This window comes from Pelophylax lessonae (genome assembly GCF_965119305.1).
Source record: "Pelophylax lessonae genome assembly, chromosome: 10".
NCBI lineage: Eukaryota > Metazoa > Chordata > Amphibia > Anura > Ranidae > Pelophylax > Pelophylax lessonae.
The window spans coordinates 180,538,460-180,817,893 of record NC_138777.1 but is presented as its reverse complement, the minus strand read 5'-3'; the positions used below and the strand labels follow the sequence as shown (position 1 = coordinate 180,817,893).

The window sequence follows — 279,434 nt, the reverse complement described above, 5'->3', positions numbered from 1 at the left end:
CAAGGATGCATCTTCACTGCCTCACTGGAGCCTCCATTCCTCCATTCTGCAGTACAAGAGTGTGTAGGCACCTCCTGGGACAGACTCTCATGGGGCCCCCCTCGACCACGGGCCCTCGGGCAGTGCCCGACTGCCCGAATGATCAGTCCGCCCCTGCGTGACCCACCTCTTTTCAGCTGCTGGCTGGCTTCTCCCACTGCCTGTAACTGCTGCTAGGATGGGAGATTGATGCAGTTGCGGGGTCACCATGCAGCTCCATAAGTTAGTGGTCAGTGCAGCTCCATCAGTGCCCATCAATGCAGATTAATCAGTGCCCATCAGTGCAGCTCCACCAATGCCCATCAATGCAGACTTATCAGTGCACATCAGTGCAGCTCCATCAGTGCCCATCAGTGTAGCTCTATCAGTGCAGCTCCATCAGTGCCCACCAATGCAGACTGATGAGTGCCCATCAGTGCAGCTCCATCAGTACCTATCAGTGAAGCTTCATCAGTGTCCATCTGTGCAGCTCTATCAGTGTCCATCAGTGCAGCTCCATCAGTGCCCAACAGTGCAGCTTCCTCAATGGAGGCTCACCATTGCAACCTCACCAGTGGAGACTCACCAATGCAGCCTCATCAGTGGAGGCTCACCAGTGCAGTCTTATCAATGGAGGCTCACTAATGCAACCTCATCAGTGGAGGCTCACCAGTGCAACCTCATCAGTGGAGGCTCATCATTGCAGCCTCGTCAGTGGAGACTCACCAGTGCAACCTCACCAGTGGAGACTCACCATTGCAGCCTCGTCAGTGGAGGCTCACCAGTGCAACATCATCAGTGGAGGCTTACCAGTGCAGCCTTATCAGTGCAGTGTCATCATTGAAGCCTCATCAGTGGTGGCTCACAATTGCAGCCTCATCAGTGGAGGCTCACGAGTGCAGCCTCGCCAGTGGAGGCCCATCAGTGCAGCCTCACCAGTGCACTCTCATCAGTGGAGGCTTACCAGTGCAGCCTCACCAATGCAACCCCATCAGTGGAGGCTCACCCGTGCAGCCTCTCCAGTGGAGGCTCACCAATGCAGCCTCGTCAGTGGAGGCTCACCAGTGCAGCCTCATCAGTGTCCATCAGTTATTACAGCAGAATACAGTGTGTATAAGATATAATTATAGGCCTGTTTCTATAGTTCGGTAGTAATTAAAGAAAGCATGTAGGGGCAATTTGTTTATCTGCTGTTGTGGCTGGCTGGAGGGGGGGGGGGGATTGCATCGGAAGAGTGCAGCCAGTAACAGAAAACCTAGAGGAGGGAGAATTTAATATTTATTGAAAGTAGACTACATAGAATGAACTAAACATTGTGCACATGCATGCTTTACATTTATCAGACTAGCATCTGTCTGTGTGCTCAGCAGTGTGGCTGGAGTATGAGAGGTGTGATCTATGTTGAAGTGGGCCTGGTGTTCCCCTTCCACATTCAATGCAATTCCCCAATGTTCATGGGAAATGTAGTTCCTTTTCCTGTAAAGAGAGAGGAGAGGATGATGTAATCCCTGTTGTAACACCTCCTCCTTGGCAGAATACACGCTGCATTTTTTGAATTACAGTGAGGATTTCCTGAAAATTCAATTCAACTTTTTTCTTCAATGGTAAGGAATTTCACAATTGTATTAACTGTTTAGTGATTAGTGTAGATGGGTGTATTAATGGGAGATTTTTTTTGCCGATCTCGGAGTTCTGCTTTAAGTTTCAAAAAGAATTTCAAAGAAAATATGTTGTGAACAAAACTGAGCAGAATTAATTTGTCATCTTTCTATATAATATAGATAGGGTGTGAACAGTTAGATAAACCCAGAAGAAGAAGGGTTGGATCAATCTGCACATTTTATAATTTATGTTCATTTGTGTTCAGTCTCTGTTTTTGTTATCCTAAAACTATAACTGAAACTTCTGACTTCATATTTATGAATTAGGACTTACATTTCATATACATACAAGTCAGGTTTCCAGAGGTTGTCCCCTGTTGTCAGTATATTTTTTATTGAACAAGTCCTCTCTAGATCCCATCCTACAAATTCATTGTCCCATTTCTGCAAAAACAAAAACAAAATACAAGTACATTTGTAGGCTATACCAAACTATAATAACACAATTCGATTTATAAGCGGAAGATAGATAGATAGATAGATAGATAGATAGATAGATAGATAGATAGATAGATAGATAGATAGATAGATAGATAGATAGATAGATAGATAGATAGATAGATCAGGGCCTTTTTTCAGCAGGAACGCGGGGGAACGCAGTTCCGCCACCTCCAGCATTGAATTTATGTAATGGCATGGGGTGTGCTGGAAGGTCTATTGATGCTGGCCGCTGGAGGATCTATTGCTACTGGTGGGGATCTATTTTTGTGTGAGGGTCTGTTGAGGAATCTATTGTTGCTGGGGGGGGGGGCATATGTTGCTGGTAGGGATCTACTCTTGAGGGAGAGGTCTATTTTTGCTGGCTGTGGGAGGGTCTATTGCTGCAGGCTGCTGGGAGACTTGGTGTTGCTGCTGGGGGGGGGGTCTACTGTTGCAGGGGTGGATCTTTTGTTGCTAGGGGTGGTATTTTGTTGTGGGTGGTTGATTATTGCTGTGTGGGGGGGGGGGTCTGTTGTTGTGTAGGAGAACTATTGTTGCTGGGGAAGATTTATTGTTGCTGTAAGGTACCTTTTGTTGCTGGTGTGGGTCCACTGTTGCTGGGGGAGTCTATTGTTGTGTGGGGGATCTATTGTTGATGGAGTGGGTCTATTGTTGCTGGCTGCAGGGGGGGGGGGGTCTATTTTACTGCTTTTTGTGTTCTCATTAACAAATACCATACCAACTATTTAGCAGTTAGCACCAAAAAATGATACATGATTCTGTTTTCTCTAAAAGGGGCAGTACTGGGAGGTGAGTAGGGGGTTGAACCAAGAGATGGTGCTCAAGAGAGGGTAGGGGCAAAGACTTGGGGGGGGGGGGGGGTCCCTGCACCTATTCTCTGAGAAAAAAAGCCCTGAGATAGATAAGATAGATATAAGATAGATAAGATATATAAAATAGATTAGATAGATAGATAGATAGATAGATAGATAGATAGATAGATAGATAGATAGATAGATAGATAGATAGATAGATAGATAGATAGATAGATAGATAGATAGATAGATAGATAGATAGGTAGGTAGGTAGGTAGATAGATAGATAGATAGATAGATAGATAGATAGATAGATAGATAGATAGATAGATAGATAGATAGATAGATAGATAGATAGATAGATAGATAGACCCCAAGCAATATATTAGATAAAGATCCTTGGGTGACACAGAATACTGTACAGTATATCCATATGTAAAATGAATGACCACTTTATGGGACTACAACACCCTACATTCAAAAACAATTCAAAAGGGGAAAAGTATGTTGTTTTCATATACAAAGTATATGATGATATACTTTGCTATATATATATAGTGGTATGACATTCAGCTAATATTTTTTTATTTTTATCATTTTACAGTGATTTTATTATTAGTATATTAAGGGATGTTTTTATTATGTACTTTCCCCTTGTTAATATTGTTTCGATCAGGGCCGGTACCTCCATTAGGCGAACCAGTCTTCCGCCTAGGGCACACTGCCGCCTAGGCGCAACAACACCCGCTTGTTTACAAATATCAAGGGGAAAACGCCTCTAAGTGCAGACTGTATTAATCTTTTATTAAAGAAAGGATGCCAAATGGCAAATCACATAATAAGGTAGATAATAGGTTTATCAGAAAGGTATAAATCCGGGACACTGTGCAGGATTACCCGCCGATGAGCCACCAGGGCCTGCTGCCATGCTACAGAGTGTTTAGGAAAGCTGTTCAGACACTTCCAAGATGGCGTTGGTATGCACACGTGGCCCGTAGCATCAGCGGGATGACGTCACCAGAGTCAGAATGACACGTTTCAGAGCATGCGCCGTCACCGTTCCATCCATGGGCAGGCAGGCTCTTTCATCAGGCTGAAGATATAGAGATTAGGAGCCTTTATATATCGGGACCAGCCCACTGATGCTGCAATTTATCAGTAGTTGGACTGCAAATCATATGCTTTTTTTAATATAATGGTATCATCATGGTAATCTTTTTGAAGTTTTATTTCTTTTAGGGGGGTGCAGGTATCTAGTCTTGCCTAGGGCGAGAGGCGTAACTAGAACCTTCAGGGCCCAAGTGCAAGAAACCATGGCCAGGGGTCCAGGGGCCCTTTCCTTCAAGCCTGGGGCTCTTCCCACTGATCCTGGGGCCCTTTACTTTAGTTGCGGGGCCCTTTATTATAGTCCTGCAGCGGGACCCTTTCACAAGTTCTGCTGTGGGCCCCCTTCCTGCCATCTTGGGGTCTCCCCACGGTGGTGGAATGCCAGGGCCCGGTTGCAAGTGTGACCTTTGCGATCCTGAAAGTTCACCCACTGGTGTCAGTAGTTTTTATTTTTTGGTATTTTAGTTGTATTATTTTTTATAATTGTATTTTTTTACAATGTCACTGACTATGACTCTGTCCATTCAGAAAAGGAAGGAGCTGGTAAATTACATATTGCAGCCGGCAGGAGAGGGGAGGGAGCACAGTGTGTGGGGGGGGGGGGGCAGGTGAGCACACAGGGGCCCAGAGACAGCAGAACACAAGTGAACTGGATAGGAGGGGTGGCGGGGGCAGCATACAGAGGAACCAATCTCCTCCATTTTCCTCCTGCAGCTACAGGAGGAAAAAGGAGGACAGTGATTTCTCTACATGCTGCCCCCGCCACCCCTCCTATCCAGGTGTACAGGGGAGCTGCACAGGCCCCCAGGAGCTTCGGGCCCAGTTACAATTGCAACCCCTGCAACCCCTGTAGTTACGCCCCTGCCTAGGGCACAAAATAGTCTAGCACTGGCCCTGGTTTCGATATAGGTCATAAGATTCTTATAAAGTAACCATTAATTTTACATATGGATAAATCCCATGTCACCAAAGGACTCTATCTCTATCTAAACTCTATCTAACCTATTTATCTAGATTGGGATCTAGCAGACAAAAGTTTTTTTTAGAGATTTTTACAAAGGTCAATAGTCAAATTTCCAATCACAACATTGATTTTAATGAGACACAAATGCTCAGATTCAAAATACACACTATCAACCATAAAAACCTGATTGTAATGCTATGTATAATAACTCGATTTTATTGTATATGTGCAATGACAGCTGTCTCACGTAAAATGCTTATAAAAATAAATATGACTTACCATGTTGAACCAGACCAATGTAGATAAAAACTGCAAACTTGTGTCCTGAAAAATAATAATTGGAAGTTTTGCCAGGAGTTTAGCAGGACACAAGCACACACACACATATTTTTTTTTTTTTCTATTTGACTACAAAGGAATTTATTTTGCCAAGCCAATTTTTCTAATGGAATCTTTTTGAACATGGGTATATTTTAGGTGAAATTGTGTAAATCTTGGTCAACAAGATTGATAAATAGACCCCAATGTTTTGTTGCACTTCATTTTTATTAGATGGACATGTACAGTAGTTGCTTTTATTTTCTGTTACTAAAATTTTTTATTGAAAGACAAGCAAAAATATACAATATGAGCTCAACAGTCACAGCTGTAATAAAGATGAATTCAACCAGAGTGCCTGTATGGTCATATTGACACCTTAAAGCGGTTGTAAACCCAAAATCGTGAAAAAAAAAAAAAAAAACCTGCAAGACAAAGGCATAATGAGCTAGTATGCATCGCATACTAGCTCATTATGTATTACTTACCTTAGAATGCAGCCCCGACACGGACCCCCGGACATCGCTGCGGGCGCTGCCATGATCCCTCGCCGTCTCTTCCGGGTTCGGCTGCTCCGGCGCTGTGATTGGCCGCATGCGTGCGGGAGTGATTTTCCGGCAAGCTCCCGGCAAGCAAAACTGAAGGTCCCCCCGGACCTTCAGAGCGCATGCGCCGCTCGCGTGAGCGGCTGCATGCACTGCAAATATATTAATTGTACCTACAGGTAAGCCTTATTATAGGTTTACCTGTAGGTAAAAGTGTAAAAAAGCGGGATACTACCGCTTTAAGTAATATACTTTACACAATAATTAAACAAGTTATTATAAGGCAATATTGGGACAAGGTATCGGTTTCCTAAATATTATAAAGACGGACTTGTGAGCACTAAGGATTTTCCATAGATATGTGGCATACGATAATAACCAATGAGCTAATCTAAAACAGTATGTGAAAGGGAAAGAAAGGTTCTAGCTGCATGACTTTGAGCAGGAGGGCTATGATATAAAATCTCATCCCCAAAAAAGTTTATAAAAGGTAAATCGAGAATAGTGGCCTTTTTTTTTTTTTACTTTTATATGTAACACTGCCCCCTAGGGAGCTGCTGAGAATTCCACTTCTTGGGTTCCCCTGGGTTACTATTAGCAACTGACAACAGATACACGGCATTAAAAAGTTCTTTGCTCAGACAATGAACAGTCCAGGGGATTTGTTTTTTTGTGTTTTTATTGGAACTTGGATGGGAGAAGGGATTAGTGGGATACTCGAACTTGAACTATGCACAATCTCTGAGGACAACTGACTGAGCTGCTTACCCTTGCCACTAAAGTGAAGATAAAGAATATGTACTCTCATTTAGGTTTCTCTACAGGGTCTAACTTGGCACCCCCTTTTTCACTGACTGTGTGCGCTGACCTTCTGTCCACTGACACCCTATTGGAGTGGTCCCCTTCCTGGGCAGACCCCTGGCAAGCTTCCCGGTACTCACGGACACTGTTTTTCCCTGGGTCGCTCTGCCTCCAACTCCCTTGTCAGCATCCACTGGACCTCCTGGCTCAGCACCACACTTCTGGTCCACAAGGCCGACTGCCTGTGACCACCTTCCTCAGCAACAGGAGGAGAGACAGCCGTCACCCTCCTCCTGGGACCTGGCTTCCCGCCCAAAGACCCCTGTCACATGTGGCTTTTATAACATATCCCAGGATGCACCACTGGTGTGCCAACCCACTGGGGTAGTCATAGAAGCCTGTGTGTCACTGGCTGGGTTTCCTCCATTGTCCAACAGGCTCCCCTATTGGATACAGTGGGGACACTCCCTCAGACTAGATGAATCACACATGGACACATGCAACAGGCCTAACTACTGATCAGGCTGCCCTGATAAGCAGATGGGGTAAACTATTCCTTTTCCTAGAACCTACCTATGAGGGTGCTACATATAATATAGGAAAAAAAACATTTAATAATGCCAATGTAAAGACTTTTACAGAATTTTGCTGTTCTCATGCCTGTGAGATAAAACTATACTGTTCAAACAGTAAGGTTTTTTCTGTTTTTCTCCCAAAGTTCTATAATTTTATTTTCTTTCTTGTATTTTTTAATTTTACCTTTGCACATACACTATATTTTCAAACGTTTTGGGACACCTGCCTTTACACGCACATGAACTTTAATGGCATCCTAGTTTTAGTCTGTGGGGTTCAATATTGAGTTGGTCCACCCTTTGCAGCTATAACAGCTTCAACTCCTCTGGGAAGCCTGTCCACAAGGTTTAGTAGTGTGTCTATGGGAATGTTTGAACATTTTTCCAGAAGCGCATTTGTAAGGTCAGGCGCTAATGTTGGTTGAGAAGGCCTGGTTCCAGTGTCTGATCTAATTCATCCCAAAGGTATTCTATTGGAGTGAGGTCAGGACTCTGTGCAGGCCAGTCCAGTTCCTCCACTCCAAACTCATTCATCCATGTCTTTGTGGACCTTGTTTGTGCACTGGTGCATGGGCGTCCGCAGAACTTTTTTCAGGGGGGGGCATCATTTTAAGGTCACCCATGCCCCGCCCCTTTTCAACTATGTCATGAAGGGGAGAGGCTTAGTCATTATACAAATTTTGAGTATTTATTTTTAAAGGGCAAATGGCAGCATTTATTTTTAAAGCATACCCCCAGTATAACCTATAATCCTCTCCTCACAATTTTTATTTTTAAAATAAAAATGTATACCTTGAATTTAATCCAAAATTTATTATTTTAATAAATCTAACTTTTTAATAATTTTACAGACTTTTATAGTGTAATAATATGAGTTATCAGTGTATATATTTTTTCTGCTGATGGACATATATTTACTGCCATGTTTTCTAGTTTAATTATATATACAGTGAGTGATTTTTTTAAAAGTAACAGCATATTCTTAAAATTGAAGGTATAAACTCTGCGCAAAGGTCTCTATTTGGATGTGCAAAGAGCTAGAAAGTGCAGGTGTGAGTGACAATGTAGAAGTATAAAATACAAGTATGTAATAAAAAATGGAAAATATAGATAATTGTAAGGCTGCAGCCTCCCAGAATATTAGTCCGGAGACTAAAAGTAATATGAGTAGAGGATGGGTATTGGCGCTGCCTTAGGTAAACAGAAAATCAGTGTATGATGTAAACATATGAAGTGATAATACGATAAAGTGACAAGTGCAAATATTATCACAACTGATATAGAAATAATGTAAACATATAAAGTGGTAATGCAATAAAGTGACAAAGTGCAAATATTATCACAACTTATAAAGTGCACATTTCCAGTGGTATTCAAATAAAGTGCTAAACAAATAAAGTGCTAGCATGCACGTGCAAGAAAGTCCTCGACTGTATAAAACAGTATGGTATAGGTGCTGGAAGTGCTAAAAAACCAATTAACTCTAGGTTGTAAAAAGACACAGTCCAGATTAGCAATAGTGTGCAACAAAAAGGTTCAACAGTCCAATGTGGTGAAATCTCTAGAGTCCACTGGCTACTTATAGCGTGGAATAGTATACGCCAAGACAGGTGGATAGTCAGGTGGGAAACACACTACCGAGAAGGTGAACTAGGAAGGGTTGACCCCGTGTTTGGTGGTGAGGTGCTAGGTGATCCCTTCTGGTAGAAAGACACACTCACCAGAAGCACCCACCCCACACAGGGGTATAGGGCGGGTGTATAACGGTCAAAAATCAATGTATCTCCTCTCCTTATAGGTCGGTAGATCCCTGGGGAATGGTCTCAGCGGTCCTGACAGCGAGTGTTCATTTAAAAGCATATAATAGGATCCGTAGGTGAGTAGGGACCGCAAGCCCCTCGCTTAGCGGCGCTTCCGGGACGCCGTGCGCTGCTCCTGATGACGTCAGCTTGATGACGAAACACATAGAGCGTAGGCACGTCAGTTCTGCCCTGTGAAACACACATCCGGCTGGTGAGGCGCACGGCGTCCCGGAAGCGCCGCTAAGCGAGGGGCTTGCGGTCCCTACTCACCTACGGATCCTATTATATGCTTTTAAATGAACACTCGCTGTCAAGACCGCTGAGACCATTCCCCAGGGATCTAACGACCTAGAAAGAGAGGAGATACAGTGATGTTTGACCGTTATACACCCGCCCTATACCCCTGTGTGGGGTGGGTGCTTCCGGTGAGTGTGTCTTTCTACCAGAAGGGATCACCTAGCACCTCACCACCAAACACGGGGTCACCCCTTCCTAGTTCACCTTCTCGGTAGTGTGTTTCCCACCTGACTATCCACCTGTCTTGGCGTATACTATTCCACGCTATAAGAAGCCAGTGGACTCTAGAGATTTCACCACATTGGACGGCTGAACCTTTTTGTTGCACACTATTGCTAATCTGGACTGTGTCTTTTTACAACCTAGAGTTAATTGGTTTTTTAGCACTTCCAGCACCTATACCATACTGTTTTATACAGTCGAGGACTTTCTTGCATGTGCATGCTAGCACTTTATTTGTTTAGCACTTTATTTGAATACCACTGGAAATGTGCACTTTATAAGTTGTGATAATATTTGCACTTTGTCACTTTATTGCATTACCACTTTATATGTTTACATTATTTCTATATCAGTTGTGATAATATTTGCACTTGTCACTTTATCGTATTATCACTTCATATGTTTACATCATACACTGATTTTCTATTTACCTAAGACAGCGCCAATACCCATCCTCTACTCATATTCTTAAAATTATTTACTTATTCATTGATGGTTTTTTGATATTTATAGGATACATTATGACATATACAATACTTCACTTCCGGGTTCGGGATTTTAGGATGCATTCTTATAGTTTTTAATTTTTTTTCCAATTAATAAATAATCAGCAATTTTAAAAGTGAAATTATACTTGGACCATAGTAATATGGCTGCTGGGCTCTCTGGCTTGTCCCAGAATGTAGTAAATACGAAGCTGAATATTGATAAGGCATAATATGGTTGGGGAGATTTTCAAAGATGGCTTCCTGGCCATTTTCGGTTAACATACTCACGTGACCCGCCACCTCATCCATCCTCTTCCCCTCCCCTCCTGACTGACTGACGACAGCGAGGAATCCTCGGCCCCACCCGCTGCAGGCAGCTTTTAGACAGGGAGAGGAGAGAGCCGACGGGTCACGTGTGCGGCGCTCATCGCTCGTGTCTCCGGCCTAACGCTTAGTGTTATGGAAATCTCTTTCTGCTCTGTACCTATATCCAGGAACTATATTCTCGATACCCTTGTTGTTATTTTGATATCAAATTCCCATTTTGAATAGAGTTAACTTGAAATGACTTAAGATTGTTATATCTTTGTTTACTCTATGTGATACCAATATTTGTCATATTATTGTACCAATTCTCTTTGTACCACCATCTTCTGTTTCCTTTCAATAAAAGTTTGTATACAAAAAAAAGAACGCCTAATTTTTTTTAAAAACACATACACAGACACAGGGGCACACAGGATTATTAAACAGACCAGACAGGATGGTATAAAGTGGCTTAACAACCACTTTAAAGGGGAAGTTGAGATTCCAGGGGGGGGGGGGGCATTTGCCCCCCCTTGCCCCTACCTGCGGACGCCCATGCACTGGTGCACAGTCATGTTGGAAAAGAAAGGGGCCATCCCAAAAACTGTTCCCACAAGGTTGGGAGCATTAAATTGTCCAAAATGTCTTAGTATGCTGCCACCTTAAGAGTTCCCTTCACTGGAACTAAGGGGCCAAGCCCAACCCCTAAAAAACAACCCCACATCATAATCCCCCTCCATCAAATGATTTGGACCAGTGCCCAAAGCAATGTCCATAAAGACATGGATGAGCAAGTTGGGGTGAAGGAACTTGACTGACCTGTCAAATAAATGCGCTTCTGGAGAATTGTCAAACATTCCCATAAACACACTCTTAAACCTTGTGGACAGCCTTCCCATGAGAGTTGAAGCTGCTATAGCTGCAAAGGGTGGGCCAACCGAATATTGAACCCTACGGACTAAGACTGGGATGCTATCAAAGTAAGTGTGCGCCTAAAGGCAGCCGCCCCCAATACTTTTGACAATATAGTGTATATAAATCTCATATATTTATATATATATATATATATATATATATATATAATATCTCACAAAAGTGAGCACACCCCTCACATTTTTGTAAATATTGTATTATATCTTTTCAAGTGACAAGTGACAACACTGAAGAAATTACACTTTGCTACAATTTAAAGTAGTGTACAGCTTATATAACAGTGTAAACTTGCTGTCCCCTCAAAATAACTCAATACACAGCCATTAATGTCTAAATCACTGGCAACAAAAGTGAGTACACCCCTAAAGGAAAAGTTTCCAAATTGGGCCCAAAGTGTCAATATTTTGTGTGGCCACCATTATTTTACAGCTCTGCATTAATCCGCATGGGCATGAAGTTCACCAGAGCTTCACAGGCTGTCACTGGAGTCCTCTTCCACTCCTCCATGAGGAAATCAAGGAGCTGGTGGATGTTAGAGACCTTGCACTCCTTCACCTTCCATTTGAGGATTCCCCACTAATGCACAATAGGGTTTAGGTCTGGAGACATGCTTGGCCAGTCCATCACCTTTAGCTTCTTTAGTAAGGCATTCGTCATTTTGGAGGTGTGTTTGGGGTCGTTATCATGTTGAAATAATGCCCTGCGGCCCAGTTTGCGAAGGGAGGAGATCATGCTCTGCTTCAGTATGTCACAATACATATCGGCATAAATGGTTCCCTCAATGAACTGTAGCTCCCCAGTGCCAGCAACACTCATGCAGTCCAAGAACATGACACTCCCACCACCATGCTTAATTGTAGGCAAGACACACTTGTCTTTGTACTCCTCACCTGGTTGCCACCACACACACTTGACACCATCTGAACCACATAAGTTTATCTTGGTCTCATAAGACCACAAGATATGGTTCCAGTAATCCATGTTCTTAGTCTGCTTGTCTTCAGCAAACGGTTTGCGGGCTTTCTTGTGCATTATCTTCAGAAGAGGCTTCCTTCTGAGACGACAGGCATGCAGACCAATTTGATGCAGGGTGCGGCGTATGGTCTGAGCACTGACAGGCTGACCCCCCACCCCTTCAACCTCTGCAGCAATGCTGGCAACACTCATACGTCTATTTCTCAAAGACAACCTCTGGATATGACACTGAGCATGTGCACTCAACTTCTTTGGTGAACCATGGCGAGGCCTGTTCTGAGTTGAACCTGTCCTGTTAAACCACTGGGCAACCATGCTACAGCTCAGTTTCAGGGTCTTGGCAATCTTCTTATAGCCTAGGCCATCTTTATGTAAAGCAACAATTCTTTTTTTTCAGATCCTCAGAGAGTTCTCTGCCATGAGGTGCCATGTTAAACTTCCAGTGACCAGTATGAGAGAGTGAGAGCGATAACACCAAATTTAACACACCTGCTCCCTATTCCTTGTAACACTAATGAGTCAAATGACACCTGGGAGGGAAAATGGCTAATTGGGCCCAATTTAGACATTTTCACTTAGGTGTGCATTCACTTTTGTTGCCAGCAGTTTAGACATTAATGGCTGTGTGTTGAGTTATTTTGAGGGGACAGCAAATTTACACTGTTATATAAGCTGTACATTCACAACTTACATTGTAGCAAAGTGTCATTTCTTGTCACATTAAAAGATATAATAAAATATTTACAAAAATGTGAGGGGTGTACTCACTTTTGTGAGATACTGTATATATAAATAAACAGAGTATATACAGTATATCTCAAGTGCCCAATTGTTCATCTCAAAAAAGTCCACAAATGTTCTGTGAATATCAGTTATTAATCTATTGTGCCACCACCATAAAAGTGTCAGATTCTGTGTGAAATTATGATTAGTAGATCACCACCAGAAACATGTGCACATAGAAACATAGAAAAGTGATGGCAGAAAAAAGACTGAGTAGCCCATCAATTCCGCCCGTTTCCTTTTTTTTCTTTTTTTCTTTTTAGTTAACTTTTTTGTCTGAGTATAGATCTATGTTTGTGTCAAGCATTGAAGTCATTTACTGTTGACTGTCTCAATACCTCTGCTGGAAGTTTATTCCATACATCAAAGTTCAGTAAAATAATACTTTCTAGAAATAGTTTTGAACTTTCCCCCAGTTAGTTTGAGGTCATATCCCTGTGTTCTTGATTTTGGTTTGGTTTCATATTGAAAAAACTGCCCTCCTGAACCTTATATATCCCCTAGATGTATTAAAAGGTTTCAACCATGTCTCCCCTTTCCTTTCTTTCATCCAGACTGGACATTAAGTTCCTGAAGTCGCTCTCGATATGTTTTATCTCCCAGACCTTTCACCATTTTTGTTACCCATTTCTGGACTCATTCTTATTGATCAATATTCCTTTTGATCTTATCAATATCTTTTTGAAAGTGAGGTCTCCAGAACTGGACACAGTATTCTAAATGAGGTCACTAAAGATCTATGTAGGGGAATCAGAACCTCCTTCCTCCTGTTGGTTATCCATCTAGCGATGCGTCCTAGAATTCTGTTCATTTTTTCCACTGTCTGGTCAAACTGTTTGCTCATTTTGCAATCATCTGAAATGAGTACCCCTAAATCTTTTTCTTCTGTATTGCTGGCTAACACTGTACCCCAAATGTTGTTCTCTCTCAGGGGATTTATTTTTCCCTAGGTGCATTATTTTACATTTAGAAACATTGAACTGCAGTTTCCACTGCTTTGACAAATCTTCCAGCAATGCCAATCACACCTTTGTATCATCAGCAAAAATACATACCTTGCCCAACTAACCTTTAGTTATATCACTTATAGATTAAATAGAACAGGACAGAGTACAGAGCCTTGTGGTACACCACTAGTGACTGGTGATTGTTCAGAGTAAACCCCATTTACATCCACACTCTGGTATCTATCCTTTAGCCAGCTGTATATCTGAACCAACCAAGGGTTAAGTCCTAGCTTGTACAACTTTGTATTAGATCATTATGTGGAACTGTATCAAAAGCTTTGCTGAAATCAAGATAAGCTATGTCCACTGCACCACGCTGGTCCAAAACATTGGAAAAAATTGGAAAAAAAAATTTGATTAGATTAGTCTGACATGATCTGCCCTCAGTAAAGCCATGCTGCTTTGGGTCCAACAAGTTGTGTACTTTTAACCACTTAAGCCCCGGAAGATTTTACCCCCTTCCTGACCAGGGGGTATTTTGCGATTCGGCACTGCGTGACTTTAACGGACAATTGCGCGGTCGTGCGACGCTGTACCTAAACGAATTTGACGTCCTTTTTTTCCCACAAACAGAGCTTTCTTTTGGTGGTATTTGATCACCTGTGCGATTTTTTGATCACGCGCTATAAACAAAAAAAGAGCGTCAATTTTGCAAAAATAACAATATTTTTCACATTTTTTTATATGAAATTCCCCCAAAAAAAAAAGTAAAAATCAAAATGTTTTAAAATTTTCGGCCAATTTGTTTTATGCTACATATGTTTGGTAAAAAAAAATCGCAAAAAGCGTATTTTGATTGGTTTGCGCAAAAGTTATCACGTTTACTAACAAAGGGAAAGATTTTTGTCATTTTTGTTGGTTTTTTTTTTAACGCGTAATGGCGGCGATCTGCGATTTTTTTGCGGTACTGCGACATTGCGGCGGACAGATCGGACCCTTGACTGACATTTTTGACACTTTTGGGGTTACCAGTGACATTTCTACAGTAATCAGTGCTAAAAATATGCACTGTTACTGTAAAAATACACTGGCAGTGAAGGGGTTAACTTTATTTGAGAGGGAGGGGCTGTGTGTGTCCCTAGGGACGTGATTCTAACTGTGATTGGCTGTGGCTTGAGGTGTAGTTACACTGATCAACAGTTCTACATAGTAGAACCGTATGATAAGTGTTTCTACACAGGGAGAACTGACAGGCAGCTTGTTTACACAAGCTGCCTGCCTTTCTCCCTCTCCCCCGCCGTTCGCCGAGTGACCAGCGGACATCGGGTCCGCCGGTCACACGCGCGTTGGGGTCCGTGACCGCGCGGGAGCGGGAGCGCGCCGCCGGCGGGGCGCGCGCTCGCTCCCCAGACCCTCCCAGGCTAGTGACGTACCGATACGTCACTCTACCTGTGAGGGGCTGACCGCCGCCGTATATAGTCGTGCGGCGGTCGGCAAGTAGTTAAGTGATCAATGATCCTTCTTTTCAGGATTGATTCCAATTACTTGACTACAACCGATTTTAAACTCATGTATCTATAAAAGGTTTTATTTCCTTTCTTAATAGATTTAGCAATTTCTTACTCTTTCTGTATTTTGGCAGTGCTGATAATGTTGGGGTAGCACATTGCTGGGCATCTTTCCTTTAAGGCTTCTTTCTCTAAGTGATTCTTTCTACAAGTGATACGCACTTCAAGCTCTGCTTCATCATCTGAAAATCTGAAAATCTCTTTTCTGTCCCTCCACAGGTACAATATGTGTAAGCTGCTAAAAGACATCCACTCTTAAACTGCAACTCCACCCTTAACTGCAACTGGAACCTGTTTAGTCTCTCTGTGTATTTGTGCTTTTGGTATGTGGCCTTTTTTCATCTGTTGCCCTGTGTGCATTACCATGATGTTTTTGTTGTTCTGAAGTGTCTAATGCTTTATGAGCAGGCCTTATCTTTATAGTCATTCTTGCCCCTTTCCAGTCTGACTTTAGAAGTGAAAGATCCACTATTTTAGACATCCTTATATCCACTCATGATTAATTAACCAATTTCCACCCCACCCTTATACCAGTATAAATTTAGTGCACCCTTAAGGGTCAGCACATTGCTGGGGTAGCACATTGCTGGGCATCTTTCCTTTAAGGCTTCTTTCTACAAGTGATACGCACTTCAAGCTCTGCACTTCAGCGATTGCACAAGGCGAATATACACAGCAAACAACACCAACAAGCACCAAACTGGCTGTAGGTGACCTTGTCTCTCTATTCAGCTCTTTGCACACTCTGTAACATGCACTCCCTACCACTCCTGCTGACATTTGTGTCCTCTCTTCTCAAACTCACTCACCTTCACCCCTCTTCTCCACCCCACAGCTTATATATATCACCCCATCTTCTGTCCTCTCCCTATTACTGCTCCTACTAACTCTTGCTAATTTTACATCACACACTGAGAAAACTTCCAGGACTCTGGGGCATGTCCCTTCATATATATCACACTCCCAAATTATTTCCCTCACACTTTTCCTTCTCCTTGCCTCTGGTGACATATCCCCAAACCCAGGGCCTCCATTTGGCTTTTTACTACGCTCCCACCACCCTACACCCTCTGCCAGCAGCCCCAACCCACATAACCTAGTCTCCATTCCTCTTCTTCCTAAGACCAGCCTCTCCTTCTCCTGCACCCTCTGGAACGCCCGCTCCGTCTGTAACAAACTCACCTCCCTCCATGACCTCTTCATCACAAATTCCTTTAACCTACTCGCCATCACCGAAACCTGGCTTCATAATTCCGATACTACTTCTCCTGCTTCCCTCTCATATGGTGGCCTCCTCTAGACTCACTCCCCTTGATCAGGTGGATGGAAGGGAGGTGGAGTGGGAATCCTTCTAGCCCCATACAGCACCTATCAGGTACTTCACCCACCTCCCTCTCTGACATACTCCTCTTTTGAGGTGCATTACATTTGTTTATTTTCTCCTGTTTCTTTAAGAATTGCTGTCTTCTACCGGCCCCCTGGACCAGTATCAACCTTCCTTGATGACTTTTCTGCCTGGCTACCCTACTTTCTCTCTTCTGAAATCCCCACAATCATTCTTGGTGATTTCAAAATCCCTGTTAATGCCAATACTACTACTGCTTCTAAACCTCTCAGCCTAACCTCATCTCTTGACCTGAAGCAATGGATACAGGCTCCTACACACTCCACTGGCAACACCCTTGACCTTGTCTTCTCCTATCTATGCACTCTATGCAACCTCTCCAACAAACCTCCCCCACTCTCTGATCACCACCTTATTAGTTTCGCACTCTCCCTGTCTTCCACCTCCTCTTCCTCCAACAGCCTAACAGTTACCCGTAGAAACCTTTGCCACATCAACCCTTCTATGCTCTATTCTGCTACTGACCATCTATATGACAAAATATCACCCCTTTCATGCCCCAACCTAGCCACTTCCATCTATAACAGCTAACTGTCATCCTCCCTAGACAAGCTCGCTCCCCTCACTACACGCAGAATTCGGCCTGACCCCTACAACCCTGGCAAACAGATGACACCAGAAGTCTCAGAAAACGTAGCCGTGCTCTTGAGCACCTGTGGTGTAAGACTAATGTCCCTGGAAGACTTCAACCAATATAAATCTGCCCTTCTAAAATACTATTCCTGCCTCCTCACTGCCAAGCAAACCAATTTTATCACGCTCATCCAAACATTCTCTTCTAGTCACCATCATCTCTTCTCTACCTTCAACTCTCTACTCTGTCCTCCACCAACTCTGCCCTCTAACTCGCTCACTGCCCAGGAGATCGCCAATCACTTCAAAAATAAGATCGATACAATTCGCGAGGCGATCTCTAATGTGCAAAAACCTCCCCCACTTTACAACCCATATCCACAGGTACAATCGTTACTTCCCTCGTTTCACCCTACTAGTATTAACGAGGTTGCTGTACTTTTATCTAACACCCATCTAACCACCTTCCCCCTGGATCCTGCTCCCTTCCACATGCTAAGCTCACCCTCTGACTCTATTCTACACTCTCTAACTCACATCTTCAACCTCTCCCTCTCTTCTGGCATCTTCCCTAATTCTCTAAAACAGTGGTCCTCAACTCCGGTCCTCAGGGCCCACTAACAGGCCAGATTTTAAGTATTACCTTGGGGAGATACAGACTAGAGTACTGCAATCACTGAGCAGCAAATTATATCACCTGGGATGTATTTCAGTTATCTTGCAAACCTGGCCTGTTAGTGGGCCCTGAGGACCATGGTTGAGGACCACTGCTCTAAAACACGCGCTAGTCACTCCCATCCTTAAAAAGCCCTCACTGGACCCCACCAACCTTCACAATCTATGCCCCATCTCTTTACTCCCCTTCTCTTCCAAACTCCTTGAACGATTGGTTTACAACCAACTGAGTGACCATCTGACTAAGAACAATCTTCTTGATCCCCTTCAGTCCGGATTTCGCCCTCAACATTCCACTGAAACTGCTCTCCTTAAACTTACAAACGACCTACTAACAGCAAAAACCAATGGACACTATTCTGTACTACTCCTCCTGACCTCTCCGCTGCCTTTGACACAGTAGACCACCCCTCCTCCTCAAAAAACTCCACTCCTTTGGCCTCCGTGACCATACTCTTCACTGGTTCTCATCCTACCTATCCCAACACACCTTCAGTGCTACTTACAACTCTACAACCTCCTCTCCTCTTCCTTTCTCTGTCGGGGACCCCCAAGGATCTGTCCTTGGACCACTCCTTTTCTCAATCTACACCTCCTCCCTGAGTCAGCTGATTGCCTCCCATGGCTTTCAATATCATCTCTACGCTGATGACACCCAAATCTATCTCTCCACCCCTCAGCTCACTCCATCAGTCTCCTCACGCATCACCATCTTACTAACAGACATATCAACCTGGATGTCACATCACTTCCTCAAACTCAACCTATCCAAATCCGAGCTCATGATATTTCCTCCCCCAAGGTCCTCTTCCCCTTATTTCTCTGTCAACATCTCCAAGATACGTCCCTTCCTAACCAATGATGCCACAAAGCTTCTAATCCACTCCCTGGTCATCTCTCGTCTCAATTACTGCAACTCCCTTCTCATTGGCTTACCTTTATAAAGACTATCCCCCCTTCAGTCCATCATGAACGCTGCTGCCAGGCTCATCCACCTTGCAAACCGCTCTGTGTCTGCTACCCTTGTTTGCCAATCCCTCCATTGGCTGCCACTCAACCAAAAAAAAAATAAATTCAAGTTACTAACCATAACTTACAAAGCCACCCATAACTTGACGCCCAGCAACATCACTAATCTGGTCTTAAAATACCGACCAACTCGTTCTCTTCGTTCCTCCCAGGACCTCCTGCTCTCTAGCTCCTTTGTAACCACTTCCCATGCTAGCTTCCAGGACTTCTCCTGAGCTTCTCCCATCCTCTGGAATGCTCTACCCCCATCTGTCTGACTATCTTCTACTTTGTCTACTTTCAGACGATCCCTAAAAAACACATCTCTTCAGAGAAACCTATATGGCATCCACCTAACAACTGTACTTTTATTTTCTCCATCAGCCCATCCCCCACAGTTATTACCTCTTGTATCTCCTTACCCTCCCTCTTAGATTGTAAGCTCTAACAAGCAGGGCCCTCTGATTCCTACTGTATTAAAGTGTATTGTATTTGTACTGTCTGCCCTCAAGTTGTAAAGCACTGCGTAAACTGTCGGCGCTATATAAATCCTCTATAATAATAATAATAATGTGTTTTGTACTTGCTCCTGTCGTTTTATTCCAACCTTTCAATTCATCTTTTAGACATGTCCCCATTTCAGCAAAATTTGTCCTTTTGAAATCTTAAACTTTTGATTTTGTATATGATTTTTTAGTTCTTATTTTAATAGCAAACCTAAGACATTGGTGATCACTTGAATCCAAATTTTCTCCCACCTCAACATCAGACAGATCCCCATTTGTCAGTACTGGGTCTAGAATATGGTCCCATAGGGCTGGGTTTTTACTAACTGTTTTAGAGAAACCCCATTCAGTGCTTGCATTCAGTGCTTGTAATAGCAGTTTGAGAATTACAGTTAAAGTCAGGCATGTTGAAGTCACCCATATTCAAATCCTCTCCCTGCATTGCCATTTGAATTATCTTATCAATCAACAATTTATTGCAATCTTTAGTCTCTCCTGGGGGTCTGTATAATACACCAATTCTAAAAGAATATCCCTCTCTGGTTGGATGGCAGACCCAGAGGGTTTAGAGTATTTCATTTGTTTTTTTAATTAAAGTTAGCGTTATGCTATTTTTGACATACAGTATATGGCAACTCTGCCTCCCCTCTTCCCTACTCTGTCATTCCCTGGTATAGTTATTTCCCAGTCATTGAATGCTTGTACTATGTATCTGTAATTGCAACAAGGTCCAAGCTGTCATAAGAGCTGTCAGCTCACAAAGCGTGTTGCCTAAACTACAAGCATTATGCACATGACATGACAAACACTGCTAATGATTTATTATTATCACCAGAAATTTTAACTGAAGTGACCACTCCATAAACCCTCACATTTGTTTCAACCTGTTGGGGACAGAAATGTTCCTCGACAATTACATCTCTGCCCCGATTTCTCAGTTTAATTTTTAAATGCATGTCCAAAAAACTCCTGAATTTCATACTAAGAAGCTCAGTGCCTTTGTGTGAGGGATGCAGACCAACACTCTTGTACAGCTCAATGTCAGACCACCTGAGACATCATGACTAAGGTAACCAAAACCTTCAGCTTTGCACCAATCCTTTAACCAAACATTGAACTGCTATACAAAGTACTTTTTCTTGTTGTCCGTTATGCACCGGCAAGACCTCTGAAAATGTAACAGTACACGCTAACTGTGAATATCTTGGCCTAGATTTTGAAAATCGTTCTGTGCAGAATGCACATCATTCTGGGATAAATCATTTGTGCCAAGGTGCACAACAACATCAATATTGCACCCTTCACTAGCTTTTTTGACAATTTTTAAATTATGCCTTTTATCTCTCCTATCAGTAGCACCAGGCAAACACCTAACTTCCTTTGACATTTCCATATGATTTTCTAAAGAAACAGCTCTTACAATTGAATCACCAACAAGAAGATGACTCCTCCTTTTAGGAGCCTTATTTACAACACTTGCCTGGTTTGCAACCTCAGATAAAACGGTTACCTCCTCCACCTTCCAGTCAAACCACTTGCCTAGAGATACTGACCTACTGCAATGTGAGGTCTGTGTGTGCCTTTGCCTTTAATTAGAGCCAAGGCTCCTTGTCACCCCATCTCCTGTCACAAGCACCATAAGTGTCCTCCATATATCACCAGTTAGCTCAAGGAAAACAAAAACAGCCCTCATTAAAGCGGAGTTCCACCCATTTTTAATATGTTGGAATACATAGCTGTATGTAATCCCCTTTAAAACAGCTTTTACCAATGGAAACTTTTTTTTTTTTTTTTTGCTAGTAAGTACCTTAATTTCGGCTTTATTCCTCCTCTCCTCACTTCCTGGTCCGATCGGCGATGACGTCATTCGGCGATCCGCAGTGTCTGCTGGGATGTATTCAATTCCAGAAATCTCGGAGTAGCTGTATCTGTACTGAGCCGTGCCTTCCCCGCCCCCGCTCCGCCTTATGTATTAAGGCCAATCTCTGCCCCGCCTCCGCCCCGCCTCATCTTACAAATCAATGAGAGGAGGCGGGGCAGAGGCGGGGCAGAGAACAGCCTTAATACATTCATACAATGCAATTCAATGAGAGGAGGCGGGGCGGAGGCGGGGCAGAGAACAGCCTTAATACATTCATACAATGAAACTCAATTAGAGGAGGCGGGGCGGAGGCGGGGCAGGCACGGCTCAGTACAGATACAGCTACTGCGAGATTTCTGGAATAGAATACATCCCAGCAGACACTGCGGATCGCCGAATGACGTCATCGCCGATCGGACCAGGAAGTGAGGAGAGGAGGAATAAAGCCAAAATTAAGGTATTTACTAGCAAAAAAAAAAAAAAAAAAGTTTCCATTGGTAAAAGCCATTTTAAAGGGGATTACATAGATCTAAAGTTCCGAAAATGGGTGGAACTCCACTTTAAGCAATATATTATCATACCAGTCAATTTTTTAAAGCAACACGCTTAAAATCACAGATAGAAATGATTGCCTTTTTAATCCATGAGTTTCCCCCTTATGAATAAGCTTTGGCTTCAGATGGGCGACTACTGCCTAATGTGATGATGTCATTTGCCCAGCCCCTGACATGTTTTGTCACCCAGTCATGACTTTTTTAAAGAGAAAATCACATCACATCCATACCTCTTTAAATTGAGCAGCATGAAAAATTAATATTTTATTTGTTTTGGAGAGTGTATTCAAGGACGTTTTTTACAGAATTTTGCTGTTCTCATGCCAATGAGATTAAAACTGTACTGTTCAAATAGTAATGCTTCTTCTCTTTCTCCCAAATTTCTAAAAGTAAATTTTCTTTCTTGCATTTTTTCTTTTTACCTTTTTACATATTTCCAAGAACTGCCCACCTGGAGATATTACGTTTGAAGGTGAATAAGCACCTCCTGAGTACTAAGCTAAGAATTTATACTCCTAGAGAGATTGGCATAATATGTTACCAGTTTTTTTATGGTTGTTGTAAATTCATTGTTAATTTGTATAAAATTTAATTGTGTGCCTGCATGCAGGCTGCCAGATGGGGATCTGTATGTGTGTGTCGTGTTGATACATCAGTTGACAAACTGCAGGTAGTGGCAAGCGACCCCCAACTCACTGGATAGCTTGGGGGATGTCAGAAGTTTGTGAGACTCACAACCCTTAGATTTCACCCGATTGTATGTAGGATTTGTATCTGCCAGTGTCCTCCTTCTGCAAGAACTGGAAGTGTAATCTCTGTAACTGATCCAGTTGTGGTAAGATAGCCTAACTTACAATCTCAGGAGCTTGGCAGACAGTGTCTCTAGTAGTGAGCCCTTATAAATCATTGACTATGGAAAATGTTGCATTTCATTTGGAAATCAAGGTCTCAGAGTCTGGAGGAAGAGTGGAGAGGCACAGAATCCAAGTTGCATTAGGTCCAGTGTGAAATGTCCACAGTCAGTGATGATTTGGGGAGTCATGTTGTCTGCTGGTGTTGGTCCAAAGGGTTTTATCAAGTCCAAAGTCAGCATAGCCCTCTACCAGGAAATTCTAGAGCACTTCATGCTTCCCCCTGCTGACCAGCTTTATGGGGATGCAGAGTTCAATTTCAAGCAGGATTCGGCACCTGCCCACACACCCAAAAGTACCAATACCTGATTTAATGATCATGGTATCCCTGTGTTTGATTGGCCAGCAAACTCACCTAACCTAAACCCCATAGAGAATCTGTGGGGTGTTATCAAGTGGAAGATGAGAGACCCAAGATCCAACAATGCAGATGAGCTAAAGGCTGCTATCAAAGCAACCTGGGCTTCCATACCACCTCAGCAGTACCACAGGCTGATCGCCACCAAGCCACGCTGCATGACCTGATGCAATAATTCATGCCAAAGGAACCCCAACGTAGAAGTGCATACTATACTGTACATGGACATACTTTTCAGTAAGACAACATTTCTGTATTAAAAATCTTTTTTTCTATTGGTCTTATGTAACATTCTAATTTTGTGAGATACTGAATTTTGGGTTTTCACTAGCTGTAAGCCATAATTATCAAAATTTAAAGAAAAAGATGATTAAAATGTATCACCCTGTATGTAACACATCTATTTAAAATTTATGAGTTTCACTTTTTGAATTGAATTACTAGAATAAACTTTTTGATGATATTCTAATTTTATGAGATGCATCTGTATATATAGTACATTTACATCAATTCTTGCCCTCAAGGAGCTTACAATCTAAGGTTCCAACCCACATTCATGCATACTAGGGCCAATTTAGACAGGAGCCAATTAACCTACCACAGAAAAAAAAAGGGGGGGGGGGTTTGTACCTGCTGTGGGAGATTAGCTCGGTGGCGGGTATGGATGACCCCTTGTGGGGTGCGTTTACACAGGGAGATAGCCGAGAAGTGGTTGCAAACAACAGTTTGGTTTATTCTTGCAATTTACTTCACACAAGTGCAAGCCTCAAAAACATCAAAATCAAAATAAAACACATAATAAATCCTTGCCACTGTGGGCGGCTACCTTCTCACATACAGGAACCTACCTACGGAGTCTGTCTCCAACCTACTGTTGGGCAAACTTTGCTGATCCTACAGCAGACACTCAATAGTCCATGTTTTTCTTCACACAACAAATGTCCATTGAACATGTCCCTTTTCCTCTTCACATTGAACATGTCCCTTTGCTTTTCTCTTCACATAGAACACATTCCTTTGTTTGTCTCTTCACATAGCAACCATTCCTTTGCTTGTCTCTTCACATAGAAATAGTTCATTTTCTCACCTTGAGTAGTCTTCACACTTTTTACCCTCCTCAGCGCACATCACTCCAGGAGGCGTTCCCCTCCCATGCTCACACAGCTTCAGGGGGCACCCATCTGACTGTCCTCCTCTCCCCAGCTCACACAGCATCAGGAGGCAGTAATCCTTCTCCCCATGCTCACACAGCGTCGGGAGGCACACATCTGACTGTCCTCCTCTCCCCAGCTCAAACAGCGTCAGGAGGCAGCCATCTGACTGTCCTCCTCTTCCCAGCTTCACACAGCGTCAGGAGGCAGCAATCAATAGACTTCCTTTGGACAAATTATAGAGGCCTTAACTTCCTCATTCCGAACAGCTGAAGGCCTTTCAACTTCCTTAAGCCGTCCTGGCTACCTTTTCAGCCCACACCCTATAGTAATTGGTGAATCGTCTAACCCAAGCAGAAGTGTATCTCCTGTCTGTGACAACATTCACAGATTTACCTGACTTCCTGTCACACTGCGCTTAGGAATGTATACTAAATTATAGCTATATGTAAGCCTATGTAAACAAAGCAGGCAGCTCTCCTGTCAGACAGGCACAGTGAGATTGTTTGTCTCAGCTAAGCTGAAACAACGATCTCTGTGTGCCTGTCACAAGGCACCCCCCCCCCACACAGTTAGCAAGCACACATTTTGGCTTACGTTCAACCCCTTGATCACCCTCATTATAAACCCCTTCCTTGCCAGTGTCACTTATATAGTAACAATGCATATTATTTAGCACTAATTACTGTATTAATGTCACTGGTCCCCAAAAAGTGTCACTTAGTGCCAGATTTGTCCGCCACAATGTCGCAGTCCTGCTAAAAATCACTGATCACGCATGCGCATTAGGGACCCGCCTGTGAAGCCGCAAGGCTTCACTGCTGGTTTCCCTCACCAGCAATGGCGGCGGCAGCACCTGACATCCGATGGAAATATTGGCTGTGGTGCTGACATCGCTGGACTCCAGGACAGGTAAGTGTCCTAATATTAAAATTCAACAGCTATAGTATGTGTAGCTACTGACTTTTAGTTTTTGGAGGGGGATAGGGGAGGCGGAACTCCGCTTTAACTTTAAAAGCCTTCACCAACACATATACTTACCTTCCTGCATTAAAAATATATTTTTATATTTTATTTTATATTTGTTTGTCAGCATGACTGATACATATACAACACTATACTATATAATAAAGAGAGTAATAAAGAAAATATAAGACAAGAACCCATAATCAGTTATGCAGACTTACCAGTGAAATAACAGTGTACAGGGTTATATCAATAGTTACATTGGTTACATTAGAGCTGTTTTTTACTGGCCGAACGCTTGGATTTGTGAAATCTAGATTCTTCACCAAGTCTCTAAAACTACAGGGAAACCCACCATGACAAATACCTAGGAGAAAGGAAAGTATATACTGTCACTTTTCATGAATAAGTTGATTTAAAAAAACAAAATGCTTTTTGCCTTAATTAGTTAGTTCACCTTAAAAAAAAAAATGTAAAGGTGAGCTAACACCAGACATCCCCCCAATCTATTCTGGATGATACATCATGGGAGCGCAGGATCATAGAGAGAGATAGATAACACAACTCCAAGAGAAGCAGCACAGTGTTGACCTGTAGAAAATCTGGAATTTAACACCAGCTGGCTGTCATAGACAAAGCTGGCATTGGTGCAATGGGATAAGCTAGATTCCACACTGGAGTCTAATACAGCTGTCTAGAAGCACATGGACAGCACTCAGGGCAATCAGGCAATGCATTTCTTGGCACTGTGCCCCTTTCTCAAGCATGGGTTTAGCAGTAGCCAGGTGAAAACACTGGATTGTGGGATTACAGAGCTCAGCAAGGTGATTCAAAAAACTAAATGATGATGCTGCAGTCAGTGTAGTGTGTGTCCTTTAACTGATGACATTGGTTTACCTGCTGTGTCCATACAGGCTTGATCTTTCATCAAGGATATTGCTTCTTTTTGGACCCTTACATATACACTATTATACCAAAAGTATTGGGACGCCTGCCTTTACATGCACATGAAATTTAATGGCATCCCAGTCTTAGTCCGTAGGGTTCAATAATGAGTTGGCCCACCCTTTGAGGCTATAACAGCTTCAACTCTTCTGGGAAGGCTGTCTACAAGGTTTAGGAGTGTGTCTATGAGAATGTTTGAGGACATTTGTAAGATCAGGCACTGATGTGGACGAGAAGCCCTGACTTGCAGGTGCCTCTCTAAGTCATCCTAAAGGCGTTCTATCGGGTTGAGGTCAGGCAAGTCAAGTTCCTCCACCCCAAACTCACTCCTTCATGTCTTTATGGACCTTGCTTTGTGCACTGGTCCAAATAATTTGGTGGAGGTGGGATTATGGTGTGGGGTTGTTTTTCAGGGGTTGGGCTTGGCTACTTAGTTCCAGTGAAGGGAATTCTTAATGCGTCAGCTTACCAAGACATTTTTGATTATTTCATTCTCCCAACTTTGTGGCATCAGTTTGGGAATGGCCTCTTCCTGTTCCAACATGACCGTGCACCAGTGCACAAAGCAACAGGAACAGAACAGACAACAGGAACAGGAAGGGGCCATCCCCAAACTGATGCTACAAAGTTGGGAGAATGAAATTGTCAAAAATGTCTTGATAAGCTGACGCGTTAATAATTCCCTTCACTGGAACTAAGGGGCCAAGCCCAACCCCTGGAAAACAACCCCACACCATACTCTTACCTCCACCAAATGATTTGGGCCAGTGCACAAAGCAAGGTCCATAAAGACATGGATGAGCGAGTTCTGGAAGAATGGTCAAACATTCCCATAGACAAACTCCTAAACCTTAGGGACAGCCTTCCCAGAAGAGTTGAAGCTGGTATAGCTGAAAAGGGTGGGCCAACTTAATATTGACCCTGTTGACTAAGACTTGGATGCCATTAAAGTTCATGTGTGTGTAAGGGCAGGCATCCCAATACTTTTGGTTATATAGTGTATATGTATATATTTTGTATATACTTTTGAGATTATATATATATATATATATATATATATATATATATATATATATATATATATATATATATATATATATATATTTGTATATACATAGTTTACAAATTCTACTAATATCATTGATGTCCTTTGTTTCATATAGAAACGGTGTGAATTTTTTGGGCTATGTGTACTGTTCCTTTCTAGCATTACAGTAAAATTTCCCTTTGTTTATATAAACTGTCATCTGTTGCAGCTGTCGGGATAGGATTGTGTCAGTGGGTGGTGTTTTGTTTTTTCTCAGCAGGCCAATGGATGTCAGGCATCATCATGACTGACAGGGATCTGAATCACTGGATGACATGGCTGATGGTGGATATACATTGTGGGACTTTTTTTTTATTCTTAGTAAAGACTTTGAGTGTGTGGGGGTTTTTTTTTCTAACTGTTTACATTCTGTCTGAATGAACAGGGGTAATATGTACTCTTTGCTCATTCACATGGGAGGGGAAGTATCTGGGCGCTCCTTTATTGTTAAAGGGGGTTTCCAGATTCCAAAAAGCCCCCTGCCCACATACCCTCACAACCACTGGGCCAGGGTTTGTGTGGAAGACGCCCTTGCATGCTTGAAACCGGGTCTGGTATGGTATTCAGCTGATTTCAATAGGGTTGGGATTTGGCACCCAAGCTTTACTTTTGTTTGCTGAACTGAAGTGTGTGTTCAGCCCATCCCTACCAGTATAAGGGGGTGCTTCTCCACTGATGACCAATGTAAGGAATGCACTACATTGAACACCATTGTAAGGGGGAACAGGGGTAATATGTACTCTTTGCTCATTCACATGGGAGGGGAAGTATCTGGGCGCTCCTTTATTGTTAAAGGGGGTTTCCGGATTCCAAAAAGCCCCCTGCCCACATACCCTCACAACCACTGGGCCAGGGTTTGTGTGGAAGACGCCCTTGCATGCTTGAAACCGGGTCTGGTATGGTATTCAGCTGATTTCAATAGGGTTGGGATTTGGCACCCAAGCTTTACTTTTGTTTGCTGAACTGAAGTGTGTGTTCAGCCCATCCCTACCAGTATAAGGGGGTGCTTCTCCACTGATGACCAATGTAAGGAATGCACTACATTGAACACCATTGTAAGGGGGCACTTAACTGTTGACCACCAATATAAGGGGCACTTTTCCAGTGACCACTAATGTTGGGGGCATTCAACTATCAATCAATAAATAAGGGCACTATACTGACTCTCAGTGCAAAGGATACTTTTCTACTGACCATCAAAGTAAAGGGGTGCTGCATCTTTCATAGTCTGCATTTCTTCTCTAAATTGAAAGGAGAGTGGTTTTAAAAATACATCCATTCTGGGTGTTAATTATTCTAGGTGCATCACATTTTTTTATTCTTTTATTTCTTATATACCTACAACTTACTGGTAATGGTAATGAACTGTTGATATAATCATATTTGCAGGGATCCCCCGTCACCTTAAAATTATTTTAAGGGTCTATACCAGGCCTGGACCAGTATCAACCTTTCTTGATGACTTCTCTGCCTTGCTACCCTACTTTCTCTCTTCCGAAATCCCCACAATCATTCTCGGGGACTTCAACATCCCTATTAATACTAACACTCCTAACACTTCCAAACTTCTCAGTCTAACCTCCTCCTTTGGCCTGAAGCAATGGATACATGCTTCTACTCACTCTGAAGGCAATATCCTTGACCTTGTTTTCTCCCACCTATGCACTCCGCACAAGCTTTCAAACAATCCTTTCCCTCTCTCTGATAACTACCTTTTTAGTTTCACTCTCTCCCTCTCCTCCACCTCCACTCCCTCCAGCTACCTTACAGTTACCTGCAGAAACCTACGCCATCTCAACCCTTCTCTTCTCTACTCTGCTACCAACCACCTCTAAGACAAAATCACACCCCTATCCTGCACCAACCTTGCCACTTCTGTCTACAACGCTTCACTCTTAGCCTCCCTGGACACACTGGCCCCCCTCACCACACACCGAATCAGGCCCCGACCCCTTCAACCTTGGCAAACAGATAACACTAGAAGTCTTAAAAAAGCATAGCCGTGCTCTTGAGCGCCTATGGCGTAAGACTAGGTCTCAGAAGGACTTCAACCGATATAAATCTGCCCTCCAAAAATACAATTCCAGTCTCCACACTGCCAAACAGACCTATTTTATCACTCTCATTAACAGCCTGTCATCATGCCCCCGGCAATTCTTCGCTACCTTTAATTCTCTACTCCGCCCTCCACTACCCCCTCCCACCGACTCACTCACTGCCCAGGAGATTGCCTACCACTTCAAACAGAAGATTGATACAATTTGTAAGGAGATCATTGCTTTTGAGATACCTTCCATGCCTTATGCTTCATGCCCACAGGTGCGATCATTTCTTCCCTCATTCAACCCCGTCACTATAGATGAGGTTGCTAAACTACTTGCTAACCTCCACTTAACGACCTGCCCTCTGGATCCTGACCCCTCGCAAATGCTACGTTCACCTTCTGGCCCTATTCTACGCTCTCTAACCCACATCTTTAATCTCTCCCTCTCTTCTGGCATCTTCCCCAACTCTCTAAAACATGTACTAGTCAGCCCCATACTTAAAAAGCCCTCACTGGACTCAACCGATCTGAACAAACTACGCCCTATTCCTTGCTCCCCTTTTCATCCAAACTCCTCGAACGTCTAATCTACAACCAACTGTGCGACCACCTTGCCGAGAATAACCTTATTAATCCCCTTCAGTCTGGATTTCGGCCTCAACACTCCACTGAAACTGCTCTCCTAAAACTGACAACGATCTACTAATGGCCAAAACCAATGGACACTATTCTGTACTCCTACTTCTGGACCTTTCTGCTGCCTTTGATACGGTTTACCATCCCCTCCTCCTCAAAAAACTCCATGCCTTTGGTCTCCGTGACTGTACTCTTCACTGGTTATCTTCCTACTTATCCAACCGCACCTTTAGCATTATGTACAATTCTACTTCCTCCTCTCCTCCTCCCTTCTCTGTTGGGGTCCCCCAAGGCTCTGTTTTTGGACCCGTCCTATTTTCAATCTACACCTCCTCTCTGGGTCAGCTGATAGCCTCCCACGGCTTCCAATACCATCTCTACGCTGACGGTACCCAAATCTACTTATCCACCCCTCAGCTCTCTCCCTCAGTCTCCTCACGTATCACTAATTTACTATCAGATATATCGGTCTGGATGTCTCACCACTTCCTCAATCTCAATCCATCCAAAACCGAGCTTATAATTTTTCCTCCACCATGTGCCCCTTCCCCTGATTTCTCTGTCAATATTGATGGCATTACTATCAGCCCATCCCCGCATGCCAAGGTCGTAGGTGTTGTCCTGGACTCTGAACTCTCCTTCGAACCCCACATCCAATCGCTGTCCAAATCTTGCCGCCTCAGCCTCCGCAACATCTCCAAAATACACCCCTTTCTAACTAAAGACACAACAAAGCTCTTAGTTCACTCCCTAGTCATCTCGCGCCTCGAATTACTGCAATTCCCTTCTCATTGGCATACCTCTACACAGGCTTTCCCCCCCTTCAATCCATCATGAATGCTGCCGCCAGACTCATCCACCTTACCAATCGCTCAGTGTCCACTGCTCCTCTCTGTCAAACCCTCCACTGGCTTCCGCTCACCCAACAAATTAAATTCAAAATACTTACAACATCTTACAAAGCAATCCACAGCTTAGCCCCTAGCTACATAACTAGCCTAGTCTCAAAATACCAACCTAATCGCTCTCTTCGTTCCTCTCAAAACCTCCTGCTCTCTAGCTCCCTCATCACCTCCTCCCATGCTCGCCTCCAGGACTTTTCCAGAGCCTCTCCTATCCTATGGAGCTCCTTACCCTTATCTGTCCGATTATCTCCAACTCTATTAGCTTTTAGGCGATCTCTGAAAACCCTCCTTTTCAGAGAACCCTATCCTACCCACACCTAACACATGTACCTCCACTTTCTCCATCAGCCCATCCCCCACAGTTATTGCCTTTTGTTTCACTTGACCCTCCCTTCTAAATTGTAAGCTCTAACGAGCAGGGCCCTCTAGTTCCTCCTGTTTTGAATTGTATTGTAACTGTATTGCCTTCCCTCACATTGTAAAGCGCTGCACAAACTGTTGGCGCTATATAAATCCTGTATAATAATAATAATACACTAAAAAGACAATGGGTTCCTGCGAGCTACCTTTCAATACCAGATTTTTAAAATGCCACAAACACTTCACTTCTCATAAAAAGTGCAAATACTCTAAAATATATAAAAAATGTGTTGCGCAGAATAAAAATCTATTAAATATGATAAATATCCTCAATAGATAAACTGGTGCATATACAAATACAATTGGATGAATCCCTAATGATCCTTCTCAATACAAAAGTCTGGTATATATAAATATGATAAATATAACATGTACAAAGTGGCCGGTGAATCATTTAGTTTCATGTATGATAAAATAAAAATAAAAAATAAATCTACTCTCAATAAATCCAATGAAATCCTTATAAAAGTGCGTAGTGCAAATACTGTGCAATGTACATCAATAGGCCAACCACAGTAGTAATCGAATCCTAAGATAATACGACATAAATCAATCCCATATTGAAGTGCAAAATAAATATGTGAAAAAAATATTCATATAAATGTATAAAATTAGTGTCCAAAAATAGGAAGTTCCAATCCTTGTGAATCAGTGCAAATGACAGTTTCTTGCTGTGCTCAAAACCACCTGTAGGTGGCAGGTGCTCCCCAAGATAGTGAGTGACCAGAGTGTCACGGATCCTAAAATCACTGTGCACCCCCTTGTGAGTGGGCGCTCACCTTAAAAACTGTTAAAACAGACTCCTCTATAGGGGTTCCTTCATAGGGGTGACCCTTCCAGGTCCTAGTAATCCAATAGTACGTGACTCAGAATGCGATTTAAACAAGCCCTTGTACCGGAAATCGGGTAAATCACTCCATCCAAGCCATGACACTCCAGCAGCAAGTATCACCGTGTTATATGCAAAAAAAGAAATCTCCAATAGTGCTTATATCTTTAAAACATTTATTTCGAACAAAGAAGAATCAATGTAAACTCACAATTTTTCGGTGCATCCATGCACCTTTAACAAGCGATGTACAGTTTATCCATACGAGCCGTAATGGAAAAGCGGGAGATGCGGTGGCTTTTCCACTTTTATAAGGATTTCATTGGATTTATTGAGAGTAGATTTATATTTTATTTTTATTTTATCATACATGAAACTAAATTATTCACCGGCCACTTTGTACATGTTATATTTATCATATTTATATATACCAGACTTTTGTATTGAGGAGGATCATTAGGGATTCATCCAATTGTATTTGTATATGCACCAGTTTATCTATTGAGGATATTTATCATATTTAATAGATTTTTATTCTGCGCAACACATATTTTATATATTTTATAATAATAATATTATACAGTATGTGGCAACAATTTTAGGAAAGGCTGTTCTAGATATTGAGCAAAGAGCCTTATATTTTAGCCAAGTGGCTTCAGATATATATATTTATTTATATTGCTAATAGCGCGTTGGTCAGTATTTAAAAAACAGCTACAGTACAATATTAGGTCCACCAGTCCTCACATGACATACAATTCTTTTGCCAACTGCTGCTTGTGAAGCTATGCTGGGATTTGTGTTCCTTCAGCAGCTGTATTTATTGAGTATGACTGTATGGCACAGATAATCCAGAGGGCACCTTTACCTAACACTTCTCTGCATCTAACTACAGTAAAAATAATTTCTTGGTCAGTGAAGACATTTGTTAAACAAATAAATGTTTACAGTAATCCCCCGCTACATCGCGGTTCAGTTTTTGCGGTCCCGGTAATTCACGTTTTTTTTTGTAATGTTATTTTACTATATAAATCATTAAAAATGAAAGATTTTTGTGTTTTTCATATCACTTGCTCTGTCTCTTAGTATCTTTTATGTGTTTAAATGAGTTTCTATTGTTTTAAAAGTGTGTTTAAAGACCTTAAAATGCTTTTACATGTACAGTGACAGTAAAAAAATCATGCCTACAATGCATTTTAATAGGGTTTTTCTATTTCGCGGAATTTCACTTTTCGCGGCTGGGTCCGGAACGTGACCCCCGCAATGGAGGGGGGTTTACTGTAGTCTTAAAGAAAACACAGACTTATTCAATACTGCAATTTTAAAGTGCACTAAATATACCAACCAATAACAATTCATCACAATTCATATTTCAGTAATGACTTTTGTAAACTAAAATTTGATTGAAAGGTATGGATCAGTGAACCTTGAACACTATCACTGCTCTTTGTGGTGCCTCACCCATCTGGTTAAACTTATTTTCACCAGAATTATTGCTTTTATTATGTTAAATCAATGCTACCAGTTTTCATATAACATTGCAGAAAATATCTCACTCTTCACATCAGATCCTGGCTAACTGGCTAAGTATTCTGAAGTAAAACACCTTCTGGGGGGGGGATCACCTTAATATATTATAAAATATAATAATATAGAAATTATAACAATAATGAATATGTAAAGAAAACTTACCCAACAAGGTGAATGATAACAAAAGAGAGACGCAGCGCTGTGACATTGTCAATATGTGATCGTTATCACTATGTGATCGTTACCCGAGACAGCTGAATCTGTGGGTGGGACTTTTGTACATGCAGGGTAAAATAAAAGCTGATAAACTTGTTTGAAAAGCCAGTGTTTTCTTGAAATGCTGTACTATTCCGGTGAAAATGATTACTTTAAAAGATATGTAAAGGTTATAATAAATAAGAGAAATCTTTCTATTTTTGGACCAAAGAAATTATGGTAACTGCAAAGGGGGCATAAATAAGGGCAAAAATAAAAGCAAATTATACACATGTTTTTAAAAGCCAGTTTATCACAGGAACAAATTGAAGTACAACCCCTGGCAAAAAGTATGGAGTCACCACACTTGGAAAATGCTCATTCACTTGTTTAATCATGTAGAAATAAAACGAATCACAGATGTGCCTCAAAACTATTTTCATTTAACATTCCAACTTTCTTGCTTTAGGAAACAAAAAAAGAAAGAAAGCTGTAGTCAATTGCAACTGTTTTTGCAGATCAAGCAGAGAAAACAACTATGGAATCACTCAATTTTGAGAAACATATTATAGAATTACCACTCAAAAAAACACTTTTTAATCATCAGAGTACAGCATTAAGTCAATTAGATTCCTTGGATATTGATCTGGTCCGTTAAATAGTGGAGGGGTTTTTTAATCAGTTTCAGCTGCTTTGGTGTTAATGAAATTAACAACAGGCGCACCACATGGGCAACAATGAGACAACACCCAAAACAGGAATGGTTTTACAGGTGAAGGCCACTGAATTTTTTTTCCCTACTCATCTTTTCTGACTGTTTTCCACTAGTTTTGCATTTGGCTAGGGTCAGTGTCATTACTGATTGCATGAGGTGATACCTGGACCCTATAGGGATTGCACAGGCAGTCCAACTCCTGCAGGATGGTGCAAAGTTTACTGTGTCTCCCAGCACAGTCTCAAGAGCATGGAGGAGATTCCAGGAAGCAGGCAGTTACCCTAGGAGAACTAGATGGGGCCGTAGAAGGTCCTTTACACCACAGCAGGACTGGTATCTGTTCCTTTGTGCATGGAGGAACAGGATGAGCACTGCCAGAGCCCTACAAAATGATCTCCAGCAGGCCACTGGTGTGAAGGTCTATGACTAAACAATCAGAAACTTACTTCGTGACGGTGGCCTGAAGGCCCAACATCCTCTAGTGGGCCCTGTGCTAACTTCCCGGCACCATGGCGCTCGATTGGCATTTGCCATTGAACACCAGAATTAGTAGGTCTGCCAATGGTGCCCTGTGCTTTTCATAGATGAGAGCAGATTCACCCTGAGCACATGTGACAGACATGAAAGGGTCTGGAGAATCTGTGAAAAACCTTATGCTGCCTGTAACATCGTTCAGCATGACCGGTTCGGTGGTGGATCAGTGATGGTCTGAGGAGGCATATCCCTAAATGGACGCACAGATCTCTACAGGCTATACAATGGCAACCTTCAAAAGGCCTTCACAAAATACAAGGCTAAGGGGTCATTGGCAGCATTCAAGCATTACAAAGAGCGCAATAAGAAATGTAAAGGTGAAATCAAGGTGGCTAAAATAGAACGCGAGAGACATATAGCGGAAGAGAGTAAAAAAAAACCCCAAGAAATTCTTTAAGTATATAAATAGTAAGAAAGCGAGGCCAGAACACATTGGCCCCATAAAAGACGATGAAGGGAAGCTGGCCACAGAGGACAGAGAGAAGTGTTAAATAATTTCTTCTCTTCAGTCTTCACAAAAGAGTTGGGGGTCTACACTAACCCAGCTTGTAATGCTAAACTAAATAATACACCTCAGGAAGTACTGCCATGGCTAACAGAAGATAGACTTAGAACTAAACCAGAGAAACTTAACATAAATAAATCACCGGGACTGGATGTCTTGCACCCGAGGGTTCTTAAAGAGCTCAGCCAGGTGATAGCCAGACCATTATTCTTGATCTTTAAGGATAGTCTACAGATGGGTATGGTGCCAGCTGATTGGAAAAAAGCCAAAGTGGTACCAATATTTAAAAAAGGGCCGAGATATATCCCGGGTAACTATAGGCCGGTCAGCGTAACATCTGTAGTCTGCAAGATTTTAGAGGGGATGTTAAGAGACTACATACAAGACTTTAGTAATGAAAACAGTATTATTATTAGTAATCAGCATGGATTTGTGAAAAATCATTCTTGCCAGACCAATCTATTAACCTTCTAAGATGAAGTGAGTTGCCATCTAGATAAAGGAAATCCTGTGGATGTGGTGTATCTGAACTTTGCAAAGGCATTTGACACAGTTCCCCACAAACGCTTACTGTACAAACTAAGGTACATAGGTATGGACCATAAGGTGAGTACCTACCTGGATAGAGAACTGGCTCCAGCGGAGAGTCCAGAGGGTGGCAATTAATGGGGAGTACTCGGATTCGGTGGGTGTGGAAAGTGGGGTCCCCCAAGGTTCTGTCCTGGGGCCAATCCTGTTTATTCATAAACGACCTAGAGGAGGGGATATCCAGCACAATCTCGGTATTAGATGATACTAAACTAAGCATGCTAATATCTTTGCAAAAAAGGAGAAGGGGATAATGGGACTTTAAATGAGATGAATGCTGTCTCAAGTAATCCAAATGAAAAGAGATAGTAGCAAAATTTAAGTTTATTTATTGCTACATGATACAAAACAATCACGCAGCATATGTCAGTAGATGGAACAGAGTAATTAAAAAATGAATAAATAGACAAACAATAAGGGCACGGACATGGATAAAATATGAAGACAGGTATCAAATCATGTATTTATATAATTCATCCAAAAATAAATATATATTGGTAGATAAAAAATATCATACAACGGCACAAATATACGTATCCATTACACAATACATGATTAATATTCAAGTCAAAAATACATACGAGGATATAAAAAAATCTACATAACCAATAGGTCGCCCTTATTCTGTGAATAATCTATGATCCGTGTCCTGATCAGTATTGACAATTAATAGCTCTACGCGTTTTGTGGAGTTCGCATGCACTCTTCAGGAGCTTTGTAAAAATAATCTGTAAATATAGACTGATTATTCAACTAGGTACAAATCTCATTTTAGTAGGAAAAATACACCGATGAGTTCAACTAATCTGCATCAAAAAGCTGGAAATCTATTACTTACATATAAATAGAATAAATAATTAAAGATCAATCAGAAATATTCTAAGAAAACATCTGGGATTCGATAATATAGATAGATTCGTTATCCATTACTGAATGCATGATGTGGGTATGCGCCTGATCCGGGGCTGAGGCGCGTATGCGCCAAACGGTCCGAGATGGGGGGTGAGAGACAGAAAGAAACAACCCCAAGGATGAGATGGATGTAAAATCAGTGATTTCAACACTTATATGACCACGTGTTCTGTTCAGAAAAAAATTATTATATATTAAAAAATTATATGTGTACATAATCTATTAGAGTCTTGGTCAAAAATTAGTGAAAATGAGTGAAAAGACCAATTAGGGGGAATAACCACATGTGAACCATATAAAGTAAAAAGGTTCAAATCAAGAGAGCCAGAAAAACGGAAAGGGGAACAAAGGGGATATCCAGCACAATCTCGGTATTTGCGGATTATACTAAACTAAGACTCTGGTCTGGCCACATCTGGAGTATTCCGTCCAGTTCTGGGCACCGGTCCTCAGAAAGGATGTGCTGGAACTGGAGAAAGTCCAGAGACGGTCAACAAAAATAATTAGGGGAATGGAGGACCTCAGCTATGAGGAAAGACTACAGGCATTTAACTTGTTCTCTCTGGAGAAGAGACGCTTGAGAGGGGATATGATATCAACGTACAAATACTGTAATGGGGATGACCCTAGCATAGGGAACAAACTATTCAGAGAAAGGGAATACGATAAGACACGTGGCCACTCACTAAAACTAAAGGAAAAACGGTTTAACCTTAAAATACGTAAAGGGTTCTTTACTGTCAGAGCAGTAAGGATGTGGAATTCTCTTCCAAAAGCAGTAGTATCAGCAGGGAGCATTCGGTAGTTTTAAAAAACTCTTAGATGGGCACCTTAAAGACCACAACATACAGGGGTATACAATGTACGGTTAACAGCAAACACACACACACATTATGGTTTGAACTGGATGGACTGATGTCTTTTTTCAACCTCACAAACTATGTAACTATGTAACTGTGTAACCTGACTGCCATTTGGAATCAGGATGAAATCCTTGGACTCATTGTCAAACCCTACACTGGTGCAGTGGGTCCTGGGTTCCTCCTAGTGCACGACAATGCCTGGCCTTATGTGGTGAGAGTGTGCAGTCAGTTCCCAGAGAATGAAGGAATTGATACCATTGAATGGCCCCCACACTCACCTGACTTAAATCCAATGAGGCACCTCTGGGACATTATGTTTCAGTCCACCCGACGCCGCCAGGTTGCACCTCAGTCTGTTTAGGAGCTCAGTGATGCCCTGGTCCAGATCTGGGAGGAAACACCCCAGGATACCATCCGTCATTTCAATAGGAGCATGCCTCAATGTTGTCAGGCATGCTTACAAGCACGTGGGGGCCCCTCAAACTACTGAATACTATTTTGAGTTGCTGCAATGAAATCTCAACAAAATGGACTAGTCTGCTGCATCATTTTGATTTGTGGGGGTGTCTTTGAGTTCAGTCCTCTGTAGGTTGATCATTTTAATTTCCATCAAAGGATGTGGCAACCTTTCCTTTCTAACACATTACCCAGTCCATATCAATATACTGTAGATATCCAGCATGATATTTTTCCCCATTGAGATTCAATGTGTTTTCAAAGTGTTCCTTTAATTTTTTTGAGCAGTGTACTTTGCAGTTTTAAAACAAACACTTGCATCAGATTACATCTGCTAATTAGTCTGCAGTTAAAAACAGAGTGCTTGCACACCTTGATTGACATAAATCATGGCTCCTACACAAGAGAAGTAATTTGAAACAAAGGAGAGGATTATAAAAATTCTTCAAGTATGTAAATCATCAAAGAATGTTGCAAAAGATGTTAGTTGTTCGCAGTTAGCTGTGTCTAAAATCTGGACCAAGTACAAATCAAATGGGAAGGTTGTTAAACGGGAAGTGTGCTGGTAGACCAAGGAAGAAATCAAAGCTCCAAGATAGAAAACTTAAAGCAATATGCCTTGAAAACATTACATGCTCAACAAAACAAATGAGGAACAAATGGTCAGAAACTGGAGCCAGTTTTTGTAGCTGCTGACTTTTAATAAACAAAAAAAATTACTGGAAGTCCACTTTAATTAACTTGCCAGTTAAAATGCTAGTTGATATGTAATGTGTTGCCGTAAGAAGCATATATCTAGTACACTTTTGTAAGACTCTATACACATATAAGTATATTGGATGGGCTGCAGCAGGGTCCTCTCAGAATCCAGAAGAGCACAACATCATCAGAGGGTGATGACATGGGACTGGCTATTACAAGGGGGGCATTGCAGCACTGGATTAGTGGTCCCCCCACCCGGAAACAGTGGCGATGCGGGAACTATATTGGGGACTTAGACGAGTATACAGTATCTTGCCTTGCAAGGTAGAGAGGGAAAAAGACTGACAAAATAAGGTAGAGGTGGGTAGGTGAGAGGGTATGGTTAATAAAAAAAAATATTGCTTTAAAAAAATGAGGCTTTAAAGGAAAAGCATGGCCAAAGCTTTTTTGGCCATACTTCCCCTATAAATCACAGAAGTGCAGTTTGTTCTCCACTCCTGGTACCTGTTTTCAGCTGACAGCAGGCTAAAGTCTGCTTGTCGGCTGATGTTGCTCGATCCAAGTGCTAGATCAATCCAGACTTTACAGTCAGGAAGGACCCACTCAGAAGCCTGGACCGGTAGTTGGCGCAGCCTCTCAATGAGCAGCTGGTAAATTCAGCCAGCCCCCCCAACCCCTTCACCCCTTGCAGTTTACTAGTCAGTAGATGTAGTGGCTGCAATAGTTTCCTTTTTGCAAGATTTAATTTCTTAAATTTTACCATTTAATCCTACTGGTAACAATCTTCCTGTCCTCACTATTCTTTATGGTTGAGCAGTGTTGACTCCAAAATTGAACAACGAACACCTACTCTTTTCCTCATCTCCATTACATAGGGAGGAGGTATTCTCTAGCTCAAAGGCAATGGCTGGTAAAGCTGATAACACTGAGATATCAGTCCAATGATCAACAGGTATGTTTTTTGTACCTGATGTGCCACCCCGAAGGAACCGCTTGGTAATTTGGGTTCTCTGTTCTGCACCTCAACCCCAAGAATAACCTCAAACCCTCTGGCACACCTGTTTAAATAAAATCACTACAGACACAAGTGCAAATGACACCAGACTGTAATAAAGCAAATTTGTATTTTACAAAGGATTTTTAAGGACACAAAAGAAAGGAATATTAATGCAAATATATTCAATCTCAGACTTTCGTCCTAGCAAATATACAAAAGATATGCAATGCAAAGGAAAATCACAGTAAATTAATCTGTAATAACCTGTAGGCCCTGGAAGAACCTATGACACCAGGTATAAAAGGGAAGAGAATGTCCTTTCCAGGTCAGACTGCTCCCTTAAAATTCTGATGCCACTGGCCCAGAAAGTAAACAGCACAATTTATAAAAGAACAATTTGTAAGAAATGTAATATTCAGTATCTGAGTAGGGTTCCCCTTAATGTGCGCAGATGTTATGCACTGAGACCTTTAAGAGGGGAGGTTCAGTGTCTTCACCTAGCTCAACAAGGGCCCAGGGGAATTGCTGTGCAATGGTAACCAGCAATAAAGAATAACATATGCAAAATGTTTCTATTGGAAGCTCTCATATAAACAGATGGGATAAAGGTGTCTGCATGCATTGTCTTTTAGTGTGCACACACGGTGGGCTTCTGCCCACTCACCAGTTCTGGTAAAACCAAGGCTCAAGGGTATGGGTTGTCTCAGAACAGGCGGTTAAAGGATCTGCAGTCAGCTGAAGGATGCACGACTGTCAACCTGATGACCCAAGGACCCAGCAATGGTTAGGTATCCACACAGCCGATGGGGTGTCTGTGACGGTTGACCTGTGCCCAGTGAGAGAGCTTTCTGGCGTGGAGGGTCACCACTCTGTCCAGGCTGCAATGTCTCCACACAACAGGCAAAGGGGGGGGGGGGTAGCGTGGTCCTCTTTTCCTCTCTGGTCACACTTCCTTTTCCTTCCTGGTGTTCTGTCGAAACAGCCAACTGGTCGAAATCTCCAATTATGTCACTTCCGGTGACTCTCCAGGAGTAGATTACGATGAGTTTGCTCTACTGCTCATGCGCGCGCGTGCACCTGACAAAATACCAAAAACCCCATCAGACCTTCCAATTGCCGCAGTGTGCATGTGCAAGATACATCACTAACCTTTTTTGAAAACTCATTGAGTTCTCCAACAGCTACAACAGGGTTTCTGTTATTCTGTCGGGTGCACGCACACGCATGGGCAGTAGAGCCAACTCGTCGAAATCTGCTGCTGGAGAGTCACGGGAAGTGACGTATTTGGAGATTTTGACGAGTTGGCTATTTTGTCAGAACACCAGGCTCCAGGCTTTCCTCCTGCTGCTCGGCGTGCTGTAGACAGTAGTCTGTCCCCTGTAGTCCACAGTGGGGCAGCTTGTCTCCAGGAATACATGTCCCACCCAAGTTTCTCCTCTGCCTCCTGTTAGTCCTCCTTTTGGCTAATGGTGATGGAGGGGAGATAGAAGAATGGGCAGAGACCCTAATCAGAGCTGCTCTGTCTCCTGCGCTGCTGACAAAGGCGAGGTGGGGCGAGCAGGGGAAAGATACACTGACAGCCACTCTGTCTCTGGTGCGACAGTGGCTGTGTACACTCTTCCTGCAGACTGGGCACGGAGGGGGGGGGGGAGTCTTTTTCTCCCCCAAGTCCACTCCTGTCATCTGCCGGTGAGGGAACAAGCGGGAGGGAAATCCTCAGCACCTGCTACATACCTATACATACCTGTAGAAAATGTGGTTAGATGTAGTGGCTGCATTCATTTTTTTTATTAGGCTAAGGAGTAAGCTGCAATAAAATACATTTTTTTTTTTTTGTATAGTTTTACAGTATACTGTACATACCTATAAGCATAGTTTAGTTATATTTTAGTAATACTTCTGAAACTTATTAAGTCTATTTTTAATTGTTTTGGATTTTTTTCCCTAATTATATTTAGAAAAGGTAGGGATGATATCAGATATATTTGAATGGCTGCATTTAGAGCAGTCATGTAAAGGAAACCATTGACCTTTGTAAATGGCAGCCATACTCCTTACATTGCACAACTGTATCTGATATCTAAATATGATTCACAACAATGTGATTATTTCTTTCCAGGAAAAGGAAGAATTTTTTTCCCCCCACCTACTGTAATAGGCCTCGGCACTCTGATGTTTAAAGAAGCAATGGCATTTACAAGAGAACGACCAACAAAGAACCATTCCTTTGTATAACCGGCTGTACACACCACCTATGGCTCCCCAGGCATGAGAAAGTACAAGGAATTTTTCACTTGAACACCTTTGAGCCACTAAACCTCAATGTGCATGAGGCTAAGAAAGTACTTATAAAAAACATATTTGCAAATGCATAACTTAAAGCCCAACTGCAGAATAAATGTAGCTTGCATCCCTAAAAAAGCTCTCTAAATCTCCTAGTTCACTTACATGAAGCAGTGGTGAAGTGATCATCTGGTGTCACATTTTTCTCCTACGCTTTTTAGTTCATTGCGGGTCCTTCTTCAGGGTGACCACATCACTGCCTGAGTGATGTAGACAATCCTCATTAGCTGTGGGTCCTCCTAGGATGCAGAAGGAATCTAACATTGACAGAAATTAAGAGGATTGGACAGCAAGGATTAATGTTTGGTGCTGGATTAGAGGTCCCTGCATTGGGGGACGCAGAAGAATATAACTGTTGCCAGCTGCAGGATGGGTTAGGGGGTGGGATGGAGGAAAAGGTACATTTTGAGTGGCATTCAGTTTAAGTTTATGATATATATACCTATATAAAGTGTACATATCTCTATGGGATAATGAGAATAAAGAAAGCCGACCAGAATGCCAACCTTAAGGCTGCGTTCACACTGCCGCACCGAGAGGCTCACAGCAATAGCCCAGTATGTCCCTGAGTGTGTTGTGAATGAAATAATATAAATATGTGCTGCGCAAACTTGTGTAGCTTATATTAATAATAGATTAATTTAAACAAATAATGAATTTGTAGTGAAAAATTTGTATCACTCTGTGTAGAAAAAAATATATATGTGTATATATCAACAGTTGTGCACTGATTAAATCCAATTTAAACACAATTAATAATTCTCTATATGCAATATAACCATACAATGAATATTCAAACACATATAAATTATGCAAAGTGATGTAGTGAATTAGTGTCCAATTCCTTATGCCTGGTATCCAAATTATAAGTGTCCAAACAAAGTATGCTCCTCTATATGGAGATTAAAACTCAATCACCAGTGCTCAAATATGGCCATGAGTAAACTTGATTTCCCCTCCAATCTCTGTGCCTCCCCTCCTTTCAGGTGGGTGCCTCACCTTTATGCCTGTGACCTCGCACTTAAGCTTGGTCAGTAATGGCCTTGTGCTCAATCTAATAGATATAGAGGTGGGGTTGCTTTTTCTTAAATGCTGTCAGGGTGCTCCTATTCCTCACGGATGGCTCACATGAATAGGAAGAAAGATATACATGGTGCAAGTAACGTCTTGTAAACTGACTTTATTAAAAATAAACGTATTGCACTTACATTTAATTGGTGCTTGCAGCGCACCACACTATAATGGCTATTTTTCAAATAGTGGCCCAGAAGCTCAGGCGGGGGTATCCAACTGTTCTTGTTTATTCGCTCAGTGAGCTGTGAAAATGCTCTCAGTCGTACTCACACTCCGAGGAATGGCCCCTCCCCCACGCGTATCGACACAGGGCTCCTGCGTGTCCTCATCAGCTGCACACAGGGCGTCAGAAAAAAAGAGCTGCAGAGCCACTTCTAACGCCAGGAAAAAGCAGATGTAAAAACGTGCTTTTAGTAGCTTTTTCCATTGGCGTTATTGCACGTTTGGCCACGTTGGCTTTTAGCAGCGTTTTTTCTGCCTCAATTCAAAATCAATGGTTGTCTAGGAGCCATCTTTGATACAGCTTTCAGCCCATTTATTTGAATGAAAGTTCCATCACAAGTCGGATCAGGATGATGCATGCTAACATTTTATGTGAAACTTACCTGAAAACAAAGCCCTCCAGCATTGTGATGTAATCGCTGGAGGCAGCGTCCATTTCCTCCCAGTCTTCCTTCCTGAGTCTGCGGACTCTGGCTGTGCAACAGGCCGGAAGCTGTGATGATGTCACTCATGCGCATGTTGCATGTTTCATGGCACAGGTATCTGAAGGAATGGCACGGATGGCCGTTCCTTCAGAGTGCATGTGCCGATGATGTCATCGGCTGCATGCAATGTAAATATCTCCTAAACGTTTAGAAGATATTTACAATATCTATAGGTAAGCCTTATTATAGGCTTACCTATAGGTACAAATTATAGCTTAGAGTTTACTTCCTCTTTAACATAGCATGTGAAAATGTAAGATTAACTCCAAGCTGGACCTCTGGAGATGTGTTACATACTTGCCAATAGTCCCTGATTTGCCAGGACAGTTTGGTGTTTTTCCTTGTAGTCCAGCGATGGCTGTGCCCCTGCTTGTTTCCCAGAAACACAGCATGAGACATACCTTTCAACTATGGGTGAATTTACCTCTATAACATGGAGGATGCAAGAGGATCAGTGGTCTCTTTCATTCTCAGCACAGATCCACAGATGCATTGACAGCTCAGTCAAGTAAACAAAGACCCAGCAGCAAAGGAAAACTTCCACCACTCATTTCCTCTGCTGGGCTCTGCATTAGATGAAATCATCAGTCAGAACCTTGCAGAAAGTTGAGTAGAGGAAGTCTTCTTTTCTGTCGGTTCTTTGTTTACAAGTGACAGCAGTGATCATCCAAACTGTCACTGAATCTGTGGCTGGAGAAAAGAGCAGTAGACAAGGACAGTTTGAGAGAGGATGATTATTCAACAGGGGTCCAGATAGTATCAAGAAGCCAGGTATTGAGTGCCAGTGCTCCTTCCCCTGTCCCCCACTAAGCACCTCATTCTGCTCCCACTGAGCAACAATGCCTTCTTTGCCACCACCAAGCACCAGTGCTCCCCCCTTGCCCCCCATAACTAAGTGCAAATACCTTCCCTCTGCCCCTACTAAGTAGCTGTGACCCCATTGTCCCCACTGAGCACCAGTACCCCCTTCTCTTGTCTCCCCACTGAGCACCAAACACCCCCTTTCCACTACAAAGCATCAGTGCCCTTCTCTGCCCCCACTGAGCATGTGTCCTCCCTTCTGCTCCAAGTGAGCACAAGTGCCTCCATCTCCCAACTGAGCACCAGTCTCCAAACTAAGCACCAGTACCCCTTTTTGCCCCCACTAATTACTGGTGCCCCCTCTTGTCCCCTGACTGATCATCGGTACACCACCTCCACCCAGTAAGCACCACAGCCCCTCTTGTCCTTTCGCTAAGCCCCAAAATCCCCTCTAGCCCCCCTCCCTACTGATCATCAGTGCCCCCTCTTGTTTTCCCACTTAACACCAGTGCCTCTGCTGCCACCACTGAGCAACAGTGTCTCCCTTGTTCCCCAACTGAGCACCAGTGTCCCCACTCTCCCTCACAAAACAGCAATTTCCCCCTCTGCCCCCACTGAGCACCAACGCCCCCTTTTGTCTCCCCACTGAGCAACAGTACCCCCGTCTGCCAACAATGTGCACCAGTGCCCCCCTTGCTCCCATGTTTGTTCCCCACCTGAGCACCAGTTCCCCCTCGCTCCAACACTGAGGACCAGTGCTCTATTTGCCCCCCCCCCCCTTACTGAGCACCAGTGCCATCTTGTTCCTTCACTCCACTGAGCACCAGTGCCCCCCTCTGCCCCTGCTGAGCCCTCATCTTGTTCCCCCACTGAGCACCAGTTCTCTCTTTGTCCCTCCACTAAGCACCAGTGCCCCGCTTCCCCCCCCCCCACTGAGCACCGTTTCCCCTCAGCCCCAGATAAGCACTAGTGTCCCCCCTTGTTCCCCCACTAAGCACTAGTGCTCTCTTTGTTCCTCCACGAAGAACAAGTGCCCCCACTAAACAGACTGAATAGATTATAAAAAATAGAATAGAATATAAAAAAAAATGAAAAGAATAGAATGAACATAGCCATCTTCCGAAATTAAAATTTTGAAATTTTAAATTTCGAATCAATTTGAAAATAATCAATGTAGGAAATGAATCTGAATATACAAAATGATATCCGAAAATGAATCATTCTAATATAACAGATATGACAAAACTTTTACCTTAACAAAGGAATCTGAAATTAAAAAAAGTTTTCCTTTGTGCACATCTCTAGTTTAAACAAATACACAAATAATTGTATTAATAAATAAGTTAAAATAAATGCACCATTCCTAATTGAATTGTCTTCCTACAGTGGCTTTGTAGACATACAGCAAAAAAGGTGTCCCTGGAATTTTTTTGAAGTGTTGGCAAATGTTAGTTTCACAGCATTGGAGCAGTGAGGACCTCTCAGGGTGCTAACTTGAAATTGAAGTAGAAAACTTCATAAGTAGTTAGCAGAAAACAACTGGACTCCCAGTGTATGCAGGCAATGCTGAGTTTTTAACGGTGAAATAGGGCCAATTGTCCTAGGTCCTGTGTGATGAAGAAATTGTCTAGTTTGCAGCCTTAGCCTAACTCCGGTCATGTCTCACTCCAATCTCAATAGGCAAGTTTACTACATGATGAAGAGCTTGTTTTCAGGTGTTAACGTAGATTTTAGAATGTATTTAAGCATTATGGTATCTAGTTGTTTGGGAGAAAGGTCGTTCAGCAAATTGGCACTGATAAAAAAATTTCCTAGAACTACGAAGACCCAAAGACTAAAGCCCCGTACACCCGGCCGAATGTTGGTCTATTCAATTAGTTAGTTAAAGATTTTGTAGATAGTGCATGAAGAAAGACTTTTTATAAATATTGTAGTGTGATGTATAACTGGGATGATATCAGTTTCAAGTATAACATGTGTGCTTACAGGTAATAAAATTGAGAAAAAAAATCAGACAAGTGTCTTCTTCGGAATCTAACTTTTTTTGAACAGATGCATTTTATCATTTATTTTAGTTAATGTTTTATTTGTCATATAATTTAATTTCTATGTTAAGGGACCCTTGAACTTGAAGTTCCCTGGGCCCCCAAGGTCTAAATCCGCAAAAAACGCATACAGGAAATACAAAAACACTTAACTTTAAGAGAGCAAATTTTCCAAGGATGAGGGTTGCTCTCCAGGATTTAGACTGGGAGGGAATATTGGCATCGATGAGCACAGAACAGGAAATTTTTAAAAAGACTTTATGCAAACTCACTGCAAAGTATATTCCCATGGGTAATAAGTTTAAAAGGCTAAAATTAAAACCTATGTGGCTCACGGCCAAAGTTAAAAAAGCTAAATATAAAAAGAAAAGAGCTTTTAAGAAATATAAAAATGAAGGAACACAATCATTGTTTAATTGTTACAAAGAATATAACAGAATATGTAAAAAGGAAATCAAGGACGCAAAAAATCAAAATGAACGACAGATTGCAAAAGATAGTAGGACAAACCTCCAAAAAATTCCTCAAATACATTAATAGTAAAAAGGTTAGGTCTGAGCATGTAGGCGCTTTACAAAATAATCAGGAGTGGGTGACTGAGGACAAAGAGAAGGCAAACTTGTTAAATACTTTCTTCAGCTCTGTGTATACAAAGGAGCATGGGGGAGCTCATGACCATAATGAGGATGGTATTGACACAGCCCCAAATGATCCACAATGGCTTAAAAGTGATATGGTCCAGAAATATTTAGACAGAATAAGGGTGGATAAAGCACCTGGACCAGATGGCATCCATTCACGCATCCTAAAAGAATTGAGCACTGCAATTTCAAAGCCTTTTTTTTCTGATTTTTAGGGACTTGTTAAGGACTGGATTGGCATGGGGCCAATGTGGTACCTATATTTAAGAAGGGATCAAAGTCTTTGCCAAGTAACTATAGACCTGTTAGTTTAACTTCTATAGTCGGGAAGATACTGGAGAGTTTAATAAAAGACCACATAGATGAGTTCTTGCTGGAAAAAAATATTTTAAGGGGTGGCTGTGGACGTAGTATACTTGGATTTTGCAAAAGCGTTTGACACAGTTCCCCACACACTGCTAATGTGTAAGGTAAAGTCTACTGGCTTGGAAAGATCGGTTTGTAATCGGATAGAAAATTGGCTAAAAGATAGAATTCAGAGAGTAGTGGTTAATGATTCTTACTCTGAATGGTGTAAGGTTATCAGTGGTGTACCCCAAGGTTCAGTGTTGGGACCCTTACTTTTTAATATCTTTATAAATGATATAGGGTCTGGGATTAAAAGTACTATTTTAGTCTTTGCAGATGACACCAAGCTTTGCAGTGGAATAACTTCTTTACAGGATGTCTCCAACTTACAAGCTGACCTCAATGCACTGTTTCATTGGGCAACTATGTGGCAAATAAGGTTTAATGTTGATAAATTTAAAATTATGCACTTGGGGGCTTAGAAAATGCATGCATCATACATACTAGGCGGAGTAAAACTGGGGGAATCCATAGCGGAGAAGTATCTGGGTGTTCTGGTAGATCATAAGCTTAATAATAGCTTGCAATGCCAAGCTCTGGTTTCCAAAGCAAGCAAAGTCCTTTCTTGTGTAAACAGAGGCATGGACTCCAGAGAGAGATATATCATTATGCCCCTGTACAAATCATTAGTAAGGCCTCATCTGGAATATGCAGTTCAGTTTTGGGCACCAGTTCTTAAAAAGGACATCGGGGAACTGGAGAAAGTGCAGAGAAGGGCAACCAAACTGATAAGAGGCATGGAGGAGCTCAGCTATTAGAAAAGATTAGAGGAACTGAATATATTCTCTCTTGAGAAGAGGAGGTTAAGGGGGGATATGATCAACATGAATAAATACATAAGGGGTCCATATAGTGAACTTGGTGTTGAGTTATTCACTTTAAAGCAGTAGTATACCGCTTTTTTCCACTTTTAACTACAGGTAAGCCTATAATAAGGCTTACCTGTAGGTACAATTAATATCTCCTAAACCGGCACGGTTTAGGAGATATTTGCACTGCATGCAGCCGCTCACGTGAGCGGCGCATGCGCTCTGAAGGTCTGGCGAACCTTCAGCTTTCCTTGCCGGGAGCTTGCCGGAAAATTACTCCCGCACGCATGCGTGGGAGTGACATCATCGGGGCTCCAGCCAATCACAGCGCCGGAGCTGCCGAACCTGGAAGATCATTTCAGCTTCCACAGCGGTGTACGGGGGTCTGTGTCGGGGCTTCGTTCTAAGGTAAGTAATTCACAATGAGCTAGCATGCGATGCATACTAGCTCATTATACCTTTGTCTTGCAGGGTTTTTTTTTTTAGGTTTACAACCGCTTTAAGGTCAACACAGAGGACAAGGGGGTACTCTTTACGTCTAGAGAAAAACAGATTTCGTCTCCAAATACGGAAAGGTTTGTTCACCGTAAGCTGTGAAAATGTGGAATAGACTCCCTCCAGAGGTGGTTCTGGCTAGCTCACTAGATTGCTTTAAAAAAGGCCTGGATTCTTTCCTGGGTGGCTTAATGGGTGGCTTAATATAAGTGGGTACTAATATTTATAGGTAAAGTTGAGGGAATATCAGATTCAAGATCAGGAAGGTAATTTTTCCCCTGCTGTAGCAAATTGGATCATGCTTTGCTGGGGTTTTTTGCCTTCCTCTGGATCAAATGCGGGTATAGGATTGCGTATATGGGATTGTATGGTTCGGTTTTCATTACTGGTTTTTTTTTTGTTTGTTTTTTTTTCTTTTGTTTTTTTTATTGGTTGAGCCAGATGGACTTGCGTCTTTTTTCAACCTGACTAACTATGTAACTATGGAACTGCATACCAGAGCTACCTTAAAGAAAATGCAGAAGCATCTGAAGACTTTGTTGTGTCAGCGATATGTTAGAATGATAAGCTTGATATAGTGACACATGCACTTTGTATTTGCATGTGTGTTATGTTTTTTGCATCAAGGAAATGTCACCAAGTTTATGGTATGTTTCACTGAGAGCAGAATCCAGTTACTACTGAAAAGTAAAAACTAAATGGATGTTTCAATGACATGCTTAGTAATGATAACCCTTTTTATTCAGATATGTTAGGCTGATAAACTTTGGATAGTATCAGATGCACTTTGCATTTTTGCATCAAGGAAATATCATCCAGTTTATGGTATGTTTAATGAGAGCAGAAACCTACTTTCTGGTAAGAAGACTACAACAGAAAAGCAAAAACTAAAATGCTTACTCTTTTGACATGCGGTTATCTTTTTTTTACGTATGTGAAATGAAAATATAACTCTAGGCTTCATCCTAGATGGACCAGGGTGCAGAAACTCTTGCACCTCGACAACTGGTGCTATTCATAGTACCAATTAGAACTCCCGATATAGTAGGTATCTGCTTGATGAGGTAAGTAACAAAGTGATAGCTCTAGATTTTTAAGAAATATTCAGGAAATGTGAAAAATACCTCTAACCCACATCCATAGTCCCCTCAATACACATTACTGTGAATTTCCCAATCATCTTCATCCCCTTGCTGCAGATCTTCCTTGCACACCTCCAATGATTGCAGCTTCCAGAGCTGTCTACAGCCAAAAAAAAATCTACAGGGTTGCCCATGCTTTCCCACTAATGTGCAAATTGCTAAATTTTATAACTGGATATACTTGTACTGCAGGAGTAATGTCCAATGCAAGTCTATGGGAGGGTAATGTGCAGTCATGGGCAGCTAGCACTAACATTTTAATAGGCTGAATACCCTGACTGAAAATAGTCCCTGTGTCGTCACGCCTAGAGGAGGGGCCAGCGATATGTTGGTGAATAAAGTATCTTACAGCAAGGAAAGCTGATACATATGAGTGCAGCGGTATCTTTAAACCGATCGTTAATGGACCATCTAACTGTACACTTCACTTGAACAGACTGGTGCGCTCTAGCACCAGTAGCATGTGAGTGCTTTTAAACTGTTTTAATAAATAGATTTTATAAAAACGTTATTTGCACTATGGATTGTCGTTTTTTTCCTATGTATGTGAACGGCTGAGCTCATCATCCCAGATTGGGAGCCCACACCTTGGAAGAAATTATCCACTTTTCTCCCGTTGGAAATCTATGCTGGTATTGACAAAGCCTAATTGCGAGATCACATTCCATAAGGTCAGCATCCACCCCAAGGGGGGTCACAAGAGTGGAGGTGAAACATCATAAAAACCGCTCTGCATTATTTAGGCTTCGGATTGTCTACTTATTTATTAATTGGACACCGGTGATTGGGACTGATAAATATACCCATATAATTATGGATTTGTTAACAAAATATTGTTCCCTTTTTTTGGCACTATTCATTGGTATTATTGAATTATACAAGCACTTTATTACAAATGTATATAGATTTAATTTTAGATATTTGATGTTTTACTGAATGTATTATTTATTTTGTGCATCATATATATTTCATCATTGAATTAATTGTAAGTTTTCTCACTGGTTATAGTATACCACATAAGTATTTTACCACCGATTCACATAGTTTATTTTTTATCATTTATTTGCGCAGCACTTTCTATATTTATTATCAGTATTTAGCACTTACCATGAAGGGGAGTGACCAGTGCAAGCGGCATAGTATATTGTTATTTACATAGTAGCTCACGGGATAATTCATATTACCCTTGGAAATATGTTGCATACTGTAGTTCCATCAACTAACTTTTACTGCATCCTGTCTGGCCATTGCACATAAAAGGCAGGATAGGTGTTTCCTGTATGCAGGTGGATGTACCTATATGTCCCCCTGCTCCCGCTACTCATGCACAGCCTCTAGGGCATCCAGCGGTGTGCCCTGTGATAGCTGTGCCCTTTAGATCAGGGTACAGAGTTAATGAATTTTTGTGATTGTCGTGTCCAATCACAGAGATCACAAACTTAAACGAGAAGTACAGCCAAAGCTCGTTTGGCTGTACTTCTCCTGTGGATCATTGGAGTGCAGTTTGTTTTGCACTTCTGTGATCCATTTTAACACACAGTGGGCTTGAAGTCTGCTGTCTGCTGATGTCACAGAGCTGGTCCAGGCTCCAGCAAGATAAAAAAACTGGGTTTGGGATCCGCTCGCATTGGGGGACATGCTGAGAGCCTCTTGGATGTATACCTCAAGGATCAAAACATTCAGGGGTATGGGAGGTGATTACGGCCACACACACTTACACGGGTTGAACTGGATGGACTATTGTCTTTATTCAACCTCACCTACTATGTAACTATGCAACTATGTAACATCAGCCTCAAAGGATTAGGGCCTATACTAGTGTACTAGAAGCACAATAAAATCATTTGTGGCTACACTCTACTTCAGTATCATCCCCATTTACAGCATAACCAGGCATTCAGGTAGAAACAGACATTTTTACTACACCTGTTCAATTTTTGTATTTGCTTTTCCATGAAGATTTATTCAAATCAATTGTGGACCAATGTAATCTGTATTCCCAGCAGTACATCACCAATTATCATTATTCCGTTTAGAGGCCAGCCATTTAAGTAAAAGCCCATCACAGTTGATGAATTTAAAATCTTTCTTAGCCTTACTTAAAATGTGGAATTAATAAAAAGAACTGCAGTCCTATTGATCCACAAACCCCAATAACTATATGTGTAAGGTAAACTGGATCTCCAGCACCAGAAAACCAGTGTGGGCTTTTGCTCATATTCTTGCGCATGCGCATTGCACACATGTTCATACTTCGGAGAGGCAATGTTAGAAGTACTATTCCATTTCGCCAAGTCCACTCCAGCACACCAATTAGCATGCACACTTGGCACCCAGTGGTCTGGTAATATATATTTGTATTCCTCAGTTGTGACCATGGCACACTATAAAATAATTATGAGATCCCTGCATTTTATTGACAATTCCCTGTGCCCTCCCCGAAGTCACCTACGACAGGCTTTACAAAATTAGACCACTTATCAATTATATTTCCCAAATATTTTACAAAATTTATACTTTCAATAAAAATATCTGCATGAGTAAGTGCTCCTTAGCGTGAAACCTGCTAACCTGCCCCTGAAAACATTTGTTCTGCTGCAGTCTGAAGGTTGTCTAATAGACACTTCACCAAATATTCTCCCTCCTACCAAAACAGACCAAACCCCCCAAAAAATGGTGTGTATGCTCCAATGCTAGAATAAGCCTTGATATATGTTATTATTGTCCCGGCTGTCCTAACAACCTGGCCACTGCATAAAGGGCTGCTTCTGTCTCTACCATATCTTTATGTCTTACTACCTGCCGTTTGCCACTGTCCTGTGTACCAAAGATTTTTTTCTCAACCAATTTTCTTCCTGCTGCTTGAACCGCCCATTTGCCTGTATACTGACCATGCCTCTTTCTGCTTTCTGAAATGATCCCGGACTGTGTATTGACCATGTTTTTGCCTGTCACCTGAAATGATCTTTTGCCTGCACACTGATCACATCTTTGCCTGCTGCCAGGACTGACCCTGGCCTTTTAATTGATCATGTTTCTGCTTGCTGCTTGGACTGATCCTGGCCTATTAATTGACCATTTTTCTGCTTGCTGTGTGCACAGATCCTTTACCTGCATACAGTGGCGGCTGGTGCTTAAAATTTTTGGGGGGGCGCAAACAGAAAAATGTAATAGGCATTGCTTTGCGGCAAAAAACCCTGTAAAAAATTGCGTGACTTTGAGGTCACAAAAGTGTGAAAGGGGCCTTCAGTAATTAAGGTATAGCGTGCCCCCTTTCAATGCAGAGAGACCAGTGTGCCACCTTCAATGCAGAGATCATCGTGCCCCCTTTCAATGCGCAGTGACCAGCGTGCCCCCTTTCAATGCAGAGATGCCCGCGTGCCCCCTTTCAATGCAGAGATACCAGCGTGCCCCCTTTCAATGCAGAGTGACCAGCGTGCCCCCTTTCAATGCACAGAGACCAGTGTGGTTCTCTCTGCAGGTTCCGCTATAACCTTAGACTTGTGATCTCCCCCAGAAGGGTGCACACAGGGGGGCAGGTACACTTCATAGGACAGATACTGATGATGGGTATTATAGACAGGAAAGGTGCTCTACATAGAAGGACAGATACTGGTTGGGATGAGTGGCAGATGGGATGAGTGGCAGAAGGCATGGGTGGCAGATGGGATGAGTGGCAGATGGGATGAGTGGCAGATGGCATGGGTGGCAGATGGCATGGGTGGCAGATAGCATGGGTGGCAGATGGGATGGGTGGCAGATAGCGTGGGTGGCAGATGGGATGAGTGGCAGATGGGATGGGTGGCAGATGGCATGGGTGGCAGATAGGATGAGTGGCAGATGGAATGAGTGGCAGATGGCATGGGTGGCAGATGGCATGGGTGGCAGATGGGATGAGTGGCAGATGGGATGAGTGGCAGATGGGATGGGTGGCAGATGGGATGAGTGGCAGATGGGATGGGTGGCAGATGGGATGGGTGGCAGATGGGATGAATGGCAGATGGGATGGGTGGCAGATGGGATGGGTGGCAGATGGGATGAATGGCAGATAGCATGGGTTGCAGATGGCATGGGTGGCAGATGGGATGAGTGGCAGATGGGATGAGTGGCAGATGGGATGGGTGGCAGATGGGATGGGTGGCAGATGGGATGAGTGGCAGATGGGATGAGTGGCAGATGGGATGGGTGGCAGATGGGATGGGTGGCAGATGGGATGAGTGGCCGATGGGATGGGTGGCAGATGGGATGGGTGGCAGATGGGATGGGTGGCAGATGGGATGAGTGGCAGATGGCATGGGTGGCAGATGGCATGGGTGGCAGATGGGATGAGTGGCAGATGGGATGAGTGGCAGATGGCATGGGTGGCAGATGGCATGGGTGGCAGACGGCATGGGTGGCAGATAGCATGGGTGGCAGATGGGATGGGTGGCAGATGGGATGGGTGGCAGATAGCATGGGTGGCAGATGGGATGGGTGGCAGATGGGATGGGTGGCAGATAGCATGGGTGGCAGATGGGATGGGTGGCAGATGGGATGGGTGGCAGATAGCATGGGTGACAGATGGGATGAGTGGCAGATGAAATGAGTGGCAGATGGGATGAGTGGCAGATGGGATGGGTGGCAGATGGGATGGGTGGCAGATGGCATGGGTGGCAGATGGGATGGGTGGCAGATGGGATGGGTGGCAGATGGGATGAGTGGCAGATGGGATGAGTGGCAGATGGGATGAGTGGCAGATGGGATGGGTGGCAGATGGCATGGCTGGCAGATGGGATGGGTGGCAGATAGGATGGGTGGCAGATGGGATGGGTGGCAGATGGGATGAGTGGCAGATGGGATGGGTGGCAGATGGGATGGGTGGCAGATGGGATGAGTGGCAGATGGGATGAGTGGCAGATGGGATGGGTGGCAGATAGCATGGGTGGCAGATGGGATGAGTGGCAGATGGGATGGGTGGCAGATGGGATGGGTGGCAGATGGGATGAGTGGCAGATGGCATGGGTGGCAGATGGCATGGGTGGCAGATGGCATGGGTGGCAGATGGGATGAGTGGCAGATGGCATGGGTGGCAGATGGGATGGGTGGCAGATAGGATGGGTGGCAGATGGGATGGGTGGCAGATAGCATGGGTGGCAGATGGGATGAGTGGCAGATGGGATGGGTGACAGATGGGATGGGTGGCAGATGGGATGGGTGGCAGATGGGATGAGTGGCAGATGGGATGAGTGGCAGATGGGATGAGTGGCAGATGGGATGGGTGGCAGATAGCATGGGTGGCAGATGGGATGAGTGGCAGATGGGATGGGTGGCAGATGGGATGGGTGGCAGATGGGATGGGTGGCAGATAGCATGGGTGGCAGATGGGATGGGTGGCAGATGGGATGGGTGGCAGATGGGATGGGTGGCAGATGGGATGAGTGGCAGATGGCATGGGTGGCAGATGGCATGGGTGGCAGATGGCATGGGTGGCAGATGGGATGAGTGGCAGATGGCATGGGTGGCAGATGGGATGGGTGGCAGATAGGATGGGTGGCAGATGGGATGGGTGGCAGATAGCATGGGTGGCAGATGGGATGAGTGGCAGATGGGATGGGTGACAGATGGGATGGGTGGCAGATGGGATGAGTGGCAGATGGGATGAGTGGCAGATGGGATGGGTGGCAGATAGCATGGGTGGCAGATGGGATGAGTGGCAGATGGGATGAGTGGCAGATGGGATGGGTGGCAGATAGCATGGGTGGCAGATGGGATGAGTGGCAGATGGGATGAGTGGCAGATGGGATGGGTGGCAGATGGGATGGGTGGCAGATAGCATGGGTGGCAGATGGGATGGGTGGCAGATGGGATGGGTGGCAGATAGCATGGGTGGCAGATGGGATGGGTGGCAGATGGGATGGGTGGCAGATAGCATGGGTGGCAGATGGGATGGGTGGCAGATGGGATGGGTGGCAGATAGGATGGGTGGCAGATGGGATGGGTGGCAGATAGCATGGGTGGCAGATGGGATGAGTGGCAGATGGGATGGGTGACAGATGGGATGGGTGGCAGATGGGATGAGTGGCAGATGGGATGAGTGGCAGATGGGATGGGTGGCAGATAGCATGGGTGGCAGATGGGATGAGTGGCAGATGGGATGAGTGGCAGATGGGATGAGTGGCAGATGGGATGGGTGGCAGATAGCATGGGTGGCAGATGGGATGAGTGGCAGATGGGATGAGTGGCAGATGGGATGGGTGGCAGATGGGATGGGTGGCAGATAGCATGGGTGGCAGATGGGATGGGTGGCAGATGGGATGGGTGGCAGATAGCATGGGTGGCAGATGGGATGGGTGGCAGATGGGATGGGTGGCAGATAGCATGGGTGGCAGATGGGATGGGTGGCAGATGGGATGGGTGGCAGATGGGATGGGTGGCAGATGGGATGAGTGGCAGATGGGATGGGTGGCAGATGGGATGGGTGGCAGATGGGATGGAATAGGATGAATGGCAGCAGGGATGAGCACTGCTCTCTCCTGGCTGCCTCTATGAAAGCACATCCTGCCTGAACGGTAAGCAGCTTCTTCTCTCATCACTCCACATGTGCTTCTTGCAAAACACACAGAGTGAGACCTCCCCCGAGAGCTGCACTGTCGCTGCCTGTGTGTTTCCTCTCACTCTGCAATCTATCTCCATTGTCTGCACACACACACAGGCACACAGACAGGACAGAGAGGACCACACTGAGTCTGTCTGAGGCACTTACCTGTCACTGCTGCTGCCTGGCATGCTGCTGCTCTCGGGAGTCGGCCAGTCGGGACTCTCTGGAGAGTGGAGTGGAGACAAGACGTCCTCTTCTCTTCTTCCTCCGATGCGTGCCATCCCGGAGCCCGCTCTGACCATCTGACGGCGGGAAGGTGACGCACCGCCCCCAGCAATGATGTCCTGAATCATGATTGGTCCAGGCTGGAGTGTGGACCAATCATGATCCAAGACATCACAAAAGGGGGTGGTGTAGCGCAATGCTCTGCGTTACAGTTACGCCCCAGAAGGCCGCCAATCGGCGCCTCTGCGGGTGGAAAACCCCACCCCCCCATAGGCACCAATGAGGCGGGGTGGTGTAGCGCAATGCTCTGCGCTACAGTTACGCCCCAGAAGGCCGTCAATCGGCGCCTCTGCGGGTGGAAAACCCCACCCCCCATAGGCACCAATGAGGCGGGCGCCCCTTGTGGGTAAAAATTTTTTTTTTTTAATTTTTTTTTTCTTTTTCTTTTTTTTGGGGGGGGCGGCGCCCCTGCGCCCCCTATGGGCCGGCCGCCACTGCCTGCATACTAACTACATCTCTGCCTTCCTCCTGAACTGACACTGGCTTGTTTATAGACCATGTTTCTGGATGCCGCCTGGACTGATCCTTTGCCTGCTTACTGACCACATTACTGGCTGAACTGACCCTGGCCTGTTAATTGACCATTTATTCCTGCCACCAGGAATAATCATTTCTCTATTTTCTGACCATGTCTCTGCCTTTTGCCTGTACTGACCCTGGCCTGTTTATCACGGATTTTTCTGCCTGCTGCATGGATCAATCATTTGCCTATATGCTGACTCCACCTCTGCCTGCCACCAGTACTTTGTTGGTGACTGCGCTGGACTGACCAACTCGATAGGGATGGGCGAACGTTTTGGCCCGAGCCTAAGTTTGGGCGGAACAGTGGCTGTTTGCCCGTTTGATGAACACCCAAACTATTGGGGCATTCAACCGTTTGTTCGGGCTGCCGAATGACCATAATGCACTGCGCTGCCGAACAGCGAATTGAAAGCCCTGATTGGCTGAAGCAATGAAAGCTTTGCCCAATCAGGGCACAGAGCACTGTCGGAGCCAGGATTAGAGAAAGTAATGATGACTCTATCCAATCATGGCTCATTGCTCTTAGTCCCAGCCCACACTATAAAAGTATTCTTTTAATAGTGGCCATTTGTAATGTGATATTAGTGTGAATCTGGTGATAGTTCAGTCAGTGTGAGTGTAGTGATCAATCATTTTTACTTTAGTGTCACTTTAGTGTGAATCTAGTGATAGTTAAGTCAGTGTAAGTGTAGTAAATGTTCATTTGTACTTTAGTGTGAAGCTAGTGATGGTTCAGTGAGTGTAGAGACCTGACCATTCCTTTTTACATTAGTGTCAGTTTATTTTGTCAGAGCACGTTTACTGCATTATAGTTCAGTGGGTTAGTGCAGGTTTAATGCAGTATATTTAGTGCATTATGTGCCGTTTAACACAGTATGATTTTGTGCATTAGTGCACGTTTAACGCAGTATATTTCTGTGAGTTACTGCACATTTAGCATAGGATATTTCAGTGTGTTACATGCCATTTACTGCAGTATATTTCAGTGCCTTAGTGTACGTTTAATACAGTATATTTCTGTGCATTATTGCATGTTTAATGCAGTATAATTCAGTGCGTTACTGCACGTTTAACGCAGTATATTTCTGTGCGCTAGTGCACATTTAATGCAGCAAATTTCAGCGTGTTAGTGCACGTTTAACGCAGTATATTTCAGTGCATTACATGCTGTTTAATGCAGTATATTTCAGTAAGTTAGTGCACGTTTCACAGAGTACATTTCTGTGCATTACTGCACGTTTAACACAGTATATTTCAGTGTGTTAGTGCAAGTTTAACGCAGTATATTTCTGAGCATTACTGCATGTTTAATGCAGTATATTTCAGTGCATTATGTGCAGTTTAACGCAGTATATTTCAATGCATAAGTGCACAGTTTACCACAGTATATTTCAGTGCATTGCTGCACGTGTAACACAATATATTTCTGTGCGTTAGTGCCACCCCACACTATAAAAATATTCTTTCAATAGCGGCCATTTGTAGTGTGATATCTGTGTGTAGAGAGATAGAACAGGGCTCTGTTCAGTACTACTAGAGAGCTAGTGTCACGTGTGTTATAGTGGGCTATTCTGATTCTATTGTCAGTGTGGAATATCAGTTTAGTGTGGATCTAGTGATAGTTCAGTCAGTGTGAGTGTAGTGCGACCATTAATTTTTATTTTAGTGTTATTTTAGTGTGAATCTAGTGATTGTTCAGTCAGTGTAAGTGCAGTAAATGTTAGTTTCTACTTTAGTGTGAATCTAGTGATAGTTCAGTGAGTGTAGTGACCTGACCATTCATTTTTACTTTACTGTCAGTTTACTTTGTCAGGGCAGGTTTACTGCATTTTAGTTCAGTGCATTAGTGCACATTTATCAAAGTATATTCCTGTGCATTACTGCAAGTTTTAGGCAGTTTATTTCTGTGTGTTAAGTGCTGTTTTAACGCAGTATATTTCAGTGCATTACATGCTGTTTAACTCAGTATATTTCAGTGCGTTAGTTCACATTGTACGCAGTATATTTCAGTTCGTTACATGCTGTTTAACACAGTATATTTCTGTGTGTTAGTACATGTTTAACATAGCATATTTCTGTGCATTACTGCATGTTTAACACAGCATATTTCAGTGCATCGCATGCCGTTTAACGCAGTTTAATTCTGTGTGTTATTGCACGTTCAACTAAGTATATTTCTGTGAGTTAGTGCACGTTTAACGCAGTATATTTCTGTGTGTTATGTGCCGTTTACTGCAGTATATTTCAGTGCATTACTGCATGTTTAATGCAGTATATTTCTTTGTGCGTTACTGCACATTTTAACACAGTATATTTCTGTGCTTTAGTGCACGTTTAATGCAGTATATTTCAGTGTGTTACATGTTGTTTAATGTAGTATATTTCAGTGCATTAGTGCACGTTTAACGCAGTATATTTATATGCGTTACTGCACGTTTAACGCAGTATATTTCAGTGCGCTATGTGCACGTTTAACGCAGTATATTTCTGTGCATTACTGCATGTTTAATGCAGTATATTTCAGTGCGTTATGTGCTGTTTAGCGCAGTATATTTCAGTGCGTTAGTGCACAGTTTAACACAGTATATTTCTGTGTGTTAGTGCATGTTTAACACAGTACAGTGTATTTCTGTGCCACCCCATACTATAAAAGTATTCTTTCAATAGTGGCCATTTGTAGTGTGATATCGGTGTGGAGAGAGAGATATAACAGGGCTCTGTTAAGTGCTACTAGAGACGATCCACCGGGTTACTGGGTCATGAGAATAGATCACTGGCCAGAACTTAACCAGTATGCAATCGAGCTGCTGGGCTGCCCTGCATCCAGTGTGCTTTCTGAAGGGGCATTCAGTGCTGCTGGAGGTTTTGTTACTGATAATAGGACGTGTCTGTCCACAGACGTCGTTGACCCTCTGACATTTATCAAAATGAATCAGTCCTGGATTACCACCAGCTATAAAGCCCCTGATGCCGATGTCACTGATTAAGTGATAATGGGATGTGGAATGTATGCAAGACTTCTAGGCTGCCTTGTGTTGAGGGTGTTGATTTCATCTGGAAGAATTTTTTGGTGTAGCTTTCATGGGCACAATTACCACCTAAAGACCAATTTTTCCGCACCTGTTTGAAAGGTGCATATCATTTAAATTTTTGACAGCAAGGCCAATTCTTGCTTTCATCAAGAGTACCTCTATAGGGTTACAGCGTAAAGGCGCCACAGAGACCCAAAGACCAATTTTTCTGTACCTGTTTGACAGGTGCATATCATTTACATTTTTTGAAAGCAGTGCCAACTCTTGCTTTCATCAAGAGTACCTCTATCGGGTTACAGTGTGAAGGCACCTTCGACACCCAAAGACCAATTTTTCCGCACCTGTAACTTCTATCCAAAGTCTGTGGAAGAGACTCCAGAATTTATCCAAAAATCTCTAATCTTGTTTCCAGTGCACTACATTGTGGCCTCATACAGACTGGCTCCCCAAGCCGTTGTTTACAAAATAAAGAAAGCTTGCAGGGAACATGTCATTTCTTTTGCTTTATAAATTCAATTATGTCTGCAGCAGCTTCTATACACAGTACAGATGTGCCACTTTACAGGTAGACTAAAGGAACCCCTAAAGCACTATATTGAAAGGAATTTATTATTGTTTTTTCTCATTTTGATGCTTTCATTTTAAGCATCAGTAAATCACTGCTCATTTAAAAATGATGTTTTTTACAAACTTTTTTTTCATTGATACATGTCCCCCAAGGCAGTACCTGGACCCCCATAACCATTGTATGCCCAATGACTTGCTTTACTAAGCTTTTAAAATGGGCACTTTTGACTTTTCCAGTTCAGGTCCAATAGACTTCAATGGGGTTTGTTATTATGTTCTGAACTTAGGGGTTGTTCGAAAATTCTGGTGCAAACCTAACAGGGGGTCATTCGGTCCATCTCTAGTTGGGTACATAAAACAGTCCAAACATTAAAAAGGTATAAAAAATGTAGCATTCTCATACTTGGGGGGAATATCAATAGTAGTATGCCTATGCTGTCAGTCTATGCTATTGATAATTTTTTGTCTCTTTCTGCATTTTCCAAAAGCATGTAGCAAAAAAATGTATTTTCCAAAAGACTCACTAGAAAAAATTGTTGGCATGTCTTCTTACCAAAATGTGGTGATTTTGTGGGTGTTACCACTGCCCTGGTGCTCCAGGGCCTCCAAAAATGTGATAGTAACCTGGAAATTGGATGTAAGAGGAAAGATGTAGATGTTAGATGAAAGTGATCCTTGGATTCTGGACCTCTCAATGTGGCCAGGCTGTGAAAAAGTCTCACACCTGCGGTGTGAACATACTTGAGAGGAGTAGCAGAATGTGTTTTGGGTTGTAAGTCTAGGTATACTTCTGCTGTGTGTTATAAATATCTTATTAAATGACCACTTATGCCTCGTTTCCACTGAGCGGAACGGTTCGGGTCGGTACAGTTTGGAAGGGTTAGAATGGTCCGGCCTATTCCGGTGAGCGTTTCCACTGCAAGTCGGGCCACCAGGGACCATGCGGGGTTTACACCAAATGTGGTGTTTGTTTTGCTCTTTCATTTGACGTGAGCATTGATGGTTTCCTGTCCGCCAATCAGTGGACTCTATCGTGTGACGCCAGTAGCTCCGCCCTAACCGTATCGTACCATTTCCTATGGCCCTACATCTGAAGCAGGACCAGGAATGGCGCGGTTTGGTTCGGTTGTATGGGCCACTTTCATAATGGAAACACTCAAATTAGCGTACCTTACCAAACTGACCCGAACAATCCGCTCAGTGGAAACGAGGCATTAGTGTAAAAAAATATATTTTCATTTTTTTCCCACATTTTCCAAGCTTGCGGCTTAAAAAAAAAAAAAAAACTTACAAAAGACTCACAGTGCCTCTTAGAAAATAGGTTGGGGTGTTTTCTTTCCCTTAGAAAGCCGAAGGTGCTCCTTGGATTTTGGGCTTCTCTGTGTGGCTAGGCTGTGAAAAAAAATCTAACACATGTGATATTCCCGTACTCAGGAGGAGTAGCAGTATGTGTTTTGGGGTGTCATTTTAGGTATGCCTATGCGGCGTGTGAGATTTAGGATGACAACCATGTGAAAAAAAAATCTAATTTTAGTTACTTTCATCATTTTCCAAACTTGAGGTGTTTGTAGCCGTATTAGTGCACTTGTGACAGAAACACATATTACTATAATACTCAATTATTTCTATAATTTTCCAAATAATTTTAGCAAAAAATATTCAACTAAAAAACCTCACAATGCCTCTTACTATATACCTCAGTTTATGTTCCAAAAAGGAGTCTTGTGGGGGGGTATTTATACTGACCTTGCATTTTACAGCCTTAAGAAATGAGATAACCAGTCAGAACATGACTGAAAAATGTTTAAATATACTGTATGTACCATAGTTTACAGACTGCTTACAGACTACTTTTCAGAAAAGAAATGTAGCAGAATACATGTTGGTCCAAATGTATGAATAAAGATTATTTACTTGCAAAGTTTATTGACAGAAACTACAAAATACCATATTTTTTATTTCAGTATTTTTCATTTTATATAGTAAAAAAAAATGTAAAAAGCCCAGTGCTGATTAAATACCACCAAAACAAAGCTCTCTCTGTCTCAAAGATGATATGAACTATGGAGTAGAATTGAAAAAGTGTTGAATGAAATAGAAATACATTTGAGTCAACCCAGAAATGTGGAGGGGAAAGGATGAGGAGGGGAAGTGGGTGCTTCTAATAAAAAGGAGATCGGGGAGAGGAAAGGGGAGAGGAAGGAAGTACATAAGTTAAAAAAATAAATAAAGGGTATGAAAAGAGCTATTAGGTTGAAAAGGCCAGTTTAGGAAGTAGCCTGAATTTTTTCCTATCCCGCTAAGATATTTTTACCCTAATCTGAATATACTGTATGAACATGTGCCAATAAAACCAGGTCTTTGGAAAATAGCTGACCTATTAGTTTGGGAGATTAAACTCTTCTTTAATCTAAGTCAAGATGTGTTTTATAGTATTTTTTTTTAAATCAGATTTTATTTTTGAAAAGGAAATCTTTTTTATTTTTTTTACAAAGGACAGACAACTAGAACACACAAGGTGTTACACACATCTAAACTAAAAACAGTATCAGACAGCATGTTTTATGGTCTGACTATTTAGGTACACATATACTGTATGAGAAAATTCACATGCATTAAAGAATAACAAATAGCTTCATAGTATTTTAAACATAAAATTAAAGCAAAAACAAAAAACAAAAAAAAACAGGAATCAACATATTGTATATTGTGAAAATGAGTAGACCGATTTAAAATTGTCCCAATTATCAGACGGGCAAAAAAGCTGTAGACTTTTTTGGCAAACAGATACGATTATTTAGAAGACCAGACAACCGTTACATAAATGGATAAAACTGTTATTATAAGAGTGTACACTAATAATATTAGACGGTCCACCATTTTAGCTGCCAAGCTGCACTGTAACTTGACAATGTTTTTCTTTTTAGAGTTGATCAGTGTTTTGTGGATCCTCAAAAGGGCTAACAGCAGCCTCTTTAAGAGCTTTACTTCTGTAGGTATGTTCAACTGTCCCCCCGTATCTGCTTTCTTCTTCAAAAGCTTAAAGTATAATTTTCCTTTTTTCTGATAGTCACCTGGAATTAGGAAGGATACAATTATGAGTTATCTCTCATGACATCACATGATTTTCGAAAAAGGAGAATCACCAATTGCCAGCATATTTGAAAGCAAATCTGTTTGGTCCCCAGGGGACCATGCACTCTAGCTATCAAGGTATGTGGGATTAATTAATTGCATAATTTCCAACAGTTTGAACAATTCTGCATTGTATTCTCAGGAGAATCAAGAAGTTTACAGTTTGTTATTGTTCCTATTTACGTGATTTTCAGGTCAACTCACTCATCATCAAATGACAAGTACCTGGGTTCAGTGAGGATTTTATAATTCCCCACCACAGAGAGATGTTCTCCATCCATACACTCCCAGCCCCCTGCCCAGCGAGGGAAGCATAAAAAATACGTAGATAAGCCACAGGACGGTAATAATAATAAAAGTTTTGGAAATAGAGAGATTTCAGGACTCACTTCTATAGTGGATTAGGACAAGGGGCTGTCAGAAAATAGGAAGTGAGCCAAGAAGGCCTGCTTCTTTGTGCTCTTCTTCCTTCCTGGCAGCGCCCCTCCCAAGCCGCTGTGGGGGCGAGGCTTGACATCTCCACATAAGGCGATGCTGCTTTCTGCGTTGTGGAGGGTTGCCACCTTTTCTTTAAGCAAATTCCGAACAGTTAGTTGCACACACCAATTTTTTTTACTTTTTTGTAGTATACACTATAGGATTGTAAAAGACTTGGGACACCTTTGGTTGCCCCAATGAGAGCAGACATGTGGCATGCGTAGCGTACCAAATTGCATTAAAAGTTGGAGGGGCTTAGAGGGGCATGGTTTTATAAAACAAAAGCATTCTTGTACCCATAAAATATACTAAGATTACTAAAACAAATGTCACTGTAAAAATGACAGTAAAAGTCATTAAATGACAGTAAAAATAAAAGCTGATATACAGACCAGAGAGGTTACTCTCCAATTCCTGGATTCAATGATTTCAGCTGAATCTGCAGTAGGATACGGTATGTCTGTGAAGAGGATCACTAGATGAGTGCTGGAGGATTCTAATATCAACTTTACCTGATGTATATAACTCCGCTCTCATGGACTTTTGTATTGAGGGTCTATACTATATGGTAAGAGGCTGTGTGATTGGGTACCGGTGGTGGTCCTCACATAAAGATTGAAGATGCATACTTTGCTTTCCACTGGGACTCTCTCAGGATGTGGACATTTGTTATTTGATTAGCGCTGCACCACTTTATACTGTTTTATATTGTTTACAGTATTTCACAATATTGTGTCAGCTGCTTCTTTGCCACAATTTGATATTATATTCATTACCAGGCGCAGCAGGTATATTATATACTACCTTATAAGTTGACAGTGTCACTCAGTAGATCAGTGCATAGTGTGGACAGTGTCAATATGGCAGAAATTGGTGTCAGTAGGGAAGAGGTTGGTGTCAGAAGGGGAGTGGACTGTATCAGTATAGGGGTGGATGGTGTCAGTAGAGCAGTGGAAGGGATCAGTAGGCCAGTGGATGGTGTCAGTAGATCAGTGGACGGTGTCAGTAGGGCAATGGACGATGTCAGTAGGGCAGAGGTTGGTGTCAGTAGGGCAGGGAATGGTGTCTGTAGAGCAGTGGATGGTGTCAGTAAGGGATAGTTTGGTGTCAGTAGGGCAGTGGACGGTGTCAGTGGGGGAGAGGGCAGTGTCAGTAGGGGAAAGGTTGGTGTCAGTAGGGAAGTGGATGGTGTCAGTGAAGCAGTGGACGGTGTCAGTAGGGCAGAGGTTGCCATCAGACAGTCAGGAGTTAGGACTGCAGGTAATACAGGGTGCTGTGCAGTGGCCCTGCAGCTTACACATGCATTTGCAAATGTGTGCTAACTAAACCCCTGTTTTTAATGCATACTGTTAGACAGGTTAATATGGTTGGTTAGCAAACTGGTTGGTAAATTGAGCTGGGAATTATTTGTTTTTGTCTCACATGCGTTGCCCTTCCATGTGCTCTTTGCTATGAAGGCCAATTATAGGTGGGGGCAGAGGCCATTTTATTTGTTGCCGTCAGTAAGGCAGTGGATTGTGTCAGTCACTAGAGCAATGGATGGTGTCAGTAGAGCAGTAGATTTCGTCAGTAGGGCAGAGGACGTTGTCAGTAATTGTTTTTTTTTTTATTATTTTTTACACATTTTTTTTTTTCAAATATTTTGGAGCCAGTTTGGGGGATTGGTGAAATATCAAGGGTCTAAACCCTTGATGTTTCACTTTTAAGACAGAGAAAAGAATTGAGGACACAGGTTCTTAAAGTCCTTTTTCTGCAGCCTCAGCTAAATAAATGGGAAGTGCTCTGAGCTGAGCAGTTTCCCATTCATTCACAAACTGAACCATAGTAAACAACACCATTTACTATGCTTCTGTGTTCATTAAGAAAAGAAAGAAGCTGGTAAATTAGATATTTACCAGCCCTTTCCACCGCTCTCCATCCTGATACATTCCTCAGCAGTCCGCGGGAGAGGTGAGAGGGGGAGATGGCAGCACTGCAGGGGGGGGTGGAGGGAGGAAAAAAAAAAGACAGGGGGGGGGGGAAGGCAGCAGAAAGAGAGTTACTTGGTTTTCAGTAGATGAAGGAAGAAAATACAGCCAATAAGTTTGAGCAAATGCCATCCCCGCCTTCCCTCCTGTCCAGGTCTGACTTCAAGGCAGCAGGCTGAATTCACTGGATCCGGACCTTGGCTTCCCTGTGATCAGTGGCAGTGTAGGCTCACAGAGCAGCCGATGGTGTGAATGTAGGTCAGCGGCTCAGCCGGCTCAGTCCAGCCCGATCCAACCTCCCAAATCCCAGCTAGTGTTAGTACTGCAGACAAGTTGGCACCCGGGGTATGTGCCCCCGCCCCCCTCCAGATAAAGGGGCACATTTTTACAGCATTGGTATAACTTTCACCAAATATTTACTGACGGGGAACTAATCACTGTCATTTAATACCCATGCACCTGGAAGATTCAACTGCAGGGAATGATTTCTAAAGGTCAGATTTACTGCTTTATAATTATGCCTCTTTCACTGTTAATTGCAACCCCCTACAAGGTCCACATTTAGTAATTTGATAACCTTGCATTGCTTCCAAGACTATCTTTGCCGATGACACACAAATCTATTTCAGTGGTTCTCAATTCCGGTCCTCGGGACCCACTAACAGGCCAGATTTTAAGTATTACCTTGGGGGATGCAGACTAGAATACCACAATCACTGAGCAGCAAATGAGATCACCTGTGATGTAATTTAGTTATCTTGCAAACCTGGCCTGTTGGTGGGTCCCGAGGACCGGAGTTGAGAACCACTGATCTATTTCTCCACTCCTCAGCTTATCCATTCAGTCTCTTTGCATATCACTAATTTACTAACTGACATATTAGTATGGATGTCACACCACTTCCTATAGCTCAATCTTTAAAAAACTGAGCTCATAATATTTCCTCCCCCATTGCCCCTCCCCCTAACCTTTCCATCATGATCAATAACACAATTTTCACATATTTTTCTCTTCCCTCATGTCATGCCTACCTCTACACAGGCTACCCCCCCCCCCCCATTCAGTCTATCTTGAATCCTGCTACCAGACTCCTCACTTCACCTTACCAACTGCCTAATGTCTGCCACCCCTCTCTACCAACCCACTGCCCAACATATAAATTGCAAAATAGTGATAAAACAAATTATTAATATTTTATTAGGGCACAGGAAAAAGTCAATACAGTCCCATCAGCTCGAAAACCTAGTCCCCCTGAGCACTATATAAAACAGGATCAGCACTTTTCTTAAAGATCCCTATGTCCAATGCTCACCCTTCATTTCACATATTGGTCAAATAAAGTCTGTTGTGAACCATCATCCAAATGTGCTGTGTGTTTTTTTTTTCTCCAAATCCACTTTCTCCTCAGGAGAAACTTTTTTGGGACCTACTACACTATATTGTTTGTTTTATTTGATTTTTGGAGATTTGGAGAAAAAATAACATACAATCCTGTACCCTATATGTAATATTAAGGGTCTGTTTTTCTGGGGAGAGCATACAATATCTTTATGGACTGCATTTGCCTTCCTGGGAGACAGAAGACAATAACTATTGTAGCCGCCGGCAGTAATTGCATGCCAAAAATCCAGCAGGCTGGCTGTACCCAAGTCAACTGAAGGCTTAGAATCAGTTTAAAGCCAACTAGTACTTACTGTTTTCTTGAGGATTAATACTGTCCACATCTATGAGAAGGGTTCTTTTGAAACACAGGAGATGTGGCAGAGGCTTTAGTAGTATGATTTTTACCCAAAGTGGAACATTTTCTTGTGCTTTATACAGGTTTAGAATGTAGGTTGTTCCAATAGATCCAACTATACTACCAAGTATAGTGGCCATACAGACACAGCAGAATATACCTAAGAGAAAGCAATTCACTTTTAAAAAAGTATAGTAAAAAGGCAAACAAAGAAATACTAAAAAGAAGATAAACTTGTGGATTTGTAAGACTCGCCAAAAAGTCCAGATTTGTTAAAGCAGACCTTCAATGAATCAGCATCCCGCCACCACAAACAAAATGAGCGAAAATAACTTACAGAAAAACGATGTTACAAAAAATACCTCAGTCCCGGTTTTTGATGGGAGGTGCGGGTAATGTCACTGTCGCTGCCAATTTGGATAACTGGGAACTTGAAATCCTATAACAACGTGACCCATCCCATTGTAAGAATGCATTCTCCTGGGATTTTGAGTGCCCAGGAGGCAGTGGTGAGACATAGTTATGTCATCCGTGCCTCCAGGAAGTGTTGGAAGCTGGGAACAATGTGAATATTTATTTATTTATTTTTTTTGCAGCTGTATGCCACTTAAGTTTGCAATCACTTGTCTTATGACTCCACAGAGTGCCAATTAAATATAGGAATACAGGTGCATCATAGATTTCTAAGTATTTAATGAATATTCATTCACTTCATCAAGAGTTTATGCTACTGACATGATGTCCACAAACAGACACAACATTTCAAAAATTAGAAATAGTAATGGCACATTAATCCATTAGGGGGATGAGTCAATACTCCAGCCCCTAAGAGTTAATTCAATACTTACAGATCAGTTCCGAATGGAAACTACCAAAGTACGTCTGGCACCGGAGATGTGGGCAGGGATCCTGGCTCCCCACCAGGACGACCAAGGGGAGGAGAAGACTGCAACAAACAGCAGAGATAGAAAACAGACATAGGAAATAATCACAACTCATAAGCACACCAAAGGTTAATGTGACAAGAACCTACAAGTCAATATATCATAAAATATACATAAAATAAGTAAATATGTATATGGTAAGCAGCCAGCGTGTAAGGCTGTGCGATTTAGGATGTGATATCATCATTCTGGCATGCTGTGTGAATGTTCAGTGCACATGATGTCATCATCATCGTGCTGAATTGTGGGGAGCAGTCTTGGCACCATCATGGCCACATGTGGCTGGTCCAGATGGCAGCGGACCATGCCTCCCTTAGGTTTCATTTTTCATGGCATGAACTTGGGCCTCCCAGGAGGGATAAATTGAGGCGGCAATGTGCAGGGTGGTTCCTTCCTGTGGGTCAAAAGGGAACAGCAGAAGGCGCTTCTAAGTGCAGTATAAACATGTATTTATTGCCTCAAGGGGATAAAACACTTACAAGAACCAGTAGCTATGTAGGCTCATCTGTTTAATGAGAGTTACTGAGTCCCAGCGGTATCCAGGAGATATCCAGCGGGTGTCCAGTGGGTTCTGTCCATATATGGTGTCTCTGTATCAGGCGGCGGCGCTGATGGAAGATCCGGAGCCAGCCAGCAAGAGAGAACCACGGAAGGTGGAAGCCGGAAGAGGGATCACCACTGTGAGAACCAGCGTGGAAATCGGGACCAGGAAGTGACATCAGAAGAGGGCAGAATGCGTTTCAGAGTGACCTATTGCCTCTTTTTTCATGCCATGGCACTTAGAAGCGCCTTCTGCTGTTCCCTTTTGTCTCTACCAGAGAGCTGATTTTCTTCCCTTGGACTGCTGCTAAATTGCATATATTAGGACCACCAGCCTCGTGTTTTCATCTTCCCCCCTCACCCTCCCCCATATACCCCCTCCCTCCCCCCTTTTTTTACCCCAGTGATTATGTTCCTTTCACCCAGAGCGCCCTGCTCCTACTTTCCTTTCTGTGGGTCGCCTGTCCAGCGTCTGGAGGTTTTACAGCTCTTACATGTAAGGCCACCACTATTCTATAATTATTTTCCAAATCAGGTATTTGGACCTTTGGTAGCAGCTTTAAGTCTATTTATCAGCGCACCCATTTCACCTTTTTATGTAAATTTGTTTGTTTGATGCTTATTTTTTTTACTTGGTACTATGGTTCGTTCATGCATGCCCCTTTGGTCTTTATGGGGTAATTGTGTATAAGGTTACTATTTGCTCACTTTTTGAAATACTCTTTTTATTAATCTCTTTATTCCTCTGTTGCCTAATTTTATTGACCTTCACCCCTTTAGAGCAATTTTAAGCATTGTGAGGTCCTGGTGGAAATCCTTTCTTGAGATGTACCTACGTATTTACTGGTTTTATATATATTTTATGATATATTGTCTTGCAGGTTCTTACCACATTCACATTTGGTGTGTTTATGAACTGGGATTAATTCCTATCTCTATTCATGTGCTGTTTGTTGCTGTCTGCCCTCCCTCTTGGCTACCCTCCTGGGGCAGACACCTTTTGGTGGTTGCCACTTGGAAGTGCTGTAATGAATTTGAATTTTTTTTCAAGCTGATCTGTAAGTAATGGACTAACTCTTGGGGGGGGGGGGGGGGGGATAGACTCATCAGCCTAAAGGATGAATGTGCTTTTACTATTTCAAAATTTTAAACTGTGTTTCTCGGTTTGTGGACATCATGTCAATAGGAACCACTCCTGATGAAGTAAATGAAAATTCACAAAATTCCTAGCAATCTATGATGCACCTATATACCTGTATATAATCGGTACTCTATGGAGTAATGAGAAAAGTAAACAAGATTGAAAATATGAATATGAACTGTTCATAATAAAATAGCATGCTGTTTTTACTTGTGAAGAAGTGTGTTGAAACTTATAGTAAAAAAAAAAAGTTTTCTGAATTATGTTGTTTTTTTTTTTTATTAATGTCTCACCAAAAAATTCTTGGGGCATTTGCAATGTTTTTTAGGAATACAAAATTAGGAATAGAGGTACATTGTGTCTTGTATCAGATCACTGGATTTAAGATATTACGTATACATGCATCTGCGCTCAGAATTCTCCTGCAAAGTCCCACATATACCTGTTGAGCCTCTCAGGGAAGTCCACTTAATGCACCTTTCTGTAATGGTGTGACAACAATGCATCACTGCTACTGACACTTTCATGTAGGCTGTGCCTGTATGCAGTACTGTCAAATAAAAAAATGTTGCAGAAGGCGTTGCTGTCAACATTGTCACTATTTGTACACAAGCCTGTAGCTTGTCAATCAGTACTTGGCCGCACCTAGTCCTGCTCACTGCTTTCTGGATTGGCAGCACTGCCCCTGTAGCTGAAACCCTCCCACTGCGGGCTGCAATGTCTGGGTTGAAGAAAGATTTGACTCAGTCAGGGAAGGTAAAAATACGTTTTTGTCTTCTTTCTATGAGGCTTGTGCATCCAGTGCCAAGACAAGGTCATCCAGCGCCCATTTCAAAGATGCCAAACTGCACCCCCCCACATTAAGAGCAAGCTTATGAAATCCTATGCCTAGCAGACATTTGCTTGCCAAAATCACAGCTTCTGTCACTACTCCTGTCAGCCTTGTAACAGAAGAAAGGCACCCCATCCCTACAGTAAACCATTGCGCCCAGGTCAGCTGCCCCGTCCTGCCCATCCCTTGTCCTGGCCCTTTTGCATCACATAGTAAATGGATTTGTTTAGATTGTCATAAGGGAGTATTTACCTATATGTTCAGATAAACAATAAATATATATATTATAACTTAGAACAAACACTATTGTCTTGCAAAAACTATGTTATTTTCAATGCAATCTATAGACAAACAAAATATTGCAAACTGTTGAATATAATTTTAAAATTGTATATACTATATTAGGAAGAGGAGATAAAACTGACCCAAAACCATTACAGATTGCACCAAAAACAGTATTTTTTAACTGGACGATTACATTATTTCCAAATGTATATGCTGTTTAAAAATCAAAAAACATACCTAGCAATGGAGGAGTTTCCGAGAGTGGTAATATATTATTCAGAATCAAGAGCAGCATAGAGAATCCCAGCACAAGGGACATTTTAAAACCAAGCCGATCTGCTTTGTCCATTTGAATAAACATGCTGACCATGTCCAGAATTACCATGAAATAAACTGGCATAATGAAGGTCAAGACATAAACTGCAGAAACCCTTTCTATTGTGAACTGGAATGTAAAACAAAAGCTATTAGAATGCAGATAAAACATACATTTTTAAATAACCCTATTGATTTTTCTTTTGCAATTTAATCTAACAGAACCTGTGCATAAAATGTGAAACCCTGGCTTCCTCCCAAACTCCAAAGATATAGTGGAAGGTTAATTGGCTCCTGTCCAAATTGGCCCTAAAATGTACGTATGCAGGGACCTTAGATTGTAAGCTCCTTGTAGGACTGATCTGCATTTACAGTATGTAAAGCACTGCATAAAGTGTTGGTGCTAAATACCTGTAAAAATTAAAAATAAAATAAAATATGTATATTTTCACTTTTTCTTAAACTAACCCTTCCAAAATATTTATAGAAAACAGTATAGTAATTATTTAAGAAGCACTATCATTGTAAATTAAAACCATTTACAATTAGTTTAAAATAAAGTACTGTTCTAAAATACTGAATTATATTCGCAACACATAAATAACATTAAAGTGATACTAAACACGCCCTGTTTAATATACATTATCCCTTCTATTTCTGCATGTGGATGATGGCACTGTAATTACTTACTTAACCACTTAAGCCCCGGAAGATTTTACCCCCATTCCGACCAGGGGGTATTTTGCGATTCGGCACTGCGTGAATTTAACGCACAATTGCGCGGTCGTGCGACGCTGTACCTAAACGAATTTGACGTCCTTTTTTTCCCACAAACAGAGCTTTCTTTTGGTGGTATTTGATCACCTGTGCGATTTTTTGATCACGCGCTATAAACAAAAAAAGAGCGTCAATTTTGCAAAAATAGCAATATTTTTCACATTTTTTTATATGAAATTCCCCCAAAAAAAAATGTAAAAATCAAAATTTTTAAAAATTTTCGGCCAATTTATTTTATGCTACCTATGTTTGGTAAAAAAAATCGCAAAAAGCGTATTTTGATTGGTTTGCGCAAAAGTTATCGCGTTTACTAACAAAGGGAAAGATTTTTGTCATTTTTGTTGTTTTTTTTTTTAACGCGTAATGGCGGCGATCTGCGATTTTTTTTGCGGTACTGCGACATTGCGGCGGACAGATCGGACCCTTGACTGACATTTTTGACACTTTTGGGGTTACCAGTGACATTTCTACAGTAATCAGTGCTATATATATGCACTGTTACTGTAAAAATACACTGGTAGTGAAGGGGTTAACTTTATTTGGAAGGGAGGGGCTGTGTGTGTCCCTAGGGGCGTGGTTTCTACTGTGATTGGCTGTGGCTCTAGCTGTAAAGACACTGATCAACGGATCTACATACCAGATCCGTTTTATCAGTGTCTTTGCAGCGAAGAGAATGACAGGCAGTTTGTTTACACAAGCTGCCTGACATTCTCCCTCTCCCCCGCCGATCGCCGAGTGACCGGCGGACATCGGGTCCGCTGGTCACACGCGCGGGGGGGTCCGTGACCACGCGGGAGCGGGAGCGCGCCCCGGGGGGCGCGCGCTCGCTCCCTAGACCCTCACAAGCAAGCAACGTAGCCCTACGTTAGTTTGCCTGTGAGGGGCTGACCGCCGACGTAGATAGTCGTGCGGCGGTCGGCAAGTGGTTAAAAAAATCTAAAAATCGACCTTTTTCCTAATCAATATAAAGCTTTCACATGACCCAGATCTTTTCCAGCCTGTCTGCAGGGAAACATAAGCAGGAGGAGCTTCTAGTCCTCTGCTGCTGGTCACATGTTCAAAATAAAAAAACAGCATTTGGAATACAGAATTAAAATAAATAAGTAATATCAATAAACTGTTTTAATTTGGCATACAAATATATATATTTGAAACCATATCTTCATTATTTTTTGGCAAAAGAGGAGAAAGGAGGTTGGAACTTTAAATTAGGTGCATGCGAAACAGTTGGTTAAGTGTAGAGACTAGTGTTGAGCGAACACGGACTGTATTATTCGTGTTCGTACCGAATAATTGGATTTTTTTTACCCGAACACGGACACGGACACTTTACTGTATGTTCGGGTAAAAATCCGTGTTCGGTCGTTTTATTTCCGGGTTTTGCATGCTTTGGCGCTCTTTTCATGGCGGGCTTTCAACAGCCAATCAACAATCGTTTAACTGGTGTGCCTTAAGCCATCCCAGCCATGCCTGCAAATGTCTTAGTAGCTGTGATTGGCCGTCTGAAGCATGTGACCAAGTCTTTATAAGTTCGAGGCAGCCGCCGCAGCAGCGTCATTCTGCTGCTTAGCTAAGGGACAGAGCACACATCAATGTGCTGGCTGCTGATTAGGGAAAGATAGGCAGGAAAAAACCATTTGTGTCCGGATAGAATTGAGGGACAGGTCGGAGTGTTTAGGCAGGGCGAGTTGTAGGCATTTTAGGGATAGAGTCTGCTGAATTATAGGGTCAGTGTCTTCTACAAACTACAATCGATATTGCTGTGTGGGGGGTGGGGTGAATCTGCACTCAATCCTGATCTACGATCTCTTCTCAATCCTGTTAGGGACAGAGTCTGCTGAATTTTAGGGAAACTGTGTTCTACAAACTACAATCGATATTGCTGTGTGGTGTGGGATTGGAGATAGGCAGGTGTCAGTGATCCACATCCATTTTTCTGTGTGTGAGCTGCAGTGAACACAATCTTTTTGGGCTGCAGTGAACACAATCTTTTTGGGCTGCAGTGAACACAATCTTTTTGGGCTGCAGTGAACACAATCTTTTTGGGCTGCAGTGAACACAATCTTTTTGGGGTGCAGTGAACAAAATCTTTTTGGGGTGCAGTGAACACAATCCTTTTTGGTGTGCAGTGAACACAATCTTTGTGGGGTGCAGTGAACAAAATCCTTTGTGGGGTGCAGTGAACACAATCTTTTTGGGGTGCAGTGAACAAAATCCTTTTTGGGGTGCAGTGAACAACATCCTTTTTGGGGTGCAGTGAACACAATCTTTTTGGGGTGCAGTGAACAAAATCCTTTGTGGGGTGCAGTGAACACAATCTTTTTGGGGTGCAGTGAACACAATCTTTTTGGGGTGGAGTGAACAACATCCTTTTTGGGGTGCAGTGAACAAAATCCTTTTTGGGGTGCAGTGAACAAAATCATTTTTGGGGTGCAGTGAACACAATCTTTTTGGGGTGCAGTGAACACAATCTTTGTGGGGTGCAGTGAACACAATCTTTTTGGGGTGGAGTGAACAACATCCTTTTTGGGGTGCAGTGAACAACATCCTTTTTGGGGTGCAGTGAACACAATCTTTTTGGGGTGCAGTGAACACAATCTTTGTGGGGTACAGTGAACAGAATCTTTGTGGGGTGCAGTGAACACAATCTTTGGGGGGTACAGTGAACACAATCTTTTTGGGGTGCAGTGAACACAATCTTTGTGGGGTGCAGTGAACACAATCTTTTTGGGGTGGAGTGAACAAAATCATTTTTGGGGTGCAGTGAACAACATCCTTTTTGGGGTGCAGTGATCAAAATCCTTTTTGGGGTGCAGTGAACACAATCTTTTTGGGGTGCAGTGAACAAAATCCTTTGTGGGGTGCAGTGAACAGAATCTTTGTGGGGTGCAGTGAACACAATCTTTGGGGGGGTACAGTGAACACAATCTTTTTGGGGTGCAGTGAACACAATCTTTGTGGGGTACAGTGAACAGAATCTTTGTGGGGTGCAGTGAACACAATCTTTGGGGGGTACAGTGAACACAATCTTTTTGGGGTGCAGTGAACACAATCTTTGGGGGGTACAGTGAACACAATCTTTTTGGGGTGCAGTGAACACAATCTTTGTGGGGTGCAGTGAACACAATCTTTGGGGGGGTACAGTGAACACAATCTTTTTGGGGTGCAGTGAACAACATCCTTTTAGGGTGCAGTGAACACAATCTTTGTGGGGTGCAGTGAACAACATCCTTTTAGGGTGCAGTGAACACAATCTTTGTGGGGTACAGTGAACAGAATCTTTGTGGGGTGCAGTGAACACAATCTTTGGGGGGTACAGTGAACACAATCTTTGTGAGGTGCAGTGAACACAATCTTTGTGGGGTGCAGTGAACACAATCATTGTGGGGTGCAGTGAACTCAATCTTTGTGGGGTACAGTGAACACAATCTCATACTTCTGAAGATTTGAGGGTGCTGCCTGTTCCATACTCCCCCTACTCCTCATCTAGCCTTTTAGGGGTACAAACAATAGTAATTGGGGCCTAGTGTGGTTGTGTACGTGTGATATACATACACTTTTTTTGGATCATATTTTCTATTCCGCTATTTAATCAAAAACCTTTGGGGATCAGTTAAATTGGGGGATAGTCTGTGTTGGTACGTGTGAGAGAGATCCACCTTTCCAAGTTGTTGGGGTTCATCTCATACTTCTGAAGGTTTGAGGGTGCTGCCTGTTCCATACTCCCCCTACTCCTAGCCTTTTAGGGGTACAAACAATAGTAATTGGGGCCTAGTGTGGTTGTGTACGTGTGATATACATACACTTTTTTTGGATCATATTTTCTATTCCGCTATTTAATCAAAAACCTTTGGGGATCAGTTAAATTGGGGGATAGTCTGTGTTGGTACGTGTGAGAGAGATCCACCTTTCCAAGTTGTTGGGGTTCATCTCATACTTCTGAAGGTTTGAGGGTGCTGCCTGTTCCATACTCCCCCTACTCCTAGCCTTTTAGGGGTACAAACAATAGTAATTGGGGCCTAGTGTGGTTGTGTACGTGTGATATACATACACTTTTTTTGGATCATATTTTCTATTCCGCTATTTAATCAAAAACCTTTGGGGATCAGTTAAATTGGGGGATAGTCTGTGTTGGTACGTGTGAGAGAGATCCACCTTTCCAAGTTGTTGGGGTTCATCTCATACTTCTGAAGGTTTGAGGGTGCTGCCTGTTCCATACCCCCCCTACTCCTCATCTAGCCTTTTAGGGGTACAAACAATAGTAATTGGGGCCTAGTGTGGTTGTGTACGTGTGATATACATACACTTTTTTTGGATCATATTTTCTATTCCGCTATTTAATCAAAAACCTTTGGGGATCAGTTAAATTGGGGGATAGTCTGTGTTGGTACGTGTGAGAGAGATCCACCTTTCCAAGTTGTTGGGGTTCATCTCATACTTCTGAAGGTTTGAGGGTGCTGCCTGTTCCATACCCCCCCTACTCCTCATCTAGCCTTTTAGGGGTACAAACAATAGTAATTGGGGCCTAGTGTGGTTGTGTACGTGTGATATACATACACTTTTTTTGGATCATATTTTCTATTCCGCTATTTAATCAAAAACCTTTGGGGATCAGTTAAATTGGGGGATAGTCTGTGTTGGTACGTGTGAGAGAGATCCACCTTTCCAAGTTGTTGGGGTTCATCTCATACTTCTGAAGGTTTGAGGGTGCTGCCTGTTCCATACCCCCCCTACTCCTCATCTAGCCTTTTAGGGGTACAAACAATAGTAATTGGGGCCTAGTGTGGTTGTGTACGTGTGATATACATACACTTTTTTTGGATCATATTTTCTATTCCGCTATTTAATCAAAAACCTTTGGGGATCAGTTAAATTGGGGGATAGTCTGTGTTGGTACGTGTGAGAGAGATCCACCTTTCCAAGTTTTTGGGGTTCATCTCATACTTCTGAAGATTTGAGGGTGCTGCCTGTTCCATACCCCCCCTACTCCTCATCTAGCCTTTTAGGGGTACAAACAATAGTAATTGGGGCCTAGTGTGGTTGTGTACGTGTGATATACATACACTTTTTTTGGATCATATTTTCTATTCCGCTATTTAATCAAAAACCTTTGGGGATCAGTTAAATTGGGGGATAGTCTGTGTTGGTACGTGTGAGAGAGATCCACCTTTCCAAGTTGTTGGGGTTCATCTCATACTTCTGAAGGTTTGAGGGTGCTGCCTGTTCCATACCCCCCCTACTCCTCATCTAGCCTTTTAGGGGTACAAACAATAGTAATTGGGGCCTAGTGTGGTTGTGTACGTGTGATATACATACACTTTTTTTGGATCATATTTTCTATTCCGCTATTTAATCAAAAACCTTTGGGGATCAGTTAAATTGGGGGATAGTCTGTGTTGGTACGTGTGAGAGAGATCCACCTTTCCAAGTTGTTGGGGTTCATCTCATACTTCTGAAGGTTTGAGGGTGCTGCCTGTTCCATACTCCCCCTACTCCTCATCTAGCCTTTTAGGGGTACAAACAATAGTAATTGGGGCCTAGTGTGGTTGTGTACGTGTGATATACATACACTTTTTTTGGATCATATTTTCTATTCCGCTATTTAATCAAAAACCTTTGGGGATCAGTTAAATTGGGGGATAGTCTGTGTTGGTACGTGTGAGAGAGATCCACCTTTCCAAGTTGTTGGGGTTCATCTCATACTTCTGAAGGTTTGAGGGTGCTGCCTGTTCCATACTCCCCCTACTCCTCATCTAGCCTTTTAGGGGTACAAACAATAGTAATTGGGGCCTAGTGTGGTTGTGTACGTGTGATATACATACACTTTTTTTGGATCATATTTTCTATTCCGCTATTTAATCAAAAACCTTTGGGGATCAGTTAAATTGGGGGATAGTCTGTGTTGGTACGTGTGAGAGAGATCCACCTTTCCAAGTTGTTGGGGTTCATCTCATACTTCTGAAGGTTTGAGGGTGCTGCCTGTTCCATACTCCCCCTACTCCTCATCTAGCCTTTTAGGGGTACAAACAATAGTAATTGGGGCCCAGTGTGGTTGTGTACGTGTGATATACATACACTTTTTTTGGATCATATTTTCTATTCCGCTATTTAATTTAACTGGGCCTCCATGCGAGACCTGTGTGCCTTGTTGCGCTGTTTTGAGTACTCCACCAACATGGCCAGTGGCAATGACGCCGTTCTCAGCTTAACTATCCCACTTCTATGCCTCCTTGAAAAAACAATTCGGGCGATGATGGAAGAGGATGTGGCACAGGATGAGGAGGAGGAGGAGGATGAAGAGGTAACATTTCCAAGGCTTTCAGGGCAGTCATTCGCAAGGGGCTCCGAGGGTGGGTTCCTGCACACGCAAACGCCAGGGACGCAATTGTCCAGCAGGGGCACAGTTCTGGAGGATGAGGAGGATGAGGAGGAGGAGGAGCTGGAGGAGGAGATGGAACCATGTTCACAGCAGGGTGGCACCCAGGCCAGCTCATGGCCATCACTGGTGCGTGGCTGGGGGGATACAGAGGACACGGACCATACACCTCCCACAGAGGACAGCCTTTCGTTGCCTCTGGGCAGCCTGGCACACATGAGCGATTACATGCTGCAGTGTCTCCACAACGACCGCCGAGTTGCCCACATTCTAACTTGTGCTGATTACTGGGTGGCCACGCTGCTGGATCCCCGTTACAAGGACAACGTACCGTCCTTAATTCACTCACTGGAGCGCGATCGCAAGATGCGCGAGTACAAGCGCACGCTGGTAGACGCCATGCTGCTGGCATTCCCATCTGACAGCGGGGCCACAGTGGAAGCACAAGGCAGAGGAGGAGGAGGAGGAGGTCGCCAACGCAACCAGGGCACCGCCAGCACCTCAGAAGGCAGGGTTAGCATGGCCGAAATGTGGAAAAGCTTTGTCAGCACGCCACAACAAACAGCAGCACCAGCAGCTCAGATGGAACGTCTTAGCAGGAGGCAGCATTTTACCAACATGGTGGAGCAGTATGTGTGCACACGCCTACATGTAGTGAATGACGGGTCTGCCCCCTTCAACTTCTGGGTCTCCAAATTGGGCACATGGCCTGAGCTTGCCCTTTACGCCTTGGAGGTGCTGGCGTGCCCTGCAGCCAGTGTATTATCTGAACGGGTATTTAGCACGGCTGGGGGCGTTATAACAGACAAGCGCAGCCGCCTGTCCAGAGACAATGTGGACAAGCTCACGTTCATTAAAATGAACCAGGCATGGATCCCACGGGACTTTTCCGTACCTTATGCAGAATAGCAATGGATACCGACCTTACCCACCCATTGTTCCATTTTTGCTCTTTCTCACTCTTTTGGGGTGTACCCTCATTTAAAATTTTTGAAAAGAAGCAGTGTTGGCTACCTCGTCCTCCTCCTCAGGGCCAGATTAATGTAGGGGCTATTGGAGCTGCAGCTCCAGGCCCCTACCTTTTATATAGGCCCCGGGTTGGCCATATTCACTGTTACCGCTCTTCTGTCACTTGTAAACACAGAAGTCTGGCTTCTATGCTCGCTTCCCCAGGCAGCACCCTCAGAACCTCCCCACACAGCGTGAAGGCCGGACAAGGAGGGACAGTTGGCGATGCATGGATGTGTTTATGGGCTTCAGAGACAGCATCCCATGTTGAATTAGGCATGCATGGCTGCACCCTTCCTCCTCTGGGTGCATGGCAAGGCACGGCCCTTAAGGCCCTTCAAAATCCTCAGCACCAAGCCCATGATGCTGTTAATCCGGCCCTGGTCCTCCTCCACCGCCGCTTCCACCTACACCGCCCATAGGTGTGCGCAGCCTATTGCATTAAGGTGTGCACCCCAAAGTTGAAATACACATGCATGTGTTTGCCAGCAGGGAGAGTAATGTATCGGGGCCATGTACCTGTAGGCAAGGAGAAATAGAGCAGAGCAGGTCCCAGGGAGATCTTTCCCATCTCCTCACTGGCAATGCTATGTGCCCTAGGTGATTAGGGTGTGCCCAGGCACACCCAGCACACCCTGTGCGCACGCCTATGTCACCGCCACATCCACCACCACCTCAACCTCCCTCCTACTCCATATGGGCCTCGTCCTTCAGAGATGAAGAAGAACATTGTTTTATTTTTCTGGTTTTTTTTGTTGTTTTAAGTTATTTCCCTATCCACATTTGTTTGCAGAGCACTTGCCATGCTCTTAATTACGTTTTGCTGCCATTTGCAGCACTCTAGCCCTTTCCTTTGGTGTTTTAGAGCCATTTTAGTGCCTTAAAGTTCGGGTCCCCATTGACTTCAATGGGGTTCGGTGTCCGGGAAAAGTTCGGTAAAAGTCCGGGACACGGACCCGGACTTTTTTTTAAAGTTCGGCCGAACCCGTCGAACACGGACATCTAGGTGTCCGCTCAACCCTAGTAGAGACACAAAAATATATCTTATGTATATATAGGTGGAATCATAGGACAATGCATCTAAATATATATATATATATATATATATATATATATATATATATATATATATATATATATATATATATATCTTTTTTGGCAATACCGCGGATTTCTGCCAGTCACAGGCTGTGTCCCGCCCCTCCAGCCTGTATCTTAGAATAGGAGGGAAGTGAAGCCTCCAATAATCTTCATGTAATAGCCCACCCCTGTTGTGTTTAGCTGGTTAGTCGGTATGGAGGAGGAGGAAGGGAGTGAGCTGACATTTACCACTGTGTATACACCCACATGTGTGACTCTACAATTACATGGGCTGCTCAGATGTGAAAAGGAGGAAATGCTCAGCATAGAAACTTACTAAAAACTGAGCATGTGCAGAGTTGTCACCACAGCTAGATTAATTGGGGACATGAGCAGAAGGGGGAGATAGACAGCAGCAGGATAAACCGGGTTTTTGAAGAATACAGAAAACGAATCCCATAGTGACTGAGTGAGCATGAACAGCATGTAATACACCATTTATTGATAGTTTTTTTTTATTATATGGGTTTAGTGACACTTTAAATAATTTTATTTTTTTTTTTAAATAAGTATTTATTGGAAAAAGGTAAATAAGGTATTCAAACATCAACTAACACAGAATATCAGCCGAAAGTATGTAGTATACAGTTGTCAGAATATTCACAATCCTCGTAACAAATCTGGCCTAATGTCTGAACATAATCCAATCAATAGGAATAACACATAATACTTGGAGTAAATATAAAGGTTGAGGAATAAAAAGAATAGTAAGAAATTAAGAAGAAGAGGGAGAAGATGGGGAAGGGACAGGGGAAATGGGGCCCTGTTCCCATAACATAGAACAGCATGCAAGACTTAGCTAGTATAGTGTATTACTTGGCTTGAGACATTATGTCAGCATAAGTGGATGTAGCAGTATTTCCAGGCATTGGGCCTGATGTGGGTCTGCCATGGTTACCGTTAACACCAATAGCACATTTAAGCTGATTGCCCAAGTGCGAGATCTGAGACATTGAACAGTCCGACATCTTTGGTTTGTTTTGTTTATTTTATATGGGGATGGGAGAAGGGAATGAGTGGGATACTCCTCTGGCTCAACTAGGTACAAATTGGGACACTTGAAGAAAAATGCCTTCAGACGCTAGCTTGACACCGGCTGAATGCCGACCAGCGATTGCAGACTGTCTTCTGACACTCTGGTTAGCTCAAAAGTCCTTTAGACTGCTTCCTCCAGTCCTTCCTGACTGAGGTAGCCACTTGTAGACACTGCTTCAACTCTCAACATTGTGATACTGCATACTTCAGGGCCCAACCACTGGCATCCCCTTTACTTTTCAGGGTTAACACTGGCACCCCCTTTACTCTATTCCTGCACAGCTAGCTAGCTCCTGGATCCCTCTGACCTTCTCCGGAGTGGTCTCCTCTGACTAGGCAGACCTCCAGGGACAGTTCGCAGTACTCACGACTCAGAATGCTTTCCTGGAACTCGATCCCTCACAGCTCCGCTGGTCCTCAGCACACTGGATCCTTCTGGCAGCTCAGCTCAGCCCTGTATCCCCTCAGGCAGCCGCCTGGGAGACCCGATTCTTCCTGACAGGAGGAGAGACAGCCGTACCCTCTCTCCTGGGACTCTGCTTCCCACCAAAGACCACCTGTCATGAGCTCCCCACAGACTTATACCCCCTAACAAGAATGCTCTGCGGCAGAATCTGCCCTTCCATGATGGATACAAGCCCTGGTGTGCTATTGGTTAGGTTTCCTCCACTGCCCAATGAGAGCCCTCATTGTGACACAGTGGGGAGACTCCCAAACTCAACAGGCACACCTGGGAACACATGCCAGCCTAGCTGAAAATCATGGCCATGCTGATAAGTAGACAAGGCCCATTATACTTTACCTAGCACCTACTTTGGAGGGTGCTACATGGAAAAGTGAAGGTTAACCAGCAGGCCTATATCTTATGCGCTACATGAGCCAGATGTCTGTGTTCATGTGTCATATCTTCCATATGGTATATGTGATCTACTACAAGTAATCACTATTAAACAGTAGGAATTGTAGATTGCTTGCAAAATCGAGGAATAAGGGATTTCACTGCAATCATTATTTTTAAATATTTTTATTACATTTCTTCACATACATAACAAATATAAAATAAATTTGACATTACATTTGACAATATGGGAAATTATTAATTTGCACAAGACTAAAAAAATGTTTTGGTGTCCCCAGCCTATATCTTATCCATCTTTTCATTCCTCCGTTTCCTCCTCCTCCTTCCTCCCAAAAAAGAAGAAAAAAAGAAGAAGGTGGGGAGTAATGTATCGCTGATATCGACCTGCTGTTTCACCCGTACAATCAAACAATGCAACCCAAGGATCATTATTGACGGGAGAGATTTGCCTATGACCAGTGTTCTTGCAAATAGTGCCACATCCCTTAAAAATACAAAAAATTGGGGGGGTTCCCCTGGGTTGGGACTTTATAGGCACAGAAAACTAATGAAATTGATAGACAAAATTTTAATTTATTAAGTACAAAAATGTGAGATGTACAAAAATGTGAGAGCTAAAATCAGCAAGCAAAAATCAACAACAGGGTATACAGCCATATGTGTTTCAGAGCCCAAAACCCAACATGTTTCGAAGATAAACTTCTTCTTCTTCAGGGACCCGGAAGAAGAATAAGTTTATCTTCAAAACATGTTGGGTTTTGGGTTCTGAAACACATATGGTTGTATACCCTGTTGTTGATTTTTGCTTGCTGATTTTAGCTCTAACATTTTTGTACATCATTACTTAATAAATTAAAACTTTATCTATCAATTTCATTAGTTTTCTGTGCCTATAAAGTCCCAACCCAGGGGAACCCCCAATTTTTTGTATTATTGACGGGAGAGCCATGAATAATTTCAATCCATTTTAAGATTGAGGACCACTTTAAATACTTTTAAAGTGATATTAAATGATATCCTTATTGTCCAAAGTAATTCATACATATCAGCTACTTAATGGCCCTGTAGTCTATTTCTCATTAAATCCTTTCTTACTGTGCTTTTCTGTCTCACTGTAACCTCCTCTTTGAGCCCCCAAACCTCTTCTTTTCTACCTAATTTCTGTTTTTTGCAATTAGCAGTGCACATTGGTTGCAGTCATGTGCACTGCTCTACATTATGCACACTACACATCATATAGTCCAAGTGTCTGCAAAAACAAACAAGAAGTCGCATGCACCTAGTGCATTACCAAAAGACATTTATTCAATATAAAAATAAATAAAAATGGATACTCACAAAGTAGCAACTAAAGCCTAGCTCTGAGGAAAGGGGTGCAACCCCGAAACACATCAGATCTACACCCCTTTGATGTCAGTGGCCTATGTGTGTCTGCACTGCATGGCATTTTGTGGTTGAATGGCTCTGTTTAGTTGCTACTTTGTGAGAATCCATTTTTATACTGAATAAATGTCTTTCGGTACTGCCCTAGGTGCATTCGCCTTCTTGTTTGTTTGTTTTTGCAGTACAGATTTGGATTACCCCGTCTAAGGAGGGCTGCATTTGCCTAGCATTTGGAATTGCTGTGGTCCTTCTTGAATTCCACCACAGAGGACCTCATAGCTCTGGAACGTATTGCTACTGAGTCCTGAGTCCATTGTGTCTGGTCCATCTGGTCCAAACCAATAGTTGGGTATTTGACAAGAAATGTGTGCCCTAATTTTTGAGGTTCCTGAAATGCAATGAGGCATTAACATAAAAAAATAAATAAATAAACAATCAATAAAAGGTTACAGCGCTGTATATTGATTGTTCACCATTAGTGTTAATATAAATACACTGTTTGCATGCTGCTGATTTCACCTTTTTTGTGGCGCTGACATATTATTATTTCACAAAAAAAAATTTAAATATGCATAGGTACTGTGGATGCCTGTTTTTTTTTTTTTTTTACTTCTGAAAACACAATTGTTGTGACAGGTTTACTTTGAATATGCTTTTTACAGTCTCGAACAAAGGAAATTCTAATTTCTGATCTCATTAATGGATCCTGTTGACATTTTCCTCAATAAAAAGTGCTAGATTTCCCTATCTGTTCGATTACCTACCTTATAAATCACCTTGCTGTAATTGATACCATTAACTGGATATGTCTGGTTGAATACTTCAACGTTAATAAGATTCCAATCTCCTTTTCCCATGAATAATTTGTCTATATCATTAAAGACCTTTGTGGAATTTAGTAAAGTCTGCATTTTTATGTCTACATCTAAAAAATAAAATTAAATAGTTTATTTCATAAAGCACAAAGCAAGATTTAACAATTTGTGAATTATGTCCATGTTTAGACTTTTCCAGTAAGGAATTGCAAATTATAATGTGCAGTGAGTGAAGAACCATAGTAACCAGTTAAAGTTGAGGCTAGGTTAACACCAGTGTTTGCAATTTCAAGTGTTTTTTTTTTTTTTTTTGCGCATGTTTGATGAATGTTTTTATTACACAATTTTGGTGAGCTGCCATTGAAATCAATATGACCAAAAACATGCACTGATAAACCAAAACAGCACCGGTAGTGTCTCTCCCACTGCATGGCTTACTCAGCTCACTGGTGTGAATGGGTCTCATAGCAAACAATGGTGATCCCTTGCATTAACATGAGTCAGGCATTGTGCAGTAAATCGCTTTGAATGTGGCTTTTCTTCATTATTCTGGCTAGAATGTACTGGAATCTATCTGGCATTTATGGGTTACCTGAAATCTACCTTTAGCCAATATTTTTATATATATATATATATATATATATATATATATATATATATATATATATTTTTTTTATAAAACACACAGTTATCACTGGTTCCTAAGATGTTGGTTGGAGGTGTTGGATCCAAAATAGATTTCAGGGAAACCTCCCTGGTGAGGATGAGCTCCCGCTAAGTCTGAACACAGGTCCAGACAAAACTGTTTTTTGGGCATTTGTACGAACACCATACTTTTAGACTATTCGGTGGGAGAAAAAGGCCCAGTATTAGGGGTTTTTATACTGCTACGATATATTATAGCTTCCTTTTCCCCCTCTCAAAAGTTGTGAGAACCAAAGTTCACCTTTTCAGGCAGAATTCCACTTTTCATAAAAAGGGATAGTGGCTGACATCATTCATATTTGGGCACTGGCATAGACCAAATATGGTCATAGTCATATTTAGGTAATGATGTCAGCCATTATTCCCACCCCCCATTTACATTCCAGATGACAGCTCGGGTAAACTGCTCTGCTACATAGTAACTGCAGGGGGTCACCTGTATTGCATGGGCACCATTCACACAACGCCTTACTTTTTTGCTCAGTGAATGCAAGGTGTTGGTTGATTGGACAAGGTGGAGAGGCAGGGTGGTGATGTTCAGGTCTTCCATTTAGATAACACTTTACATGAATTGAGATTAATTCATATTCCTGGTCAGTAAATAAATTAGGCTGGGCGACGCCACGAAACCTGGAAAATAGTTATTTTACTTTGCACCCTGTTAAGTTAAGCTGGCCATAGACGGTTATTTATTTATTTATTTTCAATCAGCCAGCAGGCTGAATTAAAAATTACTAACAGAATTCCCCTGCTGGGACAATAAATTATAATAGCGAGACCCATCGCTGTCAGATTATACTGATCACTGGCTACAGCCAATGAAAAAACATTTTTGACCATGTCCCACGTGAGAAGTCAATTAAACATTTGTTTAGTGGATATGCAGTTTGACTCTTTAATTAAAGAGCAATAATACCAGTGATATTCTGGGGAATTTTAATCAGTGGTAGAAGCATTTTTAGTGAGTCTATGCCAGTCAAAACTGTGTCTTTAGAGCTTGCCTGCCCACTTTTATTAAATTAAATTAAAATCCAGCAGAAAGTAGTTGCCCTTTCAGGGGTTTTTCATCATAAAAGCAGGAACTGGGAAAATAATGCCAAGCCACCTTGCTTTCTCTCTTCAGTAGTGTTGCTGCGTAGGCCTTAAACCTTAGTCTTTAGCTAGTCCCACAGACTATCTTACACACTACCTCTATGTTCCTGTGCCCCTCTCTCAGTGCACCCAGCTTTCCTGGCTCTATCAGCTCTCAGGGGCCGGGCTCTCAGCCTTTTTAGTTGTAGCTCCTTGCTGCACAGGCCCATGACCTGGCCTCTCAATGGGGGAACTCCTCACACCATTATCCCTCTCAGTCCACTGAGACCTCTAGGTTCCCTCAATCCTCTGGACTCTCTTAGTCGTCTCAACTCTCAATGTCCTCCAGACTCACTTTGCTGTCTCAGCTTTTGGGTTAGGTGCAGTGTTGTGCAGCAGCCAGGAAACACACATAGTCTGATTTCGGCAGTATCAGTGTATTGTAGAACAGGACAAGGAACCAATTTCTTGTCACTAGCATGAAGTACTGTCTCCAGAGCAGAGCACACCTGTCTGTTAACTTGAGCCCGGACCCACTGTCAGGCCTATTATTAGTGATGTCCTCAATCCTCATTGGTCTTTAGTTCCCGGCGCCAGCATGTTAACTGTGGGCATTCCTTGCAGCTTCACAGCCGGCTGCCCATTATGTATGTGCGAGCTGTGCTGCACACTGTTAGTAGTACCGCAGCAGTCTGAGCTGAAGTGGGAGTGGGTACCTGTCAAAACCAGATATCCACAGCCCCAGTGTGCAGTAGAGGATTGTGGAGAGTATGTTGCGCATTTGCAGACATCTGGCATATTGTGTATGGACGGCAGTGATTTAGTAAAAAGGGGTCCCCATGAGTTTACAAGCAAAGGAGGTCACACTGTGTTATTCTTTTAGTGGAAGGAATGGTGCCCTTCTGTCAATACCAATAATTGTGCCCCACTGTCAGTGGGAGAAGTCATGCCCCTGTGATAGTTGTAGGAATGGTGCCCCTGTGTCAGTGCATACTCATGTCGTAGGCTCCATGTCCTGCACCGCTCCTTATAGTGACATCAGGGCTGGGACCATACAAGCACCATCAGGAAGGAAATCAATGTACCTGATAGTGTCTGCTTTTTTGCATTGCGTTTCACCACCCAGCACCCTCTGCCAATCTGTATACAGCAGCTCACAACCTGCAGCTTGAAATTAACAGATCCTGCAGGGCCTTTCCATTGCAGAGGTCAGGCTACGGCAACCAGAGGTCTGTATTTTGGGGACTGCTAAAATAGAACATAGTGTAGACATTGGGGGGATGTTAGAAAATGTATTGTGGATAGGAGAAACAAGGAGTTACCAGAGAATATAATGAGAACTGATGATTGGTGGAGGTGGATGCCACAGAACGTTGTATTGACACTGTGTGTGTCGATGAGGGGTTACATTTGACAGTTTTCTAATGTGCTTTATATCCCTGGTGGCTCAATTCTCCAGCATTAAACGTTTCAAATTCTCTTTATAACAGACAGAGAACAGGATGAGAACAGGATCAAACCTCATCTGGCCTATGAGTATCTGAACAAGACATTGAATTCTCCTATACTGTGAGCAGCTGGTCACCGCTTTGTACTTAGCACTAGTGATGGGCCAAACACCCCCCTGTTTGGTTCGCACCAGAACATCTCAAATAGGGAAAAAGTTCTAGCGAACATGCAAACTCTATTAAAGTCTTTGGGACAAGAACATGAAAAATCAAAAGTCCTAATTTTAAAGGCTTATATGCAAGTTATTGCTATAAAAAGTGTATGGGGACCTGGGTACTGCCCTGGGGGACATGTATCAATGCAAACATTTTTTTTAAAAAACTATAGTTTTTACAGGAGCAGTGATTTTAATAATGCTTAAAGTAAAACAATAAAAATGAAAAATTCCTTTAACCACTCTACTACCGCTCACAGTAATACTACTGCGGCAGAGTGGCTCGTTCCCGTTCAGCCACGTAGTATTAACGTGACTGGACTCCTCCCCTTCTGGGCGGCGCTTGCGCGCCGCCGGAGGCTCGCTCCCGCTGTTTTCATTCACAGCGGGAGTCGGGCCAGGGGAGGAGCAGCGGCGATCGCCGCTGCTCTTACCCGATCGTCGGGGATCGAGTCTGGAGATCCGCCCGCTGTGTGTAAACACAGCGGGCGGATCTCCATAGTGACAGGGAGTGACAGATCGGACTGTTCAGCATAGCTGGACATCCGATCTGTCCATGAATCACATAGTCACCTCCCCCCCTACACGTCAGTAAGCACCAGGCATACATTAACCCCTCCCTCTCCAATAAAATTAACCCCTTCCCTGCCAGTGTCATTTTTACAGTAACAGTGCATATGTATAGCACTGATTACTGCAGTAATGTCACTGGTACCCCCAAAAGTGTCAAAAATGTCAGTCAGGGGTCCGGTCTGTCCGCCGCAACATCGCAGTCCCGCAAAAAAAATCGCAGATCGCCGCCATTACGCGTTAAAAAAAAAAACACCAAAAATGACAGAAATCTTTCCCTTTGTTAGTAAACGCAATAACTTTTGCGCAAACCAATCAAAATACGCTTATTGCGATTTTTTTTACCAAACATATGTAGCATAAAACAAATTGGCCAAAAACTTTTAAAAAAATTGGTTTTTACATCTTTTTTGGGGGGAATTTCATATAAAAAAATGTGAAAAATATTGTTATTTTTTCAAAATAAACGCTCTTTTTTTGTTTATAGCGCAAAAAGTAAAAATCGCACAGGTGATCAAATACCACCAAAAGAAAGCTCTGTTTGTGGGAAAAAAAGGACGTAAATTTCGTTTGGGTACGGCGTCGCACGACCGCGCAATTGTCAGTTGAAGTCGCACAGCGCCGAATCGCAAAAAGTGGCCTGGACGGAAGACAGCAAAATCCTCCGGTTGTAAAGTGGTTAAATATCGTGCCTGGTGGGTCACCTTAATGTGCCTGTAAAGTGGCGCATCTGTACGATGTATGTAGCCTGTTGCAGCAATACTGACATTTCTAAAGGAAAAAATTTAATTTAAACTTGCCCTTGGCTGTAATGTATTGTTGGCACCCGGCATTACAGATAAAAAAAATGAGAAACGACGTGGGGTCCTCCCCAAAATCCATACCAGACCCTTATCCTTACCCTTACCCTTACCCTTATGCCTAGCAGTCCAGGAAGGGGGGGACAACCTTGAACTGTGGTTAAGGGGGTCTGCGGTTGGGGGGCTTATTGGAATCTGGAAGCCCCCTTTAAAAAAGTAGCCTCCAGATCCTGCCCCCCCCCATGTGAATGGGCGTTTTAGGTATATTGTCTCCCTACTCATTCACCAAAAACTTGTACAAAAAAATAAACACAAAAGACAGATTTTGACGTGATGTCAGAAGGGGGTGGTGCCACCGGGTGATGTAAGCAGGTGGCCCCGCTTCTTGTCTATAAAAGAGCTGTCAAAGCTCAAGAGCGTCATTCGGTGGGTACGCCCCTGAAGAGGCGGAATCGTCTTTCAATTTTTTTCTGATTTTCGGGTGCGGCAAGCGTCGTGATTGACGATGGATTTACATCGAGGGACACTATTTTTTTATTTTTAAATAAAGGACTTGTCAAAAACTGTCTTTTGTGTTTTTTTTTTTGTACACTTTTTTGGAGAATGGGTAGGGGTACGATTCACCTGGGGGGCGAGATCTGGGGACCCTGTGTGAAAGGGGGCTTCCAGATTCCGATAAGCCCCCCCCACCCACAGACCCCCACACCCACTGCCCAGGGTTTTCGGGAAAAGTCCCTTGTCCCCATCAGCATGGGGACAAGGTGCTTTGGGGGGCACCCCAAAGCACCTTCCCCATGTTGAGGGCAAGTGGTTTGGTATGGTTAAGGAGGGTGGGGGCTGCTCGCTCATCCCCCCCTATCCTGCATCCCATCTTTAACATTGGCATCTATGGGAAATATTGGTCAGCTTGGCATGGCACTACTCCCCTTTAACATTGGGGGCTATGGGAATTATTGGTCAGCTTGGCAAGGCACTGCTCACGAACTATAAGTGACAGGGGCATAAAACTTGTGGAGCACTGAGAGTGGACCCAGGACTACAACATATCCATTCATTATAAAAGTGGGGTATAACCTAAACACTACACTAAACTAACTCAACTCACTGTAACTAACTACCTGCCCAATCTCTATTATCACACACTATACCGTGTAAGCAGCAGCCTAATATAGTGTGGGTGTGGACTTAGCCACTGAGCCATGATTGGCTAAAGGCACCCTGCCTTTGGCCATTCATGGCTCTGACAGGACATTATGCTGTGATTGGCCAAAGCATACAAGTCCGGTGCTTGCTTTGGGCAATCATTAGTAATTTATTCACTGCCCCAGCGCAGTGCATTATGGGGCACTCATCGGTGGGCAAACTTCGCCTAGAGCGCCCCATTTGTTTGTGTGTTCGGCAAACACACAAACAGCTGATGCTTGACTCGAGGCATCAAGCTCATCCCTATTCAGCTCTATGCTCTGAGAACTGATGGGAATCACTTACAGAAGATCAGCTTTAATACATATCATTATTACATTATTACACATCATGGATCATTTTAAACGCATACATACCTGTATGAATATAAGAGCCAAAGGAAATGTTACAGGCTTGTCTGTCGAATGGAAATTTGAAAATATCTAATTTACAAGATGCAACAGTCCGTATACTTCTTAAATCCTTAATATCTCCATTGTGTTTGACAATATAGAACGGATTTATTTGAGACTTATTATCATATTCAATCCTGTATAAATAAAAGCAATATTGTAAAGTTGTAAATAATAAATCTCTGACCTAAATAACAGTGTGTTGCTTAAAATGCGTGAATAAAAAAAAAACAAGAATGATGCATCAGTCTAATTAATGCATTACCTCAGACACCATTTTGAATCTTATTGGAATTATTTGGAACCCTTTGGAAAATGTAATGGACAATCACAACAGACCCATCTGTGTTATAAAAATGCAATGTTTGGTGAAGTTGGATTTAGGCTCCTTTCACACTTGTGCGACTTGTCCTGCGACTTGGGACTGCAAAGTCGCATGACAAGTCATACCCCATGATTTCCAATGAGTACCGTTCATATCTGTGCGTGCAAAGTAGTCTCTGCACCACTTTGGTCTGACTTTGATGCGACTTGAGGTCCATAGACCTCAAGATTACACAGGCATTGCTTCAAGTCCAGTCAAAGTGGCAGAAAAATTGCAGCAAAAAAATCAAGGCAAAATCGCGGTAAAGTCGTGCAACTTTCAGGTCGCACAAGTGTGAAAGGGGCTTAAGGCTCCATTTACAATGTGCGACTTGTCATGCAACTTTGGATTTCAAAGTCGCATGACAAGTCGTTCCCCATGTTTTCCAATGATAGCCATTCATATATGTGTGATTCAAAGTTGCAGCAACTTCAAAGTAGTTCATGCACTACTTTGGTCTGACTTTTATGCTACTTGAGGCCTATAGACTTCAATGTTAACCCTCAAAAGTTGCAAGAAAGTCATACCTGATTGTTATGCAATGCAACAGTTGTGGAACAGCTGTCCATTATCACTGGTCAAAGCCAAAGTCCTATCCATTCAAAGTTGCATCAAAATTGCACTCCAAAGTCTGGCTGAGCAGGCGGATGACAGGTCCTGTCTGCTCCGCTATGCAGAGCAAACACGGACACAGTCCTGCTCTTCTCTATGGGAAAAATGGGTGAAAACAGACCGCCTGTCCGTTTTTATCTGATCCTATCTGAACACCCATGCGATCTGATTCCAATGCGGCAAAAAAAGGTGCCTGATTTGAGCCATACAAAATGATGGCCTCAAATCGCACCGCACAGTATCGCATGTGATTTGTTAAGGAATGCGGTTTGATTCCTGTGCGAATTACATGCGATGTAATGCATCGCATTCGTGTTAACCCAGGCTTAAAGACGAACAGTTTAGCAGGCAAGTTAACTCTGAGGAATAGGGTCTATTCCTCGAATTGTGTGAACTCTTGCATTTGCTGTGCAGTGTCGTTAAGGTCTTCCATATCAGGTATCTAGGTCCTGAAGTTGACACTGAGACTGTGTTCTAAGTACATCCGGAAAGTATTCACAGTGCTTCACTTTTTCCACATTTTGTTATGTTACAGCCTTATTCCAAAATTGATTCAATTCATTATTTTCCTAAAAATTCTACAAAAATACCCCATAATGACAATGTTAAAGAAGTTTGTTTGAAATCTTTGCAAATCTATAAAAAATAAAAAATCCCACGCATAGAAGTATTCACAGCCTTTGCCAAGACACTCAAAATTGAGCTCAGGTTCATCCTGTTTCCAGTGATTATCCTTGAAGTTTCTACAACTTTATTGGAGTCCCCCTGTGATATTTTCAGTTGATTGGATATGATTTGGAAAGGTACACACCAATCTATAAAGGGTCCCACAGTAATGCATTTCAGAGCACAAACTAAGCCATGAAGTCCAAGGAATTGTCTGAAGACCTCCAAGACAGGATTGTATCGAGCCACAGATCTGAGGACGGGTACAGCATAATGTCTGCAGCACAGTGTCCTCTATAATTTATTAATGGAAGAAGTTTGGAACCACCAGGACTCTTCCTCAAATGGGCCACCCAGCCAAACTGAGCGATCGGGGGAGAAGGGCCTTAGTCAGGGAAGTGACCAAGAACCCGGTGGTCACTCTGACACAGCTCCAGCGTTTCTCTGTGGAGAGAGGAGAACGTTCCAGAAGAAAAACCCTCTCTGCAGCATTCCACCAATCAGGCCTGTATGATAGAGTGGCCAGACAGAAGCCACTCCTCAGTAAAAGGCACATGACAGCCCACCTGGAGTTTGCCAAAAGGCACCTGAAGGACTCTCAGACCATGTGAAACAAAATTCTCTGGTCTGATGAAACAATTCTTGAACTCTTTGGCCTGAATGGCAAGCATCATGTCTGGAGGAAACCAGGTACCCCTCATTACCTGGCCAATACCATTTCTAAAGTGAAGCATAGTGGTGGCAGCATTATGCAGTGGGGATTTTTTTTAGCGGCAGGAAATTGGAGACTAGTCAGGATCGAGGGAAAGATGGATGCAGCAATGTACAGAGACATCCTTGATGAAAACCTGCTCTAGAGCTCTTTGGACCTCAGACTGGGGTGTAGGTTTATCTTCAAACAGGACAACGATCCTAAGCACACAGCCATGATTGAGTGGCCCAGTCAGAGCCCAGATTTGAACCTGACTGAACATCTCTGGAGAGATCTTAAAATGGCTCTGCACTGACCCTCCCCATCCAACCTGATGGAGCTTGGGAGGCCCTGCAAAGAAGAAAGGGAGAAACTGCCCAAAAATAGTTGTGCCAAGCTTGTAGCATCATACTCAAAAAGACTTGAGGCTGTAATTAGTGCCAAAGGTGCTTCAACAAAGTATTGAGCAAAGGCTGTGAATACTTCTGTACATGGGATTTTTTCTTTTTAATAAATTTGCAAAGATTTCAAACAAACTTCTTTCACTTTGTCATTATGGGGTATTGTTTTTAGAATTTTGAGGAAAATAATGAATGTATTCCATTTTGGAATAAGGCTGCAACATAACAAAATGTGGAAAAAGTGAAGCGCTGTGAATACTTTCAAGATGCACTGTACCTTATATGCTTGTGGTCATTTGGCCATTGTGAGTATTTATATACATTTTTTATTAGTAAATGCTAGGTAATAAACTAGGCTGGTGTGCCCTTCTTGTTTTTTTTTATTTTCATTTAGAATTAAAAATCACCCCAATCTGAAGAGGGTTGCAAAGCTGAGAGTGGATTTGAGCACTGAATTGAACTGATTGGCCATCAAGTCGTTTTGCTTCAAAATTGAAGTTTGTCATGCCTTGAAACACTTGAGTGTTGATGCTGTATTTCTTTAACTCATTTTTGGGAGAAATATGCACCTGAAACCTGTTGTTGCTTTAGTAGCTTGAGGAATAATTGTTCCTGTTCCGATTTAAAATAGCCTATAGAAAATATTGGTATGGAATGAACAATTTGCTATAAAAGTAATTTGTCATATAGCACAGAATCTTGAAGAGAAGTTATCTAATGTTTGTACTGCATACTGTTTAGCACTCTTGCCCTACAGATCTTGGAGGGGATTTACTAAAACTGGAGTACAGTACAAAGATTCTGGTGCAGCTGTGCATAATAACCAATCAAATTCTAGCCCAAATCAATGAAAATAATACGCCCCTCTAAACCTGTGTCAGTCGGATCAGCATGTTAATACACTAGTGCAAGGACAGACAGAATCGGCCTGTCAGGTTCCAGTAGACTTCAATAAAATAATGGCCGTTTGCACACAGACATTGATTCCCTGTTGCATAAATGTAATGAGATGGGTAAAAGATGGCTTCAGCTTCTGTTCTTCACCTCCTAAGATGGGTTTTGCCCTTTTTGGGGCTTAATCATAGAGGCCACTACGGTTAAGCCTCGAAAAGGGCCTAACGCATCTAAAGCATTCTCTACAGGTGGAGAACAGGGCCACCTGAAGCCATCTTTTACCCATCTCATTATAATCAGCTTACAATTAGTGATGAGCTTCATGTTCGAGTTGAACCTAAGTTCAACTCGAACTCTGTATGTTCACCCGTTCGCCGAATGGCAAACAAATGGGCTACTTCACGGGAACTTAGAGTCCCCGCATCGATAATTAAGTTAATAGGTTTTATTTAATGTCCATAAATAATATTAATCATCCGCTGACTAGGGAATCAAACCCACGGCCTGTTATTCTACCAGCTATGCCACGGAGGCAGCTGAGTAACCTAAGACTCTCTCTGCCTAACAATTCTCTATCTGAGTTTGACAGCTCTTTTTATAGGGCTCTGACGTCACCAGCGCCCCATCATCGACTGCTTAGGTGCAGTGAAAAAATGACTGACGTCACTTCAGAAGGGGCGGGGACAATTAATAGGTTTTAATTAAAATCCATAATTAATATTAATCACCCGCTGGCCTGGCGATTCAAACTCACAGCCTCTCGTAGCCCGTTATTCTACCAGCTACGCCACCAAGCCAGCTGACTAACCTTGGACTCTCTCTGGCTAACTAACTTCAATCTGAGTTTGACAGCTCTTTTATAGGGCTCTGACGTCACCAGCGCCCCATAATCCATTGCTCAGGTGCAGTGAATAAATTACTGATGTCAGTAATTTATTCACTGTACCTAAGCAATGGATTATGGGGTGCTGAGATGTGAGTTTGGCCTGGCCAGCGGGTGATTAATAGTCGCTTACATTTAAGCTTTTTAAATGAGGACTTGTGATTGTTCGTGTTCGTATGTTCGCTAGAACATTTCCCCTGTTCGAAATGTTCTGGCGCGAACTGAACAGGGGGGTATTCAGCTCATCATTACTTACAATCAGCTAGGTTTTAGTGTCAAAGTTAAGCTGAACAAGCTGAAATTGAAGAACTGCTCCAGATTCTGTGTGCTCCAGTTTTAGTAACCCCCTCTTTGTTATCATCACAGACTTTGTATGTTCTCCACATTTTTGCAAGGGTTTACTCCGACTATCCTTAGCTTATATCCAAACTGGCCTACTGTGTGTATGACTGTGGGCAGAAACATTGGGTTCCTTTTATGTATATTTGCTAAACGACATGAATAGCTCTCTATGTTGGATCATTAACTGGAAAAAATGTAGAAAGAGCTATGTAACGCTTTGAGTGTTTTGCACTCACTTGCAAGGCATGCTTGCTTTAGTCTGGCAGCTCTTCTGCTCACCATCTGTGACACTGCTGTGCTTTACTTTTGCTATGCCTGCTGTATGATTGGACCCATTCTGCTCCAGCAATCATAAAAATTATACATTTTTTTTCTAGCAAAGAGATGTTGTTTTGGGTGGTAAAGGGTCTAGTGATACAAATTTGGTTCTATAGATAGTTATTAAAATATAAAAGGCTGCTATTGCTAAGCTTCAGAAAATTCTAGTGACCTGACCCCTTTGACTTCACTATGTTCTGAGTTGGTAACTTGGAGCAACCATCTTCAATTGGTTATAGGGACAGTGGCGGCTGGTGCTCCAAGTGCCGGGGTGGGGGGCAGCAGATGGACCGCCCCACACACTGCCCCCCCGGACCACACCAGGCCAGACACGCATCGGACCACAGCAGGACAGGACAGTCCCCCCAGGACAGGACAGGACCCCCAGGACAGGATCACTCACCCTGCCTGAACATCAGCAATGGTGACGGCGGCAGCGGCTTCTTCCCCCTGTCTTCTGCGTCTCCTCCCTCCCCGTCCTCCATGCCCAATGGCATGGCTTCTCCTTTCGGCCAATCGGGAAACAGGTCTCAGAACCCGCTTCCTGATTGGCCAGTAGGAGGATCCGTGTGACAATAGCGAATTTTCATTTGCTATTGTCATACAACTGGGTGGGCCCCCACCCTTTTTTTTAGCCTGTGAGAGCCTCTGGCTCTAATCACATGGTTAAAAAAAAATAAAAGCCCCATTGAACTCCATGCGTCTGGTCGCCCCACTTGTAGATTAGGGGGCCAGACACTTGGATGGGGGGGTGGCGCCCCTGTGCCCCATATGCACGAGCTTCCACTGCATAGGGAACTCAGAACTCCTGAATGGAATGCTTTGCCCTGAGTCTAAAAATATTAAGTTTCTGTATTAGCATAACAGCCTGGCAACTAACATTACATGAAGGATAGCCAAGATGTAATTTTCTGAATTCTTTCAATACAGATTTATTTTAACTGCTGATTATGAAATAGTAGCCTTACAGCTACATTGTCTCAAAACTCAAGATTTGAAACAGCTATATATCTTCATAATTTACTATTCATTCTATTTTCCTGTGTCCATGTTAGTCTACGACTCCTCATCTGTCAAAAAGATGCACAATGTGATTTCAAGACAGTGCATCTTAATAACAGAAAAATGCCCACTGTCATCAGAAACTCGTATAATACTGTTCCATTGTTAAACTTACATTTCATAGATATAGAGATCTGGCTGCCATAAATTACCACGTTTTATGTACATTTCCTTCATCCCACAATGCAAATCTGGGTTCCAATAAATGAATTCATTGTTCCACTCCTGTGGAAAGAAGTTGAGAATAATGCACTCGGAAATATAAATGAGCAAATACAGAACATTGAGGGCAGGTTCACATTGGGAATTGCACAGAAATGCTCTGTGTGTTCCTGTGCGTTCACATGCAGTTCTGTGGTGCGATTCCAGTCCATTAATTTTAAATAGGCTGAAATCGCACCGCACCAAAAGTAGTGCATGTACTACTTATGGAAGCTCACTGAAACCGCATCACATGGTACTTCTGTACAATGCCATCCAGTGCAGGCATATGCACTGCATTTGCAACCTGCATTTGGGGTGTCATTAACCACTTGCCAACAAGCCGCTGCAGTTATACACTACAGCAGCAGGTCGGCAGGTTACCGCGAATCGCCATACCTGTACGGCGGTCCGCGGGAGCGATCCTGGAGAAGCCAATCCACAGGGTCGGCAGCCGCGATCGCTCCCCGTGAAGAGAGAACAGCGGTCTGCTGTTGTAAACACAGCAGACCTTTGTTCTCTTAGGAATCAATACAGAGCTCCTGTGTTCCGCCTATTTAGGAACACAGGTCTCTGTATTGATTCCATAAGCCCATCCCCCCCCACAGTTAGAGAACACCCCCTAGGCTCACACTTAACCCTTTGATCGCCCATGGGTTAACCCCTTCCCTGCCAGTGTCATTATTACAAGAACAGTGCATTTTTGTAGCACTGTTTACTGTAGTAATGTGACTGGTCCCCCCCCCAAAAGTGTCAAAAATGTCAGTTAGGGGTCTAATCTGTCTGCCGCATTATCGCAGTCCCGCTAAAAACTCGTTGATCATCGCCATTTCTAGTAAAAAAATAAATAAATAAATAAATAAATAAAAACTACATAAATCTTTCCCCTAGTTTCTAGGTGCGATAACTTTTGCGCAAACCAATCAAAATACGCTTATTGGTATTTTTGTTTTACCAAAAATATGTAGCATAATACAAATTGTCCTAAAATGATAAAAACATTTTATTTTTTTTTTGGGAATGAAGATAGTAAATTAGGATAGTAGATAGTGAAAAATATTTTATTTTTCTTTCAGAAATGTCGCTTTTTTTGTTTATAGCGCAAAAAAAAAAAAAAATCGCACAGGTGATCAAATACCACCAAAAGAAAGCTCTATTTTTGGGGAAATCACATTTTTTTTTTTTTTTTGGGTACAGCATCGCATGACCGTGCAATTGTCTGTTTAAGTGAGGCAGTGCCGAATCGCAAAAAATGGCCTGATCATTAAGGGGGAAAAATCTTCTGGTCCAGAAGTGGTTAACTTAATATTGGCAACCGCTGCAGATCGCACCTGTAGTGCATTTTGAACAATGGTTGCGAAACACACACAGAATGTGGCTTTTCAGCACTGCGTTTTGGTGTAAAATGGCCCTCAAAGTAGGCTAAATCTAATAAACTGATCATCATCATGATACGGTATATTACAATAACATTGTTCATTGCACACTATAGGCACAATTTCTAGTTTGGTGTAGAGATGAGGTTTGGTTTAGCACTCTGGGTTCACAGGGAATCTCCAGGATCCAGGATTTTGGCCAAAACAATTCTCAGGTTTTCAGCTAGAAACATGAAACAACCTATAATGCAGTGCATTTCCTATGCCCATGGTCAGCCAAGTTATTAGAGCCCAAAGTTTAAAGGAATAGATAATCCATTCCCCTTTATAAAATAAAAGAAGAGCAGCTATATCGTGTCTGTTTTAACTATAAAGCCCCGTACACACGTACCGAATGTCGGCCGAACTGCACACGAATTTTGTCGGCCAACAACAGCCGACTGCAGAAGTGATGTCATGTGATGGTTAACTTTCCTTGTCTTTTTACTTTTCTGAGCATGCCCAGTCTTGCTAATCTGCTGTTTGTCGGCCGAATTCTGTACTGACTGGCGAACAATCGGCCGTTCTGGTGACGGGCAACAAAAATTTTAAAGTCTGCACACCAGATTCTGTTCGGCCGAAAATTCGCTGTCGGTTGTCGGAAGCATCATACATCAAGCATATCGGCCGATTGTTCGGCGGCCGAATATTTACGGCCGACAATCGCTACGTGTGTACGGGCCTTAAGGGAGAAATTCTCATTCTGTGTAGAGTGAGACTTTGTTTTCTTTAGATTTTTTATTTTATTTTAATCTTGGCAAATGTCGCCAATTGCAGTGCTTGGCTTCCTGTGCCTTGAATAAAAATTCACCTCCTATGGACTACAGTGGGGCTCATTGCAGTTTGGGAATTTCAAGCAAAATTTGCAAAACTGTTCGCAAACTGGACCCAGGCAGATTAGCTTACCCTAGTCCATTTCATCCGGCCACCAACATAGGGTTTTGAGAGCGAGCTATGTAATCACATAGGTAGAATAGTATGTAGGACATCACATGTTAACCACTTACTGACCGCCCACCGCAGATGTACTTCATTAATTTAACGCTAAATACTGGGATTATGGCAGGAGATAGCTGCCATAACCCCGGTATTTTTAAGAGCGGCGGGCGATCGGCTTTCAGGTAAGGGTGATCCCAGTGGCGGATTTGCTGCGGGATCACCATTACAGTGCGGCGGAATAGGTGCCCCCCCCTCCCGCCGCATCCCGGCCGTTTTCCCCGCTTACCAGACCCGCCGGTAGCGGGGAAAACTATCCGGTCCCGGATCCTCTTAGACAGGAAGTTGAGTGAGGGCAAGATGGCCCTCACTCGACTCTATGGTCTTGGAGGACCAGAGCGACGTCAAACGTCGTTGCCTAGCCTATTTTTTTTAACTTTTTTTTTTTAGTTTACTTCTGAGATCTGAGAACTTTTTGACCCCAGATCTCACAATAAAGAGGTCCTGTCATGGCTATTTCTATTAGAAGGAATGTTTACATTCCTTCTAATAGGAATAAAAATTATCACATTTTTTTTTTAAACTGTGTAAAAATCAAAAATAATAAATAAAATAAATAGGGGGAAAAAAAAAGATTAAAGCGCCCTGTCCCCGTCAGCTCGCACGCAGAAGTGAACCCATTCGCAAGTCCCGCCCACATATGTATACGGTGTTCAAACCACACATGTGAGGTATCTCCGGAATCGTTAGAAAGAGAGCAATAATTTGAGCCCTAGAGCTACTCTGTATCTCAAAGCCGTTAGCCTATAGAAATTTTTAAAATGTCGCCTATGGGGAAGTACCAAAGTTTGTCGCCATTCCGCGAATGTGCCCAATTTTGAAGCATGACATGTTGGGTATATATTTACTCGTGTATCATTATCTTTCACATTATGGAAAAAATTGGGCTAACTTTACTGTTTTCCTATTTTTTAAATCAAAAAAGTGAATTTTTTCCCAAAAAATTGCGTTTGGAAGACCGCTGCGCAAATACGGTGTGATAAAAAATATTGCAACAATCTCCATTTTATCCTATAGGGTCTCAGAAAAAAATATATATAATGTTTGGGGGTAAGTGTCAAAAATAGGCCTGGTCTTAAAGTGGTCAAACATTAAGTTTGTCAGAATTTTTATTATACCTCCAAATCCCTTGCTGGTGACCAGTAATAATCAAATGAGATCCTACATAATAATGACACCATCAAATAACCATAATTACTTTGGAATATTACTTAAAGGGGTTGTAAACCTCTAATGTGAAATTTGAACAAAGCACACCCTTCTATAGTGTGTGGTTGTCTCTATTAAGAGCACTAAGAGTCATTTCTGTCTGCTGCTTCCTTCCTCAACTATCAGCATAAATCCATTCTGACAAGTTTTCATGTCACCAAGAGAATAATGATGACAAGGGAGGGACCTCCAAGAGATTGACAGCCTTAGCTCTGTTCTTGTGACCTGTGTGGAGGGGAGTGTGTCTCTTCCTACCAATCAGACTAAGGATATTTGCCAGCACACCACGGATCAAGTAGACTCCAAACAATTTTTAATGATCCCATCACAAAAAGGTAGTGCAACGTTTTGGAATCACGCAGGACTCCTTCATCAGGCATGGTACTTCCAATCAGCTCTCAGAGCTCTCCTCACGGAGCTCTGCAGAGTGTGATTTCAGCTCCCCGCCCTTTTTTCTGAACTCTCAGACAAGCTTGATCAATTCAGCACTTTCAGCAGATGTAGAGAGGAGAAGACTGCAGATAAACAGGTACAACTTATATAGAAGGATTTGTTTCATCTCTGTGTATCATCTGAGGCCAGTCCCCTCACTGGGCATATAGTATGTAGTGGTTTAAAAATACACTTACCATCGAAAAGTAACCAATGGTAGTGACAGTTTGCAAGCTCATATCCTGTTAAAAAAAAAAAAAAAAAAACAGTAAAGATTTGCAGTCCTATAAGATAATATATAGAAATTGTGACTATGCAGTACCCTGAAAAATGTAGCCTTTACCCTGAAATCCTACAAGAAGTTGCAGAGCCTGTTCTGACATTTCCTTGATACTCGTGTTCCTGTTAAAATATATCTGCAGGGTAAGATCATTTTAAGACACCCACTATCAAATTCTGTCTCTGCTAACTGACAGAGGCCATTGTCACCTGATATCAATGTGCTACAGCACATGCACTTTTATGTGCCGAGGTATGTTGTGGCACTCAGCATTAAAGTCATTTTAAGGGTTTGTTTTTTTCCAAAAATTACAAACATGTCATATTTACCTGCTCTGTGATTTTGCACAGGGCAGCCCTGATCCTCTTCTGTTGGGGTCCCCTGTCAGCGCTCCTGGCTCCTCTCCCTTAACCTTCCTAGCGGTATTCCCGAGTGTGACTCGGGGTAAGATTTTTGAGCCAAAAGCGGTAACCTCGAGTCACACTCGGGGTAGCGCTAGGAAGATCGCTGGATCCTGGTGGAGGTTTCACTTACCTTTTCTCCGGGATCCAGCGATGTATGAGAGCGGTGTCCGGCAGCGGATGTTTCTCTCGATCGTCTGTCAGCCCCGGCTCGACGTGACGTCCGCCGGGGGGTGGAACCGGCGGCAAATTCAAAAAGTATAAACACCAAACACACTGATACACTGTAATCCTATTGGATTACATTCCCAAAATATAATAAAGTGACCTTTATTTGCCCCCCAGTGCTTTCTCCATTGCACTTCCTGCATTATTTCCATACTTTGTATCTGGATTATTGCAGAGCGACCATGGCCTCAAGCAAGCGCGCCGCAACATCAAAAGTGATGTATGACCTGCTGGGCGATAGCGACAGCGATCCCGAATCGCACGGAGAGTGGAGTGACAGCGATTCATGGGGAAGCTCGTCATCCGACGCTGAAAGTAAGTTTAGTGATGACGATGTGCCGAGCAATGTGCGTACTTGGTGCGTGATCGACTGCGGTACGGAGTTGATGTTGAGGAGGATAACCCCTTGGCGTATCTGCAGCTTTTTTTGACTGATGAGGTCATCAAAAAAATTGTTGTGGAGACCAACCGGTACCAGGAACAACAAGCCGCAGCACATCGGCGGTTTTCCAGGAGCAGGATGTGGGAACCCGTTACCAGTGCGGATATCTGGAGATTCCTGGGCCTAATTATTCTGCAGGGAGTGGTGGGGAAACCCCTGCAGAAGTGGTATTGGACCACAAACAAATTATTGTCCACACCTTTTTTTTGGCACCATTATGTCGGAGTACAAATTTTCCCTTATTATGCGATATTTGCACTTTGCCAATAATGAGGATTTTGATGAAACATCTCATCCGGCTCCGAAGCTGAAAAAAATCTGGGACATTTATCAATTAATTTTGAAAAACTTCCAGCGGTCCTATGTCCCAGAAAGAGACATTTGCATTGACGAAAGTCTTATGGCATATAAAGGGAGACTTAGCTGGATCCAATATATTGCGTCCAAGCGAGCACGCTTTGGAATCAAATCTTTTATGCTGTGTGAATCCAGCTCTGGCTATATTTGGAACTCGGTCCTATATACCGGAAGAGGAACTAAGTTCAACCCAAGGTTCAGCAACTATGGGATGGCAACTGCTTCTGTTCTGACGCTTATTGAGCCTCTGCTGGATCAGGGGTACTGTGTCACCACAGATAATTTTTACACGTCCCCAGAACTGTTTGAGTTCCTCCTACAGCATAAGACGGATGCGTATGGGACCGTCAGAGCAAACCGGCGTGACATGCCCCCCAGCTTTGCCAACAAAAAACTCAAGCCCGGAGAGTTAGTTGCCTGGCAGAAAGGCAAAATGTTGGCACTTAGATGGCGCGACAAAAAAGATGTCTGCCTGATGAGCACCATCCATAACACCGCCACTGTCATGGTCCATACAAAAGGGGGAAAAGATGTTCTGAAACCGCAACTGGTCCTGGATTATAACAACACCATGGGAGGTGTGGACAGAGCTGACCAGGCCATGACTTTCTATCCAGCAATGCGGAAACAGCAGAAAAAATACTATAAAAAAATTTTCAGACACCTCCTGGAGCAGTGTTTATGGAATGCCTTCATTCTGCTAAAAAAGAAAAGTGACCGGCCTGTGATCCATGCGGACTTTGTGTGGAAAATTGTGGAGCTGATTTTTCTCAGGCACCAGACACCAACTGTAAGTCGATCCGGACGCCGTGCTGCTGGTGTCGTGAACCCCGAACGACTGACCGGTCATCATTTTATGGACCTCATTCCGCCGACGGAGAAGAAGACTGCACCCACAAGGATGTGTGTGGTTTGCTGTTCCAAGCACGACGACACCGGGCGGAAAATAAGAAAGGAAACGCGGTACTACTGTCCAGACTGTGACGTTGGACTTTGCGCTGTACCCTGTTTCAAAATTTTCCACACCCGGGACGTTTATTGAAGCAGTATGAAGAGTAATATTGCATCCTTTTTGGGAAAAAAAAAATATATTGCATCCTTGTTTGACAAAAAAAAATGTCAGTGTTTTTGATTACATGATTTACTATCATTTATTGAATAAAAAGTGTTATTTTTTGGGAAAAAAAAAAGTGTTATTATTATATTATTATTTTATAGTTATTTATTATATTATAATTTAGGATTTTGTATTTCAAACTTTATCATACTCAGGATGTTATAAAGAAGAACACACGGTAAAAAGAAATCGTTAGTAAATAGTTGGTTTGGGCTGCTCATTCTCCAGAATTGCAAGCAAAATAATGGTACCGCTTTCAGCACCTAAAATCCGAAAGAATCATACTGCCAGGGAGGTTAACCAGTGCCCCCAATAGCAAGCCACTTGCCATGGGGGAACTGGTGCATACCCCCGTAAGACACATAGAGTTGCGGCTCAGCCCCACTCCCTGCTCTCACCTTATTGGCCAATGGCTCCTGCTGCTATGTCTCAGCCAATGAGGAGTGAGAGACCCAGGACAGCCGAGGCTCCCCTGCACATCGCTGGATTGAGAGGGGGCTCATGTGAGTATAGGAGGTGAGTGAGGAGGTGCTGTGGCAGGGCAAAATCTAGCCTTTGAAAGGTGCATTAAAAAAATTTCAGCGGGGTAGAGGATGCGAAGTCAGCAGCACTGTGTAAAAGAATCCATAGAGCAGTATACAGTGGGTCAGCAGGGCAGAGGATAGGGTCGGCAGTTTTTAGGGCAGTGTACAGAGGTTTTTAGTTTGTAGGGAAGTGTACAAAGGCCATTAGTTTGTAGGGCAGGGTACAGAGGTCATTAGTTTGTAGGGCAGTGTACAGAGGTCATTAGTTTGTAGGGCAGTGTACAGAGGTCATAATTTTGTAGGGCAGTGTACAGTAGGATTTCAAGGCAGTGTATAGGGGTTAGCATGAAAGAGGACAGGGGTCACAAGGATAGAAGATAGAGACAGGGGAGGACTGGGCCAGGGGGCAGGGGGGCAATTGCCCTCTGGGCCGCTCTGATGCCCCGTAAAAAGGCTGCACTGCTCCTGCCACAGACATGTCTTAAGGATTCCTGATGAAGAAAAGTAAAAAGTCCCCGCCGCTGACCTACTGAGCGCAGGCTGAAGGAAAGGGCAGAGCGCAGGACTCCCCCCCCCCCCCCAAGCATAGATGGTGTAAACTGTGTCTGAGCAGAGGCCGGTTCCATGACCCCCCCGAGCCCCAACCGAGCTGTCCCAGCTCCCCCCGAACTGCCCCATGCTGTCCAGGTCAGGAACCAAGCCTGTGAGTAGAGAGTACCTGGAACGGAGCTTCAGCCTGGAATGAGGGTCAGGAGGAGGCTGGGAAGAGGGAGAGTGGAAGGGGAGCTGAGGCACTGCACCATGGGCCTCTGGTTTGTACTTGCCCCCTGGGCCAAAGGTTGCCAGTCAGCCCCTGGATAGAGATCAGCAGTGCAGAGGACAGGGGTTAGCAGGGCAGGGTACAGGGTGCATGGCAGAAGACAATAGTCAGCAGAATTGAGGACAGGGTCACTGCTGGAAGGGCCTTTTAGGGATCTTCTCCTCCCCACCAGCGCAAAGCTGAGATCAGTATTCCTCTATACAGTGTTTAGCTGGCTACTGCACCTGCCAATCTGATCAGGGAATTTCACAGGTCACAATTGCAACATCGCAGCCAGCTACACATTGTGCAGATTGAGGCTTTGTCTGTAAGGGAGTCTGATCCCAGCTATGTATTATGTGGGAGGGCATTGTTCACCCCACTGAGCACCAATGCAAGGGGGATTATTTAACGTCAGTGATACTGAATATTAGCAGGATTATTAATGCCTACTGACACCAGTGATTGAGGCACTCCACAAACTGATTTGTAAATTACACAGCTCTGATCCCTGCACCAAATACACAGTCAGGGGCATTGCAAAAATTATGACAGACCCGTGGCACATCTTGGTACCCTGAAGAGAGCAAAAGCAATGCGCAGTGGGAAGAGTTCAAAAGCGTATAGTTAAATTGAACCTGAGCCTACTCGTATACAGAAACCATATAAGAGATGCTCAAAGACAGATACAGTATCTCACACAAGTGAGTACACCCCTCATATTTTTGCAAATATTTTATTATATCTTTTCATGTGACAACACTAAAGAAAGTAGTGAGTTTACAACTTGTATAACAGTGTAAATTTGCTGTCCCCTCAAAATAACTCAACACACAGCCATTAATGTCAAAACCGCTTCTAAAGAAAGTGAGTACACCCCTAAGTGGAAATGTCCAAATTGGGCCCAAAGTGTCAATATTTTGTGTGGCCACCATTATTTTCCAGTTGCCACTGGAGTCCTCTTACACTCCTCCATGACGACATCACAGAGCTGGTGGATTTTAGAGACCTTGCGCTCCTCCACCTTTAGTTTGAGGATGTCCCACAGATGCTCAATAGGGTTTAGGTCTGGAGACATGCTTGGCCAATCCCTCACCTTTACCCTCAGCTTCTTCAGCAAGGTAGAGGTCATCTTGGAGGTGTGTTTGGGGTCGTTTTATCATGTTGGAATACTGCCCTGTGGCCCAGTCCCTGAAGGGAGGGGATCATACTCGGCTTTAGTATGTCACAGTACATGTTGGCATTCATGGTTCCCTCAATGAACTGTAGCTCCCCAGTGCAGGCAGCACTCATGCAGCCCCAGACCATGAAACTCCCACCACCATTTTTGACTTTAGGCAGGACACACTTGTCTTTGTACTCCTCACCTGGTTGCCGCCACACGATTGACACCATCTGAAGCAAATGCGTTTATCTTAGTCTCATTAGAACACAGGACATGGTTCCAGTAATCCAGGTCCTTAGTCTGCTTGTCTTCAGAAAACAGTTTGTGGGCTTTCTTGCGCATCATCTTAAAAAGATGTTTTCTTCTGGGAAGACAGCCATGCAGATCAATTTGATGTAGTGCGTGGCATATGGTCTGAGCACTGACAGGCTGACCCCCCACCCCTTCAACTTCTGCAGCATTGCTGGCAGCACTCATACGTCTATTTCCCAAAGACAACCTCTGGATATGACGCTAAGCACGTGCACCCAACTTCTTTGGTCGACCATGGCGAGGCATGTTCTGAGTGGAATATGTCCTGTTAAACCGGTGTATGGTCTTGGCTGCCGTGCTGCAGCTCAGTTTCAGGGCCTTGGCAATCTTCTTATAGCCTCGGTCATCTTTATGTAGAGCAACAATTCTTTTTTTCAGATCCTCACAGAGTTCTTTGCCATGAGGTGCCATGTTGAACTTCCAGTGACCAGTATGAGAGAGTGAGAGCGATAACACCAAATTTAACACACCTGCTCCCTTCTCCACAGCTGAGACCTTGTAACACTAACGAGTCACATAACACTGGGGAGGGAAAATGGCTATTTGGGCCCAATTTAGATATTTTCACTTAGAGGTGTACTCACTTTGTTGCCAGCGGTTTAGACATTAATGGCTGTATGTGGAGTTATTTTGAGGGAACAGCAAATTTACACTGTTATACAAGCTGTACACTTTAGTAAAATGTAATTTCTTCAGTGTTGTCACATACAAAGATATAATAAAATATTTACAAAAATGTGAGGGGTGTACTCGCTTTTGTGAGATACTGTATAAACCTAAGCACAATCATTTATGAAAAAAATAACGCTTCCATTATATATGCATTTTTTTCTGAAAACAATCTAGACAGTGTAGCGCTACCCCCAAAGGAGCCACTTGGTAGCCTGGGCTCTCTGTTCTTTGCCTCGACTCTGTGAACAAACTTAGCCCCTCTGACACATCAGGTTAAGGAGATGGTAACTGCAGTACTGCTAAGAGTACTTGGCACACAATTATAATTCAATATCTTAAAGTAAACAAGTTTGGTTAAGAGTGTAGTAGTGCTTTATATTCTAATAAAATAAAGTAGATGGCAATATGTACTTTGACAAACAGCCCCTGTCAGTTGTCCAAGGAATGTACAGTATCTGCCATATATCATTTTGCGGTTCATATGGTAAATTGGTGGGAATGTTAGGTCTGTAAACAGCAGGGGGTTAAGCACTGGCCAAACCTTGCTCCCCACATGGGGTATAATTTATTTTCCCTGAGTTAATTAGGAATGAATCTGCAGCATGGAGGATTTAATATAGGCCTAGCTCCAAAGTAATGCTGCACAGCAACATACTTTTCACAAAGTCCCGGGTCAGCAGCAGCAAGCTGCTACACAACGAGAAGTTATTAAAATGCTGGTTGCCCAGCAGCAGCAAGCCCAAGTAACCAGCCATCAAACTGCTGCTGCACAGCAGGAAACTAACTAGTCCCCCTGCTGGTGAGCATCCACCCAGCTGGTGAGTATGGATGCTCAAGTGCCTTAACTCAAGCAGCTGGGGCTCAAATGGCTTCCCTGCCTCTGGCAACAGAGGCACAAGTAGCTGCTTTGGCTCAAGCAGCTGAGAAAGACTGACAGGCCTTAGCAGAAATGATGCAGCAGCTGCCATCACAGACTGCTAGTGTTTCCACTGTGTCCACTGGTGACACCCTTCCAGGCACCAAGAGCCACCTTCTACAAAAGATGACAGCTCAGGATGATGTAGAGGCCTTCTAATGTATTTTTGAGAGAACTGCTCAGAGGCAGGTCTGGCTTAAGGACCGCTGGGCTGCGCTTGTTGCACCACTGTTAACAGGGGACTCCCAAAAAGCAAACTTCGACTTGTCTGCTGAGGATGCCTGAGATTATGATAAACTAAAAGCTGAGATCCTGCAGTGTTTGGGAGTCACAACCTCAGTGAGGGCACAGCAAGTGCATAGCTGAAATTTTAAGTCAGAAGGATGTCCCCACTTCTAAATGTATGACCCAATCAACCTGGTCAGAAGGGGGCTGCAGCCTGAAGTACTCACAGGGCCCCAAATAGTGGGAAGAGTTGCAATGGACCTGTTTCAGAGAGCTCTACCTCCTGAATTGCATAAGTGGGTGATGCAAGCTGATCCAAATACAAATGATGAGTTGCTGTAACGCTACTTTGCTGCACCTAGGACCTTGTTGCAGGGTCTGCAGGTTCAAGGTCCTTAACTGCCAGAAGACCTTCTCCAGTAACCACTGGGTCAAACCCGGCAGCACAGCTGGTAACGCCCAAAAGGGAAGCCCTGAGAGGCTGTCGAGAGTGGCCAGAGGGTTGGCCCCTGTTAAAAGGCCCTGTCTGGGAAGCCTCAATGAAACCCATGGGCTTCCCCAACATTGGCGGTGCAGTGAGTGGGGTCACATTGCTACCAGGTGTCCCTTGAACTCCGAGCACATGGAGTGTGATGTAGTCCGTTGCATGTCCTTGTTTTCTCACCCAGGCCTAGTCGTAGATTCGGACATGCCAAACCCTATGTAAAAATTAGGTATGCCCTCCTGGACTCTGGAAGCCTGGTTACTCTGGTTCAGGATCAGTTTTCCATGCAGTGGCTGTGTCCCCTATCCTACTGCACAATTTAACACTGGGGAGAGACTTTCCCATTTTCTAGAAACTCTGCAGTAGGAAGGATAAGAGTCCTGAGCCTGGACTTTCTAGTGGGACAGCAGGGGGGAACCCCAACCCCTTTGAACCAAAGACTAATGAAAATGCTGTAGGAGTGACCCCTGGTGAAAATATGTCTTTTCCCCTATCAGTATGTGAACCAGAGGTGACCCCTGAGACCCTAGAGTTGCCCAGTGTGCCGGAGTTAGAGGTCTCCCGGGACAACTTCAGGACTGCCCAGTTGCAGAACCCTACTCTTGAACAAGCCTGTAAAAATGTGAAGGTAAACAATGGAACCCCGGTAGCTGCTGGGCTGGAGAATGTGTTTCTGATTAACTTGTGTAAAAAAGACAAATATACTTACCAATTGTCAGCCCTCTCTGGTCTAGGCACATACTCTGGCTCCCCTGTGTCAGCCAGAAGCAGCTGCAGGGGAGAGGAGGGTGTACTGAAAACAGATGGGACATTGAAGCCTATGGGTGATGTCACTGCTCCAGGCTTTATCAGCCATTGTCTAGCGCTCTCTCCTTTCCCCTGCAAACACTGCTGGCTGACACAGGAGATCATGTGATCTGCCCGAAGCAGGCTGAAAATAGATAAGTATACAGGTGCATCTCATAAAATTACTAGTAAAAAAATAAATAAATAAAATTTACATAAATATTTCCCCTAGTTTATAGACGCAATAACTTTTGTGCAAAGCAATCAAAATACGCTTATTTTTATTTATTTATTTTTTTTACCAAAAATATGTAGCAGAATACAAATTGGCCTAAAAGGATGAAATAATTTGATTTTTACATTTTTTTTTTTTGGGAATGTTATATAGCAGAATGTGAAAAACATTTCATAACTGTTGCTCTTTTTTTGTTTATAGCCCAAAAAAAAAAAATCAAAATCGCAGAGGTGATCAAATACCATCAAAAGAAAGCTCTATTTGTGGGAAAAAAAGGACATCAATTTTATTTTGGTACAGTGTTGCACGACCGTGCAATTTTCTGTTAAAATAACGCAGTGCCAAATTGCAAAAAATGGCCTGATCATTAAGGGGGCAAATCCTTTTGGTCCAGAACTGGTTAATACAGAAATGTTGGCTTACTGAAAAGTATGTCCATGTACTAGGGATGCACCGAAATGAAAATTCTGGGCCGAAACCGAAACCGAAAATGCAGGATGCCCTTGGCCGAAAACCGAAACCGAAAATGACTTTTTTTCCCCAAATGGTATTTGTATTCAGCATGAGGGGTTAAGGTATTGCCACTGCTGGTCACTGGTGCATTAGTGACCAATCAGTGGCAGTTAATTAACCCCTTTGTGCTGCATTAGTGCAACCAGTATCAGTGTTAATAACACTGGTTGCACTGATACTGGTGAACTAATGCAGCACAAAGGGGTTAATTAACTGTCACTGATCGGTCACTAATGCATCAGTGACCAGCAGTGGCAATACATTAACCCCCTCATGCTGCATAATACTAATACCATTGGTAACCTCGCCTCAGCTTCCCTCCCCCCCTGGCTCAGCGCCCCCCCCCCCGCCTAAATCTTCAATGTAATAACAACTAAGTGCTCACAGGCCACTCACCTTACTGCTGTAAGGTAACAGCATAGCATTGCATAGCTTTGTATGTTGATCTGTGTATATCTGCTCATGTCTAGGGGACCTCCAAATGCTTTATCTGGCTTTTGGGTCTTTAAAATAAATGTATTCCATCTGCAATGATCCTGGGTTTCCTCCTCAATTTCCTCCGTTATATGAACTGTCCGTAGTATAATATTTTTTTTGTAAAATCATTCAATAAAAACAGCATGTACTTACTTAAAATGTCCCTCCCCATCCCAATGATTCCATCTCCGAGTCCTTACTCGCAGCTCCTCCGGTGTCCGTCCTTTCGTTTCAAAAGACCCGCCTCTGGCCGCCGGCAGCCCGCCTCCCGATGATGTCACTATTACTACGATCTATGCATGCATGAATGAACTAACAGACCCGGCGGGCAGGCGAGCGGCCGCTAATAGCTATAATTAAGTAAGCACTTCACTTCCATGTCAGCGGAGATACCCGCCTGATAACAAGGTGAAGAGCTTACTTAGTTACAGCTATTAGCGGCCGCTCACCCGCCCGCCGGGTCTGTTAGTTCATTCATGCATAGATCTTAGTAGTAGTGACATCACCGGGAGGCGGGCTGCCGGCGGCCAGAGGCGGGTCTTTTGAAAGGAAAGGACGGCCAGAGGCGGATCTTTAGAAAGGAAAGGACGGCCAGAGGCGGATCTTTAGAAAGGAAAGGACGGCCAGAGGCGGGTCTTTAGAAAGGAAAGGACGGCCAGAGGCGGGTCTTTTGAAACTTACGCTGCGCTCGCGGCGGCCATCTTTACTATCGGCATTTTTAACCCTATTTCGGCCGAAATGGAATAAGCCCATTTTCGGCCGAAAATTTCGGTGGCCGAAATTTCGGTGCACCACTACCATGTACAGTATAGTATGCACTCAATACTTGGTCGGAGGTCTTTTTGCATGAATTACTGCATCAATGCGGCGTGGCATAGAGGCAATCAGCCTGTTGCACTGCTGAGGTGTTATGGAAGCCCAGGTTGCTTTGATAGCGGCCTTCAACTCGTCTTCATTGTTGGGTCTGGTGTCTCATCTGCCGCTTGACAATACCCCACAGGTTCTCTATGAGGTTTAGGTCAGAGGAGTTTTCTGCCCAATCAATCACAGTGATACTATGATCATTAAACCAGGTATTGATACTTTTGGCAGTGTGGGCAGGCTCCAAGTCCTGCTGGAAAATGAAATCAGCATCTCCATAAAGCTGGTCAGCAGAGGGAAGCATGAAGTGCTTTAGAATTTCTTGCTGGAGGGCTGCTCTGACTTTGGACTTGATAAAAGCACAGTAGACCAACACCAGCATACAAGTGTGAAAGGGGCCTAAATGGGAACTTTGTTAAAGTTTTTTTTAAAAAAATACCCCTGGGACAGTCAGGGCTAGTGCATTTCACAATGGATAGCCTCTGAACTGTCCCAGGTCGTACTTATCTTTTAGAAGAAATACTTACCTTGAAAATGTCTTGTCCAGCGCTACCATCTCAGGTGTGGGCAGCTGAAGCCAGGGCGTCCTCTTCGGTGTCCTCTTCGGTGTCCTCTTCGGTGTCTTCTTCGTCCCAGAATGCCCTGCACCTGCCCCACTCGTCAGTTCCAGTGCAGGCACGTCATCCCTGCACAGCTTTTGGGCATGCCCAGAAGCTGTTTAGCAGGGAATGACGCGCCTGCACCGGAACTGACGAGTGGGGCCGGTGCAGGCGCATTGACTCCTGGGATCGATGACGTTCAGCTCCCAGGAGTCATCGCAAGCAGGAAGTGACGGCGCGGGCCACGGCCGCAGAGGGAGCAAGTAGAAGGAAGGTAAGTATAATTTCTTCAAAAATAAGGTAAGTAAAAAAAATTAATTGGGACTATCCATTTATTTTTCAGGTTAATGTCAGCAAGCGGATGGCCCAAAGTCATTTTTGAGGCCGGAACTCCGCTTTAAGTGAACATTCTTTTTTCCTTTATTTCATATATTTTTCATAGTTTTCATTTATATTTCATAGTTCTGACATAATAAAGTAAAACATCTGTGATTGTGTATTAGAGCTCTGCGAAATTGTTTCAGAAATTTTAGCAGTGATTGAGTATCACAGAATTCTGTCTTTTTGTCCTTAGCCAGAAGTTTTATCTGAGCATATTTGAGATGTTGCCCCATTCTTCATTGCCCCAGTTTTCTTTTATATATTTTAGATATGTAGCTAAAAACCACAAATATATAATAAACGTCTTACCAAACTGACGACTGATACCAGAGCAAAATCCACATTTACTGTAGTAGGCGTGGTCCAGTTTCTCACCGGGCGCACATATTTGTTTGCATTTTTCCATTGAATATCCATGTAAGAACAATTCTCACAGTGGAGTACATCTAAAATAGGAGAGCAAGACAAGGATAACACATAATACACTTTACAATATCTATATACTAAATAAATAAAGCTTTTGCCTCGCTCTGCTTTCTGTTTGGAATATTGCGTTCCTGCTAACATCTTTTTTACAGAGTTATAAAGCATATATACAGTATGCAGCAATGAAGAAAACAGAATATTTACCTATCTTGTCTTGTCTAGTTGCTGACCAGGCCTTTTTCTGACACTTGTTGTTTACAAGTAAAAATCTTTATTTTTTTGACAGAAAATTACTTAGAACCCCCAAACATTATACATTTTTTTTTTAGCAAAGACCCTAGAGAATAAAATGGCAGTCGTTGAAATTTTTTATGTAACATAGTTTTTGCACAGCCATTTATCAGACAAACTTTAATGAATTTAAAAAAAAACATATGAAAGATTATGTTACGCAAAGTAAATACAGTGCATTGCGAAAGTATTCAGCCCCCTTGAACTTTTCGACCTTTTGCCACATTTCAGGCTTCAAACATAAAGATATAAAACTGTAATTTTTTTTGAAGAATCAACAACAAGTGGATCAACACAATCATGAAGTGGAACGAAATTTATTGGATATTTCAAACTTTTTTAACAAATAAAAAACTGAAAAATTGGGCATGCAAAATTATTCAGCCCCCTTAAGTTAATACTTTGTAGCGCCACCTTTTGCTGCGATTACAGCTGTAAGTCGCTTGGGGTATGTCTCTATCAGTTTTTCACATTGAGAGACTGAAATTTTTGCCCATTCCTCGTTGCAAAACAGCTCGAGCTCAGTGAGGTTGGATGGAGAGCGTTTATGAACAGCAGTTTTCAGTTCTTTCCACAGATTCTAGATTGGATTCAGGTCTGGACTTTGACTTGGCCATTCTAACACCTGGATATGTTTATTTGTGAACCATTCCATTGTAGATTTTGCTTTATGTTTTGGATCATTGTCTTGTTGGAAGACAAATCTCCGTCCCAGTCTCAGGTCTTTTGCAGACTCCATCAGGTTTTCTTCCAGAATGGTCCTGTATTTGGCTCCATCCATTTTCCCATCAATTTTAACCATCTTCCCTGTCTCTGCTGAAGAAAAGCAGGCCCAAACCACGATGCTGCCACCACCATGTTTGACAGTGGGGATGGTGTGTTCAGGGTGATGAGCTGTGTTGCTTTTACTCCAAACATAACATTTTGCATTGTTGCCAAAAAGTTTGATTTTGGTTTCATCTGACCAGAGCACCTTTTTCCACATGTTTGGTGTGTCTCCCAGGTGGCTTGTGGCAAACTTTAAACGACACTTTTTATGGATATCTTTAAGAAATGGCTTTCTTCTTGCCACTCTTCCATAAAGGACAGAATTTGTGCAGTATACGACTGATTGTTGTCCTATGGACAGAGTCTCCCACCTCAGCTGTAGATCTCTGCAGTTCATCCAGAGTGATCATGGGCCTCTTGGTTGCATCTCTGGTCAGTCTTCTCCTTGGATGAGATGAAAGTTTAGAGGGACGGCCAGGTCTTCGTAGATTTGCAGTGGTCTGATACTCCTTCCATTTCTATATTATCGCTTGCACAGTGCTCCTTGGGATGTTTAAAGCTTGGGAAATCTTTTTGTATCCAAATCTGGCTTTAAACTTCTCCACAACAGTATCTCGGACCTGCCTGGTGTGTTCCTTGTTCTTCATGATGCTCTCTGCGCTTTAAACGGACCTCTGAGACTATCACAGTGCAGGTGCATTTATACGGAGACTTGATTACACACAGGTGGATTCTATTTATCATCATTAGTCATTTAGGTCAACATTGGATCATTCAGAGATCCTCACTAAACTTCAGGAGAGAATTTGCTGCACTGAAAGTAAAGGAGCTGAATCATTTTGCACGCCCAATTTTTCAGTATTTTATTTGTTAACAAAGTTTGAAATATCCAATACATTTCGTTCCACTTCATGATTGTGTCCCACTTGTTGTTGATTCTTCAAAAAATATTACAGTTTTATATCTTTATGTTTGAAGCCTGAAATGTGGCAAAAGGTCGAAAAGTTCAAGGGGGCCGAATACTTTCGCAATGCACTGTAGATACTTAACAAGTCATGCTTTAAATTTTGCATGCTTGTGGAATGGCCCCAAACTAGAGTACTTAAAAATCTCCATCGGTAGCACTTTAAAAATTTATACAGGTTACCTGTTTGGGGTTACAGAAGAGGTCTAGTGCTACAATTATTGCTCTCGTTCTGACGTTCATGGCGATACCTCACATGTGTGGTTTGAACACCATTTACATATGTGGGCGTGACCTACGTATGTGTTCACCACTGTGAGCAAGCACATGGACACGGGGGTGCTTTAAAGATCTTTTTATTGTTATTATTTATTTTTTCCACTTTTTATATCTTTATATTTTTCCTTAATTTTTTTTTTTTTATCACTTTTATTGCTATCGCAAGGAATGTGAACATCCCTGCATGACAGGTCCTCTTTATAAAGAGATCTGGGGTCAATAGGACCCCAAATCTCTACTCTACCTTTAAAAGCAAAAGATCAAAAAAATATGTTTGTTATCTTTTGTTTTACCCACTTCAGCCCTGGAAGGTATACCCCTTATTGACCAGGCCATTTTTTGCAACATTGAAAAAAAAAAAAACGAACAATATTTTTTACTTTATGTCATAAAACATATCCAATAAAAAATGCAAAAAAATCAAATTTCTTCATCAATTTAGGCTAATATGTATTCTGCTACATGTTTTTGGTAAAAACAATCCCAATAAGTGTATATTGATTGGTTTGCGTAACCTTTATAGTGTCTACAAAATATGGGATACATTTATGGAATTTTTACTAGTAATGATAGCGATCAGCGATTTTTAGCGAGCCTACGACATTGCGGCAGACAAATCTGACACTAATGGGCAGGGCCGGCGCTACCGCTAGGCGAACTAGGCAGTGGCCTAGGGCGCACTGCCGCCTAGGGGCGCACTTTGCTGATTCAGACTCACCTACTGTTTAGTGAGTGAGTGACCCGGGCCGTCATCATCATCCGGAGCTGGGCCGCCCGCATCCGATCCGACTCTGTGGCCGCCGCCGCCGCCCGCCTCTCTCTCTCCAGCGTCTCCGCAGCGGAAGTTCTGAACACACACAGACAGTGGCAGTGGAGGTTGCTAGAGCCGCTTGGCGTCTCTAGCAACCAGTGACTGACCTGACGTGACGTCACTCCTTCCTCCTCGGCTCCTCTGCTCCTCACCGCCCCCCTCCCCGGCCCGGCGGCCCCGCCTCCCTTGCCCGGCGGCCCCGCCTACTCTGATTTCTGCCTCGGCTCCTTCACACTCTACACGCTCTCCACGACTCCACCCACTCTGCACCTACCGTCAGCGTCTCAGCGCGGTTAGCACCTGCAGCTGCAGGGAGGCAGCATATCTGATGTGACGTCACGTGACTGAGGAGGACTGAGGACGAGGAGGACGGCGGACCGAGGAGTGGACTGAAGTGACTGTGCAAGTGAAGAAGAGGAGAACATCACTGGATCAGGAATCTCAGAGGATCAGAGAGATCACCAGGCACTTAGACTGTGTGCAGTTCTGGGTAAAATCTAATTTTTTAATAAAAACTTGTAACTGACTGTTATGATTCAGAATCATGAATGATTAATTGATATAACACCAGCAGCACTGGACTATTCTTTTTTAGAACTATTGTTTAATCTGCACCGTTTATGTAAGTTCTCATATTAATATTGATATTGATATATTGATTTTTATGCACTGTGCACATCATTTGTATGGTCTAACATTTTGTCATCCACATGTTTTCAGTCATAAGTACCCAGGCCATGAGGCCAAGGCCATGCTTGCTGATCATAAAAAATATACAAATGCGCTAGTGAAAAAATATATTATATATATAAGCAGCAACTTTCAGTGTAAATTATAAATATATATAATATATTTTTTCACTAGCGCATTTGTATATTTTTTATGATCAGCAAGCATGGCCTTGGCCTCATGGCCTGGGTACTTATGACTGAAAACATGTGGATGACAAAATGTTAGACCATACAAATGATGTGCACAGTGCATAAAAATCAATATATCAATATCAATATTAATATGAGAACTTACATAAACGGTGCAGATTAAACAAAATGACATAAGGGCTCTTTCACACGGCCGCTCCGCTGCTTTAGTCTGCTGCTGGACTTTTTTTTTTTTTCACGGAGCAGATGACATTTGTGTCATCCGCTCCGTGTGCCCGCATATCATCCAATCCGCTTGCGGATGATATGCGGACATAATGTAAGTATATGGCACTGCGGATGTCAGCGGATGACACCGCTGACATCCGATTTTCCTTCCTTTGCGTTTTTTACACGGAGGAAAAATAGGGTTCTGTTCCGTTCCAAAAAATGGAACAGAACTGAAAGGAGGAAAATCGGATGTCAGCGGATGGTATTCCGCTGACATCCGCAGTGCCATTCACTTACATTATGTCCGCATATCATCCGCAAAAAAATAGGATGATTTGCGGACAAGCGGAGCGGCCGTGTGAAAGAGCCCTTATTCTAAAAATTAATAGTCCAGTGCTGGTGTTATAACAATAAAAAGTGACAGTAGTGAAAAAGTCCCAATTGTGTGTCTGTGGTGATCGGGATTTTTGCGATCACCACACACAATTGGAACTTTTTCACTACTGTCACTTTTTAATGTTATAACACCAGCACTGGACTATTAATTTTTAGAATTATTGTCATTTTGTTTAATTTGCACGTTTATGTAAGATCTCATTTATTGATATATTGATTTTTATCAGATGATGAGGCTGCTGACATCAGTGTTCAATGTCAACATGATATGTACTAGCCTAGAACATAATATGGGCACTGCGGTGTGATATGGTCTGAAGACTGGACTGGACACTTTTGGTGTGAATGATTCGAGTACTGCTGGTGTGATTGAATATGGCATGCCGATGTGATGTGTGGGTACCTCCAATCAGAAATGGTCACTTCTGTTGTCATACATGTACCTCTGCTGTAATATGGGCACCATGTGATGTGCAGCACACCACTGGTGTCATATGGGCACCTTTGGTTTGATATAGGCACCAGTGGTGTGATCTGAGTACCTCTGGTGTCATATGGGCACTTCTGGTGTTATATGGACTCTTCTGGTATGATATGGACTCCTCTGGTATGATATGGGCTCCTCTGGTATGATATGGGCTCCTCTGGTATGATATGGGCTCCTCTGGTATGATATGGACTCCTCTGGTATGATATGGACTCCTCTGGTATGATATGGACTCCTCTGGTATGATATGGGCTCCTCTGTTATGATATGGACTCCTCTGGTATGATATGGACTCCTCTGGTATGATATGGACTCCTCTGGTATGATATGAGCTCCTCTGTTATGATATGGGCTCCTCTGGTATGATATGGACTCCTCTGGTATGATATGGACTCCTCTGGTATGATATGGGCTCCTCTGGTATGATATGGGCTCCTCTGGTATGATATGGACTCCTCTGGTATGATATGGGCTCCTCTGGTATGATATGGGCTCCTCTGGTATGATATGGGCTCCTCTGGTATGATATGGACTCCTCTGGTATGATATGGACTCCTCTGGTATGATATGGGCTCCTCTGGTATGATATGGGCTCCTCTGTTATGATATGGACTCCTCTGGTATGATATGGACTCCTCTGGTATGATATGGGCTCCTCTGTTATGATATGGGCTCCTCTGGTATGATATGGGCTCCTCTGGTATGATATGGACTCCTCTGGTATGATATGGGCTCCTCTGGTATGATATGGACTCCTCTGGTATGATATGGACTCCTCTGGTATGATATGGGCTCCTCTGGTATGATATGGGCTCCTCTGGTATGATATGGACTCCTCTGGTATGATATGGACTCCTCTGGTATGATATGGACTCCTCTGGTATGATATGGGCTCCTCTGGTATGATATGGGCTCCTCTGGTATGATATGGACTCCTCTGGTATGATATGGACTCCTCTGGTATGATATGGACTCCTCTGGTATGATATGGGCTCCTCTGGTATGATATGGGCTCCTCTGGTATGATATGGACTCCTCTGGTATGATATGGACTCCTCTGGTATGATATTGGCTCCTCTGGTATGATATGGGCTCCTCTGGTATGATATGGGCTCCTCTGGTATGATATGGGCTCCTCTGGTATGATATGGACTCCTCTGGTATGATATGGACTCCTCTGGTATGATATGGACTCCTCTGGTATGATATGGACTCCTCTGGTAGGATATGGACTCCTCTGGTATGATATGGGCTCCTCTGGTATGATATGGGCTCCTCTGGTATGATATGGACTCCTCTGGTATGATATGGACTCCTCTGGTATGATATGGACTCCTCTGGTATGATATGGGCTCCTCTGGTATGATATGGGCTCCTCTGGTATGATATGGACTCCTCTGGTATGATATGGACTCCTCTGGTATGATATGGACTCCTCTGGTATGATATGGGCTCCTCTGGTATGATATGGGCTCCTCTGGTATGATATGGACTCCTCTGGTATGATATGGACTCCTCTGGTATGATATTGGCTCCTCTGGTATGATATGGGCTCCTCTGGTATGATATGGGCTCCTCTGGTATGATATGGGCTCCTCTGGTATGATATGGACTCCTCTGGTATGATATGGGCTCCTCTGGTATGATATGGGCTCCTCTGGTATGATATGGGCTCCTCTGGTATGATATGGGCTCCTCTGGTATGATATGGGCTCCTCTGGTATGATATGGGCTCCTCTGGTATGATATGGGCTCCCCTGGTATGATATGGACTCCTCTGGTATGATATGGACTCCTCTGGTATGATATGGACTCCTCTGGTATGATATGGACTCCTCTGGTATGATATGGGCTCCTCTGGTATGATATTGACTCCTCTGGTATGATATGCACTCCTCTGGTATGATATGGACTCCTCTGGTATGATATGGGCTCCTCTGTTATGATATGGGCTCCTCTGGTATGATATGGACTCCTCTGGTATGATATGGACTCCTCTGGTATGATATGGACTCCTCTGGTATGATATGGGCTCCTCTGGTATGATATGGGCTCCTCTGGTATGATATGGACTCCTCTGGTATGATATGGGCTCCTCTGTTATGATATGGGCTCCTCTGGTATGATATGGGCTCCTCTGTTATGATATGGGCTTCTCTGGTATGATATGGACTCCTCTGGTATGATATGGGCTCCTCTGGTATGATATGGGCTCCTCTGGTATGATATGGGCTCCTCTGTTATGATATGGGCTCCTCTGGTATGATATGGGCTCCTCTGGTATGATATGGGCTCCTCTGGTATGATATGGGCTCCTCTGGTATGATATGGACGCCTCTGGTGCGATTTGGGTGCTCCTAGTTTGATATCTGCACCCCTAGTGTGATTGAGGCTCCATATGTGCATATATCAATAGAACATGCCCAGGCATCAGCACTTGATCTGGCTGAATTGGTGAAAAAATTTGCAAAGGAAAAGGCACGCAGAGTGAAATTTTGATGTGAGCACTAGCACTGTTAATGTTGCTGTTTATATTCTACTCATGTATTTTAACTGCTGTACATACCTATCTAATGGTGTGCTGGTACATGTAATGTATTGCTGATGCTCTATCGCTAGTTTTGTGTTATTTTTGGTGTTCAGTGTTGTTTTGTAATGTAAAAAAATTCAATAAAAATTATCTGATTAAAAAAAAAAAGAAATTGAACTGACGGTAAGAGAAATTTTTTTTCCCCCCGGGGGGCGTGGGGGGGGAGGGGGGCGCAAGTAGCTGGTCTTGCCTAGGGCGCAAAATAGTCTAGCACCGGCCCTGCTAATGGGCCATACACACTATAAGATTTTCTGAAGACTTTTTCCTTTAGACTTACCAAAACCATATAATATGAGGTCAAACCTAAACACTTTCAATTTGTATGCAATCTGGCAGGCCCTTGCACTACATAGAAAAGGTAAATCTGAAGGAAAAAGTCTTCAGAAAATCGTATAGTGTGTATGGCCCTTAAAGCCTCGTACACATGCACCGATTGTCGGCCCGACCGATCGGCCGTCATTTGTCCAGTGTTGTTTGTTCGTTGAAATGTGCTCTAGACTTGCACCGGACTTTTGTTGGCCGACAGAAACCAACTTCAGAAGTGATGTCATGTGATGGTTGACTTTCCGTGTGTTTTTTCTTCTCTGAGCATGCCCAGTCTTGTTCATCTGATTTTTGTCTGCCGAAATCTGTACTGACTGAAGAACAATCGGCCGTTCTGTTGACGGCCAACAAAAATTTTATAGCATGCACAACAGATTTTGTTCGGCCAAAAAGTCGCAGTCGGTTGTAGGAAGCATCATACTAACAAGCTGACAATCGGCCGATCGGACGTTGACCGAAAATTTACGGCCAACAATCGGTGCATGTGTACGAGGCTTAAGGGCCTAATTCACTAAGAAAACAGATAAGAAATAGTCATTTTACATTTAATTACTCCCAATTAAAACAATTGAAACCTCAACTAGGTGAACATGTGAATGGAAAAGTAAGGGCGAATATGCATTAGTGAATTTGAAATTGGCATAGTTGCAGTTCCATAACTGGCAATTGCCAACGAGTTTCCCATATGGAACTGCACTGCAGTATTTAGCTATGATCATGTGTGTTCATGTATGCCAATAAATATGGGGTGTGCTATACCTCGTGTGTGGCCATTTATTTATATTACAATTATTGCACATAGTATATAAGTACCTGAAATAATAATAATAGTTTGTTTTCTTCTTTTGCTAACAAATGCTGTTCTGAATGATTATTACAATGTGTCTGCTATTCCGTGAGGTTACATGTATTTATTATTTACAGTTACATATCTGTTATACTGTATATTATTTTTTTATTTTTTTATGTTATATTAAAAGGCAGCGCAATAACTACACCCTCCATATTCACACACACATACATTTCTGGTTAGGGTTAGCAGGAAGCTTCATTTTTATAAAAACAATTTAGGAAACTAGATCAACATTAGGAGATGTCTATCACGTGAGAATTGTAAGTAACAATAAAAAAAAAAAGGTTCAGTTGATGCTCAAAAATAAGAAACGCATGGTCACACTGGACAAAGACACACAAAAATCCACTTTTAAGGGCCAAAATTCAAAACAATTACAGCAAACAGACAAAACATTCATCAAACCACAGCCAGTGTGGGTTCATTATGCACACTATCGCACCCTGCCTGCAATTAATCTGGCCTCTTCTAAGGCAAAGCAAACCACACTAGTGCAGGCCTTTATATAACATAGGTTGGATTGTTAGCACACCTACACCTACCAAGTAAAGGACACGCCCACCAGTGTAATTAACCACTAGTTTTGGGAGGGCGTACAGGGACGTCCTCCCAGAATCGCACTTCCTTACACGAAAGTGTCCATGCTCGCCGTGTCCACAGGACCCAGCGCATCACAGATCGTGGTAAAAGGCCAATGACAGAAGCTCTTTACCACGTGATCACTTCGTCCAGAGATCAGTTGTCAACAAACTGTTGCATGTCCGATTCAGTTCTCTCCTTGCACGCTGTACACAGCGATCGGGAAAAGAGTGCGAGGAGAGAGACTGCAGCACTGCTCTCCCCTGCCTGATCCATGTCTCATTCATGCCTCAATTGCGCCACAGCCATGCCTCAATCATGCCTCAATTGTGCCTCAATCATGCCAATCTGTGCCCCATCCGTGCCTCAGTCATGCCCATCCATGCCTCATACATGCCAATTTGTGCCTCAGCCATGCCTCATTCATGCCAATACGTGCCTCATCTCTGCCCACCTATGCCACATTTATAATGTCATTTCTTTTGTTTCCATTATGTGTAACCTTCCGAAATATAATACCTTGTGAAAAATAAGTTAGAACACCACAACAGAGAAAGAACATACAAACCTCTGACCAGACAGTGGTATGTTTGGAATTCGAGCCAACATCGCCCCCCCCCCCCCCCCCCAAGTGCAAGGCAGAAGTGCTAACCAGTTAGCTACTGTGCTGCCACATGTAAGGAGCCTCCGTCTCTGTGGTGTTAAACAGCCCTAAGTCCCTGGGGTGCAAAAAGTTAATCAATGCAGATGTACCATGGAAGTCCTGAGTGCCATTGACCAACCTGTTTCTGTGATATGCCATCTGGTTCCAAGGCTGGTTATGGATGGTTACTGTCAGCATGCTCCTATAGGACCATCTCTATTTTTGGGGCTTTTTGCTTGGTAAGAGGCTGCAATTGGTGCAGCTGTGGAATTCACAAAGCTGCTTCTTGTCCTACCCTGTGGAACACATATGGCAATATTTGCAATGATGGTGGAACCCTCCTACACCTAAATATTACATTTCTTTAGGCATTTACCTATAGGTTGTGGAATTACATCAGGCAGGAGTTCTGCTTCTTGATTTATTCTGTGATATTTGGTGTTTATTGGTGTGCTTGTGTAGAATAGTGGTGTTACCCTCTGAATTTTGGTAATGATATTTTGATTTGGATTTATGATGCTGGTACACATATTACATGTTTGTGGTGAAAATAATGATCATTTGGAAATACTAAACAAAACACAAAACTATTACTCATTTTAAATTTCCATCAGCAGTGGTATTGTGCAGGGGCGGATCCAGAGTCTAGTCTCGGGAGGGGCACTGCCTGAAAATAAGTTGTTGCTTACGGAACTGTTTTGCAAAACAAACTTTCCCTGTACTTCTCTTTTAAGTGTGTACCCAGTTAAAAGTGGAAAGGGCTTAAAGGGGGACAATAAAACAGAATCTGTGTCCCTCTGACATCAGGGTCCCCACACAGAGCCCCCCCTCAAATCAGGGTCCCCACGGAGCCCCCCCTCACAGGGTCCCCACAGAGCCCCCCTTCACAGGGTCCCCATGGAGCCCCCCCTCACAGGGTCCCCACAGAGCCCCCCTCCCATCAGGGTCCCCACAGATCCCCCCTCACAGAGTCCCCACAGAGCCCCCCTCACAGGGTCCCCACGGAGCCCCCCTCACAGGGTCCCCATGGAGCCCCCCCCTCACAGGGTCCCCACAGATCCCCCCTCACAGGGTCCCCACAGAGCCCCCCCTCACAGGGTTCCCACAGAGCCCCCCCTCACAGGGTCCACACAGATCCCCCTCACATGGTCCACACAGAGCCCCCCCCACAGGTTCCCCACAGAGCCCCCCCTCACAGGGTCCCCACAGATCCCCCTCACAGGGTCCCCACAGAGCCCCCCCCTCACAGGGTCCCCACAGATCCCCCCTCACATCAGGGTCCCCACAGAGCCCCCCTCACATCAGGGTCCCCACAGAGCCCCCCTCACAGGGTCTCCGCAGATCCCCCCTCACCTCAGGGTCCCCAGAGAGCCCCCCTCACAGGGTCCCCACAGATCCCCCCTCACATCAGGGTCCCCACAGAGCCCCCCCTCACAGGGTCCCCCCAGATCCCCCTCACAGGGTCCCCACAGATCCCCCCTCACAGGGTCCCCACAGAGCCCCCCCCCCTCACAGGGTCCCCACAGATCCCCCCTCACAGAGTCCCCACAGATCCCCCCTCACAGGGTCCCCACAGAGCCCCCCCTCACAGGGTCCCCACAGAGCCCCCCTCATAGGGTCCCCACAGAGCCCCCCCTCACAGGGTTCCCACAGAGCCCCCCCTCACAGGGTCCCCACAGAGCCCCCCCCCCACAGGGTCCCCACAGAGCCCCCCCTCCCCTCACAGGGTCCCCACAGAGCCCCCCCTCCCCTCACAGGGTCCCCACAGAGCCCCCCTCCCCTCACAGGGTCCCCACAAATCCCCCCTCACAGGGTCCCCACAGAGCCCCCCTTCTAACATTAAAAAAGAGCATCCTGATTTTATGTACTCACGGTTGCATGCTGACACTCTGCTGGCCTGGAGTAGCTGGAGGGAGGAGGTGGGTGGAGCCAGCACTCCACTCGGCGCGCAGCAGAGGAGGAAGGAGGCTCTGCAGTGAATGCTGGGGCGCTCTCCTCCTCCTCAGATGACAGCACTGATTGCTAGATGCCGAGCGGCAATAGCAACCAGTGCACCGCAGTACAGGAAAGCGGCGCGGCTCTCGGCTCCGCCGCCGCTGCTGGCCTGGAACTCAGACAACCACTGGGGGACCTGGTCCGGAGTGGATAATATTTTCAGGGGGGGGGGGGCAATTGACCCGTTGCCCCCCCCCCCCCCCCCCCCGGACCCGCCACTGGTATTGTGTGCGGTTTGTGAAGATAGCTGTGGGAGTTTTGGTTTAGATTTATGTGAAATGGAGAGCAACACGTGCATTATCTATTATTTACTTATCAGATGTCAAACAGCTAAGTCTCTGAGCATGCTCAGTTTAACTAGAGATATGGCTCAAATGGCAAAGTGGCTGAGCATGCTCAGTGTAACAAAAGATATTTCACAAATGGCAAAGTCCCTGGGCATGCACATGGCAGTATATGAATGAAGAAAAGATTCCAACACCATAGGTGGAAGCCCCAATCCTGGAAGAACCACGTGCTCATGTGTAGTAATTCCCTTATCGGAACGTTAGACCCCCGATTAAGGAAGATCACAGAAATCACCAATAGGGTGGGGTCCACTCAGGTATCTGGCACCAGGTCCGTCACGGTAACTTCATTGATAATAACATATCCTCATACATTCATACTTCATGAGTAATGGGTAAAGATGTCCCTCCAAAATGGGGCTCAAATAGTGAAGTATGTACGTTTTATTGGAATAAAATAACAAGTAAAAAACTCACATGACATTGCATGATACAAGGCATGTACTCATAATGGCCGCGGCTGGAGGCGTGTCTGCATGTGGGCTTGCGTGTCTGGCGCATTTCGCCGCACCATAGGACGTTGTCAAAGGCGAAGCCCATGTCAAGCAGCACGCTTTAAATAGCCATTGCATCTTCTGATTCACACTTGTTAGGCATTCACACATTTCAGAATTCATTATAGCACGGGGCTAAAACAAAATGAGAGTAGGTTTGTCACGAGTTTTCTAGTCTGGGCATGCTCAGTTGTGTCAGTACAGAGTTCTAGAACAGCCTTTCTCAACCGGTGTCCCCCGGCACACTAGTGTGCCGCCAGAGGTCCTACTAGAATGACTGTATTATTGTACTAGAATGTACTAGTATTGTACTACAACTTTTAAAGTTTGTGTGTATGTGTGTGTATGTGTGTATGTGTACACATGTGCATGTGTGTGTGTGTCTGTGTGTTTGTACATGTGTTTGTATGTCTCTATATGTGTGCATGTATACATGTGTATGCATGTGTGTGTGTGTGTGTGTGTGTGTTTGTACATGTGTTTGTATGTGTGTACATGTGTCCATGTGTCTGTGTGTGTTCATGTATACATGTGTATGCATGTGGGTGCATTTGTATGTATGTGTGTGTGTGTTTGTACATGTGTTTGTATGTGTGTGTGCGCATTTGTCTGTATATGTGCATGTATACATGTGTATGCATGTGTGTGCATTTGTATGTGTGTGTTTGTGTGTTTGTACATGTGTTTGTGTGCATGTGTCTGTATGTGTGCATGTATACATGTGTTTGTGTGTGTATGTGTTTGTATGTGTCTATATGTGTGCATGTATACATGTGTATGCATGCGTGTGTGTGTGTGTTTGTACATGTATTTGTATGCGTGCTTGTGTCTGTGTGTGTTCATGTATACATGTGTATGCATGTGTGTGCATTTGTATGTATGCATGTGTGTGCATTTGTATGTATGCATGTGTGTGTGTGCGCATGTGTCTGTATGTGTGCATGTATACATGTGTATGCATGTGTGTGCATTTGTATGTGTGTGTTTTTACATGTGTTTGTGTGCATGTGTCTGTATGTGTGCATGTATACATGTGTTTGTGTGTGTATGTGTTTGTATGTGTCTATATGTGTGCATGTATACATGTGTATGCATGTGTGTGTTTGTACATGTGTTTGTATGTGTGCATGTGTCTGTGTGTGTTCATGTATAGATGTTTATGCATGTGTGTGCATTTGTATGTGTGCGTTTGTGTGTTTGTACATGTGTGTGTGTGTGTGCATGTGTCTGTATGTGTGCATGTATACATGTGTATGCATGTGTGTTTGTACATTTTTTTGTATGTGTGTGTGTACGTGTATGTGTGTGTGTGTGTTTATATATATATGTGTGTGTGTGTGTGTCTTACTTTTAATCCTGACCCCCCATTCCTGTACTGTCAGAACTGCTTTTTAGGGCTTGTTTGTTTAGGGCTGCTTCTCCTGTGAAAATCAATCCTTGCTTAGATCACTTTTCAGAGGCATTTGGCAGGCGATAAAGAGGCAATATGTTGCTTCTCATCTCCTGTTTTAAGCCCGGAAATTGCACACCACCACACCGCAACCATGCACACAGTTGCAGAGTGGTTGCAGTGCAGCCCCATTCACCCTGGGTATACCTCCAGCTGCAGCCACCACATGTGTACATGCCCAGATGCTGCCTCTGCAGCTAAAGGGGGAGAAGCTGAGGGTAGTAAAGACAGCTCAACCAAGTGATTTTACTGCCCCTCCAACCTGACATGTGAACAAGCCCTCTGTTTTGTATGTGTGCTGCGTGTAGGGCTTCAATGGGCTTCCCTACCAGCAGAAATGCAGGGAAAGAAGTCCCTGACCCTTTTTTTAAACTTGTGCGGCACCCAAAGCACCCCATGTTTGCCAAAGTGTGGGGTGCCATTAATAATTAATGGCACCCCTAAAGAGCAGAGCATTTGTCTGTGTGTCAGGAACGAGCATGATTCTGCACGTGATCTGTGAATCAAGGGGTGCCTCAAGACTGAAAATACTTTTCAAGGGCGCCCGACTGAAAAAAGGTTGAGAAACACTCTTCTAGAACAGGGTGAATTTATCTCTTCTCAGACTTTCAAGCATATTTCTGCTTTCACAACAATATTTCAAGACATTTGAAAGCAGATCATCTCCAAACAATATACCACATGTTTAGGAACCATTTCATCTATGAGATTAAGCTCTAAACATTATTTCCATGTGCAATTCCCCTGCTTCTACCACGACTACTGATTTAGATGGTCACTACTTTATGCGACCTATATTAAATTTGATTTCGTGACTATGTATGCATCGTGTGCTATAGTGAATACCTTTTCCAACTAAATTTAGTCGTTTTCCATGGATTTTAGTCGCTTGTGACCATTTGGTCACCCATTTGCCAACTAGGTGCTATAGTAAATAACACCTAAGTGACACTTTTTGGGGACCATTGACACCCTACAGTGATCAGTGCCAAAAAAATACACTGTCACTGTACTAATGACACTCGCAGGGAAGGGGTTGACATTAGGAGCGATCAATAGGGTTAAATGTGTTCCATGGGAGTGCTTTCTAACTGTTTGGGGGTGCTTTGACTGGGGGAAGACCACGTTCCTGCTTAGCAGAAGCACAGGATCTCCATCTTCCACTCTCACAGAACAGCAATCTGCCTTGTTTACAGAGACCGATGTTCTGCCTCTCTCAGGAAAGATCACGGGGTGCCGGCGAACATTGGGTTCAATCACAGCTGGGTCAGTGCGCACCCCAGACCCAGAACTATAAATCACATATTGACACACATGATTTAGCGCAGAAGGGCCGCCCGATCAGAAGTGATGTCATGACATTGCTCCTGTCCTCCAAGGGCATACAGATGAGGGGCAGCCATCTTGCCATTGCTTATCTCTATGGTAAACCACTGTCGGCGTAGCTTCAGTTCAGTTAGTTAGGGATTGGACTGTTATGCACTTAAGTAGTGTTCCTAAAGCAATTTAAGTAGCATTTAAACTGTTTATAGGCCTGGTCTGAATTTATTTAAAGGGGTGCATGGTAGATTATGGTGTATCAGAAGAACAGGGCCTGTAATGCACAATGGGGTATGAAACAAGGCCACTACTAAGGGATAACTCAGGAAGACAAGTTGGAGAAGGAGTGCAGCTGCTATGGGTAACCAGTAACTAGTGCAAAGTACAAAGCACCTGGTCAGAAGTGTGGTACCTGGCAAAGGTGCCAGATCCTCTGGCAGAGGGTTTGTGTTCTGGTTCTCTCCCTGGCAGATGGTTTCCCCAAAAGCAACTGGGACCTAACCCACAGTACGGAGACCCCCATGGACCTAGCTGAATGGAAAGTGAGAGCACACATGAGGTCATCGGTGGGACCCCATTCTGTCACTGGAAGTGAGGTGGCAGAGGCACTCTGGACTGGTGAAGTGGGCACCAGTGTCCCTCCTAAATCTAACAAACAAAAAAGACATTGGGCCTTTGGTGTTGGTGGTGCCTGAACAACGTAACCCCTCACAGTTACTCTTGCTGGGCACAGGGACAGAGCCTGCTGTTTAAAAATGACATACAAATTTTAAATTGTATGCACCTGTCATACAAGTGCAGAAAAATTAGGCCTTGGGGGTTGGTAGTGACCTAAACCAAAAACATTGTTTGAAGCTAGCAGAATCAAGGTTGAGGAATAGGATAGGCAGCATACGCAGTCTTCAAGGGATGGCAGACCCCTAGCAAATTCAATCAGTTACATCAGCATCAGGGGCTTAATAGCTGTTATTGATCCTGGACTGATTAATTTTGATAAAAGTCAACTGGTCAACAGAGTCTGTGGACAGACACACTCTTTTGTCCGTCACAAAACCCCCAGCAGCACTGAATGTTTGTTCAGAAAGCACGCTGGAGGCAGGAAAGGCCAGTAGCTCTATTGCATACTGAGCAAGTTCTGGCCAGTGGTCCATCCTCAAGACCCAGTAACCCAGTGGATGCTCACCTGGAAAGGTCTCCAAGTCTGCTCTTGCACCTAGATAATCATGCACCATATGATGGAGACGCTGCCGATGGTTGCTTAAACCTAACAGCCCTGGGTGCTTCTGAGAACTAAAGAACTGTTTAAAGGCATCGGTCGGTGGGCCGCCTTCTCTGCCGATCCTCCTTTGGCTGAACGATGCCTTTAGAAACACGTCCAGAGAATGTTAACCTCCCAGTGTCTGGAAAGGTGGTACACACATTTTTTCTTTCAAGGCCTCCTCAAGATGTTTCATCCTCTGCTCCCTCTGGGAAGGCAGGATGTGCTCTGTGACTTTACCCTTGTAACCTGGATCAAGAAGGGTTGCCAACCAGTAATTATCCCTCTCCTTGATAGCATGAATCCTCGGGTCCTTCTGCAGGTTTTGCAGAATCAGGGAGCCCATGCAACATAAGTTGGAGGAGGCATGAGCTTCTGAGTCCTCTGGATCACTAAGGATGATATTGTCAGGAGCACCCTCTCCCCAACCACGTACAACTCCTGGGGTTTCTGGGGAATCAAAACCATCTCTTAAAGACTGCTGTATGCTATCCTATTCATCCTTGCTGCCACAATCCTCCTCCTCCTTTTCCTCTTCCTCCTCCTGTGTGTTTTGTGTCCCTACAGGGATGATATCTGCATAAAGGGGGCCTTGTGAGGAAAGGAAGTCCTCCTCTTCCTCCCGCTGTTCTGCCTCAAGTGCCCTGTCCATGATTCCACAAAGCATGTGCTCCAGCAAGTAGACTAGAGGGATAGTGTCACTGATGCATGCATCGTCCTGGCTCACCATCCTTGTGCCCTCCTCAAAAAAAACAGGACGATGCATGCATCCTTTATCAAAAGCCACTGGCGTGGCGAAAAAAAGCCAAGTTCCCCTGACTCTTTCCTTGTGCCATACTCACACAGGTACTCATTGATGGCCCTCTTCTGCGTGTGCAGCTGCTGCAGCACTGCCAATATTGAGTTCCACCTGGTGGGCATGTCACAAATGAGGCGGTGGGCAGGTTGAATGTCAGATAAGCGAGCACTGGCATTGTATGAATGCTGGAAATGGTCACAGACTTTTCTGGCCTGCCTCAGGAGATCTTGGAACCCCGGGTATCTTGTCAAGAAATGCTGCACCACCAGATTCAGGACATTTGCCAAGCATGGAACATGTGTCAAGTGTCCCTGACGGAGGGCGGAGAGAAGGTTGGTGCCATTGTCGCATACAACCATTCCTGGCTCAAGCTGTCATGGCGTCCTTCCCAGCTGCCAGCAGAGTTACCCAGTGCTCCGTGAAAGAAATGTAACGTCCCTGTCCATGCCTGCTGGACCAAGAGTTAGCATTAATGTGCACCTTCCTGCTGACTGCTCTGTCCAACAAGGCCAAAACACTATCTTCCACATGATGGTAGAGAGCCAGAATGGCCTTATGCGAAAATAAATGCCTTTTTAGTACCTGCCACTGTGGTATAGCACATTCCACAAATCCGCAAAAGGGAGCAGAGTCTACCAGATGAAAAGGCAGCAATTGTAATGATAGCAATTTGGCCAAGCTAGCATTAAGATGCTGAGCATGTGGATGGTTGGGACAGTATTTCTTTCTACAGTTCAGCAACTGGGGTAGTGAAATTTGCCTGCTGCTCAAATCAAGCAGTGGTGTACTGCTAGCAGTTTGGGTGCAAGTCTCTGTGGCACTCATTGCTATACCATCATCCCTCTCAATGCAGGTATTTGAGAAGACATGAGGTATAGGGTTAGAGATCCCAGATGAGGAGGAAGGTGCAGTATGCTTGTTTTGATCTTGTGGCTCTTCAGGTGCTGTTGCCAATAGACTGCATAGCAGGTCATCATATGCCTTGTCAAGCATGTGGTGCCCAAGCGGCTGTTGTTCTACACACGCTTCAGACAGATGTTGCAAACAGCAATGCTGCGTTCTACTGCACATGTGCTGAAAAAAGCCCACACTAATGAACTTTTGGAAGTCCGCAGGGAGTTTGCAGCACCCTGCACCTGTGGAGCTCTGTGCTGTGATGCAATAAGTTGGCTACTCCTATGGCGGCCCCTGGAGCACATACTGCCTCATTGGAGTAGTGCCTCCTCCTCTATCCTGTCAGGCACCCAAGTACAGTCAGTGACCTCATCATCCCCTCCCTCCTCATCACTGGAGCAAACTTGGCAGTATGCTGCAGCTGTGGCAACATGACTGCTAATTTCTTGTCTGTCATTGTCACCCCCTCTCTCTAGGCTCACGTTATTCCCTTCATCAACCTGGGAACGCACATCGCAGCTTTCAAATTGCTGTGCATCCTCCAGCAGCATGTCACTGACACTATGATCAAATAGTTCAGGTGACTCCTCCATGCAAGATGTTGGGGCAACAGAAGGAGTAGCTGTGGAGAAGGAGCCTGTGGAATGGGCCGTCAGAGGACGAGGAGGATGAGGACCGCTTATTGATCCACTCCACCAACTCTTCCACGTGTTGTGGCTGAAAAACACGGGCAGCACCTGAAATAAATGACGGGCGTACCCCGCCTGCAGAGGATGCACCATGTCCACTGTGACCACCACTTTTCACTGTGGACACAGAGGCTGCTTGCCCTCTTTTCGTGGCCTGTGAGCATCTGCCTCTCCTTGTCGGCCTTTCAGACATGATGTGGATAGAGATCAATATAGGGTATAAGCAAGTGACCGATAGATACTCAATGACCTGATATGATCTAATCAATAGCCCTATATATAGATAGAGATCAGATCAATATAGGGTATAGGCAAGTGACCAATAGATACTCAATGATCTGATATGATCTATTTAATAGCCCTATATATAGATAGAGATCAGATCAATATAGGGTATACGCAAGTGACCGATAGATACTCAATGACCTAATATGATCTACTCAATAGCCCTATATATAGATAAAGATCAGATCAATATAGGGTATACGCAAGTGACCGATATATACTCAATGACCTGATATAATCTAATCAATAGCCCTATATATAAATAGAGATCAGATCAATAAAGGGTATACACAAGTGACCGATAGATATTCAGTGGCCTGATATCTAATCTATTGCCCTATATATAGATAAAGATCAATGTATGGTATATGGTCTATGATATATATACTGCACTACTGAATATACTTCACTATCTGATCTCTTAACTTGTAAAAAGCACAAATCTCTCCCTACCTAACTGCTAGCAATGTCTCTAATTAGACTACACTGCACTGAAAAACTGCAAATCACTTTGCTCTCCCTGCCTGAAAAACACGATCCTCTCCCTCCCTAATGGGCCTTACACACTATAAGATTTTCTGAAGACTTTTTCCTTTAGACTTACCAAAACCATATAATATGAGGTCAAACCTAAACACTTTCAATTTGTATGCAATCTGGCAGGCCCTTGCACTACATACAAAAGGTAAATCTAAAGGAAATCTAACCACAAAAGTTGGATAGTGTGTATCCAGCTTAAGTCACTGCTAGCAAGGTCTCACTGCACTGTCTGACAAACTGCAAAATAACTATTCTCTCCCTGCCTCAAACACATTCCTCTCCCTGTCTCCTTTCTTGCCCACACAATCACACTACATGCTGCAGCTGTGCAAGCAGCCTTTATATAGTGTGGGGCGTGTACTTAGCCCCTGAGCCTTGATTGGCTAAAGGCAGCCTGCCTTTTGTCCAATCATGGCACAGATGATTTCATTGGCCAAAGCATGGAGGTCAGGATGCATGCTTTGGCCAATCACATAACGCTCTGCATGCGCCGTGCACACACAGTGCATTATGGGCGCTCGAATTTCCCACAAAGGAAACACATTTGTTCGTCATACGACGAACAATTGAACGACCAATTTTCGAGTCGAACTTAGCTTTGACTCGAACTAGAAGCTCATCCCTAGTGTACGATCTGTCCGCCGCAATATCGCAACCCCGCTAAAAATCGTTGATCGCTACCATTACAAAAAAATGACATAAATCTTTATACTAGTTTTTAGACGTGATAACTTTTGGGCACACCAATCAAAATATGCCTATTGGGATTTTGTTTTACCATAAATATGTAGCAGGTTACAAATTGACCTAAAATAATGAAAACATTTGATTTTTCCTTTTTTTTTTTTTTTTTATTGGGAATGTTATATAGCAGAAAGTGAAAAATATTGTTTTTTTTTTTTTAAATTGTTGCTCTTTTTTTATTTATAGCACAAAAAATAAAAATCACAATAAAAATCAATACCACCAAAAGAAAGCTCTATTTGTGGGAAAAAAGGACATCAATTTCATTTGGGTACAGCATCGCACGACTGCGCAATTGTCAGGTAAAATAAGACAGTACCAAATCGCAAAAAATGGCCTGGTCATAAAGGAGGAAAATCTTCCAGTCCAGAAGTGATTAAAGGCCTGTGCACACGATCAGAAAATGGTTTAGTCACAGATGATGTTGTCCCGAGGTGGCAAAACGCATCAACGTCATTGACGAACACCTATGAACATGTCATCTGTGATGAAACGCGTCAGTTCGTGACGTGCTGACGTCACCACGTGCTATACGGAACGACGGGCGATGTGGAGAGAGCCTGCTCATTTTATTGCGGTTTACCACTCTATGTTTTTACTGCCTATAACTGTGGATGCTTGTAAGTGCAAATCTTTTAATACTATTAAGGTGCAATACAATTTTACACTGTGACGGATTATTATTGTTTTTTTCATGGCGAGATACATCCATAGCCACTCGAGTTGGAAGTACAGTCTTGTTATAGACTGGGATCTCAAGCTTGTCTCCTAATCCAGAGGTTCTGGTGGTGTCTATCATAAAGCGCTGAAGACCTTTATGGTCAAAATTTCTGGTAAGGAGCCATCTATTTCTGGTGACGGATTCATGAGTGGTGGTGTTGCTCTTTTTCACTGAAGAACCACACGAGTGCACATTCATTTTTATTTCATCAATATTTCTTTCACCAATATTTTTATGTGAATTTATGAACTACTTATGAAATTTATGAACATTTATATATCACTATTATCGTTTAATACTTTTTAATTAGCGCAACCTCTTCTTTGCTGTCTGTGTTTATTGTGTCTGTCTTACACAATTGGTTTTTGATTTCACATGTTTTGGTTTTTTTAATTATTTTATTCATTTATGTGATATTTTTTTAAGTAAGCGCAGATTGTTCCCCTTTCTTTGTTATACTTATGTACATTTTTTATTTTTAATAAACTTGCAAAGATTTCAAACAAACTTCTTTCAGGCCCCCTTCACATACGGGCGACGCTACTTCGCACCGCGACCTCCGAGGTCACGGTGCGAGCAGCGCGCCGCTACCTCGGAGCGGCCGCCACGGACTTCATAACATTGAAGTCTATGGCGGTCGCCTCCTGGTCGCCCCAAAGAAGCTCCGGACCCTTTTTCTAAGTCGGAGTGACTTGTGTCGCTCCTATTAGAACGGGTCCGCAGCTTCCCTATGGGAGGCGACCTGCGGCGACCTGTGAGGCGACCAGGTCGCCTCACAGGTCGCCCTAGTGTGAACCGGGACTCATATTGTCATTCTGGAGTATTATTTGTAGAGTTTTGAGGAAAATAATTAATTTAATCAATTTTGGAATAAGGCTGTAACATACCAAAATGTGGAAAAAGTGAAGCGCTGTGAATACTTTCCGGATACAGTGCACATCACTTCCGAACTCATATTCAGTCATATGAGAATTTTTACAACTTTAGTAACCTCTTCATTTTTGATATGGAAATATAACATAAGAAAAAATAAAATAAAAACGGACGATCATTTGTCCGATAATCTCATTGTGTGTATCAGGCTTTGGTGTCATTCAGGTTAAGAGCAACCAAAGCAGCTGCATTCAGCCGCAACAACATGCAAACAATTAAAAATCAATATTAAACAGTTTAAAACAGTCGAAAATTTAAAAATGGTTGCAGATTTTTTTTCTTTGGTCTACTGTAATTTGTAAATTTTTGTGCCATTCTATTGAATGGACTTTTTATGATAAGTTATTAACAATCAATTAAGATTTGACTTACCAAAAAAAAACAGAAGAGTGAGACGCAACCACCAGCCGTATGGAGACATGGTCCTGAGGAAGAGCGCCTTCAATTCTCTATGACAATATGTTTGAAGAACTGCGGGGGAGATATTGTGGGAATGGAACTGAACCTGTTTTGTACACGCCTATTTAATCTTGTATGGACTAAAAATGTGTAAGAGAAAAATACCCAGAGCAACCTGAATTTTGTGCGTTGTAACTTAGATATAAGATATGAGAATAGAAAATGTCACGGAAGTGAGATATTGATCTCTTATTACCAGTACGTCCTGTTCCTCAAGTAGTCCACACAGCACAAAGGCTGCTATGTACTATTTGCTTGCACTGGGCCGGTTATCATCCTAATAACCCTTATAATTTTTGTGGTAAATTTTAGATATCTCTAGCATGTGGATAACAGTATTAAACCTGAACACAGTCAGCATTGTTTTTTTGCAACTCTTCAATTCTTAGATGCGATGGCTGCATTTGTTTCCTTTTTTAGGCTTTCTTTCCTGTATTTTTATCTGGTGATCTTGTCACGAATGCCCTATACACACGTGCAGATTATCTGAAGACTTTTGTCTGCAGACTTATCTTTTCTATGTAGTGCAAGGGCCTGCCGGATTGCATACAAATTGAAAGTGTTTAGGTTTGACCTCATATTATATGGTTTTGGTAAGTCTGCAGACAAAAGTCTGCAGATAATCTGCACGTGTGTATGGGGCATAAGTCTGCTGTTTTTCAAAAGAACAAGCTGTCCTGCAGCATAAAACTGTTTGCTGTAACTGCTTAAAAAGTGTTAGGTGGAGTTTGGCATTTGGCTTTAACTTTTTCTGCTAGTCTATCTAACACTTCCCTCCCCTTTAGATTAACAATGTTGCTGTCCAAAGGTGTCACTGTTTCATCAAGATTGTGGGCACAGGTTTGTTTCTGGATGGATCACCAGGTAAAAAGGGAGGGGGGAAAGCCTAAAAAAAAATAACATGAATGCAGTCACCACATCTTATGATTGGTAAGCGGCAAATCTTACATGTTTGAATTTGGGTTTAATACTGCTTTAACCACTTTACGTCTGCCTGCAGTAATATTACTGCGGCAGAGTGGCTCGTTATCGTCTGAAGACGTAGTACTACGCCGTCAGACACTCCCCTTTCTCGGCGGCGCGCGCGCGCTGCCGTAGGCTTGCTCCCGCTGTTTTCAGTCACAGCGGGAGTCGGGCCAGGGGAGGAGCAGCGGCGATCGCCGCCGCTCTTCCCCGATCGTCGGGGATCTAGTGTGGAGATCCGCCCGCTTGTGTTAACACAAGCGGGCGGATCTCCTAAGTGACAGGCAGGGTCAGATTGCAGGGTTCAGCATAGCTGAACCCTGGATCTGTCCTTGTGTCACTCAGTCACCTCCCCCCACACACGTCAGTAAGCACCAGGCATACATTAACCCCTCCCTCTCCAATAAAATTAACCCCTTCCCTGCCAGTGTCATTTTTACAGTAACAGTGCATATGTATAGCACTGATTACTGCAGTAATGTCACTGGTACCCCCAAAAGTGTCAAAAATGTCAGTCAAGGGCCCGATCTGTCCGCCGCAATGTCGCAGTCCCGCAAAAAAAATCGCAGATCGCCGCCATTACGCGTTAAAAAAAACCCACCAAAAATGACAGAAATCTTTCCCTTTGTAAGTAAACGCAATAAATTTTGCGCAAACCAATTAAAATACGCTTATTGTGAATGTTTTTTACCAAACATAGGTAGCAGAAAACAAATTGGCCAAAAATTTTAAAAAATTTTGATTTTTACATTTTTTTGGGGGAATTTCATATAAAAAAATGTGAAAAATATTGTTGTTTTTTCAAAATTTGCGCTCTTTTTTTGTTTATAGCGCAAAAAGTAAAAATAGCACAGGTGATCAAATACCACCAAAAGAAAGCTCTGTTTGTGGGAAAAAAAGGACATAAATTTTGTTTGGGTATGGCGTCGAACAACCACGCAATTGTCAGTTAAATTCGCACAGCGCCGAATCGCAAAAAGTGGCCTGGACGTAAGACAGCAAAATCCTCCGGTGGTAAAGTGGTTAACTACTTGCCTACTGGGCACTTAAACCCCCTTCCTGCCCTATCAGCACTGATAGGTGGCACTGGTGGGCATTGATAGGTAGGACTAGTGGGCACTGGTAGGCACTGATAGGCAGAACTGATTTGCACTGGTAGGTGGCACTGGCGGGCACTCATAGGCGGAACTGATTTGCACTGGTAGGTGGCACTGGTGGGCACAGATAAGGCGGAAGTTGCTTTCTCTGTTCAGGACAGATGTCCCTCTGACAGAAGCCGACGATTGGCTTTTTTTTCTCAGCATGAGGGAAAAAAAGACCGGCTCTGTTTATATCATGTGATCAGCTTTTCTTTTTGTCATTAGTGACCTTTGGCTTCGGATGGGATGCGCTGAGTTGTTTTTACTATGAAAAAACGGAATTTTTGTAAAATCTTACCTGTAAAATTCCTTTCTCTGAGTCCTCCGACAGTCGCCGCCTCTTCATATTCGTCACATATGGGGTATTAGACTTTGCTCCGAAGGAGTAGCTAGGCAACAGAATATGTTAACAATAAAGCTTTAACATATCCCACCCTCAAGGGGTGGTCCCCTCAGTCAATACCCTCCTACTTCCTGCAACCATATCTCAGTTTTAGTGGAATAGCAGTAGAGTATACATTCAAACCCCAAAGAGGGGCGGGGGCGGCGACTGTCGGAGGACTCAGAGAAAGGAATTTTACAGGTAAGATTTTACAAAAATTCCGTTTTCTCTTACGTCCTCCGACAGTCGCCGCCTCTTCATATTCGTCACATATGGGGACGTCCCAAAGCAGTGCAAACATGAGGGGTGGGAAACGCATCCGCGCCGAAAGGCAACGCAGTCTCCACATCAAAGAAAGGAACCTTACCAAAGGAAGGAAACTAGCTGGGCAACAGCAAAAATAAGCGCTCAACAGGAGCAACAACCCAGGAAAAGACAAAAAACCAGGGGATACAAAACTTATCCCAACAGCCAGGAGTCCCCAACAAGGGACCCTAGGGAACAGCCGCACTAAGAACCTTGCGGCCAAAGGAAGCATCCGCCGATGCCTGAACATCTACTTTGTAGAATTTTGTGAAAGTGTGCACGGTCGACCAAGTCGCCGCCTTACACACCTGGGCTACAGAAGCCCCATGACGACAGGCCCAAGACGTACTCAGAGATCTAGTAGAGTGCGCCTTCACAGGCACAGGGGGAACCTTCCCCTGCAAGGCATAAGCCTGTTCAATGGTCTGCCTGATCCATTTGGCAATGGTAGAGGCGGAAGCCGCCATGCCCTTCCGAGGACCCTCTGGAAGAACAAACAAGGAGTCCGTCTTTCGAAAAGACTCAGTCGATTTAAGGTAAACCCTAATCGCTCGAACAACATCCAGAGAATGCAATCTCACCTCCTTAGGATGTTTAGGCTTCGTGCACAACGAAGGCAAAACAATATCCTCGTTAAGATGGAACTCCGAAACTCGTTTCGGCAGAAAAGAAGGATTAGGTCGCAAGACCACCTTATCCAAATGAACAACCAGGTACGGAGACTTGCAGGACAAAGCCGCCAGTTCCGACACTCTGCGAGCCGAAGTGATCGCCACCAAAAAGGCGACCTTTTTGGACAACATAGACAACGAGATCTCCCTGATCTGTTCAAAAGGAGCACGTTGTAACACAGACAGGACTAGATTCAAGTCCCAAGGGGGCAAGGGATCCCTCCTAGGAGGAACCAGATGCCGCACACCCTGAATAAAAGTACCAACCAAGGAGTTGGAAGCTACGGGACGTTGAAACAGAACGGCCAGCGCAGACACCTGACCCTTTATCGTAGCCAGCGCCAAACGCTGATCGACACCCGTCTGAAGGAAAGACAGCACACGGGAAACCGAGTACGTGCGGGGTGAAAACCCCCTGGACTCACACCAGGCAAAATAGGCCTTCCAAGTACGGTAATAAACCTTTCCCGAGGAAGACTTCCTCGCGTTGATCAAGGTATGAACAACCTCTGGAGAGAGACCCTTCTCCTTCAGGACCTCGGTCTCAACAGCCAGGCCGTCAAAGCCAGCGACTGTAAAGCAGGATGGTAAATCGGTCCTTGAGACAGTAGATCGTCCCGAAGAGGCAGACGCCAGGGGGCGTCGACCGCCAGATTCACGAGGTCTGCGTACCAGGACCGGCGAGGCCAGTCCGGTGCCACAAGAATCACCGTGCTGCGTTCCGAGTGTAACCTGCGAAGGAACCGGGACAGCAACTGAATCGTTGGAAACGCGTACATCAGCCTGTACTGATGCCACGGGGCCACTAACGCGTCCGACGCGTCCGCCCGAGGGTCGCGCGTCCTTGCCACGAACCTCTTCACCTTGTAGTTGAGGCGAGACGCGAACAGGTCCACATCTGGAAGACCCCACTTCGCGCACAACATCTGGAAGACAGCCGGGTGGAGAGACCATTCCCCCTGATCCAGGGTCTGGCGACTCAGATAGTCCGCCTGCCAGTTCTCCACTCCCGGAATGTGAACCGCCGTTATCGCCGGGACATGAGTCTCGGCCCAAGACAGAATGTCGGCCACTTCTCGAGCCGCTCGGGCACTCCTGGTGCCCCCTTGGTGGTTGATGTAGGCCACCGCCGTGGCATTGTCCGTCTGCACCCGAACCGGGCAGCCCTGCAGCCGGTCCGTCCAGCGATGAAGACAGAGCCTTATCGCACGCAATTCCAGAATGTTGATCGGGAGGGAAGACTCCCCCTCCGACCAGGTCCCCTGGGCGGACAGAACGCCCAGAACACCACCCCAGCCCGACAGGCTGGCATCCGTGGTGATTATCGTCCACGAGATCGGACGAAACGACTTGCCCCCGGACACCAACGGGGACTGGAGCCACCACAGGAGGTTTTCCCTGGTGCGATGACTCAACGAGATCTGAAGATCCAGAGATTGAGGTCGCCCGTCCCACTTGGACAAGATCTCCGCTTGGAGACCCCGCGTGTGAAACTGCGCGAAAGGAATCGCCTCGAAAGCCGAGACCATCAATCCCAGACATCTCATACACGTCCGCAGAGACGAGTTCGGAACGTCCCTGAGGGACCTGACTTCCTCCTGAAGAGTCCTGAGTTTGTCTTCCGGCAGGAAGACCTTCGCCTGCACCGAGTCCAGTATCATTCCCAGATAGGGAAGACGAACCGACGGACTCAGAGTCGACTTTGGAACATTTATCGTCCAACCGAACTCCTGCAGAGTTTGCATCGTGACAGACAGGTCCTTCTCCAGACCCTGACTGGTCGCAGACCGAATCAGAATGTCGTCCAGATACCCCAGGACAGAAATGCCCTGGGCTCTCAATAATGCCAGAACCGGTGCAAGCACCTTGGTGAAGACCCGCGGAGCCGAGGCGAGCCCAAAGGGCAACGCCACGAACTGGTAGTGATCCTCCGCAATGGCAAATCGAAGGTATCTCTGATGACCCTCGAATATGGGGATGTGAAGATACGCATCCTTCAAATCGATGGAGGCCATGAATTCCCCCGGAACCAGGGCAGCCACCACCGAGCGCAGGGATTCCATGCGGAACTTGCGAACCCGCACAGAGCGGTTCAGAGCTTTCAAGTCCAGAATTGGACGAACCTTGCCCTCCTTTCTGGGCACAGTGAACAGATTGGAATAAAACCCCCGAAATCTGTCCCGATGAGGCACCGGAACCACCACTCCCTGAGCCCTCAGGTCCCGCACCGCCAGGCGCAGATCCCGCAGGCGCTCTGGAGACAGTTGTAGATTTGAGGGAAAAAATCTGCTCTCTGGCCGAGAGAGAAACTCGATCTTGTAACCAGATCGAACGATTTCCAGAACCCATCTGTCCCGCACACGGGCCAACCAGGGCTGAAGAAAACCGAGCAAGCGTCCCCCCACCCCAAAACCGGGTGAGGGCGCCCCTTCAGGCCGAACTGTTATGGGCCGCAGGTCCGGATTGGCCGGACTTCTGTTTTCCAGACCAGGGCTTCTTCTGAGAGCCCTGGCCCTTGAACGGTTTGCCCTTGTAGTGCGGCCGAAAGGCACGAAAGGACCCCTGAGGGGGCCGAAAATTAGCATGCTTCTTCCCAGAAGCCCCCTTAGCCTTGGGGAAATGGGGCAAGAGAGTGCTCTTACCCCCAGTAATCCCCTTAATCAACACATCCAGGGACTCCCCAAAAAGGCGAGACCCATCATAAGGCAGATTGGCCAAGGTTTTACGTGAAGATTGGTCCACCGACCAACATTTCAACCAAACCAGGCGGCGAGACAACACCGCCACGCTGTGCACACGCGCGGCCAACGGAATCAGGTCCAGGTCCGCATCACACAGATACATGACACCCTGGTGGATCTGATCCACCATATCCAGGGTCGCCGCTGAGGCCGAATCGGCCACTAGGACGCGCCTAAGCATCTGCGTCCAACTTGCGATCGCCTGGGCCGCCATGAGAGAAGCAAACAGAGCCTTAAGCATAGAACCCGTAACAGAATAAGTATGACGGGCAAGAGACTCCAGTCTCCTATCCGTGGCATCACGGAAAATAGGGGATCCCTCTGCCGGGATCGCAGTGGCTTTGTTCAAAACCGCAATAGCATGATCTACTGGAGGAGGCACACACCACCGTTCATCAGTGGCAGGCGAGAAAGGATAACGCAGCTTAAATTTACTTGGTACCGCAAAAGGCTTGCGCAAATCGCGCCATTGGTCCTTAACAGCGCGCTGAAAATCAGCATTGCAGGGAAAGACCTGCGGCGTCCTGCGTTTTCTCTGCGTCCCATAAGCCGCCAAGGCAGCTGGGGGACACACCTCGTCCTGCAAACGTAGCGTCTGCTTAATGGAAGCAATCAACTCATCCATGATTGCAAGCTCTTCAGGCGAGCCAGGGGGAGAATTATCAACCCCCTCAACTTCAGCCTCTACCTCAGACCCCACTAGATCCAGAGAGGAGCGGGACCCCGATAGGGGGGTCCCCGCCAGAACAGCCCCATCACCTTCACCCTCAGAATCAGAGGACAGAGCAACTCTGGGCCGTTTAGTAGATTGAGCAGCCACCAGCATTTTCACCTGTGCAGCAAGGCCAGCCACAATAGTGGCCAAATCCCCCCCTGGGGGGGAAACAGCGGTCCCCTGGCTTTCCACCAAGACTGTGGGAAATTTGCCCTCCTGAGAATCCATTGCCCCTGTATGCCAGACAACCAAGGGTTAACTGCCCCCTTACAGCAAGCGCGGCAAGCGCAGCCCACCGCACCACACTCAGGCACAATGAGACCCCCACAGGGAATATACAGACTGAATACAGGCAATGGAACACAGGAATAGAAGGATAAAACCTGAGGAGACTCCGCTGCTGCTGCTGCCTCGATCGGTGCTTCCAGGAGAGAGGAAGTGATGCTGCCAGGGCGCTCTATGTAAGCCTATGGAGGCTACAAGAAAATGGCCGCCGTGCATGTAAACCATGCGGCCGGAGCGGGCGCCGGTAAAATGGCGCCGTTTGGCGCCGAAATCGCCGCTCCACAGTGCATAAAATCACACACAATAACATCCCATAATATGGATACATGTTAGATCGCCGCAGCGATCGCTGTATATGCCCCAACATGCCATTAAAAACATGCCCCACAGCACACAGCTCCTCACACTGCCCAGCCTGACATACTCAGTGTCATACAGCTCCCCCCCCCCCCTTGCAGCCCACAGCATGCAGCCGAGAGATAGGGAGACAAGCAGTGTGATTAAAGGCAGGTTACACAGTCCCAGACTGAGACCCCCCCAGACAGACAGGTCCCCACATAGATACACTTACCTCACATGGCGTGGGGAACCCGCACAGGCGAACAAGCCGCTGCACATGAGGCAGGGAGAGTCGCTACTCAAGACGCACACAATGGCGGTTCAGAAACCGCACAGCGTCCGGTGAGGTAGCCACCTCACCAATCATCCCTGCACCGAACAGGGATGGGTCGTTCACCGTGCCAGGAGCGTTACCTGGCTGAACGCTCGATGGCAGACTGGGAAGCCACTGACCCACGACCTGCGACCAGGGGGATCAGCCCGAGACCCAGTCCGCATGATCCTCTTCGTCCGAAGAACTAACTAATGCTGACAAAAATAACAGCTAAGTAAAGGTAGAGAGAAAACTCAAACAAAATATCAAAAAGAAGAAAGAGTCTGGGACAAAAAGTCCCAGCACAGAGAGAGCCAGCCACTCCTGACAAGCTAGACATTAAAACTGAGATATGGTTGCAGGAAGTAGGAGGGTATTGACTGAGGGGACCACCCCTTGAGGGTGGGATATGTTAAAGCTTTATTGTTAACATATTCTGTTGCCTAGCTACTCCTTCGGAGCAAAGTCTAATACCCCATATGTGACGAATATGAAGAGGCGGCGACTGTCGGAGGACGTAAGAGAAAGAATGTTTCTGGTCACGATCCATATACCCTGATACACACTGAAAGAAGGTCCCTTGGTTTGGATAGAGGCAGGTAATGTGAGCTAGGGATGACTATATACCGCTGATGACCTGGATCCTGCTACATGCAATGTTTGCTGTTCTAATTCTTAGACAGCAACTACATTTGGTGAGTGCATTTTTCTGGCATTGGTGGAGGTCGCACTGGGTGACTGGGTTACTAGAAGAGGGAGATCATCTGGGGTCCTTCCTGAGGTAGTCACATGACGGTGACGACACTGGTAGGGTGGAGCTGGGTGATGCTGCTGATTCCCGGAAGTGACGCGGGAGCCTCCAAACCCCCGCTGTCAGTTTTAGGAGCTGAATGCTTTTCATTTTCAATGTAAGTTACTACAATATTAAAAGATGTCAGTTTTAACCTTCTAAACTATGAGGACACCATTTTTACATGAGCCATTACACTGAAAAATTGTGATCTTAAAGAGCCATACACCTACTCACAGATAGAGTTTCAGGACATCAAGTGGCACATAGGAGGAGGAGGAGTACAGAGGAGCCCAGTTTTGCATGCCCCAGCATAGGAGAAAGTATGATTTGACCTGGTATGAGAGGTCAAATGGAGAGGTGAGAACATTGTTTGAAAGGTGGTGAGAGTCAAGGAAGCACTAGCAGTGCACTTTATTGTGGATTATTTCTTATGGGTCTACCATGAACTGTTTCACATGTTTTAAATCAAAGGACATTTTGGAAATTGCAGTTTCACATTGCTCACTGTGTATGTGATTTACCTTTTTTAGCAAATGAATAACTGGATGCCGTATACAAATCACTATACATAAAGCATTAATTGGGCAATGCTTAGAACATTGATTGCATATTGATGATATATGATTATTAAGGATATACAGTATATACAGTGTGTGTGTGTATATATATATATATATATATATATATATATATATATATACTGTATATAAATATATAATTTATTCAGGCTTGTAATGATAACTATGCACATTTAAGGGTATAGGCGCAGCAACAATATTTATTTTGTTTTAATATTTTTTTTGACATTTTCAATTTGGACTCACTGTGCCTAATTCACTATAATGCTACACCTGCGTATCGGCGTTCTTTTAGACTTTACGGCGAACTAGCTGCAAATAGACCGCATAACCAAATTCGCTATAATGATCGGGAAATCGTAACCTGCGAACGCAAATTCACTAAGGGGAAACTATGGTAGCGAGGGAGTAAAGAAGTAGTCATGAAAAAAGTACCACTATTTTCCTGGAAATAATGTTTGGAGCATGATAGCATGGCTGAAATTGTTCTGAAAGATGTGGTATAATGTTTGGACATGTTGTGCTTAGACACTTTTTCAAAAAAGGATGTGGAAAGAGAAATATCTAGAAAAGTGTGAAAAGTGAAAATATCTCCCCCAGTCTACGACTGTGGAGCAGCACATGTGTGCATGCCCAGACCTAAAAAAATGTTCTCAACCTACACCTGGGAAATCGTAAGCTGCCGTTATAGTGAATTAGGAAATGCGCCTATGCGATTACCTGTGCGCGGCCGCAAAAAATAGGCGTAAGTGTAGAAGAAAAGCAAGTGTCATGCATTCATTCAAATTCTACAACTGTTATTGGCACAAAAGCATACATTTAATTGTTGTATGAATTGTTTATTTATAGTGTTGAGCGAACACGGACTGTATTATTCGTGTTCGTACCGAATAATTGGATTTTTTGTACCCGAACACGGACACGGACACTTTACTGTATGTTCGGGTAAAAATCCGTGTTCGGTCGTTTTATTTCCGGGTTTTGCATGCTTTGGCGCTCTTTTCATGGCGGGCTTTCAACAGCCAATCAACAATCGTTTAACTGGTGTGCCTTAAGCCATCCCAGCCATGCCTGCAAATGTCTCAGTAGCTGTGATTGGCCGTCTGAAGCATGTGACCAAGTCTTTATAAGTTCGAGGCAGCCGCAGCGGCGTCATTATGCTGCTTAGATTCAGGGACAGAGCACACATCAACGTGCTGGCTGCTGATTAGGGAAAGATAGGCAGGAAAAAACCATTTGTGTCCGGATAGAATTGAGGGACAGGTCGGAGTGTTTAGGCAGGGCGAGTTGTAGGCATTTTAGGGATAGAGTCTGCTGAATTATATAGGGTCAGTGTCTTCTACAAACTACAATCGATATTGCTGTGTGGGGGGTGGGGTCTGCACTCAATCCTGATCTACGATCTCTTCTCAATCCTGTTAGGGACAGAGTCTGCTGAATTTTAGGGAAACTGTGTTCTACAAACTACAATCGATATTGCTGTGTGGTGTGGGATTGGAGATAGGCAGGTGTCAGTGATCCACATCCATTTTTCTGTGTGTGAGCTGCAGTGAACACAATCTTTTTGGGCTGCAGTGAACACAATCTTTTTGGGCTGCAGTGAACACAATCTTTTTGGGCTGCAGTGAACACAATCTTTTTGGGCTGCAGTGAACACAATCTTTTTGGGGTGCAGTGAACAAAATCTTTTTGGGGTGCAGTGAACACAATCCTTTTTGGTGTGCAGTGAACACAATCTTTGTGGGGTGCAGTGAACAAAATCCTTTGTGGGGTGCAGTGAACACAATCTTTTTGGGGTGCAGTGAACAAAATCCTTTTTGGGGTGCAGTGAACAACATCCTTTTTGGGGTGCAGTGAACACAATCTTTTTGGGGTGCAGTGAACAAAATCCTTTGTGGGGTGCAGTGAACACAATCTTTTTGGGGTGCAGTGAACACAATCTTTTTGGGGTGGAGTGAACAACATCCTTTTTGGGGTGCAGTGAACAAAATCCTTTTTGGGGTGCAGTGAACAAAATCATTTTTGGGGTGCAGTGAACACAATCTTTTTGGGGTGCAGTGAACACAATCTTTGTGGGGTGCAGTGAACACAATCTTTTTGGGGTGGAGTGAACAACATCCTTTTTGGGGTGCAGTGAACAACATCCTTTTTGGGGTGCAGTGAACACAATCTTTTTGGGGTGCAGTGAACACAATCTTTGTGGGGTACAGTGAACAGAATCTTTGTGGGGTGCAGTGAACACAATCTTTGGGGGGTACAGTGAACACAATCTTTGTGAGGTGCAGTGAACACAATCTTTGTGGGGTGCAGTGAACACAATCATTGTGGGGTGCAGTGAACTCAATCTTTGTGGGGTACAGTGAACACAATCTCATACTGAAGGTTTGAGGGTGCTGCCTGTTCCATACTCCCCCTACTCCTCATCTAGCCTTTTAGGGGTACAAACAATAGTAATTGGGGCCTAGTGTGGTTGTGTACGTGTGATATACATACACTTTTTTGGGATCATATTTTCTATTCCGCTATTTAATCAAAAACCTTTGGGGATCAGTTAAATTGGGGGATAGTCTGTGTTGGTACGTGTGAGAGAGATCCACCTTTCCAAGTTGTTGGGGTTCATCTCATACTTCTGAAGGTTTGAGGGTGCTGCCTGTTCCATACTCCCCCTACTCCTAGCCTTTTAGGGGTACAAACAATAGTAATTGGGGCCTAGTGTGGTTGTGTACGTGTGATATACATACACTTTTTTGGGATCATATTTTCTATTCCGCTATTTAATCAAAAACCTTTGGGGATCAGTTAAATTGGGGGATAGTCTGTGTTGGTACGTGTGAGAGAGATCCACCTTTCCAAGTTGTTGGGGTTCATCTCATACTTCTGAAGGTTTGAGGGTGCTGCCTGTTCCATACTCCCCCTACTCCTAGCCTTTTAGGGGTACAAACAATAGTAATTGGGGCCTAGTGTGGTTGTGTACGTGTGATATACATACACTTTTTTGGGATCATATTTTCTATTCCGCTATTTAATCAAAAACCTTTGGGGATCAGTTAAATTGGGGGATAGTCTGTGTTGGTACGTGTGAGAGAGATCCACCTTTCCAAGTTGTTGGGGTTCATCTCATACTTCTGAAGGTTTGAGGGTGCTGCCTGTTCCATACTCCCCCTACTCCTAGCCTTTTAGGGGTACAAACAATAGTAATTGGGGCCTAGTGTGGTTGTGTACGTGTGATATACATACACTTTTTTGGGATCATATTTTCTATTCCGCTATTTAATCAAAAACCTTTGGGGATCAGTTAAATTGGGGGATAGTCTGTGTTGGTACGTGTGAGAGAGATCCACCTTTCCAAGTTGTTGGGGTTCATCTCATACTTCTGAAGGTTTGAGGGTGCTGCCTGTTCCATACTCCCCCTACTCCTAGCCTTTTAGGGGTACAAACAATAGTAATTGGGGCCTAGTGTGGTTGTGTACGTGTGATATACATACACTTTTTTGGGATCATATTTTCTATTCCGCTATTTAATCAAAAACCTTTGGGGATCAGTTAAATTGGGGGATAGTCTGTGTTGGTACGTGTGAGAGAGATCCACCTTTCCAAGTTGTTGGGGTTCATCTCATACTTCTGAAGGTTTGAGGGTGCTGCCTGTTCCATACTCCCCCTACTCCTAGCCTTTTAGGGGTACAAACAATAGTAATTGGGGCCTAGTGTGGTTGTGTACGTGTGATATACATACACTTTTTTGGGATCATATTTTCTATTCCGCTATTTAATCAAAAACCTTTGGGGATCAGTTAAATTGGGGGATAGTCTGTGTTGGTACGTGTGAGAGAGATCCACCTTTCCAAGTTGTTGAGGTTCATCTCATACTTCTGAAGGTTTGAGGGTGCTGCCTGTTCCATACTCCCCCTACTCCTAGCCTTTTAGGGGTACAAACAATAGTAATTGGGGCCTAGTGTGGTTGTGTACGTGTGATATACATACACTTTTTTGGGATCATATTTTCTATTCCGCTATTTAATCAAAAACCTTTGGGGATCAGTTAAATTGGGGGATAGTCTGTGTTGGTACGTGTGAGAGAGATCCACCTTTCCAAGTTGTTGGGGTTCATCTCATACTTCTGAAGGTTTGAGGGTGCTGCCTGTTCCATACTCCCCCTACTCCTAGCCTTTTAGGGGTACAAACAATAGTAATTGGGGCCTAGTGTGGTTGTGTACGTGTGATATACATACACTTTTTTGGGATCATATTTTCTATTCCGCTATTTAATCAAAAACCTTTGGGGATCAGTTAAATTGGGGGATAGTCTGTGTTGGTACGTGTGAGAGAGATCCACCTTTCCAAGTTGTTGAGGTTCATCTCATACTTCTGAAGGTTTGAGGGTGCTGCCTGTTCCATACTCCCCCTACTCCTAGCCTTTTAGGGGTACAAACAATAGTAATTGGGGCCTAGTGTGGTTGTGTACGTGTGATATACATACACTTTTTTGGGATCATATTTTCTATTCCGCTATTTAATCAAAAACCTTTGGGGATCAGTTAAATTGGGGGATAGTCTGTGTTGGTACGTGTGAGAGAGATCCACCTTTCCAAGTTGTTGGGGTTCATCTCATACTTCTGAAGGTTTGAGGGTGCTGCCTGTTCCATACTCCCCCTACTCCTAGCCTTTTAGGGGTACAAACAATAGTAATTGGGGCCTAGTGTGGTTGTGTACGTGTGATATACATACACTTTTTTGGGATCATATTTTCTATTCCGCTATTTAATCAAAAACCTTTGGGGATCAGTTAAATTGGGGGATAGTCTGTGTTGGTACGTGTGAGAGAGATCCACCTTTCCAAGTTGTTGAGGTTCATCTCATACTTCTGAAGGTTTGAGGGTGCTGCCTGTTCCATACTCCCCCTACTCCTAGCCTTTTAGGGGTACAAACAATAGTAATTGGGGCCTAGTGTGGTTGTGTACGTGTGATATACATACACTTTTTTGGGATCATATTTTCTATTCCGCTATTTAATCAAAAACCTTTGGGGATCAGTTAAATTGGGGGATAGTCTGTGTTGGTACGTGTGAGAGAGATCCACCTTTCCAAGTTGTTGGGGTTCATCTCATACTTCTGAAGGTTTGAGGGTGCTGCCTGTTCCATACTCCCCCTACTCCTAGCCTTTTAGGGGTACAAACAATAGTAATTGGGGCCTAGTGTGGTTGTGTACGTGTGATATACATACACTTTTTTGGGATCATATTTTCTATTCCGCTATTTAATCAAAAACCTTTGGGGATCAGTTAAATTGGGGGATAGTCTGTGTTGGTACGTGTGAGAGAGATCCACCTTTCCAAGTTGTTGAGGTTCATCTCATACTTCTGAAGGTTTGAGGGTGCTGCCTGTTCCATACTCCCCCTACTCCTAGCCTTTTAGGGGTACAAACAATAGTAATTGGGGCCTAGTGTGGTTGTGTACGTGTGATATACATACACTTTTTTGGGATCATATTTTCTATTCCGCTATTTAATCAAAAACCTTTGGGGATCAGTTAAATTGGGGGATAGTCTGTGTTGGTACGTGTGAGAGAGATCCACCTTTCCAAGTTGTTGGGGTTCATCTCATACTTCTGAAGGTTTGAGGGTGCTGCCTGTTCCATACTCCCCCTACTCCTAGCCTTTTAGGGGTACAAACAATAGTAATTGGGGCCTAGTGTGGTTGTGTACGTGTGATATACATACACTTTTTTGGGATCATATTTTCTATTCCGCTATTTAATCAAAAACCTTTGGGGATCAGTTAAATTGGGGGATAGTCTGTGTTGGTACGTGTGAGAGAGATCCACCTTTCCAAGTTGTTGGGGTTCATCTCATACTTCTGAAGGTTTGAGGGTGCTGCCTGTTCCATACTCCCCCTACTCCTAGCCTTTTAGGGGTACAAACAATAGTAATTGGGGCCTAGTGTGGTTGTGTACGTGTGATATACATACACTTTTTTGGGATCATATTTTCTATTCCGCTATTTAATCAAAAACCTTTGGGGATCAGTTAAATTGGGGGATAGTCTGTGTTGGTACGTGTGAGAGAGATCCACCTTTCCAAGTTGTTGGGGTTCATCTCATACTTCTGAAGGTTTGAGGGTGCTGCCTGTTCCATACTCCCCCTACTCCTAACCTTTTAGGGGTACAAACAATAGTAATTGGGGCCTAGTGTGGTTGTGTACGTGTGATATACATACACTTTTTTGGGATCATATTTTCTATTCCGCTATTTAATCAAAAACCTTTGGGGATCAGTTAAATTGGGGGATAGTCTGTGTTGGTACGTGTGAGAGAGATCCACCTTTCCAAGTTGTTGGGGTTCATCTCATACTTCTGAAGGTTTGAGGGTGCTGCCTGTTCCATACTCCCCCTACTCCTAGCCTTTTAGGGGTACAAACAATAGTAATTGGGGCCTAGTGTGGTTGTGTACGTGTGATATACATACACTTTTTTGGGATCATATTTTCTATTCCGCTATTTAATCAAAAACCTTTGGGGATCAGTTAAATTGGGGGATAGTCTGTGTTGGTACGTGTGAGAGAGATCCACCTTTCCAAGTTGTTGGGGTTCATCTCATACTTCTGAAGGTTTGAGGGTGCTGCCTGTTCCATACCCCCCCTACTCCTAGCCTTTTAGGGGTACAAACAATAGTAATTGGGGCCTAGTGTGGTTGTGTACGTGTGATATACATACACTTTTTTGGGATCATATTTTCTATTCCGCTATTTAATCAAAAACCTTTGGGGATCAGTTAAATTGGGGGATAGTCTGTGTTGGTACGTGTGAGAGAGATCCACCTTTCCAAGTTGTTGGGGTTCATCTCATACTTCTGAAGGTTTGAGGGTGCTGCCTGTTCCATACTCCCCCTACTCCTAGCCTTTTAGGGGTACAAACAATAGTAATTGGGGCCTAGTGTGGTTGTGTACGTGTGATATACATACACTTTTTTGGGATCATATTTTCTATTCCGCTATTTAATCAAAAACCTTTGGGGATCAGTTAAATTGGGGGATAGTCTGTGTTGGTACGTGTGAGAGAGATCCACCTTTCCAAGTTGTTGAGGTTCATCTCATACTTCTGAAGGTTTGAGGGTGCTGCCTGTTCCATACTCCCCCTACTCCTAGCCTTTTAGGGGTACAAACAATAGTAATTGGGGCCTAGTGTGGTTGTGTACGTGTGATATACATACACTTTTTTGGGATCATATTTTCTATTCCGCTATTTAATCAAAAACCTTTGGGGATCAGTTAAATTGGGGGATAGTCTGTGTTGGTACGTGTGAGAGAGATCCACCTTTCCAAGTTGTTGGGGTTCATCTCATACTTCTGAAGGTTTGAGGGTGCTGCCTGTTCCATACTCCCCCTACTCCTAGCCTTTTAGGGGTACAAACAATAGTAATTGGGGCCTAGTGTGGTTGTGTACGTGTGATATACATACACTTTTTTGGGATCATATTTTCTATTCCGCTATTTAATCAAAAACCTTTGGGGATCAGTTAAATTGGGGGATAGTCTGTGTTGGTACGTGTGAGAGAGATCCACCTTTCCAAGTTGTTGGGGTTCATCTCATACTTCTGAAGGTTTGAGGGTGCTGCCTGTTCCATACCCCCCCTACTCCTAGCCTTTTAGGGGTACAAACAATAGTAATTGGGGCCTAGTGTGGTTGTGTACGTGTGATATACATACACTTTTTTGGGATCATATTTTCTATTCCGCTATTTAATCAAAAACCTTTGGGGATCAGTTAAATTGGGGGATAGTCTGTGTTGGTACGTGTGAGAGAGATCCACCTTTCCAAGTTGTTGAGGTTCATCTCATACTTCTGAAGGTTTGAGGGTGCTGCCTGTTCCATACCCCCCCTACTCCTCATCTAGCCTTTTAGGGGTACAAACAATAGTAATTGGGGCCTAGTGTGGTTGTGTACGTGCGAGATACATACACTTTTTTTGATCATATTTCCTATTCCGCTATTCAATAAAAACCTTTGAGGATCAATTGAATTGCGGGATAGTCTGTGTCGGTACGTGTGAGAGAGATCCACCTTTCCAAGTTGTTGGGGTTCATCTCATACTTCTGAAGGTTTGAGGGTGCTGCCTGTTCCATACCCCCCCTACTCCTCATCTAGCCTTTTAGGGGTACAAACAATAGTAATTGGGGCCTAGTGTGGTTGTGTACGTGCGAGATACATACACTTTTTTTGATCATATTTCCTATTCCGCTATTCAATAAAAACCTTTGAGGATCAATTGAATTGCGGGATAGTCTGTGTCGGTACGTGTGAGAGAGATCCACCTTTCCAAGTTGTTGGGGTTCATCTCATACTTCTGAAGGTTTGAGGGTGCTGCCTGTTCCATACTCCCCCTACTCCTCATCTAGCCTTTTAGGGGTACAAACAATAGTAATTGGGGCCTAGTGTGGTTGTGTACGTGTGATATACATACACTTTTTTTGGATCATATTTTCTATTCCGCTATTCAATAAAAACCTTTCTAGGGCAAGATCTTAAATTACAGAAATATGAGGAGACCGTCAAATAAGGGCCGTGGCCTGGGTCGTGGTGCTGCTGGTAGAGCTCCTGTTGCAAGGAGAGGACATGGTCGATCTGTGCCAGCTACACGCACAAGTGAAACACCTTCCTCAAGTGTGAGTAGGCGACAGAACCTGCATCAGTATTTGGTAGGGCATCAAACGCCCCTAGAAGTGATGAGGCCAGAACAAGTTGAGGCGATAGTAGATTGGTTTGCTGCTGACAGTGCCTCCAGTACCTTCACATTGTCTCCCACCCAGTCTACTGCAGAAAGGTCAGAGTTGGCACCTGCAGCCAATGTCCAACCGTCTTTCACCTCACCCCCTTGCAAATCAGGCCAGCAGTCTGAGCCCCAAGCCATACAGCAGTCTCTTATTCTTTTTGAGGACTCTGTCAGCAGGGTTTCCCAGGGCCATCCACCTAGCCCTGCCCCAGAAGTGGAAGAGATTGAGTGCAGCGATGCCCAACCACTTATTTCTCAAGATGAGTACATGCAAGGATCATCGCAGCACGTCTCCGATGATGACGAAACGCAGGTGCCAACTGCTGCGGCGTTCAGCATTGTGGAGACCGACAAGGAGGGCAGGGGTGAAGACTGGGTGGAAGATGATGTGGAGGACGATGAGGTCCTCGACCCCACATGGAATGAACGTCATGCAGGTGAACTGAGTAGTTTGGAGGAAGAGGCGGTGGTCGCACAGAGCCACCAGCACAGCAGAAGAGGGAGCAGGGTGCAGAAGCGGAGCGGCCGTGCCCTAGACACTACGCCCGCTACTGCCCAACGCAGCAAGGGAACGAGCGCACCAAAGTCAGCTCAAAGGAGTTCTCTAGCGTGGAAGTTCTTTAGAAAATGTGCTGATGACAGGACACGAGTGGTTTGCACCCTGTGCAATCAGAGCTTGAAGCGAGGCATGAACCTTCTCAACCTGAGCACAACCTGCATGATCAGGCATCTAAGTGCAAAGCACGAGCTGCAGTGGAGTACACACCTTCAAAACCAAGAAACGTCTCTGGCTCATCCTGCTTCCTCTTCTGCTGCAGTCTCGGCCGCTCCAGCCACATCTGTAGTGATACCGGCACCTGCCACCCCGCAAACAGACGATCTGTCAGCAACACCACCACCTGGGTCACCAACAACCATCTCCACAATGTCCCGTGGAAGCGTTCAGCTTTCCATCTCCCAAACACTTGAGAGGAAGAGGAAGTACCCCCCTACCCACCCGCGATCCCTGGCCCTGAATGCCAGCATTTCAAAATTATTGGCCTTTGAAATGCTGTCATTCCGTCTGGTGGAGACGCACAGTTTTAAAAACCTTATGTCGGTGGCTGTCCCACAGTACGTCGTGCCCAGCCGCCACTACTTTTCCAGGCAAGCCATCCCTTCCCTGCACAACCAAGTGGGGGAAAAAATCAGGTGTGCACTGCGCAACGCCATCTGTGCCAAGGTCCACCTAACTACGGATACGTGGACCAGTAAGCACGGTCAGGGGCGTTATATCTCCCTAACGGCACACTGGGTAAATGCAGTGGCGGATGGGCCTGAGGCGGATAGCAATTTGGCGCATGTCCTTCCACCACCGAGGATTGCAGGGCGCTTCAGTTTGCCTCCTGTTCCTAACTCCTCCTACTCCGCTTCCTCATCCTCTACCGCCTCCTCATCCGGACAGCGTAACACCTTCACCACCAACTTCAGCACGGCCAGGGGTAAACGACAGCAGGCAGTTTTACAACTTGCCTGTTTGGGGGACAAACCACACACCGCGCAGGAGTTGTGGAGGAGCATGGAACAGCAGACAAATGAGTGGTTGCTGCCAGCGAGCCTCAAGCCCGGCCTGGTGGTGTGCGATAACGGGCGAAATCTCATAGCAGCTCTGGGCCTAGCCGGTTTGACGCACATCCCTTGCCTGGCGCATGTGCTGAATTTGGTGGTGCAGAGGTTCCTTAAAAACTACCCCGATATGTCAGAGCTGCTGCAGAAAGTGCGGGCCGTTTGTGCGCACTTTCGGCGTTCTCACCCTGCTGCTGCTCGCCTGGCAGCGCTGCAGCGTAACTTCGGCCTTCCCGCTCACCGCCTCATATGTGACGTGCCCACAAGGTGGAACTCCACCTTGCACATGCTGGAAAGACTGTGCGAGCAGCAGCAGGCCATAGTGGAGTTTCAGCTGCAGCACGCACGCGTGAGTCGCTCTGCGGAACAGCACCACTTCACCACCAATAACTGGGCCTCCATGCGAGACCTGTGTGCCTTGTTGCGCTGTTTTGAGTACTCCACCAACATGGCCAGTGGCAATGACGCCGTTCTCAGCTTAACTATCCCACTTCTATGCCTCCTTGAAAAAACAATTCGGGCGATGATGGAAGAGGATGTGGCACAGGATGAGGAGGAGGAGGAGGATGAAGAGGTAACATTTCCAAGGCTTTCAGGGCAGTCATTCGCAAGGGGCTCCGAGGGTGGGTTCCTGCACACGCAAACGCCAGGGACGCAATTGTCCAGCAGGGGCACAGTTCTGGAGGATGAGGAGGATGAGGAGGAGGAGGAGCTGGAGGAGGAGATGGAACCATGTTCACAGCAGGGTGGCACCCAGGCCAGCTCATGGCCATCACTGGTGCGTGGCTGGGGGGATACAGAGGACACGGACCATACACCTCCCACAGAGGACAGCCTTTCGTTGCCTCTGGGCAGCCTGGCACACATGAGCGATTACATGCTGCAGTGTCTCCACAACGACCGCCGAGTTGCCCACATTCTAACTTGTGCTGATTACTGGGTGGCCACGCTGCTGGATCCCCGTTACAAGGACAACGTACCGTCCTTAATTCACTCACTGGAGCGCGATCGCAAGATGCGCGAGTACAAGCGCACGCTGGTAGACGCCATGCTGCTGGCATTCCCATCTGACAGCGGGGCCACAGTGGAAGCACAAGGCAGAGGAGGAGGAGGAGGAGGTCGCCAACGCAACCAGGGCACCGCCAGCACCTCAGAAGGCAGGGTTAGCATGGCCGAAATGTGGAAAAGCTTTGTCAGCACGCCACAACAAACAGCAGCACCAGCAGCTCAGATGGAACGTCTTAGCAGGAGGCAGCATTTTACCAACATGGTGGAGCAGTATGTGTGCACACGCCTACATGTAGTGAATGACGGGTCTGCCCCCTTCAACTTCTGGGTCTCCAAATTGGGCACATGGCCTGAGCTTGCCCTTTACGCCTTGGAGGTGCTGGCGTGCCCTGCAGCCAGTGTATTATCTGAACGGGTATTTAGCACGGCTGGGGGCGTTATAACAGACAAGCGCAGCCGCCTGTCCAGAGACAATGTGGACAAGCTCACGTTCATTAAAATGAACCAGGCATGGATCCCACGGGACTTTTCCGTACCTTATGCAGAATAGCAATGGATACCGACCTTACCCACCCATTGTTCCATTTTTGCTCTTTCTCACTCTTTTGGGGTGTACCCTCATTTAAAATTTGTGAAAAGAAGCAGTGTTGGCTACCTCGTCCTCCTCCTCAGGGCCAGATTAATGTAGGGGCTATTGGAGCTGCAGCTCCAGGCCCCTACCTTTTATATAGGCCCCGGGTTGGCCATATTCACTGTTACCGCTCTTCTGTCACTTGTAAACACAGAAGTCTGGCTTCTATGCTCGCTTCCCCAGGCAGCACCCTCAGAACCTCCCCACACAGCGTGAAGGCCGGACAAGGAGGGACAGTTGGCGATGCATGGATGTGTTTATGGGCTTCAGAGACAGCATCCCATGTTGAATTAGGCATGCATGGCTGCACCCTTCCTCCTCTGGGTGCATGGCAAGGCACGGCCCTAAGGCCCTTCAAAATCCTCAGCACCAAGCCCATGATGCTGTTAATCCGGCCCTGGTCCTCCTCCACCGCCGCTTCCACCTACACCGCCCATAGGTGTGCGCAGCCTATTGCATTAAGGTGTGCACCCCAAAGTTGAAATACACATGCATGTGTTTGCCAGCAGGGAGAGTAATGTATCGGGGCCATGTACCTGTAGGCAAGGAGAAATAGAGCAGAGCAGGTCCCAGGGAGATCTTTCCCATCTCCTCACTGGCAATGCTATGTGCCCTAGGTGATTAGGGTGTGCCCAGGCACACCCAGCACACCCTGTGCGCACGCCTATGTCACCGCCACATCCACCACCACCTCAACCTCCCTCCTACTCCATATGGGCCTCGTCCTTCAGAGATGAAGAAGAACATTGTTTTATTTTTCTGTTTTTTTTTGTTGTTTTAAGTTATTTCCCTATCCACATTTGTTTGCAGAGCACTTGCCATGCTCTTAATTACGTTTTGCTGCCATTTGCAGCACTCTAGCCCTTTCCTTTGGTGTTTTAGAGCCATTTTAGTGCCTTAAAGTTCGGGTCCCCATTGACTTCAATGGGGTTCGGTGTCCGGGAAAAGTTCGGTAAAAGTCCGGGACACGGACCCGGACTTTTTTTTAAAGTTCGGCCGAACCCGTCGAACACGGACATCTAGGTGTCCGCTCAACCCTATTTATTTATTAAAGGCAATTGTGTTTGCTGGCTTTTTTATTTTGCTTCTTTTTACTTTTTATGTTCAACAATGTTAGTAAGCTGCAATGTTTTCATGTATTTGAGCAACAGATATTCTTCTCTCTTGCTCTCTTGATACGTATATGTCACATACACATATTTATATATATATATATATATATTAGTGATCGACCGATATCGGTTTTTCGTTGTCGATACGGATATTTTGGCCAATGCATATCGGTATCGGCCGATATTGACCGATATTTTGGCACATTTAAAAATTTGCAAAATAAACACAAAATTCAACACAAATCTGTTACTCAACATATCCAACGTTATTTATTAACAATTTTAACATTAAGGGCTCATTCTTCACACCTTAACTGCATGAGAACTGATAGGAAAACTTAAATTGCAGGGACATTTAGTTTCACATCATTCTGATTGTGCATTATTGCAGATAAACTGTTGCAGTACTGCACTCACTCACTGCAATCATTTTAAATCACTACTGCAGTGCAGTCAGTGCAAAACTGCTAGAAAAAAAGCTAGGCAACACAACAGCTACACAGTGGATTGGACTGGAGTCAGTGGACGACCTCTTCAGTATGGCACTCACTGCAACTACTGCAGTCAGTGCTAAACTGCTAGAAAAAAGCTAGGCAACACAACAGCTACACAGTGGATTGGACTGGAGTCAGTGGATGACCTCTTCAGTATAACACTCACTGCAACTACTGTGGTCAGTGCTAAACTGCTAGAAAAAAGCTAGGCAACACAACACCTACACAGTGGATTGGACTGGAGTCAGTGGACTACCTCTGCAGTATGGCACTGACTGCAACTGCAGTCAGTGCTACACTGCTAAAAAAAAAAGCTAGACAGCACAATAGCTACACAGTGGATTGGACTGGAGTCAGTGGACTACCTCTTCAGTAGGGCACTCACTACAACTACTGCAGTCAGTGCAAAACTGCTAGAAAAAAATCTAGGCAACAGCTACACAGTGGATTAAACTGGAGTCAGTGGACTACTGCTGCAGTAGGGCACTCACTCACTGCAAAAATTTAAAATCACTACTACTGCATTACTGCAGTAGTGCTTAAAAATTATTGCAGCAGTGAGTGGTGCACTACTGTAGCAGTAGTCCACTGAGTGACTCCAATCCACTGTCTAGCTTTTTTTCTAGAAGTTTTTGCACTGACTGCCAGGGCAGTCAGTGCAAAACTGCTAGAAAAATAGCTAGACAAAAGCTAGACAGTCGATTGGAGTGGACTCAGTGGACTGGACAAACAGTACTATTATACTTCAATACTCGCAGTTAAGTAGAACAATATTATAGTGCAGAAAGCATAACATTTCCGCATGTTAACCAGTTAAACTGCTTATTTTCTTTTCATAAATTGCTGCCACTTCACTAAAAACACGCTCACTTGGTACCGAGGAAGGAGGAGCAGAAAGGTATCTTCTAGCATGAGAAGCGAGTTTTTTGTAGCGTGCCTCATTTTCTTTCCACCACTGAAGAGGATCACTTTTTCTGTCAATTACTGGTTTCTTCAAAAGAGATGAAGTTCATCATCCAGGCTCATTATTGCAGATTCTGATGAATCCTCCGCATGAGGCCCCAATAAAATGCAGAATATGGCATCTATTTGACCATGATGACGTTTCTCTTCTTTCCGTTGTCTTTTTGGACATATTTCTCCTGCATCCTGCTCTTCCATATCAGAAACCTGCTCTTCTTGACTTTTCTTTTCATCAGGAGGAACCGCCTACTGCTGCACCTTCTCTTGAATATCTTCTGTCAGCCATCGTTTTGCCTTGGCCAATACATCCTCAGAAGAGAAAGTAAGGTTCTTGTATTGAGGATCCAAAAGACATGCAAGCGCAACATTTTTATTCTCCTCGTGCTTTTCAAACCATTTGGCGAGGCTGTCCCTCATGGCCTGCCTACATGCTTTAATGCCACGTGTGTTGGGTCCTTCATTCTGTTGAAGAAGCATCTTCAGCACTCTCACACATGGGATGGCAGAGGACACAGATGAGTCGTAATGACTCGCCTCTAGTGTCCCTTCCTCAATGGGTAGGAGCGTTTCAATAATGTTGGCTACTATGTCTCACTGATCAGCAGCAGGACAAGAATGTCCTCCAAGTCCATATTCACCAAAATATATAGTGAGAGCTCGCTTCTACTCCAGCATCCTTTGTAACATGTGTAGCGTTGAGTTCCATTGTGTTGGAACAGCCTGTATCAAGTTGTTTTTGGGTAGACCAAGGTCTTCCTGAATGCAACTCAGTCGCTGCTTGGCAAGAATAGAATGGTGGAAATGGCCTGCGCACTTCTTAAGCATGCTAATAATGTCAAGCAAAGCTTTTTGGTTTGACAGACCATCATTTACAACAAGTTGGAGGGTGTGTGCCATGCAACTGAGGTCTGACACTTCAGCAAGTCTCATTCCTTTAGCCATGTTCGCTCCACTATCTCGAAGCACAAGCATCACTGGGTCTTTGGTGATTCCCCATTTTTCTAGCATGCCTAGAAACATTTCCCTAGTGTTCTCCCCAGTATGGGATCCTTGCATCACTTTTGTATTCAACACCAAATGCCTTCTTGTCCATCCGCTGTCAATGAAGTGGCATGTAAGACTAATTAGTGATTCTGTTTGTCCTGACCAGCAGTCAGTCGTGAATGAGAGTGAGTTGCCAGCATTCTCTGGTTGCAGCATAGTCTTTACTTTGTCAACAAACTTTTGGTAAATCTTTTGCAGCATCTCAGTTCGATAAAATTTGTCACTCTTCAGCGTGTAAGTTGGCTCAACTATGGACATCAACCGCTCAAATTCAAAGTCAGACACTATTGTAAATGGCTGTTTATCAGTGACCATCATCTCTGTGATTACTCTGTCCAGCAGTTGGGATATTCCATCCGATTTTAGCCACCTGTTTTTTTTCTGAAACATATCTGTTATTGTTGCCTGGGATAGTGATGTTTCACCTTGTGATTCATTTTGTTTTTTTCTGTGCTGCATGATATAATTTAACATGATGAACTCTTAGATGTGCCCAAAGATTTGATGTATTTTTGTTTTTTGCAGTTATTGATCCCATGCTTACATTATTTCTCTGAATTAAAGGGAATCCATAGTGAGAGAGTAACTTCATTATTCTGTTTTTTTTTTAAGTTATAATATATGGGCAGAACTGGAAATTTTGATTTGAGTATCTCAATTTTAGGTTCTCACAGTAATGTAATGTAAAGCACTGTTTCTGAAACTTTTATAAGTCAAGGCACCTTTTAAAATTCTGCACAATCTCGAGACATCGCATTCTAAAATGTAGAAAGCAAAAAAGCAAACAAAAACGAATAGTTTTACATACCAAAGCAACATCCACTTATGTAGGACACACAGCTTTAGAGGAGATTTGTTCTTCCAAAGCAAATGCATCTTTGCATACTGGTACTGACTAGTATTCCAGCATTTCTCTTCTCCCTCAGTTTCTCTCCCTCACCCAACTAATGTGACCCAAGTGCTGATGGGAGACAGAGGAAGGGCAACAATGCTATGCAAGCACCCAATGTCCTCCTTATCAAACTATGGTGTCATTGATTGTTAAGATGCTGGAGACTAGAAGGTTGTATTGGTGCACAAAGAAAACCTGTGGCTTTGTGTAACTAAAATACAGTCATCCATCCTTTGGCTTGTATATGATTTTTAAACAATTTTTAGGCATATTGCCTGGGCATCCCTGAAGTAACATGAAGGCACCCTGGTTGAAAAGGGCTGATCTAAAGTAATATAACCAATTAGCATTCAGCGTGTCAGCAGTGGTGTTTTCAAATTCTACAGCCACAACACATGTGGATGTCTGTTGACCCAAATAGTGACTGTATCTGATTTAATCCACATAAGGAATATATTATCCTTTACACCCACCCCCTACTTCCCTCCCCCCCACCTTGCCCATACCCCCCTCTTGTTTGTGTAACTGCTTCTTCTTTCCTTCTCTCTTCTTCTCGTTCTTACTTCACCTCCTTGACGGGTCTTTCCTATCTTCTCTCCGTCAGGAAGCTGAAGCCACATTGTAACTCAACGACTATTATATATAATACCCAATAATCTGTATCGAATCTTGAATTATCTTTATCCTCTGACAATATTGTCTAATATACCGCTGTATGATGTTAGGATTTGAATTACTTGCCTCTATTGGGCTATTGGGTTACGGGGACACCCTTTATACTACATATTCATAACCTATTTTATTGTACATCCCCGGTTTACTTATAAGTACCCTGTATTGCACTATATACGTTTACAAATGTATGTTGAAATATTTTCTGTTGTGTTTTAATTACTTCAATAAAGCACCTTTTTGTGTTAAAAAAAAAGGAATATATTGATGAAAATATCAAGCAGGAGTTTATCTGTCCCTGCATAACTGTAGCTGGAGCGGGAATATCCTAATGGAAAACAATATCATAGCCAGCACCCATGTGTAGATTGCAGAAACATGAATGGAATGGCTATAAAGAATCGCTATCCTCTTACTCTAATTCAAGAACTATTCCAGAGACTTTCCTCAGCTTGTCTTCTAGGGGCATACAATCCTGTTAGGAGCGCAATGAATAAAAAACAGCCTTCTAAATGTGTTTTGGCTACTATGAGTACCTTGTTAAGCCCTTGGATTTTTGCAATGTACCCGCCACATTTCAGAATTTTGTTAACAATGTTTTTCAGGGCTATTTGGACTTATAGTATATTCCAATGTCATTCTCAAATTCTCTTCCTCACTGAAGCAGCATCACAAGCACATTAAATAAGTGCTCATCAGACTGAAAGTATGGTCTCTACACTAAATCAGAGAAATGTGAATCTGAACAACTGTTCATTTAGTTCTTGGCACTTATCATCTGTACTAGCGGTATGGCAATGAAGCCTCCGTAGGATTCCACTATTCTTGATTGGCCACCCCTAACTGACAAGGTGCAGCAATTGATCAGATTAGCATGTTTTTAGAGAAAGTACTCAACAATACTCAGAGAGTAGAGAGAGGCAGGGCTGGTTCCAATGGTCCCCTGAAGCACAATCAGAATTTTAAGGATTGAAAGGAATTTCCTACAGTATTTATCTTGAAGCACTTTACCATATATCCTGAAGTAAAGTGCCATTCTTTCACAATACGAAGGACCTAACTCCTTATCCTCAACCAGACAAGGTCAAATACAAGACTTAAGTCTTGCAAACTTACAAGTCTTGTATTTTATTTCACTTTGTCTGGTTGTGCCAATAAAGTCTATGAACTGCAGTTCAATTATCTTTTGGCTATATGATGCCAGATACTCCCCACATTTATAATATTTTGTCGATGCTGAGGTTAAGATCAGATTAAGACTTCATGGGCACAACTAGACAAGACTAGAATGTGCTACTGTTGTATGACCAGGGTTAACGAGTGTCCATACTGCCACCCATTGGTTTCTCGTTCAATCTGTTTCTAATTTGAGTATCTGGCATCAGAGGAGAGAATATTTCTACAGTAAGCAGCAGCCGGGAGGACATGGGGTATTTCATTAGAGATACATTATTTTCCTTGTGCTGTATCTGCAAAAAAGTTTTTAACTTCAACTTAAAACTATTTGAGATCTGAAAAGCGTCTGAAGTTCCATCAAGCTAGAAGGGCACTCTTTTCTTACAATTCAGTTTCCCCATGGCCTATCAGCCAGGTTCCAAGAATGGGAAACATGATGCCCTTTTGCGAGTAATTATGTGAAAAATTAAGTACATTCCACAAAAATGTTTTAATATATTTGAGCAGGCAAACATTAGATCTTTATTCAGACAGTGCATACACATAAAGATGATTTATTAAAAAAATTTGCTTGTTTCTATCATTTATGCAACAAAAATATCAATACATGTTATGGTGTCATGTGGAAAAAGTAAGTACACCCATGGCATTATAAGCTAGTATTACCTCCTTTAGCAGAAATTAATCATTTTGGCATTTGTATAATTGCTCACCCGTATCTGACATTGATACTAAAACTTCTGACTGCTTTCAAAATTCCCCTAAAAAAATTAAACAGGAAGTAAATTAGGGCTTTGACTAGGGCCTTCCTAAACTCTCTATTTGCTCTTTTTGAGCTATTATTTGGTCAATATCCTAGTCAAAATGTTGAAAGACCAATTTAAGGTAATTCTAATTAAGCACACTTGATTTGATGTAGAATGTATAACTGACTATTGGACTGCAAGCTGCTCATTTACGGAAGCAGTAAAACAAACACAAATGATGGCTTGAGCTTCTGCCTGTGCAAAGGCTTGGGCGGCTTGTGCTTCTTCTTGTGCAGAAGCTTGGGCAGCTTGAATTTCTGCTGGTGCAAAAGCTTATTAAGCTTGTGCTTCTGCCTGGCCCGTGTTTATATCTGCCAGTGCAAGAGCTTGGACAGCCTGTTCTTTGATGTTGCTTCCCCCTTAAAGCAGGGGGTCACAGACACAGCCTGGTCACCTCTGTGGGCAGTGAGATGTACGTTTACACCCAACTACCATCCAATCTGATCCTACAAACAGATGGGGAACGGATCCCCATCCATCTAGTTTTAGCAGATAGGATCGGACCAGATATTAGCGAGTGTCAACAGACACATATCTGTTGAAACCGCCGCTCTATCGAGGAGACTGGAAGGTTTGATTGGGTCCACCTACAAAACTGACAGGCGGATCCAGTCGATCCGCTAGTGTGAAAAGGGACTTAACTTCTTCTGCATCCGCTCGGGCCATTAAAAGTTGACTGCTCATTCAGGATCACTGAGAGCAGGATCTTTGTGATGATCGCTGTGAGAGAGACCCTAATGATCTGTAAGATATATTTGTGTGCCTTGAAGAGGTAGAGTGTCAGGACACAATTTCATGCAATTTTGATAACTTGTCATCTATCAGTGACTTGGTCTCCAAAAATGCAAAGTGCCTTTCTTTGTTAAGGTCAGTAAAACTATTAAACTCTTGAAGAGATTGTTCCATATTAATAGTTGATAGAAGAGAAGAATGTATTTCAGACAGTGTCTCATAGCTTTCATGGGCTCTTTTTAATTTTGTGAGCACACTGTTTAGTTGCTTTACATCATTACATTATACTGTACATTGCATAGTCCTGTCTCGCAGATCAGATAGATTCCTAGACATTTCTGCCATGTCTGTTTTATGATTTTCTTTAGGCTTGAAGGAAGGCTTAACTGTGCATTGGGGTCTAGCAGATATGTATTCCTGTTGCAAATAAGCTTCATCTTGGGGATGAATTCTATAGCCCTGGGCAAAATTTTTGAGAATGACAAAAATATTAATTTTCACGAAGTCTGCTGCTTCAGTGTTTTTAGATCTTTTTTTCAGATGTTACTATAGTATACTGAAGTATAATTATAAGTGTTTCATAAGTGTCAAAGGCTTTTATTGACAATTACATTAGGTTTATGCAAGATCTCTGCAATTCGACCTGACATGCAGTCAACCAACTTCTGGGCCACATCCTGACTGATTCAAAAACTAAGAATCACAGGTAAACCACAACTCGAGCAGCGCAAAAATCCCCGTACTACCAAAGTGCAAACGTGATGCCATAAATAATAATATATAAGAATATAACATAAATATATATACTGTGCATAAAAATTCATATACAGCCAATAAAGTGCATAGGTGCCATCATAAATACGGTGAATAATAGTTACTGTGCTATAAATCACAATTCCTTATAGTGCCGAATAAATTCTTATAAAATAAATAATACAATATTATAAAATGTGCATAGATAATTATTGTGCAAAAAAGTTATAGTGCATCCATTGATAATTATTAGTCCATCAGTGAGTGCCTTAGACTATGATATCAGCAAGGTGAGCCATCCAGGTCATGCAAATGGTGAAGGATGTTGCGGTGGTGGGGGCCTCTAAACACCTACAAGGTGTAGTAGAAGTAAAAACTCACCAGAGGTAGTGGATCCCTGTTTCACATAAAAGCAAGGGATCAATCAACACTTATCTTCTTTCCAGACCCAGGATCCACTGTGCCAGGTGTGTATTTCAGACGGGACCTCCTGTGTATCTCAGGTCATGTGGAAAGAAGCAAGGGACTCCTCATAGTGCAGTATGATATTAAAACTCCAAGTTTATTTAAAATTGTCAGCTTAAAAAGTACAGCTAAAATGATTGCCCCAAGGGAATCAAGCAGTTAATTAGGCTGCTGTACATACATAAAGTGTAACGATCCCTCCAGCCGTACGCACTATTCCGATGAGCAGTCTCCCGCTCCCACACTTCAAACGCTCCTGCTTGCTCCAGGAAGTGTGCGGAGGTGTGCGTTCCACAACAGAGTTAGATCAAGGCAGCGTACGTGTCAGCTTGACGCGTTTCGTCACCACGTTGACATCTTCCTGAGATACACAGGAGGTCCTGTCTGAAAAACACACCTGGCACAGTAGATTCTGAGTCTGGAAAGACCATAATCCTTGATTGATCCCTTGAAAACAGGGATCCACCACCTCTGGTGAGTTTTTACTTCTACCACCCCTTGTAGGGGTTTAGAGGCCCCCCACCATCGTAACATCCTTCACCGTTTGCATGACCTGGATGGCTCACCTGGCTGATATCATAGTCTAAGACACTCACTGATGGACTAATAATTATCACTGGATGCACTATAACTTTTTTGCACAATAATTATCTATGCACATTTTATCATATTGTATTATTTATTTTATAAGAATTTATTCGGCACTATAATGAATTGTGATTTAGGGTATAATAACTATTATTCACAGTATTTATGATAGCACATATGCACTTTATTGGCTGTATATGAATTTTTATGCACAGTATATATATTTATGTTATATTCTTATGTATTATTATTTATGGTATCATATTTGCACTTTGGTAGTACGGGGAATTTTGCACTGCTCGAGTTGTGGTATACCTGCGATTCTTAGTTTTTGATTCTTTCCCTTTGTGGATGTGGAGCAGCAGAAATTCCCTCATATTGAGGTAATTTCTCCCTGGCGCAAGTGTTTACACTTAATCCTGACTGATTGCAGCCCATTATTGCATAATCAATGCTTGGAGTTTGTAAGAATTTGTGGGGTGTTTTTTTGTTCACCCCCCCTCTTGGGGATTGACCACATTTCTCAATGGGATTAAGGTCTGGGGAGTTTCCTGGTAATGGACCCAAAATGTCGATGTTTTGTTCCTCAAGCTACTTAGTTATTACATTTGCATTATGGCAAGGTGCTCCATCTTGCTGGAAAAGGCATTGTTAGTCACCAAACTGTTCTTTGATGGTTGGGAGAAGTTGCTCTCGGACGCTGTTTTTGTACCATTCTTTATTCATGGCTGAGTTCTTAGGCAACATTGTGAGTGAGCCCATTCCCTTGGCTGAGAAGCAACCCCATATGAATGATCTCAGGATGCTTTACTGTGGCATGACACAGGACTGATTGTAGCGCTCACCTTTTCTTCTCCAGACAAGGTTTTTTCCAAATGCTCCAAACAATAAGCGAGGGGAATCATCTGAGAAAATGACTCTACCCCAGTCCTCAGCAGTCCAATCCCTGCATCTTTTGCAGAATATCAGTCTCTCCCTGAGAAGCAAGTGGCTTCTTTGCTGCCCTTCTTGACACCAGGCCATCCTCCAAAAATCTACACCTCACTGTGCATACAGATGCACTCACACCTGTCTGCTGCCATTCCTGAGCAAGCTCTGCACTGGTGATGCCCTGATTTTCCAGTTGAATCAACTGTGGGAGACGGTCGCGCCTTGCTAGACTTATTGGACGCCTCAAAGCCTACTTCACAACAATTAAACTTCTCTCCTTGAAGTTTTTGATGATCCAATAAATGGTTAATTTAGGTGCATTCTAAAGGCCCGAACACACGACTGGAAATTTGGCCGGGAATTTTCGTCCGACGACCGATCTGCCGATTTTCAGCTTGTTAGTATGATGCTTCCGACAACCGATTCCGACTTTTCGGCCGAAAAAATCCTGGTGTGCAGGCTATAAAATTTTTGTCGACCGTCAAAACACGTCCGATTTTCGTCTCATTAGTACAGATTTCGATGGGGAAAAATCTTATGAGCAAGACTAGGCATGCTCAGAGATGAAAGAACACATACAAAGCAATCCAACACATGACATCACTTCTGAAGTAGAATTCTGTAGTGCGGGAAAATTTGTGTGCAGTCTAGAGCACATTCCAACCAACAGACACCACTGTGGACAAAAGAAGGACGACCGGTCGGCGGAAATTCGTTGCGTGTGTACGAGGCTTTAGTAGCAGCAATAGCCTTGCCTGTAAATCCCTTTTTGTGGAAAGCAATGATAACTGCACCTGTTTCCTTGCAGGTAGCCATTGTTAAAAGAGGAAGATAAATAAATTCAAGCACAACCCTCCTTTGAAAGCTTCCAGTCTGTAATTCTAAGGCTGGCCATACATCATACAATGTTCCTATTCAATTTCCTTTAGATTTACCTTCAACTATGAAGTGCAAGGGCCTGCCTGATTGCATACAAATTGAAAGTGTTTAGGAGTGACCTCATATTATTTGATTTTGGTAAATCTAAAGGAAATTTGTACAAAACAATTTAATAATGTATGGCCAGCCTAACTCAATCAGCATTACAGAGTGATTTCAAGCCTTGTCCTCCTCAACACTGACACCTGTGTTAACGAGAGAATCACTGACATGATGTCAGTTGGTCCTTTTGTGGCAGAGCTGAAATGCAGTGGAAATGGTTTCTTTGGGATTAGGTCCATTTTCATGGCAACGAGGGACTTTGCAATTAACTGCAATACATCTGATTACTCTTCATAATATTCTGGAGTATATGCAAATTGCCATAATAAAAACTGAGGCAGCAGACTTTGTGAAAATTAATATTTGTGTAATTCTCAAAACTTTTGACCAGGGCTGGACTCACTGTCTGACTGTAATTGATTTTTGTTCATACATGTTGTCATAGGTGTGCGCAAACTAATGCATTAGGGTGTGCACTCCAAAGCTCAAACACACATGCCTTTCTCTGCAGCCTCAGTGGCTTCCTGTTCATTCACATACTGAAGCATAGTAGGCACGGTTTACTATGATTCAGCTATGAATGGACACAGTATGTGAGTGTGTTCACTGCGTTCATTTAGGAAAGGAAGGGGCTGGTAAATTACATATTTACTAGCCCCTTACCCTGCTCTCCATCCTGAAACATACCCCACAGCAGGTGCTGGGGAAAGAAGAGGAGGAAAGCCAGCAGCACTTCAAGGAAGGGGGAGGGGGGAAGCCCAGGCAGTAGGGGGGTTTAAAACAACACATAGTGATTAGGGTGTGCCCAGGCACATCTGGCACACCCCCTGCACATGCCTATGTATGTTGTATTTGTGAGCTATGGAGCTATATCTGGGTATAGTCAGGGTTTATGCAGAAAACAGGTGTTTGTGCAGAGCAGAAGAAAAAAACAGTTTAGCACAGCAATCCCACTAAAAGAGAAAATTCTAGCAACAATAATCCTTAAAATTCTGAATTATTCTGAATAATAATCGTTAATAATTCTGAAGCCCACTGTTGGCTGACGTCACCGAGCCAGTTCTGGCTCAGGAAAGATCATGACTAAATGGTTGGGATCCACCCACATGCCTGGACTGGCACCTGGCTCAGCCTCTCAGTGAGTCACTGAGAGCCTGAGACATCAACTCCTGCCCCCTCCACAGCCTAGCGTTCCTGTGAGCGCTGGAGGGGCAGAGCAGAGTGTCGGTAATTGACAGTCAGCAGCTCTCTGCTCAGGGAGCTCTGGGAACCAAGCTTTCAGTGGGGTTTGATTGCTCGGTTTTCAGTGTTATAGCTGGCGGGGGGACAGATGCAGTATCCACTTAGATAAGTTTGATTTAAAAAAAAAAAATCCCATACTTTTCTTTTTAAGCATAGCTCAGAGTCTGTAATGTACCATACGCTAACACAGAGTGCAGACGAGTCCATGCACTTACAGAGACACAGGTAAAACTCCACAATAGATGCAACAGAAAGTATAAAAGGCTTTAGAAATCTGTCTTCTTACTGTTTTATTTCACGCACTGCTTTATGCATTGACATACCTATTTAGACCCAGTCTGTATGGACAGTGGACAGTATTGTCACCTGCTGATTTAGCATCATCTACAGGCAACCTAAAGCAGATGTCCACCCAAAAGGGGAAGCACCGCTTATCTGCCTCCTCCCCCCTCTGGCACCCTTCGCGGGGGAGGGGGGAAAGGGTACCTGGTTTTGACAGGTACCCAGCTCCCACTTCTGGGTGATCTCGTTGCTTCCGGGCCATTCACAAAACGCAACACACTTTGCATATGCGCAGTAGGAAATTGGCTGTGAAGCTGCAAAGCTTCGATGCCAGTTTTCCTTACAGGCAATGGGGGCGGAAGCCCCCGAGAGCCAATGGAAACATCGGGTGCGGTGCCGACATCGCTGGAAGCCTGGACAGGTAAGTGTCCTCATATTAAAAGTCAGCAGCTACAGTATTTGTAGCTTCTGACTTTTAATTTTTTCGTGGGTGGGGGGGCTGGACCTCCTCTTTAACTCAATAAGACACAGAAGTTAAATCCTTTACAATTTTACTTCAGTTAATTACAGTATAGAGGATGTTTTTTCAGTCTTTTGAAGTGTAAGAAGACAATGACTTTCCTAAGCCCTATCTCTGGGAAGTACCAACACTAACTGAGAGAACAGGGAAGAAATGTGAGGGAGTGGTCCTGCTAGGGCCAAATTAACTAGCACTAAACAGAAGGGGGCGACAGAGGAACATACCAAAAATCACATTAGTAAACAAGTTATAGTGGCCATAAACTGACATTGGATACAGCATACTACAGAAAGATAATAACCTCATGCAGTTCAACACAGAAAAATGACATAAAAATTGACAGAACAATCATAAAAATGAAAAGTAATACATTTGCAATCTTGGTAAAAACAAATATGGCCTATGGTCATAAAATATTAATAATAACAAAGAAGAGTAAAATATGTGCAGTACTTGATAATATTAAGTGACTAGAGCAAATAATGATATTATAGATACGGCTAATTATAAAATGGAAAAATTTGAATGCGATATACTTTGGAATATAAAGAGGAAATATAAGTATAGAATAATGTCCCTCTTACAAATCTGTAACATATTCGATAGTGGAGAATTTTGATTGGTGGATGTTTATAACTTCACTGGTTTGTGATTGCCCGCCATGCGCATGCCGTTGCAGACAAAGGTAAATATGGATACCCAGAGCCATTCCGGAATCCAATTAGAGAACAACAACTGTGGACACAAATAATAAAAAAAAATAATAACTTACTAGTAGATCAACTCCTCCTTAGCAATGCAAATTCATCTATTTTGTTTTTTTGCATGCACATCTGATGGACAGTCTGAAACTCTTTTATACTTAAAGTGTAACTCCATTTTTTTGGGGGGAAAAAAGCATTCCCCTCTAGGTGATCTATGTACATTGCAGGAATTTCAAAAAATTCCTGCCCTTTGTTATTCTTAATAAATCTCTTGTTTGTTTGTCTGTGTCCATGTGCAAGTGCATGTCCAAGTGAATCTAATGGGATTGGTTTCATAATTATCTATCAGCTGTGGCAGCTGCAGGGCTCTAATGAGGAAAGCTGCTGGGTCTGCATCCCTTTAGATGTGTTCCTATTGGGAGTATCTCACCAAAAATGAAATTTTTGTTGCAGGGGATGACTAAAATCTGACTTGTATCTTAGTATAGACTTCTGGGAAAATCAGTGAGCCAATCACACAAGCAGGAAATTATGTTTCTGGGGTGTGGTCAGTACACATTCTGTATACAGAACACCTCCGGGTAGCCATATTGCATTGCATTTTGCAGAAAATGACAGAGCTGCAGATTGAAAAGGAAAGGTAATTTTTAATAACATTCAATGACAATATAACTCGAGTCACAATTGTATACGCTATATTATTTTTTTTCTTTTTTGCCTTTTTTTATCCCCCACAAAATTGGAATTACCCATTAAAGCTGAACTCTAGGCAAACAGCTAAATGCACATATGTTTGGCCACAAGTACTGTCTCTGGGATATCTCTGCTGTACAGGGGATTTCAAGAGACAGAAGTCAAACTTATACTAGTTGCTTTCAAAATAAATGTTTTTTTTTTTTTTTTTTTCATAAATGAATAACTGGGTTTAGTAGTTTTATTTTAAGATCTGCCTGGATGTAAGCATTAAAGTGGAACTAAGGCTAAACAAAAAAGTAACACATGTTGCAGTCCTTCAATAGCATTGTCATAGTATTTATTTTTGCGGTGCCCCCATACAGTAACAGTTTTATTATTTGTTGATCCAGACAGTTAGGGTCCTTTCACACGGTCAGCGTCTGACGAGGTCTGTTCTCTGCTCAGCGGGGGATCGATCCGCTGATCCCCGCTGAGCAGTCGGATGACAGCTCTGTCTCTGCTCTGTGTGCGGAGACAGGGCTGTCACGTCCCCGCTGTCCTCTATGGGGGAATCAGATGAGAACGGACCACCTGTTCGCTCTCATCCGATCCCATCCTATCTGATCGCCTGGACGAATGGAAAATAGGGATTTAACGGACAGGATCGGAAGCGGATAGCAGCGGGCAGTGATGGTAGTAACTGCGTTAAAGTAAACGGCGTTACTTAATGCAGTTACTTTAGAGGGTAACGAGTAATCCAACTGATTACTGTTCCCCTCCTAGTAACGCCGTTCCAATTACTTGCAATTACATCTACTACCACTAGATGGCAGTAGTGCAATTCCTCCTCTCCTCTATGACCGAGGCCGGCGCTGTCCGCGGTACTGGCCTCAGTCGACGAGAGAGGAGGGAGAGAGAGTGACAGTGTGGAGTACTGTAACGCTCCTGCGTTTTATGTATGATGTGGATTTTCAGCTGCAGAAATATTCCACTTCAGTAATCATGTAAGAGAAACGCTGAGACACCATTCCCAACTCTCAATGACTCATCATGTGTGGAGGATCTCAATTCAGCAAGTAAATACACACACTCAATAAGATGTTTCCTAGAGTGACTTATGTATATAGTAACACAGTGATGATAGGCTGAAGAGACAGGTTGGGTAGAGATGGTAGATGACAGACACTTGAAAGGAAATGTTCTTGAAAGTAAGATAGTAGCAGATGGGATGCAGATAGGTTTAACAATCATGTATGGTAGCAGATGACAGAGTAGCAGGTGGACATACAAGAGAGATCAACCCAGTGCAAGAACAGGTGGTAGTAGGCTCAAGAGCTAGCAATCTTAGATAATGCAGATGTAGTAATAGTCCTTAGTATGCAGAGCTAGATAGTGTAAGCTTTAGTATAAAGGTTATAGAGGTTTCCCCTGTGGGGTACTTATCACTAATAGCAATGTAGCAGAGGAGAGGTTCGGCAAGAGCGGATGATCCGGTAGCGGGATACAGGGATCAGCGCAGCGTGGTTCCGACAGCGAGGTATGCTTGCAAGCATGAGAGCTTCAAGACAGGTTAGCATCAAGGCACAAAGCAGTTTGAACGAACACATGTGATTGAGAGCCGGCGATCTAAATAGCCATCCAGTCCGGCGCTCAGTGATGACAGCATCAGTCTTAAAGGTGTATGCGCACCTTACCAAAAGAGAATGGTGGGGCGCATACACTTATGAAAGAGTAATTAGGGTACCCAAAGGTACCAGAACATTACAGTACCCCCCCCTTAAGGCCGGCTCCTGAAGGCCTCTGGAGCTGGTTTGTCTGGGTACTTCGCATGAAAATTGCGGATTAATCTAGAGGCATGTATGTCAGAGGTGTTTAGCCAGATGTCGTCTTGGGGCCCATAGTTCTTCCATCGAACCAAGTACTGAAGTCTTCCTCTGTGGATACGAGAATCCAGAATCTCTTTTATCTCGTATTCTTCTCCACCTTCAACTTGTACAGGAGGAGGAGGTGGGATAGTAGGCCTTATTCCTTGGTCAGGAACATGGGGCTTCAGTAGTGACACATGGAAAATGGGATGTATTTTGAGGTCTATTGGCAATGTAAGCTGTACTGCAGCTTTTCCAATAAGTTTCTTGATTGGGAAAGGTCCCAAGAACAGAGGTCCAAGCTTTTTGCTAGGGATTTTCAGTCTTAAATTTTTTGTTGAGAGCCAAACGAGGTCCCCGATAGCGTACTGAGGAGAAGGTCTTCTGCGAAGATCATAGTACTTCTTTTGTTGACTATGAGCGTGTGCAATGGTAGTATTAAGCAAACCCAGAGAGTCCTTTATTTGGGTAAGATAGTCTGAAGCTACTGGGTTATTTGAAGGAAAGATGCGTGGTGGAAGAATAGAGGGATGAAACCCATAGTTCAAGTAGAACGGACTCTGCTTGGTCGTACTGTGGGTTGCGTTGTTGTAGTCAAATTCTGCCAGAGGGAGAAGATCCACCCAATCATCCTGTTGGTAAGAAGTGTAACAACGTAAATATTGCTCGATGCATTGGTTGACTCTTTCAGTCTGTCCGTTGGTCTGCAGATGGTAAGGAGAAGTGAGCTTCCGCTCGATCCGTAGTATGTGACATAGTTCTTGCCAGAACTTGGAAATAAATTGTGATCCACGGTCAGACAGAAGAGTTTTTGGGATACCATGTAACTTAAAGACATGTTTCATCAGGAGTTCTGCCGTTTGTTTGGACGAAGGTAGTCTATGAATAGCAATGAAATGTGCCATTTTTGTCAGATGGTCCACTGACACTAAGATGGTATTAAATCCTTTGGAAGGAGGTTATTCCACTATAAAGTCCAAGGACACAACTTCCCATGGAGTTTGGGGTATTGGTAGACTGCATAGTAGACCGGATGGTCTCGTAGTGTCAATTTTGGACCTGGCACAGACATTGCATGAAGAGACGAATTTTTGTATAGATGTTTTCATGTCAGGCCACCAGAATTGCCTGATAATCAGATTAAGAGTCTTTGTCATACCCATATGTCCTGCCATAGGCACATCATGCGATAATTCCAAGATCTTGGTGCGTATGGTAGGTGGTATGTAAAGTTTGTCGTTGTAGTAGAGGAAGCCTTCTGCATCAGTATTTAGTTGTGGTGGGGGTGTATACAAACTTATACCATGCAAAACCTCTTCCTTCAAGGAACGGACAACTCCAATAATGCGTTTGTGAGGTATTATAGGAACGGAAGGGATTTCAAAGTAGTTTTCTTCAGTTAGTCGTGATAGTGCATCCGCCTTTTTGTTCTTATCTGCAGGTGTGTAGGTCACTAGGAAGTTAAACCTTAGAAAGAATAGTGACCATCGTACCTGTCGGTGCGAGAGAGTTTTGTTAGTCTGAAGATATTGGAGATTTTTATGGTCCGTGTATATAAGTATTGGTAATTGGGTGCCTTCGAGTAGATGTCTCCAATTCTCCAGAGCCAATTTTATAGCAAGCAGTTCCTTTTCACCCACGGGGTAATTTATCTCTGGACTGCTTAGGGATTTAGAAAAAAAGGCGACTGGATGAAGTGGTGAAGTGTGAGTTGGTCGTTGGGAGAGTATTGCTCCTACTGCCATGTTTGAAGCATCTACTTCCAGAATGTATTGGAGGGATGGGTCTGGATGGCGTAGTATGGGAGCAGAAGTAAACCTTGTCTTTAACAGGTGAAAAGCTTTATTTGCTTCATCTGACCATTTGAATGGTTTTTTAATGCTAGTGAGCTGTGTGAGGGGTCTCACGATGGCAGAGAAGTTTCTAATGAACTTCCTGTAGAAATTCGAAAATCCAAGGAATCGCTGTAGCGCCTTGCGTGTGGTTTGTGTAGGCCAATCCTGAATGCAGGATATCTTACTCATGTCCATCTCGATTCCTGTTTTGGATATGATGTAGCCTAGAAACAGTACCTCTTCTTTATGAAACAAGCATTTTTTCAGTTTCACATAAAGGTTGTGTGCAAGCAATCTCGATAATACTAGTCTTACATGTCTTATGTGTTCAGACAGGGATCGTGAATATATAAGTATATCGTCCAGATATACCACAACACAGACATCTAGTAAGTCTCTGAAAATATTGTTTATAAATCGTTGAAAAACTGCAGGGGCGTTGCATAGCCCGAATGGCATTACAAGATATTCGAACAATCCGTATCTGGTTCTGAATGCAGTCTTCCACTCGTGTCCATCACGGATTCGAATGAGATTGTATGCTCCTTTCAGGTCCAATTTTGAAAAATAGGTAGCTCCACACACCTGCTCAATGAGCTCAGGGATAAGCGGTAGAGGATAGCGATCTTTTATTGTAATAGCATTCAATTGCCTATAGTCGATGATAGGCCTGAGACTTGAGTCCTTATTGCGGACAAAAAAGAGTCCTGCTGCTGTGGAAGAAGTGGAAGGTCTAAAAAAACCTTTTTCCAAATTCTCATCCAAATAGTCTTTGAGATGGGAAAGTTCATCCTGTGAAAGAGGATAAACATGACCGAACGGCAATTTGCTATTTGGGAGTAGATCAATGCTACAATCATAGTCTAGATGGGGAGGTAGTGCTTGAGCATTTTTCTCAAGAAAAACCTCAGAGAGATCCTGATAACATAGTGGTGCAATCTCATCTGTCACCACAGACAGGATCTTCCCGAAAGACGGGAGGTTACACGTACCCTCGCAATAGCAAGAGAAGAAGGTCAGGGTCCGTTCCTTCCAATCTATGGTTGGTTGATGTGTGTGCAACCAGGGAAGTCCCAAAACAATGGGAAAGTGGGGTGAAGGTATTAGATCGAAGGTAGTGGTTTCCATATGAGACCCGTTAGTAGTGACTAGGAGTGCCTGTGTCTGATCAGTGATCGGACCAGAGGATAAAGGAACACAGTTAATAAGACTCACTGAGACAGGTTTAAGTTTAGAAATAATAGGAACTTTATTTAAAGCAGCAAAACGTATGTCAATATAATTTCCACAAGATCCTGTGTCAATCATGGCCTTAGTAGTAATCCTGTTCTGGTCCCACTGTAATGTTAAGCAAACAGAAAGGTAAGGGTTAGTGATTGAAGTTGTCAATCCCCCTAGGAGGACATGTGAACACTCACCCTTCTTTTTGTAGACTAGGGGACAGACGTTTATCTTGTGATCCGGGGATGCACAGTACAAGCAGAGATTACCAGATTGTCTTCTGGCTCTTTCCATAGTTGATAGAGGTGGGCGTATGGTTCCTACCTCCATAGGAACGGGGTCAACGGCCGAGATGCGAGAAGAACTGGATAATGGCGTTCCCATTTTCTTAGCCTTTCTTTCTCGTAGTCTTCTATCTATGGTGATACTGAGTTGTATCAATGCATCCAGGGTTTTTGGCAGATCCGCTCGGGCGAGCTCGTCTTTAACGGCCTCTGATAGGCCAAGCCTAAATTGGGATTTCAGAGATGCATCATTCCATTCTGAATCAAGGGTCCATCTCTTGAATTCTGCGACAAAGTCTTCTACAGGTCTCCCACCTTGTTTCAAGGATCTTAATTGAAGATCGGCAGTACTCTGCCTATTGGGATCATCATATAGGCTAGTGAGTTCTGCTAGGAACAAGGCATAGGAGTTGAGAAGCTGGTCGCTTTTCTCAAAAAGAGAGTCTGCCCAGGCCCGAGGATCGCCTGTTAGGTAAGAAATAATAGTACAAACCTTAATGTGATCAGTAAGGTAGGTACGGGGTTTTAGCAAGAAAAGTAACTCACATGCGTTTTTAAATTCACGAAATTTTTTGCGATCGCCTGTAAATACCAAAGGAGGATTTATTTTGGGTTCAGGAGACTGAGCAGTGGTAAGTTGTGTCAGTCTAATTACCTGCTGCGACAGAGCCTGATTGTCTTCTTTTAATTCAGCAAGTGCGTGTATTAACGCAGGTACTTGCTGTTTTAATTGTGTCATCTGAGTGGTTATTTCTGCTGAATCCATTTGTGGTTCGTTCAATCTGTAACGCTCCTGCGTTTTATGTATGATGTGGATTTTCAGCTGCAGAAATATTCCACTTCAGTAGTCACGTAAGAGAAACGCTGAGACACCATTCCCAACTCTCAATGACTCATCATGTGTGGAGGATCTCAATTCAGCAAGTAAATACACACATTCAATAAGATGTTTCCTAGAGTGACTTATGTATATAGTAACACAGTGATGATAGGCTGAAGAGACAGGTTGGGTAGAGATGGTAGATGACAGACACTTGAAAGGAAATGTTCTTGAAAGTAAGATAGTAGCAGATGGGATGCAGATAGGTTTAGCAATCATGTATGGTAGCAGATGACAGAGTAGCAGGTGGACATACAAGAGAGATCAACCCAGTGCAAGAACAGGTGGTAGTAGGCTCAAGAGCTAGCAATCTTAGATAATGCAGATGTAGTAATAGTCCTTAGTATGCAGAGCTAGATAGTGTAAGCTTTAGTATAAAGGTTATAGAGGTTTCCCCTGTGGGGTACTTATCACTAATAGCAATGTAGCAGAGGAGAGGTTCGGCAAGAGCGGATGATCCGGTAGCGGGATACAGGGATCAGCGCAGCGTGGTTCCGACAGCGAGGTATGCTTGCAAGCATGAGAGCTTCAAGACAGGTTAGCATCAAGGCACAAAGCAGTTTGAAAGAACACATGTGAGTGAGAGCCGGCGATCTAAATAGCCATCCAGTCCGGCGCTCAGTGATGACAGCATCAGTCTTAAAGGTGTATGCGCACCTTACCAAAAGAGAATGGTGGGGCGCATACACTTATGAAAGAGTAATTAGGGTACCCAAAGGTACCAGAACATTACAAGTACAGCGTGCCAGGCACAGCCGCCCAGGCCATGAGGAGGGCAGCCAGAGGTCATATAATTTAATATAATTAAATATATAAATGAATAAACAGAATATGTGTAAATACAAACTGTATGTAGATACAAAATTTACTCCAGTAGCGCAAACAAGAATGATAAGCTCACTCCCCAATCACAATCACTGAAAACTTGATAAAATCCAGTATAAAATGTATGAAATAATATAATAATATTATGTATTAAATAATAATATGTAGTCCCAACATGGATCAGTCCACCAAAGCAGCGTAGGGAAACATATGACAAATGACGATACTCCACACTGATGTATCCCTTGGGAAGTTCTAATGGTGCAGATATACAGGATCACCTTGACCACTACCACTGTGCTCTGAAGGGGGGAAGGTAGTGCACACTCACCGACTTCACTGGCCCAGTGATTCTCACCACTGAGCAAACAAGCCAAATTACAGCCACATCCGCTTAGGACTCCGGAATAAGACCAATAAGACCAATGACAGGCTCAGCTACATCCACTTAGGATTCCGGGATAAGACCGATAATAGGCTCAGTCAGGTGCAAGTGACATGTAAAGGAAGGAATAGAGCTCCACTAGTGTGATAACGTATAACACTCACTTTATTCCAAAATCAAAATACATCACGCTCACATTGCATCAGTTGGATAATCGCATGTCTGGAGGTGTATACCCATCGGGACCCGTATCCTGACTCCACGCCGTGGATCGCGCCTTCCGGGTGCTCACACTCCTCGTACTCACGGGGGCGAGGAAGTCGGAAGTACGAAACGCGTCGGGGCGTGGCCAGGCGGCGTAACCTAGTCGAGTGTACGAGGAGTGTGAGCACCCGGAAGGCGCGATCCACGGCGTGGAGTCAGGATACGGTCCCGATGGGTATACACCTCCAGACATGCGATTATCCAACTGATGCAATGTGAGTGTGATGTATTTTGATTTTGGAATAAAGTGAGTGTTATACGTTATCACACTAGTGGAGCTCTATTCCTTCCTTTACATGTCACTTGCACCTGACTGAGCCTATTATCGGTCTTATCCCGGAATCCTAAGTGGATGTAGCTGAGCCTGTCATTGGTCTTATTGGTCTTATTCCGGAGTCCTAAGCGGATGTGGCTGTAATTTGGCTTGTTTGCTCAGTGGTGAGAATCACTGGGCCAGTGAAGTTGGTGAGTGTGCACTACCTTCCCCCCTTCAGAGCACAGTGGTGGTGGTCAAGGTGATCCTGTATATCTGCACCATTAGAACTTCCCAAGGGATACATCAGTGTGGAGTATCGTCATTTGTCATATGTTTCCCTACGCTGCTTTGGTGGACTGATCCATGTTGAGACTACATATTATTATTTAATACATAATATTATTATATTATTTCATACATTTTATACTGGATTTTATCAAGTTTTCAGTGATTGTGATTGGGGAGTGAGCTTATCATTCTTGTTTGCGCTACTGGAGTATATTTTGTATCTACATACAGTTTGTATTTACACATACAGTATTCTGTTTATTCATGCATTTTTATTAAGTAGCAGCATTTGTTATCACATCAGATTAGAGGTAGTTATCCTCATTAAGCGCTTGGTTGCTTGGCAATTAGTGTTGGTTCCGGGCTTGTGTAAGCAGTATATACATAATTAACTATATAGTCCAGGCACTGCAGGCAGTCCACCACCAGTCCACCACCGCCACAGTCGTCACATCAGACAGGCACAGGCAACCAGCCAGAAGAGTTGAGGCAGCACAAGCAGACAGACAGGCCTGGAGGACGGAGCCAGATGGACCCCAGTGTGCCTGGGCAGGCCACACACCACCACCAGCCAGCCACCACCACCAGTAGCCAGCCAAGCACCACTGCAGCAGCAGCAGCACAGGAACCAAAAAACAAAAAAAAAAACAAAATACGGTTGCTCACAGACTCAGTCACAGTCAGGACAGGAGGACTCGGGACTCAGACCCTCACCACCAGTGTGCCACACCACCACCAGCCAGCCAGCAGGTACCAAAAAAAAACCAAACAATAAATAAATACAGTTACCACAGACAGGACTTTAGGACTCAGGACTCAGACCCCATCAGTGTGCCACACCACCACCAGCCAGCCAGCAGGTACCAAAAAAAAAAAAACCATAAAATACCAGTCAGGACTGGACTCAGGATTTAGACTAATCACAGGTACCACCGTACCCTACTTCCAGTACCCCCACCAGTGCCACACCACCATCCATCACTGCCTACCACCACAACCACCAGCAGCAGCAGGTATCACTCAAGTAAAAAAAAAAAAAAAACACCACTCAGTCAGGAGTCACTCAGGAGGACTCAGGTCAGGTACCATTGCCAGTACCAGTGCACCACCACCACCGTGCAGCCAGCCGGTTCCAATCAGCAAATACCACTCAGGTACCCACTGCCAGTGTACCACGCAGCCAGCCAGTACCACTCGGCAAATACCAATCAGGTGCCACCAGTGCCACTTAGCAAATACCACTCAGGTACCATACCAGTGTACCACTCAGTTGGTATCACTCAGCAAATACCACGCAGGTACCACTTAGGAATCAGGATTCACCTCACCACATAGGTGTCTTATTGTCCCACAGCAACATTAAAATTGTGTAGATTACTGTACAATGTTTTATAATAATAATTGCTTCTATTTAGTGTTCATTTCCATCATTTAACATATTTAATATTGGGGCATTCAAGTTATTTGACATATTTGATTATTTTTTTAAAGTAACACAATAGTTACTTTCTCTGGTAATTAGTTACTTTTTTACTGATGTAATTCAGTTACTAACTTAATTTTTGTGAGAAGTAACTAATAACTATAACTAATTACTTTTTTTAACTTACATGACCATTGTCATGTAAGTGTCCCCCTCCGAGCCTGACAACGGCGCCTAGGTGCCACTCGAGGTACCCTATTCTCCATCAGTTATTTATTCATCAAGCGGGATGCCAACAGATCCCCAGGCTACACCGAGCATTATCTGCTGATTTCCATTTTCCTTGGTATCCCATAGCAACCCAAGGAGGTCTAGGATCGTTGGGACTGTTGTGGCAATATTTTAACTGTTTGTTCACTTATGATTTCAATAAATGCCAATTCTATTTAAAGAGACACTCTACAGTCTTTCATCCATAGAGGACAGTAACTTATAGACACCAGTGAGCGCCACCCTTCTTTTCTAGTATTGCCAATTCATGACTTCATCCCATGTTTAGGGTTTGGCAGCCTTGGTAAGTCACAGTCTATTGGTCATTCACATGCTACCGCATTGTTCGGTTCCATCATCACCTAGGGACATTTCTATAGGATCAGCGCCTGGACTATTTTTTTGTGTAACCTCTGGTGAGCGCATATTGATTCTTGATCCTGAAGGCGTGGGGATCTATCAGCTTCCTTGATCACATACATCACCTTGGAAAGTCAATTTCACTGCTTCACTTGGGAATCATCTTCATTTTATATAATTCATCTTGTATATTTCTCTTGGACTTTGTATACTTTTAAGCTCTGCACTATATATTTTTTTACTTGTTTTCCACCAACTTTTTGTCAGTTTATTATGCTAGCAGCTTTATTTTAATTGTTTATAGTAGCACGGTTTAATATTCTCTATCTAACTTACTAACAGCTTGCCGGAAAGAATGACAAACACCTGTTATAGGGGGAAAACCTGCTCCGTTGGGCCCTGTTCACACCTGGGTGTTTTGGAATTGTGGCAGAATCACTGTGATTTTACTCGAATTCTCAACACACACTACAATAGCAAAAAGCAGGTTCAGTTGTCATTATTTTCAATGGCGCCCAAGACGCGGTGCGGTTCTGCCTCGATTGTCACGCGATTTAATGCCCAGCAATTTGCATAGCAAGAAGCTTGTCACCCAAAAAGGAGCAGGAACTTCTTTTGGGTGACAAGCTTCACGAAATGCGATTTACCACGCGTCAATCTCGGCAAAACCGCACCACATTTTGGGTGCCTTTAAAAATAATGGCAGCTAAACCTGCATTTTGCGATCGTGGGTGGAATTGCAGTAATTCAGGAACTGCAGGAATTGCAGTGATCCCAAAGCCCCTAGCTGTGAATGGGGCCTCCCTGGTTCACACATATGCGATTCCAGAAGTATTTTCAAACTCACAGATTCGCACGACAGGCTAGATATTATGTGTTCCTTTTGAGGTGGTTCGAAGAAGTGATCCACATGCATTGTGCTTTGAGTGCCATTACGAAAAGGGTCCTGTGTGAGTTTGTAGCAGTGCGTTCCAGACTTGCAAATGATAGAGTAGAGTGGCATGCAGAGATAAGTGTTCACGTAGGATTGCTATTGACAGGTGTTTTTGCATTGAAGGCAATGGGAGGTGGTTTTGCATTGAGGTTAGAGGGAGGTGTTTTTGCATTGAAGTCAATGAGAAGCGGTTTGGCATTGAGGTCAGTGGGAGGTGTTTTTGCATTGAAGTCAGAAAGAAGTGTTTTTGCATTGAAGTCAACAGGGGGGTGTTTTTGCATTTAAGTCAATGGGTGGTGTTTTTGCATTGAGGTTAATAGGAGGCAGTTGTAGAGAGAGAGAGACAAAATCGCACCTGTACTGAAATTGCACAGAAACCAGAATGACATTGCGATTTCAGTACATATAGGTGTGAACCCAGGTGCCAGGACGCAATTTCTAGTCGCCTATGGCAACCTGGTGCCTGGGATTTGTCAAGCCCTGTGTTATATGCATTGTGGTATTCTGTGGTGTGTTGGGCTCCACAATGCAGATAGAGTAGGTAGATTGCCATGCTTTACAGAAATACATGTTTAGTGGGCATTGCAGCAATGCACAAATGTGAACAGGCCCTGTGAGATTTTTTCATACTAATCTTATTGCCTGATGTGAGTACAGTCATACTATTAAAGACTAATGTATGTGTGTGTGTGTTGCGGTATGCTGCACTCTTCCCATGTTTGTACTTTCTATAATACTCACCTGGATAGAATGAGACAAGTGTCCTGCTGTTCTTTGTGATATTCCAATGGTTCTTACTGCTTGACGAGCATAATCCTCAGCCTCAAGAACAAGTAATGACTTGGTTTTCAAAAATGTACTAAATGGTGTAATATTGGTCTTTACAAAAAATGTGATTAAGCTCTGAACAAAGATTCCCTTGGAAGCATATTCATAATGTAGAGCTTGAGAAAATGAATCCATAAAATACTGTAAAGAGAGAAAATCAATCTAAATTAACATGATTTGGTATAGATGGTATAAACAATACTTATACTCAATGGCAAGTACAGTGCATCCGGAAAGTATTCACAGCGCTTCTTTTTTTCCACATTTTATTATGTTACAGCCTTATTCCAAAATTGAATAAATTAATTATTTTCCTCAAAATTCTACAAACAATACACTATAATGACAATGTGAAAAAAGTTTGTTTAAAATCTTTTGCAAATTTATTAAAAATGAAAAAAGAAACAAAATGTACATAAATATTTACAGCCTTTGGCCTCTTTCACACGGTCCGCTGAGCCGGCGGATGACAGCTCCGTCTCCGCTCGCAGAGCGGAGAGGGAGGTGTCTCAGCCCCCGCTGCCCTCTATGGGGGATCGGATGAGAGTGGACCGCCTGTCCGCTCTCATCCAATCCGATCACTGAACGGATGGAAAAATAGGGTGGAGCCGATGGAGCTTGACCGGTCCTGCAAAGAAGAATGGGAGAAACTGCCCAAAAAGAGGTGTGCCAAGCTTGTAGCATCATACTCAAAAATACTTGAGGCTGTAATTGGTGCCAAAGATGGTTCATTAAAATATTGATCAATGGCTGTGAATTCTTATGTACATGTGATTTTTTTCCTGTTTTTTTATTTTTAATACATTTGCAAAGATTTCAAACAAACTTCTTTCGTGTTGTCATTATGGGATATTGTTTGTAGAATTTTAAAGAAAAATAACGAATGTAATCCTATTTGGAATAGGACTGTAACATAACAAAATGTGGAAAAAGTGAAGCACTGTAAATACTTTCCTGGAAACATTGTATATCCAGTGAAGTGACTGGCTTCAGATGATAGACAGAAATGTAAAAAATCTTCCTACAAGTTGTACCTGACCATTTACAGCCATTTGTTCTGTACAGCCTTCTATAACACAGAAATGAACACAAGGTGGGGAATTCACTCACCAATTCAACTCAACAGGGTTATGTTATGGCACCCAAATAAATGTTGCCATTTTAATAAATGATCCCTATGTATGGCCTATTTTATGCACTGCTTCTCATCTAAAGTCCCAACCCCCCTTTTTTTTTTATTTCTCATTGAACCAGGGATGGAGACACCTTTTGGTGTCTCATCTAAAGTCCCAACCCCTTTGCATCGCCTCTCCCCCAAAGGGCCGTATCCACGCAGTGGTCACAAGGAGCACATAAAAGGAAATGGTTTAACACCCGGTAAGAGGGATAGAATCCTATATGGACAGCACGGATTCTGTATCCAACTGCAATGACCCGAAGGTTGGGTCCCCCTTTGGGGGAGAAGCGATTGACAGTGGGGACCTTTAGGGTCACTTTTACGTGTGGGGGCATATGCTCCTTTTGTACTGTATACCACACCAAGCGGCCCCTTCTATATCCTTCTTTTTTCACCTGTGCAATATAAGAGGGCCAGACTGACGGGTTTGGCTGAATGGTTGTATATACATCTACTCCATCTTTAGGTCATTGGCCGAATGACTTATGCATATGCATCCTGCCGTTGGGATGTTGATGTGGTGATTGTATGGTCTGTGTACATTTCCCTGAAGAAGGAATTTTCAGATTCCGAAACATGTTGGATATACACATGTGTTTCAAGAACCTATGATCTACACTCCTATACCGGGATATGTGTAACACCACTTGAACATGTTTACATGATCATGTTCTCTAGCATTTTATCATAATATGTGGTCTTGTTATTATACTGTATGTTTATTTTAATATGACAAATAAATGTTACTTTTTATCTACTTCCTTTCTACTTTCTTATTATACTACTTCTCCCAGCCTTGTCCAACTAAATTCTCCAGGGACATTGTTTTGGTTTCTTCTTTGATAGCATAGACTAGGCCTACCTGTGGGCGGTATTGGAGAAATTTGGGTTTGGACCAAACTACATATCCTGGGTACCTCTTCTCTATATTCAAATGCAGGCTGCCATCAGGGTGTTTGGTAAACTGTCTCACACCTTTGCATTGTAGAGAGGCACACGGCAAGGATGCCCCTCATCTCCTCTCCTATTCGCCTTGGCGATTGAGCCTCTGGTGATCAGAATTAGATCCCATCCACGTATTGCCAGTGGTAATATGCAGGAGAAGGTGATGTTATATGCCAATGAGACACTGCTTATGTTAGGTTGCACAGATACCTCCCTACGGTAAGCTAGGACCACAATTACAGAATTTGGCAGATTCTCAGGCCTCACTATAAATTGGTCAAAATCCACTCTAATGTTACTAGATGGAGATGTCACACAAACTATAACCTCTGCATGTCCTATCCCTATTACAACCACCTTTAAATATCTAGGGGTCCAGGTGACCCCCCCCATCTTCGGGACTTTTGCAGAATAAAAACCTCTCCTCTTCTCCAGAGGTTTAGAGATCGTATTAGAACACGGAACTCCTTCCATCTCTCTGTAGCAGGAAAGGTGAATTTAATTAAGATGATACTTTTGCCACAGTTGCTTTACTTTCTTCATAATACCCGTATGGTAATACCCTTAAAGATTTTCAGAATAGTTAACTCCCTTTTCCGTACCTTAATTTGGAAGGACCTAGAATCAAATTAGAACACTTACAGAGGCCCAAAGATGATGGTGGTTTGGCTCTGCCCAACCCATGGTTGTATTATTTGGTAGCTTAGCTCCAACATCTGATAGGCACAATATGTAAAGAAGAAGAGTGCATTTCCTCCTTGGCGGTAATGTTGCACACTAATCATAGGGGTCCTGTCCCCCAGGCTCTTGAGGCTCAAGCTTTCGGAAAACCACACAAACTTTACCCAACATATAACCTCATTTATAAAATATGGAACAAAACCAAATACCTACAGAGGGTGCAAGGCTATACTGAATTCAATCCCATTTGGCTAAATGACACTTATATGGAGCTAGCCAAACTGCAGTCTGGTGCTGGGTTGAGGGAATTAGGAGAGAGACACTCCTTAATCAAATATTTAATAATGGGGTACTCCTGACATTCACAGCCCTACAGGCCATGTACAACTTACCACCTTCTATGCATTTCTATCATTTGCAGCTGCATAGCGCTGTAAAAGCACAAAGTAAATCTTCGGAATAGCATCTATCTCCAACTCCGATTTTCAGTCTCATTAAGGATGCTGAATCGTCTAAACTTTAAAGGCTTTATATCACAAAGCTAATCTATGCTCTTACAGTCCTATCTGAGACTGCACCCCTTGAGAGTGATGGAGCGATGGGAGCAAGAGAGTCGAATGGAGAGTGATCAATGGGAGGAGGCTTTTCAGGCAGTGGGTACGTGTTCACTGAACGTGACACAAAGGTTGACTCAACCGTATATGTTTTTTTACTGGCATATTACACTCCCCATAGATTACATTTGATGGGTCTGCAAACCGAATCTACTTGTACAAGGTCTAAGCGTGACCATGGTGACCTAATCCACCTTTTGTGGAGGTGCCCGAGGTTACACCTCTACTGGGCAGGGGTGGTACAAAAAATTAACACAGTGTTCCGAGTATCCCTCCCTCTAGACCTGAAAGCTTGCTTATCGGGTATATGGGAAGAATATGATTGGGAAATCTACACAAGAGAGGCCATACATAGAGTCTTATTCTAAGTAGGAAAATTGATTATGGTACGTTAGAAGTCTGAAGACCCTCCGACTGTAGGGGAATGGGTTCAAAGCATAGGCAGTGTGTTCAGAATGGAGAAGATTATTTACCAGCATAGAGAAAGTAGGTCTAAATATGAGAAACTATGGGCACCATGGTTGGATGTCCAGGGGCTAGCCCCGGCGGATCTGACTATGGACAGGTTGCTCAAGCTCAATGTTGGATATCAATTTTCATCTCCAAGATGTATAATTGCAATGCACTTGTAGATCGTGGCTTTCTTTCTAAGTTGTGTAATAGAACGGCTTTTGTAAGAAGATGTCATTACATTGATGTGATTAATATCTATTTGGCTCACACCTTTGCATTGTAGAGATAGGTGTACTTTCATTGTATTTTGCACTGACATATATTGTTGGCAATGTACGGTGCTGAATCCCTAATAAACATCTTTTTTGGATATAAAAAAAAAATGAAATCTTGTTATAATCTGAAAAAGACACTTTTCAACAAATCTCTAATAGACCATGCAATACAACTTCAAATATTCTCAATATGTGACCTTTATTCTCAGTTAAACTATCAATTAACTGCATCACAGAGACCGTCACTATTAAAAGGATGGACTAAGGAAATTCCAAATGAGGCATTAGATGATAAACTTCTCAGAGGGTATAAAAAAAAAAATTGGCAGTTTATTAACTAGCAAAAATTGGAGGAAAAGACAATTAAAGCTACTACATCGAGCTTTCATGCCCTTCTTGCTTGATAAATCGGATCCCTCAGCCTTGACCTGTTCTTGGTGTGACACCATACGACCCACACTACGTCAAAGAATGGGGAGTTGTGCCAAGATATCTACTTTCTGGGACCAAATTCTAAATTGCAAACATACTATATTGAGGATACAAATCGACAAGGATCCTGTAAACTGCCTTTTTGGATGTTTTGGCCCCTCCTCCTCATCAACATCCTTAACACCAGTTACAATAACATCATGGTATTCACTATGTTTGTTGACGGCTTGCAGATCTATATCAAAATCCTGGACATCACCTACTACTCCAAAATTAACTACGGTGAAAACTGAACTGAAATCCTTGCTGTATATTGAAAAACTGGACACAATAACAAATGCTCTACAAAAAATTTCTTTAACCAATGGCAAAGATTTATGGAACACTCATTTTCAAAATCAGAAATATCCCAACTGATGACAATCTTTATTTATACTAAATGGTACATTAACAAGAATATAAATAATTCTCTAGGCAGACTAAGAATTCTACCAAGTGTTTACTAGTGCCAACAATTTTTCTCCATCAAGCTTCTGCAGAAATTCTGAGGATCTTCAACATAGTGTTGTAGTTCACTATCGACGAACAACTGTTATATAAAGAATTTTTTTTTTTTTTTAATTTATTTTTTTTTTTTTTATTTCTGTTTTCATTTCTTTGTTCTTTTTCTTTTCTTTTTTTATTTTATTGTAGATCTTCTATACAATTTGATTATATTAATTTTTAAATCCAAATAACTCATACATGCTTCCACTATAAATGAATAATTTGGTAATAGTTACCTATATATATATATATATATATATATATATATATATATATATATATATATATATGGTGTATGTATATGTATCTTAATGTGATTAAAACTGCATGATATTAGGTACAAAAACATAATAGCAATGCGGTAAAAGGAATCATTGGTAGTGGGTTAGATACACGCTAAAAACAAATAAAGAAAAAAAATACTATCCTTTGTTTTATCTTTCAAATGCAACCTTTTTTTCTGCTATTCTCAGACTTCCTGGTCTTGGTTATGTGAACATTGCCACCCTCTCCTGCTCATCCCAGAGATGAACTACACATCTTCATGCAGACACATTCAGCTCTATAGGAATTTTAGTACGCATAGAGCGTTATTATCAAATTAATGGCACTGCTCGCTCTACTAGCAGTGAGGTACATCAGTGAATGAGAGGGAGCATGCAAGGGACAAAAGAAGCCTAAAAACAATGTTTAGAGTTTTTTTTTAAACAAAGAAAACAGAGCCATGGTATAACTTTATATTTTTTGATTGATATAAAATAAATGTGAGTTTAGTGTCACTTTAATGAAAGCTTCAGTTTTCAAATATTGATTTTTTTTTTTTTTAAATTTCACATTAAAGCCTATATGAGATTACAGTGATTGAGTTTACATATACTTTAGTAAGTTATACTTCTACTTTCCCGGCAGTGCATTCACAGTTAGTTAGGTAGACACGTTACCTTAGAAGATGCATAAATGTTCATTAGAGGTGTGGGTTTGCAACACGTTGCAGAGCTCACATTGACAATGGCTCCTCTCTTCCTCTGTACCATCCCTGGGAGAACTATTTGAACCATCATGACAGCTGCGCCAATGTTGACATTGATAATTTCCCATAGTTTGTCTTCTGGAACTTCTGTAGTGAACTGTGGATAATCATGGAATACTCCAACATTGTTAACTAAAATACCCACTTCCACATTTCTCAGAGCCTCCTTAATATGAGGATAGACTTCACGTCCCAGGCTGAAATCAGCCACTATGATGCGAGTTTTTACTTTGTAAGTCGCAACAATGGCTTCAGATACTTTCTTTAGTTTCTCAGGGTTGCGGCTGACCAAGATGATATTCATACCATGACTTGCCAGTTGCTCTGCATATGCTTTACCAATGCCGCCTGTGGCTCCTGTGAAAAATAAATTTTAGGGAGCAGTGATTTATATGGACAGTATTAGGCTGTAGTTATTGTTGTGTTTTGTTGTGTGGATTTGTTTTTGTTGTGTATTGTTATACAAGAAAGGTCTGCTGGACATACTGATGCTACACTGAAAAATACATCCTTAAAGTGTTTCTAAAGTCAGAAGTTTTTTTACTTTAATGCATTCTAAGCATTGAGATAAATAAACTGTCTGTGTGCAGCACCCCCCCCCCCGCCACGCCACCATACTTACCTGAGCCCTTTCCCAATCCAGCGATATACACGGCAGCCTTGGCTGTCCAGGGACTATCCCTCCTCATTGGCTCAGAAAGCAGCGGGTGCCATTGGCTACTGTCAATCAAACTCAGTGAGGATGAGGAGAGATGAGGGGTGGGACCGAGCCATGGCTCCATATCTGAATAGACACACAAAGCAGCGGCTCGGGTGTGAGCCTGCTTGGGTGCCCCCAGAGCAAGCTGATGTGATGATGTGATTCGATTTATTACATTTTTTCACATATATACATTTGTTATATCGTTTTGCACATTTATAAGATATTTTTATCAAGTTCATTACATGACAATCATATGCTAGTTACCCATACAGTCCATAAGGACTGTATAGAAAGAGACAGTCCTTATATGTTGCAAAAAGAATGAAGCAAATGATCTTCAAAGACGTACTCCAAAAGTGAATATAGATCATCATAGCAGACAAAATGCGTTGGGTCGAGTCCTGTCCATGCTACTGCATATTGATGCTGTATACAGACCTATTCTGAAAGCGCTTTTTATCTTCCTAATTTTAAGTGTTCTTCTGAACTTTTATTAAGCACTTTTCATGTATGGTTTTACACTCTGTGGAGCTTCCTGTTTCTTTTCTTTGATGACCTATTTGTTTTGGGAGAGTATCCATCTTGAGAGCAACATTCTCTACATAAACCTTGGTCGATGATGGTTAAGAGTCTTTCTAGTACATGAGAGTGAGAAAGAGATTGATGTGAGGGGCTATTTATCGTCCTCCCTGATACATTGGGTGTATATACAACGCATGGGTTGACTCACTAGGCATATGCCAAACTGGGTCCACTCACTCTGGTAAGCCTCCCTATGATTGGTGGTGGATTGTGTCACAGCAATTTTCTCTATATTCACTTTTGGAGCACATCTTTGAAGATCATTTGCTTCATGCTTTTTGCAACATATAAGGACTGTATCTTTCTATATTATTTTTGTATTTCATGTTTATGATCATGTGATTCTGTTTTTTTTTTTTTTTTTTAAGATATTTTTATTGAGATTTCAAACAAACATACAAATACAACGAACCAACAGAAAACAAGACCTTCTTGACAAGAAGGGAAACAAAACATTTCAATGCTAACAAGCATTACCTAGATTGCTGATGCTCCCCGGCCACACCCCTCCCCCCCCCCCCGGACCAACAAGATAGGATAAGCTGTAAATTAACAAGACAAGAAGTACAAGTCAATACTCAAGAGAAGATATGTTGCACTCATCACTTGGAACGGCAGTTAAAATTCCTTATGGGGTAGCAGAAAGGGAACCCGTCTCTATGGAGTTCGGAGGAGGTAGAGTGAGAGGACTGGATATCCAGCCATGCCAAATTTGATCAAACAGGTGTGGATGACCTCACAACTCAAAGGTAAGCTTGTAAAGGGGAAGGCAGTTGTTAATCAATTGAAGCCAGACAGCAACCGTAGGTCCCGTAGGGCCCTTCCAGCACAGAAGAATCGCCTTCTTCGCATAAAAATACAGGATGTGAAGCAAGCGTTTGACGCGGCCCGAAACCAGCAGGTCTCCGAACACGCCCAACAGGCAATTCTTTGGATAAGGGACATTAGGGAGACCGAGGACAGGAATGTATTAACTTCAGCCCAGAATTTAGCTACCACCGGACAGGACCAAAAACAGTGAAAAAAGTTGGCAGGCTGTCCACAACCCCAAAAACAATCGGGGGTTGGACGCATGCCGAATCTATGTAGGCGGTCAGGAGTAAAATAGCTTTGATGAAACACCTTCAGTTGGATCAGACGGTCGTTGGAGGCTATAACCGATTTATGATAGGTCGTAGTAAATTCAGTCCAGTCATCCTCACTAAAGTCAATGCCCATACATACCCAGCGTGTCTGTGCCCTGGCAAATCTAGGATTGGAATCCGTCATCAAAAAAGCATAGTATTGAGAAATGAGTTTTGTAGTACCAGGGTCCCTAAGCAGTGTCTTTAAGGCAGACATGTTCAAAGGAGTCGATAGCGAAGTAAACTGAGCCTTCAAAGCATGTCTGACGTAAAAAAAACAGGCTGAAGCAGGTAGTTCAAACTCTCCCCGAAGTTGTCAGAAAGACTTGAACCCCTGAGCAGTAAACAAGTGGTTGAGATACTTAATACCCTTCACCATCCAAAACTGACAACTGGGATTAGACATCAGTTCAGGGAGTTAGGGGTTACACCAGAGCGGATTATTAGGGGATGAGGTCCAGGCGTCCACCGGAAGCCGCTGTATCACATTTTTAAAAAAGGGACAAAGTGGTCCGTAACATATTAGCACCAGGAACCTGGGGGACCTGCCTCCGATACACTATATTATGGAGTGATTCAAGTGAGTCAACTATTGCAGCCTCAGTAATAGAGCAGGCGTTATGTGAGGAGGGATGTAGCCAATCATGAATCACCACCAACTGAGACGCAAGGTAGTAAAAAAAAAAAAATTGGGGAAGGCCAAACCAGCCACGTGTGTGGGTAGTTTTAGAGTATCTAAGGCTATCCTAGGGGACTTTTTTGCCACATAAAGGTTAGTAAAAGTGAGTCTATGCGCCTGAAAAGGGATTTGGGGACCTTACAGGGAGCATTGGCCAAAACATACAGAATTTTCGGGAGAAAAATCATTTTGATCATATTACCTGGCCCAATCAGATTCAAGGGAAGATCCATCCACTGAGAGATTCATTGTTGTAGGAGATCAACGAGAGGGCATAAATTATTGGTTATATAGGAGTGTAGCGGCAGTTGGACAATAACCCCAAGGTAGAGAAAGGAGTGGGACACCTGGAGCCTGGAACCCGAGTAGATCACCGACTTTGCCGCTGGGTCCCCGAAACTCTCCATCTCCCTGAGAAGGGCCCGCAAGGAGTCGGAAGGACCTGCCAGGTAGACAAGTGTATCGTCAGCATAAAGGGATATTCTCTCCTCAATAGAGCCGATAGCCAGACCCTGGATGTCCGTCGCAGAACGGATACGGACAGCCAGAGGTTCAATAGCTAAGGCAAACAAAAGTGAGGATAACGGGCATCCCTGCCTCGTACCCCTGGAGATGGAGAATTCCGGGCAGATCGCAGCATTCACCCTAACACGAGCAACAGGATCAGTGTAGAGAAGTTTAATCTAGGCAATCATGCGGGGGCCAAACCCATATTTCTGTAAAACTTTAAATAAATACGGCCATTCTACACTGTCAAAGGCCTTACAGGTATCTAAGGAAACAATGACACAGTCGAGGAATTAGGATGTGGGTACTGTAAGTTATGGAACAATCTACGGATATTCATGCGGGTAGAGCGACCCGGGATAAACCCCCCTGGTCATCCTGTACCAATGAAGGAACAATCCTATTCAATCGGTTGGCCAGCACTTTGGCAAGAATTTCCACATCTACGTTAATCAACGATATGGGTCTATAAGAATCACGATGTAGAGGATCCTTGCGGGGTTTAAGAAGTAAAATATTCAAGGCCTCACGCATTGACGGGGGGAGCACCCCAGCCACCAAGGCAGGATCAAAGGTGCGGATGAGGTGAGGGCTAAGGAGGTGTTTAAACGAATGATACCATTCAGGGGGAAATCCGTCAGGTCCAGGGGTCTTGTGTTTGGGCATCTGTCCGATGGCAGCCTCTATCTCCTCTATCTGGAGTGGGGCTTCAAGGTCCTCAGCATTCTGAGCCGCCAGAGAGGGGAGGGTAATGTCAGTAAGGTAGAGAGACAGGGAGGCTTCATCATAGTGGGCAGTGGAGGTATAAAGGTCAGTAAAAAAGGAGACAAATGCTTCAAGAATGGCTGACGAAGCATCTACCACCTCCGTCGGGGAAACATGAATCCTCGGGGCAGAAGTGGGAGAATAGGCCAAAAGCCAGCCTGCCTTATTACCATGTTCAAACAATTTTTGAGAAGTATACAGCATACGTTTTTGAGTAAGGTGTAGTAGGCGGAGCTCATAATTTCTATGAGCCTGAAGCCACTGAGTATGTGTGGACAGAGAGGGCCGGTCCGCATAGGCTCCCTCAGCCTCAACCATAGCAGTCTCTAGCTCTTCAGTGCAAATTTTATTATTTTTACGGAGGATACCCGTAACAGACATAAAGGTATCCCGGGCAGAAGGCTTAAACGCCTCCCACACCGCCAAGGAGTCCGCAGTAAGCAGGTTAGTTTACCAATATTCCGAGACCCCCATAGTGCAAGCTCCCAGAACCGTAGGGTCAGACAGCCAGTGTGCATTGAGACGCCACAGCGGAGGACAGGAGGCTGGCAGAATAGAGAGTTCCACCAGCACTGGGGCATGATCCGAAATCCCACAAGGAAGGATGGATGCCCCAGTGATGAGCGGAACGGTATGAGAGGGAGCAAAAACCATATCTGTACGAGACATAATTTTAAAGGAATCAGAGTGACACGTATATTGTCTAGCGTCTGGATGTTTCCAGCGCCATACATCTATCAAACCATATACCTGAATCCAGTCCAGCAGGGACTGGAAAATACGTCCCTCCTCCCGCAAGCGGTCCATGGCAGGGTCAATAACTGCATTAAAGTCCCCCACATAGAGAACATCTATGTTCTCTATGTATGGGGGAATCCAGGTTGAAAGAAGTGACTTTGTGAAGAATGGGGGGGGGGGTGTATAGATTGATTAAATTAAGAACAGAACGGCCAATCTGCAGGGACAACAGGACATACCTGCCTTCCGGGTCCGTCCTCACGCGAAGCACCTCCTCCGAGAGCGACCCAACAACAAGGACAGAGACCCCCCCAGAATAAAAAGTATGGAAGGCGTGGTAAGAACGAGCAATCCAAGCTCTTTTAAAGGCTAAATGTTTAGGAGCCGTAAGATGAGTTTCCTGGAGGAGGCAAATATTATGTGGTTTATACTGTTTGAGGAAGGAGAAGACCAGGGACCGCTTGTGAGGAGAGTTCAAACCCCTGACGTTCCAAGAAACAATTTTCAAAGAATTAGACATATTGACTTCAATTTTCTTATGAACTGAGGTTCCCTCCAGCCATGAAGCCACAGACAACACCGAGGGGGGGTAGAAGCAACCACACAACGGGGACGACACATAGGGAGCACCAGCAAGCAAAAAGTGGCAAAAAACCCAAGTAAGGTAGATCAAAAACAGGAACAAACCCAACCCCCCCACCCCGCTCTTCCATCCCAACCATAGAGAGCCTAGGATCCCAATAACGGTTAACAGTCAAAACCCTTATGATGCGAACATCAACCCAGGATAGGGCCAAAAGAAAAAAACCTGGGGGAGCAGGACAGGAAAAAGGATCCTGCCACAAAAAAAGGGAAGAGGAAAAAAAAATAACACAGAGACATCTTCTGCATTCCTCTGTCAACATAAAAATCAACTGTCATGCCGGCAGGCAAAGTCACCCCAGGGATCCAGGAACCAGCTAGGGGTCCTCAGCAACAAGCAGAATAGCAGACATAGACAATCCAGCAGGAGAGCAGTGTTCAAAGCAGGAGAAGAACAAAAAGGGCTGACAGGCCCCGCATCAAGGATGGATCAGGAGGAGAGTCCACAAAGGCACTGCAGGAACTGGGGAGTAAAGTGCAGTAGAGTCCAGAAACACAGACAAAGGGGAGCACAATTATCGATGCAGAGATCTTTGAGAACCACCAAAGGTGTCAAACAGCCAGGTAGATGCTTCACCAGGAGTGTTGAAGAAAATGGGCTTATGAGCATGAATAACTTTCAGCTTGGCCGGAAACAGCATGGAATAAAAAATCTCTTGCTCGCGGAGCCTCGCCTTGACCGATGCAAATGAGGCCCTCTGCTTCTTGACATCCCCGAAAAATCCAGATGGTTTGACCATTGAATTGTAGTTCACCCTTCAGGCGAGCCGCCCTCAAGATAGCCACCTTGTCCTGAAAGTTAAGGATGCAGGCGATAATGGAACGAAGGGGTGCCCCAGCTGGTGGGGGCGAGGAGGAGTGTGATGAGCCCGCTCAATAGCAAAGGAGGCAGGGAGGACATTAGGGCCCAGAGCAGATTGTAACCAGGATAATAAGAAATCTTCAGGCGCAGACCCTTCAGAGCGCTCAGGAAACCCCACAAAACGCAAGTTATTGCGGCGGGACCGGTTTTCCAAATCATCAATTTTGGCGAGCAGCGCCATGAGTTCACCGGAAGTTTCCCGCACAGCAACTGACAAGGGATTAACAGTGTCCTTCACAGTACTAATGCGCTCCTCAGCAGCCCCCACTCTCTCCCTTAAATTCTGTACATCATGTTTAAGCAAGGAAAAGTCAATATGGATAGTTTCAATCCGAGCAGTAAGGGAGGCCTTGCAATCTTGAATAGTGGACATGATTTGACCCAGGGTAGACTCAGCAACAGGCTCACCTTGTATATCCAGCTGAGGGAAGGCATCAGCCTCACATGCAGGGGAGGAAGGGTGAAGATCAGGGAGACAGTGGAGCGTGGATGAGAAAAGATCTTCCTGTGAAGCTGCGACTGGCAGAGTGGCCTTGCAGGCTGAGGAGGAGCGCAGGTCACCGCCGCCATTTTGGCTGAGGAAGCGGTCCATCGTTCCGGCCGATGTTGCTGGTTTTTGAGCGCCAATCTTCACCATAGCAGGGTGGCAGGGTGTGCCTGAGGTCCCGAGGAGTCGATCGAGGTATGTGCCAGGGCAATCGGTGCAGGATAGCATGCAGGATGGAAAGAGGAAGCAAGGAGCTCAGAGCTTAGTGTGTTGCTCGATCCGCCATCAAGCCATGCCCCCCATGTGATTCTGTTTAACACATTTTTTTACATATATACATTGGTCATATAGTTTTGCACATTTATATGATGATTTTATCAGGTTCATTACTGACTATTATGTTAGTTACACATTAGCGCTGCACATATTATTTATATTTACACATTGTTTGCACTGGTTCAGGTGTTGTGCTGACTGCTGTTTTTGGACATTAGCGAGGTAATTTCTTTTAATTTTTAAATTACTAAAGGATTTTGGTTCTGCCTCTGGTCTGCAAGTTAACATGTCCAAATCCAGTACCCTGAACATTTTGGTCAATCCTTCCTTGGCAGTATGTTTACAAACACATTCAAATTTTCTTGACACTCCTCTTCCATCCCTTACCTAGGCATTCATCTGACCTCAAACGTAGCTCAACCGTATGAAGCAAATTACCCTCCCCATTATAAGAAGTTAGGCAAACACCTCAAATTGTGGTCTAAGCATGACTCATCCTGGGATCAACTAAATTAAAATGACCCTCCTCCCCCGTCTCCTTTACTTATTTAGATCTCTTCCCGTCCCAATAAAAAGGGCACAATTGAAAAGGTTCCAATCAAAAATAATTTATTTAGGGGAATAAAGGCCATTGCTGTCCTAAAACTATAATCTTTCGTCTACGATCCCAAGGAGGGCTTGCCCTCCCAAACTTTTGGCGGTACTAACAAGCAGCCTTGTTAGCACAATTTTCCATGATCTACTCTCAAGGTTACAAACCTGACTGGGTCTCCATGGAGTGACAGGCTGTCCTTCAACACACCTGACTTTCTTGCTTGATGCCCCTCTAAAAATAGATCCCCGATTCTTGCACCTACTTTATTACACTCTTTCACGCTAAGTGATCAGATCCACAAACACCCTTCTCTTAGACCTCTGACACACCTATTTCACAACCCACATTCATCCCCTTGAATGGATTTTAAAACATTCACTGATGGTTGAATAAAGGACTGTTTAGCATAGGGCATTTTTTTAACTCCATGGGCCCGTTATCTGAGAGTCATTGCATGAGTAACTTTAATATGCCCTCTGGAGAAAAATTTAGGCTATCCCAAATCTCCCATTTTTTTGCACTCCATTTGGGCAAACAATCTTGATCCCCCCTAGAATTACTGCATATGAACGTTGGTGCTCAGAACTCCTAGTTCTAGGGAGAGGTATCTCCATTATTTACATGTTATTTCCCAATACCATGGACAAGGCAGCTTACACTCGGAGCTGGAAACAGGATCTGGAGAAAAAATGGGATTTGGACATCTGGCATCAGTGCTTTCAGTGCTCCTTCAAGGGAGTTTTAAATGTCTCATTAATTGAGGCTAACATAAATAGCGTATCTTGCACTGGTATCTGGTGCCTACATGCCTTGCTAACATGTTTCTGGGATCTTCTTCTCTTTGTTTTCAAGGCTGTCACCATATAAGTAGTTTCTTCCACATATGGTGGCCCTGCCCTTGCATTCAAAGTTTCTAGAAAAAATTCTTCCAGATAATACACAAGGCTACAGGTTGTGCTATACTCCAGAACCCTCACATAGCATTTTTAAACAGTCGAGTGGAGAAAATCACCAAACATACCCAGGCTCTCCCATTCTATATGCTGCTGCGAGCTAAAATTACTATTGCTTGAGCCTGGAAAAACCTGCAATCTCTGTCTGTTCAGCTAAATGCAAAATCTCTTGCATTATGATACAAGAAAAACTTGTTAGTGTCCTACAAGATAGGACTAAGAAATTTGAACTTACTTGGTAGCCCGGGGCAGCTTATGTGAACATTTCCTTATGAATATTGCTGTTGTTGGGGAACTATTTCTCCCCCCTGGCGACTGTCTCCTCCATTTTCCCTGCTCTACTTATCTCCCCTTTCCCTCCTTTTACCTTACCATTTTCGGTTCTTCCTCTTACTAAGGTGTCCTTTTATGAAACTGAGATGAGCAGTGATCCTGCTGATCGCAGCTCATTTCCAATCTTTATTGGTTTATGAAACAGAGGTGATCGGGGGAGAACATGTTCTCCGCTGATCATCTCTACACACGGAGAATCTGTCATTGACTGACACAGAAATGGCCAGGTTATGAAGCTGTGATCTCTGCACTTCACTGGTGATCTTTGTCAGAATTCACACTCCCGGATTCACCAGCCTGGAGGTGGTGAATCGGGGAGAGAAAACAGAATCGGGGGAGAACTGAGGGGGAAGGAGGAAGGTTATCGACTTCCTTCTTCCTTGTTCAGACCCCCCAACACAGTAATCATGTCCCCCTGCCATATTTATGTATATATATATATTATATATACACACACACACACATACATACATGTGTATATATACAGTGCCTTGCGAAAGTATTAGGCCCCCTTGAATTTTTTAACCTTTTTCCACATTTCAGGCTTCAAACATAAAGATATAAAACTGCAATTTTTTGTGAAGAATCAACAACAAGTGGGACGCAATCATGAAGTGGAACGAAATTTATTGGATATTTCAAACTTTTTTAACAAATAAAAAACTGAAAAATTGGGCGTGCAAAATTATTCAGCCCCTTTACTTTCAGTGCAGCAAACTCTCTCCAGAAGTTCAGTGGGGATCTCTGAATGATCCAATGTTGACCTAAAGGACTAATGATGATAAATAGAATCCACCTGTGTGTAATCAAGTCTCTGTATAAATGCACCTGCACTGTGATAGTCTCAGAGGTCCGTTTAAAGCGCAGAGAGCATCATGAAGAACAAGGAACACACCAGGCAGGTCCGAGATACTGTTGTGGAGAAGTTTAAAGCTGGATTTGGATATAAAAAGATTTCCCAAGCTTTAAACATCCCAAGGAGCACTGTGCAAGCGATAATATTGAAATGGAAGGAGTATCAGACCACTGCAAATCTACGAAGACCTGGCCGACCCTCTAAACTTTCAGCTCATACAAGGAGAAGACTGATCAGAGATGCAACCAAGAGGCCCATGATCCCTCTGGATGAACTGCAGAGATCTACAGCTGAGGTGGGAGACTCTGTCCATAGGACAACAATCAATCAGTCGTATACTGCACAAATCTGGCCTTTATGGAAGAGTGGCAAGAAGAAAGCCATTTCTTAAAGATATCCATAAAAAGTGTCATTTAAAGTTTGCCACAAGCCACCTGGGAGACACACCAAACATGTGGAAGAAGGTGCTCTGGTCAGATGAAACCAAAATCAAACTTTTTGGCAACAATGCAAAACGTTATGTTTGGCGTAAAAGCAACACAGCTCATCACCCTGAACACACCATCCCCACTGTCAAACATGGTGGTGGCAGCATCATGGTTTGGGCCTGCTTTTCTTCAGCAGGGACAGGGAAGATGGTTAAAATTGATGGGAAGATGGATGGAGCCAAATACAGGACCATTCTGGAAGAAAACCTGATGGAGTCTGCAAAAGTCCTGAGACTGGGACGGAGATTTGTCTTCCAACAAGACAATGATCCAAAACATAAAGCAAAATCTACAATGGAATGGTTCACAAACATATCCAGGTGGTAGAATGGCCAACTCAAAGTCCAGACCTGAATCCAATCGAGAATCTGTGGAAAGAACTGAAAACTGCCGTTCACAAACGCTCTCCATCCAACCTCACTGAGCTCGAGCTGTTTTGCAAGGAGGAATGGGCAAAAGATTCCGTCTCTCGATGTGCAAAACTGATAGAGACATACCCCAAGCGACTTACACCTGTAATCGCAGCAAAAGGTGGCGCTACAAAGTTTGAAATATCCAATATATTTCCTTCCACTTCATGATTGTGTCCCACTTGTTGTTGATTCTTCGCAAAAAATTACAGTTTTATATCTTTACGTTTGAAGCCTGAAATGTGGCAAAAGGTTGCAAATTTCAAGGGGGCCGAATACTTTTGCAAGGCACTGTATATATATTTCATGTGTGTGTATATACTGTATATATATATAAAATGTATGTGTGTGTGTGCAGTATATATGTATATTTATGTAGGGGGACTAATTATTTTATTAACATTAGTGGGGATCAAGCCCACATGTACTCAGCAGTGATAATCTATCACTGCTTTTTAAACGGTTTCTCGTACTGTAATCTCGATTTGTCTCACGAGATTACAGGCAGCCCATTCACTTCTATACAAATCTCGGCAGTTCTCTGAGGAAAAACTTCTCCTCTGTTCACCCTTTGAGAACTGAAGTTCACCGCTTCATAAAAAGGGTGCCAGAGGTGATAATTTTCCCCGGAGAACTGCCGAGAAGTGAACGGTGAAAAAAATTCACAGTTTCATAAATGGACACCTAAGTTAGGTTGACTTCAATCTTCAGCAGTGCTCGACATCCCTCCTCCTCTTCCCACCAGATGGATTCTGGTGACAGGAAAGGGAAGGAATTTTAGGTAGCTATAGCTACCCCTAGTTCTATGGGGGTGTTAAGATGCAGGGATGTCTTTAGAAGGTACATTTTTCATGCATTACTAAGCTCAGTCAATTGGTTGCCCCTGATGAACATGATAAACTCTACCTGTTACGCTAATCTGACTCCTGGTCTGCTAGGCCCCAGAGTACTGTATATGTCGCAACCATTAAAGCGGTAGTATCCCGCTTTTTGACACTTTTACCTACAGGTAAGCCTATAATAAGGCTTACCTGTAGGTACAAATAATATCTCCTAAACCGGCACGGTTTAGGAGATATTTACAGTGCATGCAGCCGCTCGCGCGAGCGGCGCATGCGCTCTGAAGGTCCGGAGACCTTCAATTAAGTTGCCGGGAGCTTGCCGGAAAAATCATTCCCGCGTGCATGCGCGGGAGTGACGTCATCGCGGCTCCGGCCAATCATCGCGCCGGAGCCGTCTCTTCCGGCCAATCAGCGCGCCGGAGCCGCCGAACCCGGAAGAGATGACGAGGGACCATGGCAGCGCCCGCAGCGATGTCCGGGGGTCCGTGTCGGGGCTTCGTTTTAAGGTAAGTTACACATAATGGGCTAGTATGCGATGCATACTAGCTCATTATGCCTTTGTCTTGCAGGTTTTTTTTTTTTTATTTTTTTTTTTATAGAGTTTACAACCGCTTTAATATGGTGCAAGTTTCCTCTGAGTCTCCCCTACCTGCAACATGGCAGCCTGCAATTTCTGAAAATATTTTTGCAGAGAGGGTAATACTATCACTACTATATTGCAATACATTAGTTGATTTGCACTGGATATTCCTATATAGGTTTTACCATTGTACTTATAAGTTAATTTGTACAATTTTATAGAGGATGTGTAGGGCTGCACTGCATTTTTATTTCCTTTTTATTGATTCACGTTGGCTGTGGGAACCAGCTCAAAAGATTCTGTGGTGTTTGCTTTTGAATTTTTTTTGGTTGCGTGGTAGTTATTTTATTTGATTTGGTATGTCCTCTGTATACTGGAGCCAGTGGCCCTGCATCCTGATGGTCAGTGTGCCCCTATATAGTGGCAGTCAGGGCTTTTTTCTCAAACAATAGGTGCAGGACATCAACTACGCTCCCATCACAATACAAGTGACCCCCTCTCCCCCACTAAGAGGGAGAGAATGCCACATCAAATGGTGGGTCTGGCCAAATTGTACTAATAGTTGCAGGTTCCTAAAGGGGTATTGTTAAATACCAGGGGAGAGTTACACACAGTGCAGAGTTCAGGAACATGCTATGCACAGAGTTTGGGGTTTAGGAGTGCCCTACACACACACAATGCAGGGTTCAGGAGAGTGCTACGTACACAATGCAGGGTTCTGAAATGCATTACACACACAATGCAGAGATCAGGAGCATGCTACGTACACAATGCAGGGTTCAGGAGTGCTCTACGTACACAATGCAGGGTTCAGGAGTGCATTACATACACAATGCAGGGTTAAGGAGTGCACTACATACACAAAGCAGGGTTCAGGAGTGCGCTACGTACACAATGCAGGGTTCAGGAGTGCACTACGTACACAATGCAGGGTTCAGGAGTATGCTGCATACACAATGCAGGGTTCAGGAGTGTGCTGCGTACACAATGCAGGGTTTGGAATACACTGTGTACACAATGCAGGGTACGGGAGTGCGCTTCGTACACAATGCAGGTTTGAGGAGTGAACTATGCACACAATGCAGGGTTCAGGAGTGCGCTACGTACATAATGAAGGGTTCAGGAGTACGCTGCGTACACGATGCAGGGTTCCGGTGTGCGCTGCGTACACGATGCAGGGTTCAGCAGTGTGCTGCGTACAGAATGAAGGGTTCAGGAGTACACTGCTTACATAATGAAGGGTTCAGGAGTGCGCTGTGCACAAAATGCAGGGTTCAGGAGTGCGCTACACACACAATGCAGGGCTCAGAAGTGCACTACATTCAATGCAGGGTTCAGGAGTGCGCTACCTACACAGTGCAGGGTTCAGGAGTGCGCTATGTACACGGTGCAGGGTTCAGGAGTGCACTGCATACACAATGCAGGCTTCAGGAGTGCACTGCGTACACAATGCAGGCTTCAGGAGTGCGCTGCCTACACAATGCAAGGCTTCAGGAGTGCGGAGTGTACACAATGCAGGGTTCAGCAGTGCACCGTGTACACAATGCAGGGTTCAGGAGTGCGCCACGTACACAATGCAGGGTTCGGCAGTGCGCCACGCGCACAATGCATGGTTCAGTAGTGTGCCGGGCACACAATGCATGGTTCAGTAGTGTGCCACACACAGAATGCAGGGTTCAGGAGTGCGCTGCACACAAAATGCAGGCTTCAGGAGTGCACTACGCACATGATGCAGGGTTCAGGAGTGCGCTACGTTTACAATGCAGGGTTCAGAAGTGCACTACACACACAATGCAGGGTTCAGGAGTGCGCTATGTACACAATGCAGGGTTCAGGAGTGCACTATGTACACAGTAAAGGGTTCAGGAGTGCACTGCGTATATAATGCAGGGTTCAGGAGTGCACTGCCTACACAATGCAGGATTTGGGAGTGTACTGTCTACACAATGCAGGGTTCAGGAGTGCGCTGAGTTCACAATTCAGGGTTCAGGCGTGCGCTACGTACACAATGCAGGGACCAGAAGTGCGCCCTGGCTTGTTACTAAAATGTGGGAAACATGGGGTTAGTAGAATGCTATAAGATGCAAATGAGAATGTCAGTTAATTTTTTAACCTATTCTTCTTGTATTGTGACATCAGCAATGTTTATGGGATGGATGGATGAATGAAAGTATGAATGGAAGGATTGATGAATGGATGGATGAATGGATGGATGGACAGAACACTGGCAGAAATGAATGCAGGATGTATGTGTTCTGTCTGCCCCACGGGGAATCTTTACCGCAAGTCTTGCTGGTGTCATACAGCCTGGATGGATTGATTAACCATTTCTCTGGAGCTGCTCCATCCCATACTTTGGAAACCAGCTTGTTCTCCCCATGCTGGCAGCAGTGTACACAAACACAACTCACTTTTTATCAGTGCAGAAGCTAAGGAATCTGCTTCTTACAGTATGTCCCCCATAGCAGGCTGTGTTCTCTCCTCTCCTCTTTACAACTGCTGATATCTAAGAAGTCAAAGAAGGCGGGCTGAGGAGGGGAGTAAAGTGCTTTACCATTGGCTGGGGAGGCAGCAGAGAGGTCCGCCTCTGAAATGAGCCTGCCGGGTCAAACTAAAGCTCATCGGTTTCTGCGGCTAGAAATGCTGTATCCCTCAACAAGAACAGAGTCCCCAGCTTCCTAGCAGTAATAGAGGGTGTGCAGGCAATGAAAAACAAAAACCCACTAACACCTGCAAATACTAACATATGAATTTTGGGGTGCTACTGGGGTGCCTAAAGAATTTTTGGGGCTGCTTAAGCACCCCCATGCACCCACCTGGCGCCGCCTCTGGACTTTGACCTGTATCTGCGCTAACCTCCTGCTCTTGGTTTCTTTAGATTTATCATCATTCTTTTTTACATACTTCTTATACATGTTTTTTTTTTCTTTTTTTCATAGCATGTTTGTCTGTCCTCCACAAGGCAAAATGTGCTCACTCTCCATGTGCTGTTCTTTTTATATATATATATATATATATATATATATATATATATATATATATATATATATAACACCTGGCCAAAAAAAAGTGAGTACACCCCTCACATTTTTGTAAATATTTTATTATATCTTTTCATGCGACAACACTGAAGATATGACACTTTGCTACAATGTAAAGTAGTGAGAGTACAGCTTGTACAACAGTGTAAATTTGCTGTCCCCTCAAAATAACTCAACACGAGGGGCGTAGCCAGGGCAGGACAGTGATGGACGCTTGATCTCCCGCTCCGCCATCCGACGACTCCATCCAGCGCCATCCCCAGCGACCTGAACAGGATCCCAGCCTGATCTAGACTCCAGCTGACCGTGACAACCTCCCGCTGTGTCCCGCAAGCGAAAGGACGTGAAGGGGCCGAAGAAATTGACTGCTTTCTTCCCGCAGCCGGCCCGAGGTGGTCGACAAGATGGCGCTGGCGCTCTGGGCCTTGCCGCCTCGGGGAAGCAGCGGGCACATTACACGGACTTGCCGGAGGACTCTGCCTCTGCTGACAACCAGCAACCAGGTACCCTCTCTCCCTTTGCCTCTGGGCCCTCCAGCCCCCCCTGCTCAAGCCCGGCCAAGTCAAAGATGAGGCTGGAAACTGCTGATAAGGCCTCAAAGCCTGGGAGCTCAAGTAACCCCCTGCTGCCCATCTCCTTGGGGACATCCCCCTTCGCAGCCTTCCCCACTGTGGGCCAACCTATGATGGACACCGCTCTAAAGGACATGATGTATGCCCTCCATACCTCTCTCCAGGCCGACATTGTATCACTTGCAACCAAATTCTCAGATGAAGTACACTCCCTAAGGGACAGGGTTCACACAGTAGAATCCTCTGTTTCAGAGATTGTGACCACAGTTAATGATTTGGTAGAGGCACATGAAGAAAATCTGGATGAGCGACAATGGCTCAAAGCAAAAATCGCAGATCTGGAGGACCGCTCCTGATGAAATAATCTGAAAATACGTGGCATACCTGAAAACTTGCTACTTGCTGAGCTACACAAATTTGCCACTGATGTTTTTCTATCTATTCTACCCGGAGCATATCCCCTGGAGCTGACGATTGACCGTATCCACAGGGTTCCAAAGCCCCCTTTTCTCCCTCAACATGTGCCACGCGACCCGTTGCTGCGTGTGCACTTCTACCAAACCAAAAAATCCACTTGAATAAAGCTAGATCCTTAGGCAACCTCCCTGACCCCTATTCCACTGTGCAAATTTTTGCTGACCTCTCTAAGCATACTTTGGACATGCGTAGACAACTTTCCACCATTACAAAAGCTTTGTGCAACCATAACCTGCCGTACAAGTGGAAACACCCTTCCAAGATTTTGGTGGAGAGGAATGGAGAATCATACACGATTACCACACTTGATAGGGGCATATCCCTGCTGCATTCTTGGGGCATCATCCCTGATCCGATTCCCCCCCCAGGAGCGAAAAAGCCCCCAAGCAGACTTCCCCCACAATGGCACTCCGTGCCTCAAGACACTTGAAAGACTGGGATCATGTTTACTTTTTTTTTTTCTTCTATCTACACCCCTTCTTTATGGGGTCCTGTTCTACTCCCAACTCGTCGTAATGTGGCGCTTAGCCCGTTTGGCTATTGAACTGTTTTTACCCCCGATTGGAGATGGCTACTCCAGCCTATGCTTTCCATTTGCTTCTATGTTTCTTGTTTGTCTTGTATAGTTTTGTGTTGTTTTTTCTCTCCCTTTGCAGGTGTAACGGACTTTGATCTACCCGAGACATCATGTCTTCCTCCAGGATCGTCTGCTCCTCCCTCCGGCCACCCAGATCCGACTGCATCCTCTACAGCTCCACCAGCGACTGCATTAACATCTATCAGCTCCTCACTCAGTCTTCTGAATACAGTACGACCACCTACAGTCCCATGAGTAACGACTCCTCGCAAACACTTCCGCTCACACATGACAGTTAAAATCTTGTCTGTAAACGCCAATGGCCTCAACCACCCGGCCAAGCGCACTTCGTTGTGGCGTACTGCCATCAAGAACAAAGCTGATATTATCTGTGCCCAAGAGACTAATTTTCTAGACAAGCATGCTCCCATTTGCACCCATAGAGACTACCCAACTGTATTCACAGCCTCCTGCTCTAAGAAAAGGAAAGGTGTTCTTCTTGCTGTACACAAGGATCTGGACTTTAATCTAGTAACCTCAGTCATTGACGCCAACGGCAGATACCTGATCATTGTGTGTTCCATCGATGGCTTTACGGTGACTTTGGCATCTCTATATGCCCCCAACGTTCATTAACTTCGGTTCCTGAACAGACTTATGACGAAAGTCCGATCAGTCCAAAAAGGGCCCCTGGTACTGTGTGGTGACTTTAACCTTCCTCCGGATAGAACAGTGGACACTTCAACTACCACCACCAGAGGCCATCAATTTTTGCAAGGTTTTATCCATAGGAATGACCTTTATGACATTTGGAGGTGCCACCATCCCTCAGACAGAGAATTTTCCCACCACTCTGTAGTGCATAATACTTATTCACGTATAGATGTTATTTTGTCTGATCTTTCGATACTCCAGAGAGAGGTGGACTCAGAGATAGCCCCGATTACGTGGTCGGATCACACCCCAGTGAGTGTAGTGCTCTCGCTGGCTTCTAAACCCTCATCTCAAAAATCCTGGAGAGCGAAGGCTGAACTACTCAAGCTACCAGAAAATGTAGATTTCCTAAAGAACTCCATATCTGAATTTTTCGAGCATAATAATAAGGGGTCGGTATCTGAGTCCGCGACTCTCTGGAACGCCCATAAGGCTTTTAGCAGAGGGGTTCTTATACAACTGCAGCGCAGGACAAATAGGAAGCGCTCCCAAATTATAGACAGAATCACCTGAGAAATCACCTCCCTGGAAGCCCAGAACCAGACTACTCCCTCCACAGACCTTAAAACCAAGCTCTTGACACTTAGGCGAGAACTTCGATCCCATCTCCTTGACACTTACAAACGAAATCTCCGGAAAACTAAAGCCACGTACTACGCCACTAGCAACAAAGCTGGCAAACTCTTAGCCTCCAGGCTTAAAGGCCAACGTGTTAAAAGCAAAATCAAATCCATCATTCACCCCCACACAAACAAATTGCTACATGACCCTAGAGATATAGCTAATGCGTTTAGTAGCTACTATGAATCCCTTTACAACTTGAAAGATTCCCAGACCACGTCCCCCACTCCCGAACATATTATAGAATTCTTGGATGGCATTGCCCTACCTTCCCTCACACCCACACAAGCTGCGCAACTTAACGCCCCCTTCACGGTAGAAGAGATTTACGTAGCCATAGCATCCTTGCCAACTGGGAAATCCCCGTGCCCGGATGGTCTGGTTAACGACTACTATAAATCCATGAAAGACATACTAGCACCACATCTGTGCACACTATTCAATGAAGCTGCATCCTCCTCCTCATTCCCGACAGAAATGCTTGAGGCTACCATTGTGACTCTCCCCAAACCGGGCAAAGAACCAAATTCTCCACAAAACTTCCGTCCCATCTCCTTACTCAACTCGGACATAAAAATTTACACCAAGCTGGCAGCTAACAGACTGATGCCGATGTTACCAACGCTTATTCACAAAGACCAATCGGCATGCACACTGGGTAGACAATCAGCTGATGCAACTAGACGGCTTTTTGACGTTATCCATACTGCAAACTCCACCAGAACGCCTTCTCTGCTCCTCTCTCTGGACGCGGAGAAGGCGTTCAACAGAGTTCATTGGGGGTATCTTCAGGAGGTACTCCGTAGATTTGGCATACATGGCAGAATGCACGCAGCTATCCTGGCACTTTACTCACACCCTTCCGCCCGAGTGCTGGTCGACACATCACTCTCCACACCTTTTAATATCACCAATGGGACGCGGAAGGGATGCCCACTCTCACCCCTGGTCTTTAACCTGGCCATAGAACCTCTGGCCCAAAAAATTTGTACAGACCCCTATGTCATGGGCATCAACATCGCGCTCTCAGGAGCACCGCATCAGCCTCTTTACTGATGATGTTATCCTGATGGTAACAAACCCCGCAACCTCTCTTTCACGACTTAAAAACATCCTCATGGAGTTTGGGGAGGTTTTGTTATATAAGGTGAATGAAGCTAAATCCCACATTTTAGATTTAGGAATTGATGGGACAACCAGGAACCTTCTTACTCGATCGCTCCCATATAAATGGGCCGATACAGGTATTACCTATATAGGCATAACCCTTACCAAGTCCACAACACTCCTTTTTCAGGCCAACTTCTCTCCCTTCAAACTTCAATTATCCAAAGAACTTCAGGCTTTGGCAAAATTTGAACTTACGTGGTCGGGACGACTAGCAGCTTTTAAGATGTGCACGTTGCCCAAACTACTATATTTAGGTCACTGCCCATTCCCATCCCTAGGTCGTTCCTGTAATCACTGAAGTCGATGGTATCCCGTTATCTATGGCAAGGCAAATGAGCTAGGTGTGCGAGGGGGATACTGATGAAATCCAGGGAAGCAGGGGGGACCTCCATGCCCAACCTGGAAGAATATTACATAGCCTCCATCCTCTCGCAACTACGCACTTGGTTTCAGCGGACCCCGGACAACTTCTGGGGGGCGCTGGAACGAGACTTGACCCCTCACAGGGACCTCACCTCATGGCTATGCAGTAGGAAAGTTGGGGACAAAATGCCAGCACATATCTCCGACCATCAGGGCATCGGTCTCGGCTTGGCTGCACTTGACACACTCTAGATGGAAACACACCCCGCTCACCACGATCTCCCTACCTATGCTTAGCATTCTCCAAGTAGTCCCAGACATGAATCTGAGTCAGTGGACGATCCGCGGACTCACAACATTAGATGCCCTTTACATTCACGGTGCCCTTAAACCCTTCTCACAGCTTTCTGCAGAGTTTGAAATCCCCAAGACGGAATGGTTCCGTCACATCCAAATTAAGTCCTGCCTGCAGCGGAACCCTCAACTCAGAGCCGCCATCCCGAAGAAGATTTGGGATTTCCTCACTTCCCCTTCTACGAAAGCAAAAGGCATCTCTACTATATACCCCATTCTGAGTGAGAAAAACGTCTTTACCAAATCTCCCCCCCCCCCTTCTCAAATGGGAACGGGATCTGGGAGCTAAATTCTCTTCTCGCCAGTGGTCCATAGCTCTAACCTCGGGCTGTAAAGCCTCCCTAAGTGCTTCTATCAGGGAATTGCACCTCAAAGTCTCTCTGAGATGGTACCTTACCCCATCCATAATAGCGAAATTCACTGGCAATGCCCCCCCTACATGTTGGCGAGAATGCGGTCATACAGGCACCATCAAAACACATATTGTGGGACTGTCCGCCAATACTAGCCCTTTGGTCGGAGGTGTTCCAATTAATATCCACAATTGTACAGATACCCCTAGATCCGACTCCAGAGCTAGGCCTATTGAATCTGACAATAGAGACAATTCCACTGTCGTTCAGTAAAGTAGTGCTAAATGTCCTTCTTGCAACTAGATTGAATATTACTAGGTGATGGAAGAGCATCCAACCCCCCATTCGCTTCTAGACGTTATCCACACTACCCAACTACATCATACGTATGAACTAATTATGGCCCCCACGAGTGAGATTTACCATAAGGAAAAAACAAACTGGTCTCATTGGTATCATTGGTTTAGTTTGAACTGCTCTGTATAACCCAATCTGTCATTTAATATGCAGCCGGTAGATGGCGCACTTGCACAGATATGCTGCTACCAGTGGAATTGACTGTAGAAGCTGTACTTTATATTTTATACCTTTCTGTATTGAGGATTTTATGTGCTTATGAGCTAAATTGATCTGGTTGAATATTGATCTTTGATTCTTCTTTCGCAATGCCTGTTACATGTCTTATGCAACCCTGCTTATTGTTTTCCCCTGTTGTTTGACAAAAAATTGCAATAAAAACTATTTGAAATGAAAATAACTCAACACACAGCCATTTATGTCTAAATCGCTGGCAACAAAAGCGAGTACACCCCTGAGTTAAAATGTCCAAATTGGGCCCAATTAGCCATTTTCCCCCTCGTCCGTGTCATGTGACTTGTTAGTGTTACAAGGTCTCAGGTGTGAAAGGGGAGCAGGTGTGTTAAATTTGGTGTTATTGTTCTCACTTTCTCTTACTGGCCCCTTTAAGTTCAACATGGCACTTCATGGCAAAGAACTCCCTGATGATCTTTAAAAAAATAATTGTTGCTCTACATAAAGATGGCCTAGGCTATAATAATATTGCCAAGACCCCGAAACTGAGCTGCAGCACGGGGGCCAAGACCATACAGTGGTTAACAGAACAGGTTTCACTTAGAACAGGCCTCGCCATGGTCCACCACAAAAGTTGAATGCACGTGCTCAGCATCAAATCCAGAGGTTGTCTTTGGGAAATAGAGGTATGAGTGCTGCCAGCATTGCTGCAGAGGTTGAAGGTGTGGGGGGTCAGCCTGTCAGTGCTCAGACCATACGCCGCACACTGCATCAAATTGGTCTGCATGGCTGTAGTCCCAGAAGAAAGCCTTTTCTAAAGATGATGCACAAGGAAGCCCGCAAACAGTTTGCTGAAGACAAGCAGACTAAGGACATGGATTACTGGAACCATGTCCTGTGGTCTGATGAGACCAAGATAAACCTATTTGGTACAGATGGTGTCAAGCGTGTGTGGCGGCAACCAGGTGAGGAGTACAAAGACAAGTGTGTCTTGCCTACAGTTAAGCATGGTGGTGGGAGTGTCATGGTCTGGGGCTGCATAAGTGCTGCCGCCACTAGGGAACTACATTTCATTGACACTGTGACATACTTAAGTATAGTATGATCCTCTCCCTTCAGAGACTGGGCCGCAGGGCAGTATTCCAACATGATAACGACCCCAAACACACCTCCAAGACGACCACTGCCTTGCTAAAGAAGCTGAGGGTAAATTTGATGGACTGGCCAAGCATGTCTCCAGACCTAAACCCTATTGAGCATCTGTGGGGCATCCTCAAACGGAAGGTGGAGGAGTGCAAGGTCTCTAACATCCACCAGCTCTGTGGTGTCATCATGGAGGAGTGGAAGAGGACTCAAGTGACAGTCTGTGAAGCTTTGGTGAACTCTGTGCCCAAGAGGGTTAAGGCAGTGCTGGAAAATAATGGTGGCCACACAAAATATTGACACTTTGGGCCGAATTCAGACATTGTCACCTAGGTCTGTACTGACTTTTGTGGCCAGTGGTTTAGACATTAATGGCTGTGTGTTGAGTTATTTTGAGGGGACAGCAAATTTAAACTGTTATACAAGCTGTACACTCACTACTTTACATTGTAGCAAAGTAATTTTTTCAGTTTTTTCACATGAAAAGATATTAAAATATTTACAAATATGTGAGGGGTATACCCACTTTTTTGAGCTACCTATATATATATATATATATATATATATATATAGATATATAGATATATAGTAATGTTTGGGGGGATTGCAGCTTCACAGGACCTAGTGCAAAACCGTAAAGTTTAAACAAGAAAAGCTTTTTATTCTGCAGGCAAAACAAAATAAGGCTTCCAGCAGCACACAACAATACAAAATAAACTCTGCTTGTGTTCTGCACAAAAGTAAAAGCAAAAACGCATACAGTTTGTAGGTAGATCTTCACCCCCAAGGTTTAACAGTCCTTGTTAAATCCTGCTTTAGCAGCCTCCAGCAGACTCACAGCTCTCCAAGACAGGTGTATTCACCAACTCCTCCTCACCACCAACACCTGTCACTACTTCCTGTCTTTTAAGAGCTGCTTCCTGGAGGTTCTTAACCCTGTGTGTGCTGGAATCCTTGCAGTCAGAGGTGGAGACCCTTTCCCACCCTAATATCACTTCAGGGTCTCTGAAATCCCAGGTCCCAAATATCTCTCTATTAACACTGAGAGAACTGTGAGTCAGTCCCCTCCTGTTTCAGGCTATTCCTGGAAATTCCTCACCCGTCCTGGATGACCCCCTGAGTACTGCCAAATTTCCTTTAAAGAGTAAGTAAACCCTCCTCTGACACTTGTACCTATAGATAAGTCTATGATAAGGCTTACCTATAGGTACTGTAAATATCTCCTAAACATATACCGTTTAGGAGATATTTACCTTACATGCAGCCAGTGACGTCACTGGCGCATGCGCTCTGAAGGAATGGCCGCTCGTGCCATTCCTTCAGAGTCCCGTGCCGTGACTGTCGGGTCCCGCACGCGTGAGCGGGAGTGACGTCACCACCGCTCCAGCCAATCAGATGGCCGGATGCCACGATCTCGGAAGACGGGTGACTGGACATGTCGCCCGCCATAGAGGTAAGCAGGCGGCACGGCGGGGGCTCATTCTAAGGTAAGTATTTGATAATGAGCTAGTATGCGATGCATACTCGTGTAGCACCACCCCTGCAGGAGCTGCTGATTATAATACCAAATGGCTACAGGAGAACACAATTCAGGATATATCACCCCAATAAGTAATAATAACTTGTTACCTTTCTCCAGCCGCAGTCCCTCTGGGTGACACAAGGTGCAACACACAGACTTTTGCTTAACCAAAGTAGCTTTACTGAGAGTTAAAGTACAAGTTGACTCCAAAAGACATCACAAGAGTCAACTAAGAAAGATAAAGTTATTGACACAATAATAAACAATATGATTAAGATAGCTATTTTTGTATACTTATGCAACTAAAAGATAACTCATAGGCTTTCTTTTGCCCAATTCAGGCTATACTTTACACACGTCTAGTCTCTTGTATCAGGTAGGCAGAACCTATTTGAATCCCACACACAGTTCCTTCCTTTTGGTTTGGAATCTTCGCTAGCAATCGTTGGTGCACAAGCTATTTGTAATCCAAAAGTAAGGATATATATTCAAAAAGGGTGAGAAAAAAAGGTTACAATCACCCGCAATGTTACTGCGTAATTGGGCGTATGAATCTTCTTAGTGGTGCATATATAGGCCCCTGACACCTTATGTACTTGTATTTAAATGCTTAGTCTCCTGGAAGGTGCACTAGGCCGCTGAGTGTACTGCGTACTATCTGAAGTGTAGTTAGCACCGGCTAAAGTTACTTTCTTCCAAGCGAGAATCAGATTTGGGCATGTGCCCTGCTCACCAAACAGCCTCTTTCTTCAGGAGCTCTCCACCTGCGATTTCTGTCACCAGCCGCGCTTGTGGTTAGATGTGGGCAACACCAGTCTCTGCAGAGCATCGATGGGTTCTCTGGGAAGGCTCCTTTACTGAAGATGAAATGCTTCCACTCAGTCACTTCAGGCCCAGGCTTCAGGCCTAGTCCACAGCATCAGCCCACAGCACTTGCTTCCTTCTAGCTGTTGTGTGTGGAGCCAAGAGAGAGAGCCTGGCTCCTCCCTTCCTTTATAAAGCTTCCCCCAAAAGGCTGTGCGGTGAAGCAATGCACCCTGGTGTTCCAACTGAATTGTGGGTATCATAGTATCTGATGAAAATCATCAAGCTGCAGTGTGGCAGTTTGGCCACTAGATGGAGCCGAGTTCCTTCAAAATGTTATACAGTCATTCTAATGAACAATTGTAAAGGGGAGAATGCCTGCTACACTAGCTCATTATGTCTTTCTCTTTCAGGGTGAAAAAAAAAATATTTTTTTTTTTCGGTTTACAACCTCTTTAAAGGGACCATAACCCAAATGTTGGTGCTATATAGCACCCGTCCAGGACCCACCCTTGGCATCCTGTACAATATATATATATATATATATATATATCTTCACAGGTGAGGCGAACAGCACACAGTATTCTTTCAGTGCAAGCAATCAGGCCATCCTGAAGGCCATATTTAAAAAGAGAAGTCCAGGGATTGCTGCACTTAAAATTTATTTGGAAAAGGTTCACATACAGATAAGTTGCATATTGTTCATATCACAACGATTTCGGGCTGTAATGCTTGCACCCTTCTCCAGGTAAGAACAAATTTGAAGTGACAATACCATTCCTACATTCCTTGTGTAGCGGGCATCCTCCCATTTACAATTGTTCATTAGTAGACTGTATAACATTTTGAAGGAACTCGGCTCCATCTAGTGGCCAAACTGCCACACTGCAGCTTGGTGGTTTTCATCAGAAGTTTCTAGTGGCCAAACTGCCACACTGCAGCTTGGTGATGTTCATCAGATACTACGATACCCACAATTCAGTGGGAACACCAGGGTGCATTGCTTCACCGCACAGCCTTTTGGGGGAAGCTTTATAAAGGAAGGGAGGAGCCAGGCTCTCTCTCTTGTCTCCTGACACAACAGCTAGAAGGAAGCAAGTGCTGTGGGCTGATGCTGCGGACTAGGCCTGAAGCCTGAGCCTGAAGTGACGGAGTGGAAGCATTTCATCTGCAGTAAAGGAGCCTTCCCAGAGAACCCATTGATGCTCTGCAGAGACTGGTGTTGCCCACATCTAACCACAAGCGCGGCTGGTGACAGAAATCGGAGGTGGAGAGCTCGGGAAGAAAGAGGCCGTTTGGTGAGCAGGGCACATGCCCAAATCTGTTTCTCGCTTGGAAGAAAGTAACTTTAGCCGGTGCTAACTACACTTCAGATAGTACGCAGTACACTCAGCGGCCTAGTGCACCTTCCAGGAGACTAAGCATTTAAACACAAGTACATAAGGTGTCAGGGGCCTATATATGCACCACTAAGAAGATTAATACGCCCAATTACGCAGTAACATTGCGGGTGATTGTAACCTTTTTTTTTCTCACCCCTTTTGACTATATATCCTTACTTTTGGATTACAAATAGCTTGTGCACCAACGATTGCTAGCGAAGATTCCAAACCAAAAGGAAGGAACTGTGTATGGGATTCAAATAGGTTCTGCCTACCTGGTACAAGAGACTAGACGTGTGTAAAGTATAGCCTGAATTGGGTAAAAGAAAGCCTATGAGTTATCTTTTAGTTGCATAAGTATACAAAAATAGCTATCTTAATCATATTGTTTATTATTGTGTCAATAACTTTATCTTTCTTAGTTGACTCTTGTGATGTCTTTTGGAGTCAACTTGTACTTTAACTCTCAGTAAAGCTACTTTGGTTAAGCAAAAGTCTGTGTGTTGCACCTTGTGTCACCCAGAGGGACTGCGGCTGGAGAAAGGTAACAAGTTATTATTACTTATTGGGGTGATATATCCTGAACTGTGTTCTCCTGTAGCCATTTGGTATTATAGTCCCATTTCGTGTCAGTTGTGCCTAGGGAGGGTTCGAGCCAATTTCAGGGGTTGGAAGGCAGGACGTAGACCCAATAATCTAATCAGCAGCTCCTGCGGGGGTGGTGCTACACGTGGGGGCTCGTCCGGGATATCTACGGTCCTGCAACAGTTCCCTCTCAGTGACAAAATCGCTGTTCGCACAGAAATGGACCCTGCCGCTGCAGCCCGGTGGTGCAGAGAAGAAAATGTCCTTATCGGCCATGGTCTGGTGATTGGAATCAAGGGAGAGAACTGGACAGAGGAACAACTACTCTCAGTTCTGAGAACATATTCCAAGGACAGGAAACTTTGGGTGATGGACATGAGGACAGATACCACCAATCAACACACCTACGCATTGTGTGAATGGAAGAAGGGGGTCCCAGATCACTTCAAGGGCACCAGCATAAAAACTATAGATCAAGTAGAGTTATTCCTGATACATCCAGAAGGTGAAGAGGAAGACCCTATACCCACTACTACAGGGGGACTGAGCACAGAAGAAAGTGCCAAAAAGGAAGGATTCAGTGCACCACCTTTGACTACCCTTAGCTCAGAACTATGCGCTGTCCTGGGGGAAATAGTAGCCAAATGTAACAAGGATCCTCCAAACTATCTGATGGCTGGATACAGGAAGCTCAGGACTTTTTCTGGGAAGCAACCTGTACCCTCAGTGGAAGATGGATTCGAGGAGTGGCTAGATAACGCTACTCAGGCCTTGGAGGAGTGGGAGATACCAGAACAGCATAAGAAGCAGCGAATCACAGAGAGTTTGAAGGGGCCTGCATTGGAGGCCGTACGCAACCTCAAGCTAAGCAAGAAGGATTGTACTGCACAAGACTATCTGGATATTCTACAAGATGTGTTTGGCCGGACAGAAAAGGTTACTGAACTTCTTTACCAACTGGAGCACTGTTACCAGAAGGAAGGAGAAAAACTGTCTGAATTCATCGGGCGTCTGGATAGGATCATACATCAGATTCTGTTAAAAAAAGGGTTGGATCCCCGGAAGGTGGATGAGACTCGAGCACAACAGGTGCTGAGGGGAGCTCAACCTCTAGACCCTATTGCTATACTGTTGCGAACTCGCCAGGACGGTGGCATCCTGGAGTACCCTGATCTGATCAGGATGGTCCGGGAAGAAGAGGTCATGTTGGATAACAAAAGGAAGAGCCAAGAACGGGAAACAACCGCCCGAGTTAGAGTGATAAGTGCGGAAGAAGGCGACTCACAAGTTGAGCTCTTAAAGACTCAGGTGTCACAGCTAATAGAAATGGTATCCATCCTGAACAGTCAGGCATCTGCTCTATCTAATAGAAACACAGAAGAGAAGCCTGCTAAACACCCTAGTTCCAGTGTTGAACCAGAACAGAAACCTAGGAGGCCGATAACCTGTTTCAATTGTGGAGGGGTAGGGCATGTCAGAGGAGTATGTCCCAGTCCAGAGGAGGCTGCCTTCAAACACCGCAAGCCGGCGGAAAACTTCAGAGGGCTCCGGTGAAGGAGTCAACCGGGCGCCCAACAGTTTTAATGGACTCCAAGAGATCCCTTAAATTTAAGAGCCACAGTCAGGGAGTAAGGCCCTCTTTAAATGCCTCTCATTCCACGACTTGGGCCGATAAGAGGCGGGAAATCAATGCACACCAGGCCCAGGAGGAGATGAGGCCCGGTAGAAACTCAAAAAGGAAAGGAGTGCAGGTAGCTGAGCCCGGCAGAAGGGCTACTCCAAAAGAATTTCCTGTCAAGCTAGTGGGGCCTTCCCCTGTAGTCTCAATCCAAGTGGAAGGAATTTATACAAAGGCTTTACTGGACACAGGAGCCCAGGTGACTCTCCTGTATAGGGATTTCTACGATAGACACCTCAAACATCTGCCCTTGCAGAGGCTGGAAGACCTGGAGATATGGGGTATTGGAACACAAAGTTTTCCCTATGACGGGTATTTGCTAATCAAATTAACTTTTGACCCCTCCTTGGCCGGCAAAGCTGAAACCTTCGATACTTTAGCAGTGGTATGCCCTCGCCCACCAGGGGCCAATAAGAGTTCCCTCATTATAGGGACCAACACTGACCTAGTCAGGCGATTGCTGACACAACTAGTCCAGGGACAGGATGCCCCAACTCTGAAAGTTCATCCCATGTTAAGGCAGGCCTATCAACGTCTAGGTCTGGAACAGAAGGCCCCTGCCGAAGGAGTTGGAAAGATCTGGAAGCTGGATAAAACAGAGAAGGTGTTGCAGCCGGGAGAGGTGACCTGCTTGAGGGCTTCTGTCAAGCTCACTTGGAAGCAGCCAGGCCCTTTCATGGTTCTTGAATCAGGCCCATCGGAGGCACAGAAAGGGATAGAAGTGATCCCCGAAGTGATCCCATTGAAGGCATTACAGAAAAGTCATGGGAAGGTTTTGGTGAGTGTCAGAAATACTGCTACTACTCCGGTGAAGGTGCCGGCCAGGGTGCTGTTGGGCCAGGTGAACCCGGCCACCCCAGTTGCCCCATCAGATTTGAAGAGGGAAGACGGGGGCGAAATCACCATAGAGGAGCTCTGCTCTGGAAATACGGCCCTCCCACCGGAATGGAAGAAGAGAGCCAGGGCCCAACTGATTCGATGGAAAGAAATATTCTCTAGAGATGAATTCGATGTGGGGTGTGCAAAGAGTGCCACCCATAATATCCGTCTACATGAAGATAAACCCTTTCGGGAGAGAGTCCGACGGGTTCCCTTGGGTGACTTAGAAGATCTACGGGAGCAGTTGGGGGAACTCAAGAGAACAGGGATTATTCGAGAATCCAGGAGCCCGTACGCTTCTCCAATAGTGGTAGTCCGGAAGAAAACTGGGTCCCTGAGGCTCTGTATCGATTACCGAACACTGAACAGAAGGACTATTCCAGACCAGTATACCACCCCCCGGATTGAAGACGCTTTACAAAGTTTGTCAGGGGCCAAGTGGTTCAGTGTGATGGACTTGAAGAGCGGATACTACCAGATCCCCATGAACCCTGAGGATAGGGAGAAGACAGCCTTCATCACCCCCGTGGGGTTCTTTGAGTTTAACCGCATGCCTCAAGGGTTGTCAGGAGCCCCAGCCACCTTCCAAAGACTGATGGAGAGAACTGTTGGAGATATGAACCTGATAGAGGTACTGGTATACTTGGATGATATTATTGTGTTCGGCAGAACCCTAGAAGAGCATGAAGAGAGGTTGGAAAAGGTCCTAAAGAGGTTATATGAAGAAGGCCTGAAACTTTCTCCGGAGAAGTGCCAGTTTTACCAGTCCTCGGTCCATTACCTGGGTCACATTGTGTCTGCAGAAGGAGTGTCCACCGACCCAGAGAAGCTAGATGCTGTTACTTCCTGGCCGAGGCCCACAAATGTGACTGAGCTCCGATCATTCCTGGGTTTCTGCTCCTATTACAGGAGATTTGTGGAAGGGTTTGCCAAAATTGCCCAACCCCTCAATGAATTACTCAGAACCGAAGGGGAAGATGATGTTCCAGAACTAGTCAAACCAGTGAAACCCGCCATGGGGCCTAGAAAGCCCAAGGAATCTATTCAGGATCAGTGGACCTCGAAATGTGAGGAAGCCTTCATTCAGTTGAAGAAGAGCCTGACCACTGCCCCTGTGTTGGCCTACGCAGACCCCTCAAAACCCTACGAACTACATGTCGATGCCAGCAGAGATGGGCTAGGTGGGGTGTTGTACCAGGAGCATGACGGTCACCTGCGGCCCGTTGCTTATGTGAGCAGAAGTCTGATACCTTCCGAGAGGAATTACCCCACACACAAGCTGGAATTCCTGGCCTTGAAGTGGGCTGTAGTAGACAAACTGAAAGATTACTTATATGGAGCAGAATTCATAGTCAAAACGGATAATAATCCACTTACCTACCTGCTGACCACTGCCAAACTGGACGCTACAGGACATAGGTGGTTAGCCGCTCTCTCTAGCTTTATGTTCAGTTTAAAATACCGACCAGGTGTTGGGAATAGGGATGCAGACGCCCTCTCCAGAAGGTCTCATGCCCCCAACGATCCTACTGAAGAATGGGCTCACTTGACCTCAGAGGGAGTGCGCGCCCTATGTCAGGGAACGGAATTTCGATCCAGTGGAGGAGCAAGAGCCGAAGAGATTGGGGTCTCAGCTGCTGGAGTACCCAGGTGTTATTGCAGGGTGACCCAGGTTGAAGAAGGTTTGCCTAGGCTATCGAAAGGGGACTTGAGGAAGGAGCAGTTAAAAGACCCTTTGGGGAAACTTTTGCTGAAGGCCATAGAGACTCAGCGCCCTGAGCTGCTTCTAACAGACTCCCCTCGGGAAGCCCGATTGTTGCATAAAGAATGGGACCGGCTACAGATACGCCAAGGGGTGGTCTACCGAAGGGGCCCCTCTGATGATCTGGAAGAGAAGTGGCAACTGTTCCTACCAGCTAAATTCAGGGAAGGAGTCTTGGCTGCTCTCCATGACAATCATGGTCATCTGGGGCCTGAAAGGACTTTCCAACTTGTGAGAGACAGGTTTTACTGGCCCTGTATGCGGGGTGAAGTTGAAGGATACTGTCGTTCTTGTGCTCGCTGCATCCAGAGGAAAACTTTGCCACGTCAAGCAGCCCCAATGGGCCATCTGCAAAGTCAGGGGCCTATGGAACTGGTGTGCATTGATTTCCTTTGCCTGGAGCCTGACTTGAGTGGTCAAGGGAATGTCCTTGTGGTAACAGATCATTTCACCAGATACGCCCAGGCGTTTCCAACAAAAGACCAGAAAGCCACAACAGTGGCCAAAGTATTAGTGGAAAAGTTCTTTGTGCACTATGGTTTACCGCAACGCCTCCATTCAGATCAGGGAAGAGACTTTGAAAGCCGGCTGATTAAGAAGTTGCTAGACTTGTTAGGCATCCAAAAGACTAGGACTACTCCCTACCACCCACAAGGGGATGCTCAGCCTGAACGGTTTAACCGGACTCTTTTGAACATGTTGGGGACCCTGAGCTCAGAAAAGAAACAGCACTGGAGTAAACATGTAGCTGCCATCGTACATGCCTACAATAGTACTGTCAGTGATGTTACAGGATACTCCCCATACCGATTAATGTTCGGGCGGGAGGCTCGGCTGCCAGTGGACTTGGCTTTCGGCATATCACCTGATCACACCTCAGCAGCATCTCACAAGGGGTATGTGGACCGGTTGAGGAAGAGCCTAAAAACGGCCTACGAAAAAGCCCAAGTCTCATCTGATCAACGGGGGCTGAGAAATAAAAGAAACTTTGACCTGAAAGTTAGGATCCAGGATTTGCAGCCAGGGGATAAAGTGTTGTTGAGGAACTTGGGTATCCCTGGGAAACACAAGTTGGCTGACCGTTGGAAATCCCAGCCCTATGTCATCTGTAAGCAGCTGCCAAACCTTCCTGTGTATCAGATTAGGCCGGAAGGGAGAGTGGGCCCACTGAAGACTTGGCATAGGAACCACCTATTACCTCTCTCAGAAGCAGTTCGCCTACCTCCTGACCCAGTCTCACATGAAGTCCCTTCAACGTCTCAAGGGCACAGGCCAGTTACCAGATCTCAAACAGCATTTCCAGATGTGAGGGATGGAGATTCTCCAATTGAAGATCTGGAAGATGAAGAGGAGGTACCTGATTGGATGTGGTCATCTCAGTTACCAGAACCCACGACTGAGTACCTGTCTTCATCCGAACTGGTTGAAAGAGGAACCCTTCGGGCAGAAGCTCCTGAATTTGTGCCTTTCCACATGCTTACAGAAGAAGTAGCTGATGGTGAAGATCCTGAGGAGGAGGTTGCACCTTTCTCTGAAGAAGAATTAACTGCTTCTGAAACCCCAGAGTCCAATGCGTTGGGACTAGAGGAGGAAGCTCTTGAAGAATCCCCAAGAGCGGCTGGTTCCAGCACTTCTAAGATTGTGACTCCCAAAGAACAGAGGGAAAGAAGAGTCATTCACCCACCCAAAAGACTAACTTACGACCAATTGGGGAAATGCTCGGAAGAAGCTGTCCTTACTTCTAAGAGAACTCTTGATCAGCCTAGTTCTTCCACTGCAGATTTAGTGGAGGACAACCCTAGCTCACCCCCAGGCACATCTGTACAAGCCACTCAAGTGTCGGGGGTTTGTGAACAGAACCACCTTCTCTCCCCCAACAATTGGTGGGAGGTTCCGCTGTCGGCCCTGTGTTTTAATGTGCAGTTGTTGGGTTTGAACTCTGCTTCTGATAAGGGACATGGTTTACCGTTGTGCATGAGTTAATTGTTTTTTTTCCAACGTATGTGACAGGATACATGCTGTCGTTATCTTTGGGGACCAAAGTTTCTAAAGTGGGGGGAGTGTGTAGCGGGCATCCTCCCATTTACAATTGTTCATTAGTAGACTGTATAACATTTTGAAGGAACTCGGCTCCATCTAGTGGCCAAACTGCCACACTGCAGCTTGGTGGTTTTCATCAGAAGTTTCTAGTGGCCAAACTGCCACACTGCAGCTTGGTGATGTTCATCAGATACTACGATACCCACAATTCAGTGGGAACACCAGGGTGCATTGCTTCACCGCACAGCCTTTTGGGGGAAGCTTTATAAAGGAAGGGAGGAGCCAGGCTCTCTCTCTTGTCTCCTGACACAACAGCTAGAAGGAAGCAAGTGCTGTGGGCTGATGCTGCGGACTAGGCCTGAAGCCTGAGCCTGAAGTGACGGAGTGGAAGCATTTCATCTGCAGTAAAGGAGCCTTCCCAGAGAACCCATTGATGCTCTGCAGAGACTGGTGTTGCCCACATCTAACCACAAGCGCGGCTGGTGACAGAAATCGGAGGTGGAGAGCTCGGGAAGAAAGAGGCCGTTTGGTGAGCAGGGCACATGCCCAAATCTGCTTCTCGCTTGGAAGAAAGTAACTTTAGCCGGTGCTAACTACACTTCAGATAGTACGCAGTACACTCAGCGGCCTAGTGCACCTTCCAGGAGACTAAGCATTTAAACACAAGTACATAAGGTGTCAGGGGCCTATATATGCACCACTAAGAAGATTAATACGCCCAATTACGCAGTAACATTGCGGGTGATTGTAACCTTTTTTTTTCTCACCCCTTTTGACTATATATCCTTACTTTTGGATTACAAATAGCTTGTGCACCAACGATTGCTAGCGAAGATTCCAAACCAAAAGGAAGGAACTGTGTATGGGATTCAAATAGGTTCTGCCTACCTGGTACAAGAGACTAGACGTGTGTAAAGTATAGCCTGAATTGGGTAAAAGAAAGCCTATGAGTTATCTTTTAGTTGCATAAGTATACAAAAATAGCTATCTTAATCATATTGTTTATTATTGTGTCAATAACTTTATCTTTCTTAGTTGACTCTTGTGATGTCTTTTGGAGTCAACTTGTACTTTAACTCTCAGTAAAGCTACTTTGGTTAAGCAAAAGTCTGTGTGTTGCACCTTGTGTCACCCAGAGGGACTGCGGCTGGAGAAAGGTAACAAGTTATTATTACTTATTGGGGTGATATATCCTGAACTGTGTTCTCCTGTAGCCATTTGGTATTATAGTCCCATTTCGTGTCAGTTGTGCCTAGGGAGGGTTCGAGCCAATTTCAGGGGTTGGAAGGCAGGACGTAGACCCAATAATCTAATCAGCAGCTCCTGCGGGGGTGGTGCTACACTTATATATGGAGGAATGTAGGAATGGTATTGTCACTTCATATTTGTTTTGACCTGAAGAAGGGTGCAAGGTTTACAACCCGAAACCGTTGTGATATGAACAAAATGCAACGTATCTGTACATATGTGAACCTTTTTTAAATAAATTTAAAGTGCAGCAATCCCTGGACTTCTCTTTTTAAATATTATATATATATATATATATATATATATATATATATATATACAGTAAATATAAATATATATATACAGTATAAACACAATATATACAGTGGGTACGGAAAGTATTCAGACCCCCTTAAATTTTTCACTCTTTGTTATATTGCAGCCATTTGCTAAAATCATTTAAGTTCATTCTTCTTCCTCATGAATGTACACACAGCTCCCCATATTGACGGAAAAACACAGAATTGTTGACATTGTTGCAGATTTATTAAAAAAGAAAAACTGAAATATCACATGGTCCTAAGTATTCAGACCCTTTGCTGTGACACTCATATATTTAACTCAGGTTCTTTCCATGTCTTCTGATCATCCTTGAGATGGTTCTACACCTTCATTTGAGTCCAGCTGTGTTTGATTATACTGATTGGACTTGATTAGGAAAGCCACACACCTGTCTATATAAGACCTTCCAGATCACAATGCATGTCAGAGCAAATGAGAATCATGAGGTCAAAGGAACTGCCTGAAGAGCTCAGAGACAGAATTGTGGCAAGGCACAGATCTGGCCAAGGTTACAAAAAGATTTCTGCTGCACTTAAGGTTCCTAAGAGCACAGTGGCCTCCATAATCCTCAAATGGAAGACATTTGGGATGACCAGAACCCTTCCTAGAGCAGGCCGTCCGGCCAAACTGAGCTATCGGGGGAGAAGAGCCTTGGTGAGAGAGGTAAAGAAGAACCCAAAGATCACTGTGGCTGAGCTCCAGAGATGCAGTCAGGAGATGGGAGAAAGTTGTAGAAAGTCAACCATCACTGCAGCCCTCCACCAGTCGGGGCTTTATGGCAGAGTGGCCCGACGGAAGCCTCTCCTCAGTGTAAGACACATGAAGTTTGCTAAAAAACACCCGAAGGACTCCAAGATGGTGAGAAATAAGATTCTCTGGTCTGAGACCAAAATAGAACTTTTTGGCCTTAATTCTAAGCGGTATGTGTGGAGAAAACCAGGCACTGCTCATCACCTGTCCAATACAGTCCCAACAGTGAAGCATGGTGGTGGCAGCATCATGCTGTGGGGGTGTTTTTCAGCTGCAGGGACAGGACGACTGGTTGCAATCGAGGGAAAGATGAATGCGGCCAAGTACAGGGATATCCTGGACAAAAACCTTCTCCAGAGTGCTCTGGACCTCAGACTGGGCCGAAGGTTTACCTTCCAACAAGACAATGACCCTAAGCACACAGCTAAAATAACGAAGGAGTGGCTTCACAACAACTCCGTGACTGTTCTTGAATGGCCCAGCCAGAGCCCTGACTTAAACCCAATTGAGCATCTCTGGAGAGACCTAAAAATGGCTGTCCACCAACGTTTACCATCCAACCTGACAGAACTGGAGAGGATCTGCAAGGAGGAATGGCAGAGGATCCCCAAATCCAGGTGTGAAAGACTTGTTGCATCTTTCCCAAAAAGACTCCTGGCTGTATTAGATCAAAAGGGGGCTTCTACTAAATACTGAGCAAAGGGTCTGAATACTTAGGACCATGTGATATTTCAGTTTTTCTTTTTTAATAAATCTGCAACAATGTCAACAATTCTGTGTTTTTCTGTCAGTATGGGGTGCTATGTGTACATTCATGAGGAAGAAGAATGAACCTAAATGATTTTAGCAAATGGCTGCAATATAACAAAGAGTGAAAAATTTAAGGGAGTCTGAATACTTTCCGTACCCACTGTATAAAACTTGCTGCGCATTACATATATCATACACTTGGCTGAGTAAGATAGATTTGTACAGCAGCTGACATCTGACCCTGAATTAGACAATCAGATCAAAGAGACAATAGTGATAAATGATGTAGCGCTATAGAAACGCAATAAATATAGATATAGATAGATTGTCCATCAGTCTCTAAGTTGATCAAGTCCAAAAAATTGGTACATAATCATAATGCTGAGAAGATTCCACAAAACGTGCAGTCCCAATAATAATCATACAAATGATCCACCACTCCAAGCCAAATGTGAGGATAGCCACCACCATGGAGATAAGATAAGCCTCTTACCAGAGCTCCACGATCCCCATCACAGGGATCATGAACAGCGGGGAAAACAAATCCTGGAGACAGCGAGGTAACTTACACCAGCTCCTTCAGCCACCGCACCTCTCATAACAAATATATATGTGGAGAGAAAACGACTTCCATGGTGTAATAACGTCAAACAGGCAAAAAGATGGCTGCCGCGTCCCCTCGCTGGTAGCCACGTAGCGTGCCGCAGGCTCCTCCTATGCGTTTCGTTAGACCAATAACGTCGTCAGGGGGTGGGTCCTGCAGCCATCGCAGACATTATAAAGGCTACCAAGGCGATGGGTGGAGCTCGATGGTCACAGCGGAAAACCGGAAGTAGAACCTTTGCGTGTCAACCCCCGGAAGTAGGCACCATCGAGACAGGAAATGGAGACTTAGTTCATGGAGATCAATAGATTCCATACTAGCCCTCAAACCAATCAAATATAATAAAGTAGTTAGCTCAAAGTTGGCGATATGACTCGCCTTAAGTGGCAATTATTGGTGAGTCATATCGCCAACTTTGATGCCTTTGTGACGGCTTATGGTAGAGAAATGAAAATTCAATTCACAGGCAACAGCTCTGGTGGACATTCCTGCAGTCAGCATGCCAATTGCACTCTCCCTCAAAACTTGTGCTGTGTGATAAAACTGCACATTTTAGAGTGGCCTTTTATTGTAGCCAGCCTAAGGCACACCTGTGAAATAATCATGCTGTCTAATCTGCATCTTGATATGCCACACCTGTGAGGTGGATGGATTATCTCGGCAAAGGAGAAGTACTCACTTAGGCCCCTTTCACACAGGCTATGCGATCAGGTCCGCCTGTCAGTTTTTTCAGGCAGACCTAATAGGATGCTCCATGCAGCCCTATGGAGCAGCGGAATCAGCGGTGACATGTCTAATGACACCCACTGCTATCCGATTCCATCCTGCCTTTGAAATCCAGAGGGATGGAAACCCTAGGATCAGATCGGATAGAAAACGGACAGGTGGTCCATTTTTCTCCAATCTCCCATAGAGTAGAGGGGGGGTCTGACAGCTCTGTCTCTGCAAAATAAGTGGAGAAGTACCTGTCATCCGCTGGCTCAGCTGGGATCTGATAGGTTTGTCTCTGCAAAGTAAGCGGAGACTGACCTGTCATCCGCCTGCTCAGCGGGCATTGGTGGATCGATCTCCGCTGAGCAAAACGGAGCCCACTGGGTGGAAAGCCCATGTGAAAGGACCCTTAGACAGATCTGTGAACAATATTTGAGAGAAATAGGCCTTTTGTGTACATAGAAAAAGTCTTAGATCTTTGAGTTCAGCTCATGAAAAATGGGGGAAAAAACAAAAGTGTTGAGTTTATATTTTTGTTCAGTGTATATATATATATATTTTGCTGTGATCAATCCAAGTCACCAATTCACTTTTTTAGCTGGTTTGAAATAAAGTTCCAGGGCTTGTATTGTAGCTGTGTATGAAGTATCTACTTCCGGAGTTGAGAGAGCCTTCTGAACCTATAGATAAAATGAATCCAGGGAAAACCTGATTGCCTCTCGGGGATCAGGAAGGATTTATTTCCCTTGCTGTAGCAAATTGGATCATGCTTTGCTGGGTTTTTTCACCTTCCTCTGGATCAACTGTGGGTATAGGATTGTGTATATGGGATTTTATGATTTTTTTTTGGTTGAACTAGATGGTCTTTTTTTCAACCTGACTAACTATGGGGTTTATTTACTAAAGTCAAATCCACTGTGCACTACAACTGCATTAGAAGTGCAGTCACTGTAGATCTGGGGGGACATGCAAGGAAAATTAAAAAAACAGCATTTTTGCTTGCACATGATTGGATAATAGAAACCATCAGAGCTTCCCCTCATTTCAGATCTTCCCTCAGATCTACAGCTACTGCACTTCCAAGTGCACTTGCAGTGCACAGTGGGTTTGCCTTTAGTAAATCAACCCCTAAGTAACTACAGTACTGTATGTAACTATGAACCTAATGAATTAAGCAGCAATGCCCTTTGTCTCTAAAGGAAGGCTTCATCCAGGCCAGATGCTAGAAAATAGATTGAAATTTGTTCATACCAAGAGATTCCAGGGCACTTCAGAAACTTCTTAGGAGGCTGCACACAGGGTTGTAAGTGTCCTTGTCGCCATTGTATCAGAAGTGAAAACAGGTCACCATCTTTTTTAATCACACAAACGCCCTGCTCCTACTATCTTCTTAAAGCAGAAATACCATACATTGGCGTCAGCAGAACTTTTTTTCAGGGGAGGGCATCATTTTAAGGTCCGCCCCTTTTCAGCAATGTCATGAAGGGGAGGGGCTTAGTCATTATACTTATTTTGAGTATTTATTTTTTAAGAGCAAACAGCAGCATTTATTTTTAAAGCACTTGTTAACCTAAAAAAAAAAAAATGATCCTGTTCCCTTAAAGCATGTTGTACAGCACAGTGCTTTGCTGTGTCATTTTGGCCCCTTCTATCACCTAAAATACCTGGCTGATCCTGCCCGGCTATGTCCTCGTCTCTGTAAACTGACCACGGTAAACCATGGCTGCTGAGCCCTGATACTGTGATCAGTTTACGTACCTCCTTCATCTGCAGCCCTCCTGTCCTCCTCTGTCCTCTCTCCCCCCTCTCTCCCTCATTGTCTGGACCTGTGTCAGTGCCCACCCCCTCCCCTCCTGCTGCTGTAGTTTCATATAGCGTCTACAGTCTGTTTAATAATCCTGTGTGCCCCTGTGTCTGTGTTTTATAAAAATAAGCCATTCTTTACAAGTTTTTAGAGCGCCACTCACCGCTCACGTGACCCGCCGCCTCTCTCCTCCTAACCTCCCGACTGACATCAGTGAGGAATCCTCAACCCTGCCCGCTGCAGGCATCTGTCAGACAGGAAGAGGACAGAGACGACGGGTCACGTGAGTGGCGTTTGGCCCTCTGAAAATTGGTAAAGAACGGCTTATTTTTTTAATACAGATACACAGACACAGGCGCACACAACACAGGATTATTAAACAGACCAGACAGGATGGTATAAAGTTGCTTAACAACCACTTGAAAGGGAAAGTTGAGATTCCGGGGGGGGGGGGGGCATTTGCCCCTACCTGCGGACACCCATGACACCATAACATTTCTTACCGACCGCCCAACAACTATTTACGTCGGCCGTTTAAACCTAAATACCGGTGTTATGGCAGCAGATAGCTGCCATAACCCTGGTATTTTTTTAAATGGCGGGTGGTCGGCTTTCCGATAAGGGTGGTCCTAGCGGTGGATTCACCCTTCCGGGCGGCGTAAGAGGTGCCCCCCCCCCTCCCACCGCGTCCTGGTCCTTTTCCCCGCTTACCGGACCCGCCGGCAGCGGGGAAAACTATCCGGTCCCGGATCCTCACAGACAGGATGTGGAGTGAGGGCAAGCTTGCCCTCACTCGACTCTATGGTCTTGGAGGACCGGAGCGACAGCAAACCTCGTTGCCTAGCAACTGGTTTAAAGGTCCCTTTTTTTTTTTTTCATTTTATTTATTTATTTATTTAATTTCATCTTTTAGTGTACTTGTGAGATCTTAGGACTTTTTGACCCCAAATCTCACAAAAAAGAGGTCCTGTCGTGCCTATTTCTATTACAAGGAATGTTTACATTCCTTGAAATAGGAATAAAAATGATCAATTTTTATTTTTTTTTAAAAACGGTGTAAAAATTAAAAATGATAAATAAAATAAATAGTAAAAAAAAAAAATTAAGCGCCCTGTCCCTGTTAGCTCGCGCGTAGAAGCAAACGCATATGGAAACCCCGCCCACATATGTAAACAGTGTTCAAACCACACATGTGAGGTATTGCAGCGATTGTTAGAGCGAGAGCAATAATTTGAGCCCTAGACCTCCTCTGTAACTCTAAGATGGCAACCTGTAGAAATTTTTAAAATGTCGCCTATGGGGATTTTTAAGTACCAAAGTTTGTCGCCATTCCGTGAGCGTGCGCAATTTTGAAGCATGACATGTTGGGTATCTATTTACTCTGCATAACATTATCTTTCACATTATGGAAAAAAATTGTGCTAACTTTTCTGGTTTCTTAAAAAGTGAATTTTTTCCAAAAACATTGCGTTTGGAAGACCGCTACGCAAATACGGTGTGATAAAAAAAATATTGCAATAATCTCCATTTTATTCTCTAGGGTCTCTGCTAAAAAATATATATATATATATATATATATATATATATATATATATATATATATATAATGTTTGGGGGTTCTAAGTAGTTTTCTAGCAAAAAATAAAAACAGATTTTAACTTGTAAACACAGAGTGTGAAAATCAGGCCCGGGGCTTAAGAGGTTAAAATGGAAATACACAGAACATCAAAGATAAAGGCAATATGTGAACCAATACAAGTATGAAATAAAACATAATTCAGTTATGTGCTTTTGTCTTTCAGATCTTCTCACTCACCAGTAACTATAGCCCATTCTCCATACTGTCTGATATGCTTGGTCCTGCTTAGAAAGCAAGGAATGGCATATTGCTGTATCATTGAATAGCAGAAATGAAGAAGACCGGAAACATTCCACAAAATGAAACACGCTCCAACTACAGACAGGATTTCCATGTGACTGGAATAGAGCTGGAACATCCCCTTGGATATCAAAACAGGAATCCTATACACCTCATTCACAATCTCCATCACTCCACTGAAGCCGAGTCCTTCCATCTGAAATAATAAATATTTCAATTAAAAAAAAAAAAAAAAAAAACTTCTTCTAGATCTGTAATGTCTGCTACAGTGACAGTTTTTTTCCTATTGCAATTGTCATTTTTCTAGCAAGTTAAAAAATGTAGACATTTAAAAATTCCTTTTAATATATTATATGACCCCACATAGACTACACCTGATGGACGACACTCTGTCAAAGTGGTGCTGGAGAGAGTGTAGACAAGTTGGGAACTTACTACACGTGTTCTCGGATTGCCCTGTCATTCAACCTCTGTGGACACAAATTGCAGCTATTATATCAACGTTAAGTGGGAACACATTCATTATGAACCCTGCCTTAGCTCTTTTGAATGTGGGTATAGACCAATTTCGAACTGAATGCAGAACGATAGTGGCCCATTTACTATTTGCAACAAGAATATCTTTGGCAAAACACTGGAGAATAACTTCTCCCCCCACTATAGGGGAAATTAAACATAGAGTCCATTATCAGTATGAAATGGACAAAGATGTATAGTAACTAAGTAGAACTACTTCACTACTGTACTTAAGTACCGAAAGGCGGTATCTGTACTTTCCTAGAGTAGAATTTTTTTCTCCTACTTCCACTTTTATTTCACTACATTTTTTCAATGATTTCAATACTTCTACTCCGATATTTTTTTTTTGTGCTGCATAGTTACTCGTTACAATTATAAAAATTACCACTGCCAGAACAGTAGATGGCAGGTTTCATGAAGTTTAAAACATGTGTATTATCAGCGCATACGAAAAAAAAGCTACTGTATGTATAAATAAAAGCTGCATTTGAAATAATAAAAAACAATATGATGTTCTAACTTTTGACTTCTTTCTTTAATAACTACATAACGCAGTACTTGTACTTTTACTTTCAGTACTTGAGTAGCAATTTTTTTTTCAAAACTACTGGTACTTTTACTTTCAGTACATGAGTAGCAAAATTTTTAAAAAAACTACTTGCAATACTTAAGTACAAAAAATGTTGAATACTTTAGTACTTCTACTCAAGTCGCTTTTTGATCGAGCACTTCCACGAAAAAAAAGCTACTGTATGTATAAATAAAAGCTGCATTTGAAATAATATAAAACAATATGATGTTCAAACTTTTGACTTCTTTCTTTAATAACTGCATAACACAGTACTTGTACTTTTACTTTCAGTACTTGAGTAGCATTTTTTTTTTCAAAACTACTGGTACTTTTACTTTCAGTACTTGAGTAGCAACATTTTTTAAAAAACTACTTGCAATACTTGAGTACAAAAAATGTTGAATACTTTAGTACTTCTACTCAAGTCGCTTTTTGATCGAGCACTTCCACTTCTACTCAAGTCACTTTTTGATCGAGCACTTGTACTCACGTATGGGTTTGGAGTACTTTATACAACTCTGGAAATGGAGAAGCGCCTCGCTTCTTCATTCCATCACAAATGGAATGCATGGCTGACAATGTTCCCTGACGTGGACTAGTTAATGTGCTTTAAACACATGGTGTAGACATATAATGCTTTTGACTGGTGTCCTCTGGTGGTGCACATAGACCCTCCCCATTCCCCACCCCCTCCCTCATCTACCCCTTCTTTTAATTTTTTTCCCTCTTTACTTTGCTATTGCTGGGTATGTACTATGTTGAAAGTTTACTTGATGGACAGCTAATTGCCTCCCTTACAGGAGAGCTTTTTCTTTAGTTTGACTGTTACATTGTGCTGGGCTCACCACAAGCTATGGGTCTGCATCCCGGAGTGAGGGGGCGAGTAGTGGCAGTTCGCTCCCTCCTGCTAGCGACGCTGGGGAATACCTGTTCACAGTGGGTTCCCATTGGGGGGACAGGTAATCCTCCTTTTATCTGCCCACTCCGTCCGGTATCTAGACTCATTCATGCCCATGGTTTCTTACTGTACTACATTTGCTGGTATGCCTTTTATACAAACACAGTTGAGTAGCATCCTGCTTCGGGGAGCTCTCAACAGGCCTTTTGCTCATTGCCTCTGTTTCACTGTTTGCACTTTGGCAGCTGTTGTTACTGATTCTGTTTATGTAACTACAGTCTTTTTTTATTAACTTGTTGTTATTGTATTATCTGCAAAACTTTCAATAAAAAATTTATGTTTTAAAAAAATTCCTATTAATGCCAACATTTTAAGACGACAAACTGATAAAGAAAACTTTCCATGAGGAAAATATGAAGATTATTCATACGTATTTTTAGAAGCACGGGTCAGCATTCACAGACTACCCTTTCTTATCATAGGTTTACTTTATTGCAGATATAACAAAAATAATAAAGTAAATATATTGTAACCACTTCAGTACTGGACACTTTCACCCCCTTCATGCCCATGCCAATTTTCAGCTTTCAGCACTGTCAGACAATTTGAATGACAATTATTCAGTCATGCGACACTGTACCCAAATGAAATGTTTAGCATTTTTTAGATAAATAGAGGTTTTGTTTGGTGGTATTTAAAGCGGTTGTAAACCACTGGACGTTTTTTTTTTTACCCTACAAGGTAAAGCCATAATGTGCTAGTATGCATTGCATACTAGCACATTATGTTAAACTTACCTTAAAACAAAGTCCTCCTGCACCAAGATGTCAGAGCTGGAGGCTGCTTCCATCGTCACCCGTCTTGCTTCCGGGTTCACGGACTCCAGCTCTGTGGCTGAGCCGATGACGTCACTCCCGTTTATGCGTGTGAGAGTCGCCATTTACAGAACAGAACTCTGTGGCCGTCCATCAGAGCGCACGCACTGGTGATGTAACTGGCTGCATGTATAAATAAATATCTCCTAAACTGTGCACGTTTAGGAGAGATTTACACTACCTATAGGTAAGCCTTAGGCCGGCCATACATGGGGTGAATTTCAAAATAATTTTTTTCGAAAATCTTATCTAAGAATTTTCGTTCAAAATTTGCATCATTAGGGGGCTGCAGCAATAGCCAATTTTCATGTATCCACTGAATTTGAGTAATTGGGCATGTTGGGAATTTTTTGAAAAACGAATGATTTTCTAATCAATGATGGTAGAATCATGTGAGAAATATAATAAAAAAGAAATGTGCATGAGCGAAGGAAAAGAAAATTGCCAGAAAGAAAAGAAGTTTCCCGGCCACGAAAATTTTTTTCTGTAGCAACATGAAGTGAAATTGAAGGCTTGATTGGTCGAATATTAAAATCAATAGTGGCATCATCGGCTCACAAAGCACAAGAAATTTCTGATTTTCAAAACAAAATTTGTTCGGAATTCGACCCATGTATGGCCTGCATTATTATAGGTAAAAGTCAGTGATGGAAGTTAACTTCCACTTTAATCACCACTGGATTTTCAAGTTATTGCTATATAAACAAAAACAAATGCAAAAATATGGAAAAATAACACGCCTTTCTTAGTTTCTTTTATAAAATTTTGCAAATAAATTATCTATCTTCATAAATTTAGGCCAGAATGTATTCTGCTCCATTTCTTAGGTAAAAATAACCCAAATCAGTGTACATTATTTAGTCTGTAGACGCTATCATTTTCACACAAACTCTGGTATATATATATATATACTGTATATATGAAAACTGATCAGGCCTTATGTACTGATGATGACAAATAATAGTAGCGCAAATGACAATCTAAAATTGTCAGACACCAGGCATAAAGGTAGAGAGCACCAGTGAATCATGCAAAGCATATAAAAACACTATAAATGTCCTATAGCCCTTCCAGCCACAGGTAAAAGATAATGATGTATAATCCAATAGACATCCGATTGATCGTGAAATCTACAAGGATCACCTCTGCTTCCACCACCAAGTGCCGGGGATAATATAAGGAATGGCAACTCACCAGACCACCATGCTCATCTATTCTCATAAATGAGCAGGAATCGCATTCACATAACTGGACCAGCAGGAGTCATATAAAATGAATGGACCAATTGAAAGGAATCGCCTTCTAGTTCACCATAAAAACTTCGCCGGAACTCCAGAGCATGTAGGGACAAAATACAGCCTCCACTAGTGCAATATGTCAGCAACAAATTTTATTTCTTCATATAAAACAATAGCAATTGCACTCACTTTTAGTAGAATACAGACAGGCACATCATACAGCAGAGGTGGGGTAGACGGCCATTGCCGCTGCGATCTGGCTCCACGCCAGGACAGATAGCTCAGGGAGGCTCCCTGTTGAAGTCGGAAGTGACGAAACGCATCGGGGCGTGGCCAGACGACATATCTGGCTATACGATCAACGGTGTCGGAGACTCCCGGAGCTATCTGTCCTGGCGTGTGAAAGAGAATTTAGCAAGAGTTCTCCTTTAATAGTTTGTTTGAACAAGAGTTCCTCCATTTTGATTTTAGCCGACATTTTGTAAGAACGAGATAGAATTATTAGTTAGAACTGTTTGTACTTCATTTGGCCGTTATCTTTGTCCTTCCCGAGAAACAATAGCTGTATAGTTTGTACACAGCTGGTTTTTCGTGAAAAACAAGGCTAAATAATTTCTCCTTCTTCTCGCAGAATGATACAATGTATATTTTTTTGGGAACATGTCAAGGAGGCGCATCTGTACTTTCATTGTTCTCCTGTTGGGGATATTTTATCATATAAACTGTATGGAATGAATAAAGCGTCAGATGACTTTGGATAATCATACGCTTTGGGTGTCTTTGTTCAGAGTAATCTTCGGGCCCGCTGGGACTTGTGGTGCACCCGAGACAGGCAGTCAAGTCTATACTTCACTTGGAGTGATCCAATGCCAACAGTTTTGGAGGTCCCACCGAGATGGTCAACAACGCCCATGTCCGGTAAGTGTTGAAATTTTTCTCTGCCTTGCCGTGACCTCTGGGTCCACGACCATATATTCTAGAGTAATACCTGTTGGCTGTATAGACTTGATAAGTGTTCTGGGAACACTAAAGAGGCCCTTGGAGGGTCCCAGGTGACCTGATAGGTTTTAGAAACCTATAGACATAGATTGGATCTATGAAATTTTGAAATATTATACACAGTACTGTGAAAATTGACTGACCGGTTGTAATCCACGAGACTCAGATATTTTTCTCTCCTTTGCTTATTCTTTTCTGTCGCATAGAAGTATAAGATAATTTGTATTGTTTGTCTATAATGGTAGGAAAACTTTCTTGATAGCCACTGTACCTGGGAGGTATTGGTCAAGACTCGGAAAGGGTTTTTTTCTTTTTTGTTCCAGAAGGGACACCCGAGTCCAAAAGTATAAGGGTTTAATTTATATACATCAGTGGCTTGAAGGAGGGTTTTGAAACCATGGTAACAAGTGATTATGTGAATGTGTAAATCTTAGAGACATGTCTTAATGAATGAGGGAATGTTGGTATTTGTTTATTGTTTTGTTATGTAAATGGCCAGGAATATTTGGTGAATAATATTCCTGGAAGTAAATTAAGGTAGAAGAACGGTTTACCTAAAGTTAGAGTATTAAGAATTAATGTACATTGTTATGTGAAATGTATTGAAGGTTTTAGCCTAGAAGATATTAAGAGTCAGGTATATCACAGAAAAGAAAGCTTTGTAATCAGTCCGTATTCTCTGTCAGGGAGAGATATTTGTGATATCCTTGGGAATGGGAAAAAGTCAGTCTAAGAACATCCCCCCCGAACCAGGGGAGACATGCAAAGCATATGTCGCCCCGGGTATTGGGTGGATATACATATACAGACCCGTGGGTCGATAATTTAGCAATCTGGACAGAGATGAATAAAACAGACAAGAGGACAAAAAGGCCGAAAGGTAACCTGAAAGGCAAAGAAGCTCCAGGTCTCCACGCCGTGGAGAAACGGAGATTCTGCTCAAATACAGAAAAATCACATCTGGGTCATTCGGGATGTCCACCCCCGTATGCCCCTGGTGCCCCCATTGCTAGTCTATATCCTTCACTTGCCACAGCAATCACCTGTAAGCATAAGTTAAGTGAAACCGTCCTGGAATTTTGGACAAGGTTTAAAAATGTATGGAATCATGAGGCCGGTTTAAGTGTCACCAAGGAATGGCACAGCCTCATGATTCAGACATTTAAAGTCCCAATACATGTTAATTGTGAAACAGCAAGTTTCAGACTGGACAAACAAAGACATGGATTGTTTTCAGGAAGCCATAACAGAAAAGGATGCAGCGGGATGTTTTGATCTCCCCAGAGAGAAACAGCCCGTTGCTACACATTTTCAGACACCCTTTCAGGGACGCTACCAAAGTGGAAGGGGCAAAGGGGGATTCAGGGGCAGAGCGGGGCATTCTCAGAATAGGCCCCCCTTTTAATAATAGACCCCTGCAGAGGAGTGGTTGTTTCAACTGTGGGGATCCAAATCACTTCAAATGGGACTGCCCTTATGAGGACCGTTGTGTCCGTGATTCCCCCGCAGCTGACCAGCCACAGCAACAGAAGCCTAGAGTTAAATTTAATATTAACTGGCAGCCCCAACATCCGCAACAATGATGTTGCCCAGAAGGTGGGGACTCGGCATTTCCCCGTGTGTCTCTCAATTATCAACAACTGCCTATGATTTCACTTTGTGTAGATGACATGAATCTTCCAATTCTCGTGGATTGTGGAGCGACTTTCAGCTCCATATCACAAGAATTCTGGAATGTAGAGACATTGGAAGCTTCAATGGGAATTAATGGGATCCCCACCAAGACATTTAGAAACCCCCCTTTACCAATTGTAGATGAGTCAGGAGAGTACTCAATCATTTGGCACAGTTTCAGAATAATACCTAGGTGCCCACTTAGTTTGTTAGGGAGGATGGAGTCAGGCATACATTAGACAGACTCTTGGCCGAAGGTACATTTAAAATAGTATTACCTCACAAGATAACATGGCGCCCCTGTTTTTTGTTGTTCTGAATATTTATTTTCCAAGTTAGACATACATAATTGTTTGAAGCTGCGATGTTGACCTTGAAGTTGGTACACTCCAAGGGAGGGGTGGTTCCCACATTCCTAGGGAGGGGGGGCAGTTCTTGTGTGGAGCTTGTGGGACTATGGGTCCCAGAATTCCCACACATATGCAATTATTTTTTTTATGGAATTTGGAGTTTTGCCATTTATACATTTGTGCATAAAGCATAGGAACCTCTGGGAAGAGTAATAATAGTGAACAAAGACAGTTTTTATCAGGCAAAACATAGTTCGCCATAGTCGGCAATATATTTTGAGGTTATTTTTTATAGAATTATAGATAATGAGGAATTACATTTTACAAATGGGTCCCTATGTAAAAGGGAGCTCTGGTGCAAAATTTTGAAAATTGGCTACTTGCCAAGAAAGGGTTCAAACGTAAATATCTTCGTTCCTGTTATAGTTATGGAATTTATTTTTGGACAGAAAGGGTTACCGCAATTAGTGTGACCATTGGACCCTATTGGCACCGAGCCAAAAGTTTCAAATCAGATTAACTTTTTATCTGATTACAGTTTTTGAGTGATATTTTAGGAGTGTCCTCTATTAAGGGAGGGGAACCTCTGGACAGGTTTTTGTTAGATTGGCACAAGGCCAAAAAATGTTTTTTTTTATTAAGATTGGCACAGAGCCAAAAAGTTTTAGTTTTATCTGATTGTAGTATGCAAGTGGTATCTGATGTGCCATCTCTACTGATAGACATACCATCCAATGCTACCCACTTTACAGTGATTGGTTGAAGTAATGCGTTTTTTTTACCGTCCTAGTGGATGAGGAGGCAAAGCCATCTTTGTTTCTTGTTTTTCAGTCCAGGTGACTGACCTGCTGTAGAAATGCCTCAGGGCTAAGTAGACAGTTTAGTTGTCTGCTCTATAGTACTCCAGACCATGCAAGAGGGGATGGACACCTGCTCATGCGTCAGTCCCGCTACAATATGTGGATAACATATGTAGTCACTCTGTGGAGGCCAGTCAGAGCGAGTGAGTTTATTGAGAAATGTACATGTATGTGGACACAAAGTGTCACAGGAATAATGACAATAGTGCCAGGAAAGTGTTGTTTATCTTGGTTTTGTTCTCACAGAGGGGGAAAGGAGAGTCAAACACAGAAGAGATGAGGCTCTAGTGGGTCTTGCCAGCCCACAGTGGGTCTTGCCCGCCCACAAAACCAGGATCATTGATTGCAATGGATCCGACTGCTCCTATCTATAATAACATTTTGAGACAAGCCACAGGTCCAGAAATGTCACAAGTAATGTTGAATGCGTTTATGTATCTGAAAAATTCTATGGTTGTAGCGCCTGCACTGGGCCTCCCAAGTTATGGAAAAATGTTTTGTGTTTATGCAAGGGACAATTGTAAGACCATGACAGGTGTACTTGCCCAGGAGTATGGTGGTAGACTTTGCCCTATAGTTTTTGTCCAAAGATGGTCGCATTTCAGGTCTAAAGGCATGCCTGAAGTGACTTCAAGCATAGCATCTTGTGAGATGGTAATGGGGATGGCCACATCATTTGCCCTAGGTAGGCCCCAGTTTTAAATGGGTTACTGGGATGAAAGGGTGTGTTACACCACAACATGATTGTATAGACATAATATATCAAGACAGCCATAGAGGGAGCAGAGGATGTTTTTGTAGATGGTTCCTGCGCCAGGCCAAAATATCACACATTGTTAGAGCTACAAACGCATGCTACAGAACAGGTTTAAGGAATTAGGTGATGGTTTAGAAAAAGTTGAGAATAGCCTTTTTCTAAAAGAGGGGAGATCTTGTATCCCCGCAGCTAACGCCCCACTGTCTATTGTCTAGTATGATGGAATAGGACACAGGGGGTGGGAAAGAACATATGAAGTATTACTGAAGTTTTTTACTGAAGTTTTTTTTGCATTTACAGGCCTAAATTAGTGAAAGCATATGTTGCTAGGTGCATCACCTGTATTAGGAACAACACAAACAAACACATAAGGCCAAACATGAACATCTGCAAATATATTTCACACATAAGCTCAACACAGGGTAGAAACAAGAGTTAATAGTGGACATGTTCAGCAGATGAGTGGAAGCTTTTAGGACCACAAAAGGGAGATGCCCACACGGTGGCGCACATTCTCAATCGGGAGATTATTCCTGGTTGGGGATGCCTGCTTTGAATTAGTTCTAAAAATGGTCCACCTTTAATATTAAAAAGAATGTTAGGAACTAGTTAAAATCCTGAAAATAGATTGTCATCCACAGAGTTCAGGTATAGTGGAAAGGATAAATAGGACAATTAAAGACAAGTTGAGAAAAAGTAATTGGAATTTTGAATCAAGTGGAACGAAAAAGTTGCTCGCACCTTTCTTTTCTCTTCACAGGTATCAACGTATCAACCCATCCCTTGAAGGAAGGAGATGAAGTAGCATCACAAGACCAAGGCTGGACCAAAAGACAAAGGTAGTCGCAGTGACCAGAATCCCTGTCCTTGTGGAAAACCAACCGGCATAAATCCATGCCAGGCAAAGGTAAAGACACAGATAAAGGAGGAGAAGCAGGTGTTGAAAATCCTCGAAGAGCGAGCGAAGCAGGTGTTATAGCCTCTGAAAATGAGCAAAATGACTGTATTCATAGCAAGGAACTTTGGCAAGCTGTGGATTTTCTTGATGGCACTAGTATTTTTAGTGTTCATCCCAACCTGAATCATAACTAACTGTATATATCACCCAGCGGATCTGGGGCCCCTTGGAGGAATTTGTGGGACACCTACAGTCACCAGCCCAGACATAGTATCAGAGACGCCTCAGAAAAGGAATAAAAGAGCCCTGTCCCACAGTTCACCCTCCCATGACACAATTTTGGTATAATGATGGGAGATTAGGCCCAGGAACTGTATTTATATGTGTCCCGGACAAAAATGGGAAGACACTTATAAGCAGAATGACAATTGTTAAACATGTTCCCGAGCAATTTACACTGACCATAGGAAATCCTAGTCCAGAAGATAGTGGAACTTACGTTTTGGGTATCTGGTGGAGATCAGGGTATAAATAACAAATATAATATGTGAAAATAGTAAATCTTAATTCCGTATAACATTAATAGATATAAAAAGTCCAAAGTTCAAAAAGTCCAATAAATATGCAATATAAAGTGACCTTTGTGCAAACTTCCAAATAAAAAGTGCAGTAAATGTGCAATATAAAATGAGTCCTTTGTGCAAACTTCCAGACGAAAAGTGCAAGTGTTCAGCGCAATGATTACTCAATCCACTCAGTAATAATCCTTATATTTGTAATATCACCATGACAGAGGTAAGATTCAATCACTTACCAGACGTTGTGGGTCATGTGTGCCTTATAGCACCACGACCAACCGAGCTTGTATAGCCGTCCAGGCTAAAAAGGACTCTCTTTATGGCTTGCTCCAGGTGGATGAGATGGTGGGATCCCCCTCTGTCTCCTCTCCCCTCGTGCCAGAAAAAAATATGGAAAAAAAAGGAGCTCCAAATAGTGTGATATCTTCAAGTATTTTTATTCCCAATTGGGCAAAGAGTATATACAAAGCTTCAAACATAACCTGTGAGGTTAGTCCCAGCTGAGGACCTCCTCCAAGGAAAAAACGGGGGAATGGGAGTTTCTGATGCTTAAATGTAAATCAAGCAAACGTATGGTCAATAATAATAGTGAAGCAGGAGATGTAGATGGATTAAAAAGATTTATCCTTTATTAACATACATTAATCAAATAGACAAAATATACAAAATGTGAAGACATATAGACATTCCTCAAGATGCCTCATAAAAAACCAAGAATCAAATCAGGTTCAGAATATGCCATACATACACATGTACTAAGGAACTGAATGTAGGACCCAAAACCCCTACGCGTTTCGACTTAAATAGTCTTCCTCAGGGGGAGTAGTAGTCCAAAGTTCCTCAAAACATATATCTGTATATATAGTACAGAAAAAGATTTACATTAGTTATTAGCATTAGATATATAGAAATGTACAGGTGTACATTGGTAAGGAAACATTGTATGGTATACACTTACATCTAGGTGTGCATAACTTGAATCAAAGAATTTACACATATGGCAAATAATGTTGATCTCCCTGCTCAGGGACCTCCAATGGGGAAGCAGATCCCGACCCAGAGACCACAAGGGGCAGGAGCATTAAAGGAACCGGAGCTGAACCTGATGGAGACATGATGGGATGGGAGGAAGGGGTGGGGAGAGGGGAAAGAAAAAAAGGAGAAAAAAAAGGGAAAAAGGAAGAAAAAAAGAAAGAAAAATAAAGAGAAATATGTATAATGTATGCAGTTACCAATATTTAAAAAAAGTAAAAACCTGCTTAGATTTTGGTCATTGCTCCCCAATGCACGGATAAGACAAGGGGGTAGCTATATATGTGGAGGAGAAAAAGTGATAGAACTAGAAAATAATGTTCTTTAAAATACAAAAAGAAAAGTCTCTCCTAAACAAGGAGGAGGTTCACATCGACCCTTGGATTCCCATTAGGGATCAAGAGGAACCTGGTCAAAAAAGAAAAAAAAAGGGAGATGAAAAGAGTGAAAAACAAAAAGTGGGATAAATAATAAAGAAGTTATCACGTACCTGGTGGAGACCAAGCTGTAGAGGGGGCTTCTCTTGCACCTCCTGTCCAACACCCCTGATAGAGATGACAGGCGGTGTAAGACACAGAGTGGCACGAGGGCCGGTATAGCAGGTGATGTCTTGGCAGAAGACTGATGGCTGTGGATCACCGGATGAACACCTGAAACTGGAACTCGGTGATGCTGGATGAGAAGGCAGGAGCGTAATCGGAACACAAGCCAAGGGGTTGTCAACAGCCGGACAGCACGGGTACAGGAACGTGAGGCAGAAGCGGAGTCAGGATACAAGCCGAAGTCGGTACACAGTCTGGCAGCAAGGTACAAAGGCATAAGGCAAGGCAGGGTCAAAGACAGGCTGAGGTCACAAGGCAGGCAGGAATCCAAGGAGAGTCAAAAGGCAAGCCGGGTCGGTGTAACGGGAAATCCACAAGCAGGTCAGGGCACAGGTAAACAGGAACACAAGCTGAAAGACCACTCAGCAATGTGCTCCTGTCACCGCCTGGTATAAATAGGCCGTTTGGCGCCAATTGCGTGCGCACGTTGCGTACGCACGTTCGCGCGTCCGCGCATTGGCGCGTTCGCGCATTGGCGCATTGGCGTGTTCGCGCATTGGCGCATGCGCATTCGCACATTGCTTCCCGTGTGCCTGGGCACGCGCACTGAGCGTCTCTTACATTGCCCCCCCCCAATGGGCGGCCTCCGGATGCCCATCTGCAACATCTTCTCAGGATGAAGCTGAAAAAAGGTTTGAATTAGATCCGTAGCATGGAGGTTGGCTTCTGGTTCCCAAGAATTTTCTTCCGGGCCATAGCCCTTCCATTTAATCAGGTACTGGACAGTACCTCCTCTTTTCCTACAGTCTAATATTGCTTCAACCTCGTATTCCTCGTTGCCATCAATAGTTTCAGGCGGAGGTGGATCCGACTCTCGGTCAGGAAATGGATTGGGTCTGGTAGGCTTCAGTAGGGACACATGGAAAACAGGATGAATTCTGTATGTTTCCGGGAGTGAAAGTTCATAGGCAGCAGGATTGATTTGTCTCTTAATAGAGAATGGACCGATATATCTAGGCCCCAGTTTCTTAGACGGACATGACAGTTTTAGATTGATAGAGGATAACCAAACCTTGTCTCCCGGTCTGAGGTTTAGATCTCCCCTCCTCTTCCTATCAAAAAATTTTTTGTTGTCTTGCTGTGCTCTGACAATGGCATCTTGCAATAATTTGTTGTTGGTTTGCAAAAATGTAGCTTTTTCCTGGACTGCGGGAACCAAGGAATCAGGTATTACGTCAGGCATAAAGGCTGGGAAGTACCCATAGTTTGCAAAAAAGTCGTCTTGTGAGAAAGATGAAAAACACCGGAGGTACTGCTCCAGGGTCTGGTTTGTACGCTCCGTTTGCCCGTTTGTTTGCAGGTGATAAGCTGAGGAAAAGTATGTGTCAATTTTTAATGTTTTGCAAAGGCCTCTCCAGAACCTCGAAGTAAATTGCACCCCTCGGTCTGAAGTGATATTACTAGGAACCCCGTGGAGCCGAACCACTTCCTTGATGAAGGTTTGGGCAGTTTCCATTGCTGAGGGAGTTCCCAACATAGGGATAAAGTGGGCCATCTTTGTTAGTCTGTCGACCACCACAAAGATGGTCGTGAATCCTTCAGAAGGAGGGAGCTCAACGATAAAGTCCATGTTTATCATTTCCCAAGGCCTCTTGGGAATGGGCAAAGGTCTTAGCAAACCCCAGGCTTTGGCCTTGTCATTCTTGTTCCGGATGCAGATTGTGCAGGTGCTAACATAATTACGGCAGTCGGACCTCAGACCAGGCCACCAAAAGGACCGTTGTACCAGGTCAACCGTTTTAGATATCCCAAAGTGCCCTGCCAAGGGGTGATCATGGCACAGGCCGAGGATCTTGGCACGTAGACCTGGAGGTACAAACACTTTTTGGTTATAGAAAAACAGACCTTCTTCTTCCTGAAGGCACATACCTGATGGTAAAACATCCCTTGTGGACGCCTGCTTCAGCTGCGTTAACAGATCCGCTTGCAAAAGTAGAAAACTTTGGGATGGCAGGATTGTGTCTACTGGGTGACACTCTTCGTCCTCTGGGTACATGCGGGAAAGTGCATCAGGTTTGCCATTCTTGGAGCCTGGCCTGTAGGTGATATGGAAGGTAAAACGAGAAAAGAACAGTGCCCACCTGGCTTGACGTGGTTTCAGTCTCTTAGCTGTTCGGAGGTACTCCAGATTTTTGTGGTCGGTAAAGATCAGGATAGGGTGAGATGCTCCTTCTAATAGGTAGCGCCATTCCTCCAAGGCCGCCTTGATGGCCAGTAATTCCCGGTCTCCAACATCGTAGTTCCTTTCTGCTGGGCTGAGTTTCCTGGAAAAGAAGGCAACAGGATGAAGAAGAGATTTCGTACCTGAACGCTGTGACAGGATGGCACCTATGGCATTTTCTGAAGCATCCACCTCGAGAACATAGGGCAGAGCGGGATTTGGGTGTCGTAAGATAGGTGCAGTAGTGAATAGAATCTTCAACTGGTCAAACGCAGCTTGTGCTGCCGGTGTCCATTGGAAACGGGTGCCTTGCCTTGTTAGCTGGGTGACTGGAAGCACAATGGCGGAGAAGTTCTTGATAAACTTGCGGTAAAAATTAGCGAAGCCAATGAACCTTTGTGTGCTCTTCCTGTCTGTGGGAGTGGGCCATTCGAGGATCGATTTGACCTTTTGGGGGTCCATGGAGATCCCAGAAGTGGAAATGACGAGTCCCAAGAATTGGATTGATTCCTTTTCGAACTCGCATTTCTCAGCCTTTGCGTATAATCCATGGTCTCTTAGGCGGCCGAGAACCTTCTTGACATGTTCACGGTGCATTTCAATGGAACCTGAAAAGATAAGAATATCGTCAAGGTAGACAATCATAAACAAATCAAGGAAGTCTCTGAAAATATTGTTCACGAAATGCTGAAAAGTAGCTGGAGCATTGCACAATCCAAAGGGCATGACAAGGTACTCGAAGTGGCCGAATCTTGTGCGAAAGGCGGTCTTCCACTCGTCGCCCTCACGGATCCGTACTAGGTTGTATGCTCCACGTAGGTCAAGTTTTGTGAATACCGTGGCTGCCCTGAAACGTTGGAAAAGTTCAGGAACTAAGGGCAGGGGGTATCTGTTTTTGACAGTAACCTTGTTCAACTCCCGATAATCAACACAGGGGCGTAGAGAATGATCCTTCTTTTCAACGAAGAAAATACCAGCCCCTGCGGGGGACGTAGAGGGCCGGATGAAGCCTTTTTTCAGGTTTTCGTCAATGTAAAGGCGTAATGCCTCAAGTTCTAGTTCAGAGAGGGGGAAGATACGCCCAAACGGTATCTCAGCACCTGGTAAAAGTTCAATTGGGCAGTCATACGACCGGTGAGGTGGTAGGATGTCTGCTTTCTGTTTATCAAAGACTTCCAAGAACTCATGGTAAGCTGCAGGCACAAGTTGGGATGCAGAGGGATCAGGTTGCAGGCCCAAAAGTGATGCAGGTTTCCCTGGACTGGGCTGGAAGCAGTTTTGTTGACAATAGGTGGATGGAAATGCCACTTCTCCTGACTTCCAGTTTATCTGAGGATTGTGTGCTTGTAGCCATGGGATACCGAGAATGATAGGGAACAGAGGAGATGGGATAATATCCAAGCACAAGTATTCTCGGTGGCCTTTATTAGAGATAGCCAGTAATGGGCAGGTTTCTTGGGTTATAGGCCCGGACTTGAGATGGGATCCGTCAGCTAGATGGATAGATAACTGACGGGTTTTCGCTTGCAGAGGGATCTGATGACGCTGAGCAAAGTCACTGTCCATGAAGCAGCTGCAAGCGCCGGAGTCAATAATGACTGGGACTTGGATGGTCTTTCCGAGAATCTGTAGTGAGAGAGGTAGAGTAATGTGAGTGGACAGATCCTTCCCAGAACTGTTTGCAAGGTAAGAAGGAAAAGCAAACTGAGACTTACTAGGCCGCACCGGGCAGGTCTGAAGGTAATGTCCGGCTTCCCCACAATAGAGGCATAAGTTGTTTCGGCGTCTTCGCAATCTCTCCTCAGTGGTTAGTGGAGAACGTAAAAGTCCGAGCTGCATGGGCTCCACACTGGAGGTTGTGGGGAAAGCGACAGGTGGACGAAAAGCCGGAGGTGACGGCACTTGAGGCAACATCCAGGTAGGTCTGGAACTTCCAGCTCTTTCCACTCTCCGCTCCCTGAGCCTGCGGTCAAGCTGGATAGTAAGACTAATAAGGTCATCAAGAGAATCAGGCGTACCCACTCTGGCAAGTTCATCCTTAAGGCCCTCTGATAGGCCGAGACGGAATTGATGCCGTAAGGCTGCATCATTCCAGCCTGTATCGGAAGCCCATCTGCGGAATTCGGCGACATAGTCCTCAGCAGGGCGGCGGCCTTGTTGTAATGTATGTAGGGTTGCTTCGGCTGTAACAGATCGCTGGGGGTCGTCATAAAGCTGCGCCATCGCTTCTAAAAATGATGAGATGGTGTTCAAGGCTATATCATTTTGTTCCAGGAGACGGTGGGCCCAGGATTGTGGCTCTCCGAGAAGTAGAGAGATTACGAACCCCACCTTGGTGGATTCAAGTGAGAAAGTCCGTGGCTGCAGGGCAAAGTATAGCTCACAAGAATTCCTGAAAGCCCGGAATTTGTGTCGGTCACCCGAAAATCGTTCTGGAGCAGGTACCCGAGGTTCCGGTGGTGGCAAAACCACTGAAGGTGTGGATAGAGCCCGTTCGGGCATGGAGGTCCCAGGTGCCGGGGTTGCCGGGGTAGAAGCCATGGATTGGATGCGACCCTCTAATTGGAAGTAACCCTCTTGCAAGGATTTGACTGCTTGGGTAAGCGAAGCAAGTTGCTGGCATACTGCCTCTAGAGGTGAAGCCCCTCTCTCGGTCTCCGACATCTGGCTGAGTGGTACTATCACGTACCTGGTGGAGACCAAGCTGTAGAGGGGGCTTCTCTTGCACCTCCTGTCCAACACCCCTGATAGAGATGACAGGCGGTGTAAGACACAGAGTGGCACGAGGGCCGGTATAGCAGGTGATGTCTTGGCAGAAGACTGATGGCTGTGGATCACCGGATGAACACCTGAAACTGGAACTCGGTGATGCTGGATGAGAAGGCAGGAGCGTAATCGGAACACAAGCCAAGGGGTTGTCAACAGCCGGACAGCACGGGTACAGGAACGTGAGGCAGAAGCGGAGTCAGGATACAAGCCGAAGTCGGTACACAGTCTGGCAGCAAGGTACAAAGGCATAAGGCAAGGCAGGGTCAAAGACAGGCTGAGGTCACAAGGCAGGCAGGAATCCAAGGAGAGTCAAAAGGCAAGCCGGGTCGGTGTAACGGGAAATCCACAAGCAGGTCAGGGCACAGGTAAACAGGAACACAAGCTGAAAGACCACTCAGCAATGTGCTCCTGTCACCGCCTGGTATAAATAGGCCGTTTGGCGCCAATTGCGTGCGCACGTTGCGTACGCACGTTCGCGCGTCCGCGCATTGGCGCGTTCGCGCATTGGCGCATTGGCGTGTTCGCGCATTGGCGCATGCGCATTCGCACATTGCTTCCCGTGTGCCTGGGCACGCGCACTGAGCGTCTCTTACAGAAGTAATTAAATTTCCAACATATAAAGAATAATGAATAGTAAAAGAATCCAAAGTTAGACATACCTGCTTTTGAGACTCGACACACATGCCTCCCCACAAGAAGTAGGGAATGAGGACATGGGTCGAGGAGCCAGGTATATATGAGAGAGAAAAGACCCACCTCTCACTTCCATCAACCAATCCCATCATGACACTACCAACAGTGACCACCTCCAGCCATCGCCCACTGGTGGAGAGAGCCTCCACCTGCCCCCCGCAGCAGACATCTCCTGGACCGCCCCGAGCCAGAACAGGCGCCGAAATTCCGGTCATGTGACACCTATACGGGGCGTGACAACCTCAGGAGGAGCCCCCATCGAGGGGGAACGTCCGCATTTGGCCTGAAGGACCGGAAGTGACCTCGTCCCGCGGGCCGGAAGTGATCCGGCGGCCATCCCGACCAAGGGCAAACCTAGGGAAAGAGAGCCGCGCCGACACATGATCCGGTGTGGGAGCACCAGAAAGGAGAACAGCCACCCAAAGGGGGGGAAAATACCTCTTAGCCCCGACACTCACCTAGGAGAGAGCAGGGCCACGTGTGCCGGGTGGTCCCTGGGGAAGGGAAAAGAACCTCAAAGTGACGTCCAAGAGCGGGAGTCATACATAAAATGTGCCAATCATCGTTCAGTGTTATAAATGCATTGCTTGTGCAGAAGAAACTAGGTGAACAGGGAAAAAGTTAAACACAAAACCAAAAAGCACAAAACACAACTTATGAAAATAGATCAAATATAAGACAATAAAAAATACAATAAAATAAATGGAAAAAAAAACCCTGAAAAAAACGGAAAAAAAAAACTTCCGATGACGTCTTTGGAAGTGACGAAACGCGTAAGCTTGGAACGCACAGCGTGGTGACGTGTGTCGTAGGTGGCACGTAAGCCGGAAGTTCTCCCGCTTGCTTCCACGCTAATCGGCTTGCGCTGAACACACGGTCACAAACGGCCATACCAGGGCTGCACTCGGGAGGAACAAACCCAGGTTCTTTTATCACTAAGTCTTTTTGCTGTTTTTTGCTTTTATTTGCACAAAGCTTTGTATATACTCTTTGCCCAATTGGGAATAAAAATACTTGAAGATATCACACTATTTGGAGCTCCTTTTTTTTCCATATCTTTTTCTGGCACGAGGGGAGAGGAGACAGAGGGGGATCCCACCATCTCATCCACCTGGAGCAAGCCATAAAGAGAGTACTTTTTAGCCTGGACGGCTATACAAGCTCGATTGGTCATGGTGCTATAAGGCACACATGACCCACAACGTCTGGTAAGTGATTGAATCTTACATCTGTCACAGTGATATTACAAATATAAGGATTATTACTGAGTGGATTGAGTAATCATTGCGCTGAGCACTTGCACTTTTCGTCTGGAAGTTTTCATAAAGGACTAATTTTATATTGCACATTTACTGTACTTTTTATGTGGAAGTTTGCACAAAGGTCACTTTATATTGCATATTTATTGGACTTTTTGAACTTTTGACTTTTTATATCTATTAATGTTATACGGAATTAAGATTTACTATTTTCACATATTATATTTGTTATTTATATCAATTTTATGAAATTTAGTATATTGATTTAGTATAAATTTAGTATAAATTTATTTATTATAAATTTAGAGACTGATATTTGGTAACTAACTAAATTTAGAGACTGATGTTTGGTAACTCGAACCTTCAGCTCCCTTCGCATATTTTCTATAGGATTAAGGTCTGGAGACCTGTTATGTAATGGTATCAGCCAAATGATCAGACCAGTGGTGATGTGCAATTTCTACTTTACTTAACAATGAAAATCAACTTAGAGTACACAGGAGATAATGTGAACAGGGGTTTGCAGTACAAAACGGCAGCATGAGGAATGGGTAAACAGGCATAAAACATATGAAAACAATTCTACTGCAGTTTTAAGAATGGCCACTGGATGGCAGCAGAGTGCTCTGGGTTCAGTTTACTGATAGGATAGAGAGCTAGAGAAATCTCACGTGTCCCAAGATGTTAATCGTTCATTCAGCAGACTGTGAGCTGAGGGATTTCCTGCTGGCACAGATTTCACACTGGCACTGCTGATGCTGACTTCAGTCAGGAGGCTCTGGGGGCCGTAGATAGGACCAACCCACTGCTTGGACAACTTCTCCACATGGACTGTAACAGAGTCCTCTCCAGTGACTGGGGCTTGGATAGATGCTGCGTGCTCTTGTGCTCACTGCTGGTGGCCCACACACCAGACTGATCGAATAAGGACCCAGCACCTGGGGACAGTTCACTTGCCCAGTCACTGCTGTCCCATCAGGCAGGATCTCTCTGAGCACAGGAAGCTGGGCGGAGCTGGCATTTATACTCCCTGGGCGTGTCCTGGAACTCAGGGGATGCTGGGAGCCCAGAGGATTGTGGGAAATTGAGTTAAAGGGACTTGCACCTGCATCTGGATAAAGGGGCACACCACTACAGACCTTTTTTTGCTTATAATATATATATTAAAAATTATATAAAATATAATATAATGTATTTAGCTAGTTGCTATAGAGCCGACAGGGAAGCCGGCCACCGCATCCTTAACAACCAATGAGTCATCAGTTGTCAGTAGGGTTCTGCTCCCGCTCCAAAGCACCTTGCCCCCATGTTGATGGGGACAAGGGCCTCTTCCCGACAACCCTGGATGGTAGTTGTGTGGGTCTGCGGGCAGGGGGCCTATCAGAATCTTGAAACCCCCTTAAAGAAAGGGGGCCCTCCGATCCCGGCCCCCTGTCCTCTCTTTGTGCTGTCTTCTTCCTCAAAAAAAATTAAAGGAACCCTTTTTTAGAGTATAGCATCAAGTCAAATAAACTCCTGGTATATTGATCTGTCCAGTTAGGTAGCAGAGGGGGTTGTTAATCAGTTTCAGCTGCTTTGGTGTTAATGAAATTAACAAGAGGTGCACTAGATGGGCAACAATGAGATGACCTCCAAGACAGAAATGGTTTTACTGGTGGAGGCTGCTGACATTTTGTTTTTCCTAGTCATCATTTCACTAGTTTTGCATCTTACTAGGGTCAGTGTTACTACTGGTAGCATAAGGCGATACCTTGACCCTATAGAGGTTGCACAGGCAGTTCAACTCCTCCAGGATGGCACATCAATATTTGCCGTTGCCAGAAGGTTTGCTGTGTCTCCCAGCACAGTCTAAAGAGCATGGAGGAGATTTCAGGGGACAGGCAGTTACTCTAGGAGAGCAGGACAGGGCCCTAGAAGATCCTTAACCCATCAGCAGGACCGGTATCTACACCTTTGTGCAAGGAGAAACAGGATGAGCACTGCCAGAGCCCTACAAAACTACCACCATCAGGCCACTGGTGTGAATGTCTCTGACCAAACAATCAGAAACAGACTTCATGAGGGTGGCCTGATGGTCCGACATCCTCTAGTGGGCCCTGTGCTCACTGCCCAGCACTGTGGAGCTCAATTGGCATTTGCCATTGGACACCAGAACTGGCAGGTCCGTCACCGGTGCCATGGGCTTTTCACAGAGCAGGTTCACCCTGAACACATGTGATAGCCGTGAAAGGGTCTGGAGAACGCCGTGGAGAACGTTATGCTGATGTACAGACCTCTAGAGGCTACACAATGGCACCCTGACTGCCATTAAGCATCAGGATGAAATCCTTGGACCCATTGTCAGACCCCACACTGGAGCAGTGAGTCCTGGGCTCATCCTGGTTCATCCTGGTGCACGACAATGCCCGGTCTTATGTGGCAAGGTGCCCCTCAATGCCCTGGTCCAGATCTGGGAGGAAACACCCCAGGACACCATCTGCCGTCTCATTAGGAGCATGCCCCGACGTTGTCAGGCATGCTTCCATTTTGTGCTGCTAAAATTAAATTTCAACAAAATGGATAAGCCTGTTGCATAATTTTTTCACTTTGATTTTCAGGGTGTCTTTGAATTCAGCCCTCTGTAGGTTGATCATTTTAATTTCCATCAAACAATGTGGCATCCTTTCGTTCCTAACACATTACCCAGTCCATATCAGTATAGCTATTCAGCATGATATTTTTCCCCATTGAGTATTTATGTGTTTTCAAAGAGTTCCTTTAATTTTTTTTGAGTAGTGTATATATAAATAAATGTAAATATATATAAATACAGTATATACACATGCACAAAACAACACACATTACTAACAACAAAACTACTATAAAAAAAATGTCTACCAAAAGAATTTTGTGTAAACATGCCATTTGTTGTCCCCCTAAAAATATGTTTTGAGCAACTAAACACATATTTTCTTTAACTCAACAGGACCTAACGATAACTTCACAAAAAATCTTACTAATATTTGAAAATATTAAATATTGTACATTTTATAAAAAACATCAATAATATCTTTTCATCTTGAGAAAGGTATATATACAAAGAGATAACTAGCTTGAATGACCTGTGTGAGTGATCGCATGGCATTCTAAAATGATTGTCGGATGTCTACATATAGATTTCATAGTAATAGTAATTACCTGTCACGTAAGGCTCCAGTAAGTAGCTGCAGTAAGGAGTAGGTGTCTTTATAATAGAAAAGTACCTAGGGAATGAGGGAAAGGAGCAGAGACTGTAGAAGGAGTTGTTATACCATGTCATATATATTAGCACGTAACTAGCGCCTAGGAGGATGGAAAACTGGCAGAGGCAAAGAATGGCAATTAACAAACAAGTCTTTGCAGATATTTAAATTAATGGAAACATTTATGTAACAATAATTAAATAATGAATGAATAAATAGCTATGTATTTAAATAAAATAAATTACTGAAAACCACAAAAAAATTCCATCAATAACAAAGCTCTTTGAACAAACATTTGGGGCTACACATTTGTTTGGCGACTGGAAGCAAATCCCTAAGTGGTCATACTAATATTAAAACAAATAATAAATTATGTAACATTGAGTAAATACAGGAATGTGGAGATAAGTATGAATAATAAAAAGAATAAAAAGACAAATAAATGACATATTTGGCACCCATTAGTCTATCAAATAAACTAAGCGTATGCTTCCTAGATAAGTACTTTTTAAAAGAATCTTTTTTTTTTTTCCTTGGTATGTGATAGATTTTTTTTTTCACTTCAATTTTTTATTTGCACAACATAATGTAACATGGAACAGAAAGAGATACACATGCCAATGAAGTCATTTTACAATGACAATAAGATGTTAATAGTATTAAAACCAGTAAAACAAAACAGGGTAAGCTTGCAGACTTGACAGTTAGATAAATCCCATTCTCCTGGCAAATCGGAATAAAGCTGTTCCCTGATGGGAAATTGGTTGGTCCCCCAATGGGATAAAAACTGTGACCAACCCCTATCCTATAACAAGGACGTCCCAAGGGGAAGCCTGCCCTCGGTATGGGAGTGAGCCCATATGGAAGAAAAATATATTTCCAATATATTTAGGGAAAAACATTTTAGAAATATATTGAATATGGCCAAAATTGTAGCATTTCAAATATATTTCCAATATATTTGGGACAAATAAAAATGTTTTTTTTTAAATATATTTTAAATATATTTTTCTTCCATGTGGGAGGTCCCTGCTTGCTAACCGGAGATTGTATTTGAAATATACAAAACCAGAAACTTAACGTTTGGTAAGTAGTTAGGTGCGCATTGTCCATCTCCCGGCTTCCTAATGCTAAATATTTTCATTTGAAAGAATCTTTTACTTCATTGATGAACAGAAAAAAAAAATACTTTATACCTAGAGCTGTACCTATTTTCACACATAGAACAGGTGCGCTAAATAATTAAATAAGTGCTAAAAAACAAACAAATGGGAACAATCCAAAAGTACAAAATGGATTAGATATAAAGTGCCCTGCCAAATGAATGATTTGATATGTGCTACATATCAAATATATGTGACCAATCCAAAAGTCAAATATAAATTGCAAGTGGAAGCAATAAAAAAATCAGAAAATAAATAAATAAAAGTCCATTCACCTAATATTAATGAAATGTGCAGGTTCCTGGGTTCACCCATAGCAGCGTGAAAGAAACACTTCAAACAATCTTGTGCCCTCCACCACAAATGAGCCTCTTACCGGATGCTATGGCTCTCCAGTGACAGAGATCAATCAAGCATATGACATAATGGACATCAATCTAGATACCCCATGATGGTCCTTATCCAACAATCAAGCTGAGCAGCTCCAAGTTGACAAACCCAGGCAGACCATTTGTATCAACCACATTGGAGAAAGAAAACAGAGGCTGCATATAGTGTGAAAACCGCTAGGCATATATTTATTAAAAACACAGACAGGTACTCACATAATAGAAGCAAATTGAACTTGCAGAAACATAAATGCCTCATCAGCAAGCCTCCATGGCAAGCATATTATGTCAAGTTCAAGCCCCTTCAAACACGTTTGGCATCAGAGCGCATCATTAGGGGAACGGCGCATGAACCAGGGACACCATGTTCAAAATACATAAACATCAATGCACGTGAGCTGGCATGTGCCAAAGACATATTTGTTACCCATTAGTCTATCAAATAAAGTAAGCATATGCTACCTAGATGAGTAATCTTTGAAATAATCTTTTACTTCATTAAAGAAGAAGTTTCACTATATAGTTTAAATCCTAAAGGAAGCCCCCAGGGCACCTAGTGCATGGAGCCCTTGGTCCAGTTTTGATCCAACACTTTTTTTTAGAAAAGGACATCTATTTCTATATTTATGATGATGGCTGTAGCTCTAACCTAGGCGTAGGCCCAATTCCTGGGTGCTCTCATGGGGGGCACTTACAGCCAGGACAGAGTCCCCCCCCCCCCTCTCTCTATTCATGCTAGATGTGCTAAGTGGAGGAGCCAGGGCACAGAGCAGTGTTATTAGAGATTGTGCCAGTAGAGAGGTAATTAATCTTTTAGAGTCAAAGTAATCGCTTGGGGTTTGTGTTCTTGTCATTCCATTGTAGTGAATGCTGAGAGCCGCCATTCCCAAAAACACAAGTCACCAGCTATTATTATGACTGTAAAAGATGAACCATCTCCTAGTTTGTAACTGTTCAGTCTGATCTGAAAAAAAAAAAAAAAAAAAACTTGTGATGTATGTAGTCTCTCTTTCTGTGTCTTAAATGTTTGTTTATTTGATCTATTGGGAGTCTTACTATCAGTGCCAGATTTAGACCTTGGGGGGCCAAGGGCACTTCAAGTTCAGGGGCCCCTCACATTACACAGGTAATTGGAATTGGAAAGTCATACATTACAGTTATGCATCACACTACAATAATTACAAAAAGGGTTTTTTCCTTTGCTTAGCATCTGCAAAACCTTTCTCTTAAGCCGGCCAAAGATGGATCAAATATTGGCCAGTTCAGCAGGGCCTGGCAGAGATTCGATTCATCTATGGGCCAGCTGGTTGTCAACGGATCAACTTGGGTACAATCAGCCTGTCGGAATCATTTTTCATGTGATTACTGCCAGGGGCTATAGCCTCTAGCAGTAATTCCTGTGTTCTTCTGGCCAGGAAGGCTGCCTGCGCCCCCCCCCCCCCCTCAACACCACACACCTGCAGAACACAGTAGCGCTCCTGGAGGCATTCTCCTATTAACCCTGGCTGTGTTGTTGGGGGAATCAACCTTCCACCCATGATGGAAAGAAAATCACATAATCTATGGGCTGTCTAACTCATCAAACTGTATCATGTTGAGGACACTGCTCTCGACAGCCAAAAGGGACAGAGAACTTTCATGGGTCATGGTGGTTCTCAGATAATTCTTTATCAGTGTCAATTTACTGAATGACCTTTCTCCTGAATAACCACTGTCCATCATGCTAAAATATAGTCTAAAGTCTCATGCACACTGCTGCTCCTAAACTCAGGCTTAGGAGCTTTTGGCTTTATTTTTGCCAAAGCTCCTGAGTCCTGAACTCAACTTAAAAAAAGCCTATATGCCCATGCACACATAGGTTCTTACCAGAGTTTAGGAGCAGCAGACATTAGAGGCAGTGACACGCTCTCTCCTGAACGCAGAAGAATCACGTACAAGGGAGAGGTTTGACATAAAAACACTAAACGCTGCAAAAATGCGTGTAAACACTAGGACGTTTAGCGCTTGGGCATTTGTCATTATTAAATGATCTTTTCTGGCCAATAAAATTAATATACGCCAAATGCAACACGGTACACATTTTTACCAGCATGAAGTATTTTTTTTGCTGCCAGAAACATATATAAGGAGCAGTTGTTTTTGACATCTAGTGTACATGTACCCTAAAGCGCTATATTAACAGCTGAAAAGCCCTTCATCATGTAATAAAACTGCCTGTTGAGATGGAGTAAGACCTAAACGGAGCTTGGCAAAGGCTGTAAACTGGACAATTTCCTCAACTGACACACTACTGAAGTCTCCAGGGAAAATATGTTTCATTTTTTTAAAAAAGGTCTGGGGCATCCTCTGCCAGTGGAGCCTTGGGCAATAGCCCCTTTTTGCCCCCTTATAAATTCTGCACTGGGTCCTACCCCTTAAGATTGAGCTTCTTCCATTTTTCTTATGTACTGCTTTATCTGTTTGTACAGCTCCAAGAATACACCTTTTTGTTATCATAATTACCTTTCTCGTGCAAATATTTGCTTCTGTTCATTTGTGTTATTTACTGTTCAGTTTCAATCAATAGAAAGTCCAGAGTATACGGTAATATCAAATTCCAAACCTTGTGTTTACCCTTGAAACAACTCCAGTTTAATCTCTTGGTTTTATTGTATTATTTCTTTGGTATCCAGTTCCGGAAACAGCATGTAATACTAACCTTTTTTCAGGCTTTACTCATTAGATTTGCAAAGGGGTTCAGAAAGGAGGAAATGGAATGGGGTAAAGAGGGGGAGAAGGGAAAAGGATGTTTTTCATTATCTGACATACTGTATAGCAAACGTTACACACATTAATATATGAATCATACCATTCAAAATGAAATCCTTGGGGTATATGGGAGTTCAAAATAAAAATCCAGTGAGTTGATCAGCTCCTCTAATGGGATTATCTACTATTTCTATAATCTGTACTTTTAAGAAGAAGTATTGCCAGTATTTTACATTTCTTGTTGAATCCTCCAGTGCAAACTATTGTTAAAGTGGAACTAAACCCATCAATTTAACTGTTTCCCAAAAAAGACATGCCAAAATGATAACTGTCACATTTGCTTGTGCTCTCAACTGAACTGTCAAACCATCAAATGACTGGTGTCCTTTCTGATCACATGTGCAGTACCATGGCAACTCTGGGTCAAACAGAGGCTAAGATGGCAAATTCATTGGCTGTAAAGGATAGGAGGGTTTAGCTTTGCTTTAAAATGTGTGCACTGGTTTTTAAATAAAATTCTGTTTTTAAAAAGGTGTGTCAATGGCTGAAGCCCGCTGGCAGCTGATGTCACAGAGACGGTCCAGGCTGGGGCAAGATAATGCCAATATGGTCAGGATCTGCACATAACCCTGGACCGTCACCTGGCTCAGGGTCTCAGCGAACCGCTGAGAGCTTGAGCCAGCTACTCCTACCCCCTCCACAGCCAAACGTTCCAGTGATTGTGGGGAGGGGGGCAGAGTAGAGAGCCGGTGACTGACTAACTCTCTGAGCTCTGAGAACTGAGTGTTCAGTGGTCTTCTCTTAGAGTCGGTGGGGTATAGATGCAGCATCAAACCGATGGTACATCCACCTATGTAAGTATGATTCTTTAAAGAAAAGCCGAACTTCTCTTTTAAGGAAACCATTTTGCAATGCTCATCTATTAAGTGTCTCCAGTGCAGGAGGTAGCCATCTTGGCAGGGTCTGAGTTGATCATGGAGGCAATTGCCTGATGCAACAAAGCAAGGGGAAGGAGTCTGCAGCTAAGAGAGAGCAACACAAGGTTGCAGTGAAAAGGGAACAGTGGTGTGTGGCCAGAGTTTTGCTAAAGCTATCTTATGATGTGCTGCCCAGGCGAAGAGTGCCGATTAGAGACTGCTGCTGCTATCATACTCTTTGCAATGCAATTTGTGAGGGGACCTCGATCCTAACAGTCCGCACTGGGGATAAGTGTTTCACTTGCTAGATGTAGCCAGTGGAGTGTCCATCAGCAGACCCCTGCCTATCAGAAGAAGACCACTTACTACTATCGTTGCATGCTAGCTTGTGAGGAAAGACCATTTCACAAACCTATGTAAAAATACATGAGTTCAGAGTATGCCTACTGCCTACTGTGGTGTACTTGGCTACAGAATTTACTTGTTTTATACAGTAGTTCCATGAAATAGTTCTGTCCCAGTGGAGTTGCCTTAACCCCTTTTTATTTGAGAACAATCCTGTGCCCCCTTGGATTACAAGGACTGTATTAGTTTTGTGTTTCTATTTTGGATGCTAACATGGCCTTTGGATATATATTTAGAACTTACAAGGACAAGCACGCCCCATCTTCAACAAGTATCACCTAATAGTATTTGATATAATGAGCTGCCTTTTGATCATTTCTGCCTTACAGCTCCTCAACAGGCAAATTTCCCCTGTACAAATTTCTGCCGTCCCAGTAACCCTTTGCTTATCTCACGCTCTGAGCTTCTCCAAGTTGGGATTAGTTTGCACCTCTAACTTAAAGGTGGCACTACAAGTTCCAGCCAGAAACTATAGGTATGTCATAGGATCTGTAGCCATTATCTGTTGCAGTGCCTCCTGCTGCTGAGGAGGATTGATGTTGGTACAAACATTACTAGCACTAGCATGCTTAGGCTATGGAGTGAAGGTTTTAATCTTTGGTAAATTAGGGTCACCTTCACCTGCCTAGGTGCACAAGAATCACTTCTACCCTAAACAGATGGAGTCCCTTCACCTGCAGAATCCTCCTGGATATCAAATCAGTTGATTTGCCTTGTGCTGTAACCTGCCTTGCTTAGCACAAAATTTTTCAGGTCATACTTCCTTCAGGCATGATTACAAAATAAAAAAAATAGCATAGAAAAATACATTATATGAAGGGAGCTGTTGCTCAATGTCTCTATGTTAAAAATATAATTTATGATTTATTCTATGGCTTTACCCCAAGAACTGCTTTCACAAACGTTACAGTTCTTTGGTGCAGGGTTAGTTACCTAAACACATGCACATGCTCTAAGTTGAATTATCTCACCATATTGCCAACAAAATGTGATGAATACACTCACAGATCCCACCCTGTTTAGAAAATTTGTTGGTACAACAATCAAAGCACCAGCAGATTAAAAGTGATTGTCACTAGGCAGACTAACTAAACAGTAAACTTTTTACACACAGATACAGTAGCCACCAACACATATTTTAACATATTTCACTGCATCTGCTGTTGCAATTCTAGCCAATAAAAAAATGAATAGATGAAGTGAGCTGGATAGACCCATGGCATCAGTGGCGGCTGGTGCTCAAAATTTTTGGGGGGGCGCAAACAGAAAAATGTAATAGGCATTGCTTCGTGGCAAAAAACGCAGTAAAAAAATTGCGTGACTTATGAACAAGAACACTAAAGGTGAGCATACACTATACAATCTGATTGTACAATCTCTGTATAATCTCCTTTAGATTTAGCAAAACTTTGTAATAGATGGAAAAACCTAAAAACTGAATTTTTGTAAAATCTTACCTGTAAAATTCCTTTCTCTGAGTCCTCCGACAGTCGCCGCCACCTCTAAGTCATCACTATTGGGTATTGACTTCTGCTCCGCAGGAGTAGCTAGGCATAAGACTTAGTCAAAAGAACAAAAGCATTTGCATATACACACCCATGGGGGCTGTCCCACTTAGTCAATACCCCCCTGCAGTGACCACTCCCAGCTCTGTTTGGTAGCATAGCAGTAAGTGTACAAGAAAAAAACCCAAAAGAGGGGTGGGGGCGGCGACTGTCAGAGGACTCAGAGAAAGGAATTTTACAGGTAAGATTTTACAAAAATTCTGTTTTCTCTTATGTCCTCCGACAGTCGCCGCCACCTCTAAGTCATCACTATTGGGATGTCCCAAAGCAGTGTAGACATGAGGGGTGGGAGACGCAACCGTAGAAAAGGCAACGCAGTACCCACATCAGAGAAAGGAACCTTACACGTATAGTAAGAGAACCTTCTGGGCAACAGAAAAGGCTCAACAGGAGCAACAACCCAGGAAGCAATAATCCAGGGGATAAACAACCCCAAACGTCAGGGACCCACAACAAAAACAAGGGTCCCTCATGACACTGCCGCACTGAGAACTTTGCGGCTAAAGGAGGCATCAGCTGATGCTAGAACATCCACCTTATAGAATTTCGAAAAGGTGTGCACTGACGACCAAGTCAGCAGCCTTGCACACCTGGGCCACCGAGGCTCAATGCCAGTAGGCCCAGGACGCACTCAAAGATCTGGTAGAGTGCGCCTTAACAGGGAAGGGTGGAACCCGTTCCTTCAAAGCATAGGCCTGTTCAATGGTCTGTCTGATCCATTTGGCAATGGTCGCTGCAGACGCAGCCAGGCCCTTCCGAGGTCCCTCAGAAAGGACAAAGAGGGAATCCGTCTTCTGAAAGGACTCCGTAGACGACAGGTAAACCCTGATCGCCCTGACAACATCCAAGGAATGCAATGCAACCTCCTTGGGATGCTTAGGCTTCGTACAAAGCGAAGGCAGGACAATGTCCTCATTAAGATGGAACTCAGAGACCACCTTAGGAAGAAAAGACGGGTGTGGTCGCAAGACCACCTTAGCCTTGTGAATTACCAAGTAAGGCGAGTGACAAGACAAAGCCGCCAGCTCCGATACCCTGCGAGCCGAAGTGATCGCCACTAAAAAGGCAAACTTCTTAGACAGCAGAGGCAACAAAATCTCCCATATGTTCTCAAAGGGAGAACACTGTAAAACGGACAGAACCAAGTTCAAGTCTCACGGAGGTAAAGGCTCCCTTCTGGGAGAAGCCAAATGACGCACACCCTGAATGAAGGTGCGCATTAAAGAATTAGACGCCACAGGGCGTTGGAAAAGAATAGCCAGTGCAGACACCTGGCCCTTTATCGTGGCTAGCGCCAGAGGCTGGTCCACCCCCGACTGGAGGAAAGCCAACACTCTCGACACCGAGTACGAGCGAGGGGAGAACCCCCTGGACTCACACCAGGCAAAATAGGCTTTCCAGGTACGGTAATAAATTTTACCAGAGGAGGTTTTCCTAGCCTTGATCAGGGTAGGAATGAGGGGAGAGACCCCTGTCTCTCAGGACCTGGGTTTCAACAGCCAGGCCGTTAAAGCCAGCGACTGTAAAGCAGGATGGAAGATCGGTCCCTGAGACAGCAGATCTTCCCGCAAGGAGGCGCCACTGCCAGGTGAACAACGTCGGCGTACCAGGACCGGCGTGGCCAGTCCGGCGCTATCAGAATCACCAGATGCGGTTCCGAGGCTAACCTGCGAAGGAACCTGGACAATCGGAGGAAAGGCATACATCAGACGATACTGATGCCAAGGGGCCACCAACGCATCCAAGGCGTCTGCCAGAGGATCGCGCGTTCTTGCCACGAACCTTTCCACCTTGTGGTTTAGCCGAGATGCAAACAGATCCACGTCCGGGGATCCCCACTTCGCACAAAGCATCTGGAAGACCTCCGGGTGTAGGGACCATTCCCCCTGGTCCAGGGTCTGGCGGCTCAGATAGTCGGCCTGCCAATTCTCCACACCCGGAATGTGAACTGCTGAGATTGCCGGGACATGAGTCTCAGCCCAAGACAGAATGTCGGTCACCTCCCGGGCCGCCCGGGCACTCCTGGTGCCCCCTTGGTGGTTGATGTAAGCCACCGCGGTAGCATTGTCCATCTGTATCTGAACCGGATGGCCCCGAAGTCGATCCGACCACTGGAAGAGACAGAGTTTGATCGCTCTCAATTCCAATATGTTGATCGGAAGGGAGGATTCTTCCCCCGACCAAGTGCCCTGGGCAGATAGGTTGCCCAGGACTCCACCCCAGCCCGACAGGCTGGCATCCGTGGTAATCACTGTCCACAGCAACAGACGGAAGGACTTGCCTTCTGACACAGCCGGGGACTGAAGCCACCACAGAAGATCCATTCTGGTTTGGCGACTCAATGAGACACTCAGATCCAAAGACTGAGGTAGTCTGTCCCACCTGGCCAGGATCTCCGCTTGAAGTGACCGTGTGTGAAACTGGGCAAAGGGTATCGCCTCGAAGGCCGATACCATCAACCCTAGGGACCGCATGCAGGTCCTGAGTGACGAGGATGGCTTGTCCCTGAGGGACCTGGTCTCGTCCTGTAAGGTCCGGAGCTTGTCCTCCGGCAAGAACACCTTTGCTTGAGCAGAGTCCAAAACCATTCCCAGATAGGGAAGACGAACCGAAGGAGACAGGGTCGACTTCTGTACGTTGATGGTCCATCCGAACTCCTGGAGCGTCTGTACCGTGGTGGACAGATCGCGCAGAAGGTCCTGGCGGACACTCGATCTTAAGAGGAGATCGTCCAGATATCCCAAGACCGCAATGCCCTGAGCCCTCAGCAGGCCTATAACAGGCGCCAACACCTTTGTAAAGACCCTTGGAGCCGAAGCAAGACCGAAAGGTAACGCCACAAACTGATAATGGTCATCCGCTATAGCGAACCGAAGGTACCTCTGGTGACCCTCGAAAATGGGGATGTGTAGGTACGCATCCTTCAGGTCTACAGAGACCAGGAATTCCCCAGGACTCAGGGAGGCCACCACCAAACGGATAGATTCCATACGCAACTTTCGAATGCGCATGAAGCGGTTCAGAGCTTTCAGGTCCAGAATAGGACGCACTTTGCCCTCCTTTCTGGGCACAGTGAACAGATTGGAATAAAACCCCTGAAACCTGGGACAATCACCCCCTGGGCAAGGAGGTCCTGCACCGCTTGATGCAGGTCCTGCAGGCGCCCTGGGGTCAAATGAAGATTTGAGGGAAAAAATCTGTCCGCCGGCCGGGAAAGGAATTCGATCTTGTACCCCGATCGAATGTTTTCCTGAACCCACCTGTCTGGAATTCGGAGCAGCCAAGTTTGGAGGAAACCGCGCAAACGTCCCCCCACTCCTGCAACGGGTGAGGGCGCCCCTTCAGGCAGAGGCGGATTGACCCGCCGTACCGGCATTGCCGGACTTCTGCTTGCCTGCCCAGGGCTTCTTCTGGCCACCTTGGCCCTTGAAGGGCTTGCCCTTGGTCTGATTCCGAAAGGCACGAAAGGACCCCTGGTTGGGTCGAGAAGCGGAACCCCGCTTGCCACGAAAGGACTTGTTCTTGGGGTTCTGGGTCACTCTTGCCCCCCGTGACGCCTTTTACCAAGGTATCCAACGCCTCGCCAAAAAGGCGAGAACCAGCATAGAGAAAATCAGCAACTGTTTTCCATGATGTTTAGTCAGCCGACCAGCTCTTCAGCCAGATCAGTCGATGGTTAAGCACCGCGACACTAGATAGGCGTGCAACCAAAAGGGCCTCATTTAAGGCCGCATCGCACAAATACATGACTCCTTGGTGAATTTGATCCACCATATCCAGCCTGGCAGGTGGGACAGAATCAGACACGAGGTTGCTCCTAAGCACCTTAGTCCAATCAGCCAACGCCTGAGCCACCAAAACGGACGCGAAAACAGGTTTGAGCAAGGAACCCGCCACCGTGTAGGAATGGCAGGCCAGAGACTCCCGAAAAACCGGGGTCTCCTCAGTAGGAATAAAGGTAGCCTTGTTCAAAACTGCCACAGTGTGATCCACCTGAGGAGGCACACACCATCGCGATTCCATAGCCGGTGCAAAGGGATAAAGTAACTTAAACCGACTAGGTACCAGGAATGGACGTTTTAAAGTGCGCCACAGTTCATTAACAGTGTAATGAAACTCAGAGGGGCAGGGAAATACCTGCGCCGACTTGCGGGTCCTGTGTGTCCCAAATGATGACACAATGCCCGGAGGCCTCGGCTCATCCTCCAAATGTAGAGTTTCCTTAACAGAAACAATCAACTCATCCATGGTCGCGCGTTCTTCAGGCGACCCCGGGGGAGAAACATCAACCCCCTCCACCTCCGCCTCACCCTCAGACCCCAGCGGGTCTAAGGATGAGCGAGACCCTGAAAAGGGCACGCCCGCCGCAGCAGCCATATCACCATCTGAATCAGAGGAGAGAGATAATCTGGGCCTCTTCCTAGCAGCACATTCGGCCATCAGCACCTCCATTTTGGACACTAAGGACGCCACTACAGCGGCCAAATCAGGTATAACAGGGCCACAGCAGGACTGGGGTCCCCCACCAGGGCTGGAGGAAATTTGCTATCCTGAGAATCCATTGCTCGAGGTGAAAATAACAGTGCAAGAAAAGGGTACTGTCCCTTTAAAACCGCTGCAGAGTGCGCAGCCCACCGCTATATGTACAGTGACAAAAGACCCCCAATAGGAGAAGAAAACTGAGCCAGAAATGACAAAACAGAAGGATATGGAAGAGACAGTCTGCAGAGCCCCACTAGTGAGGTCATGAGAGGCTGAACTATAAGCTGCAAATGACCCAGGGAAAATGGCTGCCCATAGAACTGAATGGGAGACTTCAGGAAAATGGCCGCCGACATGTGCATGGAACGATCGTTCTGCCACACGCAAGATGGCGTTGGATGGCGCCAAAAGAGCATGTTAATCAGCCCAAATTAAAGATGGCGGACCGCACGGTTTTTCCCCGCTGCGGCCGCCACACACACAAAGTCTGCACCCCCTAACACACACCGAAGTGACACAGGGGAAGGGGCCCCCACACAGATACACAGCACCGCAGAGCATGTATAGAGAAGACCCCCACAGGGATCGCAATAGGGAGCCCCACACCGGCACAGACATGGGGGACACACAGCAACACAGGACTGCCACCCCAGACAGAGGCCCCACACAGAAGTACTTACCTGTACCAGATGGCATGGGGTGCCTCTCAGAATGGAAGGCCGCTGTCCTCAACTGACAGGGAATGCCATTTACCAAGGACATTACACTGCATATCGCAGATTTGTCCAGTGAGGTAGCCACCTCACAGCTGCATCCCTGCGGCGAGCAGGGATGGGTCGTTCATAATGCCAGGACGAACCATGGCTGAACGCTCGATGGCGGGCTGGGGGTCCATCTGACCCTCTGCCCTAGAGAACCAGGGTGGTCAGTCCGAATCCCAGCTCCGCATGAATCCATCTTCATCCGAAGAATCGACTAAAATTAAAGCTGACAAAATAAACAGCTAGTATAAGAAGAAAAAACTGACATTTTCCAAAAGAAATCAAATAAAAAGATTAGAATGCTGAGACTGGAGCCCCAGCACAGGGAAAGCCTAACTACTCCTGACGCTAGGCAGAAAGAAACTGAGTTGGGAGTGGTCACTGCAGGGGGGTATTGACTAAGTGGGACAGCCCCCATGGGTGTGTATATGCAAATGCTTTTGTTCTTTTGACTAAGTCTTATGCCTAGCTACTCCTGCGGAGCGGAAGTCAATACCCAATAGTGATGACTTAGAGGTGGCGGCGACTGTCGGAGGACGTAAGAGAAAAATAATTTAAGTAGTATCCAATCAGGCATGCCTTAGTTGGTGGTAGATCCAAAAGATATTGTACAATCAGATTGTATAATATATGGTAAGCTGGAGGCTGGCCATAGATGGATCAGTGTCTGATCAAAAAAACTGAGCAGATCCTACCATCCACACAGCTAAGGTCCTTTCTGCTGAGACATCTATGCTAGTGTAAAGAAGGAAAAATATCTGCTGCTTTGATAGATGTTGATCTTTAAATTGACTTCTATTTAGCAGGAATGACCATAGATGCAGGATCAGTCACATTTCTATCCATCTATGGCCAGCTTTAGTGGGACCTGTGTAAAATCCCTGTTTTCTTATACCTAGGAAGATCACTAAGCCTCCATATACATGGGTTCTTTAGGGCCCATTCATATGCAGCGCAGATATGTGTGTCCTGTGCAGGGCGCTCTGTTATCAGCACGGGGATGTACGGGCGCTGTGTGCGTCCCAGTGCCAGTGTCTCATTCTTTTCTTTTGGAACCCGCTTCTGTGTGTCATTAGGATACAGAGGCTGTTTCCATGCAGCCTCATGTCCCAGTAGATATGAATGGGATGCTGGCATAGGGATGTGCACAACACCTATGTACCCCCGTGCTGACAAAAGACAGCCCTACATGGGAGACACATTGCTTGTACCTCTTGTGAATAGGCCCTTACTAAAAATAGAATGTGGATGAACAGTGGTCTCCACAACTATATCACTTATATCAAGTGTGAAAGTGTGTTACCTGTTAGCTGAGTAGTTAGTGGCAGACTCAGCAACACAGAGGGGAGAGGGCACCACAGACACAGAGGTGAGAGGGCACCACAGACACAGAGGGGAGAGGGCACAACAGACACAGAGGGGAGAGGGAACCACAGACACAGAGGGGAGAGGGAACCACAGACACAGAGGGGAGAGGGCACCACAGACACAGAGGGGAGAGGGCACCACAGACACAGAGGGGAGAGGGCACCACAGACACAGAGGGGAGAGGGCACCATTCAGCAGCACAGACACAGAGGGGAGAGGGCACCACAGAAACAGAGGGGAGAGGGCACCATTCAGCAGCACAGACACAGAGGGGAGAGGGCACCACAGACACAGAGGGGGGAGGGCACCACAGACACAGAGTGGAGAAGGCACCACAGACACAGAGGGGAGAGGGCACCATTCAGCAGCACAGACACAGAGGGGAGAGGGCACCATTCAGCAGCACAGACACAGAAGGGAGATGGCACCACAGATACAGGGGGGAGAGGGCACCACAGACACAGAGGGGAGAGGGCACCATTCAGCAGCACAGACACATTGGGGAGAGGGCACCACAGACACAGAGGGGAGAGGGCACCATTCAGCAGCACAGACACATTGGGGAGAGGGCACCACAGACACAAAGGGGAGAGGGCACCACAGACACAGAGGGGAGAGGGCACCATTCAGCAGCACAGACACATTGGGGAGAGGGCACCACAGACACATTGGGGAGAGGGCACCACAGACAAAGAGGGGAGAGGGCACCACAGACACAGAGGGGAGAGCGCACCACAGACACAGAGGGTAAAGGGCACCACAGACACAGAGGGGAGAGGGCACCATTCAGATTGACAGTAGGGCAGGAGAGGAGGGGGTGAGAGGAAAAGAGCACAGGAGGAGGGGGGTCAGGGGCAGACTGGCAACTTTCGGCCCAGGGGGCAAATACAAACAAGAGGCCCATGGTGCAGCGACTCGGCCCCCCTCCCACTCCCCCTCTTTCCATCCTCCTCCTGACCCCATTCCAGGCTGAAGCCCTGCTCCAGGTACACCAGGCAAGGGGGCGGTTCGGGGGAGCTGGGACAGCTTGGTGGGGGCTGGCCAGGGGAAGAGAGTCTTCAGTGGGGCATGGAACCGGCCTCTGCTCAGACACAGTTTACACCATTCATGCTGGTGAGGGAGGCTTGCGCTCTTTCCTTGTCTTCCACCCGCACTCAGCAGGTCAGTGGCAAGGAATTTTTACTTCTCTTCACCAGGAATCCTTTAGGCATGTCTGTAGCAGAAGCAGTGCAGCCTTTTTACAGGACATCAGAGAGGCCCAGGGGGCAATTGCCCCCCTGCCCCCTGGCCCAGTCCTCCCCTGAGGGGGGTCACTACACAGACAAGGAATGGGCTCCTACATCGTCCAGAGCAGGGAAAGAGGCTGGGGTGGAGGGGAGGGGAGGCAGAGCTTGTGATGTCCGTGGGACACTCTAATGCCCTGTACACACTATCAGATTATCTGAAGACTTTTGTCTGCAGACTTACCAAAACCATATAATATGAGGTCAAACCTAAACACTTTCAATTTGTATGCAATCCGGCAGGCCCTTGCACTACATAGAAAAGGTAAATCTGAAGACAAAAGTCTTCAGATAATCTGATAGTGTGTACAGGGCATAAGACAAAGTAAAAGTGAGAGAAATGAAGTGAGAGGGGAGGGAGAAGCTGCTGTTCAGGCAGAGAAGCAGAAAAGTTATATGCATTGTAGATCAATAAGGAAACATTGATGTCCGATGCCATCCCCACCTCATGTGCTCCACCTGATCCACTCTATTGCTGAGGGAATATTACAGTGCACTATGCAGGCAGAGGGAAGGTACGAACATCTAGCTTAGATGCAGAAACAAAGCTGCTCTCTGTCTACTGTGTTGCAGCATATTCCTTAATGGGCATGGCTGTACCTGGCACACTGCGACCTCTTCCCACATTACCAGAGTGAGTCCTGTCCCGCTCCGCTCACTGCATGCAACGCTAGAGGAAGGGAGGCTTTGTCATCAATGATGTGCCCGCTCCCCAACACTAGTGATACTTACACTGCACTCTCCAAAACACCGCCCCTATGACATCAGACGTTCTGATTGGTCAAGGCTGGACCAATCACAGCACGGCAATCATGAACGGGAGTGTTCGGGGCGCATCCCTCTGCTCCCCGAGGGCACTCTAAAAGGCCACCAACCACCTTACAAGTAAACAGGCTCATGATGCCAAAACCCCCACCCCTCCCATAGCCTGCAATGTGTCCGGCGCCCCGCTGTATTAAAGGTACACTTTTTTTTTTGTATGCTAATTTTACACGGTGACTAGCCTTGGAGCCTTGGGGGGTGGTGCCCCTGCACCCCCTATTGACCAGCCGCCACTGCATGGCATGTTAAGCACCCGGGGAAAAGCAATGTTTTTGTTTCTCTAAGTCTTACTCTTCATTGTCCCGGATAGACTTGTGCCTGTGTTCGATCACAGCTAACCACTTTGTGTCAGACATTGCCTATGCCCTTAGAGGCATTTCTGACTATTCCCCACTAATTATGCAATTGGAGGTTCAACCTCCCTCTACCCTATCTAAGGCTTCCTGGAAGCCAAATGCCTTTTGGCTGCACCTGTTCCCTTCCCATGAGCATATAGTGTCTAAAATTACAGAATTCTGGCATATTCATGCTGGCTACTCTAGTGCAAGTAATACGGGGGGGACTTTTAAGGCCTTTCTCAGAGAGGTTTTTATTACAGAGATTCAGGCTATTAAGTGGATTACTGGTGCTCAGAGGGAAGGAATAGAACAGTTTGTGGTAATTTGGGGGCAGATTTTATTGCTAACCCTACAGGTGACTATAGGGAGGCTTGGTTATCAGCCCAGGATGCACTTTGCCACATCACCATTTCGGTGGCAGAGCGGAAATGTTTCTTCAGTAAACTTGCTTTCTGCGAGGAGGGCAGAGCCAAAAATTGACTGTGTGGATGGCTGAGACCAGGAGGTGAGCAGATTGGGGAAAGGGGGGGGGGTCTGTTTGTTCACAGGCGAGGGCAGTGGGGGAGTAGGGTTCAGAGCTGGTGCAACTGCATGGAGAGATGGAGAGTTTAGCTGTTGTGGGGGAAGGGCTAAGAGGTGGCTGCAGAGATAATCTGTGAGAGAAGGGTGCAGAGGTGAGCTATGGATGTGGGGCAGAAGTGTCCTCTGTGCATAGCAAACCTCTGAAACCTGCACTGTATTATGTACTCCTGTGCCCAGCACTCTGTGTATTATGTAGTCCTGTGCCCAGCGCTCTGTGTATTATGCAGTCCTGTGCCCAGCACTCTGTGTATTATGCAGTCCTGTGCCCAGCACTCTGTGTATTATGTAGTCCTGTGCCCAGTGCCCTGTGTATTATGCAGTCCTGTGCCCAGCACTCTGTGTATTATGTAGTCCAGTGCCCTGTGTATTATGCAGTCCTGTGCCCAGTGCCCTGTGTATTATGCAGTCCTGTGCCCAGTGCTCTGTGTATTATGCAGTCCTGTGCCCAGTGCTCTGTGGATTATGTAGTTCTTTGCCCAGCACTCTGTGTATTATGCAGTCCTGTGCCCAGTGTTCTGTGTATAATGCAGTCCTGTGCCCAGTGCTCTGTGTATTATGCAGTCCTGTGCCCAGTGCTATGTGTATTGTGCAGTCCTGTGCCCAGCGCTCTATGTATTATGTAGTCCTGTGCCCAGTGCTCTGTGTATTATGCAGTCCTGTGCCCAGTGCTATGTGTATTGTGCAGTCCTGTGCCCAGCGCTCTGTGTATTATGCAGTCCTGTGCCCAGTGCTCTGTGTATTATGCAGTCCTGTGCCCAGTGCTCTGTGTATTATGCAGTCCTGTGCCCAGTGCAGTGCTCTGTGTATTATGCAGTCCTGTGCCCAGTGCTATGTGTATTATGCAGTCCTGTGCCCAGTGTTATGTGTATTATGAAGTCCTGTGCCCAGTGCTATGTGTATTGTGCAGTCCTGTGCCCAGCGCTCTGTGTATTGTGCAGTCCTGTGCCCAGTGCTATGTATATTATGCAGTCCTGTGCCATTTGCAAATAAAAGAAAAAAAAATATGTCCCTGGATATCATTTTAAAAATCTGGTCACCTTACAGTAGGGTTAAATGCAAGCTGGAAATGCATGTGTTGCAATGTGGAGGCAGTGAGGTCCTCTCACGGTTCCAACTTGGAACTGTAGATGAAAACTGCATAATGAACTAACTGGCCTCCTAGTGCAATGCCAGAGCTGCCTTAAGAAAATTCAGAATTATCTGAAGACTTTGTGATGCCTATTAGTCAGAAATGATAATCTTGGTATAGTGAGATGTGCACTTTATGTTTTTTGCATCAAGGAAATGTCATCTAGGTTATGGTATGTTACAATAAGAAAATTGTAACAAGGAAGTTACTACTGAAAAGAAAACATTAAAAGAATGTTTTAGTGTTTAGAAATGTGTTAATAACCCCTTTTCATAGGTATGTGAAGTCTGATATGTTAGACAGTAAAGCCGAATTTACAGCAGGTAAAATAAGGAATGAACACGTCACAGGTTTTCTAGGTAAATCTATTTCTGAAGATGCTATTGACACTAATGTTCACCACATGACGGTAATATTCCATGCAATCCAAACATACAAAGAAACCAAAACAAATAAGTTCAGAAACGAGGATATGTGTAATAAAATGGAATGACACTGGGGAACAGTATTAACCGGTTCCAGACCGCCCACCGCATATATACTGTGGCAGGCTGGTCCTCCTGCGCGAACCGACGTAGGGCTACATTGGTCACGCTACGGGCCAACGGCGCGCTCCCACCCCCACTCCGATGCACGGGGCAGGCGGCTCTGATTGCCGCCTGACACCCGCGATCGCTCCCCGCTGAGAGAACGGTCAGCTGTTGTAAACTTCTATGTAGGATCGCAGGTCTCTATGGTCATTTTGTAAGCCCCGCCCCCATATAGTTAGAATCACTCCCATAGGCTCTCATTTAACCCCTTGATCACCCAGTGTTAACCCCCTCCTTGCCAGTGTCATTATTACAGTAACAGTGCATATTTTTAGCACTGATTACTGTAGTAATGTCACTGGTCCCCCCAAAAGTGTAAAAAATGTCAGTTAGGGGTCTAATCTGTCCGCCGCAATGTCGCAGTACCGCAAAAAATCGCAGATCGCCGCCATTACTAGTACAATAAAAAAAATAAAAAAAATAAAAATGACATAAATCTTTCCCGTAGTTTGTAGACGCGATAACTTTTTGCGACCATCCAGCTGGACGGTCATTGTTCCCTCTGCAATCCGTCGGCAGGACTTTCTTGGTGCCAATTCCTTCATCTCTTTAAGGATCTGTATATAAAAAATCTTTTTTACCTCTGTATGAAATTGATACTCTATTAACTGCTAAATATTGGTATATAGTTTTGGACTTGTTGTCAAGCCATATTTTTTATATATGCAATATTTCTTGTTTTCTGTTTTTATGTGAATTGAAATAAAAAGTTATTTTACTTATTTGAGATGATTTTAAGCTTTGTGACATGGACCATTATCCTGCTGGAAGGAGCCATCAGAAGATGGGTACACTGTAGTCATAAAGGGATGGACATGGTCAGCAACAATACTCAGGTAGGCTGTAGCGTTTAAAGGATGCTCAATTGGCACTAACGGGTTCAACGTGTGCCAAGAAAATATCTCCCACACCATTACACCACCACCGCCAGCCTGAACCGTTGACACAAGGCAGGATGGATCCATGCTTTCATGTTTACGCCAAATTCTGACCCTACCATCTGAATGTTGCAGGTGAATTTGAGACTCCACAAACCAGGCAACATTTTTCTAATCTTCTAGACAGGAGTGGCACCTGGTGTGGTCTTCTGCTGCTGTAGCCCATCTGCTTCAAGGTTCAATGTGTTGTGCGTTCAGAGATGGTATTGTGCATTCCTTGGTTGTAACAAGCGGTTATTTGAGTTACTGTTGCCCTTTCTATCATCTCAAACCAGTCCGCCCATTCTTCGTCGACACAACTGCCGCTCATGGGATATTTTATCTTTTTTAAAACTGCCTTTCCTCTAGTTTTAGTGAGTGGCCACGTGTCTTATTGTATTCCCTTACTCTGAATAGTTTGTTCCTTATGCTAGGGTCGCCAGTACAGTATTTGTACATTGATATCATATCCCCCCCTCAATCGTCTCTTCTCCAGAGAGAATAGGTTCAGTGCTTGTAGTCTTTCCTCATAGCTGATGTCCTCCATTCCCCTAATTATTTTTTTTGCCCTTCTCTGGACTCTTTCCAATTCCAACACATCCTTCCTGAGGACCGGTGCCCAGAACTGGACAGCATACTCCAGATGTGGCCGGACCAGAGTCTTGTAGAGTGTTAGAATAATCTCTTTATTTCTGGAGTGAATCCCCTTTTTTATACATCCCAGTATTCTGTTGGCTTTGCTTGCAGCGGCTTGGCATTGCATGCCACTGCCAAGCCTGTTGTCTACCAGTACCCCCAAGTCTTTTTCCATCCTAGACTCAACCAGAGGTTCCCCTTCTAGTGAGTAGCTTGCTTTCTGGTTTCTGGCCCCCAAGTGCAAAACTTTACATTTTTCAACATTAAACCTCATCTGCCATGTAGTTGCCCACCCCGTTATTTTGTTCAGGTCCGCTTGTAAGGTTTCCACATCCTGCCCAGAAGATATTGGCATGCTTAGTTTAGTATCATCCGCAAATACTGAGATTGTACTAGATATCCCCTCCTCTAGATCATTTATGAATAAATTAAACAGGATTGGTCTCAGGACCGAACCCTAGGGGACCCCACTTTCCACACCCGCCCAATCCGAGTACTCCCCATTAATCATCACCCTCTGGACTCTCCCCTGGAGCCAGTTCTCTATCCAGGTACTCACCCTATGGTCCATACCTACCTTCCTTAGTTTTAACAGTAAGCGTTTGTGGGGAACGGTGTCAAAAGCCTTTGCAAAGTCCAGATACACCACATCCACAGGCTTACCTTTATCTAGGTGGCAGCTCACTTCATCATAGAAGGTTAATAGATTGGTTTGGCAAGAACGATTTTTCATGAATCCATGCTGATTACTACTAATAATACCATTTTCATTACTAAAGTCTTGTATGTGGTCCCTTAACATCCCCTCCAAAATCTTGCAGACTACAGATGTTAGGCTGACCGGCCTATAGTTACCCGGGATACACCTCGGCCCCTTTTTAAATATTGGTACCACGTTGGCTTTTTTCCAATCAGCTGGCACAATACCCGTCTGTAAACTATCCTTAAAGATCAAGAATAATGGTCTGGCAATCACCTGGCTGAACTCTTTAAGAACCCTCGGGTGCAAGCCATCCGGTCCCGGTGATTTATTTATGTTAAGTTTCTCTAGTTTAGCTTTAAGTCTATCTTCTGTTAGCCTTCCTGAGGTGTGTTGTTTAGTTTGGCCTTACAAGCTGGGTTAGTGTAGCCCCCCGATTCTTTTGTGAAGACTGAAGAGAAGAAATTATTTAACACTTCCGCCTTTTCTCTGTCCTCAGTGGCCATATTTCCTTTGTCGTCTTTTATGGGGCCAATGTGTTCTGGCCTCGCTTTCTTACTGTTTATATACTTAAAGAACTTCTTGGGGTTCTTTTTACTCTCCTCCGCTATATGTCTCTCGTGTTCTATTTTAGCCGCCCTGATTTCGTCTTTACATTTCTTATTACACTCTTTGTAATGCTTAAATGCAGCCAATGACCCCTCAGCCTTGTATTTTTTGTAGGCCTTTTCTTTAGCACTAATATGCATTTTTATGTTGGAGTTTAGCCGCCCAGGGTTTAGTTTTGCTCTTTTAAATTTGTTTCCGCTGTGCCGAGTAGACACGGACACAGTCCCACTCTCCTCCAAGGGGAAATCGGACGGAAATAGACCGCCTGTCCATTTTCATCCGATCCTATCCGATCTAATCCGTCAGATGGATGGAAAATAGGACCACCATCTGTCTGGATTTTATGGGCAGGATCGGATCAGATAGCACATGTGTCTGCTGACATCCGCCGCTCTATAGGGGAGATTGGAAGGTCTGAAATACTGACAGGTGGACCTGATCAGACCTGATAGGACCCTCTGACATACTGACCTGGCCAGCTGGAAATAGTTCTATGCAGCCATATGCCTTACATAGCTGGCAGCGAAAGGGTTAAAAAAAATGGCATTTTTAATGTTGTTGCCCTTTAAGTATTCAAATTGAAGCTCCGCTCCAAATTTAATTTTTTTTTTCCTTTGGTATCTGTTCCCCGGCGCTATGTGCAACCCCCTATTGTTTGACAGTCTCTTGCCTATTTGTGAAGGCATCTGCTGATTAGGGTTTTCCATAATAAGCTGTGCGTAGGCAGCCCTAGTGAAGGCAATGGGAGGCTGCCAGCTCTCACAACACTAATCCGGCCCACTCACATGTAATCGCTCACGTGGTGATCAAATGCGAATGATCAACCATGGACGCAGATTGCAAGTGGGCGCAATAAGCTGCGAGAGCCAGCAGCCTCCCATTGCTTTAGATCGGGCTGCCTACTCGCCTCCAATCGTGGGAACTCGTGCTGGGGTTCTCGCATCTAATTGCAGGCAGGGTGCATTTGCAGGTATGAATGCACCCTTAGCCTTAAAAAAATAGCCGTTCGTGGTTTTTATCATTTGGATCCCAATAACTTCAGGAGGGTCCAGATTCAGCACTCAAACTTCAGTAATTTTCACTGAACCCAAGCTCATCCTTACAAAGGACTAGTAAGCTGAAATGTTTTACAGTTTTTTTTCTCAATTAGACATACACTATATTACCAAAAGTATTGGGACACCTGCCTTTACATGCACAGTAACTTGATTGGCGTCTTAGTCCATAGGGTTGAATATTGAGTTGGCCCACCCTTTGCAGCTATAACAGCTTCAACTTTTCTGGGAAGGCTGTCCACAAGGTTTAGGAGTGTGTCTATGGGAATGTTTGACCATTTTTCCAGAAGTACATTTGTGAGTTTAGACACTGAAGTTGAACAAGAAAGCCTGGCTTGCAGTCTCTGCACTAATTCATCCCAAAGGGGCTCTATCGGGTTGAGGTCAGGACTCTGTGCAGGCCAGTTAAGTTATTTCACCCTAAACTCGCTCATCCATGTCATTATGGGCCTTGTTTGTACACTGGTGTGAAGTCATGTTGGAACTGGAAGGGGCCAATCTCAAACTGTTCCACAAAGTTCGGAGCATAAAATTGTCCAAAATGTCTGATGCCTTAAGAGTTCCCTTTATTGGAATTAGGGGCCAAGCCCAACCCCTCAAAAACAACCCCATGCCATAATCCCCCCTCCACCAAATGATTTGAACCAGTGCACAAAGCAAGGTCCATAAAGACAGGAATGAGTGAGTTTGGGGTAAAAAACTTGATTGGCCTGCACAGATTCCTGACCTCAACCTGATAGAACACCTTTGGAATTAATTAGAGCGTAGACTGCAAGACAGGCCTTCTCGTCCACATCAGTGCCTGACCTCACAAATGTGCTTCTGGAAGAATGGTGAAACATTCCCATAAAAACACTCCTAAACCTTGTGGACAGCCTTCCCAGAAGAGTTGAAGCTGTTATAGCTGCAAAGGGTGGGCCAACTCAACCCTTTTTTTAACCCT

General features: G+C 44.1%; 3 protein-coding genes across 3 annotated transcripts in view; all 3 read right to left on the bottom strand.

The window, feature by feature from the left end:
* Nucleotides 1-5,319, bottom strand: part of LOC309565544 (5-hydroxytryptamine receptor 3A-like) — a gene marked incomplete at its 3' end in the record, with an annotated part of 44,980 nt that extends 39,661 nt beyond the window's left edge. The window contains exons 1-2 of the mRNA XM_082270502.1: nt 5,265-5,319; nt 1,954-2,063 (exon numbers count right to left, since the gene is read on the bottom strand). Coding sequence (XP_082126628.1) covers nt 1,954-2,063; nt 5,265-5,267 — 113 coding nt within the window. The 5' untranslated portion in view covers nt 5,268-5,319. The remainder of the gene's footprint in view (nt 1-1,953; nt 2,064-5,264) is intronic.
* Nucleotides 5,320-64,617: 59,298 nt separating this feature from the next.
* On the bottom strand, nt 64,618-174,168 carry LOC309565543 (5-hydroxytryptamine receptor 3A-like; the record flags this gene model as incomplete). The annotated part of the gene is made up of 8 exons (XM_082270501.1): nt 64,618-64,898; nt 69,098-69,301; nt 73,121-73,328; nt 86,541-86,701; nt 92,960-93,132; nt 99,344-99,453; nt 115,565-115,701; nt 174,156-174,168. The coding sequence occupies 8 exons, from the start codon at nt 174,166-174,168 to the stop codon at nt 64,618-64,620; spliced, it is 1,287 nt and encodes a 428-aa protein (XP_082126627.1).
* On the bottom strand, nt 173,606-256,032 carry LOC309565654 (inactive hydroxysteroid dehydrogenase-like protein 1). Its single transcript, XM_082270607.1, has 5 exons — nt 255,989-256,032; nt 234,016-234,274; nt 192,933-193,378; nt 186,782-187,009; nt 173,606-174,306 (listed from the first exon to the last, which is right to left on the bottom strand). Exons 2-5 carry the CDS (start codon nt 234,272-234,274, stop codon nt 174,202-174,204), a joined length of 1,038 nt encoding a protein of 345 aa, XP_082126733.1. The 5' UTR covers nt 255,989-256,032; the 3' UTR covers nt 173,606-174,201.
* Nucleotides 256,033-279,434: the final 23,402 nt, after the last annotated feature.

What these genes read in the sequence shown, in the direction of transcription:
- LOC309565654 (XM_082270607.1), bottom strand. Translation starts at nt 234,274, where the DNA reads ATGGAAGGACTCGGCTTCAGTGGAGTGATGGAGATTGTGAATGAGGTG. An exon ending in ACATTTATGCATCTTCTAAG is followed by an intron (nt 187,010 to 192,932) that starts GTAACGTGTCTA and finishes CTCTCTTTACAG; the next exon opens with TATTTTATGGATTCATTTTC. An exon ending in ACTTGTCTCATTCTATCCAG is followed by an intron (nt 174,307 to 186,781) that starts GTGAGTATTATA and finishes TTGTGTCCACAG; the next exon opens with TTGTTGTTCTCTAATTGGAT.